Below are 288358 nucleotides of genomic sequence, written 5' to 3'. Positions count from 1 at the left end.
CGTACAAAAATTCAGTTTTAACTTACATGCCCACACAGCAGTCGGACATGCTGATCCTTGAATGTGACATTCTTCAGACTAAATTGTCTCCTACTGTAATGTAGATTCATGCCTGTTTTGTGCCCTCAGAGGATCAGAGATTTGCTCTGTGGAAAGGCAAGATATTTCTTCTGTTCTCAGAGCTTCAATCAGTAGATGATTACTTTAAAATACGACTTATGACCCAAAGGAGACATGCTAACAGAGTTGCAAGATGGTGATGGCTAGGATGGGCCATATTGCTCCCTAGGGAACATGACCAGCCAGGCGTTTTCATACTGTTGTGCTCAGATTCCTGCAAGATCTTGCAACAACAGTAACTTATAAATTGGATTTTACCATTGGAACGAAGTGAAGGGACCAACTTACTACCTCAGTGCAAGCCAGATCTTTGAAGTTCTGTTGTACTTCAAGATATGCCTTTCTCCCTCCAAGTTAGTGCGAGGCCACAAACCTAGCTTGGCCTTGAAGTGGAGTGAAAATAATTTTCTTAAGCTGTTCTTTCATATCTACTTTAAGGTCATTTAATTCACCGTCTTTCCTTGGTCTATATTCCTGCTTTTTACAATGGGCCAACTAGCGGAGCTTGTATGACCACATGGTGAGTTGCACGCAAAAATTAATCTAGGCAAAAAACCCAGCCCAACTAAAAATGGTACATGTTCTGCCATACAGAATCAATTATTTAATTCATTTCACCGCCCACTCGTATTAGCTCAACTGCTGCCACAACCAACCAATGGGAAGAGAGTAAGACCACACATTTTTCCAGGAGCTTTCACTTAGATCTATTTTACATAGATCATTGTAAAATCACAGCCTGATTCTGAAAGCTTCTCAGTGTCCTTGTGGGATCATGAATGAGAAGGTCCCTCGGCGCTGACAGAGCATCTGCTAGGTGGCAGGGTCAGTAGACAACATTAGAAAGGCAAGCCAGACAATCTAGCATAGGAAGCAATTCCAGAAAAGGAGAAAAGCTTGCTAACATAATTGGAAAGAAGGACAGCAAATGGAAAGCTATGAAGAGTCACTCTATGAAAAGTCAATGTATGTTATGCAAACTAGGTAGTAATCAGAATCATTGGGTTTAACAAGTTGTCATCAGTGAGGGCCTGCTAGCCCTGTGTGGCTATCCTGTATGATCAGCTGATAGGAATAGCAGCCCTTTCTAAGGCATCATCTAGATGTACTTCCCTGTTATAATTAAAGTTTGTAGCTGTTAGAACAGTTTTTAGTGGTGTGAGTGCTGATTTCTGTTACAGCTAGTAGAGCATTTCTAGTGTCTTGTTCCAAGCCTGGATCATAACTTTTGATCAGGATGATCTAGGTTTCGGGTGCTTTCACTAATTTATCAAACATTTCTATTTTTAGGAAGTTGTAGCGTCAGTGAAGGTTTTGGTCTGATAACCCCATTAAGGTTATCAGACCATGGTAATTCTCTTGCTATTTTTCTCTTGTTGTACCTCTGCCATAGTGGCCAGGGATGGAATGTTCCACTTTCTAAAGCACTGTGACCTATAACACTATTAGTTTTTGTGACTTTATCACAAGTATTTTCCTTCAGTGGTGCATGTCTAGGGTGACATTTTGAACAACTACAGCTTTCATTTATAAGTGGGAGGCAATAAAACTCATACTCATGATTGCAGAATGGGACCTGAAAGCGTAAGTCTGTAGGATTGAGAGTGTGGATAGTAAGATAAGAAGAATGTGAATCCTCTTCTTAAACATGATCTTTAAGTCAGGTTGAAGAAGACTGGACTAATCTTATTTGAGTGCTTTGGGTTGTCAATAAAGTACCTCTGAGATTTCAGCTTTTCTGCAAGAATAGAAAGAATTGAGAGCACCCAGTAGCCACTGCCTCCTTGCATTTAAGGACCATAGGTTTGTGCACATGATATGCAAGGCATCTTACAAAGTTAGTAGCTATGCTACTAAGTGATCTACCTACCAAATCTACCTCTATACTGACATTTCTTCTGTAAAGGCTGCCTCTGTTAAACCTTTTAACGTCCCGCAGTCAGCCTTGAGATGAACAAGGTGGAAAAGAAGACTAGAATTCATGAAAGAGGGAAAGGAAAAGCTTAGAAAAATTGTCAGAACCTAGAGTAGAGCATGGAGTATGGGGATCTCACTGGTTTTGGATTTTGCCAGAGCATTTCTTAGGTTATTTGCCAGCCATGGGTTCCCCACCACTCTCAGTGAACACTCAGGCTGATCATTACAGCTACTGTGAGTCATTTTGTCAGTTCAAATGCCGAAGGTCTGTGGGATGGATTGAATGAATCCAGTCCTAGTAATGATCCATGTAGGTGTAAATATGCTGCCACTTGATGGAACGTCTGTGGGTTTTAGTCTTGGGAATTATAGGCAAGGCATAGTTTGTAGGTAAAGGCAGTATCTTTTATCAGACCAATTGGCATAGTTAGAAAAAGACAAGGTTTTGAGTAGACTTGAAGAGGGTTTCTGCAGAGAATCACAGAATCACAAAATGGCTGAGTTTGGAAGGGACCTGAGGTCCAGCCTCCTGCTCAAAGCACGGCCAGCTGTGGGACTAGACCTAGTTGCTCAGGGCTTTATCCAGTTGGATCTTGAAAGCCTCCAAGTCTGAAGACTGCACAGCTTCTCTGAGCAACCTGTTGCAATGTTTGACTGCTCTCATGGTTAAAAAAAAAAAAAAGATTTTTCCTTATATGCAATCAATACCTTCTCTTGTTTCAGTTTATTTGTTGTCTCTCATACTCCTGCCATGCACTGCTGCTAATAACCTGGCTCCTCAGTAACCACCTCAGAAGTACAGTCAGTCTGCTATTACATCGGCCCGAGGCCATCTCTTCTCCAGACTGAAAACGCCCAGTTCCCTTAGCATCTCCTCAGAGGGCAAGCGCTCCAGCCTCCAACAATCTCGGTGGCCCTCTGGTGAACTCACTCCAGTTTGTCCAGGTTCTTCTTGTACTGGGGAGCCCAGAACTGGACTCAGTCTAGAGTGCTGAGTAGAGGTGCTGCAATCACTTCCCTCGATCTGCTGGCTCTGCTCCTGTGAATACAGCCCAGGGTGCTGTTGGCCACCTCTGCTGTCAGAGCACACTGCTGGCTTGTGTGCTGCTTGCTGTCTGGCAAGACCTCCACCTCCTTTTCAGCACTGTGCTCCCCAGCCGGTCGGTCCCCAGCTTACATTGGTGCAAGGGTCTCTTCCTTCCCAGGTGCAGGACTATGCATTTGTCCTTGCTGAATTTCATAGGACTTCCTGTCAGTCCGTTCCTCCAGCCTGTCTAGGTCTCTCTGGATGGCAGCCACGCCCTCAAGTGTACTGAACTGTTGTCCCAATTCGATGCTGCTGGCAAACTTGAGGACAGTGTACTGTGTCGCCTCCCCCAGACTGTTGATAACAGCGTTAAAATGGACAGGTCCCAGGAGAGGCCCCTGTGCTACTCACTGCAAGTCTCCAGTTAAAGTACAACCCATACCCTCTGAGCCTAACCATTCAAACAGCTTTTTACTAGATGAGTATCTAGTTGTCCACCCATCCAGACCTCAGTGTCCCAAACTGAATGCAAGAATATTGTAGGAAATTATGTTGAAAGATTTACTAAACTTGAAAAATAGTAACGTCTGGAAATCTGTCTACTTTTTCCTGTATTATACTAGTTGATCTAATAAAAGGCATTATCTCTACCTATAGATCTTGTCTTGACTGTGTCTTTAAGCCATTGCAGTTATGACAGTGTTATCATGTAGAGATGCCCCATGAAGAATTGTGTACTCTGAAATTAGGAGATTCATGTCTCGTTGTGTACATGGATGTCAATATTGCCTTTAACTGTAAAACAAGATACAATTTCTTTCATAGCACCTCTGCTTCCATTCAGATCATAGTATGGGTATGTAGTAGGGGCAAATAAGGAGGCATACTGATGGGAGTTGTCATTTTCAGCTGCTTTGGTTACAGAAGGTAGATGGCTTGTAGTCACTAGGGAAAGAGGATTGTAGAAGTAAAATTGTGGTCTGATGGCTGAGATAATTGAAAACTGCTTCTGCATCTTCTATGGACTCTCCTAGAGTCCCTTGCCCTTCAAGTAATGATGCTGAAAAGAGCTTTCTACATACCTATTGACTGTATTCCTCAGGTTTTGGATGCTGACCGGGCATTCTTTTACTTGCAGAAATTGCAGAAATCTGAGCATTCACTAGTGAAAATTAAATAAAAACAGGTACTTTGATCATGCAAAGTACTAAGTAATGCTAATTAATTTTGTTTGGAAAAAAGGTCCTCATTGTCTCATTTCGAGTACCACAACTTCTGTGGCCTTTCCTTTGTGCCTCTGCTCCCCCTTTTAAAATGGGAAAAAGAATCTTGCTGTCCTTCACAAAGATGATTGATGAAGTCTTTTCTTGACTTACAGCCAAGTTGGTAAGAATTTATCCAGTTCCTTAGTAATACTCTGAAAATAATTGCATTTATGCTTGTGAAAGTGCTCATATATTCCAGGGATGCACAGTATACATGGGTGCATCATTTTCAACCCAAATTAGAGGTTTCACATTCAGTCCAGGAAATTTGACACTGATGGATATATGCATCCAGCAGTGCATACAGTGCACTAGTACCTGAGTTTCATCAGTACCCTGACTGGGATTCTAAGCAGAGAGGAATCCCCCCCAAAATGGCCAAATTCCTCTTTCTTCTTTTCAGACAAATCATACAAGATGAAGTGAGCCAGTCCAGGAAAATGTAGATACTTCATAATTTTTAATAACTTAATTTCTCCTTCTGTTTTCACCCTGGACTCCCTAAAGGACTTAAAAGTCATCAAAGAGTCTAAAATTTACTTTAAGAACTGTGCCTAAGTTTATCATTAGTTGTTTGTACAGATAATTTGCAAGCTGCTGATTGGCAACAGTCTTGCACTGTTGGCTATGTGTAACTGAAACTGTTAGATTTTTTTTTGATTGTTTTTAATCTGGAAGACTTTAAATAACAGTGGACTAAAATTAATTGTTCCAGTAAGAAAAGCAATGAACATATATCCTGATAATATATAAATACGTCAAGTCTGGTAAGTCAGAAAATGTTATTAGCTGGTGGCATTCTTCTGAGTAGAAGCACACTTTGATTTGTGTAAAGATTTTGATGTTTTCCTATTTAGGAGAGCACTGAAATACAGTAAGCACGGATCATCTGCCTGCCTTGCATTAATGTTCAGCTGTCTCAGAAGTAGCAGTGGGGCTATTATGATACTGCAATATGCAGTGAAAGGTAACAGTATTGCTAACTGAAAGCTGTGTTCTGTATCACTAAAACGAAAATCACATTTAATTATGGCATCAGGGAAAGATAAAAGCTTTTATTTACTATAACCGAGTCCAAGAGCATTGTCTTCATAACTCTTTCCCTCCAGTAGTCCATAGCAAAATAGTTTTCTTTCCTTTATGGTCTTTCAGAATTAACATACTTGATTAGTTTTGATTCAGGTCATCGAGACGCTTATGTGTACATACAATTTACCAATTGATTTTGATAAGAATTGCACAAAAGTGGACCTCCTTTGCTTCGTCCTCCCAGCCTCCCAGTCACCCCAAAACCCCAGCCATGCTGCAACACCTTCTTCCTTAAAATGCATGTGTGTAAAGTGTGGATAGGTAAGGTGAAAATCAGCTGGTACCCTTGAAATAACTACTGTCCAGAAACAGACTCAAGATACTGAAAGGAAAAGCGATACAACTAAGAATGCTTCTTTTTGGTTCACCATCTGATTTAAAAGAACAAAACAGCTACTTAAACAGGATGTAGATAACATCATCCCAAACGTCCCTTTGTAAACATTTTCCAAGGAGACAGTGATTAGCTACTTCCTTTACAGGATATCTCTTGGTCAGCAGCAAGAGTCAAGACACGACTCACTAGAAATGTATTAAGTGTATTGTTTTAACCTTTTAAAAGTGGCTTCACAGATAAATTGTTGTGGTTATAACAGTCCATTTGAAAGTATTACAGGATGAAAGTTGGGCTCACAGAAGCAGGGGGCGGGGGTGTTTAATGTAATATTTACTTAAATTTTTTCTGTTTAGCAAATAGCAGCTAAAATTACAGTGCTCCTCCGAGTTGGAAAGAAATGTAGACATGATTTCCATGTGGTTTGTTTCTGACAGAGCCGCTTCAAAATTTCCAAATTGAGTAGGCAAAATTTAATTTTGCTGCTGCGGTGTTCAAGGCTAGTATTAATGATTTTGCCCTTCGTATTTGCAGTGACAAAGTCAGTGGTAGGGATTGTGTGACGAAGCAGGAGTGACAGTTGAGGTGAGGAGAAATGAGGAGTAATCACAGGGGTTTCACAGGATGTGGGTGTGTGGGAAGTAGTGTTTCTCTGCCCTTTCTGATCTCATCTGCAGGGCAGGAACCTTTTCCAAGGGGATTTCACCCTGAAGTGCAAGGTTGTGCTGATTTGAACTGAACAGTGGATCAAGTGCTGAAAATGTAAGTGGGCCTGATACGCCACATAGACAAGGCCCATACTCCTCCTCTGCTGAGGGACTCTCTCCTTTGGCATCGCTTTAAGGGAAATGCTCTTTTCCCTTCTCACCAGGTTTTGCTTGTCCCTCTCTCTGTTCCTCTCAATATACTCAGTATGTGAGTCAGCTGGGAAAGAAAGGAAGTGAGAGGAGAGGGGAGGAAGAGCATCTTCCCTCAAACCCATTCCAGCAACTCACTGGAACCCTTGGTGCTGGGGGATCAGAAGGAAGCAGAACAGGGCTAAGAACAAAGGCAGTGTGGCTGCCCATAATAGCAGTGGCTGCCAAGGGCTTTCTGTCTTCTGTTGTTATTGATACAAGAACTAACAGTAAGTTGACTGTTATTTAAAAGGAAAAAAATAGTCTTAGTTGTGGGCTGAAAATGGTAAGTTTACCAGCCATATGTATGCATGAAGGGAAAGACTAATCTTTGTAGGACTCCATTTGTCTCTCATGTGCTCTCTTGTTCTCAGTTAGTCTGTATACTTATGGCTTGACCTGGAGACTATTTGCTCCACATGTACTGCAGAAGGAAAGGTGGTTGACTGAGGAATTTATTTGACACCTTTTCAGCTGAACAGAACTGATATTTCATAACATATTTGGAGCTAGTTAGAAAAATCCTATATTTTTTCCAAGCTGTTTACAAAAATTGTTACACACAGCAGTACTTTGTTGAATTTCTACTTACAGGTTAGGTCAATGCGCTGGTCAGTCTCTATAGTTCTTAGGGTTATTAACAATGAATGGAGAAAATACCTTGCAGAGGTGGGTGACTAAAATACCAGCAAAACTGTGCTCAGACTCTTTATAGGTGAATACTTAACACTCCTATGTTGATACCATCAGACTTCTACTTTCATGAAGGGAATGTAAAACCTGTTGCTCAGTTTGCTGGATTTAATAGGCACTTTGCAATAAATTAAGGTGGGAACAGGATCAAGCAGATGAATGCAATAAAGAAAATTTTGAATAAGCAGAGAGATAATGGCCCACGTTCATTTGTGGTCCATTTGGCTAGCTGTAAAATGAATACAGGGAAATGTCAATTACTTTGACCCAAAATGATGCAAGTTTTCCTGAACTCCTAAGGTCCTTTCCTTCTCCCAGTTTTATACCTCTTTACCTTCCCAGCTTTAAAGCAATGTGTATTGTTTCCTGTTTTAAAGGAACACTCAGAATAGCAATATTGTCAAGGATTAGTGTCAGTTTTATGGATTAGAAGCATTATTGCTGGCTTCAGTTTTAATCAGGGAGAGTAGCTATAGCAGTACTGAGCAGAATGTAATTGCGAATATATACCAAAACCAATGTTCAGTACCATATTAATAATCACAGCATTTGAAGGTATTTAGGCACGAATTCAGCAAACACTTTTAAACCCACTCTTATTTCATAAATATAAAATAATTTCATAAAATTCATATGCTGAAAATTAATCTGGTTTAAAAGAAATCCTTATTTGTTGGGAGCTCCTTTTGAGGGGCAATATTAAGGGGCTCTTGTAAAGTCCTAGACCCAGTACATTGTTAGGTTCAGGAACTTAGCCTCTAATTATAGGTGTCTCTATGGACATCTAAAGCAGATGCAGAATTGTCAAGATATGCTGAGCACCTTTAGTGCTCAGACTTCTGGTAGTCAGGCTACAAGAGGGTTAGGTAAAGTATGCAAAACTTTTTGTAGCCTCAACTAGAAATTTTTTTCAAAATCATTAGCTTGCAGCTTTTTATTTTGCCCCTTCAATCATCTGTAAAAAAGATTAAACAGTACCTTTCTTTAACACTTTTGAAAACTTCTAAAATCCTGTGGTATAAACATGAACAGTGAAGTCTTATGACAACCTGAAAATAATATGGTAGTGAAAGTTAGACAGTCCGTTTCCGTCTGAAAAGTGGTTGTTTGGGTGTGTTTTCTCTCTTCCTATCTACCTGTCCTATTTTATCACTTCTTTGGAATTTTGAAAGGAAGGGTTGAAAAAAAATTGTTGTGTGCTATTTCTTTGTCTAATACAAGCACATGTTAAAATTTGATTTTAAACTTAGTGGTATCTATCTTTAAAAGGTCAGAAAACGAAGAGGAGGAGGGGAAAAATGTCAATAAATTATGTGACTAATGAGTCAGAGTAACTGAACTAGTATTCTTAATGCAGATTGGTTTACATTGCTTTTAAGAACATGCCAAATGCTATTATTCTCAGCATCAGTTCCAGAATATTATTTAAGAATGTGAACAAAAAAGTTTAATGCATGTTTCCGTAGTAAAGAGAAATGACAATAAAGAAGGAAAAATGTGCTTAAGTGGATAAGTCAGATTCTACCAATATTCAAATCACTATTTTATAAGGTGCAAACTATTTGTATTCAGACAGGAAGGTTGTTTAAGTGCTTTTGTCTCAGTCTGTGGTTGTGGCAATGCAAAAGTAGTTCAAACTCTTAAACAAAATAGTCTGTAGATCTCTCAGCTTTTTTGCAGGATAGGGGGCAAAAAAATAGATAGCAGCACTCTGTAGGAGTAATTGCTGATCGAGATTCAGAACCTTATACCTCTTTTACCTAGCTTTTGTGATTTCTCTGACACACAGTGTATTTATGCACTCGTTATTGAGGATTCAGTTTGACCCACCAGTGGGAAGCATTCATGTGCCATGCTGACTTCACAACATTGTTCATCACCATTAGAAGTTGGGCAAGTATGTAGATGTGCTAGACCATTTCATTTCCATACAAATTTCCAAGAATGTGCTATGCTAATAGTTGTGTTGATGATGCTCAGATGAACAGATACATTTTTAATGTTTGACATGCTTCCATATGAAGTTGTTCCCTTGGAGCTGTGTAGATTGTAGAGCATGCTTAAGTGTACCACACAGGACTGAAAGAGTTATTTCATTGATTTTTTTCTATTGTTTTCATGTTTTATTTTAACTGCCTGTATTTACTTATATACAGTTCATACTTACAACAGTTCACACTTATAACAGTTCACAAGTTAATATGCAGCCACCTTTTCAAGCATTGTTTGTATCCCTCAACACTGCTTTCATCATTTACCTCATCCTCCTGTTCCTTGAACACTAATCTCAGTGGTTTTTGGAAACATCAGTGTCATGGTTTAGCCCCAGCCAGCAACTAAGCACCATGCAGCCGCTTGCTCACTCCCTCTACCCCGATGGGATGGGGGAGAGAATTGGAGGAGTAAGAGTGAGAAACACTCCTGGGTTGAGATAAGAACAGTTTAATAATTGAAATAAAGTAAAATAGTAATTATAATAATAACAAAATAATAATAATAATAATAATTTAGAAAGCAAGTGATGAACAATGCAATTGCTAACCACCTGCCGACCGATACCCAGACAGTTCCCAAGCAGCGATTGCTGTTCCCCAGCCAACCCCCCCCAGTTTATATACTGAGCATGACATCATATGGTATGGAATAGCCCTTTGGTCAGTTTGGATCAACTGTTCTGGCTGTGCCCCCTCCCAGTTTCTTGTGTACCTGGCAGACCATGGGAAGGTGAAAAGTCCTTGACTAGCATAAGCAGTACTTAGCAACAACTAAAAACATCAGTGTGTTATCAACATTCTTCTCCTCCTAAATCCAAAACGCACCACTATGCCAGCTACTAGGAAGAAAATTAACTCCATCCCAGCCATCATGAGTGCTAGAGCACTCTCTATGAGTGAGAGCATCTCTATGAGAGCTCCTAGCATCTGAGCTGTTGATTTTAAATATATTACAAAAACAGAGTGTTGATTTCCTTGCCCTTTGAAGGGAATCTATCTTGGGGAGAGGTTCCAGAACCTCAAGTAAAAGAAGTGCCTCCTTTCAGCAAAGACCACTTATGCACCTCAGATGATGTAATTTAAGATACAATCTCTCAGAAGGAATTACTATTAACTATGTTCAGCTGCTCCCAGCTCAGAATGCAGCCTGTTGACAATCTGAGTAACTTAAAGTTCTGGGTTCTGCTCCATGGCCAAGCACCAAAAATGGCTTGTTACTGCTCTTAACCTTTAGTCAACACTGTGTTTCACTGGATCTGAAGTGCATGACATGGTCAAGGTCACTAAAGAAAGCTGTGGAAGAGCAAAATACTGAATTTAGATGTCAAAAATCTGATGCTAACATTAACCAAGAGCCAGCCTTCCTCTCTCAAATATTTTATCATAATCCAATAAACACATCCTAAGCATGCTGTTGACTTATGTTTCCATCTTTCCTTGATTACATCACTTTCTTGAATTGCAGTTGAATTGCTTCTGTTTGAAAGTACCACCTTCTTTAAATGTGTAATTGCAGTGGTTGCACAATCAGCTTTATCTGTATTCATTACTATAGCAACCAGAATAAAAATATTCTCTAGCCCATCCTATGGGAAAAGGTCTTAGAGTTTCAGCTTCTCACCTTCCATTTCATGCTTATGCTGAGTGAATGTGTGTGACACAATGGAAATTGTGTGCTTTGGTTTCGTTGAAGGCTGCTCACATTGGTGAGGGTGGAAAACTGAATTATACTGGAACCCTTGTTTTAAAAAGGGAAATAAAATTTCTGAGCTGCTCAGGTGTACTCAAATGAAACATATGTACCCTCTCTCCAGCTTCATTCACACACTCTTGGCACGATATCTCACCAGCTAGGAAGAGGAGCAGTGCTTGTAAAGGAGCAAATAAGTTCCAACACGAGACAGATGCTCAAACTGCATATTCCGTTATTAGAAGTGGAACTATTGCCTTCCCTGAGCCTCAGTGAGGCCTTGTCCAAACTGGTATTTTTGAGTAGACCTTGCCTAATTATAATGTCTGAGATCACTAACATACATATTCTCAATCATGAACATACCTTCACGCCAGTTTTCATCTGTTTCCTCCTTCTTCCTTTAAATACAGCAGTGGGGCTTTCTGCTACCACCAGTTTTACCCTCTGAAGCACAGAGGAAATTTGAATGGTCTTGTGGCTATTCTAAAGACATATACCCACAGGCTGAAAGGAGAGATCCACATGCCATCCATGCATGAGTAGTTATTCTAGTTCATTATTTTATTATGAATAATACTGTATTTGGGTTTCTTCCTTTAAGCTCCAGTCCCTAATGTTGCATTGTTTCATGAGATTCTGTTTTGTTGTTGGGTTTTTAATTAATAAATTTCTTAATACAGAGGAAAACTCTAAAACCTTACTGAAGAGGTCAGTGAGTGGTTCTGTTAACATCAAAACTAAAGCAGTATGATTTCTATCACATGAATTTTCTTGCTCTCAAGCTACAGTCTGGCATCTACAGTTGTCCCCCTATTTTCACAACATTTGTATTACATATACCTTTGAGACCAATACCTTTGAATTACATTATCTTTGAGACCAATACTTTGTGTCCAATTTTGCTACAGTTTGACAACAGGTTCAAAAGTTACTACTTGAACACATGTGCAGGCTCCCATACACACCCACCGTGATTGCAGAAGTTTCATTTCCTTAGGAAACCAGACTGAAAACAAGAGGCAAACCCAGAGAACTCAAAATTGTGTCTCCTAATCCAATATGCTATCCACATTCTAGTAAGCGAAAAAATGGAGTATTTAGTTTCCCCTGGAAGTTCCACAGGTAAAAAGCAGCCTGATCCACTGATTATTGGGCTCAAATGCAGGAAATCTTGATTCCTTTGTTTGCTATTAGTCAGTTGTGTAATTTTGGTCAAATTCTCATCTTCCATTTCCTCTTTTGCCTCTTTAGAACACAGTTCCATCAGGCAGGAGCAAGCACTTTGTCCATGTCTTTACAGTGCTTAGCATGCTGATGCCCATGAAAGACTCTAAAAATCAATTCGAATACATCATGCAGCATTCCTCTACTTGATTACTGTATAATTAACCAGAACAGAAACAACATCTGAGGACTTCAGTCACCAATACACCAGAAAACAGAGCTGTTCACAGCTAACTCTCTGAAATCTTTCTGCAGGTTAGAGGGGATTTGTTTATCAACTCTGGACAATATTAAACTGGTCCATCTTTTTCTGGATCATTTAAAAGCAGAAAAAAACCCGCCAAATAAATTACTCCTTATGAAGAATTAATCCAAGTAACTAGTTTCTTCTACTCTTAAGCACTCTTCTTAAGGATTCTTCTCTTAAGCACTCATTTCTTTGGCCATTTAGAAAACGCAAGGATGCTAAGAGTGAATTACGGTCTTACTAGTTCTCCTTTTTTTTAAATTGAGAATGAAAACTACATTGAGAAAGTCTGTCTAGTTTTGATATTGCTGGTGGTGCAAGTGCTGATAACTGTAGTATAATTTTTTAAGTGAGTTCAAAAGAGCTACAAAAGCCTGGCTTGCTCAGTACCTTACTGTAAACAGACCAAGGGTTGGGTTCGACGATAAGACAGTAAGCATGTACCACACCCTAGATTCAGTTACATCAGAAAAAGTGGCAGGTTTTCATTCACACTGCCTCTCTGAGATGCTGTTTACCTCTGCTTTTCTTTCAGCACAGGCTAAAATAATGGACTTGTGCCTCAAGTTTAACATCTATAAATAAAGGTTCGGAAAAAAAGCCATCCTTGGCTTAACCATAACTGACACAGTCTCATTTTGCATGAAAAATGTGTGCTGTGCTTTGGAGTAATGTAACAGTGATCCCACAAAGCCTGTGCAAATTATGAGGAACAGTCAGTGAAACTTGAGCTTAGTTTGGATTAGGTGTCCATCATTCTCAGTTTATGTTAAATCAGTAACAACTTTTATATTGACAAAGCCACCTCCTTCCTCCAGTTACTTTTAGGTCTCCTTCTTCTTATGTACAGTGTGCTTACAAGGGCCTATTTATCTTTCATGCACTAATCTAGGAGTTTCCAGCGTTCAGAAACTTCTGATTAAGTTTCCTACCTGATTGATAACTAATCAGAATTTTTTCCTGATTCATAAAAGGAATTTTAAGAAAAAAAACCTTTGACAACAAGATATGACTAGTATACACAACATCAATTAATGAAGTGGCTGAGTACTAAAGAAAACCTTTAAGCTGGCACTAACTGATGGTCCTTGCAAATTAGCAAGAAACACAGTAGCAATGAGTACAGTTAAGCTGATGAATAGAGGTTGGAATAGTGAGGAGAAGCAAATATGTTGTCTGTGCTAGGAATGTGAGAACTCATTCTAGAATGCATCAATGCTCTTTCCTTTCCACCTCAAATCTTGCATTTATACAATACATTGAGTACTTCAAGCAACACTTTAAAAAAAAAAGTGTGTTTTTACTTCTTACTTAAGCAAACATTTCCATCATGCATTGTTGTAGATTTTATAAGAGGCTATTTTGTACTTAGACTGCTGCTTAGGAATCAGCAGGAATCCCAAGTAGCTGGGGTTCAACCTTGTAATGAATGCAGCAGTACTGTCATGAAACAGGGCCTGTTCAGATCCTCTAGGTGGAAAGAAATTTTACTTTGGGACTTAATTCTATTTCCACTTTCTTTTTTTCAAATGCCTTGTGATGATCTTTGGAGCAGCACATTGTGCAAATTGTGTGCGGTAACTATGGAATGCTCTGTTTTGAAAAAAATGGGTAATGCCTCTGTATATCTAAGATCAGAGCTGAAGCACCAGGAAGCTGGTGTCAGCGAGGGCATGTAAAATACACCACATGGATGTTTTCTGTAACTTAGATATGTGACATTTGTACCCACACCACCGTACGTGGAGTAGAAAAAACTTTTTCAGGTTTTGGGCAGGATAAGAGAGACATGATGTGTGTTTTTAGAACAAATCCTTACAACTGAAGAAAGTGAAGTTGCTGCGTAAAAAGCTTCAGATGATAAATAAGGGAAATGACAACATAGAAAATATTACTTAACATTGTTTTGAAAAAAAAATAGCACAGATATTTATCCTTTCTTATCAGCACATTTATAAACAAGATTAATTTACTGAGCTTTGAACATTTATAAAATCTAGCTTGTAGCTTACTGATTCTGCCATTCCTTAAACATTCATTATTAGACTTCCTACATTTTTTAAAATGACTTGTGCACTTGTATGTATAATTTCAATAACATCCTGGTTGCTAGGGTACATGTGATCACTCTGACATGTAAAGTATCTGTTAGAAATAGATTTTTTTAAAGTATATAATGAACAAATCTGTAGGGTTTTTTATTCAATAAATGTTTCTGCCAGTAGTTAATTATGCAAAACAGTATGACATTTTATGCCTTCACATAAATACTGAGTTGTATTGTACACAATCCCTAACTGATATGTATGACAATTTTTTTCTCCATTTCAGTAAATAACTTTTTTTTTTCTGCCATATGCATGTGGTACAATAGTTTCCTGGGTGATTTTCCTTGACTTATTTTTTTCCCCACTGGCCCATTCTGTCAGCATTGTCGCTATATCAGGTTTTATCTTTGTTTCAAGCCTCTCCTAGCTTTTTCTGAGGACAAGTACAAAAACATTACCTCAGATGTGCATATGGCTATTGATATATGCTTCTATGTCTTCATCTTAGAACTACAGGCTTGTTTGTGTGCATGGCACTGTGTGTGTCCCTGCATGAAATGCTTTCTTGCAGAGACTGGGGAGATTTACAGGTGCTATCACTCCTCCATTAGTCCAACCTTCTCCAGAATTTATACTTGTGGATAGTGTGATACCATCTGAGCTTTAAGACCAGGACTGTCTCTGCCACGCTGCTATTTTATTTTAAATTGTGTCCTGAAAAACCTGTGTTAAAAGAACACTAATCCTGCAAAGTGATGGGGTCAGCATAAGAGGAGCACAGAATTCATGTTGCCTATAAAACTAGAGGTGCGTTAAATAATTTTTTTTTTTTTTTTGGTTCTGTTGCAAAATCAAAGCAATCAGAAAGTACATTCATTTTACATCAATCCAAAAGACTTTTCTTTTTCCCCTCAAAATATGTTTTTCTTAGTTTGGATTCACAAAAAATACTTCATTGTGAGTCATTAAGAATGTTATTCATTTATTCCATGTAACATTTGGGTATATTCAATTGTTTTTAATTTAGCTCAGTAATGAAACAAGGCATGATTTTTCAAAATGAAACATCAAAAATATTTCATCATTTATGAAACGAAAACTTTTGCCTCAATAATAGCAAAAACCTAGAGTTTAGTACTCCATACCTCTTAATATTACGTATCAGATTTAACTAGTGTTTGCAAATAGTGTTAGTACAGTAGAAAAATACATTTTTTATTATTAAAAGAATTCTCTAGATTTATATAAATCCTTACTTCAGTCTCTAGGTAAACATGCATCATTAGACAGTCTTTACCTAAATAAGAACATATTATTTCTGCAGGACTCCTGCTTAATGACTGTGCATTCAGTGTACATGATAATTAACGCTCACTAATTATTGAAAGCACTATATTGCAAGGGAGGAAGCTAGCTAAAAGGAAGATAACAAGTGGCATCGAAAGGGAAAGTCCTGTTATGAGAGTATGACTACTGTAGCTCTTCAAGGGTCAGTCTTTAACAGTTCTTGTTTAATAATTTCATTAATAAGCTTAGTATGGAGATACAGGATTGTGATAATTGAGTTTGCCAATAGCAAAAAATACCTCTATCATTAACACAGAAGAAGGCTGCAATATACAGGAAGACCTCTGTCCTGATTTTGGCTGGGATAGAGTTAATTTTCTTCCTAGTAGCAGGCATAGTGCTGTGGTGGATTTAGCAGGAGAAGAATGTTGATAACACACTGATGGTTTAGTTGTTGCTGAGTACTGCTTATGCTAGTCAAGGACTTTTCAGCTTCCCATGCTCTGCCAGGTGCACAAGAAGCTGGGAGGGGGCACAGCCAGAATAGTTGATCCAAACTGGCCAAAGGGCTATTCCATACCATGTGATGTCATGCTCAGTATATAAACTGGGGGCAGTTGGCTGGGGGCAGCAATCGCTGCTCGGGGATTGCCTGGGCATTGGTCAGCAGGTGGTGAGCAATTGCATTGTGCAGCACTTGCTTTGTATATTCTTTTATCATTATTATTATTATTACTACTACTTCTTTCTGTTCCTCTGCTGTCCTATTAAACTGCCTTTATCTCAGCCCACGGGTTTTACATTTTTTCTTCTAATTCTCTTCCCCCATCCCCCTGCGGGGGGAGGGTGAGCGAGCGGCTGTGTGGTGCTGAGTTGCCACCTGGGGTTAAACCACGACAACCTGGATGACTGCAAGGACTGGAATAATATACAAGGGATGAAATTTAATAGTATGAAGTACAAGTATTCTTCGGGACTAATACTGAGAGTTTCTGTTAGTTTGTGAACTCACTGACTGGCAACAGCTGTGGTGGGGACAACTGTAGTGAGTGGTTGATCACAGAATGATTTATGAGTCACCGGTGTGGTATGGCTGTGGAAGAGGCAAGTATACGAGATGACATTGGTTACAGTAGTGTTGGAAAGTAGTTGTGTTATCTGATGTGCACGAGCCATCTCATCTACAATAGTTCTTGGCATCCAAGCTCACATAAGATGAATTCAGAGTGAAACAAATGTGGTGGAAGGAGGTGCTCCCTTTCTCTGCTATATTCCAATCTGTCATAAAATCTTTGTTCATTTAGCTGAATATATGAAATTTTATTCTAAAGGAAAACATTAGCACAAGAACAGCTAGAAACTTCCCATGAATAAATTCAGATTGAGTGTTAGAAGTTTCTGGCAAAACGGTCAGTAAAATCCAGAGATGGCTGGGTTATGGCTTCTCCTATTATGGGCAAGCAATTCAATAATCCTCAAGACCAATTTGGAACATTTAGGAAAAAGATTCGATTATGTGGTTGGCTGCAAGTGCAGGAGATTAGATTTAGTGACCCATAGCATAATTTAGGTCTGATAGTTGTATGGTCTTATGAACAGTTTTTTATTTTCTGCAGTATACTGCTTCATGAATTACTTACAATTTATTGCAGTCTGCACTGAATACAGAATAATTAGCTTCAATTTTACAATTTCTGTTGTTATTACTTAATTAATTTTAGTAAAGATTGAAAGAAAAACTGTTTATGTTGTATATATGGGATACCAAAGTACTGAGAGTAAAACCCAAACAGTTAAATGTTGGGTGTCCCATCTAAGATATCTATAATCTGGTTTTCCAAGTTTTTAGAAATTTATATTCAAATCATACTTATCACTAATTTCTGCTGAGGAAACTCGGCTCTGCTGCAAGTCAGACCACAGGTGCTTTTTTTTTTTTTTCCTGTGTCTTGAGTGATACTTAGATTGAGGAACTTCATGGAAGAGGCAATTTAATATAAAATCCTCCATTATGTTCTATAACACTAGTTTAAGATGTAGCAAAAGACCATATATTCTTTTCACCTGATTTGTCTCTAACAAGTAGAGATATTTATCCAACCAATGTTTTATCTCAAGGTGACTGGTAAGGTTTGAAACTGAAATGGCGCCAATATAGACCTTATGCAAAGGACTTAACTAGACAAGATGTTTGAATTTGTATCATTTGTTAGCTGCTCTACCAGTCACTGTTATTATCCCCCTGAGTTTCCATTTAGAGGATAGCCCCCACAGGCTCTAATTCCACTGTACCCCTTCAGTGGTAATGCCAGTCTAAGGCATTATTGTCTCTCCCATGCCTGGACTTTCATTACTCCAGTGCTGCAGTTCACGTCCTCTGCCTCGTACCTGTATGGCTGACTGTGGGACTGTGTTGTGAACTAAGTCAGTGTCCTGGTTTCGGCTGGGATAGAGTTAATTTTCTTCCTAGTAGCTGGCATAGTGCTGTGTTTTGGATTTAGTAGGAGAAGAATGTTGATAACACACTGATGTTTTTAGTTGCTGCTAAGTACTGCTTATGCTAGTCAAGGACTTTTCAGCTTTCCATGCTCTGCCAGGTGCACAAGAAACTGGGAGGGGGCACAGCCAGAACAGTTGATCCAAGCTGACCAAAGGGCTATTCCATACCATATGACGTCATGCTCAGTATATAAACTGGGGGGGTTGGCCGGGGAGCAGCAATCGCTGCTCGGGAACTGTCTGGGTATTGGTCGGTGGGTGGTGAGCAATTGCATTGTTCATCACTTGCTTTGTATATTATTATTGTTATTATCATTATTATATTGTTATTATTACCATTACTATTTTACTTTATTTCAATTATTAAACTGTTCTTATCTCAACCCAGGAGTGTTTCTCACTCTTACTCCTCCGATTCTCTCCCCCATCCCACCGGGGTAGGGGGAGTGAGCGAGCAGCTGCGTGGTGCTTAGTTGCTGGCTGGGGCTAAACCACGACAGTCAGCCAACTGATCTGCCTTATTTGTGCATGTTTTCTTTCTTTCTAACATAAATCAGTTAAGTCCTCCTGTTCACAGAATGACTCACAAACTGGTGCTCTGGCTTTACCTAGAAGGGGACATGCACTACTGCATGAGTCCAGGAGCAATCAACCTGAATAACTCCTCAAGCCACAGTATCATAGAACAATGACTTCTGGCTATGTCTGTGTTGGACGCTAGATGTGTGACCATTGCTTGGGTAGACAAAAGAGTTCAACTCCCAATTGCTGTTTGGTAAAAGTGGCTGTAGTCATTACAAAATTATCAGATGAAACAAGTTTTAATCAGGGCAGGCAAATCCATGCCATCATTACCATCCCTGCAGGTATTTAAAAGATATGAAGACGTGGCACTTAGGAATATGGTTTAGTGGTGGACTTGGTAGTGTTAACGGTTGGACTTGATGATCTTAAAGGTCTTTTCCAACCTAAACGATTCTATGATCTTGGTGAATTTAACAAAGCGTGAAAAGATTGATTATATCCACTGGTACTGTGCATAGGTTGATCCTATTATTTAATCTTCTCAGTCTGCAGAAGTCTAGAATGTAATTTAACACAGACAGTACAATATATTTTCTCTTGATTTTACTCTCAGAGATGGTTTCATTGTGGCAGCTGAAATTTACAGAAATACCGAGCTAGTGGCAAACACGATATGAAGAATTTTGGCCCAAATAGTTGCAGTTTGCTAGTTAGAAACAAGAAGAAGTAAGTTCTTATTATGGAAAATTATAAGCATTATAACACAAAATGCTAACCCCGTAAGCTGTGCCTAAGTGGCTACTTAAGCCACCTACCGCCCTACTTAAAAAAAAAAAGAAAAAAGGCGGGAATGTGAATGTTGTTTTTAACCTGTGGGTTTACTCTGTCCTTACATGCTCTGCTTTGATTTTGACACAGCCTGTATAAGCGCTTCTAAAAACTGTGATACGATAGGTGTTTTTAAAGTGTGCTTCTGGGAAATCTTTGTGTCTGTCAGGTAGTGATTTTGTAAAATCTGACAAAAAAGAGAGCATTAATCTCCTCACCAGATACCAGTTTCTTCTTTAACTTTCTTTCTCAGTCATGTGCAAGTAGTTTCTATTTAGTCAGAATTCCTGAACAGTCAGACCTGAACTTTTCTCACACCATAAGGTGCTGCAGGTTGCAGAGGTACACTTGAGAAGTGTTTTCTCTCAGGTGTTTATTGAAGTCTTGGATTTAAGCCAGAATTTATATGTTCATGAACTTCATGTTACAGTATTCTATCAAGCTCACCTGCCATATGCTCTAACCAAAGGGGTCATTCTGCTTTTGATACCATTCCTTTCAAAGAGAAGGTAAAAACTGGAAATTTTAGCAGATGAGTTAATTATAATAAAACAATCCTCTTCCTTTTTGCATATGCTTCTCATAGGTATCATGTAAGGCAAGTGCCCATGTTTTCATTTTACCTAGTGTTAAGCAGTGAGTGGTAAGTTGAAGGATAGCCCTTCAAGTTACTTTAACTATGGAAACTGGGAATGACTGCTTAAAGATGAATCCATGTTGCAATGTTTCTGTATTTTGTCTGTTCAAATTTTGCTCACCCACCCTAAGTCAACTGTTGTCTTATACTGAGTCTGAAAAAGGCACATGTGACAGATGGATTTCAAATGAGTTAATTAACTAAACTAACCTAACTTGAATGTAAATGCTATATACATTTACATTGTGATACAATGTCACAACATTGTGACACCCAGAAGTCTTTAGCTCGCTTATAGCCTAGGCTTGTGCTTTAGAAAGCACTTGTTTCTGATTTGAAAATGGGGAAAACTTATAAATAAATAAAATAAAAGCAAATAGATATTGAGAGATGAATTCTAAATGAGTAACAGCTGAAGTCCCATTCTCAACCCAGGCTTTTGTGTAAAGGAACACCACCTATATTTCAAATAGTAAATCCATGAAATGAAAACTTAACTTCTTTTCCTCTCATTCTAGCTAAAAGTGCAGACAAGGCTCCCTGTGAAGTAAACACTTATCCAGTAAGAAAAGTGTCATGGAAAATTTACATTTCCTTAACACATAGACTCTACCTTTCTGTTTGTATGGCATGTAACACCTGACAAATAAGACTAGATGTTTTTTAAAGAAATTCTACAATTGAGAATTACATTTAACTCATTGAACAAATTAGTTGACGGAAAGAAGGGAGTAAAGTATAGTGCTGCATGCAGGACATTAATAACTCAAATGTTAGTAGATACATTATCAATTAACTGCTAGAAAAAAATGTTTTTTTTAAATTGAGGCTGGGTTTTGAAATTATTCCTAGATATTGCCACATTTCAATTTTGTATCTTTTTTCCGTTATCAATATTTCAGAATAATTGAATAGATAAAAATCAATACACAATGTCAAAGAGTGTAGAAATACAAATGTAAAGAAATAAGTTCCTAATTTATTTCTCTTGGTTCCGCTTTTTCTATTTAATTGCTGTTTTACGGCTGTTCAGTGTATTTGCCAGGGGACCAGCAGCTCATATTTTACTGAAAAAAAAAGTTATTTACAATAGTAACTTGAATGCATCTGATACTGGAAGGCACCTCATTGGATGGATTAGAATTGACATTTTTCACAGTACCTGGCCTGCACAAAGAAAAGAATCTCATTCTTTTTTTTTTTAATTTTCATGCTTTTGGTCCAGGTGACGTGACTGGTGAGGTGCAAGACTGCTTCATTCTCCGCAAGACTCATCCAAGTCATTGCATAGAGTGAACACCATGTCCTTTTGGAAGATCATGTCTTCATCTCATCTTCACCTTGATAAAAATCAAGGAAAAAAGTTGGATAAGCAGTATGGGAACCAGAAGCCGGAACTGCATTGGCCATGCCACATTGAGCAAAACTGGTAAAATCCTGTTTGACTTTGAAGAAAAAGCTAGGAATCAGAGAGAAAGGTATATCAATACCAGTGTCCACAAGATCAAAAGGTTATCAGTTAGGAACGAGTTAAACATCACCCAGGAGCCAGAGAGACTTGGTGCTTTTTGTTGGTGGTTTGTTTTTGGTTTTTTTTTTCTCTGAAAACAGGTGAGCTTGTTTCAGCTGGGATAGATTCAATTTTCTTCCTAGTAGCTGGTGTAGTTTTTCTGGGAAACCACCTGTCTAAATCATGACAATTTTTCATTACTATTTCAAGAGAAATTTTGCCTTATGCTAAGTTTATGGTACATCTCCCTGGAGCAATATATCTTATGCTAATGCATGTTTTCAGAACTTGGGTGATTCATAAGTGAAATAACTTGCTTTAGCCTTTTTGTTTAAAACAAAAACAGCTACAGTGTTTATTGTCATAGCCTGTATTAATTACCTCAATGTGTGTAACATAAGAGAGTATGAAGACCTTGCTAGTCACCCTAGGATCTAATATATGTATATACTTCTTTACTGAGAGCTTGTTCTGCACCATATCCATGCGCACTCTGTCACACAATAATGTGGTATCATCAGGGTGATTCTGGTGCCTGTTTTATGAGACATTACTCAAGAGAAATGTGGAGAATGTGCTGAGGTTATCTTCCCTTTTTAACTCCAGTTTTGAAAGTGAGGACACTGACATTCTTAGGTTCCCTGCTGAAATATCCAGAAAGATAATGTGCTGCTACATCCAAGACCAGTCCTATGGATTTCTCGGGAAGTGTATGTGCAGCTTGCGTCCCTTAAGAACATGCCAAGTAAAGGATTTGTAGAGCATTTCCAATGATGTAGGAGTCTGTCAGGCAGTCAAGGCAATCAAAATGCCCATCATTCACTGCATGGTTCTCTCAGACACAAAGTAATAGATGAAACCAGACAGCCTAAACATATAAGGAATACTTTTTGGGAAATGACAAGGAAAATCAATTGGGAAAAAAATCGGGAAAAGATATCTTTACTAGCCTAGCTAACTAAAGAGTTCATGTATAGTTACATGAGTTAGGAAAGTACAACAATGCCAAAACTGAAGCTCCGTAGAAGCAACCCACCCTTTATCCTTGGTGCAATGCATGAGGGGTGAAGAAATGCTTAAAATTTTCCAAGCTCTTGCATGTGAGGAGTGACACAACCACAGCAGAATGATTGGCTAGAACTGGGGTTGCACTGTGTTGACACAGAACAATTAACTTTCAACTCAAAAAGCAGGTTACCTTTCTTCTTGCTTAGGAGTTCGCAGAACAAAAACTCTCATACTGTAAATTTCTCAGATGTGACCTGAAATGAACACATTTCTGAGAGTAGGCTCTTACACTCTGACAACACTGGGTGGCATTGTGCAATATGTAACATTATAAAGTAATAGAACGTGTGTACAGATTTTTAAAAGTTTATCATCTTCTGCCCTTCCAGCCCTCAGATTGTAAAAATACTGGGAGGAGCTCACAGCTAGCTTGGATGCACATACTTGTGCAGTAGCTTTAGCTCCTGAGCACACAGACGGATATGATGGCTTTATTGCTACCTCTGAAAGGAAGTGTTCATGCCTTTGTGTATAATTAGCTCCACTGTGAAGAAGTCCGGAGAAGAAAAAGGCTTGGTTATCTTGTGAGACTTGTGGTTCAGCAGGATGGGGGGGCGGGGGGGGGTAGTGAGGTGGAAGAGAGGGTTTTGCACTTAGTCATACGTGGCGCTGGCAGCAACTAAAATCATTAGTATAGACTGGCTGTGTGTGGGATTCCGTTACCAGCAGAGAAGGAGAGATTCACAGCCCGAGAGTGGTTTCAGAGAAATGCTGCAGGGTGGAAATTCCATTCCCTCCTGAGCTCTGGACCCTGGGCCTCGTTTCCCATTAGGGAACAAGAAAGAAGAAGAAAAATAAATTTCTGTGCAGTGAAACCACACCCATGTGTCACACAACACAACTAGACACAGATGTGAATGACATTCCTGATGATGAGTGAAATTTGTTTTCCTTTCAGTATTTGGTATGTTATAGTATCTAGCAAGTAAACTTTGGCATGAAATGCTACTGAAGAGACACATAAGCAAGTTCAGCAGAAACACCTATATTTAAGGAAATCAATTGAGTTAGCATCTAGATAATTTGAAAAACAAATTAGAAATAAAATTAGATGTCTTACCTGTCTTTTACTGTTATCTCTGTGTAATTTTAATGTTTGTTTCTCCTCTGTTGTTGTATAAAATACAACATAATTAGTAGGACCCACTTGACTAAAGTAGGACTTGGTATATCTGATTTTTCAGCAAGTAATACATAGCAAAACAAAGAAAACGTTTTTTGTCTTACTCTTTCAGTGGTAGTTAGCTAAAAATAAAGACAAGCAGCTATTCAAGTTGCAAGCTGTTTTTAATAGGATGCTATTTTTAGGAAACAGGGCTTAAAAATCTTTTTTAATTAAAGGAGGAGGAAAGAATACTAATAAACTAGAGCTCTGGTCCTGTAGCAGTAACATGCATTAGTTGCTTTATTTGCATTATTTGACTACATACAAAATTGGTAATTGTAAGAGTATATAAAACTACATCTCCATAAAACTACACCTTCAGTCCATCATAAGTATGCATGTAATGATGTTGATACAAAGATACTTGCACAAAAATATATTGTTTATAATAATACTGCACAGGTTTAATTGATTTGATAAAGAGTAATTGGAGCCATACTGGAAATGGCTAACTTCCCATAAAGTAGCAAAATGTTTGAAATACTCTGCCTTCTCATCATAAGGTCCTCAGGGCAGGGGCTTTCCTTATTCATGTCTGTACAGATTTTATTTAGGAAAATAAAGCAGAATTATTTCCACTTTCAATTTTAGGCCTCCAATTTGGAAGACTAAATTAGTGCTCTACAGTCAATGGCAGAAGGAAGGCACTTCTATGGGGCTATTCTGACCATCTGTGTCAGAAGTCAAATTTCTGCCCCATTTTAGGTGGTCTGAATCGCCTTACAGAAGATTCCCATCTTTCCCCATCAATACATATAATTTAGGAAGACTGCTCACCTGTATAGAAACTTAATGTAGCTGCATATAAATTGGACAGTACTATTAAAATTTCTTTCTACCAGACCAATAGAGTATAAGTACACACTTCACAGGCACGAAATAATAAAAGCCACTGCATCATTTTTACTGTATTTATTTGCAGTTGAACCTAGTCTTGTACATTCTCTTACTGTTCTCCTCCATATATATGTTTAGATGGCTGAGAATATAAACACATTACCTTATTTCTCCTTTTAAAATCTGACATGACATTAATGATTCACTTTTCTACATAAACCCTTCTCTGCCCCAACCCCCACCCAAACAAAGAAGTGGAATTTGGAAACATAGGATTAGAAATTACTTTCTGAGTCACTCAGTCTAGTTTCCTTTTATAGGCAACCATGAAATCTCTTTTGTAAAGTAATAAGGTGCCATCCTAAAGCCAGTCAGGTTATTTACCCCATTATTCCTATTGTAAGGCTATTTTGGAACCTTATTTTCCTGATGGCTGGAAATTTTGTTCTAATTTACAATCTAAATGGTCCATACCACATATACCAACTTGTGTCTTGACTATCATTAGCCTTAATCTAAACAATATATTTCTTTCTGAAGGGTTTCTCTAACTAATGCCTTTCTAGACAATTGAATTTGTTCTTTTTTTCCACCCAAGACAATTCTTTTAGTCTCCCCTTGCAACACATGCTCTTTATTCTTTTCATCATCCTAGGAGCTCTTTGGATTGTCCTGTCAGCAAAGTATAAATAACTGCCAATTGCAAGATTCAAAGGATAAGAAGGTAAGCCAGGCTTTTTCAATCTCTAAAAAAACCCAACAAAATATTTACACCAGTCTTGTTGCCAACCCTTAGTTTTGTAGAAGGATGGATTTTCACGAGTGGCACGTCATTTGTGTGATATTTTGAACGTCTAGAAGGAAAGCTGCTATACAAAAAGTATATAAGGAATTTACTTGTTATAGCGAAACCTCCATGGTGAGAAAACATTTGCAACAGAACTGAATGAAGATCCTAATTTATCTGTGCTTATTGTACAATGTGCAGATTTCACATCACCTGGCAGAGAACTTCACCTAAGAGTTATATTTTTCTAGGTCAATAAGGACTGTACTGAAGTTCTGCTCCTACCTGGTTAATACAAACAAACTTACTTGACTTTCGTGATAGCAGGTGTCTAATGTTGATGCATATGAACAACCATATTAGTTCCATAGCAAAAGTTATATAGGTATCAAAAGTTGTGTTATAACTTCTGTAAAATCATGGTTGTATAATATTAAAGTCTACAGTTATTTCATCAAGATTTTATGAGATCTGTTTAGCTTAAATTGAAATGCTTATATATGTGTATGTATAAAAATATATATTTATATAAACTTAAAGACAGACATTTAGATGGTATTTTATTTTGTCTTAGACCACTTAGAACACTACAAAGCCAGAAGGATTTCAATGGTGTTGCTGTTGATTTACAAGTTAATTAGGCTCATAATCAATAACAACCAGGAAAAATGAGAGTGCTGATAATAATGGAAGAGAAATGTTTTCATATCCACACCCACAAGTTTTGAAAATCTTGAAATGGATGAAATCAGAGCATTTAAAACCTTAAATCTACATAGAATCATAGAATGCTTTGGGTTGGAAGGGACCTTGAGAGATCATCAAGCCCAACCCCCCTGCAGTAAGCAGGGATTGAACCTGTGAACTTGGCGTTATTAGCACCATGTTCTAACCAACTGAGCTACATCTGAACTTTGCTTTCAAAAGTGCCAGTCACTCTGGTTATTTCAGTCTTCTCTGCGCTTGACTGGCAAATCCAGTTCTCTGGGAGTGTCCACTAGTGACTACACCAGTTATTCTTAGTGCTGACTATTGCTGTGCATCAGGTTCTAGGTATTTTGAGATAATCAGTCAAAATGGCATTTAAATTCAAAGAGCTCCTAAAACCCTACAGCCCTTCTTTTAATTAGTAAGTACTATTTCAGCCAACTTTATGAAATCCATTTAACTTAGGGGCCCAGGTCCTAGTGGTAGAAGCTAAACTGTAACACTCCGACTGTGCTAACCGTCGGTGAGATCATTTTCAGCACCTGAAGCTCTGTAACCCCTTTTCTTGACTCCTGTGTGCACCTTGTCTTTGCACCCTGTCCCTCGGCTGGCCATGTAATACTGATAGAGCCACCCCTGCCCTGTGAAGCAGTCATGACCCTCCATCATGGGACCATATTTCAGAGGTGCAGCAAGTGAAGTGCGGATGGATGGGAAGCCAGGACCAGCAAACGGTGGAGTTCCTTCTACTTGGCATCCTGTGCTCAAGCCCTTCACACGCAGACAGGTTTCAAACACATAGTGGGAAGGAGACAGGGGCAGCTTGGCAGAGCCACACAACTGACTTCAGGCCCTGGCATGAAGCAAAATTCCTGGAGATTAGATTAAGAGACCTTTAATGCAGACGGTTAGAAGGTCTGGGTTTAAGGGCATCCTATCGTATTTCAGAAATTGTCATCAGCATCACACAGGCCTAGCATCACTGAAGACGGTATTGCCTAAATACTTTTAGAAGCTGAATATCTAAGATAATGAAGCTGTTTTCTGAAAATGTATTTTTAAGATGTTGAAGTCTAAGCTATTTTTGTTAATTAATTGTAATCATTTTAATTATGGAAAAACTTGAGTTTAAATCGGACATTAAATACACTGAACATTTGGCTTTGAAAAGAGAGTAGAAAACTAGGAGTCATCATCACCAGACAATAGATAAATAATAAATATCAATTAATAGATTTTAATTTTTTAAAAAAACACAAAACCAATCTGCTCAATACCACAAGTTACCTGTTGCTCTCTTCATGTTGTTCTTTTCATTGTCAGTCATGTAACAGACATTGTTCTGGCACCATGGGTTTGAATCTTGGTAGCTGACTTGAAGAGAGTGGGAAGGTTTTTAATTTTTCAAAAAAGCAGCAGGTGGAAAGTGACTTGGTAAAGATGACAGTTGACTGAAAAAAAAAGCAGCTGCCTACTCTTTACCCAAATACATGCTCTTTGGAGCAGCTGAAACTGAAAATTTTGACACTAAAGCATGCAGCTTGCTTTGCTTCATGCTATATCATCATATCCAGCAGTACTAACAACATACATCAACCAGAATGTCTTCTTCACAGAACATGCAAAACATTTACAAGCTGCTCTGCATCAGATATGCTTTAACGCAGTAACTGCTGAATGTGTAAGACCTCTCAAAATGTACCTTTTGTTCTGCAATTAGCTTATGGTTTCTCAAGCAGGAAATCAGCTTCAGGGGTGGTGGTTTTTCTGCAGCTAACATAACTAACGTAGGAATTCTTTGATCTTTGCAGGTTTTTAAACGGATAGTTTTGTGCAGAGTCAGTGGAGATAGTTAAGTATCTCTGTAGCTACCTGAAAATATCTCATAAAGCAACAAATAAATGGATGCAGAAATTACTGAAATGAGAATTTCTTCACATTCCAATAATTTTTTTTATTCTACATTTAGCTGTCTTGAGAGCTTGTATATTTATGAAAGACTGAAACCAAATGGAAGAAATAATATGGTTACGCAATAATATGCTAATAACTTTGTTTCCTCTAAAACATGAACAAGGGAAGTTTTGCTTGTTTGAGGATTACATGATGTAGGTTATTTAAAGAAGTATCTGACTGGCAAACTATCTAATTTGAAAAGGGGAAGAGCAGTGCTACAGCTGTGACGCTAGAACTGGTGGATGCCAGTCTTCCATTCCTGGCAAAATTTCCTCCGAGAGCATGTGCAATTCATAGTCTGTTTCTATTGGAAATGTCTCATTTTCACTTTTCCTTTCTGCCAAAACCAGTTACAAATACCACAATCTGAAAAGTGCAGTATTTCTTTATTTTGCTGTATTCCTTTATTTTTTTTATTTTTGAAAGAAACATGGATTATAAACATTTACTTGATAGACTACAGTACTCACAAGGTATTGTGGGAATTTAAGAGTAAATTAAAATTGTATGTAGCGTGGGAAGCTAGGATGACATGTAGTGTTTTCACCTTGACAGCCTTTCACTGGAGGTGGCACAGCAAAAGATCTTGACACATCTTGACACCAGTGTGAATGCCTTCAAGTGGAAGGCAGGTAATTTTTTTCAGATGCAGTAAGAATTGAAACTTTGGTAGTCATGAGACAAAAAAACACAGAAGAACTTCTGCATTTCCTAGATGAGTGTTGATCTTATGTCTGTTTTTAGGAGCAAAAGTAAGTAACTAAAAATAAAAAAAAAATTAAAATAATATATAAATAACATATATGTAAAAATAGCTATATGTACATAGTTAGAACTAGTTTGCCTAGTAAAGTAAAGCTGTGGAAAAAGTCCAATATGACAATTTGGAAAATTGAGATATTTGCAGATGTCATGTTAAAAAAAGTGAAAAATTCCAGAGATCACAAAGAACGGAAGAAATTTAAGTATACAGCAGTAGGTCGTTGTTTGCCTCTTTCATTAGCTGTCTCAAGAAACTTTTCTGTTGTTTTTTCTTCTCAGTTTCTGCCTTCTCTTAAGTTCTCATTCTTGATGTATTTAGTCTCTTTCAGTCATCACTTTCTTCTAAAATGATTGAAAATAATAGATGAGCAGATACTTAATTCTAATCCTGTAAAATAAACAGTTTTACTACATGAAATGTCAAGTTTATTTTAATAGGGTTGCTGACTAAGTTAACATTAAATACGGTCAGTTTTCATTTACCTAAGGTGATGAGGAATGAGATAACACAGTTAAAACATACGTAATACAATGCTTAGGTAATAAAGCTAGAAGAATATATGATGAGATGTAATAAAGAAATATTAACCATTGAACAACGCTTAGCTGTGAAGTGCAGACAGTTTCAACAACCTGCGAGCTCACACAACGAGGCATGCCACATACATGTGTATCCGCGAGGGAAGCTGCAGAGCCATGGTCGTGTGGTGCCACTCCCAAGTGACAAACCCCGTCCCCCCAGTCTGGGTCGCATATGACTGCACCAGACAAATCTACACTGCAGAGATCCAGTTCCCATCATCATACACAGAAAGCTGACCTGAGCTTCTCTGCACTCAACATGCTGAGTCTGTGAAATGGATTAAGATCCACCCACAAATAATAGAAAGGTATCTGTATGTGTAAGAGGTTTCAGGACTGTGGCTTTGTCGGTAACAAGACTGTTTCTAACTATGTTCATATATAACCCTTGTGACAGTGAGATGTCAGTGCTATTTGTCAAAGTCACTGTAATGAAAACAGGAGTAATAAATGTGACCTTACTACTGCCACCTACAAGAATGCTGCACATTTGTGTCTGGTTTTCTCTAAAAGTTTGCCAGTAGACTACTGAGATCCGAAAATGGGTGATAAAGAAGTTATACTGTGGTCCCTTAAAACAGTCGCCGTTGTCTAAATTGAGGTCTGTGTTTTTTTCTCCATCATATTTACTAACCGGTCCCACCTTGTGAAAATGTACTTGGTGCATTGGTTGAGCTGTTTGCGTAAGCCTATTTGAAGGTATGCTCCCTTTACCAATTTGCTCTTCAATACGAGCTGGAGTCAATAGCCATTAGAAGTCTTTGTATTTATTACAAAGGTAACAGGATCGGGCCATATAGGAGAAATGTATGTCTCAGTCACACAGTACCACTGTTTCTACCCAGTTAGAATTACTGATGTTTTATGAAAAAAGAGGTTGTGTAGGTCACTGGGTGGTTGGTGGGACTGAATTTCAAGAGACCTGGATTCTATATTTAGCTTAGCCATTGACCTTCCTAGACAAGCCATATCACCAACCTCTGCCTCTTCTACCTAATAATACATGCTGCCTTGTTTATTTGGATTCCAAGCTTTTCCTAATAGATCCTGTCTCTTACTGGACTTACATAGGGAGGCTAAAATGCTAGCTAAGTGCAGCAGGTGCATCTATAATATAAATGTGTAAAAAGAAAGGGAAGGGGAAAAAAAAGAAGTAACAAAAATAACAGTGAATATTCTTGTTCATATACAATTATCTTTTCTCCTGGAGGAGAAAAAGAAGTTAATTTGTATAAAGAAATTAGATTAAAGCAACTCCACAGATGAAAAGAATGGAAAAAGAATTGGGGGAATATATTAAATAAACCCACCAAATAATTATCTACTATCCTTTAAACATTCAGTAGACAGAGAGCCTTTTATAGATGGAGGTTTAAGAGGAGCCCAGGACCACACAGCAGGAGAAAGACAGAGTTAGAAACAGGGGCCAGATTTCCCATCCCAAGCACTGGGGTATCATAACAACCCCACAACAAACAGCTATATAACTGATGAGTGTAGGATGACTAGGGGGGAAACTGAGGAAGGAAAGCCTATGTGGGCTCTTCAAAATAAGTTTGCTTAAAACCACATGTCAGGTTGTTGTTCCTAGGCCAAAGAGTGCACTTTGATTTCAGATATGCACAGCAGAGCCCTCCAGTGACATGTACATCACCATGCAGTCTATGAAACTAAAGAACAATGCCGTCATGAGTATTATCTACAGATCTTATTTCTTCAAACACTGTCACTGTTGGTATGTTAAACCAGCTTATTTCTGCCTCACTGCCCACAGGAAAACACCATTCCATAAGAGAAACAGAGAATGGGGTTAAAAAAAGGGAATCTGTGGCTTCTGTTCTCTGCTGTATTCCAGTAAAGATCTCCTTTGAATTGGCAGATAAAATGTAGTTACTGCTTGTTTTTGTCCAACCCCAACTCTAGCCCTAGATACAACAGCACGACACTCAAGCCTGCACTGAGTTCCTAAAACTACACACATTCCGTTGCAAAATGATCTAGTGATCATTGTATCTAGCGATACATTAACATTCGTAAATTGTTTAAATTATAAGGCTATCGTGAAGGTAGTTTGAGACAACTGATCTGTAGTGATGAAAAATACTTCTATAACATTCAAATCCTTTAGCACCCTTCAAACATTCCAAAAACCAAAGGACACTAATTGGGTAGGCGTATCTTTAAGCTAAAAAACCTTTTTGTGCAAGAAATTAAGTCTTCATCAAGAAAATAACTGCTGAAATCTTAATATCTTTCGATGACAGCCGCATTTGAAGAGCAATTTTATAGCATAATGATCCTTGTTGCATAATTTGGACAGGCTTTTGTTCTCATTTTAATTTCCCATACACAGCTTGCTTTACCATCTCTCCTTCCCACACCGACTGAAAGGGAGAGATCAAAAGTCAGGAGGTAAAACATCAAGATGTGGGTCTGAAGTTAAACTTCTAAAGATTTCAGAACAGCTCCTACTTCAAACATACTATGGCATACCTAACTAAAGCCTTGGGTGCCTCATATAAGACTTGGGCAGCTGCATTCCACCTGAGGTCCCACTGTAGGCACAAATCCAAACCAGCAACTTTAAAACCCCCACTCAGCTTCCACCCAGGACTGGAAGTATCTAAACTTCCTGCTCTTGATTTTTATAATCTCAAGGCATCTAGAACATGAACCTGCCCAGAAGATGTGCCAGAAGAGAAGGCATTTTTTTTCCTTCTACTTTACCTCGTATCAAAGGTTGTCTGAAATCTAGAAATTAGTTCCTTATTCTAAACCTTCCTCCAGTAATGATCTGACTGGCTTCTTCAAAATAGGCCTATAGGACTGAGCAGACTATAAAATCGAGTTTCAGATTCTTGCTTTATTATCCACGTAGCTGGAGGAAAGGTTTATACCCATCTTTTATACAATTTCATACCAGTTACAGCATTTGCCAAGGTATGCAATTTTCCTGTTTTTGTACCCAAGAGAGTCAAACACACATCATTCTCCTATTAGAAAAACTGTCTAACCATCACTTGTTACCCCTAGTATGTAAATTGCTGGATTGTCATATAAAAGAGGCCAGACTAGACAATCTAAGAGCCATTTCTGTCTTTAAACTCTATGATAATCTATGAAAATTCATGTGTTGTCATAAACAAAGGAAGAAATAAGTAATAAATAAATAAGGCATTTTGCCTCTGAGTCACTACTTTCACAGTGTGATAACAATTTGCTAAGGCAACAATGAAAAACTAAAATCTTGTCCTTCTGGAATATTTGTGGCAAGTTCTGTGACATAAGATGTGATGCTTAGTGTTCCATCTAACTTTTGCCTTGGGGTCTGCCCAAGTCAATGCCTTTGTACTTTCAACTGACTGAAGCAGGTGAACTGAGTCCTATATATAGTTTGCGAAGCACTTCTGATCTCAAGTATTCTATAAATGTGGAGTAATATAAGAGGAATCTTAATTTCCTTTCCACATACAAAATCATACCAGTCTGAAGCTTTTATTTCCTCCCAAGGAAGTTTTATTAACCCTTAAACTCTAGAAACATAGGTCTTCAGAATGAACGCGTTGTCTCAGTAATGCATTCTCAGCATGATTACTGCAGTGGATCAAAACCATATCTCTTCAGAGAAGAAACCTATATTGGATTTGCATGGCAAAGTTTTGGTAGTGGGGGGGCTACCAGGGTGGCTTCTGTGAGAAGCTGCTAGAAGCTTCCCCTGTGTCCAATAGAGCCAGCACCAGCCAGCTCCAAGACGGACCCACTGCTGGCCAAGGGTGAGCCCATCAGTGACGGTGGCAGCGCCTCTGGGATAACATATTTAAGAAGGGGAAACAAAATGCTGTGGAACAGCAGCCAGAGAGAGGATTGAGAATATGTGAGGGGAACAACTCTGCAGACACCAAGGTCGATGAAGGAGGAGGGAGAGAAGGTGCTCCAGGCACCAGAGCAGAGATTCCCCTGCAGCCTGTGGTGAAGACCATGGTGAGGCAGGCTGTGCCTCTGCAGCCCGTGAAGATCCACGGTGGAGCAGATATCCACCTGCAGCCCGGGGAGGACCCCACGCCAGAGCAGGTGGATGTGCCTGAAGGAGGCTGTGACCCCATGGGAAGCCCACGCTGGAGCAGGCTCCTGGCAGGACCTGTGGACCCTTGGAGAGAGAGGAGCCCACGCTGGGGCAGGTTTGCTGGCAGGGCTTGTGACCCCGTGGGGGACCCATGCAGAAGCAGTCTGCTCCTGAAGGACTGCACCCCATGGAAGGGACCCATGCTGGAGCAGTTTGTGAAGAACTGCAGGCCGTGGGAAGGACCCACGTTGGAGAAGTTCGTGGAGGACTGTCTCCCATGGGTGGGACCCCACACTGGAGCAGCAGAAGAGTGTGAGGAGTCCTCCCCTGAGGAGGAAGGAGCGGCAGATACAACGTGTGATGAACTGACTGCAACCCCCATTCCCTGTCTCCCTGTGCTGCTCATGGGGAGGAGGCAGAGAAAATGGGGAGTGAAGTTGAACCTGGGAAGAAGGGAGGGGTGAGGGGAAGGTATTTGTAAAATTTGGTTTTATTTCTCATTACCCTACTCTGATTTGACTGGTAATAAATTAAATTAATTTTCCCCAAGTTGAGTCTGTTTTGCCCATGACGGTAATTGCTGAGTGATCTCCCTGTCCTTATCTCGACTCACTAGTCTTTCTTTATATTTTCTCTCCCCTGTCCAGCTGTCCTGGTTTCGGCTGGGATAGAGTTAATTTTCTTCCTAGTAGCAGACATAGTGCTGTGTTTTGGATTTAGTAGGAGAAGAATGTTGATAACACGCTGATGTTTTTAGTTGTTGCTGAGTACTGCTTATGCTAGTCAAGGACTTTTCAGCTTCCCATGCTCTGCCAGGTGCACAAGAAACTGGGAGGGGGCACAGCCAGAATAGTTCATCCAAGCTGCCCAAAGGGCTATTCCATACCATGTGATGTCATGCTCAGTATATAAACTGGGGGGGGGTGGCCAGGGGGCAGTGATCACTGCTGTCTGGGTATCGGTCGGCGGGTGGTGAGCAATTGCATTGTGCATCACTTGCTTTCTATATTATTATTACTATTATTATCATATTGTTATTATTACCGTTACTATTTTACTTTATTTCAATTATTAAACTGTTCTTATCTCAACCCAGGAGTGTTTCTCACTCTTACTCCTCCAAGCCTCTCCCCCATCCCACCGGGGCAGGGGGAATGAGTGAGCAGCTGCGTGGTGCTTAGTTGCTGGCTGGGGTTAAACCATGACACCAGCTGAGGAGGGGGAGTGTTAAGGAGCTTTGGTGGGCACCTGGCATCCAGGCAGGGTCAACCCACCACAAATCCATATTGTCTTTGGTTCATTTTTCAAGCTAACTAGGCAATGCATCTATATCTTTCCAACTGAAGTGGGAACTGGGAAGATACATCTCTTGAACTATGGTAGACATATAATGGACATAAGACACTTGAAAGTCTTACGCAAAAGCAGAAAAATAGACAACCCATCACTCTTTCCTGAGAGTGGATGGGAAACCATTCCTCCATATAGCAAATATTGACAAAATTGCTCAGTGACTTGACTCCATTCATAACCTCATAGAGCCTAGCATCTGCTTCCCTTACAGCTCAAGTCAGTGTCACACAATTGTATTCTAAAACAGAGGTTACCCAGATAAACTGAATTCTTGACACAGAGAGTTTTTAAAAACGCAAATTTTGCCTTGGATATAGATTTTCCAACGCTTCAATGAATTAACTATTTATTATTTCAAAATTAAAGTATCCTACCAGAAACATTCCATAATCCTCTAAATGCAGCCTCTACTTCCACAGAGTTGAGAAAAGGAAATTAAAATTCCAGTTACCTGAGTATAAAGGTAAATTCACAGGTAAATTGCCATTTCAGACCATTCAGCCACTCAAGCACAAGAACTGGAAGTGAGAGAAAACCAGAAAAGAGAGAACAGTCTTCCTGCTAGTGTTGTTAAAGATAAAATGAAATGTATTATAAGTGCAAAATGTCATGCACAGTGTCAAGTATAATCTCTTAGCTTCAGCCATGCTTGAAAACATCAAGTACTTAAAACAGAAAGTGTCTACATTGAGTTGAGTTGACCAGTGTGGTATCATCAGTAGCTAAGCTGCTTTGAATCAGAACAACTCTTTAAATTTCACATGCTGGTTTCCAGTACAGTATGTGGTTTCAAAAAAATTGTCCCTCTCCTTAGTGTGGTAAAAGGAGTTTTTCAAATTTCTCAGCCTAATCAACAAATCTTGTTAGTCTCAGTCATTTTCTGATTCTTTATTTTCTAGCAGAGTTCCAGATGATGCGGTGAACTTGAAACCTGCTCACAGTCGATTGATCTATTCTAATTACCACTTGAAGGTATCAGAAGTACTGTCTCCAGCCCCAAAGAAATTTAGGTAAAATGCTTCCTCAGTGCAATGTAAGTATGGAAGTTTAGTTGCTGACTCAAGATCTTATCATTATATATTTTAGAATCTACCTATGAAATCTTCAGGCTTTTCCAAAGTTTCACCTATGTCAATTAGAGATGCAGGTACCTTTACATGGTGATTGCTCCCTTCCTTCAAACGTGTGGTCTTGCAGAGTAAATGGAGGAAAGGTATGTTGTATACTGCTGTTCTCGGAGAGCTGTCCCAAAATTTCATTAGAAAAACTTATTTGACTACAGCACTAGTGAATGTAAAAAACCAAATTCAACTACTACTTTTCCGAAAATCCAGTTTTAGAATATTTCAGACAAAATACTGATGATTCTTACTGTGGAATATTGAAACTTGAAGGAGTTAGCTTTGATAATCTGTCCCCAAGAAGTCTGTATATGGAGCAAGCTCAGATATAGAGTTAAAAATTTATACAATTGACACTAAGGTTTTAAGACTGCCTGATCTAATTTTCTTCAATAGTCACTTCAAAAACCTGAAGTGACAAGATGGTAAGTTGAGACCAAATTCATAGCCCAAATGAAACATGGGTTAAATAGAATTATTCTATCCTCAAACCCTGGTTCAGAGGAAATTCATGTCGAATGTCCGTTTGGAAGACACTCTTTCTAACCTTACTTTCTCACTTCAAATACACTTTAAATCCTCTTCCTTACTATTTTCTTGATCTGGAATTTGTTTTCATCAGGCTAGTCACAGAGATAGGGGATATAGTTAACCTTAAATGTTGAAGGTATTCAGAGTATCCAGATTGTTTTGCTTCTGACATAATTCTGAATGGTTGCAAGTAGGGGCACGGTTGCATGAGACTGATCCCCCCCAACACTTTCAGTCCTGGGCAAAATTGTTCACTGAAGACAAGACAAAGCAGTGGAGGGAGTGGGAGATGGAATACAGGCTGAACAGCACAGAGATGGCAACTGGGAATTGGAGTAAATAATTCCTCATTAAGACAGAAAGCCAGGAAGAGACAAGAATGAGTACGGATGTTCAGAATAAACTGTAGTATAGTAGTAGTCAGACTCTGAGGACATCAATGCGTAAACGTCCATCATGCAGCTATTTCCAGTTTCTCCTGGATGGTATTGTCTGGCTTTCTGCCCTTGTGATCTTTCTTTTTCATGATCTGCCCTTATGACCTTTCTGCCCTCAGCTGGTCCAGTTGAAGAAGTAAAGCAAAACCAGCCCTTGTATTGCCAGAATGAGGGATGCTTACGCTATTTCCCACCAAGTTCTGAGTTTGTTCAGCGAGGGGTACTTTCCGTACTCCTCATGATGTTACTCTGCTTGTGGAAGAAGCCTGTTTCTGCTTCCTCTGGCTGAGTTTCTGGTTGGTTTCACCACTGACTGTGCTGGGTGGTTACTGAAATGAGACTGTTAGTAAACATTTGACTTCCAAAATTCACAAAATGCCATGCTAAATGTAGGTGCTCATGGGGGTTTTTTCTCCCCAAATGTAAAGATATACCTATATGTGGATAGTGCAAAAGAACGTGTGCGTGTGTGTGTACACAAATACATTTGCATATTACATACTGGGTGCGAAAAGGAGTGTAAGCCTGGCCCTCCTGATGGCAAAAGAGAGTTATGCCATTTACTTCATTCAGGACAGGATTTCACCCATAGCCTCTGAAAATTAGAGTTATTTAAAATGCCAGAAGCTGGCGTCTCAATTCTTAGACAATTCTGGGGTGGGGAAAGGTATCCAAATAGCTGTTTACTTTACTTTTTCTAACTCAGTTTTGAAAGAGTGGAATAGATTTGAGTTGGGATAGTACAACTGGTTCCAAAATTAGATGCCTAGTTCCTATTTGCAAAGTAATTTTTCTGCTCCAGTCTCTACTTGTAAATAAAGCAGGAATATATTTTAAAAGTTACCTAAAGGATATTAAAATAGTTGACAAATGTTTTTAACCAAATTACTAGATAATACTGTGGCTTTAAATATCTCCTGCAAAATGGATTACCTCCATCACTTTTTTGGGAAAAAAATACAGCACATACTATCATCATGTGCTTTTTCTTATGTGAATACTGAACAGAAAATACTTGACATGAAAAGTTTCGATATATTTATCAGATCACAGCTCCCTCTTGCGTAATTCGTCATTACTACAGAAAACTAAGTTGGACAGAGATCGCTTAAACTAAATTCTATGATACCTATTTATGTTATTCCTTTACTTTTGCTTTTCTCATCAGTAATATTTTAGGTTTTGGAATTTTGTATTTTCATATAACTTCAATGCCAGGACAGATAATAATACTTACAGTAAAGCTGCACTAAAATGACATTTAGAGGAATATTACTTTTGTTCAATTACGATTTTGACATCCATAATCAAAACCCTGGGGTTTTACTTAAGAAAATTCATGTCTAATCTGCTACTTATTATTGCTGCTAGGTCCTTCTTCCACATAACTTTACAGGGTTTTTTTTCTGTTTATATTTTGGTGACTTTGGGGAAAACTCTTAACTATTCTCCTTTTGTTTTATTCTCTAGTTTTTGTGTCCATAGCTGTTCAGAGCACCGTAACGTGGTTATTAGCATTCTGTGTCTAAGCTTTGTGGTATTCTCTTTCTCTCATTGAAGAGTCACTTTAGAACTAGTACCAGAATATGTATAAAGGAAAAGCTGGAAAGCTTATTTTTGCTACAGCACTTATTTCTGACTCTACACAGAAAGACTGCATTTCATTAATTTGACTTTTATTGACACTTGAAGAGTTACCTTTGGAATAGAAACTTTAAAAAAAAAAAAAAAAAAGGCAGTTGTTTGCTATGTAACAACATAGTGCAAAACCCCAAAGGAGCCTCTTGGAGAAGGTGTATGAGAACATAGTGTGGAATAGGTAAACAACCCCAAATTTAGGAAGTACAAACAAACCTGGTGCTAATGGTTTAACTGCCACTTGAACTGTGAATTGTGGTTTTGTCCACAGAAAGCGATGAATCATCCCAGATGGATCTGCACAGACCAAAGCTGATGCCGGAGAAAGTATCATCACTCACTTGAAGTAGACGTGAAGATCCTCAATCTTTTTTCTACTCCAATATACACATATTACAATCAAGTAAGGCTGACATCGTGTATTCATTCCTCCCTGAAGAATTCAGTTTGTTCACAAAACTACGGTGGCTTACTATTTTAAATTGAAATTTATTTCCAAAGAAACAAGCAAACATTTGTTTTCAAGTAAACAACCCACCCACCCAACCCCAAACTTGGTAACGTTGGCCTGAAACTCGCTGGGGGAAGGAAATGGGGTGGGTTTAGTGTTCGAGGACCCTCCCGCTTGCTGCGCCCGCCGTTCTCCCCCGCCCGCTGGCTCCCACCACCTCCTACCGCCCAGAGAGCGGCCACCCCCCGCGGCGCTAGGCCGCCCCCCGACGTCCCCGGCAAGCGGCCCCGGGTGCTGCCGGGAGCCGCTGTCCCCGCCCCGGCCCGCCCCCCGCAGCACCACCGCCGCGGCGGCCCGCAGGGAGGGCCTTTGGGTAGCCAGCGCGATCGCCCGAAGGCGGCGGTGCGGGGCCCTGGCAGCGGAGGGCGGCCGAGAGGCGGCGCAGGAATCAGGCGCCGCCGGGGCAGCCCCTGCCGGCCGTTGGGCGGCCGGGGCCTGATTTCGAACGGCAGGCGGCCCAATCAGAGCCGCGGGCGGGGTAGGGCGCTGGGTTTGAGCCAGGCGGTAACCGGCGGCGCGGGAGCGGGGTCGGGAGGTGGCGATGGCGCTGAGCAGCGCCTGAGAGGCGGCGGGGGGCTGGGGAGCGAGAGGCCGGGGGAGCGGCGGGCGCTGGGATGGCGGAGCAGAGGCGAAGGCTGGTGCGGCTGGCGGTGCTGGAGGAGCTCCGGGCCTCTTACGGGATTAAGGTGAAGAGCGGGAGCTGCCTGGCGGCGGGCAAGCAGCCGGGAACGGAGGCCGCGGAGGTAAGGAGGGCCGTAACGCCGCGGCGCTCACGGAGGGCACCGGGCCGGGCAGCGGGGGAGCACGGCGGCTGCCGCTGTGGGAGCGAAGCTTGCACCGGTCTGAGAGGTGGTCTAGCGTCCCCGCTCCCCATTCTGGCATCAGCGGCGTTACCGTGACGCTGTTGCTCCTGCTAGCCCCTGACGGGGCAGAACCGCCCCTCGTGGGGAAACGTCGTGACCCCTGCAATGGGGAAAGTCGGTTTTTCTCCCTTTTCTTCAGCGAGCAAGTGCTCTAGGCGGGCGTCAGGGTAGCCATGTTGTGATTTAGTAAAACAATGGTTTAGTGATGCCGAATTCCCCCCGCCCGTTTAGGGCCTGAGTGTTGCCAGGCACAGCAGATGGTGAACGAGATGCGTTCCTCTTTTCGTGAACGGAGCTGATATTCCCTCAAACGCGTGTGTGGCTCTGCTCCATGCAAGAGCTTCTTGCACATTACAGTGCTTACTGTTACGCACTGTGGAATTTAAAGCTTAGCAATTGTATTATTTCTTGGAATACATAGCTACTGTGTAATTTCTAAAAGCTTTGTGTCTTTTATTTTACCTGATTCCTAAGATTTTTGGTTTGAAGGGCTTTATTTGCATAGTTTCTTAGTATAAGGTGTGACTATGGGTATTTTGGTACAGACAGATCTGGCCTTGATTTGCGTGTGCTCTGAGGTATGAAATCTGTCCTGTTATCTTAAATACCTACTTTGAATTCGTTGAAGGAAAAAAGTGTGTGTGTTCTCTCAGCACTCTTATTTAAAACTAAAGTATCATCATGGATGCCAGTTTGTACAACGTTAAAGTCCACTTCAGAACACCGATCTTCTGGTAGACTCTTAATTTATAAAGCACGGACCACTATCATGTCCTAAAAAAGATCCTGTGCAACTGATATGGCACAGAACTGAGCGTTCTCAGAATGAGCTTTCTGTAAGGCTGAGAAGATATTACAAAATGCTGCAGTAGCCCTTGGTCAATATAAGCCAAAGAAGTTGCAAAAGCACATGACTGAGTTGAGTTGTTTGGAAAGGGATAGAGGAAGTGTAAAGTTAGAATTTCTTCCCCCTTGTCAATATCAAGTATATGGTTCTACACTTTTTTCTTCCATTTGAAGAGAAGGTAATAAGAACTGTGAATAATATATGTATGTCATAATAAAAGATGTCTGTATAGCTGTCTGTAGTACTTAAATTTTATACAAGGAAGAAAATGTATATTTAAATAGAAACTGAGCAAGGTAGGAAAAGGTATAGAATAACATTTTTTTTTTTGCAAGTGGACATTCTACTTCTGTTGTGAGGGAAGAGACATAACTTTATTTTAAAAACTTAAATCACAACTTCTCATATCTCAAACAAAACCTAGTAAAGTGAGGATATCAGTTATGAATTTTAAATGTTGAATTACAAGCCACTGGAATTATCTATTACATAATCCTGTAAATACAGCAAAACATTATATTTTGGAGTTAATTATTTTCTTTTTGTACTTTTGGTAGCAGCCTGGAATACAGTGGCAAATGTGTTGCTTCTCTTTCCTTATCATGTTATGTTTGTTTTCTGTAGGACAGATAAGCCCAAGGTGGCCTAATGGGTTAGTTATTGATTAACTGTATTCCCAATGTGGTCAGCACTTTGAATTTCAGGTATAAATGACCAAGAGTTTGCATTTATCTCTGATAATGAGTTGGGCATGATCCCAGTCCTCTTCTGGTTGGGGGAGGGGCTGGCTTGCATGTTCTGTAAATATAAATAGAAAAGAGGTGGGGCAAAGAAATAAAAGGACAAATGGTTACACTGAAATTTGGGCTTTTCTAAATGAAACAACTGTGCAGTATCCTCGTATAAACATTTTTAAAAATCAGTGAGCATCAGTACTAATGACTGAAGAAATGCTTGTTTTCTAATATGTAACAGATACTCTGATGTCTTGCTATAAGGCAGTAGAGTTATAACTGCTTCTTAAATACAAATGCTAAATATGAGAGTTCAGAACAGTTTTCTAGACTATTCTGTTTTGTTTAATCCTCTCTGAAATGGCAATCTTGAGTGCCTCAGATGAAGAAAAAAATTTCTTTAACAAAAAAGTTATTTCAAACGTGTTGTGTTGATTTTTAAGAAAAACAGGATTTAGTCAATTTTAAAAGGTAAGGTGAGATTTCAGAACAGTCTGTTTAATACCCTTACTGATTTGGGGGCCTTACAGGAAAACTGACTCCTTGTTTAAAAAAAAAAAAAGTGCAAAACATACTGCAGAAAACCTTTCTATTCTTTCACAGTAATCTAGGGTGTTACCTGTAACTAGAATTGGCATAGGCTCAGATATCTAGAGATGATAGTGCTTTCCTGACAATACCTCTTATCTGTCTTATCTGAAAGACTTTGTTTTTTGTCTTGACTACCTCCTGTTTGTACTTTGGAATACATGCTTTTCTGTAATATGTAGTTGGTAATCCTATCAACTTTTGAATAACATGAATTGAATTTTGTATTTTAGGGTAAAATCTTTGGAATATCTTTTCATGCGTTACCACAATCACTTGTGCCAGAATATGGTTATATTCCGAGGTAAATTAACACTGTATATTTAGATTTACACTTACTTTGCTTTCTTCATAGTATTGAACTGATGTCAGAAGAGGGAACATAATATTTATTCCAGGCATGCTAAAGCTTATGGGGGATGTAAGAATAGTTTCAGTTGGGGAAGGAGGGATGCAGAAGTTAGGTGGGGAATTCAGAGCCACAGCTATCATTCAGTTGTATTTCTTTATACTTCTTGTCATTGGGGAAAACTATCCTGTATATTAAGTTTTATCTATTCCTAATGAATTTTTTTCTGGAAAAAACAAGCTTTATTCTGAGTGTCAGAAGTATGGTACTGTTCTTTCCTCAGCTTTCTTGTTGATACTTGTGAATATTTGGAAGACCATGTTCATACCGAGGGACTCTTCAGAAAGTCTGGATCTCTTGTTCGTTTAAAAACTTTAAAGGTATTCTCTAAAGCCTTTTTTTTTTCCCCCCTCCAAACAAGCTACATTTTACTTGATCATCTGCATGTTTTAGTTTTTGGACTCTTTTCAGTCATATTTGAGTTTTAATATTGGAAGTAGACTGATAACATTACCAGGTTTAGAAATGAGAGGACATCTAGTCCAGAAACTGGTGAACTTCACCTCCCTCCCCGCCCCCTCCCCCGGGGAAATTTTTCAGCTTTCTACTTGTGACTAAACAAACTTGTTAGCAATTATGCACACTGGATACTGTGAGGATATTTGTTTAGCAATGTTCTCCCAGAACGATGCATACATGGGAAACCTGTAAATTAACACATGTAGCCTGGCAGCATTGTCTGTGTCTCTTTGTAGAGACTGTAGTTATAACATGACAGGGCTGAAACTAAAAATGTGGAAGATGTGACTGTCTTTTCTGATACGGGCTAGAAGATTAATGCCTAAACTTAGAAATCTGGTGGTATGTTGAAGACTTCAAATCATGTTTCTTGTGAACAATTTCAGAGTAAACTGGATCAAGGTGAAAACTGTCTCTCAGCTGCACTGCCATGTGATGTTGCAGGGCTTCTTAAACAGTTCTTTAGAGAGCTGCCAGAACCCATCCTTCCACCTCACCTGCACGAAGGCCTTTTCAAAGCTCAGCAGCTAGGAAGTGAGAAGAAAACTGCAACTGTGTTGCTGTCTTGTTTGATGTCCGACAGAACAATTAAGGCTTTGAGATACTTTTTCAGCTTTCTGAGAACTGTGTCCCTAAGGTCAGTGTAAAGAGAGTGCTTGTAAAAAGCTCCCAAATCCTTTAATGACTTCTCTTTACAGGCAACTGCTGTAACTTTCTGTGAGTGGTTTGTGACTTTAAATTTTCTTATCTGCAGTCATTCGCTAGAATTCAGTCATGGTCTTTCATAAATCCAAAGTGTTTTCTTTGTGAAACCTTATTTTGCTGGAGACTTGACTTTGTTCCATTCTTTCATAGCTGTATTCCTAATTCTTCTTTGGAAAGCAAAAGGAGTGACTGATAAAATTAACATAATCTAACTGATACCTTGCATTTCCCAAAACTGACCAGGGTCTGTAACTTCTTGATTTCAGTAACATAGTTATGTGGTTACCTAGCTTGGGGTACATAAGTCTACACACTAATCTCAGTATGTGAGCACTCAAGTGAGTGACTTTGTGGTTTGGGGTTGGTTTTTTTTTTTTCCCCCCAGCTGTATTTGTTTTATTTGGTCATTTCTTGCTACACTGCTTATGTCCTGATAATTTGTGTAAAAAAACAAAAAACAACCTTTTCTTGTTAAGATCCAATGAAAACAGAATGGATAGCAGTAACTTGGCAGTGATCTTTGCTCCCAACCTCCTGCACTCGAATGAAAATGAAAAGATGTCAGCCAGTACAGAAAAAAAAATTCGCTTGCAAGCCGCTGTTGTGCAAACACTTATTGACCATGCAGCAGAAATCGGTAAGATGATAAATGTTTATGAAAATGTCTTGTTGCACATACTTGTATACAGCTTTTCTTTTCAACTTCATAAATAACTTAAAAAAAAATATATATTTCTCAACTAATTCAGGACAAGTACCAGAATTTATCTTGGAAAAGATTCCTGCAATGTTAGGTGTTGATGCCTTTCAGTCTACTCCCTCACTGTGGGGCCACGAAGACAGTGAAAATGAATCTCCCAGTGAATGTAAGAAGAGGAGGCACCGAAGTGTTGGGGGTAGGTATGTTGTATGAAAGTTTCAGCAACTAAAATAGAATTATTTTGAGACTTCAGGTATGCTGATCCTAAGCAGTTGCTTCTTTCACAAGCAGAATAGATGCCTATGAAAATTGATTTGCAAAATCTATATAAGACTTCAGTAATCACATCACTTTATTGTATATTTACTCCAAGTTTATTCTAGCATTGTTGTCTATCAAAGAAGCTATTTTGCTTGTGTCCAGATTTGTGAAGCCAGATTAATGTTCCAGCTTTTTGTTGAGTCAAGTTCAGATCCTGTTGCAGAACACTGATAACGTAAAGATTTTTGGTGGGTTTTTTTAATTATACTTGGACACTGAAAGATATTGCATACTTTGATAAGTCAGGTCATGAGAAGGCAAGGATAAAAATGGCATGTGTGTTTTGAATTAGAGTAACTAATTTGTGTTTGAAGTGTAACTTTCAATTGGATATTATTGGATACCTTGTGATCTGATATCATGGATCTGTTGGGGGGGTTTTTTTTGGCAGTTTAGCTATTCAATAGGGTGGGGTTTTTTGCCAAATATGGACAATCAAATGGTATATTCTCTGTCTTTCTGCATTCTCTTTGAGGAAATACTATGGAATATGCATGCTTGAGTTGATTCGAATCCACTATAACACTGATCTTTTATGTATTGCTATAAAAATGAGTATGTATTTAGCTCATGTACCTGGAATGTTAAACCTGACAGCAATTGAAATTAAGTCTTTATTATTGTATATGTTTAGCGAAGGCATGTTTTTTGTGCGTAATATACTTTTCCACTCTGAAGAAGGGAGATCATCCTGGAGTTGCAAAGTGATAAATGTTTGTGAATGTTAAAATTTTGAGAAGCAGTTAGAATTTGCTAATTCTGTGGAATAGACTCTGGTAGTAGGCAGCTTCTATTCTTTCTCCAGATGTAGTAAAACATAGTATTACTACACTTTATCTTTTTTCAAAGATGAGTTTTTAAACTACTTGATATTTGCCAGACACCATAAAAGAAGTATCACAGGCTTGTAGTTTGCTAAGCTTTGCTATGAACACATGGAAATACAACTGTAGGTTGCAATAGCACTTAATAAAAATACTTCATTTTACACTTAAGAGCAGGAAAACCAGTAAAACCTCATGCTATACTCTGGTTTTAATTTTGCCTTTAAAAAAACCCAACACCCCAAAACACAAATGCATAGTTCATGGGAAACTTGTACATTACTTCTTTGCAAGACCAAAATTTCATACTTCTATTTGGGCCTGACTTCAAAGGTCTAGAAGCTTTTCAGCTTCAAGGCAACTGTCCAGTGAAGTGAGAAAGTCTGTGAGACTTTCTGTGAGTAAGACTTCAGTGGATACCTGCTAGGTTTGCCTACAAGAAATCAGAAGGTGTATAATTTTATAGTGACCAGTAGAATTTTCTACAAGAAACTTCTGCTCTCTGTGTGTGAATCTTTTTTTTTTTTTTTTTTCTTAAGGAGAATAGAATTTGTCAGCTATTATGAAAGCAGCAAAAACTATGTTGGTCTGGACTATGGTTTTCTTTACATAAAACAACCATTTAAACTGATTTGCTTTATTTCTGTCTGAAAGAATACAAGTTAAACTTGAGTTGAAAATAGAGCAAGACAAACTTCATATTTAAATTTGATTGCTCGGTGTGTCTTGCATTTCAGATATTGTTAGTGGAGCATTGAATAAATTTAAATCTAACAGAACACCCTCCACTACACCTCAACAAGACAGAAGCGGTAGGTATTGGTGTATTTGTATTAAATGAAGCCCATGCAGTATCTTCTGGATTTGTCAACTATATTCCACAATTTTTTTTTAACTGAAGAACTAAACTTAGTTGAAGATAAGTGAATATGTTTAAATTGTTTAAAGCTTTGAATATAGGTACATATTTACTGAGGATACTGCATTTACTGTAGTTCTTGGAGCAGCTACAATCACTGCAGCAGTGGGCTGTGCGGTTCTAGGATTACACAACTGAACTTGTGCTTTTTATCTAATGCACACTAAGGCTTCAGTGCACTAGTGCAGCATTTTGTCATCTTGAGAATGAATTTGCCAGGACTGAAATTCTTTCACTTTTATTCTGTCTCTTAAACTTACAGAAGATGACTATACTTTTTTTTTCTTCCTCCTAATACCTATATTATTTTATTAATGTGTGGTTTTGGATTTTCCTTTCTGGTACTCCAACTTGCAAAAAAACCCAACCAAATAAAAAAAACCTCTAAGCTATACTGATCGCTTTGCTTGTTCAAAATGCATGCACTTTGGCTGAGCTTTTACAACAATTTTCTTTCAGAGTTTAAAAAAGCCAAAACAACTGTTTATATGTTAGTAAACTCTCAACAATTTGAGCTGTTATTGCAAATTTGGTTTTCTTAATTTCAGTCCTTTCATCTGTGACTCCGGTGGTTCTTACTCCAAGTACCAAGCGTAAACTTCCAACTGATTGCTCTCAGGGCTTGTCCAGCAAGAAGAGACGATCTTTTAAGCATAGCTTTGCTTTTGAGTTGTTACCGAGTAGCATTTTTAACAGCAGCTCAACACCAGCATCAGGTACAGTGCCTTCATTTTTCCCTTGCTGCTTGAAGAGGTTGTTTATGGCTTTTAATTTAAATGTAGAGTCTTTTGTTCCTGTTAGGCAGTCATTGATAATCTTCACTTAACAGTGTTGCTTGCACTACTTTCCTGTCTTAGTAAATAGTCTATGTTTATGTTCATCAGTGATTGTCATGTCACATGGATTGAGCAAAAGCAAAATTCTGTTTTCTGTTATATTAATCTCTCAAGTCTGCAATCCTGTTATCCTTTCAACTTTTTCAGTCTCTCTGTATCACCTAGATTAGTCGCGTTTCTGTCTTAGCACACAAACCCATGAAGACTGCCTATGCTTCCAACCTCTTGAAAGTTATGGCTTTCTTCTGTCTCCTAAATACTTAAATAGCTGGTCTTAGCTCTAAGTGAAATGTAATTGTTGCTATTATAAAGGTTTTTTCTTGAATCCAGTCACCTCTTGTTTTCACTAGATGCTAAATAATCTCAAAATTCTATAGGAAAAACTTTTACTTTTGTTTGACAATGCTTTAATACCACTTCATTCTACTAGAGTGCTTCCAACTGTCAGGCTCTTCTGCAAATCCTATTTTATTTTTGTTTAGTTCCTTAATGTGCTGCCAACTGAAATTAGAGTAAAAAGAAATGTCTAGATTGGCTATGTTTGTTTTGTCTGAAGACCTTTGGGTTTTTTCCCTCAGTTGAGTGGTATAAAACTTCTTGCATTTGTTTATTAAATCATTTCTTTCTCACCATGAAATTCTTGTCTCTATGGATGAGCAAACCAAAGCAATGACATTTTCTGAAGATAGTAGTAATGCATCTGTTTCATAAAAAAGTTTAGTAGTAGAATAACAACTTTCATTTATTGTTGCTTTAACTGTTCTGGCTAGGTATGAAAAAAAAGCACACTGCAAATAATATTAGGACTGAATCTAATTTTTCTTAAGCTCTTAAATTTGAGGAACTGATTTGCTGATAGCAGTGTGGAAACTTAATTGAGGCAGTGATATCAGTAGCATGCAATTAATTGCAAGCTAGCTGCTTCTATGGATGCTACAAGAAGCAGTTTCATTTAATGTTAAATAAAAGTGGAAGTCAAAGTAATTTCAAGCCAGCACTCCACAAAATAAGCAAACAAATCTGTGCTGTTTAAAAAACTATTCTTTATTGTATTAACTGTTAAGTCTTTATCTGAAAAAATGTGACTATTTTAAGATCATGTAAATATGATTTTGTTTGTGTAGTTCAGTTTGAAGCAAGCCCTTGTGTGTCTCTTGAGTCATCACAAACCTCACTGTCTCCTTCAACTGTTGGTGAAAATCATCTGTCTAGTACAGGAAACAGAAGAAATAAAAGACATGCAAGCAAAAAATTATACAGGTAATTTGCCTTAGCTCTCAGAAACTAAAGATAAATTGGAAAGGTAAGTCTACACCCCTTGACTAGTGATGTGTAAAATCTCAATCTGTCTTTAAAACGATCCTTTTTGGTGTTCAAAAAATGCCAATTTTTATAGTAATCTTAAAGTCACCAGATCTTCCAATGTGGCAAGATGGAGCTCAAAACAAAATAAGATCTGGTATAGTAGCCTCCTGTGCCTATTAAAAAAGCTTGGCAAGAAGGCAATAGAAGAAGTAAAACTAGAGGAAATAACCATAAATAAATGTCAGGATGTTTTCATTGCCCTCCTAAAGAGTTTTTTACATGTCACTTCTTCCCCTCTGTCGTCTCAGGGCTGAATCAGGAAAGACAGGTTGTTTTTCTCCAAAGATTAGCCGCAAAGAAATGGTTCGTAGGTCGTTACGCTTGAAGTTTGGTTTGGGGAAAAGCAACAGAGAAATAGTAAGTATTCTGCTTCTAACCCAGTCTTCTTGTTACTGTGCAAATTCTAAGTTTTGGGCACTGCTTTTCAGTAGCAGGAAGGACTTACCTGGTAATGGAGGGATCACAGTGTAACTGGACCTGCTATCAAGTACAAGAAGCCCTAGGTTTATTTTCACAGCAATAACTGATTAGCTTGTATTGCATTTGGCTGGGATGGGGCAAGAGGCTGGGGGAGGGGACAGCTGGGACAGCTCACCTGAATTGACCAAGGAACTATTTCATGCCATAAAATGTCATGCTCACCAATAAAACAGGGATGGGGGGAGTTCTTGCAAAGTAGCCACTGCTTAGGGGCTGGCTGGGCATCAGTCTACTTGTTGTGAGTGGTTGCTTTTGTATCACTTGTGGGGTTGGGGGTGTCATCCTCCCCTGCCCCTTTTGCCTTTCCACTTCTCTCCCTTGTCCTGCTGGGGAGTAGGGGAAGGGAGCAAGTGGCTGGATGGGAGCTGACCTGCCAGCTAGGGTCAACCCACCACACTTGTGATCAGCAGGTTCCTGACTGTTCCTGAAATGCTGATATTACAGTGCCTGCGCACAGAATCACTATGTTCAGAGTGCGGTTAAGCTTACCTTACAGTGGGTGGGTTGTTCCCTACCTAGGTCTACAGAGAATCGAAGGAAGATGAAGTACGGCCAAGAAAAGGCTGCTATGGCTGATTTGCATAGCCTTTTCCTGGAGGTTCCTCTGTAAATGCGATTCCAAATTACAAGTTTATGTGAAAGTAATTAACACCTTTTGTTTGTTCAAGAATATTGTATCAGGATGTGTGGTTGGTAATAGATCTGAAAATATTGGAAGGCGTCTTGCAAGTCAACAAGGTTTGGAAAGCAGAACTGAATGTGCAAAAAGAGATATACTCTTCAGCCCATGTGTCAGTGAAAAATTCCCTAAGAAAGGTAAGTATCTAATAGAGTATATTAGATGGGGAAAACTTTTGCTTTTGTAAAGCAAAAATAACTTTGTGGTTAAAGGTGTAGAAGCAACTGGATTAAAAAGTGCTTCTAGCTAGTAGGACAAAACTTACTTGAATGTTAGTGGCTCCTGGGGCAAAAGAATCGGTTTAGGACAGGCTTATTGTTTCTAGTGTATTTTAGGAGTTCTCTTCTGTTAGTTAAGCTAGATAAGGTACGTGATTTCAGTCACCAAATGTCATGGAATAATCTTACTGTTACAGATTCTCAGGCAATCAGCAGGAATGAGGGAATTCTGCCAGGACACCCTGAAACAGGAATCAGTTCTTCAGAATCTGTTTTGGTATTTGGAAAGCCACCAGTTGTTCCAGATGAATTCAAATCCACAACTATAAGCAAAGAGGACAATAGCTTAGATCTTTTGCTTTGTGAAGAGGAAAGTAATTCAACTGCAGAAACATTACTGAAAGTTAAGCAAGCCTTCTCTGCATCTGGAAGTAACCTTCACAATTTCATAGATGATACAAAATCTTCCTTCTCAGATGCAGCAGGTGAAACATTAAATGAAACTCTGTGTCTCACAGGGCTCACTCTGGAGAAAGAATTGTTAGCTGAAGAAGTTTCTGAAAAACGGGCAAATACAAAATCCAGAGCGTTGGTGCACCAATTTAATCAATCCTATGCTAGTGATAAACAGCAATCAAAAAAAGATGAAATTAAAGTTTTGGAGAAAAGAAACTTCAAAGCTTCTATTGAGATTGAACTTCAGGTCCCAAAACCAGATATAAAAAACATAACAGAACTTCCTGTGCCTCAAGTACTGGCCAGGGAAGACAAGCTGACCTCTCAGAACAGTTCATCAAAAGATGACTTAAACAAATCAGATTCCTTCAGAAGAAAAGAGGAAATAGAATTAACACACTTGCAAACAGCTGAAAACTGTATGGTAAAATGCTGTAATTTGGAAGAAGATACTGCTAAACTTCCTGTGGCGGGACAGCTTCCTACTTCACAGTTGCCTAAATCACAAAATGAAGTAGGCAACCAATACCTGCAAGCTGAAAACTCTGATAAAACTTTAACTAAACCATCAACTGTTTCTGACCATATACAATGGTTCAACAAGCTTTCATTAAATGATGAAAGTTCTGCAAGCAAAACTAAACCACCTCTTAAGTTTCAACGTACTCCTGTTAGGCAGTCGGTAAGAAGAATGAATTCCTTATTGGAGGCTAACAGAAGATCTGTAAGCTCTCAGCTGCTTAAAGCAAGTGATGTTGGTTCACCGCTTGTTAAATCTTTGAGCTATGATTCTGCACTGTTCTCCTGCACAGAAAAGCCCTCAAAGAATTCCATGGCTTTGCCACTCAGGAATGAAAGTACATATGACCAAGTTTCTATATCTCATAAGCAGCTAGACATAACATCTAAATCATGTTGCAGACCATTAAATCCATCGGACAAGCCTGATGTTTCTGTCAGAACTGCTGGAATCCATGAACAGAAAGCAACTGTTCATCCATCAAAGTCTGTTCTAGAAGATCTAACCAATCACGAAACAATGAAATCCAGTTTAAAAGTTAATGCAAACATGAATATTCCAGGTGCTGCCCCAGAAAAATCTATGATCACAAGAAGTGCTCCAGGAAAAGAAAGAGTTCGTTATAGAGGCTCTCCAAAGAATCCAATATCTAAAGTGAAACTGCTACCGACTGCAAAACCAGTAGACTTATAAGATCAAATATGATGGCTAAATGGGCTTATTGTAACTTGGTTAACCTTTGGAAAAATCTAAATTTGTATTATTATTTTTTTGGCTGTAATTATTTGTATTTTTGATTTAATTTTTAACTGTATGAGTCATGGACTTTGTACAAATAACAGTTTGGCTTATGTTGAAGTCTTCTTCATTTACTGAAACTTCTGTAAATGTTAGTCAGCTCATCCAAATGAATTTGACTTCTAAAACAAAAATAACCTGTTTTTACAAATGTCTGTGTTGGATCTCATATTTTATTATCTCAGCTTCTAAAAACATGCTGCCTCTCCCAAAACAATTTTTGCAGTATTTAGACTAAGTACCAAGTTTTTTAAAAAATTCTCAGACATTTAAAACAAAACTAACAGACACCTCAAAGAAAATGTCTTGATGCTGAGTATTGGTAGTCAAATTTATTTACTGCTTAGTTTTAAGTGTATTGGTATTTAAGCTGGACCTTACACCAGCTCTACTTCTTTTGAGACAATGGCTTTTATTTCTATTGGAGTAAACTGGGAGCATATTTTCCTTGCAGAGTGAATGAGTTATATTTTGACATGTGTGTACACACACTGGAGAATTATTAGAACGAGTGGAAAATAAATGTGCAGTTTATTCAAGAAGCGAAGTCTTAAAACTTCATCTAGCAATGTGTTCTGCAATTGGTACCAAGTATTTTCAGTTGTGAGCGTAAAATGTTTTATCTTAATATGAAAGGATGGTTTTAACTTATTTTTAGAGCAATAGAATACTGTTAACTAGATGGTGCAGGAGCAGGTTTTAGATGCTGATAATGTTGCAAGAGATGAATGTAAGAAGCCATAGTGTGTTAAAAGTTGATTTGCACAAGCAAATGTTTACATCTTTTGGACTTAAAATTGTTTATGTCTGTCATTAGTTGTAAAATTATTTAAGAGTAAACACTTGAAACTGTTCATTAGCTTTCTGTATGTGCGAATTGCTTATTGGCAAAATGTAAGAGCTGAAAGCACTGGATACTTCTGGTTTTAATAAAACCATTGGTTTTGTCCCTTTCCCGAGCAGGTTCTTCTATAACGACTTAGAAAGTTAGATTATGTTGTCATATACAGACTGTGGACATCAAAAATGAGTAAGTCTGAAAATACTGAGGTCAGAAGTGATTCTGTTCTGGCTCTCCTTTTTGTTCATCTTAGATACATGTTGGTGATTCTCACAACTAGCAAAAGGCATGGTGCAACATAATTTTGCAGGAGTAGGCTTCTAAACTTCTTAAGTGATATGTTAATGAAAGGAATATTTCTGCTTACTTTCTGTTTCCTGCTTCCTTCCCCACATATCCACCAACTCACGAGTTGAATTGGTCCTGTTCAGTGTTCTGGTGAAAATCTCCTGCCCCCATCAGCGCTGCTGAGCTGCCTCACTCTGTTGCTGTGTTATTGGGAAGATCTAACACTAGGGAAACAGCCATGAGAGGATCTTAACGGGATTGCTTGGAGACGTGGTTACGTACTGGAAGCTTCAGTTTCATGAAATAAGGGAGCCAATGTAACAGTTTGCCACCATCCAAAGAGGAAACTGCTTCTCCCTGCTCTGCTATGTGTTCCTACCCTCTGTCTTTAGCTGGTGGGCTGTCACATCAATTTGTGTTTGAAAGACCAAGACTTGAGATTTTTTTTTTGTTAATATGTACCAAATATTTTGAATGCTAATGTTTAACTTTGACAATGTGTCATGGATGGAGTAGTAAACTATTTTTCATCATCAGTGCAAGCTGGTCTTGAACCAGTAGACTTAAATGTCAGAAAGGGGGATTTTGGTTGGGGCCTGACAAACAAACCCATAAACACAAGGAAAGATTGTCAAAGAAAGTTGTAGGCTTGGTTTTTAGAGGTTTTACAGAACAGTTTAGACATGCATCTGTTTACATGAAATTGGTGGTGTTTTGAAGAAAGATTAGAAACACTAGATGCCCAATGGAGGTCCCTACTGCTTAATCCTGCAAATCACAGGCCTGTATAATGTACTAGAGACCAGCAAAAAAGGAGAGTAATCTACATTAGAAAGTATAGCTCATGGATCTGGTGTGGTTTATGGGGTATAATCTCGGACCTTTTCTGTAGAAGGTTATCCTAAAATGGAACATGGCACACTCATGGCAGTAGCAGTGAAGATGTGTTACATAAAATAGCCTTCAGAAATTACTGTTCGGCCAAGTGCTATTAAATGATAGATGGCCCTGCAGAGGGACCTGGACAGGCTGGACCAATGGGCTGAGGCCAACTGTATGAGGTTTAACAAGGCCAAGTGCCGGGTCCTGCACTTGGGTCACAACAACCCCATGCAGCGCTACAGGCTTGGGGAAGAGTGGCTGGAAAGCTGCCTGGCAGAAAAGGACCTGGGGGTGTTGGTAGACAGCCGGCTGAACATGAGCCAGCAGCATGCCCAGGTGGCCAAGAAGGCCAACAGCATCCTGGCTTGTATCAGGAATGGTGTGGCCAGCAGGAGCAGGGAGGTGATTGTCCCCCTGTACTCGGCACTGGTGAGGCCGCACCTGGAATCCTGTGTCCAGTTTTGGGCCCCTCGATACAAGAAAGACATTGAGGTGCTGGAGCGTGTTCAGAGAAGGGCAACGAAGCTGGTGAAGGGTCTGGAGCACAGGCCTTATGAGGAGCGGCTGAGGGAACTGGGGTTGTTTGGCCTGGAGAAGAGGAGGCTGAGGGGAGACCTTATCGCTCTCTACAACTACCTGAAAGGAGGTTGTAGTGAGGTGGGTGTTGGTTTCTTCTCCCACGTAGTTAGCGATAGGACGAGAGGAAATGGGCTCAAGCTGTGCCAGGGGAGGTTTAGGTTGGAAATTAGGAAAAATTTCTTTACGGAAAGGGTGGTCAAGCATTGGAACAGGCTGCCCAGAGAGGTGGTGGAGTCACCATCCCTGGAAGTGTTCAAAAAACGGCTAGACGTGGCACTCTGGGACATGGTTTAGTCTAGTCTACCCTTGATTGGTTTAGAGTAGACTTGGTAGTGTAGGTTAATGGTTGGACTGGATGATCTTAAAGGTCTTTTCCAACCTAAACGATTCTATGATTCTATTCTATGACTTCATTTAGCAAGATCCTTTTAGAGTTGCCTTTTTGTTAACTTCTGCTAGGGATGATGTATATAGATTTGCGTAACCAGGAGACCTGCACCTGTAACTGCTTAGAGATGGTTGCCGTGTTCTTACCTTGTGAGCCTATGGTTAGGCAATATTATCACTGTAAGTAAACCGTTGATCATAGGATGCCAGGGGAGAGAAATTGCAGCGGGAGGACAGACACAATCCTAGGAATATGTAATATCTTATTTCTGTAACCATTAATCCGTCAGCAACCTTCAGTTTATTTTTAGACTATTGTGTTTAGCTGAAAAGGGAGACCTTGAATCCCACCCCACCCCAAGATTTGTGTCCCCTTCTTCATGGGACAAATCCGCGGGAAGCCGGCGGGGCCGGCTCTGCGGGGGGAAGGGGGCCGCGGCTGCGCACGGAGGATGCGCGGCCGCGGAGCCGCCGCCCCCGCGGAGCCGCGCCGGGAGCGGGAGGTGAGTGCGGCGCTGCCGGGGGGCTCCCGGGGGGCTCCCGGGGGGGCTCCCGGCGCCTGCTGAGCTGCCCGCGGAGCCGGGGAGGGGAGCGGGGTTACGGGCCGGCTCGCCGTGGGCGCAGCACGGAGGTGCGGGGTGGGGCAGGCAGCCGAGCGGCAGCCCCGCTCGTCTGCGTATTAACGGGGAATATTTTGCAGAAAGCGGGCTTTTTTTCGCCCCCTCTAAGTAGAAAAAAGGTGGCTCGCCTGGCGTGCAGCTCCCTGCTGCACCGGCTGACGAAGCGGAGGTGGCGGGGCGCGCCGGGGCGGTGGAGCCGCGCACAGGCGTAGTGGGGAATGTTTCCAGCATCCTCCTTTTTTTCAGCCATTTTTGCCTCAAAGGCGTTTTCAGGTGCCTTGCGTGGAGCGGTTGGAGCAGCGGAACATCTTTAAGCGTCTGGCGTGGAGAAATCGGGCAGCTGGGTGTGTTTTAAGGAAGACAAGGGGGACTTGAGGTTTTTTGTTTATCCAAGGGATTGGAAGCGATGCATCTTAATTATTCTCTGATGTGAGGGGGAAAGGAGCTTTAGGAAACAAGCGTTCCGATTAAAATTCAGCCTCTCAAAGAGGACAGTAAGTGGTGCTTGTTTTTTGGTTTGTTTGGCTTGGGTTTTGGTTTTGTTTCCCCCCCCCCCCCCCCCCCCTAATTAAACTACACTGTGCAGCTATTTAGTGAAAGGGTTTCAAGGAAAAATATGAAACCTGTTTGCTTCAGGTGGGGAAGATGATGCATATGAATTAGGAAGCCTCTTGTGTTAAGGTACAAATAAAATACAGTCGAGGTCGTTCAGCAGTTTCTAGTGATTCATTTTTCAGGCAATGCAAGAATAGAGCTTGGAAAACACAGTTCCTGGCTGAAGCGTTCTTTGCATTTAGCCCAGACCTTTATAAAAAAGCATAATAAACGGGGGGGGGGGGGGGGGGGGAAACATTCTCATTAAATGAAACAGTGGATCCATTTTGTTTGCAGTGACTGTTAATGAATGTTATGGGCAAATGCAAATCAGGAAATTGATTTTTGCAGTTTGCTACTTAATATTTTTTTCAGAAGAGAAGAACCTATCCACCCTATTCCCCTGCTCACATCCCACCCACCCCGCCCCCATTTTCCAGCTGGATAGATTTTCAGCTGCCCCTAGAAGCTGTGGTAGTAAACTGTGCAGTAGTAAGATTAGAAGTGATTTATTTCCAGCATGCGTACTGGACTTTTCTTCCACTATCATTTATAATCAAATTCCTTTCTTTTTCACAGGATAAAAGTGGCTACCAGAATGACAGCTACCTTGCTTTGTAACATGATATTTCTGCTGGCATTTGGATTGGCTTCAGCTTTTAGCCACAGCCCTAGGACCCCTGACAGAGTTTCTGAAGCAGATATTCAGAGGCTCCTCCATGGGGTTATGGAACAACTGGGTATTGCCAGACCCCGGGTAGAATATCCAGCGCACCAGGCTATGAATCTAGTTGGTCCACAGAGCATTGAAGGTAGCTAATTTCTACTTTGAGTTATGATTAATTTATTAGTATCCTTTAGTAATAATTATTGTTTTGCATATGGATGCAGAATATCCTGAGCTTCAAATCATGGGCTTCTTCACCATCTTGTTGCCTGATCTTTGTTTTAAAATCACCATCCACCTTTTACCTTCATTTATGTAGTGATGTTGGCAGAAGAAGTAGCGGAGATTTTTAATGTACAGGCTTTGTAGGAAAAGTCATGTTGTCTTAAAAGTGTCTGGTCTCTAGTACCTCAAAACAGTGGGTTTACTAAATTCTTCCCCACTAGCGTGTATAAATATATCACATATCTGTTTCCCATGAAACAAGTGTGAGCCACAGAGCCCAAATCTCATGGATTTTTAGAAACACTTGCAGACCAGAAGAGATCAAATGTTTGCGGTGTCATGCGAGATAAAGGGAGAAACCTTATACGGGGCGTTCTTCCTACGTGCTGCAGAACCCTGTGCAGCCCTCCGTGGGACAGGATCGGTGCTGGAGCGCGCAGGGCTGCGGGCAGGGGGAAGCGGGGGTGGAAAGGACACAGGTCCTCCTCTCCCTGAGTCCGCAAGTAGCACCTCAACACTGTGGTGCTGTGATGAATGCTCTGGGCTCAGGTTCATTTTTTTGGCCAGTGCTTCTGGTCCCGCTCTGTGTGAGTAAATTTTCCTTGGAATCGGTCTTTCATAACTATGCAAACTATCTGAAATATCTGGCTCAAATGTTAGGGTATTAGGATAATGTTGCAATGTTTTGCTATTTGAATTGTAATAAACTAGCATTTATTTTGGGATTACAGCAAAAGCTTGAAGGTATGCAGTGCCAAATATTATAGTTTATGTGCGAACGTCAAAACAGGGCAGAAAGTCTCAACCCGTCTCTCAGAATTAAACCAGTTTGACACAACATAGCACGTCTGCACAGTTCGTAAGTCTGTGCCCTTTATTTTGTCCCAGTCCGGGTGTCCAGACTGTTCTAGCCAAAGAGATACAATTGCCTTAATGGAGGCTAAGGAGAGGGTTAAAGCTGAATAGGCATTTCTACCAGATAATTGGAGACCTAAGTTCATACATTTTCTAAAGAAACTGTGATGAACATATGCTTTTCTGCAAGCTTAAATGACAGAGATCAGGCTTAAGGAGTAACATTTGGTCTGTGCCCTTTCCTCCTCCTTTATGAGTGTTTGTATGTAGAGAAATTGGGACAGACTGGTAGAAGTGAGTAATTTTACTCTCCAACTCCCTCTTTTCCCCAGATTTTTTTTTTTTTAAAAAAAAAGCTTAGAAAAGATAAGCAAATCTGGATCTGTGAGAAATATTTCATCTCAGCTGTTTGCCATTACTTTCTAATTACAATGTTAGCAAAACCAGATTAATAATCTCTTCTTTTAAGCATTGAAACTTTTCTGGTGCTTCTGAGACTTGCATCATACTAGTTCTCCAGTCATCCATACAGGCTTCCACGAAAAGCAGCTTAGACAAACTTTTTTCCTTTCTTTTCTCTTCCTTTTTTAAATAAAAATACCTTCTGTGTATATAACAGAATAAAACTGAAAGGTCATAAATCCAGTTTATTTATCGTATTTAACATTCCCCTATTGATCAGATGAGGATGAGTCTCATTTTTTCAAGTCTACCATGGATATTTAAGACCCTATTTGGGAAATTTCTGCAAAAGCAAAAGAGCCTTCTGAGGTGAACGCTATCAATCAGTGTAGAAATAGGCATGCAAATCAGACCTTCATGTCAAACATTGCTTTTCATAGAGTGATTTGTGGTAAGTTTTTCAGATAGTAATCACTTGCTCTTTCTTTGGTTTCTTGTCGTGATATGTGTCAGTCTATAGATAGACATCTCTTCAAGTATCTGATTACAAACTTCAGCTTAAGAAAGTGTTGATTCCAGTTACAAGATTAACACGGTCTTACGTAATTCTACACAATGTTTTTTCATACTGCCTTTTTGAAAAGTAAGTGTAATTCAGTAAATTTTCACCATGAGTTTATCTTTAAATATAGACCATGAATTACAGGATAGCTAATCCAACAAAACTTGCGTTTCATTCTGAACCAGTGATTTTAACTGTTACATTGTGAAAGACTTCAGAATTTAAGATCCCAATTACTAATCAGTTAATAATGCTCCGTTTCATCCTGTTTGCATATTTGTTTTTATGTAATTTGGGGAAAAACTTGCATAATGGGTTTGACTTTCTCTTAGGTGTCTACTTAGGAAACAGAACTGCTAAAATGGCGGGTAAGACACTTACTCAAAACAGTCTAGTTCTGTAGGAGATTCCCATACATAATGCTTCCACATATGGTATCTGCCTGAAAAACTGCAGTTTTTACCATTTTCCCCACAGTCTGCCCACTACTGGGTTATTGCCAGGGGACTGACATTCCTGACCTCCCAGTGGCTCTGGTCAGCTAATGTTTTCTGAATAAAACAAAATAGGAACTAGATTCGGGCAAGGCGAGGAATGAGGACAGGAGGCATTTGAATGAGGACACCCATGAGGCATTGACCTGTTATGGGCAGATTAAATGTAATGCTCAGTATAGTAAAAATATTGTGACCTTTCTGAACTGGGGCTTTTTTTGGTTGGGCGGGGCGGGGTGGGGTGCGGCACTGGATCTTACACACATATTTTGTGAAATTCCATCACATGATGTAGAAACAGGATTTCCTTAGAGGAGGAAGCTCCAATCTCTGCTCTGCTAAACAGACCTGCAGGACTTTCTGGAAGAATGTGTCTGATGATGGTGAGCTCTTACAGCTTGCTTGTGTCTCAGATACTTCTTGGCTAATGTGCAAGGAGGTGAACTGAGCAGCGCAAGAAACAGTGTCATGGATCAGTGTCATGGATTGTAATGTTTAAGCAAAAAAACCTGTGCCTGTAGCACAGGTGTTGGCTGGCAGGAGTATTGAGGAGGATTGAGAGAGAGGACTTGTGATTGATGTTCTTGGTGGTATCCGTATGATCAATAAGTAATTTATGGTTAAATTATGAGCTATAGAAAAAAAAACTTGTGTGTTTTTAGAGTACCTCAGTACAAGGTTTCAGATTCTGAAGGATTCACCTATAGGCTTTCCACAACATAATTACACTGCTGTCACTGGCTAATAATTCTGTGTGCTTAAAAAAATCTACAAGAGAATAGAAGGGAGAACTGAGGGGGAAGAGAAGAAAGAGGTTTAACAGTAATTGGAATACATCACAGCAAAATAGGGTTCTCATCCTAAATACCACCATGGCAAAGTGGTAATTCACTGACTACTATCCTGAGGCTCTGTCTTCATTGGGGATTTTTGCCTGAAAGTAGTGGAGGGTAGAATTGGGTATGAAACCCTTATTATTTATGAAATTCTGAACTGCCCAGGAGTGTTGACTTTCAGCCATTTTTCAGACTGTAGGTTGCAGTGACCTACTGTAGGTTGCAGTAATCCAGGAAACAACGTAAACAGTTTAAAACCTGGTTCATCCCATGCCAGCATCTTCCTCATCAACCCACTGACTGTTCTAGACTGCGTCTGTTTCTCATTTTGACCAGATATTGCATCTCAGCATAAAAAAAACTTTATCAGTCAGAGCTTAATAAATTTAGTATGTTCCTACAGAAAAATGTTTTACTTAACAAAATGTTTTTGTCAGAAATTGCCCCAGCAGCGTAGACCTGCAGCAGTGTTGATGGCTGTGGATGCCATCAGCTTCAGCTGAGGCAGGATTCCAGAAGCACCACTGATTTTCACAAGGCCAAGATTTCACCCGTTAACATGAGTGCACTTGCAAATGAGGTGCTGTCAGGAAAAATTAATTTCTGTGGCTTTGGAATTTGGAAACAAATGTAGGCCACCATAATATAGACAAGTTTATACTAGCAGCCTGGTTATAATGAAATGTTTGCAAATTTGAGTGATTATTATAATAACCTTTTCCAGCTGAATAAGATCTTAATAATTTTATAAGTTACAAAAATACTATTGCTGTTAGTTCATTTCCTAATTACGCCCATTTTCCATCTTGGCTATCTACATTTTTTCTGGTGTTAATCATCGTATTTTGACATTAAAATGCTAAAAAACAGAGGGTGGATGTGTTGCAAGGAACTATACGTGGTCTTCCCCCCACCCACCCGCCCCCCCTCCAAAAAAAAGCTTGTGACTGCCTTGGCTGTAGTAAGTGAAGTCACAAACTTGCTCTGTACCAAAGACAACTAAAAGGTGGACACTTTTCAGAAAATACATTTAGCAGCAAATGTTCTCTTTCCCAAGTGACCAGATAGTTTTCTTGTTGATGGATAGAAAAAAAGTACAGCTTGTTAATTGAAAGAAGTTACTGCCTTTTCTTATGTTGAAATCTATAAATACATGGGGGTTTTTTTTCTTCTCCTTCCCTTTGCATTTGTCATCACCTGTTACCTCAGGTCAAGCTGCTAAAGTAGTAGTAGACTCTAGAAGATGCCTGAAAACGAGTTTGATCTCCCAAGAAATTACTGTGAAGTTCAAGCTGTGAGTAATCCGAGGTGAGCTCAGAGGTCCAGAGGACTGTGAGCGTGGTGGCTTTTCTCTCTTGGTGCCAGTGTGAGTGGCCTGGGGAGGGTGGCTTCTCCGCCCCAAGCCCGCAGGGAGGTGCGGAGGCGGCGTGACTTGCCTGGCTCCTTTGCTAGGGCTCTGTTAGCTGAGTGGAAGCAGTTCACAGGGTAAATATGGCACAAAAATGGGAATTTGCTGGCTGATTCCCTGTACTTGTGTGCCGCAGCCGGCAGATGGTGCGTGGCATGTCAGCGTGGCAGAAGCCAAACAGGTCCTGCATGATGAGTGTCAAGTGAAGACGTTTTTTAACACCCAAGGTGATGTCTTGGGAGCAGCTGACCACAGAGCAGATTTTCTTTCTGCACACCCCCGCATTCCTAAAAGTAATAAACCCATATTAACCACTTTAATTTCTGTAATAATATTTGCTCACCTTGTTAATTTATCTTTTCAGAAAGCTGTATTGGAGTCACTTAGCAGCATCTATAAAAAGAGGGGAAAACATAGAAAAGCAAACCAGGAATTTTTCATAAGTAGCTGTGTTTCTGTAGTTACTATTTAGGTTTATCACTAAAACACTGTACAGGCACCACTGGGCTATGTTCACATTTTCTATAGACAAGAAGGGGGCCGTATCTATGTTAGTAGAGGACAAAAGAATAAAATACAGAAATGCCTTCAACATTTCAAAACCATGGAAGTTATTTTTTCTGCCTGGCAGGGAGTTTATGAAGTAAGAGGGCACATGGGGTTTTTTTTCTTTCCTTGCATGTTTATATAAGTTTGTGCCAATATTTAAAGTTTTTTTTTTTTTTTTTTTAGGGGGAGGGGAAGGGAATGTGTGTATAATGCAAATTTCAGGACTATTATACCATGCATAGGAGAACAGCAAAATCTCACTTAAACACACGGGGGCACCAGTAGCTCAGCTCGGGCAGTTTATAGCACTTAACTTCATAATGGGAAATGTGATATCCCTATTTTCATTTTGCAAATATCATCGCCTTACATTTTCATTGTCTCCTGTACAGTTAAATACAACAGAAAGCTTCTTGGGTGGTTGGTTGGTTTGGGTTTGATCTGGTTGTTTCATTGTTATTTCTTAAAAACACTTCAAGTGAGATGATGGTTGATAAAGGTGCCAGAAATGACAGCCCAGAGAGTCTGAATTTTTCAATCTGCAAAAGAGGCATAATGCTGTCAACCTCAGTGACAACACTAAATGATGTCTCTTAAATCCTGATCATTTGTAGGAATAAGAAAATATGATGCCTCTTCAGGAGGCTTTTGTCTCTCCTGCAGAGACTGCTTATAGCTGCTGAGAAAAGGCTGGGGTTTATTTGATTATTTTGAAAGGAAATAAATATCGGTTTATTGTTTTAGAAAAAGGTAGTTACTGTTTGCCTGATTGAGATGATAAAACTCTTTAAGAGAGTCTGGAACATTATGCTAGTGTTTCTACTAATAACTGGTAGTTAATGACTTGTCAGCACAGAATCTGTACAAATAGCACTTTGCATGAAATTTACTGTCTGCAAAATTATGCAGATTACTCATGCATGTTAATAATGTCTGTTTTGTTTACATTTTCCTAATCATAAAACTCAGTGCTGGATTACCTTGCTGTCTGGCCTGTAACATACCTGCAAGACCGCTGCTTGTTTCCTACAAGGACAGTAAAATCTTATTAGGAAGTTGCCAAAACTTTTGCTTATGAATGCACTCAGTGAAACCAGTGCAGAAATTACATTTGCACTTGTTTGCTTTTGGGCTAGTGTGTGCTATGCTTATACCAGAATGCATTTGGACTTCCTTGGGCGACTAGAAGTAATAACCATTGATACATGGGAGTATGATATCTGGGGGTCAGCAAACATGGCAGTGTGATGGCTGTGTCCTCTTTGCTCTAGTTTACATCCTCTGTGCCAGCATCCGGGGGTAACAGTGTAGGTAGTCCCGGGGCTGGCAGCGTCCCACTGGGCTGGGGCAGACCTCCCCTAGCCAATGCTGCTGCTTTGGGGCCACTTTGTAGTGTCAATTTAGTGCCAAGAGACCACACGATCATTTGGGATTTGGATTATGGTATCTGTTCTATAGAGAAAGTCCTGCTGCAGTTAAGACATAAAGTTACATTCACATTGGGACTGCTTTTGCTGAAGCACACATGACTTTAATCAAATGCTGTGTGGTGGGCCTGACATTTAACAAACAAAATCAAACCCCAACATCACTCTACTTGTCTCTGCTTTCAGGGGTGGTTTTTTTGCAAATTGCTGAAATAGTCCAGGAAATATGATTTCAAAATTTAATATGGACATCTCAAATTTGTAACATAAAATGAAAAAGGTAAAGCTGCCCTTTTTTAGACATTAATATGGTAGACATCTGAATTTGTATAGATCTGACTAAAAAAAACCCTATCATTTTCTTTGTGTTTTATTCCCCAAATTGTATTGTCAAACGTAACCAGAATTTGAGTATCAGGCAGTGATACATGTCACGAGAGGTGATTTAGAATGCTAATTCCTGAATTTAAAAGCTAATGACAGTGCCAGATGACCCTGCCAAATGACAGTGGTGGTTTACAGTGGATTTTCTTTATCTGAGTACGTAATCTGGCACAGCTCTGTGAAGAAATTGCATGTAAAACGATTATACCTGTAACTCCACAAACAGGAAAATAATGAGGTGGTATGACTTTATTTGTCCTTCATTAAAGACAAGTGTTTGAAAATTGGGCCCACAATATCCTTGCTTCCATATGAGTTTATAAGCCATGACAAGCAGTGAATAATAAAGCAGCAAAGCTGGTGTTTGTGTTGCTATGTGGAGGTGATATGTGTTGCCTCAATGTCCCTCTTGAGGAGCAAGGGCAGGATCCACCAAAGGCTGTGGGTGTTACTACCGTGGGCTCTGCCACTTCTGAATTTCGGGAACTGCCCTTCCTCGATGCCCTCCTGCTGCAGGAGGTGCGCAGGCACTACTCTTGTCTCCTCGGCGTGTTGGGGAGAGGCAGGGAAAATTCTCAAAACTAGCGTGCTCGTCAGAGAAGTCAGTCAGTGGGGAGCGTAAGAAGAAAAGTGTATTAAACCCTGTTTCTCTCTAGATCTTTTTTATTTGCATGTGGGTCTGACTGCGGGACCTATTTAGATTTGAGACTTTGAACCTTTTCTTGAAACAACGTGCATACAGCAGTCCTCTTCTTGTGGCTGCAGGAGGGAGTGCAGGTGTCACATCGCTCTTCTGAGGAACCTAGAAGATAAAGTGACTCCAGCTCTTAAAACCTCTCATTAACCACTGTTACGTGGTATAGACTACTGCTGCTATTCGTAAAGTCATCTTTAAAAGATGCCACCAGAGGAGAAAGCACTTTGAGATGGGACTCTTTCAGGCAAGAAAGGTGGCAGGTCTGTAGGGATTAAGAATTAAGTAGATTCTCATGTACCTAAAGATAATTAATCAATTAGAATGGGATTTGTAGCCACGATTATTTTTTTGGTACATGTTACTAGAGGGAAATAATCCAATAAGAGAGGTAAGAAACCTGAGGAGGAGAGGGAATATTATAGCTTCTGTATTGCCTGATGCTTTATAGTCATTCTGTTTTCTAGTGTTGGCAGTTGGTATATAGAAGTTTAATATGAAACTGTAAAATTTTATCTAGCAATGGAATATGGTCTATAAGTATTTAAAAATCTGCCAGGGAAGATCGGCCAAATTATGATGAGCTCTTGTTTTCAAAGATTTTTTTCCTTCCTTGTCTTTCACACGCATAAAATAAATCCTTGGGCGCATCAGTTAGAATTTATACCTTTTGTAATTGTTCTCAAAATCATGTGCGTTTCCCCTGCTCCCATCTGAATTTTAAATTAACTTGCAGTAGGAAAAGCTTTTTAAATTTATTTGGTTCTATGAAAAGGTATTTTAGAAGTCTAGACAAAGAAGAGATTCTTGCTTTTTTTTGATTGTGGTGGTGTGTGCAGGAGATAGGATCTCTGGCACGCGCCAGAGCTTTCCAGAGCCATTCTCTCTGTGCTTCCCGTCGTGCGTGCTTTCAGCAGTGCCCTCGCAGCTGCTGCGGGGATGAATGAGAAGAGGAATGTTCTCAGCCGCTGAACAGGAGGGAGGAAGAAGCTGTTTTCTCCCTTTAGGATGTTTGAGATCAGGTTAGCTGGCCCGAGTCCCTCTTGCAGCGCCAAAGAGCAGCGTTGGGCTTGGTCTTACCTGGCAGGGCTCTTCATCTCACAGCTCTCTTGCATCTTCATCACGTGCCAATGCTTTTATTTGAGTGCCAAGGAAACTTCATCTTGACTCGGGCCATGTTGGCAGAAGTTTTGAATAGGAAGGCCTCTGCTTTTGGAGTTGTGAGGTTATACCGGCTCACCAAAGCAGACTTGGGAGCCTTGTAGCCCCACACTGGTATTGTTCACTGTGAGGTCATTTGGGGGAGTTAGAAAATCTGCCCTGATGGCAGCTGTCAGACAGGCATGCGAAGCTTTTAAACACTTCTGTTGAAGAACCAGCTGGGACTTGAGCTGTCTGCATGGAAAATGGAATTGAATGAATAGGAATGGGGAAAATGAACAGGAAAATTTTGTGAAGTTCAGTGGAGCAGTAGACAGAAAACACGGTCCTGTTGCGGACAGTTCTGGTGCCTCCATGCTTCACATTACAGGAACGAAAAGTAAAGTATTTTTCTATGAGTGTGTTGACATTGATGGAGCATCTGGGCTTCTCATGCAGCTGGTGTCAATGCCAGTGAAGAAAGCGCTCCAGTCTTTCATTGGCACGTTTACATTTATGGGATTGAAATAGCGTCCCATCCCTTGTGGGATAAAGTAGGTCACTGGCTTCCTTTTGTTGCCCTGTTTCACAGCGCCATGCGCTGCACATGTGGTCATTAGCAAGGCAAGGTTACGGCAGCTACAGGTGTGTGTTGTTTGCTGGACGTGCTTTCCCTTGACTCTGCTGACGCATGGTAGCTGGAAGTCGGTGTGGCAGAGGGGGCAATGGCCCGTTGCTGCATACTGCAGGTTGCACCGTGTTTGTAAAAAGGGTAAGCTTATCCACACGGTGAAGTGCGAAAGCTTTCTGCTCAGGCTGAAGAGCAAATTAGTATAGTCCATTAGAAGACTGTGGCAACCAAAGGAGGCATAAGAGATTGCTTTTGTGCTCTGTCAGCAAGTGAGCTGCTGGATTTTTTTTATTGTGTGTGCACTTTGAGTAATGAATAATAATGGCATATAAGCTACTGTTATAAATTTGTTGTGAGGCATGGGCGTTACTTTAGTCCTAACCATTTCACAATAAAAGCATTTCATATCTTAAATATTTGTACTGTTTGTAATTAAAATATGGGATAAAATGGAATTATTCACTAAAAGCAAGGTCAGTAATTGTGTGATGTGTGTGCTTAAGGCTTTAGAAAACACATTGGAAGGAATTTGTCCCTCTGCAGAGAAAAAGAAAATTAATCTTTATAGTTTTAAGAAACTTTGTGTCATTAAGGAGAAGACAAGCTGACTCTGGAATCTGGGATGCTTGAGTATGTATAGCTGTAGTGTTCTTGGGTTTCCGGAGGCATGCTCTTGAATGGTTAAGGAAGCTGGCTAGGTTTGCATTTTTCCGTTCTTGGTTCTCCTATGCTCTTTCTCCTTCCCTATTCTCTTATTTAGCAGCTTCTGTGAAATACAGAAAATGTGGTCATTTATAATTTTTCCAGTGCCTCTGATTTCCTGATCTTAATCAATCTCAGCAACGGGGATAGGACTCTCTAGGATCAAGCTAGCCGAAGACGCATGGGGGAAATGGCACTGGGACTGTAAAGCTTTTAGCGATGTTAGAAAGGGTAAGGAAAATGAAAATACATTTTTTGCATTCAGGATTTTTTTGACAGTTTGAATTAATGAGATTACATGGTGGGGAGTCTTGCAGATAATAATGGAAAGGAAAAAGGAAGTTAGTGGATGGTGTCCCACTTTAAGATACAAGAGCACCAGAAAGCACTCTGCCAAACTTGCCTGTGATTAGGGATGAGACATCACTTTTGAATGTGACAGCGACACAAAGGCAGATACTGCAAGGTGACTGGGGAAGGAAGTGCAGGGTAGTATGGAAAGCTGTCACAGTGAAAGGAAAAAGAGCTATGTTCTCTATTCAAGAGGACACACTGGAAATAATTTTGAAGATTTCCCGGTGATAAGAGCTAATAGTCTAGATTAACAAAAGATCTTGCAAAGTAGCAAAGATGGTGTTGCATCTCTGATTAATATCTATTTACTCCCTCAAGAATCTTGCACAAATGGGATAAGGTGTACCAGGCTTCCTTTGCAGCTCATATTTGCTTGGAGTTTGTACAGCTCAAGATCGTAAGAGGTGCAATTCTTACTCGAGGCAGGGTATTTCTCTGTGCATCTGGGAAGGGCTTGGAGACTTTAAGAACCTGCTTCATGATGTTTGAGAGCAAAAACATGAAAATTAGGGCACCTAGCATGACTTTCTAAGTAAAGGGCTTTAATCTGGGATCTGGGATTTATTTACTCACAACAGATACTCGTGAGCCATTCTATTTTTTGTATCTCCTTGCTAAGATTGGCCAAACCACCTCTTTTCTGAATTTGGAAGTGGGGTAACCCTATCTACACTGTGACGTGGGAAACTGTTCCAATGAGACTGAAAGGCAAATTTGTCCCATTGTTTGACTTTAAATGTTCTGCAATCATTTTAACGCTTTTGAAAATCCATTCTCACTGACTTACTGTGGTGGGTTGACCCTGGCTGGATGCCAAGTGCCCACCAAAGCCTCTCTATCACTCCCCTTCTCAACTGGATAGGGGTGAGAAGATATAATGAAAAAGATTGTGGGTCTGTATAAGGACAGGGAGATCACTCAGCAATTACCGTCACGGGCAAAACAGACTCAACTTGGGGAAAATCAGTTTAATTTATTACCAGTCAAATCAGAGTGGGAGAGAGGACTGAGAACATGTGTAGGGTAATGAGAAATAAGACCAAATCTTAAAACACCTTCCCCCCACCCCTGCCTTCTTCCCAGGCTCAACTTTACTCCCCATTTTCTCTGCCTCCTCCCCCCAAGCAGCGCAGGGGGACAGGGAATGGGGGTTGCGGTCCATTCATCACAGGTTGTCTCTGCCGCTCCTTCCTCCTCAGGGGAGGGCTCCTCACACTCTTCCCCTGCCCCAGCGTGGGGTCCCACCCACGGGAGACAGTCCTCCACGAACTTCTCCAACGTGGGTCCTTCCCACGGCTTGCAGTTCTTCACAAACTGCTCCAGCGTGGGTCCCTTCCACGGGGTGCAGTCCTTCAGGAGCAGACTGCTCCTGCATGGGTCCCCCACAGGGTCACAAGTCCTGCCCGCAAACCTGCTCCATTGGATGTGTTTGATTAGGGAAGTATTGAATACTGGCAGGAAACTAGTTGCTCTTTGTGTTTTCTTTTCCTTTCTTTTTCTTCTTTTTTTTTTTTTTTTCTCCAAGAATGGAGTGCTTGTGTTGTCCTCCTACCCATAGAGACAGTATTGCTCCTACAAAGAAATGAGCTAAAATGTGTGCTCTTTAAATTTTTAGTCATTCCAAGTATCTCTAATTGAGATGATACCAGCAGTTGGCGAGATGATTAAAGACTTTTCCAGGAAAGGGGAGAGGCATTGTTCCATTTTTGTTTTCCACCCTGGAACAGTTTAAGACCAGTACCAGAAGATGGTTACATATATGCATATATTTTAAATGAAATCCAAAGCTTGCTTATGACAATACTGACTTCAGTCCAAAAGACCTAAACTTCTACTTTATCCTGTAGGGATGTGAAATAACTACACGCTCACACAGAAACCCTGCACATGAAAGGGAGCTCATTGTTTTGGAGTAGGGTTTTTTTGCTAGTATGTGGTACACAAAAGCCAGTTCATACAAGAAGTAAGGAGAGATGGGAAAAATGTAGATTTATCTAGCCCCTCCTTTCTCAGTACAAGGGTGTTCTCTGTGCTGTTCTTCTGGATTTTTCCTGGTCCAGTTTCACGTAATTTAACAGTGGGTCCCACATGCTTCCCCTGGACAGGAAATTACAAAAAGTTCCTCGATATTTAGTAGCCTTGTCTTTTTCTTTCAGTCTCTGCCTCAAGGTTCAAGAGACCCATCTTGTGCTATTTTTGTAGCTGACTGTATGTGTTTGCATCACAGTATTTTGACTTGGTAGCTGCAATGTATTTAATCCTAATATGTTTCTTCAAATCAGTAACATTACAATACCAAAACTAATGCAGCTTTTGAATTACTGTACATAATACCGCTATTTGGTATATTCATAGCATTTTATTTTTATTATTGCAGTCTTTACTGAATGCACTATTTATCACAGTTTATAAGGAATAAGCTTTGCTAATGTTATTAAATCACTCAAGTGTGCTAAATTATGGCACCAGAGCAGGTGCTATTGTCTCCAGCTCTTTTGGAAAGAAAGGAAAAACCCTTAAACGATCCTGGACATTTATACCTAAAGGAAACAATCCTTTATATTAATATAAAAAGATTGTTTTGTACTCCGTCAAGGGAATTCTTGGCAGTTGGTTTAAACTTACGTGTATATATAGCACACTGGAGCCTGCTAAGTACCTCTGTTTTCTTTATGGATGGAGCTTTGGTGCCAAGAGGTCTGCACCACATACAAGCATAGATATGCTTCTATCTGATGGATTGTCCCATAGTGAACCACATTGTATACAGGATGTTCAAACATGTATTGATTATGTGGTTCCGTAGTTTACAGCAGAATCATAACCTGATGCTTTTAAGTACATATATGCAATCAATCTTCATGTGAAGGAGCTCAGTACAAAAGGAATATTTTATGCTATACGTTAGACATTAGATTAAATGACATTAAATTAAATGTATGTTACGCATTTTTTAACCTCATCACCATAGCATTATTCTGAATCTATACAGTTCTTACAGGCATCATCTTTGTGTTGACTGTAAATGTGCAATAGTTCATAGTGTATATGCTATTCTGGTTTTAGGACCAGGTCTCATGGTCAGCTAGAAGGGGAAACCTCATATAACACAGATGCAAATTTTTTATAAGGCTACTTTTATGTTTGTTACATATCTGTAAAACTTTCCTTCAACATTGCATTACAGAATAAGAAATTTGTAGTTGAGGGGGAAAATTAGCATGTTGATTAAATTTTAGTGAATCATGCAAATAGAATTGAAATATATATGCTTATAGACTAACTTGCTTCTGGTACTATAATGCCAGCTTCCAGCTGATTATTGCAAAATATAGACAATTTGACTAACTACTATTTCTAAATGTAGAAATGAATACAAAATTTGTCAAGACTGCCTTATGTTAGCAATTTTTGAAAGTGATTATGTTAGCTTACAATGCCTAGCTATATAAAAGATGATTTTGGCTGGTAGAATTTATTTGTAGAGACAGCAGCACTTGAATGATTCTTCTGGAGCAGCTTTCATGTTCAGAAGGTTTATTCCAATCTTCTTGGATCTATGAAAATTATAGAAATGGAAAATAAGACTATTTGGTGATAATTTGGTGATCATGCTATTTACCCAAACAGTTGTGTCTGTGTTCACTGTTTAACTCACATTTTCCAATCATTCAAATTCTTTTCCTCTCATTCATTGTTAGTGGAGTTTATATGTTGACTGTACGTTGTTATCGCTTACTATACAGATTTTTTAAAAAACGTTGCTCTGCTGTCACACAACCATCTCGGTACTCAATAACTACATTAGCTGTTGCTGCAGTTTGTGTGGTGGCTGTCTCATGGCAGGGTAAAAGAACGTGCTTGAAACCAAGTTTTTATTTGTCTGAAATTCAAAAGAATACGGTACAGTAGTATTCAGAAAACTCTGTGAGCAGCTGGGTTTTAGCCTGTAGATGCATTCAGCCAGTAATGCGTGCAGAAAGGATCTGGAGCAGATAAATATTTGTAGAGAGGCATATAGAGAGAATGGCCTGAGCTTGGTTCCCAAACTTTTAGTGGAAGACCATAGTTGTCAAAGGCAAGGTGCCCAAGCTGAGATGCATGGAAGAAGGCTGTAGCACACCAGTTCTGTGTGTGCTTGCTTAAGAACAGGAAGCCCATCATCATGTCCTCCCCCACTGAGTTATAAAACCTGCTGCACACCGCTGTTGTAACCCTGCGGTGATGGTGCTCCGAGTCCCGCAGGGCAAATATAAAAGTCTGCACCTAGAACTGGTCTATTTAGTAAAGGTGTAAAAGTCACTGAATGTGATGTTTCATACCATAATGACTACTGTGTAGGTGTACATGCACAGGAATTCCCATCAACAATGTGGACTCTTAATCACTTTTCACCATTACTGCAGGAAACTCAAATTTGCATTTAAGAAATGGTTTGATTTAAAAATAATTTTCCTAGCTGTACACAAGCAAATTTGCTATAATACCTTGGTTCCCTCACATGACTTAATTTATTAATGTATTTCTAGGCTGTGCAAATATTATTATTTCTTTCTGCAGTGTCATTAACTTTGCTTGCCGTGATGCTGTCTTGCCATATCTTCTTCAATTATTAACAGTATCAGTGACTGAAGATGATTGTGGAGTAAATGTATTAACTTCCATTACTGTCTCATGTTCCTTTTTCTTTGCGTTTTCTTACCTATAGCTTACATAGTTAAGGAGAAAAACAACCCTAAGATTAATAATAAGTGGCTGATTTTGTTTCCTAGTTTCATTTTTCATTACCTAAGTTATCTGATTTAGGTCACAGGGTTATGTTTCTAAAAGAGACTTTTGAAATCTAAACTTGGATCTGTCTCTATAACAATTATATGTATTTTTTAAACCTAAGTCTGGATTACGTGAAGCAACTAAAGCACTTACACTTTTAATCTTGTAAAAAGACAGCATGTGTAAATCATCTTTGCTAGGTGGTGCGCATGAGGGTCTCCAGCACTTGGGTCCTTATGGCAATATCCCAAACATCGTGGCTGAGCTGACAGGAGATAACGTACCAAAGGATTTTAGCGAAGATCAAGGATATCCTGACCCTCCAAATCCCTGCCCTATTGGAAAAACAGGTAATTCTGCTATAGCCTTCACACCTGTCTTCACTGTACATCTTTCAGTGCTGTACTAGGCAGTATGACACTTGATCAGCAATGGGCATTTTCTTTCATTCTCTACCCCAGGAGCAGAACTGTTGAGCAATCGGGTGGTTTAGATGAGATTATTTTTTTTTTTTTCCCCACCCCCTAATATGTGCACCTTCTGTAGTACTATATGACTGCTAGAGAAGGTCAGGTGGAAGAAATCATCTTGACCTCGGAGTAGAAGATGGCGAGATCTATGATAACATCTTGTTCCTGAGGGAGTTCATTTTTAGGCTGGCCCCTGAAAAAGGTTTTCATTCTGTACAGATGAGATTTACCCTTATTTTAGAGACTTTCATTGTGCCAAGAGGAATGAAACTGTCTGCCCTGATCTCCAACCCAGACCATGAGTCAATATTTAAGATACCTTGGCTCCAGTCCATGTGGCTTTATAGCTCACTGAGGGTGCATCCGTGCCAAGAAATGGAGAACTACATGGACGTACCCCAGCACGTTGCACGCCGGCTCGCTCTGGCAGAGGAGCCGTGCAGCCTTGGAGTGCCAGAGTGATATGGTACCTGAGACACCCGGTACATCCCTCAGTTTGCAGCTGCACATATACCAAGCCATGCGGGTGGCTAGTCCTAAAGGATCTCTAAAGCAGCACTCCATGTGCATGATATAGACATACCCTAAGGGAATTGATCTTTTTCCTGTTATCTGAGCCAAGGAATGACTTCCAGTACTGAAAGTAGTAGTAAAACACCCATTGGCTGCCTTGGGAGCTGGAACTGGGAATGAGCACTCTATTTTTCTCTCATTTTTTATTTGTGAGCTAAGAGATCCTTTCAAAATCTTTTCTGTTTAGTCTTCTTTTATGTTATTTGGATAATGCAAAACAGTTGTCTGTATTCTTATTTAAAAATGTTCTAACTAGCTTAGAATTGATCACAAAATAAATATTTGTCAAGAAAAGTTTTGCAAACAGTGTTTTTACATTTCATTCAAAAATATGACAGAATTTCGAATAGTTCTCCCTTGCTGTTTTTGATTATAGCCCGTTTGGTGATGATGCCTGCATCTCTTCTGACATAATATCTAATCTTCCACTTTGTTCAATATATCTGTTGTCTGACAGGTTGCAAACGATGGGTTTAGGTTTTCTCACAGGCACAAGCACACACACAGACTTTCTCCCTTCTGTGCTTGCCCATTAGACTTCTGTTAGTGATTAGATAAATAAACTAAAAACCTGGCATCCAGAGAAATACCTTTGAAAATCCCTTCAATTTTTCTTTCTTAGGTGAAATAAAAGTTGTTAGCTAAGCTGATACGGTCAGAGCTGAACACAGGGGGAATTCTTAGGGAAGTGCTGCCTGCTTGGATAAATGGCTCTGTCGTAGGTACACTGTGAGTGAAGATAGTATCTACTAGGATTAGAGTAAAATGTTTTTCAGAGCCTTAAATGGAAATTCAAGTGGTGACTGTATTATGCATACAAATTACCAGAGGCCTTCCTCAATCAGGTCTGTGGATTTGCTTAATGGAAAACAATTTTTCCAGTCACTGTCTACATATGTGCATTCCACAGCAGGAATACATAAGCCTGGAGCACTTGAGCTTGAAGACTTTTGGATTAGCAGTTGCAGAGGGCACACATGTGTCCAGCTGCCCGTTGTGTTTTCTACGAGAAGCCACAGACGCTCTGAGAAGGGCTACCACATTTGTGTTGTCACCTGCTTCTCTCTTGAGATGACCCTGTTCCTGCTGAGACTGAAATAATTTTTAAGTGCTTGTAGTTAACCTTAATGGTTTCTAAGTTACTTCACCAGTATGTTTAGTTTTCCCCTGTTTCCTATTGGCAACTTTATTTTTTTTCCCCATTCTAAGGAGAAAAGAGAGAAAATTGGGCTTAGAATAACCTCCTCAGATCATTGAATGAACTCATTTTTAAGTCAAGTCTTTACTGTTTCCCACACCTAAGGGAAAAAGATAATCCATCTGCAAATCTTTTTATGTGATGATTACACAAAGACAGAAGGGGAAGTCCACAGGTGTGTCCTCTGGAGTGCCTGTATTCTGGCAGACATAGCTGCTTGGATGCCCAGCGTCATGCCCTGGGTGGTAGGATCTCCTTGAGTATGTCTGAGAGGAACTTGGACTCCAGGAGAACACTCTATCCAAAGAGCTACTCTCACCTCAAGTTGCTGAATCTTTGTTCAATCTAAAGATTACTTATTTTGGTAAAAAGTCTATAAGCTGATTTTTAAAAGGGTACTATCCTTGATGTGACACCGCCTGCAAAACCATCCATTGTGATTAAAGGAGGCTTCCGGACCCATCAGGTACCAGTCTGGACCCAGTACCAATCTGCAGAAATGTCTTCAGCATAAAACTTCTGCCACACTGCATTTTTATGAGATCTTATGATGCATGAATGATGTTCAGCCATTTTGAACAAAATAGCAAACCAGAAATGTAGTTCCATGAAGAGCTACTCAGTGAAGGAAATTCTGTCTCTGCTCACAGTGTCGTTTTATCTGAGCTTCAAAAGTGTTGCCTAAACAATTTCTCCAACTTCCTGTGGGCATTTAAAAATGAAGAGAGGATCCCTTCTGAATCAGAATAACATGCAGTTCCATGTAAAATCAAGCTCGATCACTAATTTAAAAGAAAAACAAAAAGGAGGGGGAGAGCTTGGAAAATAAATTTGTTTAGTTTTGAAATTTCATTAAGTTGTGGGGTTTTTTTTTAAAAAAAAAATGTCCTGACAAACTCCTTTCAGAAGAAAAAAATACCTGATATTTTCCAGTCATGTGGTTCTTTAAATGTTTTGGGTTTTTTTAAACTGCACAATTGCATTAAGAAGCTTGGTGATTAACGTGGCACATATTGTGTGTTTCAAAGCTACTAAGCACTTGGTGCCTTCTGACATGCTTTTGCAGTTGATGATGGGTGTCTAGAAAACACCCCAGACACAGCAGAGTTCAGCAGGGAATACCAGCTGCACCAACACCTTTTTGATCCAGAGCATGACTATCCCAACATGGGCAAGTGGGTGAGTACATGCTTCTTGCTTATTTTTGTTGCATGTGAAACTGGGTATTGTCTGCTGTGTGGGATACTATGAAACCACAAGGAGAGAATATTGTGCTTATTGCTGGAAAAGTTAACACCTTAAGGCAAACTTCTCAAAAAGGTGAACTTGCCCTTAAAAATATAGAAATAATGCCTGTGATTGATGAAAAGCCCATAAAAATAGAAAGTAGAAATCCTTGTCTTATTACCTGTCCCAAAGCATGACAGCTGTGCATGTGCTTGATAAACGCAACAAACCACATTTCAAACTACAGTGAACAGTAACCAAAATTAGCACAGATTTTAGCACAAGATTTCAAAACAGCACAGGACCCTAATTTGAAAGATTATCCAGGCTCAGTGACTATTCACTGTTCAGCTACTTAGATGCTAAAAAAACCAAATAAATAAATGGAGTGCAGCAGTGCCTAAACACATTAAAAAAATCTAGGTCCAGATAACTTGCTCTAAGGAATCCTCTCTGGCTTAAGGATTTTGGAGGACTTGATGCTGCTTCTTCCTCTATTCAGGTTGTACACTATATTACATTGAAAACCTATTTTACACATTGCGTGTAATAAATACAGCGAGCTACACTAAGGGCAAAAATCTTGCTTTGAGCGTACAAGGACTTTAATAACTCCAGCCAGACTATTTCTGCAGGCTAGAGGCTCCAAAGAGAGCTCTGCTGCTTAATCTTAGATTGCATCAGTTAAATGTCCAATCCCAAATCCATCTTCAGGCGCCAGGAAAACAATAACAATGATCATAATTTATGCTTCTAGGGCAAATAATGAAATCTCATTTTACATTGTTATAACACTTAAGATTGCCCTAAACCAGTGCTCAGTAAGCATATATCGATAAATGGACATGTTTGGCAGCCTCTTCTCCTGCTGTAATTGTGAGACAATGATTCATCATTCATAATCAAACCAATGTAAGATTTATAGTCTTAATTACTTATGTGAGTGCTAAATTTCTAGAGAGAATCATGCCAAAAATCCAAATTTTGGAAACTCTTGTTGCATTCTAAGTAATTACCATCAAAGGTTTTCCTTTTAAAAACACCAGATGGTGAACTTTCTTATTTATGCCAGATAATGCTGTTAGTTTTCTTATTATTCATAAGTAATTTACTTTCATAATACCATTCTGAAGACTATAAAAGCACTTCTGTAAATCTTTGGCCTATAGCAATATTTCAGAATCAAGCGTACATACTGTGTTGTCATCAGCAACATATATACTTAACAAATGGTAGGTAATCATTAGTGAATACTGGCCTTTTTTCATTTCTCCATCCATCACTACTAATTCAGGGCAAAAAAACTGCTCACGCATGGATTAAACCAGACTGTTAGGTACTAAACAGTAATCATATCTAGCTGCAGCGTAGCCAACTCCAGATCTTTTTAATTAGAGATGAAACAGCTGGTAATGTGCATGAGCGAATGTTCTGCTGAAATCCAGGAGAATTGCCCCGATTGCCGCCTCATTGTGTATTACTACACATTAAAAAGATAAATACAACGGTATTTGGTTTTATGGCTGCTCTTGTTATTTTTATCTCTCTGGAAAAACAAGAGCAGAAAAGCGCTCTAAAAATTAGCTGTTTGGGACTTTACAAAGGAGAGATAAAGTAGATCAGATCTTTCAGGTCACTTACTGTCATCTGGATTAGATCTTAAATAACCGATGCAGCCAACTGGGCTGCCCAGCGGGTAACTGCGTGCATCCTCATCCTCCCGCTGCCCCAGCCGCCAAAATCCCCTCTGCCCACCAGCAGCCCCTTCCTGCTTCTGCCGTGGAAGAGCCCAGGACCAAATGCCCCAGGGGCTGTAATGGCTGCGTGTTTCCCGGCTGCGTTTCCACGAACTCCTGCGTGCTGTGAAGGCGCTAGGCTGTCACCACCGTCTGAAGCCCTCGGAGTCAGTGTGTCTCCTGGACCCGTGCGAGCTGGCGCGTGCTCGCGGCTCTCGGGGGGAGCTTCTCCCTGCCTTTTCCTGCCACAGAGCAGTTGAGGCAGTGTTACAGTTCCCACTGACTTGTCCTCTCAAGGAGCCAGCATGCATTCCTTAGCGTAACCACAGTAAAACCCAAATTACATTAGCAGGTCAGAAAAAAAAAAAAAAAAAAGACCTGCTTGTTCATGAATAATGGGAAAGAAACAGGTTGGTTGGTTTGTTTTGGTGACAGACTCTCATGCTTGCAAAGCTGTGGGACCTCTGCAGTACCCTGCGAATAGCACGCACATTTTATAAAGGTAAAACAAGCCTAGGAGCTGCCTCATACAGCAAAGTGTATGACTCTGTGTAGAGGCTAAAAGTTGTGTGTAAATACTGCCAATACATGTGAAGATATGAATACATAAATCATGATAAATGTGTACTGGGTTAGGAGAGGGAAGAAAGAGGAAGAATTTTCCTGTCTTTGGGAGAACTCTCCACGTATCAATATGCTGGCATGTGGGAAGTCTGGGGAAGAGTCTCTGTTTATAGGGCAAGATACAGAGCTTATACTCTCCTCCCCAGCCCCGAAGACACTTTTTCTTCTCCTTACATGTGGAAAATGTAGAGGGGACAGTGGGAATAGTAAGATGAGGGACTTTTGGAGGTTTCTACCCTAGTGTGCCCTAGTGTGTACCCTAGTTTCTATGATTTCTGGCCATAGAGGTTTTGGAGGTTTTTTTCCCCTCAGTTCAGACTTTCCCTTGCAGGAGACAAGGACTTTCCATTTGAGTCTGCCTTTTCTGCATCTTGCAACTTGACTCGTTAGATGGTCTGAAGAAGTGCTGTTGGCATCCAGAAAGACTTGCATGAAGATAGTTTACAACACCCAATTTACAATACAAATCTAAAACCCACTTACATATAAGTTGTATATTTATTGAAACCCAAAGTGTTAACCACTACCATGTGTAGGGGTTAAAAAGAAGAGGGAAGTTCAGCTGTGTTTTCTGACACCAGTATCAGTACAAGTGGAAAATTAAAAGCAACTATGTTTTTCAGCATCACTTCTTTTTACTGAAGCAGTGGATAATATTTCACTCTCAGGGTAGAAATAAGGCCAGTTTTGCTTATCAGCTACAGTGGAAGGATCCAAGACAGTACAAAGAAAGCAAATGGGAAGCAGGGATAAAAATATTCAACTCCTTGTTAAAGAAATTGCCGTCTCTGGCTTCCTAATTCTAATGAAATCCTGAAACTAGTCACTCATAAATTTCATTGTATTCTAACTTCAGTCATAGTGAGCAATGTTAAGTGCATCATTCTTTGCCAACTGACATTTTTAAATACCTGGATGGCAATGGTGTTTATTAGGATGTGTTATGATAAGTCTGGTACCCCTCTTCAATTTCAGGCAGTAAATACAGATTGTTTAATTCAGTGTAGTATGTTTGGTGTAATAGAAATTGTCATGCTTGATATTCCTGGTAACACTGTAAATTGACTGAAAAATAAAGCCCTCCCAAAAGGGTGCAACCTTGCTAATACAATTTTCCTTTTCAGTTTTGCTTAATGATTGTGCAGGTCCAGATTACAGAGCTGCTGACTTTTACTGACTTAAACAAATTTCAGTGAAGTCTGAAAGACCTAAGGGTAAATCTCTCTGGCATGAGCTAGCTCGTTGTAAGCAATTTAACTTCTGAGTTTTTTCCACCCAAATCCCAACTGTAGTACTCTAACGCAACTAGCTGGGAGGGTGCAAAGGAAGCTCCAGGAGTTAGGGGAAAGTAGCAATTCACGTGCAGCACATCTCCAGAAGAGGTGTATCTTTAACTGGAGAAACTCTGTGTCTTCATTCCTAATGAGTCCTAGGTGAGGGATGAGAATGGTGAGCACTTCACAGACAAATTTTGGTGGCTGATGAGCTCAGGCCCTTACGCAGTGGAACATATTTTCAGGATTGCTATTACCCTACAAGCACGCTATTAGCTTATGCTCCATAACCTCATTTGCTTTGCGCTCCACATAATGCTTAAGTAGTAGTTATGGTCTTAAAACATTCCCAAACAGACCAAGCAAAATACGATCTTCCTGAGCAGGAACAGTTCAATTGTAAGGAATTTTCCTGAGTGACAGAAATGTTAGCTCCCGTAGTCATGAAATTCTTTTTATTTCAGAAACACTATTTTTCCTGTCATGAAAAGTATACGGTCAAATAGTTTACAAAGAGAGTCTTCGGCAGTGCTTTGTTTCCTAAAGAGAATAATTTACACATCCGTGGGTTTCTTTAAAATGTTAAATTTAAGTTTTCCCAAAGTGAGTTTGCATAAATGACTAGCCAAGATTGTCTCCCTTGGCCAACTTCATCTCTGTTCCCTTTTGGCACAGCTCAGACAAAATAACTGAGGTTGGGCAAGAGATAGGCCTTGTGAATTTGGGGTTTAATGAACATGAGAAGTACAAAACAGACGATTTTGGCAGATTTCATTGTAACACTTGAAAATGTTTGTTTTTTCTCATATCAAGGCTGCAGAGAGGGTAGAAGTGTTTGGTGAATTTGTCTTGCGCTAGAATTACACTTTCTATTTATGTAATCAACATTAGGTCAGTTGTTTATAGCAGAATTAATGGCCTTGTTTATACAGTGTTCTGCTTTTATACATGTAATTCTTCTCTCCTTCCATTTTCAGGTTAGGGTTTGGTTTTGTTTTTCTTCATAATACACAATTGAAACAAAATGTGTTGAGCATGTGTGTGTTATTCCAGACTTTATTAGAATTCACTACTTGTATGAAATACAACAATATGTGGATACACTTATGTAAACTATGGTCAGAGGGGTTTTTTTGTGTTGGTTTTTTTTTTTTTTTCTTTTCTCATCATCATAACTTTCTCTTCTGCCAAGACGTTTTTGGCAGTTTTTAAAAGGTTCGCCATTAAAAATGTTACAGGCCAAATGGTTTTTAGAAACTTTATTGAGGGCACTACTTAAACAAAGGAAGAGTTGGCACTGAACTCCTTTCAGCAGAACTTTGCACTGGGAAGTGTTGATATCTGGAAGGGAATAAGCAAAGACAACAAAACAGTAGGAATGACACCGATTGCTGTTTTTAAAAGGAATTAGAAAATCCCTTGTATAGGAAATATTTTTTGCTCCTGTTCTTGTGTTACCTCAAATGTATAGAAAGATGTACCAGAGGCAGGATTCCTGCTTCCTCTCCCTCCCACTCTTACTTTTTTTTTTTTACTTTTTATTTTTTTTAATATCTATGTATTTATACCATGTATCACATGATGGGGAACATCCAGTCTGTATCATTACAGCAGCACGTACTTGAAGCGCTTATTGCCTGAACACAGATGATAATATAGTGCAACATAGTGGAAAATTACTGGTTTTTTAATTGTTGATAAGCCTGTGACTGCTCCTGAAGAATTGCAAAATGTTAACAGGAATATCCAAATATTTATTTGTGGTTTATCTTTCCCATAAAAGTATGCACCCCTCTAAACTTGCTCATATTTAACAACAAAAGTAGTATTTTAAAAGGAGAGTGTAATAAATTTGATGGCTGCATTTTTTTCCCTCTTCCAGACCAAGAATTTACTCTTTGAGAAGATTAATGGTGGTCCAAAAAGAAGAAAGAGGGTAACTATCAGAATACTTTATAGCCCCTGTATCATCTAGAGAGCTAATAAGAATTAAAATGATACAGTTGAAATGAAGAGTTAGTCCAATGCATCTGCATTATACCTTAGACAATGTGTAAAGTCAGGGAATCTCTGTGATAAACTACTACAGCAGGCTTCAGGACTGTCCACTGAGTACAAGATGTATTTCTTTAAATAGCCTGTTGTCTTCAGAAGATGCACTTCAATGCAGAGCATCAATTTAAAAACTTTTATATTATCTGTGTTTTTAAATTGATCTTATTTGCATAAAACCATTTAAAATTATTTAGATGTCTTTAAAACAGAATTTAAAAGTTTCCTACTAAAAATATTGGTAAAATTAATTACCACTACCCAAGCATCTGAATATGTTTTTGGGTGTAAATGACAGTAGAACTGGTCCTTTAGCTGATGTAATCTGGTTCACTTACATGCTTAGATTTACCTCAGATTAAACTCCTGTCTCTGTCCCACTTGCTTCACAGACAAAGATGAATGAGTTCTCATCTTTCTGCCCCTGAAATAAGGCAGGCAATCCACATATCACAGAGAACCTCTGCACAGTCCACCTCACTATCTTCTCTCTTATTTTAGTAGTGTCAGCCTTTCTTTTATCAAAAAATCACTTTAAGGCAGTCGAAGCCTTCAGCTTTGCTGCTGGTACATTTTTTTTTTACAAGAAGAGGTCTACTTCTCTGCCAGAAAGTAGCTTTTCAAAATATGACAGCACAGTTTATATTGTAAATGAAGTAGATTTGGTTTAAAATAACTGAAATGTAAGTGAAGACGATTTATTTATTTATTTATTTAACTCTCAAACCTAAAGTCTTTGCTAAAAAGGGAGAAGATGAGTTGATTCCTTACCGATTCACACATCACTGGTAATAAAAACAGTTCAACCATAAGATAATGATCTATCTTGAGCTTGGTATCTGCCTCCTGCTTACATTTGCTTTTCGAGTTTGTTAGCGGAAAAGGAAAAAGGGTAGGCACCTGATTTTAACTCTAAAGTAAGAAGAATTTCCTCTGGAAATAGTTCTGTGGAATATTTATTAATAGCTAGACCAGCATGTTAAAGTAGGGTTAGTGCAATATATACACGAGAAAAAAAGAAAAAAAGAAATATATTTTCTGTCTGTGGCCTGACGGATGTAATAGGACACAAGAAGAATAATGGCTGGAGAGATACAACAGCCACATGGCCAGGGGAAGCCCAGAATTTTGGAGGTGAAGCTTCAGTTTCTTGCTTTGCAGCAGATTTATTTTCTTAGCACAGGCATGTTGCTTAATGGTAAATTCATTATCATTTAAAGTATTTTATTGTTTTGAGAGTAATACTGTAATGATTACTAATGCTTTAATGAACAATTTGGAATTTTCACTTTATCAGGAGAAGGGTAACCTGGAGCTGTCAGCAGCAGAGTGTATTTTTTCAGAAACCAAAAAGCCTGCTGCCTTCTGCAGTCCCTGCCACTCCTCCATGCCCTTGTGCACAGACAGAGAGTTTAGGGAGGGCAGCTTCTGGCAATAGATACGGCCTTTTGGGTGAGAATGTCCTAATTTTGGCTTAAAGCAAGTCCTGTTTGGAGAATTGGGTTGTCTGTGGAGAGTAACTGTGTTGTCTCTATACGAAGCTATAGTGTAACACAGGCACTACTGGAGTCTACAAAACTACATATTCTAAGTATGTGTGTATATTCATATATTAATACGTATGCATATAAACACAGATACAAGCATACATATGCATAATCAGTATATGTAGCAAAGGTATGTATTTTGCAGCCTTTGCAGGGCAAGACAAGGAAGCCTCCAGTGACCTCTAATTTAATTAGCAATTCTCCCCTTTTTTTTAATTTCTATGCATGAGCGTAGCCCAGTCCAGAATCTAATATCCCCAACATGACAGGAGTGCTTCTGTAGTAACTGACTCACGTTGCCGTGGGCTGAGCTGTGCACAAAGGTACTTGGGATCCACATGACTTTGAATTCAGCACAGCTGTACAGGATTAAACATTTTTTAGTCAAATCAGCCAAAACTTTTGCATTATATTTTGTGTTTTCTTTTGTCGGTTGAGAAGGATTCAAATTTTTATGTATTCTCATTCTCTTCTACTTTATTTCAAAAAGTAGCAAGCAAGTACCATTCCAAAAAAAAAGACCAATTAATCTTCCTAAGAATCTTCAAATAATTCCTAGAAGTTTATGCAACAGCCGAATTTCACTAAATTAACATTAAACAGAACTTCTTTAAACAAACACAAACAAATCATTTACATGTGTCTTATTTTTAACAATTTAAAGCATTAAATTAGTGTTAGTTTTATTTTCAAAGATTTCTCCACGTTCATTTCTGGTTCTTAATTTTTTTATGTTTTCACTTGCAGCAGGCAAAGCTCTCAAAAAACAATGGAAGAAAGCAAAAGTGTTGTTCTGTGCTCTGATTAAGTATTAACGATAGCATCTACAAATCTGGAGAAACCCAAGGGCTTAAACTCGAACATAGATAAACCCCAAATCTTTTCCAGAGATTTGACAAATACTTGGGAAATTTGAAAAGAAATATTTCATGCCTTTTTTTTTTTTTTGGTGTAGTTTTGTACGCCTACATTTTTGTGAAAGAAGCACAGAAATATCTCAGGAAAAGTAATTTTTGTGATACTGATTTCTATCAGCCTGATAAGAATCAGGAGATACTGGAAAATTTGCATTCCTCCAAGGTTTGTCCTTAGGCAAACAATTTTTGTTGGCATAAAAAACTGGCACACTAGAATTTCTGTCTGTATCTGTGAAGGAGAAAGTATACACTTGAATTTTGTTTACAATGACACTGTAACAGGCCAGAAAGTGGGTGTAAATAATATTTAAGTTAATTCTGAAGCTCCACTAAACTGCTTGATACTTGCAAAATACCATAAATACATTATATTCCATGGGTATAGATAAAACTCAGGCATAGGCTTTCTACATTACTGTGATCTCCAAACGGTTTTGAGACAGGATCTGTTCATCTTCAGTCTCACATTGTGCTGCTTACATGGTGCAAAGTGAAGTTAAACCCTCTCCAGGGATCTTCTTTCCAGCTCTCCCTTGTTCTGGCCATTTCCTATGCCAAAACCTTGCTTGGCTCTGCTTCTGTGCCAGCAGTTTTTCATCTCAACATCAAGAGAGGAAGCAAGGAGGGGTTTCCTGGAGAGGAGATGGGCTGAAGAAGAGACTTGGGTCAAAAATGGTATCGTGGTATCTAACTTGTCTCCCAGCATAAGGTCCATCCGAGGCTAGTGATTTAAGCTAAAGCTTACCTGTACTTCTCTAACAAGTTCTGTCCTGCCTCAAGAATTAGGGAGTTAGATCTGCTGCTGCTTCTCTGCTGAGCTGAGGAGTGGAGCAAAAAGGCACTGTTTAATTCAGACTGTCCTATATTCTTGATAGTCCTCCTTCACTTGCATTCTTTCTAGTGGATTGGATTAAACTCTTGCACCTAAAAAATTAGAAAACAAAACATTGATTGACTTTTAGATTTACTCCCTAGGAGCAATTTTTTTTTTTTTTTGTCTCAAGTATTTGACAGGTAAGAAATACATAAGAATATCCACTAATCCCAGTTACCTTTTCTATGTTTCCCTGTTCTAATAAGTATAAATAATTTTAAACTTTTTCAGAGTGTGAACCCATATCTGCAAGGACAACGACTGGATAATGTTGTAGCAAAGAAGTCTGTTCCACATTTTTCAGATGAGGACAAGGGTCCTGAATAAGTACAATAAAAATGAATGATGAAAACTCATGCCATCCTCTGCTAGATCACAATATTGCTTATATATAATCATCTATTAAAATCCTTGTGAATGGCAGCATGTTTATTATTTATATAATTGTAGATGAAAAACAGCTGTATTTGTAACAGTATGTTCTCCTAGATAACAAAAATATGGTTCTGCTTTTTGTTAAGTTATGGTAAAAGGACATTTCTGTTGTTTTTATTTTAGTCATGGAGCAAACTTTGAAAATGTTAGTCATTTTAATAGCTAACGTGAGGTAAATGGTCTTAATGAGCAGCTTGTAAATAGGAAGATGTAAAAAAATGCCTGGTCTGACTCCAGCATTTAATCTTAAATGTTACTATGTTTGACACATGAAAATTATAGTTTTATGTTTTGTTCACAAATATTGTTACTTAGCAAAGACAAAGTATTTATTTTACCCAGAGAATTTTGGCTTTTGGTCCATTTTAATAAACATTTAAGCAATCTACAAGGTTTGCAAAGTGACATTTTCCAAAATATGTCAGAGGCTCATTTGTCTCTGTTATTGCTGTGCAAATTTAAAAATTAAAGAACTGCTTTTTGACTCTTATCCACTGGAATATTTTTCAGTTAGTTTTAATCGTTCTATGTCCACAACTTTCCTGAACACTTGCATGTCTTTCTTCCTTATCAGTGGTACTGTTGTGTGGAAATTAAGCTCCCCCGCTGTTCTTTGTCTTAGTTACAGTGGCATTTGCACGTTATAACGGTCTTAAATTATGCGTTCCTGGGATATTATAAGTGAAGATGGAGATATTTGTGTTAATAAGGTTGTGCCAACATCCTCTGAATCTAAATCCACGATATGAAGGTCATTACAGTTGATGATCATCTGAAAAACTATGATACTCTAGTAACATTGGCAGCTATCACTACTCTTGAAGTTACTCCGGGAAGCTTAAATTGCCTTTTTACCCCTAGGAGACTGACGAACTTTATATTCCAGAAAACTGAGTTCTCCCTTTCTGAAAGATGAGAATATAAAATTACCTAAAATTTTGTTATTTTCAGGGTGCCTCTGAAATATTTCAAGCCATGTGCGTGGGGCATTGGAATTATGGAAAACAGCATTACTTCACAGCTTTGAACTTCAAATCTATGCAAAAAAATTGTAGATTCCTTCCCCATTCTTCAGAAAGACACAGTAAAATAATGATGACCCCTTAGAAAAAACAGATAAGAAACTAACAGAAAGTAAAGGTCCTAGCTACATAAGATGAAAGTTAACAGGGTGGCACAAACATGATTGTGTATGGCATTTACTTTTTCTATCCCAGCATTTAGTAATTTGTAATAAATTATGTATGCAAACAGTCGGTCCTCTCACGTCATTTATGAGCAGATTGCAAAACTCTGTAACATTCTGGGCTGAACCATCATGTCTTTCATCATATTTCCTCTTTAACAAAATTCTGGAAGAGAAAACTAAACAGTATGTAATGCAGTGGAGTTTATACTCACATGTGACACGAAATTGAGGACTTTGTGTGAATTGCAGAGCTCCTTCCATTTCTGGTGCCGGGAATGGGATGGGAGTAATCCAGCTGTTCACACAAGCGAACCACCTGTATTCTCTGCTTCTTAAGCTTACTCTTTTTATAGAATCATGGAATCGTTTAGGTTGGAAAAGACCTTTAAGATCATCCAGTCCAACCATTAACCTACACTACCAAGTCCACTCTAAACCAATCAATTATCTGCACTCCTGCTTAGTCTTCACACAGGTATTGAGAGTTGCAGAGTTGCAAAGGTTGTCTCCAAAACCAGAAGAAGCTATATATCACGGCATGAATCAGAACCCACTGATGCCCAGTGGCCCAGAGTACGTGAAATGGTCATTCCTCCCACCTAGCCCCACAACCAACTGCTGGCGCTGCCGCAAGGCTTCCAGTTGGTCAGAGGCTAGATTTCCATTCCTAAGGCACTGGTGTTTCTTCACGTACTCAACTGTCTTATCAATACTTTTAAAGTAATCTGAACTACATTCTGTCCTTATTAGCTCCAGTAAAATCCATTTTAATCACAGAAATGAAGCAACTGTGAAGGTGATTTATTTCATTTTTAAGCTCTTAGTAAGGAACAGCACATAATAAAACGTGGTGTGTACAGTAAATGGGGGGCTTAAAAAGGGAGCAGCAAAGAAGTATTGTTTGCTTAATAGTATCAGAAACCTCACATCTGATTGCTTGAAGCACGTCAGCTCACTACACCCGCTGCTTGGGGATGTGATAACCTGGCACTGCAAACTGACCAGAACAGGGATCCCCGGTGGGATCACCAGTCCCTGGTGGGGCCTGAGGAGCTGCCTTTCTGCCTATGAGAGATCCGCACAGAGCAGGCGAAGGAAAAATTACACAATTCAGAGATGTTTTTGTCTTTAAATGCAAGGAAAAAAAAACCTTTACACTGCACAACGCAGTGATGCATCTTACAGGAACTGTCTGCTGGAAGAAATCAAATGTGTGGTGGTGAGCAGCCATCTGCTGAGTCCATCAGGCAGCTTGAGTGTTTCACCAGGAAGACTCAACAGCACTATTGTGAAATTTTAATCCATTATAGCTATTACACCATGATGATGAGATTAATTACTCTAATTTCAGTTTCATAGTAGAGCTGCCTTTCTGTACTGGGATTGGTAGTCCCACATTAATTAAAAAACAACAAAAAAACCAAACAAAAAAAGTTGTTCCTCCTACTGCTCCAACAACAGTCCAAACATGTATATGTAAAAGAATCATCACAGTGCTGGTCTTTCAGAACCAATGAACAAAGATACTAACTATCCCCCTCACTAAGAGCTCACTCCACCAAACCAGTATTTACAAGAATGTAAATAGCTGCTCAGCTCTTACAGGTCTCATCACCCTTTTACATTTATGATGCATGCGAATTAAGGAGCGCGTATATTGCTATTGTTTAGACTTTTCATTAAATGAAAACCTTTTTAGATTATTTTAAAAACTGCAAGTGTGTTAATTACCTCTAAAATATTTCAGACACAATGTGCTTGGAAAGAAGCTATACAAAATAAAGTGTATTGTCACGCAATGTTGCTTTTGTCTGGTAAAGAAATATTTATGACCCTAGTTTAAAAAAAGCACTGTGTAACTGAGCAGATTATAGTATTTGATTTGTGATGCAAACCTTACTCTGGGGGTGCATGTGTGTGTGTATACACACAGACACACACGCACATGCTAACATACACTACTTAAAATATAATATAGTCTTATAATAAACTCAGTAGTAAAGAATATAAAGATGTTAACCCACAGAAGAAAGTAATATAAAAATGCTTAGTGAATTATTTAGAAGGGGAACTAGCTATATGCTCCTTTTTATTGGCACGTTTGCATTCATCTAACAAAACCATGCTGCTAATCTATTCAGCAACTCATGAGCAAACCAAAGAAACTTGGAAGTAGTTCCTGGGAATGTGATGTCGGAGTCCCAAGAGTCACTTAACAGGACTGTAAGTAAAGCTGATCTGAAGCTTATTTTATCAAAATATGATGAAGTGTATCTTCATCTGTTAAACTGAGGAAGGACACAGGCAGAAAGATGACTACCGAGTCAGTTAGGTTTTGGGCTTTGTTGTGGACAAAGTAAAATTCAAGCCCCTTTGTTTCCAAATGTCAGGAGTTGGGGATGAAGAAAAGTATTTTTTGATGATGAAGAGGAGACTTTAGTCCAAGCCCTCAAATCAGGCCTCTAACCAGTAGCTGTGTGAAAGTGTTGAAAAGGCTTTGTTTTCATTTTCATGCTGTACAAAAACTAATTTTTGAAACATTTAAATTTGTTGGGAAAAAGCCCATAACAACACCAACCCAAAACAAACTTGGAATCTTCTGGCCTTTTTGCTGGTAAGCTCACTAAACCAACTCTTACCTCACTTGTAATGTTGTAACACTTGTGAATTAATTTTTATGCGAGTACTTCTTTTTTACATGCAAGTCTGGAATGTCTGGATCATTAAGTCAAGGAGTTCAAAGATAACTTTTCAAAGTCACAGACTCAGATTTATGGAAGGAGAAAGGGAAGGTAGGCAGATTCAGAAGATGCTACCGTGACAACACAAAAATTTACAATGTACAAGGAAAGTACAGTTTCACGTGACCCACAGGGGAGATGAGTGTGTTGACTGTTTTAATAGCTAAGTGCGCTAAAGGTAAGATTTAAGGTACCTCTCCATCCAAGTCAGAAGCCATCAAGGCTATCAGGGAATCAGAGGACAATACCTACAATTTTGAGACATCTGAATCCAAGGTTTCAGGCTAGTGGAGGTCACAATTAGATTGAATTGTATTTCCACTGTGCTTTATACAAAAAGGATGGCAATCTGATATACCTTAAAGAAAAGACAACAGCAACAAAAACCAAACAACATATCGAATCCATTGCCACATGTATACATATGCATACACTTAAAAATTCAGTTTTGTTTGAAGTCATGCCATTAGCTTCAGTACTCTTAAATAAGCATCATGTTCAGGAATTATCTCAAATAATAAGTCTTCTTTTAAAATACAGAATTACTGTGTCCTTAAGGGACACCTGTTTGCGGTGCCTACAGCCAAAGGCAGACTCCAGCCACGAGCAAAGACGACAAGCTCCCTTGAAGTGCTCAGCCACTGACAATGACCTACTTAGATATAACCTAAATAAAAACTAAAAGGAAATGTAGAAGAAGAGGGTGCAATTGCCATCATGAAGGGCCCCATGAACCACAAATATGGCTGATAGGCGCAAGACTGGGTCCTAAGTCAACATTTCCAAATAGGAGACAATGAAAGGGTTAAATCAATTATTTCCCGGGTACATACATGGTTCGGGTCTACCACACTCAAGCCTTTTGCCGTTAGGTTAAGACTGACATTGAATTCCGGTTCATCATCCTAATTCATGATGAGAAGGGAGTATGTAGTATCAGTTCATGTTTGGTTTATTTATGATGCTAACTGCTTTGCTGTGATTGCATGAATCCTGATGGTTGGAAGAGCTGCTAGCCATGTGTTCAACACATGGGAGCATAACAAACTTTAAATGATGTGAGTGTCATGGCAGCAGCATTACCAATTAGAACTAAAAGAGCTTAAAAAAAATTCCTGTTTTAGTAACAAGGTCTATTTTTGTGTGTGGGGCAGAGGTGGGGAAAGAATCAGAGGTGGTAGGAATTGAAAATGGATTCAGACTTGTCCTGGTTTCGGCTGGGATAGAGTTAATTTTCTTCCTAGTAGCAGGCATAGTGCTGTGTTTTGGATTTAGTAGGAGAAGAATGTTGATAACACGCTGATGTTTTTAGTTGTTGCTGAGTACTGCTTATGCTAGTCAAGGACTTTTCAGCTTCCCATGCTCTGCCAGGTGCACAAGAAACTGGGAGGGGGCACAGCCAGAATAGTTGATCCAAGCTGCCCAAAGGGCTATTCCATACCATGTGATGTCATGCTCAGTATATAAACTGGGGGGGGGTTGGCCGGGGAGCAGCAATCGCTGCTCGGGAACTGTCTGGGTATCGGTCGGCGGGTGGTGAGCAATTGCATTGTGCATCACTTGCTTTGTATATTATTATTACTATTATTATTATATTGTTATTATATTACTTTATTTTATTTCAATGATTAAACTGTTCTTATCTCAACCCAAGAGTGTTTCTCACTCTTACTCCTCCAATTCTCTCCCCCATCCCATCGGGGTAGGGGGAGTGAGCGAGCGGCTGCATGGTGCATAGTTGCTGGCTGGGGCTAAACCACGACAAGACTTTAAAGATTAGGTAGACCTAATTAGGGTGACCAAAGAGTCACCTCTTTTTATTTTTTCCTATAGTTCCTTTTACCAAAACACATGGAATCCAGTTCCTATTGCAACGCATGGGTGTCTTTTCATTTAATCGCTGTGTTTCTTCATCCTGCTCTGCTCTCCAAGAAAAACAGTGGTGGGAGTCAGTGGCTAAATTTCATTGTAAACTTGAGTGAGGCAAAGGAGAAAGCACAAAGAAAAATAATGTGTTATTTGCTACTAGCCTCAAACTCTCCCGCATTCCCTAACCAGTGTCATTCATTTACAGACCATTAAGCTCTGATTTTAAATGTATAAACACTGACTACTTTTATTCCAGATCTTTGTTCTGAACCTAACCACCATATGACAACGCAGCTTTCTTGGGAGTCACCAAAGATCGCCATTACAAATGATAGGGTTTTTAGGTCTGGGCATCTGAGTATTTGTCAGATCACAGAAGGGGCATACGACTTGGGTGCTGAATTCAGTCTTAGCCTCTTTTAATTCATTTTTTATTCTGAGAAGCAAACAAAAGAAACACCTAGCAGTTTTTCAGTGCGTTATCTACATTCTAATGCCCAAAAGTCCTCTAAAAGTGGCTGAAATTCAAGTGGGATAGCCCCTATGGGGAAATGTGGTCCTGATTCCTCATCGTAACATAGAACACCTTTCTACATTGGGAAATAAAATACCACGTTGTGGCATTTTATATTTCCAAATAAACAAAACAGACTCATGAAAGAACAAGTCAGGTCATCCAGAGAAGCACTCATAATTCATCATTGGTTAATTCTTCCCTTTTTTTAACAAAGCTGCAACCAGTGACTAATTCAATTGCAAAACTTTAAGTGACTCCAACGGGTAGTGCAATGGCTATAAGATTTATGGGCTTTAAAGCTGTGTTACTGCAACTGAAGTAAGAAACTTATTATTGATGCTGCATAAACTATTTATCAAATTAAAAAAATAGTCATAGCTGATTTAAGTAAGTTCTTTAAAAGTCTTTGTCAAAAGTCATTGTTATAACAGATAAGCATTGTTATCATAGTTCATGCATAGACCCTGGCTATTGGTTAAATTCACAAACAACCCTATGACTCAGCTGCCATAGGGGTTTGTGCATGTGCAGGTAGTGTGTGCGCGCACAGTTAAAAAAATGGAAAAGTTTGCCCTGCTTCTGTTTCCTTATAGCTTCCTCCTGCTATTCCCACAGTATCTCCAGCTTTGCTGCAGACTTTCTGATGGTTATGGGTCTGAAATTAGGGGGTCTTGGAAGACTTGTTTTCAGGAGCTCTCATGAGTGCAAGTTATCCAGCATGCAAGCAATATGCGTCAGAATAATATACACTTCTTTCAGTTTAAAATATGTTAATTATTTTCTGCTTTAGTAGTTGAGACTATATTCTAATTTCTAACTATATTGGCTATTTCCTGCTGTGTTTTTATATTCTCAGCAGGAACATATGAGCCCTTAAAAGGACAAGAATTATCCACAAACTTGAAGATAAGACCTTTAGAGACAGCCTCTAAAATATCGGTTGCTTGTTAAAAACACTTTGTGTCTATTTTGTTGTGTATCTGGAGGTCCTTGATCTGGAGGTTTACAAAACGGGAAATTATTTTCAATTAACAGATGGGTGAACAGTTGCAAAGAGGTTGAGGGCCAGCTCCACTAAAGGCTTAAGTGCCCACAGTTGGACTTGTGTGCAATGCAAATACCAAAGTCCAAGGACACGATCCTCAAGCCCTGCCTCCCTTGCCTGATTCCTTAGGCAGCTGAAGTCTATACACAGCTATGTTTTCATGTCAGTGAAGTACCTCAGGCACCTAAAAGTCTACTTCTGTGCATGCCTAGGACTGTTTGAAACTTGGTGAACCTGCATAGCTCTACACCTATCTCAGTGCTAAACCCAACCTGAATCCACAAACTTGGCAATTCCTCCCCTATATTCCCGGGGGAATCAGCCTGTTAAGGACCCACCTCACACATGTCTATAGGACCAGGCATTGCACAAAATACCACAGCAGAAGTAGACAGTTTAATTAAAAAAAAAAAAAAAAAGTGTCTAGAAGAGGCATGGCAAAAGAATCAAAGTTCTAACAGCACCAGAGAAGGGGGTAAAGAATGAACACAAATTTGTCATCTAGTGGTTAGTAGGGCAGGGTGAACATGAAGAACAGGGTAACACCTGGGCTCTAGCTAATCCTCAAGGAGTGTTTGAGTAGCCAGCCAGACACTGGATAGAAATACAGAAGTAGTCTTAAAACATGGTGAAAATGATCCAACCACTCTCCCCCGTCTTCCCCACTAGGTGCCTTATTTGGCTCCCTGACTTTATTTAATTGTTTCCTGGATTGTTGAACATATTCAGCAGGGGAGGTGCAGAGTCCTCCCGTACAAACAGGCTTCTGCCTCACGGCTTAGAAGCTACACCTCTGGAGGTGTAGGAGATACAGGTTTGAACCCCTCCAGTGATAGAGACCACAATCTTTTCTTTTCTGTTTCCTGAAACAATACCAGCCTTTTTAAACTCATTTTTAATGTACTATTTTTGTAGGAAAATGAGATGTATTTAGCTCCTACCCAAATAATTGGAAGAATGTTACGTTTAGCAAAACAAATTAGCAAGAGCTCATTTACTTTAATGTGTATTCTCTGTTCTAGTAACTTAAAAAATATCTTTAGATCATTTTGCATCTGTTGAAAAGAAAGCATTTAAAAACTCACTTTCTTGCTCACTGTTAGCATTCCAGTGACAAATTGATCTTGCAATCATTGTCATCCATCAGGTTTGTTGACCAAGGGCTCCAGCGACCCTAAGGGATCTTGTTGGTGTTGCTTACAGGACATCTCCTTATAGCAAGGCATATCTTGTTATAAGCATTTTCAGCATTGAAGCTAAGTCACAATCTTTTCCTCCACACCAGCAGGAATAATTCCTTTCAAGGTGATTTCAGGTGGAATTCTCCTTATTAAAACACTGAAGGGGTTTTCAAAGCTTTTCCAGAAGTTGGTGGTAGTATACTCAAAGCAAAAGGGATCTGGACCCCAGATAAAACAAACAATTTGATTTGAGATACTAAAACATAAAAGTACTTGGTCTTACAAAGTACTTCTCTAAATTAGAAACAAAGAAGTCCCATTTGGTTATGGTGTTTTTCCTCTGTCTAGGAAGGCAGCTTTGTTACACTTGATTGTAGTAGTCACCTCCTCCCTAATGCACAGAGGCTTTATAAACAAATCATCCCATCTCCACTGGATAAAAAAGTGCTTTCTGCCTCCAGATAGCCTGTGCCCTCACCTGGATTTCTCTCAACTAAATACACCAAGATAAAAAACCACTGTACTTTGTCTCAGGTACATTTTTACATCACGATAGCTGTCTCAACGTAAAAACTTCAGCCTACAGGAAAGGCATAGCCAAAAGAAGTCATAAACTCTGAATCCAAGAATTTACTATATTAAAAAAGAGTATTTCTTCTTTGCCTCACAATGCAGGAAAATATCCTGTTCATTTCTGTTTTCTCTTTGGTCAGATCAAAAGAACAAGAAATAGCTGCAGGGATTTTTTTCTTTTCTTTTTTTTTTTTTTTTTTTTTTAATGTGTGTCATGGCTTATCCCCAGCTGGCAACTAAGCATCACACAGCCACTTGCCCACTCCCCGCAGTGGGATGGGGGAGAGAATCAGAAGAGTAAAAGTGAGAAAACTTGTGGGTTGAGACAAAGACAGTTTAATAGGTAAAGCAGAAGCCCCTCAGGCAAGCAAGGAAAAACAAGGAATTCATTCAGTACTTCCCATGGGCAGGCAGGTGTTCAGCCATCTCCAGGAAAGCAGGGCTCCATCATGCGTAATGGTTACTTGGGAAGACAAACACCATCACTCCGAACATCCCCCCTTCCTTCTTCTTCCCCCAGGCTTTATATGCTGAGCATGACATCATATGGCATGGAATATCCCTTTGGTGAGTTGGGGGTCAGCTGTCCTGGTTGTGTCCCCTCCCAACTTCTTGTGCACCCCCAGCCTGCTCGCTGGTGGGGTGGCGTGAGGAGCAGAAAAGGCCTTGACTCTGCGCAAGCACCGCTCAGCAGTAACAAAAACATCCCTGTGTTATCAACACTGTTTTCAGCACAAATCCAGAACATAGCCCCATACTAGCTACTGTGAAGAAAATTAACTCTATCCCAGCCAAAGCCAGGACAATGTGTCTGATAGTTTTTGGAGACACCAGCTCCCAAGGATTCTTTCTTCTAAATGTTCTACTATATTTTTCAAAAGGAAAAATACGTAATTTTTACTGTGAATTCATATGATCGTTCATTTTGAAACCCTGACAAGAAATAATAATACCTCCTTCACAAGGAGTCCAGTTCCATCTGGTTGAGAACCAAAAAGCCCTGCCACAGTCTGATCTGAAGTGTAATTGATTTGGTCACTTGCGATTTAACTTCTTCGCTTACGTCTTTAGTGCATTAAGACTTCCTGGGGAGGGGAAAGAAAACTGTTTACATTTTTAGACTTTTTTAAAAGTGCATCCAAAACCTCCAAGTGGTTGGTGCCTGATTAATTACAAACACCTAGAGGATTGCTCCTGAGGCTATTTACAGAATCTCTCCTAACATCAAGTGATTTTACACTTTTCCAGGCACTTTGAATCACATGTTATTTGTGGGGGTAAAAAAAATACCATTTAATCAAACTGCCAATGAAAGCAGCTAATGGAGAATTGCTGGGCGCTGTGGTTAAACCCAGAACGTAAGATGACAGCTCTTCCGTGGCTCTGAACAGCTCCACAGAAAGGGAAGAGCGATGTCTGTTGCAGCTATATTTGGAGAATAAAGTAAAAGGACTTGAAAAACGCTAATTAGAATTCAAGATACTGTAAGAAAGGGAAAGATCAATGAATAAATATCCAACTGCCCTTAGCCAAACAGGCTAAACAGGATACTTTTGACAAGGAAACAGAAGAAGCAAAACAGAGCAGTTGGAAATATCAAGAGAAGAGATTTGGCCCTAGGCTCGCCTGTGTAGCTTCCCAGAAGTGATTTTTTTTTGGCAATTTTTGAAAGAGTAAATTTTTGGTAACCATGCAGATAAAAAATAGACTATTTTTGTATTTTATGATTATCGTATTGTACTATTGATTCTTAAGTGCGTGAAGTTTAGCATTCTAGTATGCACATCAACTAGAATGCCCTTTAACGGGGGAAAGATGTATATATAAATTATTTTTGGGTCTTTTAGAAAGGCTCGCCTGACTCAAGCCTCTTGGATTGTTGTGTGCACTTCATTTTATATGCTCCGAATAGCCCCACTGAAAATGAAGTCAAGCATCTGGCAAGTCCCTGCAGGATTAGGGTCAGAATCTAAGTTTAGCAAACAACTGAAGTACGCGCACAAGTCCACCTTTCTTACCAAAGCACATAACTATCTGTTTGCATTTATGTATATACTTAAAAAGCTATTCAAATCAACAAAGACTGCTAAATTGGAGCCTTATCTTTAGCAGTTCTTTTAGACAACCACAAATGGTTAAACATTTCGTTGTCTGCCTTTAGATTTTTTTGTCCACAACAGTGAAAACTTGGCTTATTCACTGGAAATATCTTTTTTTTTATTGTGGAGAATTACAGAAGTTAAAAGGCCTTCTTCCCCATTAAAAGCTTTTAGAAATTTCAAAATGGATGCATTCAAGCACGTAAACACAAAATAGGTGAAAGTTAAAAAAATATGATTTATCTTCCCAGATTAAGTCGAACTCAACTCCTCTTATTAACTGCTTATTTTGTGGGAGGTTTGGTGGATTTAGGCCAAAATGATTCTGGCTCCTTTGAAAACTCTGTTCCCTGTTGCAGTTTTATAGTGGGGAAATGGAGTCAAGAGAAAATCAGTGTGAGTGAAAAATGGGAAAGGATGAAGGTGGGGGGTGGGGTGGACTTGTGCCTCTCACACCTCTTCTTCTTGACACAGAGACCATCTAAGTAAAAAATAGTGGTGAGGAAGAGTTCTGGTCTTTCCCACCTGCATTAGTATTCACTCAGAGATGTGGACTAACTGATGCTGGAGCAGTACAACTGCTTAACAGAGTTCTTTCCTTCCCGTAACACAGCAGCCATTTTTGTGACACTGGATTTCAAATATAAAATGCAGAAGTCCTACACAGTTTAAATAAGTTGTTGTCTCAGCCAAAAAAGGGCTTCAGCTCTTTCATTCCTGTAAAGCTACTTTTTTATCTGGTATTCTGTTTTTACCCAGATGTTGCCAGGAAAAACAAAAGGAACAGATAAGATTTGAATTTTGAAAAGAGGGCAATGGGATAAAAGAAAAACCCAAACCAAAACAAAAGCCTTGCAAATCTTCTTACATAATAAAATACTTCTCCTGCCTCTCTTACTCCTTTTTCTTTTGCTACAGGCAGAGTCAGGAAAAAAGCCTAGACTTCTTACCTTCCATCTATCTACCTTACCTGCTAGGCTGACATCGTATGCTCTATAGGCGTTGCACAGAAGCCCCCACACTGCAAGGAGGAGAAAGCACTCCTCTTCCAGGTAACATCCTGAGTTACAGGTGGTTACACAACAACGAACTGCCTTTCATCATAGCACGAAAGGAGTAAAAAGGACTGTTTTGCCAGTTCTGTGTATGAGGTATCTATATATGTCTTCAAAGTGTATCTAATCTGTCTAAGATGTTGGGACACAGTAAGGTGTGTCTTTTAGGTTTGCAGCATAGCTGGAAACTGTATTTCATAGCTGTCATATCCCTGGAATGAAATATATAAGCAAATAACACATCAAGCGCCTCAGGTGCCTCCTTTCATATTACCCAGTTACAACTTCAGACTGTAAGGGCTTCTCAGACTCACACAAACTCAGTTTGCTTAGTTGAGTCACTTCTTGTATCACATTGCTCCAGAGCTGCCCTGAAAGCAAAGCATGTCAGCAAACACCTCCTACAGATTCATGAGACAGAAGAAAAAGAAAAGCAAATGCATGAGGGCAGAGGAATTTTTCATGGGTATTTTATGGCTTTCATTTTCTTGGCAAATTCTTCTGTAGCCATCAAACACATAAGATGCATCAAAAAAATTGTGAAAAGAGTTATAAAAAGGTTAGCTAGACAAATGATATTTCCTCATTTGGCATGAAAGTTTATATTTGTCCAGCAGTCAAACTTCACCCTAATAAAATAAGCTTTTCTAAATCACTTTTGAAAAATAGTCACATATGGATTGTATTATATATGTAGGTGTTTTGAGGCCAGAAAACATATTTTTTGTTCTATGTCTGCAGCACATAGCAGAGTGGAAAGCTGGTGGGTGACCATGGCTCTAGGTGCAGAGACCATTACAAGCCCACAACCTGACTCTACATGTAGTATATGCTAAACAAGAAAGCTTTTCAGACATACCAGGCCACCATACTTTTCAGAGCGGGATTCCAGGCTGTGAAAGCATTTAAGTGCTAAAAGCTAGGGATTTTATCTTGAACTCATTCATTCTTTTGATTTCCAATGTTCTGTTTCTGAACATTCAGAAATGAAATGGGGGTATATTCCTAGATTAAGTAGTATTTGGAAATAAATAATAAAAAAAAATCATTTAAAAAAAAAATGGCCTTGTTTCATTTTCTCTCATCCAGCTGATGGAAATCTATACATTAAAATGTTGATGTTCTGTTAACCTAAATCTCTCTTTTTCAGTTAAGTACAGTATTATCCAAATCTTTCTTCTCAGGATGTGGGGTGAAGACTCAGCCACATGGACATTAATTCTAAAACCCAAATAAGATAAAGATTTAAAATTTTTTAATTAAAAAGAACTTTGCTAGTCAAGTAATTTTTGCACAGTCTCAAGCTTGATTCTTCTAGTAAATTTTATGAGAAATTTAACTCAATTCAGACTAACCTCAGCCTTTTCTGGTATTATTTTATACAGCTTGATATGAAGTACAATGGTCAGATAAGGTGCAGTTACGCTATTTAAATGAGGGGGGTTTTCATGCAATGATCTGTAATAGAATAAACAGTGGAGTACCTGAACGAGAACCATAGGACTGGTCTGTTAATAGAGTATCTTGAAACCAAAGCCCACAACACCTCCTTCCTGCATCTTATGCCTTTTATTACTGTCTAGCTACTTCGGTTTGAAATAAAAAGTGAAAACTCTTTTTCTTTGTTGGTTTATCATAAGGCTTTTTGTCCATTACTTTTGCATATATCTAGATCCCACAGGGAAGTGGATTCTTCAAGTATCACTTCTTTTCTATGACAAAACATGGGGGGTCTTTTTTCCCATGTAAAGCAAAGAAGCTCCCACACTTGGGCAATAATGTAACGATTGAGCATTTCTATGCACAGCCCATCCAACACACACTACATATAATCTTGCTTATGCTCCAAGTCATGAATGACGCGGCTCATCTTGCCCATCAAGATAGGAAGATCAGCTGTGTACACCACCAGAAGGTCGACAATCCCCATAGCGTAACGATATCCCTCATCTCTGAGAGCACGTCCCGCAAAATTCATTTCTGAAACCAGGCATCTCTGCAATGCACGCATCTTTTGTCACATCAGATAACAACTGTGCCAAACTTTGTCGCCTCAAGCCACCCCTGGACAGCTTCGAATCCCTCTTAGGATGGCAGGTGGCGAGCAGCAGACTGCCATGGAAGTCAGCGCTTGCTTCTAGCCTTGTTACAAGCTCAGTAAGAAAAGTTACGGTTCTGTTGGTGAGCCAAATTCTTCTCTAACACTTCTCTCCCTTATTTTCAAAAGTTTTTCACAAGCACGCTGGAAAGTGCAAAAAAAAGCTCAGCAAAGGGTCACTGCCTCTGTATTAACAAGAAGTTGAGGCACGCCGGTAGGTAGGTATGTAGATGCGTACATTCGTATTTTCTGCTTTAAAATACATGAATAGAGTGGCTTGGCATTACTCTTCTTGAGCATTACCAACAGAAAGGGAACATCTCCAGTCGCTGCCATACAAAAAGCACTGAAAACATTAGAGATTTTGTCATCAATGGCTGAGTTTTATGTACCCTTTTAGTTTTTCCTCTGTAAATTAGTGCCAGATTCATAGCCCTGTAAACCAAGCTCCTTTCTCTCCTTAGCGGAACAGCTCAAAATACCAAGTAAAGGAGTTCAGATGTGCCCTGTCTCTCCCGGACAGCTTGCCTTTCTTCTGACCTGGAGGAACATGTCTAGGAGTGAGAGATGTTGGATTTCTAGGTATATTAGGGCCAGATTCTCAGCTGGCATAAATCAGTTACATCTCCCTGAAGTTATTATAAGCTATTCCAATTTACTCAAGAAGAGGATCTGGCCCCTGTCAGTCTTTGGCTTTTCTGCAAAGGCTTTTAATAAGGCGCCAACTGTCCTGGCAGTGAGGATATATTGAGTAGCGCTCAAAGTTAGCAGTAGCAGACAGGAGCTCAGCCCAATAACATTTTTCTCTGCAAGAATTAAGTACAGCACTTCTTTTAAGCTTAAAACAATTCCTACTGTTCCACTAAAACAAAGAACAACTCACACAGCGAATACCAGCAAGAAATGGGAGAGAAAATTTAAAAAAAAACAAAAATAAAAAAGCCCAACAAAACAATAGCGAGTGAGTAGTTGAATCCAGCCAGGTTCATAGTACGTGGCCGTTACCACTCCATGACATTGAAGCTCTTAATCTCAAACCTATGCCACAAAAATATGCATATTCCCATAGGCTACTTTTATACTAAATTGTTATATAAAATTTCCTCATCAGTATTCCAGCTCCAATTAGCAGCACTGGTGAGTATCAACAGAATTTCAAGTGTGGATAAGGGGGGAGGAAGGGGAAATATTTTCTTTTAAGCAGTGGGGGCTCTTTAAACTAGAAGATCCCAGCATCTTCAGTTGGGATCTGACCAGCACAGCTGAACCTTTGGAGTAAACTCGGGGAATGTTTTGTTAAAGAATCCAGCAGTAAAAGGAACACAAACTTCCAAGCTGGAAGTGATCTGGATACCTGATGTTAAAAGAACAATGAGGAAAAAGATGTCTTTCCCCCACCTCCCTCAACCACAAAGAAATAAAAATAGACATAAATGTTTCCCTTTTTTTTGCCAAGTCTTTTTTTATTTTATTTTATTTCTACCCTCATTCAGTCCAAGGAAAGAGATACAGCTACAATTATTTACCTTGTTGGTACCCAACTGGTTTATTTTTCTGAATGAGCAGGTAAACTCTTGCAGGAATAATTCTACTTTCCAACCATCAGAGAAATCTGAAAAATTGTCTTGCTGGACCCAAGATGCTAGTGCCTATTTGAAACACTTTGTGGATTAAACTGAGTGAAAGAAAACAGATGGGACAATATGGTGCAGAACATTCAACTGCAAGAAATGGAGAGATGTCTTGAAGAGGCAACACACCTTCCACACCTGGAGATGCTTCCTAAAGAGTTTCTTAGTTTGCTTTAAGTCAGAGTGAAGTCTACAGATCAGCCACTCTGGCTAGATGCGTGACTGCAGTGAGGCGTTAAACAGAGGTGACTGCTCTGCAATAGATGCCCAGAAGTATCATTATCCAGGAAGGTCAATGCCAGAAAGGCATGTAAACTACATCCCAGAAAAATACAGCAGAAAGGCAGCTTGCCTGCAGGCCAGCACCAATGCCTGGAAGTGCATGCAGTGCCAGTGCCATCATCAGGCACCAAAAGGAGCTCAGAGCAATGACAGAAAACACTTCCTCCAGCACCAAATGCCTGGACCGTGGCCCTGGGGAAGGGGCAGCCCCCCCCCAGCCCACCAGCCTGGCTCTGGGGCCGGTAATGAGAGTGAGACAGAGAGCAGAAGAGACATGAATAGACCCCTTCCCTACACATCAGTACGACTACTTAACAGAAGAAAAAGAAAAGGAGCATAAAGTCTGTCAACAGACTGAGAGGTGGGAATTGCAACTTTTTCTCTGGCTTCACAAAGGAAGGACCCCAGTTAATTAAAAACATCTATTAATTTTAATAGTGTTTCAGCGTTTTTTTGGGTAAAATAACAAAAAGTCCTAAAAATTCCCTAGGCCCCTCCTTCCGTCCATCTAGATGTCATTTGCTGTGATTCGTTGCCAATAATCTTTCCCCCCTTCATTGTATTTGAATTTCAGCAGCCCCTGCACACCAACACATTTTCTCTCTCATGCTGCCACCTACCACTGCACTACGGTTGCATGCCCTGTTGCTTCTGCAGCATTTCTACATGCTGCTGGTCCAGCAATTGAAGTGATTGTTTTTCAACAAGGTATTGCCACATGTGTGGGTGATTTACAGCAATGGGCCTAATTTACCACCTTGCTGAGCGCTCACCTATGAATGATCTTAAAGGTCTTTTCCAACCTAAACGATTCTATGATTCTATGTAACTGGCACTAAGCGGAGCCATGCTTTGGCCTTAGCAAAGAGCAAGCTGCTGCTAAGTACTGTGAAAAGTCAGCAACATGGCATCTTGCCTAGCCCTGGCATCCTTAATGTAGCAGACCGTTTCATTTTAATTCGTCTTTCCCATCTGCAGAACCAAGGACAATAAAAGTCACTATTTGCTAGGTGAGATCCGGACCTCTCCAAGGCCCAAGGTGGGTGCAGACTACCAGGGCTGGGTCACTGAGGTGCAGGGCTGGTTTTGTTCGCAGGCGGTAGTTCGTGCTGGACAGTGAGGAGGAAACAAAACGGTGCTTGCAGCACCACCTGCACGGCCCGCGTCCGTCGCAGGGCGCTTCTCTTCGCCTTGCTTCGTGCTGGGTGATGCCCACCGCAGGAAGCGGCAGCTGCCAAACGTCTCAGTTTAATTAGCAAGCCCAAAGGTCAACGCGTATTTCAGAGGCTGCTCCTGCTCGTAGTGACTCCGTCCCTCGGCAGCGTTGCAAGCCTCCGTGCTAAAAAGCCCGTGGGAGAGGAGCGCCGGTGCCGGAGCGCCTCGGGGCCGGGGCGGCCGGGTGGCACCGAGCGAGGTGCGGGCTGCCACCGCGGGGCTGCGAGGTCCCCTCGCCCCCCGGGGCTCTGCCCCTCGATGCCCCCAACCCCACGCCGGCTGCAGACTCGGAGAGAGCTTCGGGCAGCCGCAGCGCGGAGAGCCGCCCCGCCGTTACGGCTGCCAAGGGCTCGGTCCGCAACGCCGCTCGGCCCCCGCCGGTTTTTGCCTAATTCCGAGCGACCCCCGGGCGGCGGCGGCGGGCTGGCCGGGGCTTCGCGGCCGCCTTGCCTAGGGGCTGCGGAGCAGGGGGCTGCGGCGCGGAGCGGAGCGGAGCGGTGACTCCCCCCGCGGCCGCCCCGACGGGCGGGCGGCTCCGGCCGCCTCCGCGCTCAGCCCGGGCGGGACGCGCCGCGCCTTCGCCGTCCCTGCCCGCCGCGGGACGCCTGAGGAGCCCGCAGCCCTCCGAGAGACGCCGTGACGGGAGGGGAAAAAGCCCCCCGAGCTGTCCCGCCAGAGGCGGGACAAAACCCAAACCAAGAACCAACAAGCGACCAAAATCTCACTGATGAAGAGCTGCTGAGCGCGGCTGCGGACCGGGAGCCACGCTTTAACACCGCCACCACCCCCGCCCCGGTACACACAGGGGTTTTTTTTGCCAAAGCCGCGTAATTCCCGGCATATTTGCAGCAAGCGAACCTCAGCGGTGCCGATTGGTAACAGGGCGGGTCGGAAAGGTGGCTGCCCCCCTCCTGGCCGAGGCAGGCCGGCAAGGGGCTCCCCGCGGCCGCTCGGCTGCGGGACCGCTCGCCCCGCCGGCTCCGGGGCAGGGAAGCGCCCGCACCCATCCCGCGGCCCCGGGCAGCGTGCGTGGAAGGGCGGCGGGGGCGGATTTAACTCTTCTTAAATGTCATACTTTAATGGGGATGGAAAATGGGAATTTTCTGTGCATTCCAGGAACAATTCCTTGGGGTGGTGACCTTTAGCACCGATCCTCTTAAGAGAGGAAAGTAGTCGAGTGTTTATCTGGATGACTGAAAGCTTTCCCTGGTGGAAGTTTATGGAAGTGTTAAAGGGGGCGGATAACACGGGCTGTGGAGGCGCTTGTCCAATGATCTGGAGGGGCTTGGAGAGCAGATCTCAGCTGGCAGACATTTAAATGGGAGACAGCTCGGCGCTGCTGCAATTTGTAGGCAGGATCCGACACTCTCTCTCTATGGACTCCCGGGCAGCTCCGGGCTCCCACGCCACCCGCTCCGCCGAGTGACCCGCCGGGCAGAGCCCCGCCGAGCCCCCGGCCCCGCCGAGGAGGAGCCGCCGCCGCCGAGCCGGGCCCCGCCGAGCCGCCGCCGCCGCCGCCGCCGCGCAGGTGAGCCGAGCCGGGCCCCGCCGAGCCGGGCCGGGCCCCGCCGAGCCGGGCCGAGCCGGGCCGGGCCGCGCTGCGCGCACTCACGGCGGGGACGCAAACGGGCCCGTCAGCTGCAGAGTTCGGCCGGTCTCTGTGGGAGGCAAAATTTTATCCTACCTTCGGGGAGGGGGAAGGGGAGGAGTCGTTCCTCGGTGTCTACCAAAACTCCCGGGCGCCTCGGCTTTGCAGAGGGTGACACCCGTGCCTCCCGTCCGCGGGAGCGCGGCGGACACGGACATTTCGGCTGCAGTGCCGGGGGTTAGGGCGCCGTTGCATCTCTCTCCCCTGACAAGCACAGTTAGCTCTGCCTCTCATCTCCGCCTACAGCATCACTCCCGACAAATTGGATTCGGCGCCCACCCGACACACGGCAAAATCCCGGCCCGGCCTCTGCGCGGAGCGGGGCGGGGGCAGGTCCCCAGGTGCCGGCCCCGTCCCCTCCCGTCCCGTCCCGCCGCGCTGCCCCCGGCTCTGCCCCGGCCCGCCTTCGCAAACCTCTGGCCCTCCGCAGCGTGCGCCGGGGCCTCCGGCAGCTCCCCGGGCCGGGGGCCGTAGCGCCGGGGGCAGTCGGTGTGTGCCGCCGGGGTCGGGCGCCGCGGAGCCGAGGGTCTGCGCGGGCTGCGCGCCGTCGGGCGGGACGGACCGCGGCTGCACCGCTGCGCTCGGCGCCCCTCCGCCGTCCCCTCGGCAGCCTCCTCGCCCTGCCCTCCCACCTGACTCGGAGCCAGGGGCGTTTGGCCGCCCCGACGGCTCGGTGCATCCGTCGGCCACCGCTGCCCTTCCCCGCCCTGACAGGCCAGGCTGGGCTCGGCCCGGCCCGGCCGGAGCCCTCCCCGCAGGCGCCGGCCCGGTGCGGCCCCGCGGGCGCGGACCGGGCGCGCTCCTCTCTGCCCCGGGCCCGCGGCGCGACCTGGCGCTGGGCTTTTCCCTCCGGGAGGACGCTTGTTTCCTCGCCCCGTCCGTTTTAGTGCGATCCCCCGGGGGCTCGGGAGTCCCTTCCAGGGAGACCGTCCTCCGCCGGGTAAGCCCAGACGGCGGCCGCCCCCCGGGGAGGAGAGGCGGGCGGTGCCGCCAGCCGCCGCGAAGAGCGGCCGCACCCGCGGGGAGCCGGGGCAGCCGCTCCCGGCCGAGCCGAGCCACGCCGGCGGCCTCTGCGCCCCGACGGCCGCCCCGGATCCCTGCAGCGCAGCCAGGCTGCGCTCAGCGGCAGCCCCGTCTTACCTCGGCGGGTTGGTGCGGGGCGGCGGGGCCGTCCCGTCCCGGCGGGGCCGTCCCGTCTGGTGCGGGGCCGCGGCGGCGGCGGGCTGGGAAGGTGCGCGGCCCCCCCCGCACCGCATCCCGGCGGGCTGGGAAGGTGCGCGGCCCCCCCGCACCGCATCCCGGCGGGCTGGGAAGGTGCGCGCCCCCCCCGCACCGCATCCCGGCGGGCTGGGAAGGTGCGCGGCCCCCCGCACCGCATCCCGCCACGCTGCGCTGCCCCGGTCCGCTTTTCGGAGCCGTACCGCCCCTTCCCGGCCGTCAGCTGCGGCCTCGCTGCGGGTGTCCCGCCCGTGGCTCCTCTCGGTGAAAGGAACCCGAGCGAACCCCGTTTCGCTCGCCGGGGCTGAGATGCGGTGCTGGGGAAACCTCTCTTTGCACAGGCGAGGGCTGTGAAACACCGGCGCGCGCCTGGCTGGCCCCGTCGCCGGGAGGGCGCGGGGTTTGGTTCCCCGTTGCGCGAGGTGCGCGGAGACCTTTGGCTGCCGCGCCGGTAGCCCCCGGGCCACAGCAGCCGCGGGGCTGCGCCCGGGGGTTCGTGAGCTGCAGAACCGCTGCTCTCCTGCCCCCGCGCCGAAAAACCCTGGGAGTCACCAGCTACCATGGGTGGGAGCTGCATGGGAGTGAGAAAGGGCGCCAGTGCCCCCATCTTTCTGTTCCTCCTTAGCGTCCAGTCCCGAGCTGTGCTAAAGCATTTATTTTTCCGTCGGCGATGTCGCCCAGAAATGCGTGGCTTCTCCTGAAGACTTTCTCCTTTCCAGGACGCCTGGCTGTGCGCAGGAGCAAAACTGTTCTGGGGTTTTTAGGGCTCCCTGGGCAAATCTGCCTCACGGGCGTTTCGCTCTGGGGAGCGGAGCTGCGAGGCTGCATGGGCGTCTTCAGGGCAAGTCCGATGCGGGTTTGGTGCCAGCCATGCCCACCACCATGTTCAACTTCCCGGTAGTCCTGTAGGATGGCCTACAGAGCAATGCTTTCTTAAAGGGGGAATTCTCAAAGTTTCAAAGTTGGGTTGGGTGGGGTTTGTTGGTTTTTTGGGGTTTTTTTTTTCCCCCTTTCTTGTATTGCTGCCTACGCTCATTAACGTGTCGCGAAAAAGCCACCTCCGTGACTCGCAAGAAGGAATTATCTGAAATGCAAATGTATCCAAATTCTGCCAGAGATGGTAGTTTTGCTGTCTTGATCTCAGAGAAAAATTACCGTTCTGTGGGAACCGCCATTGCCATGCCTTTCTGTGTATTTTAAAATACAGATCTATGAACTATGAAAACATTACATAAGACTATTTCTGTAATTCATATATAATAAGCCAGGCATAAAATTATTCTGATCCTTTGGGACATAAACCACTTCAATTTTCTCAGTAGTCAAAGGGTTATGTTTTGCCTCTTTCTTTGGCTGGTATTTGAAGCCCATCAAATACATTTATTTTTTTAGGTCTTCGTCAGATTATTTTTCATGTTTTCTGCGAAGCACATGAGTCCATGTCTCATCATAATATTTTCCTAGTAAATATGGTTCACAGATGAAATTATGGGCCTGCTGAGGTCTGTAAGAATTTTGTGCTATATTTCAACAGAACCAGGATTCCATCCAGTTCTTTTAAATAAGTTGCTTTGTGCTAAAAAAATTCAGTAATAACTTTCTGACTCTGCCTGGGAACTCATAGGGAAGTGCTGTTTATGAACTGACATGTGGCAATCCTTAATTTATAGCAGAAAATGTATAAATGAAAAAATTACAGCTTAATTGTATGAAATAATAAACCTGAAAGCATTTACACTTCTCTATGAACAGTTGCAAGCATTAATCCACAAAATTCCTAATCTGTTTTAGATGATGAGATCCCAGGCTCTAGATAAACCACATATGAGGTGATATGAATGTTAGGGCCCAATTCTGCTCCTGTTTGAAGTCAGCAATGAAATTGTTCTTGGCTTTAGGACTAAGAGTTTACAGATGATGAAAAGTAGAACTCAGCTTAGCAGGGAAATATGGAAAGAATAGATTTTTTTGAAGTATTTTGTTACTTTTAAAAATAAATATTAATTACATCAGATCTCTCTGGATCTGAACAAAGTAAGTGAGAATTGACCTAGGCATTTTGGCTGTAGTCGTCTGTTTGTTCAAAGAATTCTCAAACAGATTCTCAAACGGATTTCTGGTTACGTCAATGCTTCTGTAACAGCCAGTATCAAGTACTGAAAATGTTGCAGAAATTTGGAATATAAGATTTTACAGCCTGATTCCTCATGGCTCCTACCCAAGCTACTACTTCTGCAGAGTTATGGCTGTGACAAGGAAAAAACCCGTTTACTTCAGGAGAAATTTCTTTTTGGTAAAACTTTGGGTACGGTAACAGTGATTTAGCTACTTGTACTCTTCGGTGTTCTGTTTCTTTGCAGTAATAGTAAAAAAACTGTTAAGGAAACATGCTCAAATGCTAATTCATAGATGGATGAACCAGTCTAGTTTCTAATGTAAGCAAACGGAGGTGTCCTCTCACAGGCAAATGCATTGCCTTGGGACCAGAGGTGGTGCAGAATGCCTGTACTGCATGTTGGCTGCTTTCCTTACTGAGGCATAGCACCTCATTTGCCTTTGTATTTTGCATTTTTAAAAAATAATCTTAATTTTTTAATAAATGTTTAGTAACTTACTATTAAAAGTAGGTCCTGCTTGAGCTGCTGGGGTGGTCATGAAGTTCACACAGCCTCTTCTGTGGGTCTATGTTTAAACTGTATTTAGCCCTAAATGATTGGATTACTTTTACTTTCAGATGTGTGTTTTGGAAGTGAACATAACAAATGTTTTTGCTGAGTTGCTGATTTTCATTTGAATCACGATTTCTTTTATGAGTATGTAATATAGCTTCTGCCTTTAAGGTTGGAAACCAACTCAGTGAAAAACTACATTTCCTCTCCCAGTTTAGGATTATATTGAAACACGTACTTGCGTTTCCTTAGGGCTAAACAAATGCTTAAATAAAGACGCGTGAATCTGGGGTACAGATCTTACAATAGCAAACATTACCATCAGATTCCCCCCAAATTCCCATCCCAAAGTACACCTCATTTTCACGTGACTAGACCTTACTGCATCATCAATTGCACATTTATGGAAAAAAAAAAAGTGAAGCAATGTGGAGGTCATCAGTTTCAGAAATAAAAGTAGTCCAGAAGTATGCATGTTGGTGGAACTTCAACTCAGTTATGGGACACCAAACAAACACCTCAAGTTTCCTGGCACTGCTTATAAACTAGCAATTTATTTTCAAATGCATGCAATGACATTTTTTTTGTTTGTTTTCTTTTTTTCTTTTAAGGCTTTGGCACCTTGTTGAGTAAATAAAGTGCATATTAAAGTACTGTCTAAATACAGCATGGGTATACTTCCACTGGAGAAACAGGAATAGTTTAGTAAGGAGTCATTCTGGTCTCTTGAGGAAATAAGCAGTGGTTTATAACTCTTCTGAAAAAAATATTTTAAAGACAAAATTAAATTTAAAAAGAAACATGTTTAAATAACATTCAGGTTGTAATAGAAATGGGGAAAATCCAGCAAACGTGAAGTCCAAGCTGACACTTGAAATGATGCTGCATTAGTCTTCGATTAGAATTCCCAACTTTTTTTTTTTTGTTCTATGTCAAAGCCTTGAGGTTATTAAAATTGCATGTTCTGTACCATATTTCATTTAGATATTAAAAGCAGCCCCTCCAAGTTGTCTGTTGGAGTCGGCAACAGTGTCATGCTTACATCCCTCGCTTGAAACCTGAAGCTTCTGCCAAACATAGGACATACTGGTACATAAACATAAATGAATAAAATGAATGCATATATTTATCATATGTATTATGAACTCTAGGTGCTCTAACAGTCTGTAGACAAACACTTAAAATATTAGATCCATAAGCAAATCCCTGAATACAATGGAACCCCCCGTGATACTTTTCCACTCCAGTGATTCCTTTCCCAGTCCATTCGGTGAGAAACGCTTTTTGAACAGCATAATATAACATTTATTTTCTCCGTGTGACTGGAAAGACCTAGTAACTGAGAAATTAACAGTTATCTTTTATAGCAAATGATACTTACCCTGAGCCTCTACTGAGTCTCTAGGTGGCCCTTACTGCGTTGGCATTTGGCTGCTTTCCTGCCTAGTTGTGTGGTCTCGGGCAGAGCGGATAAAGCGACCAGGATGCTGCCCTTGGTTTCACATATGTTTCTTGGGTAGTAACACAACTCAGACGCTACTTTGTCCCTTACTGATAAAACGAGTCAAATAAGGTATACAACTGCAGCTGTCCAAGCAGGTAGAAGACACCGATGTTCTCAGGTTTTTTTTCACAGTTCTTCCCCTTTTTAATGCACGTGCCTCTTTGCAGTTTTGCTGGGGGTTTTGCAAGCAGTTGCTCATTTCTGGTGGTTTCTTCCAGGCTCCCCACAGGCAGGGTCCCCTGAGAGCCCCATTCCCCGATCTGTCTCTCTTGCTGCCACATCCCTTGCTTTCCAGAACAACGTGGAGACCACGGTACTTCTGGAAGGGGGAAAGTGTGACAGCTGACGAGTTTCTCTCCAGCTGGTTGGTGTCTTGAGCTGACTGAGCAGCCAAAAGACCTCAGAGCTTTGGGAAGCAGCAGAAATGGTGGAATAAAGGAGGCAAGAAAGGCTGCTCCTACGCTAGTAATTAGGTTCGGAGCAGGGGTGCCATTTTGAAGAACCTGATAGTCTCTACTTACTGCACTTCTTGCAGTGACCGCACCTGTGTAACTTCTGTCAAGGATTCAGTAATGTGTGAGAAGGTGTAATTTGATATTACAGATGCATCTCTTCTAACCTCTACCTAAATACTCTTTTATGTTGGTTGCCTATCTTGTTGCACATCTCTTACCTTAGGCTTCATTACGCTCAGCTGCATTGCACCAATTCAGAGGGACAATGTGACAGAGCCTGGGATGCTGTAATTCATACAACAGGTGGATATAGCACGCGCATTATAATCTGGATGCATATTCTGCAAGAAGCTGTACAAAGCTTCTGAGTCTGACTAGCGAGCACATAGCTGCACTGGATCTCCTGAGTCAAAGCGTTTAGTCCTCTGGTATTGCAGATAGCTATGTCATATAGATCCTTGTGTGGCATGAAATCTGTTCTTCCACCAGTGTAGGTCAGGAGCAACATTCCTAATGTCAGTGAGCTATAAGACGGGAACGAGAACTCTTAACTAGGGTAATATACATGGAGAAAAGAGCTGGAAAAAGATGCGTGCTCCACAAAATGAAATTCTGTTTGGACTTACTTTAGCCTCTGACTTTCAATCACTGTACATTAAAGCTTTTATCACTTGGCAATTTGGAAACAGCTTTCCAGCTGCTAAAAGCTAAATGCTTATCTTTTATAAGTGCGTGCGTGCACACACACGTATTTCTTTTATGAAAGTGAAAATTTACTGCATACCTGACTTCTGTTGATATCTGAAATCCACAACTGTGCTTTATTCCCTCAACTTCCTCCATACAGGATGGTCCGCACACTGTATGCCATCGGCGCTGTGTTTCTTCTGATGGGATTTCTGCTACCGGCAGCAGAAGGGAGAAAGAGGAATCGTGGATCTCAAGGTGCTATCCCTCCTCCTGACAAAGATCAGCCCAATGATTCAGAGCAAATGCAGACACAGCAGCAGTCAGGCTCTAGGCATCGAGAACGAGGAAAAGGCACCTCGATGCCTGCTGAAGAGGTCCTGGAGTCTAGTCAGGAGGCACTGCACATCACGGAGCGCAAATACCTAAAGCGGGATTGGTGTAAAACTCAACCCCTCAAACAAACTATCCACGAAGAAGGCTGCAACAGTCGTACCATTATCAACAGGTTCTGCTACGGCCAGTGCAATTCCTTCTACATCCCCAGGCATGTCCGTAAAGAGGAAGGCTCCTTCCAATCTTGTTCATTCTGCAAGCCCAAGAAATTCACCACCATGACTGTTACACTCAATTGCCCTGAGCTTCAGCCCCCAAGAAAGAAGAAAAGAATCACCCGAGTTAAGGAATGCCGGTGTATATCTATTGACTTGGACTAAACTGAGAAAAATATGGTACCGATTGCACTCTGACTGTACGCAATCATGGCCAGCGTGAGGGAGAGCGGCATGAACTAGCCTACCTTTGGGGCGGGATAAAATTGTGAATTACCTAAAACAAGAAAAAAAAAACCACAAAAAAACCAAAGAAAAAATTATGTAAGGGAAGGGCACACATGTGTATATTTGTGTGTAAGAGAGAAAATGGATGTGTACAAGAAAATATGTGAATGTTCACTATGACAAAAAAATTTAACAGGGGTGTGAAATACTAAAAAAAAAAAAAAAATCCATTTACCCACAGTCATGAATTAGGTTTCCTAGTGGATATTCACATTTTTGCCGCTTGCTGGGAAGGTTGTGGCTTTTGCTAGGGTTCACCTGCCGTGCTATTTGCTTTTACTGTATTAAGAGAAACATCAAAGTGAGAGGACAAGCATGAATCTATTCTTAAATATGAAGTAGGCAAAAAGCAGTTTAAAGCATAGCAAAACCGTCACTGAAAATAGCAGCTGTATCAAGAGTTTGTAACATGCTTCTTCAAAAAAAATAACTGTAATCCAAAAGCCATGTCTGAAGGACAATGAGGGGACGTGGGAGTGTTGAAAAGTCAATATAGGTGGATGGAAAACAGAGCTACAGCAAGTTAGAAAGCAAAAGGCCGAAGTAAGTAGACAGGGAGAGTACAAAAGGGAGCAGAAAAAGGAAAGATACACAAATAGGAAGACACAGAGGAAGAGAGATTGTCTTCTGTTTACGTTTTGCTTTAATTTATATACCTAGTCATATATTACATAAATTAAAGAGAAACTATATACAAGGCTATAAATACACTTCGGAATTCTAATGGGTCTCTAAATCAATCAAAACCCGTTCTTGTGCCACTACATCCATTTGATATCTTGTATTTCTGATATCAGTTATTCTTCATATCTACACATATATGTATATGCAGTATCTTTTAGTCATTGGTATCTGTATGCATACTCCATTGTGTGTACCCGAACTCTCTCCTCTTTTTCACACACATACATAAAACCATACATAACCACAGCACAAAAATCTTGCTAACCATGATCAAGTACAGAATGGCAGTAATTTAGTACATAAAGAGCAAAGCAAAAATTAAAACAAGCATCATGTGACGGCAAATGCAATAACCACACAAGAGACAAAAGACACGACATTCATGACTAGTAAACATTGCATTGTTATTGTTATTTTAGCTTTGCCACAGGCATGCAGTTTGTTGAAAAAGAGATGCAGAACTTTGCCAGCAATAATCCTCTTTTTATATCTTTTACCACAGACTTGCCTTTAAACTGGATTTGGACTAAGTAAAGAGAATTTCCTGAAAATTAAGGGCTAACTGCCCCTCTCATTTGGGGGGAGAAAACATAACAGGGGACACACTACTTCCAACAGCTCGATGAATCTCACCTGTGAGGATATCCTGCCTTTTCTTTCCTTCAGGATTAGGAGCTGAAACTTGATCAGGGCTGTGGGTTTTGGCAAGAGCACAGAAGGTCCTGCAAAAGAAGTTCGTTTAGCTAGGTGGACCCTGGGCCATTGGACCTGAGGGACAGCCTTCCATGCGTGTTGCCCTTGCTTTCCTGGGGGTCCGATGGGAAGCTTGGCTGCATCTCGTACCACATGCTGTGCAAATGACTCATGCTGTCCTGGGTGCTGGCTTTGCAAGGGCGCTTTCCAACTGGGCGGTAAAGAGATGACGGACGGGGTGCCGCACCCCTTCCTGCCCGCGCCTGCGCCTGCAGGGCCCCGACAGCCGGTCCTGCCCAGTGAGGTGCCAAAGGAAAGGCGTGTTCCTACACCAGAGTCAATACTGGGCCTGAAAGCGACCTGGACATCACTGATTTGAGTGAAATGGGAGTTAGGTCCGTGTTGGTTGTATGATGGGCCTCGGGTAGTCCAGGACTCAGTTTCCCATTCAGCAGCAATACTCTCTAGTGTCCATTATCAGTCCAATTGCTCTTTCTCACACCAGATGCCTCGCAGCCACAGGGTGATTCTCTTGACAGCATTTCCGTCCATTGAACGCTGAGGAAGACAATTCTGCTCTTACTGATATGTCCAAAGGGAAAAAAATATACAGCGGCATGTCACAGGGGCGTCCAGCGTGCCGTCATTATATTAGATGTCCCAGCTGTTACACAGTGCATCACACAGTTACTGGTGATATCCTGCATCTCCGCAATTAATATAGTTTTACTGTAAAATCCACTGCTGTGAGGTCTGCATTTGTAAGACTAAGAGATTGCAACTCGTTGATTGATGCTATTAAAAGCATTGCATCTGGTGTACTCTCACTCAGCAGGTTTGACACATTTCTTCATGGATTTTAAAATCCAATTTTAAAATCTGGAATTACAGGAGGTAGATTTCCACTGTGTGGAATGTGAATAGTTAAACAGAAAGAGATGGATATTTAATGTTATTATTAATAGAAATCCTCTTTCATTGATAATAGGCAGGGGTTGTTTTTCTTTAAATTACTTTTTTGAGTCGGCTTGCAGGGGAAAGGGCCAGTCTCAGTCGTTGCTGAAAGTTTTGTACTAGCTAGGGCTTCTGTTCAAGAAATGGGCACACCTTAAGAATGAATTTTTTTCTTCATGTGAAGTTGACAGCAAAACTCCCATTGTCTTTTACAGTGACTGCTATGTCCCTAAACCCTTAGCCATTAAGCAAAGCTTCAGACATTACTGACTCCTTTATTTAAGATTAGGTTAGTATTCTGAAGGAAAATTGATAAAAGTTTTACAAATCTTTATGTTCCAAAACAGCCTGTACATAGATCATGACGGAACTCCCCTTGAGGCAGATCCCCCCCCCAATATGTAAATTTTATACAAAGAACTTCTATGAATTGCTAGTTATTGCCTGAGAGTAAGAAAGTTCTGCTAACTTACAATTATATGAGATATTTAATATCAACCACAATATGTATTTAAATGTCTGCTTTATTCTAAAAACAATGGACTATATAACCTAAGGCTGCAGTATTTTCTTGCTCGGTCTCACAAAGCAAAACTTGGTTTAAAATGAAGTTTTAATTATTTTGTAACTGAATAGAATTGGAGTTTTTTCTTCCCAGCATTTTGTACGTCATTTTAACTACTAGTAACAAATAAATAAAATATCTTCTCCAGCCCATGTCTATTGTTGGTTTTTTTTTTTTTATTTCTTCCTTAAGTTTCCAGCTCTTTCTGGATCTGTTGTACTTTACTCTGACTTCTGTGGTTTCTTCTAACTATAAAAGGGCTTACATTATGACAATGAGACACAGAGACAAGCAATGGCACCATCATTCAACACGGCTACTTCAATAAGGTTTTTAAATGAGATCTGTCACTTCCCCCTCACCCTTCCACAATTTATAGAAGGAAAAATCTCAATCTTTACTTGCACTTTTCCCCTTGTAAACCATATAGTGACAGTTCAAAATATAAATCAGCCTTGAATTGTTGTAGAGTTAAAGTCGGAGTTGGCGTGCCTGCCTTACACCTTATCTCAGTTTTACATCTAGCTAGCAGTTTACTCCCACTTTTAGAAAAAAAGAGTAAGGAACACCTTTACAATACAGCACGTTACAAGCTGTAAATAGGGACCGAGGGGATGAAAAATACTTATAAAAGAGGACAGGAAGATTTGTCATTTCCTTTTACCCTCTATGTCCCTGCGGGCAGCACCTGAGCAAGGCCAGTGTTGAGGAAGGACTGCAACCACAGAGAACAGGTTCCTTCAAACTTCCCGCCCTGCCGGGAGGAGCTGGGCAGCAGCAGCATAAATTGTACCTTTCCAACCTGCCCCCCCCGTCAGATGTGCGAGGGGCTCCGTCAATCGTTGCAGACCCCCGTGCAATCCTGCTGTCTGCAGTAGTGGTGGCATCGTCTGCCCTTGTGGGGAAAGCGGCTCTGACTGGGATCACCATCTCCCTGGACCGGACTGGGAATGGTCCCTGATTTCACATAAGCCTCTGAGCAGCAATATAGGCCTATTTCAGATGTACACCTTTTAGTTCAAATGACTGACAATGGCATAGGCAGATATACAATCTTAAAAGTGAACAACGTAGTATTTTCTTGTAGCACACACAGATAACCAGAGAAAAGGGTCAGATGTCCCATTTCCAGCTCTGAAAAGCTGGGTTCTGGTAAGATCAGGTGTGGTTTTCCTTCATGCAAAGTCCTCATGAAATAATGGAGCTGAGCAGTCTAGTAGTACTGGTTGTCTGGGGTTTTTAAAGGCTTTTTGGTTTAGTCTTCCTTCTCCTCTAGTTTTGTTGGGTTTGGGTTTGGGTTTTTTTTTGTGCTTCTAAAACTTACTGAAAGGCTAATAGCATTAAAATCATTATTCCTAAAAGGCAATTGAGTTTTTCTGGTGTGAGATATAGGCACAGTTGGGCAGAATAAGTTTCTTTGAAAAGATGTGCATACATATCTTTATTTTGAATTTTTGAAACAGAGGGAAAAACCTCCTGGACTTACCTTTCTAGTACTCTGTAGTACCATGGTCTTACTATTTATACGCTAACAAGCTCAGACATACGTTATAATTTACGTTTGGCCTACATACCAGCTTTGAATTGAGGATATGTCCACTGTGGAGTCCCATGTGCTTTACAGATAGTTACACTGATCAAAAGAAGACAGTAGAGAGAGAATTCACACACCTTAATCAGCTTTCAGGGACACAGATAGAAATAAGACTATTTTTTTCTCTCTCCCCAGTGAGGTAGGCAAGATTTCTGCTTGGGATTTCTGTGTGTGCTTTGTCATCCATGTGCTGCACAGTTGATTTGCACACACATTATAGGACTGAGGCATCAAGAGCATGTCGGATTTGCTGAGCATGTGCAAGACATCTGAGCAACACATGCGCACAGTAGGTACGGTGCGTCCTGGATGGGTCAGTGGAACAGCCAGCATCGTGGCTCCGCTCCAGCTGCATGTCAGCAGCAGTGCCTGGCTGGGAAGAGGGACATTACATTTGCAAAAATGATGCAGTAATTTTACCTTGTGATTTATCTTCTCCTGAGTGAAAAAAAAAAGAGCACTGGAGAACCGTACCCTTGGGGACTAATCAGGGCTGAACCAAGAGTTGTTGGTTCCAAAAGGTTTCCTAAAGGAGAAGCACCAAGTCACTGGTGGAAGACTGAGACAAGAACACTGGTTTTCTTAACCCACTGTTCCCCTTATACAACCTTCCTTTGCTTTTCAAAAACATACATCTTATTCCCTCCAAATAACTCAAACCTGCCTTAGAAACCACTTCGTTAATGACTGAAGTACAGCAGTCAATATCAGCAGAAGAAAGTGCAAAATTTTTTCTGAGTCATTCTGCTTACCTGGATGATTTTACTAACCAAAGACTTCTGAAGGGCAAAGCTGCATCATCTAAAATTTAAGGGAGTAAAAAAAATAATGTATATTTGGGTTTAGTCAAAACACTAGAGATATCACTGCTACAGATTTTTAGTAACCATCAGATCTTGGCCTTAAGGTATCAAAAAGATTAACCATAATAAGATTCAGATACCTTGCTTTATTTTTTTTTTTTTAATCAGCTGAGGCTGAAAACAGAAATAGACAGCAACACACAGGTATTGTAACAAATCCCAGTAGTGCAGATTTTTGATGCTACCTTGTAATGCAGCTTCATAAAAACATCTGAAGCCTGTCTGCACTGCCTGCCTGGGAATGGAGCTGATGACTTTAAGGTGCTCTTTGACAATGTGTGGCTTCTGGCTGCCTGAATTCCTCCCCTAGCTTTTATGGGTCTGGGGGGAGGAGTACAGAAATTTTAACTGTCACTTGCTCCCTTTCCTATTATTTTCCAAAAATATTGAAAATAAAATTCTACCTCTTTTAAATGATCAAGGAGCAAGATATGAAGAACAAATTATATACTGACATAAAAGAAGAATGTTTGGTATCACATTAAAAAAATAAACTTCTAAGTTGCAATAAGCAATAACTCCTTGCTGTGATACAGATGTAAGTCACATAGCTTAGGGATGAATCAAATGGAGAAGTTACATTGACTCTCAATAAAACTTCTGCAAATAAAATTTGAAATTGCCATGTTTGCATTTCTTTTTTAAAGAATGCCTTATGGAAACAGCCATATTCCAATTCATATTACAAGAGATCAAAAGAACAAAGGTTAAAATAATATCTCCATCCCTCTCTAGAATAATTGAGAGCTATATCCTTCTGTCTAGTAATATCAATATGGATTCCAGCAAGAAGGCAATTGGAAAGAATTAATGTGTCAGTTACAGCTCATCTGGGACACCAACACTCAAATTCATTAATCATAATTTTATAGTTATTGCATGGCATCAATACAGAGCACTGTTAAGTTTGTTTGATTTATTTAATGATGAATTTGAAGACCTTAATATTGTGTTTCCTTGAAGTTAAACTTTACTGAATTTCTATGTTTTGTAATTAGTTTGTTGAGGTATAAAGGCACAGTCTTCTTTCTATTTAAGAAAAGAGATGTATTCTCAATCTTAGCTTTGTATTTGTGTATTCTTCTATTTAGAGAATTAAAAAATTGGGCTATATGGATATAACATACATGTATTTATCTCTCTAAACAAAGGTATCAAAAGCCTAGGGATGCATGAGATGCATTTAAAAGTCTGAAAAATGTACATTTGATAAGTTTATACATAAAAGTATGGGCCAGTGTGCCATGCTTCTTAACAACATACTTTATGAGTGATTAGTATAGAATAAAGTCAACAATGACAATAATTACACCAGTAGACATGAAGAATTTCTTTTTCAAGGAGGGGGATAGGGTTGTGTGTACTCAGTAAAGTTTATTTCTAGACAATTACATTTAATGGCAAAGATGAAGGCTAGCTGAACCTCTCTCCTTAGGATCTGAAGGACCTTGAATGTTCCTTAGGAAACAGATGTTCACAAGGAACATATATTTCCATTTTTGTTGTAAATTTGTTTCGACTACAAATGAATGAAGAGGCTAGATTTTGGGTATTGTTAGATCTAGCAAATAAAAAGGAGAAAGAAAACTATGTGTACAATGGAAAGAACTTACTGAATGGATCTAAATCCTATGGTAGGTAATTTGATCTAATTTTTGCAGAAAGGCAAATGCCAGATGTTTGCTCCACTTTGATCTTAATAACACTTTAGGCTGCAGACAATAAGATTGGTTTAAAATTTATTGTCTCTTTGATTTCTCCATTCTAATGCTTTTTAAATTCTTTACACAAGACAGATCTATATATAGGCAACTGGGGTGGCATCAGAAGCGTTGTATACTTAAGACATTCTTGAAAACCTCAGTGTGGAACAGTGTTTGCTGTTTTATGCATCAAAACAAAGCCAGATTTTATACAAGCAACATTCAATTTTCTTTTTATTATAATGTCTCTTTTTATTTTGCATATGAAGCTCTGACTGTCGCATCTGTGGCACAGCTCCTTATATGCTTTTATCTTTCAATAACCTTATTAAAAGTCAAGACAATATATTAAATCAACATTAAGCAGCAGGAGTTGAAAGAAAAGTTAATCCATTCCCTTACATTGGGAGTGTAATCTATGTAGAACTTTAATTTCACCGTGAAGTTGCTTTTAGGATTCTTTTTGTACAGAACATGCTTTAAAAGGAGAGCTGCCACTGAATGGACACCGGTGAAAGCCTCTGAGAAACCATAACATCCAAGAGGCATCCGACTAGCCTTCAGTTTGGATCTTCACGTTCGAGGAGGCCACTGCTCCGTAAATGTGAGTTGGACTCAGCTTATGGCTGCTTATTAAGTGGCCTCAGGTTTCTAGCAGAGTATCTCATATATTCACTATTACTGAGAAACAACGAGAAGCAGGTGAGACTGAGAACAAATGGTAGAGCAAGAACAATGATTAAAAAGAAACAAACAGAAAAAATCCTGGTATGCAGCCCGAATGTCTTATCATAATTCTGTGGCATAGTTTAGAGCCATCTGTCCCTTAGATCCATGCATGTTGTCTCTAAACAACTGTTTTCACTCTGCTCAGCCCAGTAGTCTGAAAGTTCAAAAAGTCAGAGTCAGTTTCTCTCTGAAGGAAATTCTGAACTTTGCCTGCTGATGAAACTGCCATCGCTCAGCCAGCTGAGACAACAGCTACCCTGGCAGGCTTTTGCAAACTGGCAGTGCTGGTGGGCTGTCAGAAGTGGGCAGCCTCCCTACTTCTCTACCACTAACCTTAGCGCTTGCAACCGTGTCCTTCATAAACCAAAAGAAAAGTTCCTTCCTTCAGAACCAGATTTGAGTTCATTACCAAGAACAAAACATTATACACAGATAAATAGTAAGAAATATTTTTCTCTTCCTAGGACGTTACTGTGACAAGTGAGAAGACTTCCTGTTACCTCACCCCAAGACAGAGGCTGGGTAAAGCAAAAATCTCACCCAGTGAGAATTGCCTTAGGTTCAAATGCACCTTCACATCTTTTCTTCCTTAGCTTTGCTACATCTCCAGGGCTAAAACATCTTTAATGAAGTCTACTATCTTCATTTATCACAATTACATTGAAATACTGTTTGCATAATTCCAAGGCATGTTTTGTCAGTCTTCTCTTAGACATATTGTACCACCTGTACGTTTAGAGAAGGGGCTATTTGGAAAGACCGGACAACTAAGTCACAAAACATAGGGAGGTTGAAATGGCATTTGATTTCAATTAAGAGGAGTGCAGAAGCACTGGTTTCCTAAAAAGGCATGAGGTTATGAGACTCTGAAAATCTTTTGCAACACTAGCCTTTGTGCATCATAGTTGAAAGGTGTGCAAGTGCTACCCAATGAAATTTAATGGAAGCCACACAAGGCAAGATTTTAGCCTCGACATTTATCTTTCCCAACACATGGAACCACCTTGATCTGTTTTACTGTTGGTAAAAAAAGAAGGTAGTGTCTATTTCACAGCAGACGATAGGAAGTAAGAGTCAGCGTGATGGATGGTGGAAAGAAACAGAGAGCAAGAGGGAAGAAATATGAGCGTCAGGTACTGATCTCAAAGATGAGGTCTAGTCTGCTGTCAGAATGTGTACAAGTAGCTTATTAATAATAGGAGAGATCTATTGGCATTGGTGTGAGAGGAGGAGCGTATTCAGTTTGCATTGTGTTGTCAGAAATAAGCCACCTGGGCAGAGTACAGTTGATATTTGTTAGATATGAATAGACTATGCAAGTACAAATCATCAAGTACAGATCAATTCCTGTGAAAATATTCGCTCAACTCAAGGCATTTATCCAGCAGATGACACTGCAGTAACCTCTGCCGTCTCTGTCACATCTGTCACATTCACTTACAGGGGGCATAGCTGCACTTCAGTGTAGCACAGAGATCCCAGACAAGTTTTAACCTCACAAACGTGGTTGCCAGCAACAATTTAATTGCAAAAGCTTGACATTTGTTCTTTAATTAGCATCATTCAATGGGTGAGACAAACCCTGCTTTCTGTCCCTGCATATGGAAAACCAGGAGTTATCAGGGAAATTTTCCTGCAGTCTTCTATAATGATTACATCACATCATTGCTGAGTGCACCAACGTTTAGGAATGACGTCTATTCTCTCCCCGGTTCTCTTCCCACTTAACCTGCCTGTCCCAACAGCAGCTTGGCTTCTGCTGGGGCTGACACATTGGGAAAAGGAAGACCAAAATCACTTGGTAAGGTGACACTGAGGAGGGGGGTTATGCTGAGGGGCACACCTGCAGAGTGGGGTTTGGTGCTACTTCCATCTTGTCCTTGCTGGCAAGGGAATTAATTCAGGGAGGAGTGCAATATCAGAAATATCTCTGCAGGGCATCCTTGACACAAGTTCAACAGCTTGCTGCTGAAATCTCTCACGGTCAGTGCCAGTACAACCAACATCTCCTGGGAAGCAATCTGGTTTATTGCTCCATGCCCAGATTTTTTGTGATATTTAGGAAATGTTTCATTCAACGTTGCAGGTCTTGCTTGATTTAGGCACCTAAGTCTCATCTCCAGTGACCTGCAATAAAGTAAATTGTTCTTTGATCTATTATTTCTTTTCCAAATAAAATTAGTATTGGGCAATGTGTTTTGGTTCTGGGTTTTTCAGATTTCTGAGGTTTGTATTAATTCAATTTGCTGCTGAACAAGATACTGCCTGATAGCTATGGAAATAGATTCTCTGATCTGTGCATTGCGCCTTTAAGAATAAACTAAGCGTAGAGTCTGTTCAAGTGAAATGTTACAAAGGAGCTAGGGACTGTAGCCTTTCTTCAGGGCTCATTGTTGGTACAACAATGTGAAGTATATACAGTTTTCATTCAGGTCAAACCAGCCTGGAAGCTGGGGTGGCAGCTCTAATTTTTCCAGTTTCAGCCTTGGTCTGTTTGGCTTTGCCTAAAACCCTAACCTTACAGCACAAGCTTGGACAGGGCTTGTTTTATGCAGGCGGCACAAGCTCCCAAAGCTTGTATGTAGGGCTGTGACTTCCATAATGTAAGGCCTGGAGTGCTTATTACCCTCTGAGTTGAAATCGGATGTTACTCCCTGAGGCACAGGTCAGCACGTCCGTCATGCATAGACGAGACCGTCTGCTCCTCTCGGTTGGAGAGGGATGTTATTTTCTTAAGGAGCAGGATGTTATTCCTAGAGGTCTGCCCCTTGGTAGGGTCAAGAGTAATATTTTATGGTTAATGTTTATGATTAATTTTGGCTGTGGCCTTTCCTTTCAGAATTTGTATGGTGTCAGTTCAAGTCGGTAAGGGGGAAGCTTGACAAGGTTAAGGCGTGAACCGTATGCTCACTTTTCCTTCCAAAGTAAATACTACAACAACAATGCACATGGGAACCAACCAGCACATTCCTAAATCAAACCAGAAGATTCACACAGGGAACTAAAACAGTAGGGTCCAAGAGGGTGGTTTTTGCCCTTTTTTTTTTTTTTTTTAGTCCAAAGGATAAATTTTCAGAAGGATGCCTTGGGAATTAGCTCAACACAATCCCAGGAGCAAAAAGGGCAGTTTGGCATCAGATTTCTTGCTCACATTACTTAAAAATTAATATTGCCTTTGCCCCTTTTCTCTCAAAAAATGTCTGCTAAAGTAAGGTGAATGATTCTCAGCTGTTTGATGCTGCTTAAAGGAAAGGACACGCTAGCATCACAGTGTGAAGCAAGTTTATATTGAATCTTGCTTTTGGAAAATATCCAGATTTTCTGCCTGGCTTGGAATAGGATCTTTAGATTCATATGCAAGTTGTTCTCTTTTTAAGAATCTTAACTCTTTTCTCAGCTTCTGGTAACTCTGATTTCCCTTCACATTTTTTGTTAATGTAATAGTTTTGCAATAGGCTTGCAGATGGATTTGGTTTGATATTTTAGAAGACACGTTAGACCAGAAGAGATAGGAGACTTCTTTTAAAATCTCAAAGTATTCTTTTTGTTGTCAGGACATGGTGTATGGTCCCATAATTTGCTTTCTGTGGCAATATCACCAAACAGAGAGCAATGAGTAGAAAGAAGATGTATTCTTGTGACGTTGTAAAAACTTCCAAAAATATGCTATTGTGTGTAAGCAATAAAGATGACAACTTCAGAAGTGTGTGCATGAAGCGGTCTCAGAAACCCATCTTGGATCTGCATCATCATTTTGGAGTTTTGGAATGTGTCATCCAAGGGAGGGTGGTGGTAAGACCATTATATGAGAGTTTCTGATGATGACTTTAAATCAGGAAAAAAGAGAGGGCAAAATTCACACGGTGAAACACCTTCTCTCTCTCTCTCTCTCTCAACTCGTCTCTTATTCATCCTCTAGGAACTAATTTCTGTAGTCAGAGAATAGATCTCACATTGTGCTTTCCTTTAAAATTCTGAGATCTTTAAAAATCTTTCAAATATTTAAAATCACTAAACTTCAGACCCTAAGGGGAGCAATGTTTTGGGAATGCATACACCTCAAACATCTGAAAGCATTTTGTGATCTATAATTAAAACCCTATTATCCCACATGATGAATGCACAGCCTCCTCGGAACATTTGCATCATACCATTGCCTCTCTCAAAAATAGGATCATTATGACTGCTCTGAATCACATATAAAACTAGCACTGCCAGTCTTCATCAATACTTCAATGGAACTCAAAGATCTTCAAAGTAAACAGAAACGGGCACAGCACACTTCTGTCTGATTCATAATCAATCAACAGTGCAAAATACTGCTATAGATGCTGCAAGTGAGATTGGCAAAGACCACTTTCAAAAATCATCCTGTTGCCATTTTTGAGATTAATAAGCGAAGCAAAAGATAAAAAATAGAGACATCAAAATTCAAAATTTTTTCCCTTAACTCACACACATGGTCCTTTGGAGCTCACTTTATATGGGCATTTGTGCGTCAATCTTTTCATAACAAGTTAATTTCAAATTTTACTGCTCAGCTATTTACGTAATTGTGGAATTCTCAATGCTTGAATAGCACTATTTTGATTAGTTGCAAATTGTGTGGTAGGTTTTTGTGTCTGACTCTGTGACTAATAGAGTCTGAAATAAAAATTTGTAAGTATTAGTACAAATACTTACAAGTATGACCAATAATCTGGCTGAGAAATTTGGAGATCAATTAATGGAACCATTTCAAATGGTTTAATCATTGCAGTCCTGGAATTTACAGTTTGAATAAATTTCATTATTAGCAATGAACAAATGTTGGAGCTGGATAAATGCACATGAAACTAGTAATGGTTTCTTAAACAGGGAGGGAGAAAGAGGAAGACAGAAAAATTTACAAAGAGGAAACAATGCAAAAGAAAAAAAAAAAGAAAGAAGTCTTATAACACACTGCGATTGAAAAAATTATTCCTCATTCACCCCTCACATTCTTTTTAAGAAGCTGAAGAGGGTTTTCATGAAGGCCCAGCATGCCTAAACAAGTTTCACTCAGAAAGAATAAGTTGTAAAAGTTAAATCACCACTCATTTCTTTTGAGCCTGTCTTCAGCTGTGATCTGTGGAGTTTTAGTTTCTCTTGTCAGGGATAGATAAAACAGTACTGTAAGACCAAACTTGAAAAATCCCAACTTTTCTTAAGTGGGTGGGATTTACCTATGTAAGAACAGTATTTCTTCCAGCAGTAGCCCATACAGTAGATAGCCTATATGGAAACCAGAAAATTCTGAAGCCCATACACCTGTTCATCCACTGGCTTACAAAAAAGATTTGGCACATTTATGAATGTGTCAAAGATTGTTTGTAAGATGCAAAAAACCTAGAGCAAATAGACACAATGAAATGCAACAATTATGTAGAAAGCAAAACCAAGACTTGCAAACCGTTTTGAACATTTCCATCCTTCCCGAAAACACAGCACAGAGGGAAAGGCAGATATCCTATTTGGCTGGCTTTGTGGCTTGTACTTTTTTTTTTTTGCATCTGGAATCCCTTGGTTTGTTGACTCATGGTAGTGGCACTCTCAAGACCAAGGACCGCTTTGTTTGACCTAGTGTATTCATCAATATTTGCATTGCTAATTTCATTACTTGGCAAAGCACCTTGGGATGTGTCTCATGAAAGAGGTTACACATAGAAATCCTCAGTCTGCTTTGATTAAAGTTTTCTGACAAGCACATCTCAAACGTTACTGTCATCAGCTCATTTGCTTTAAAATTATTTCAGTAACTACAGTAGTCCAGCTTTTAATAGTGATTTTGTGCTAACTATCTTTCCTGAACTAATGGATGCACGAAAATTTCATTATATATTACTGAAATACAGATATTAGATCTATGACTGGATCAATTTCTTTTGCCATATAAATAGTATAGCTTGTATTAGAGAGGTGTGTGTGTATACTAAAAAAATACATATATGCATAGATACGTATCTGCATATTTATAAATAAAATAACTTAGGAATTGCCAGCTTTTATGTCCAGCTTTAACCCATGGAGAAATTGCTGTAATATTTACAGATATGAAACAATGCATCTCTGAAATTATTTAATTGTATGAATTGAATCTCCTATTAATTAAAGCAGACAATTTGTATTATAGTACTTAACAGCAGTCTATCATAATTTCATTTTGTATTTATGAAATAACACTTTTCAATATCCCTAGAACTGAAATACACTAACAATTAAATAATGAAGAATTTTACAGCATAGAAAACAAGGTTTATGTCTGATGAGAGCTTTATACGTTCAGAAGAATAGCATTTATTTTAGAGCTTCAGGATTGGTCTCACTATCTTGGATTTCTATTCAACTTTGGTGTTACTATGTAGGTTTATTCTTGGAAATAAATTCACTTTATCTGATGTATTTTCTTCCCCACATGTGGTATTTCGTATTTCTCCCTCAGAATAACTGGCACAGCACTATGGCAAATACTGCTCTTTGGCAAGATCTTGTGAGTTGCTGAAAAAATGCTGGATTCCAAGAAGTATAAAGAGAGTTCAAGAACTCAGGAGTCCAATGCTTCTTTTGGACCCAAGGGTCAAGTTTAGGTTCCTTAAAGAGCACTAAGTCAGTTGTCATGTGGATAAAGAATAATCATCTGCCATCTGACATCTTGGCATATCAGTAGGATTCCAAGCAAAAAAGTTTATATTTCAGCAGCACACCATTTTATTGTCTTAAAGGATCAAGAAACTAGACAATAAATAGTAAGAGAAGGAAAAGAGAGCAACTGTCTCTAAGCTAGATTGCTTTGTCTTAGCTAATTTTAATTAGGATGATCTAACTCATTACATATTTGCTTAACTGTTCAGTGCCTATCTAGACATTTCTAACATGCTCACCATTGTGTTATTTAAGCATGTTTTCCCAATACCTATGTGTCCCCTTCTCTTCTACAGAAAATTGATTGCAAAGACTTCTTCATATTTGGTTAAGGTCTACATCTTGGTGATTATTTCTGTCTGGCATCTCCAATTCATTTATGCAGCTGAAATCTTTGCTCAGGTTCTTCTGTTCTCCAGTCTCAATGCAGTAGTCTGTTCTGTGATGAGAAATGCAACTTTTCAGACCAAAAAACATTGGTTTGATCATGCTGCTGTAGATTTGTTGAGTACCTCCACTGACTCCCTCTTTTAACCAGAGTGGTTTGTTAAGATTTTTTGAAGTCCTTCATAGCATATCTTTGCTCTTACTCTCTGTTGACATGATCACTACAACCTCTGATTGGCTAAGGATAATGACGTTCAAACAAACACACTAATGCTGTTCTCAGGAACATCTAAAACCAAATCACATTCTTTCTATTTTAAATTTATGTGACGTGTGATGCCAAAAAAGCCCCTCAAAACTGGCTAACATAACTAGTCTTTGAAGAGTTGCTGAGCATCCTGGCGAAGATGCTCCCAGGTTCTGTACTCCCACAATGGTCAGTTGCTGGATGAAATTATTGCATAATTTTATACTTAAATTGTAATTGTTTTCTATTCTGACTGTAAAGAAACTGGAAAAAATCTCTCTAATGATCTATAGTAAGTTTTCCTAGGCTATCAGTCCAGAGTAATACAAGTAACAGTAAAATATAGATAAAATTATAATGTAATTTATAGGTTTTTTTCCTTTATATAACAGAGCCCAAATATTAGCATCTGGATACAAGAATGATGCGTACCTTTGAGATACTATTTTAATATCATTTTGTGGGCAGTATGTTCAGAGTTACTGAAAAGCATCGAAAAGCTCTTCAATGCATTATGTATTTGGAAATGTGACAAGTTGCCAAAGGTGGCATGAGAACTAAAGAAAATCCACATCCCCAGACGTGTGTGCAAATTGCTCAGATGCACCTCCCCAACATTTATTAAAATACCTTCAAGGAGTTTACATCAGTAAGCTACGTTTGATTTCTTTGCAGATCCCCAAAATATTGTGTATCTTTTTTAACAAGCACAGTGAACCTGGAATATTAACTGGATCAGTAAAGCAGTGTAAATAAAAAAAATGTTATTTAGGCAGAATTATTCAGAGAAACCTACAGTAGCTCAACAATATATTTTGCATACAAAAATACAACTGATAAAATGAACAAAAATACTGAGGAGGAAAATATAGTCTTTTATTTACAGTCAATGGTTCCTTAAGAATTTAGTTTAAAAATAAATACTCCATTCCACTACAAGAACTTTTACAAAGTTAATTATTAGCACATCTTGGCTTTTGAAAAAATTAAACTTTGATACATAGTAGAAACACACACACATACACACCCACATGTATACAATTACAATGTGAAGGGGGGGAAAAAAGCACCTGAATCTATTTAGCTTATTCTTTTAAGACATTTATAACATATTTAGTCAAGAACTACCCAAAGGAGTTTCATTCCTGAAAAAAAACAAAACAAAACAAAACCCTAAACCAAACTAATATTCCATTATTTTTGCTGTACATTTTGTGGGATGAAAAATGCAAAGTTGAGCTCAATTCAAATGACAGCAAATATATAACTGCTGAGTGTATGTGTTAACATTCAAGCAAAACTATGATTTTATTAAAGCAAATCCCATATGGACATGAGAGACGTAAATCCTGTTATGTCTGTGAAACTTGCTAGGTACATAGAGAATATTAATAGCTTTGCAAGAGAATTTGCCATTTTGCTACATCTTCAAAGAGAAGTTAACCAGCCAAAGAGGCCTGTATTTTGATGGTTTTGAGTCATATGAAGAGAAGAGAGGGAAGAGTACCAACAACAATAACGTTCAACAGTGCAACTATTCAACTCAAAGTGATTGGAAAGGAAAAAAAAAATCAAAATAACGAAATGAAAGTTGAAAATCATACTATAATCCTACTAAAAACACTTTCCAGAGGCCAGCTCTGATTCCTCCCAAAATAATATTTCTCCATTTTTGCTTCCTATAACTTCTGAATATGGCGAAGCTTTTAGCTTTGCACTTCAGAGAGTAATAGCTGAGTAGAATGACAGGGGCAGCTTTTCCTCTTGAGGCTGATATACCCGAAAACCAAAGTGTCATTATAATAAATATTTTTTTTCAAAAAACTATAAAAATAATTCTGTTTCTCCTGGGCAACATTTTGCCAGTCATCAGTGGGACATTCACAGCTTTGCTGAGAGCTCCTACAAGAAACAGCACTTTTACCAGCTCTCTGTAAAAAGCCCTTATCCCATCCGACGTGGAGTATGAGCCTTCTCTTCCTTTGCAACAGGTATCACTGATGTTTCAAAACCAGTGCAATATGACAAGAATGCATTTCATTTGACATAGCTTTTCTGAGCTTGACACCTGAAAATCCATTAAATTTCCCTCTCACGTCTCTCCCTTTTCAGAGCTATATGCAGATGAAATGGTGGTGGTCAGGCTACAGTAGCTGCAAGTGGACCTGTTGAGCATGCACACAGATTATTTTACTTGACTAGCGCTCAAGCCCCCGTAGAAGCTTGTCCAAGAAAAGCTGGCTTGATTATCTGATATAATATCATCGTTTAATTCAAACAAACAAACAAAGCCAAACACTTTAATAGGAAGTTATGTGAGGATGGACTTCTTCAAATGAAAATCTACTAGAAAGAAATAGTGAGCTTTATATTGTTTCAATGGCATTTTTTACCAACATTTTCATTTTAGGTACGTTACTGAGTCTCTTTACTTGGCCCCTGGATAAGTGATGGAAAATATGTATAAAAGGTAATGCCAAAACACTCAGATACATCTCTCATATCACACATACTTCTGGTCTGGAATCAAGCAGAAGTTGATTATGTAACTAAATGCACGATTTCTGCCTCCTACTCAGAGAGACAAACTTCCTTAGTGTAAAATGATAAGTAACAGAAATGCAGGAAAACACTGTATTGATTGTCTAACTCTTTGAAACTGAGTCGCGTTCAACTTAGGTGAATTACTAAGGTTCAACTCGTGCTCAGTAAAGCTGCGTGAGTCTTTATTGTGGTTTGGAAGTTAATTGACCTCTCCTCACCCAACAGCCGAGTTTTTCTTGGAACTTTAGCAACCAGTTTGGTAACTATGTGACTGTACTTTTAATAAAAGAAGGAGAGTGGGGAATTCTATGAACCACTGAGGAAAAACGGTGACAGGGGAGGAGTTCCCCATGCCAGTTTGCTGAATTTGAACATTACAGAGAATCTTTAAGGAATGAGATTCATAGCTGGACCTTCTAATTTCTTTACAGCCCTTCTACGTTGGACTGTAACACAAAATGAGTAACAGAATGAAAAGTAATCAGAAAAATGTATTGTTTTTATGTGGAATGAAATCAGTTTTATTCATTCACCTTCCTGTAAGATATGAAAGAAGCATAGAATAGAACTGTGACCTTTTTCCATTTTGATTCATTACAAAATGATATCTTTCCCCCTAAAATCTAGAAGACACCCACACCACAAAAACTCATTCTAATAAAGGAGACAAAAAAAAAAAACAAACAGGTATAAGAAGAACAACATGGCTTTTATCCAGTTTATAGTGATTAGCTGCTAAGGGCAATACATTCCTTAAACTACTTTCCAACTAAGAAATAAGCATCAGGTACTATACTAATATATATGTTCAGTTGCTGACTATTGATGCTCCAAGCAGTAGGAAATAGTGCTATATTCTTTGATCTCTACACAGTTTCTGCAGTTTCTATAACATATCTGTGGATAGTTGCTCAGGATGACCATTTGTCCAACTACAATGGAATGTATTTACAGCATGCCAAATGAAAAAGTAAAAATACAGAACTACAGGCTTGGTCCCTCTGGAAGAAGTCAGAGAGAAAAATGTACCATTTAAATTTTTCTAATGCATAATTCACAGATTGACAAAAATCACCTTGTTGCAGATTCAAATAAAAGATTAAAGAAACACTATCGACCAGGGAACAGATATTACAGCTCCTCTTTCTAAAGTCACTTGAGTTTAACCTATGAGGATGCTGCGTGCCAGAGTCAATATAGTACATGAATCTCAGACTGTGTCAGTACTCTTTAGGACTTTGAGCTTATAAAATACATTGCGGTTTAATGGGTATCACAAAAACATCCCACCTACCATCTTTAGGATTATTTTGTGCCCCAGTTAACTTCTAATGGCAGTGAAGACAATAGTTATCAGTGATGATAGAATGTAGCCCCGTCATTTGGCCCTAAGCTACAAGTACTAGTTTATGATTAGGAAAGGCTGAGAACTCAGACGGCAGCTAAACTCTTCTTACCTCTAGGAAAGCATGAAGGTTCCTGGCAGGACAACACCGGGAAACCTGAAATACAACTGCCTGTCGGGACTCTGTTAATGGATCTCTCTTTCAACAGTGTTTGTAGTCAACATTTTAGTGGTTGCAGCACAATAAAAGAGTAAGAATACATAAGTGATTCTGTTCATATTAAATAATCATATGAGCAATAAATACAAGAACACAGGTGCAGAATGAAGTTCATATATGAATGCAGAATTTCTGAAATCTATAGAACCTACTTAAAGGATTCATACAACTATACAAAATTTCTGCTATTTCGGAAGAGCCTGCTAGCTTTTACTTTACTCTGGAAATATAACTATGATCTCTTTCGCTTTTGAAAACGTATGGCCATTGACAGTATTTTCCAGTCTCCCTTCCAGGAGTCCCTGGGGCAACCTTGGCTCAGGGCATTCAACTGCAGTGTAACTCCAGAGAAGCCGTGCTTTTAGGACTTGATGGCTAAAGCAAAGACGCCATGCCAGCAGCCTCATCCGACATCCTCCAAAAGCTCCCAGAGCAACAAAACCTTTTGAGGCAGATCCTGCCACAGAAAAGAAATCCATGTCCCATACTGGGATAGTTCAGGATAATTTTCATAACAGGATTCTACAAGAGATTTTACTCAGTCCCATGACCCCACAATGTCCTCTATTGATATTTTTTTACTGTGTGGGCCACAGGAATACTTACATAAATAAAACTATTTGCATGTCTAAGCACTTACACTATCAGCCTCTATATTAAGGCTTTGTGTTACATCAATATCAGATTGTTAAAGATGAAATTGAGGTGACAAAGTATGAAATGAAATGAAATTAACCAGACATATCTAATGAAAAAAAAAAAAATTGCTGCCTTCAATCTACTCTAAGATGACATCTGGCAGAAACAAACCACAGGAAACGCAATGCTGTCCTATTTTATGGGAAAGTTTATGCTACTTGATCATGTCCTCCCAGGAAGGTGGTGCATTCTGGGTCCAAGTTATCAGTTCAGCATTTCTACTTCATTGCTTCTTAAAACAAATGTTCTCTTATAACCAGTGCTTACATTTAATAAAGAGGCCCTAATTTAAAAGCTTGAATTCTATAAGGTATAAAATCAAAATCATTTAAAGCCAGTTGAAGCTTGCCAAATTTACTGAAAATATTACTGAGTTTAGGTGTACCACATTTTCAACAAGTGGAAAAAACGTAACATCCATTTTAGTAATGTTTCTAAGAAGATTTTTTTAATTGAAAAAAATGTAAAAAAAAAACAAGAAAAAAAAAATTCTTGCAGACATTTTGAAAAAAACTTGCAAAACCAAGTATTTTGGAAGAGTTCTACCAGTTCTGCTTGCACAAATTTTGAACTTCAGATTTGTAAAAAAATTGCATAAAGTTGTTAGGTTCAAACCCTATTGAGCAGTAGAAATGTTTGGTAATGATATTAACAGGACATATCTAATAATTCACTAAAAGGAGAGACTGTTATTTAAATTTTGCATCACGTTAGCTGGACCCAAATTAAACTCCCTTGCATACGCTCAAACATTTGACAAATACTAAGGAACCAGGGTTTCTGTGATTCTGGGATTTCACACTGTGCAATCCAAAATGCTAGTTTTCTCAGACCTAGATTGGGAATCTCATCAGACAGATATTAATTAATTAATCATTTGAAATACAGATGTTTATAATTTGACAATGGTCTCCTGCATTATGTTGTTCTACATGACACTGTTTGTGGTATTTTAAATTTAAAATCACAACAAAGAGCTCTTCTAGCTTGGATAAGAATATTTCATTACAGCTGAGAAAAAATATTTTATTAGATCTTTAGACATACTTATTCTTACATTTTTCTGTCTAGAGGAACTATTTGAACTGGTGAGTCAATGGATATGGGATGTTACTTAGGTACATCTGAACTGAGCCCCATAAGCTGTATTAGACTACACAAACCTTTCAGAAAGATGTTCCATCCTGATTTGAAAGCATCAGAAAATGAAGAAACCACAACTATCCTTGCTAACTTCTTCCAGTGGCTAACTAGCCTCATTACTAATAGTTGGGGATTTATTTCTAATTTTAATTTATCTGGGTTTAATTTTTGTACTCTTTTTGTTATATTTTTCCTTGCTGGCTCAGGCAACCATTTAGTTCATAGTATTTTCTCTCTTTGAAGCAACTTATTGACTATAATCAAGTAACCTCTTAACTTTTTTCTTTACATTTACATGCAAATACATAGGCTTATCTTCAAAAGAAGAATGACAAAGAGAACTCTCCAGACTGCAAATCCTGAAATTCACTAACTGGCATTAATAAGTTCTAAAGGAAAAAAAAAAAAAAAAAAGAAAAAGTGAGATCCATAACAATATTGAACAAGATTGAGACAAGGCCAAGAATGAGCAAAAACTAGGTGGATATGATTTTCTGAAATTATAAGCTTAGACTGGTGCCTAAACACAGATTAAGGAGGTGGATTTTCAAAAACACATCAATGTTGTAATGAGATAAATATTTCTAACATGTTCAGGTGTTTCTGAAATTCCATACCCACACAAGATTAAGGCATCCATTTTCAAGAAACAGTATTATTAAGTAAGTAAATACCTAGTCTTCTACTGCCCCATATTCATCAGCTAGGAAAGATGTTTAGATCTAAGAAAGAAATTGCTAACTATTTACTGGAAAATCAGGGCAATAAGAACCCTGTACATCATATGGAAAACAAAATACTTGAATATTCATGTTTCATGTAGAAAAATATTAGACCGGTCAGAGGTATCCTGGCTGTTTATATCTGGTTGGAGGAGATATCCTCAGCAATTCAGAAAGGTTGAAATCCTATGTAAACTTTATCCTTCCTAGAACTGCTTAAGATGTTCTATTATTTTTTCTCTGCTTCCTGAACATTCCATCCATTCTACTTTAATTTTCTGTATGTAAAGAAACTGAAGATCATACAGTTTCTCTTTTGCTGAAAAAAAATTCTAAGTTAAATACAAAAGTATAATATTATTCAATCTATACATTTACAACCCTATAATAAAACACATGACAAAACATTTACATGGGTTAGTCATGGCAAAACACCTGGGTAGTTTTCATATGTTAATAAAAACATAATAAAAATATAATATATATTGTCAAAATATCTCAAAGACGCTAAAAGGTCTTTCATTTGAAAATCAGTAAGTGGTAATGTACATAAAGTAAAGAGCACTTCACAGATTATTGATATTTACTCATCTAAACTGAATTCTTCCTAATAATTTGATTTATAAATCAGTAATGTATATAATTTTCCTGGGTAATAAGCACCTACTGAGTAATATGGATTTTAGTAGTGCTTTGCTTTACAGACTTTGAGAAGCTTGGTAATAATAGAAGAGTTGAAAACAAAACAAAAAACAGAAGAAAAAACCCCTCTTAAGCCACATCTACTTTGTGGTTACAGAAGTGACTTCTGTGTAGTACACAGGCATTTTAAATTACATAGCCTGGAAAATTGTAACTGCCTAGCTATTGCTGCTTGGCTTAATTTAGTTGACTCTTTACTTTTACTTCCTTGACAGCAATGTAGACACGTACCAGAGATTTCTGTTCTGTTCCACCTTTTTATTTTCTTTCTTTTCTCCTTCTCTCCTTTTATTCCCCCTAAACTAGAAAGCTCAGGGTAAAGTCAGGCACCAAACTCAACACAAGCTTAAAACATAACTTTTGGTGACACTTGGTGACCCCAAGATGAATGCTGGTTGATGCCCACTTGTTATGTTTGTAGTGTCTAAATACTTCAGAATTAAACAGTTTACATAAATATATAGTATCTGTTAATATCTCTTCTCTAATATGGCATTTTAGTTAAGGTCAGCAGGTGTACCATTGTCATTTCAATCACTGTCTGAAGACACTTCTGGGTATCACTAGGGGTGTAAGTGTGATATTTAGCTGATGAATTCCATCCAAGAGTCTTAAAGTCTTGATTAAGAGAATGAATCAAATAGTCTGGGTGAATTCTTTTTTTCACTTAAAAATAGTTTAACTAGTAGTAGAGATTTGTCATGGGTGAAGCTGGAATCAGAATCTCTGTCTTGAGAAGAAAATCAGTACAAGTGAAGATGAGGAAGAAACAATGTCTCTGTGCTATATAAGTTTTTGAATCTTCTGAAAAAACAGCCTAAATTCTCAAAACTTTGGCAAATTGGTAATATGAAAAAAGAATCATAAATCTGATCAAGGACTGCTTTACATCAATAATTTTAATTTTCATCCCTTTTTATATACATTTTTCAACATTTCAAAATGAAAAGTCAATTTGAACTGAAAAATGAAACTTCACATTTAGAAATTTTGAAACAAGATATTTCAATAATTTAAAAACTCTTTTCCATAATACGTTTCTAATGAGAATTTTCAAGACCAATCCTTTTTCACAAACAGTGTTACTCTTGTTGATTAATATTTCAAGTCAAACATTTCATTGAAAAATTCCTGATCAAGTCAAATAGCAATATGCACTATTTTCATGATAGATAGAAAACCATAGCAAAACTCAACACTTGTTTGCTTAAACACTCATCAGAATTGCCTTGCTGGCTGTTGTTCTTTGGCTTTTATAAGCATTATTGCTCCTGTTGTTTATCACTACTTATATTGGAAACAAATGTACTTTACCTATTTGGTGGAAGACAGAAAACTTAAATCTTTGGAATTTATTTCTCTGCAACGGGAATAGTCAACCTACAAATCAGATTAATTTTGCTGGTATATTATTGACTGTTTTCATGAGAATTATGCTTACACATCTTGAGTATATCTACAGCAGCTAGAAACTCCAAAACATACAAAGGAATCTTGATTCCCTTATTTTTATTTATATGCAGGAATGAGAGAGAGACTGATTTAAGAAACTTGCAATATATAAAATCTTCAAGTTAATTAATGAATGGGGGTCTCCACAACTGCTCTTTTCCTTAAAAAGCGTACACTTCTAGGGATGACTTTGCCTTAGGTTCCATCACAGTTTCTCTATCTAATTTGCTGTATGGATAACCCATGTCTGTCTCATGCATATTCTTTCCAGCTTCTAAGCAAAGGACTAATACCTTCCCCTGTTACCTTTTTGTACTTTTTTGCTTCATCTAATTTCTCTTCATAACCAACTTCAGACACCATTATCATAAAGAAGGGGATTTCTCTCTTATGGACAGCAAGCAGAAGCATGTTTTCTCCAGTTTGTTGTTCCTATTTATAGGCCGTCACCTACTTGTATTTAAAAATAACTTTTCTGTTTTACCTTAACTTCTGCTTCAAGATCTCTCCTTCTAAGAGTCCAAATCCTTAAAATGCCGTAAGAATCTTCAAGTAATAGTGGATATTCTGTAGGGTTTTCTTCAGGCTCTGCTACTTTATGGGCAATAGTTATAATGCTGCAGGAGCACAGCGAGACTCTTTTATTTCTTCCTCAAGTTTTACTTATTAAATTAAATTTTTTATATATATATATTTGTATGCTGGAAAAATTCTTCATACAAATATAGAGGGACAAGAGCAGGCTGCATAGTATATTTTAGAGTGAGCTATTCACTATTTAAAAGAAAGCTTTCAATAGAATTGAAAGCCAAAGATTTAATGGCAAATGTGTCACTTCATGGAAACATATTGTTGAATTTTAGTTCAATGAATAATGACTAATAAACCCATCATTTTATGGAATTGATATTTTCAATATATACTGAAATAAAAATATACACTTTTATAATTTTTCTTTTGAAGCTCAAAATTTAGGAAATGCTAGGTTAAAACCATAAAAATAATGAATCAGTTATACCATCAATCATAAAACTAAAGAATTTGAAGCTATTCCTTTTCATCTGCAAAATATTGTTTCCATTTCAATGTATGGCATAAGCTGAAGCTTCTATAAAAATATTTATAGTAAAATACAGCATAAATCTGTAATTACATTTAATCAGTTTTAGAAAGATGCATCCATTACTTAGACACTGTAAAATTATTTAGAATCAGTCAATTTTAGCTCAGTTACTGATGAAGTAACAAAAAGTATGATGTAACAGTCTTTCCTGAGCTGAATAGTATATTTGCTCTCATCTACACAAAGCCCTGTAAAGAATCTACAGGTTGTTAGTCATTACTTAACTCAGCATCCAAAATGCTTATTTTAGCTCTTCCATATTAATGCATTATGCACAGAGTACTTTAAATAATCATTAACAACCAGATGCATTTTAAGCAATGTAAGGAAGAGTTACGGAAAATAATTTTGACTTCCCATGTAAAAGCCTTCTTAGAATTCCCTCCACTGAATGTACAAACCCCTCTGAAGGAACTGAAAAGTCTTTAGTGGATTGTCTTGGAAACAGATCACGGAAACTGAAAGCGGAATTCAGCATCTAATATAACGTGCTCCCTGGGCCATGGGTGTAGTAAAGCATCATGCAAGGTATGACATCAGACTATCATTTTCATCTTTCTTCTTTCAGTTGGCAGTCACATTGGCTTCCTTTTGACGTAGTCTTTCTTTCTGTTAAAGAAAAGAGTTTTATTACCATTCTTGTCTGTAATTTTCCATCTCCTCTCAAGTTGCCATGAGCATTTGGTCTAGAAGTCTGAGAAGTACTAAATGAGTCACTGGAGTTTAGAGTTTTCTTTAATTAGAAAAAATTAATGCCTGGAGTACTCAAGGAAGGCTCAGAAGTAGTTCATTACTTACTGTAGAGAAACTGAGCTTGCTTTAGCTACACACTCGCCAAGTACTACGTACCTTTAAAAATACGCAGCTCTCTGAAGACCAGTGCAGCTAGAGAAAGCCAGATACGTTTCAAATTCATGTGAATCTAATACCTTCTCTGGTCTGGAATGGTTTCTGCTGACATAAAGGCTCTAATTTAGCGTTAGCTAGATTATGTTGTTTAATGACCTCTTCCCAAGTAAGTGCAGTCATTCATATCTCTGCAGCCCGTCCTGCAACTGATATGCTTTGCTGGGAATGTAAATAATATACTGATTCCTTCGTGTACAATTCCTTCCCTTAGTCTCTTGCTTCCTACGGTTTGAGAAATGCTGATCTAACCTCTGTGCCTTGCACACAGACAAAAAAGGTTTTATCTACAGTGTAGATAGTGGGGGGGCTACAGGGGTGGCTTCTGTGAGAAGCTGCTAGAAGCTTCTCCTATGTCCGATAGAGCCAGCACCAGCCGGCTCCAAGACGGACCCACCGCTGGCCAAGGCTGAGCCCATCAGTGACGGTGGCAGCGCCTCTGGGATAACATATTTAAGAAGGGGAAACAAAATGCTGTGGAACAGCAGCCAGAGAGAGGAGTGAGAATATGTGAGAGGAACAACTCTGCAAACAAGGTCAGTGAAGAAGGAGGGGGAGGAGGTGCTCCAGGCACCAGAGCAGAGATTCCCCTGCAGCCTGTGGTGAAGACCATGGTGAGGCAGGCTGTGCCCCTGCAGCCCATGGAGATGTATGTGGAGCAGATATCCACCTGCAGCCCGGGGAGGACCCCACGCCAGAGCAGGTGGATGTGCCTGAAGGAGGCTGTGACCCTGTGGGAAGCCCACGCTGGAGCAGGCTCCTGGCAGGACCTGTGGACCCGTGGAAAGAGAGGAGCCCACGCTGGAGCAGTCTGCTCCTGAAGGACTGCACCCCGTGGAAAGGACCCACGCTGGAGCAGTTCATGAAGAACTGCAGGCCGTGGGAAGGACCCACATTGGAGCAGTTTGTGGAGGACTGTCTCCCATGGGTGGGACCCCACACTGGAGCAGCAGAAGAGTGTGAGGAGTCCTCCCCTGAGGAGGAAGAAGCAGCCAAGTCAACATGTGATGAACTGACCGCAACCCCCATTTCCCGTCCCCCTGCACTGCTTTGGGGGAGGAGGTACAGAAAATGGGGAGTGAAGTTGAGCCTGGGAAGAAGGGAGGGGTGGGGGGAAGGTGTTTTAAGATTTGTTTTTTATTTTCACATTACCCTACACATGTTCTCACTCCTATCTCCTACTCAGTTTTGACTGGTAATAAATGAAACTGGTTTTCCCCAAGTTGAGTCTGTTTTGCCCATGACGGTAATTGCTGAGTGATCTCCCTGTCCTTATCTCTACCCACAAGCTTTTTCATTATGTTTTCTCTCCCCTGTCCAGTTGAGAAGGGGAGTGAGAGAGCGGCTTTGGTGGCCCTTGGCATCCAGCCAGGATTAAACCACCACAATCAACAGCAGAAACCCCCCATCATTCTGAATGACAAGAACAGTGTCACAAAAACACTTCTGAATGTCATACTGAGAAAGTATCATACCAGGCTAGCTGTAGGATTGATTTTCTTTGTTTCAACTTTCTTCTCTGCAGTTAACTTGCTTACTGATTGCTGAGCCACTTTAATTCTGAAACAAAATACATAGATAACACATTGTTAGATTCAAACAAATTGAAGCTGTTCTGGCTCTGCTTGATATATACTCTATCTGTAAGAACCAACACCCTAACTTTTTTTAGGCACAGTAGCCCAACAAACCGCTATTACTATTCAAAGGCACTTAATGAAGCACCAAAAGTAGATCAGAGTACATTTTTAAATAGAGAAAATCAAAAGCAAAAGGACAGTCTGCCTGTATTGCTCACTGAAAATGTCACCAGGCAAACAGTCTCTCTGTTCTTGCAGGATCTAGATTTTATGGAATATCTGGGTTTTATGGAGTATCCTTCCCACCAAAAATGCTGCAGTGTCAAGACAAGATACTCCTCTGAAAAAAACCCAAAAGCTAGCTGGCTTAATCTGTTGTATATGTAGAATGTACTATTTTAGCAGGCCATTTGCCAGGCTACACATTATATTTCCTCCAAAAGCCTTGAAAGGAAGGCATCTGCCAGTTTTTCCTTAATGTTTTCCCCATTGCTTTACATGGAATTGACTGAGCAGCCTCGCTGATGTGGTAATAGGAGGAGAGGCAAATTAGAAGGGATTCTTGCCTAAGGGTAGCTAAACCTGTCTTGTGTGCAGCTACAGCCCAGTCTACTGAAAGGACTATTGAGATAAGGGGAAAGAGCACAGATCTGATTCCTCAATTTCTTGCCTTTTGCTCTTAGGGTCTTGCATACAGAACCCTTGTTTCTGTGGGGATTTAACAAAACCACCCAATCAGAAGTTTAATCAGGAGGAAAAGGAGAAACAGAGAATTTAACAAAAAGGGACTTGACTTTCCTCTTACAGACAGCGGAAAGGGCAGGGGAAATTTGTGCTAAACAGTGATAAAAATGAAAGAAAACTGTGGCACTCCTAAGACAGGAACTGCCCAGCTGTCCGTGCCTTTAAAATGCTGATGTTATAAACACCTACTTTACAATTCTATATGCAAAATGCAGAGGGAAAGAAGTTGCGAGTCAATTTTTACAAGCAAGGAGAACTCAGCAAATCAATTTTCACTAATGCACACCAAATCAGTCTTCTATTATAAACAACACATTTCTTGGCACTCTTGAACAGAAAAATTCTACTTTCTTCTCCTATTTAATTTTTTCCACTGGCAGAAATAATTGCTATGGCCAGTCAAAAAGTATTTAAAATACCATGTCCAGTTCAAACCACTTTCGACACACTCAATTTTTGAGGAATTTTGGAAGAAAAGCAAAAAGGAAAGTGGATTATAGCTGCAATTACTGATGTGTACTTCCTTGCTGTAACACTAGCAGCAAACTAGATTCTGAACAACTTCTGTTAAAAATATAGAACACATCTGTAAGTTCGTTACTGTCTTTATCAATGCTCAGTGTTGGAAACTAAAATTCCTTCTCTGAGCTATGTATTTTAGAAGCTTCGTGTTGTCTCACTGTCCAGTGCTTAAGAACAGGAGGAAACAGTTATGCTACTTTTAAGTAAACTTATTTTCAACACTATTTAGCTACAACATTGATTCAAGCTGTAAGTACACCCTTGAATACACAAATATGAAATTATTAATCTGTACATTTTTAAATATAACTACTGGCTTTCTGAAACTGAATCAGTGTTCCCTGTTTCTACAGGTAAACAACTAAGAGGCAACACACCATTCCATCTTTTTACAATTTCTTGTTAATCAGCACAGTGTACTTCTTAATGATGGATGCTAGCACCCACTGGACAGCATGCTATTCCTCATAGCTACAAAGTTTATGCAAAGATGATGATGTATTTCAAGTGACAGTATTCAGGTTCAGCAGAATCACACCAACGGATCAACTTCTAAACTCTTCCCTATTTTGAGCACATTTTCTTTTTGATCACATTCTCTTTGGTCCTAGGATTGTTTTCCAAATAATTTTTAAATGTTCAGAGTCTGTATTTTCATTTGAAGGGAGAATTCTAGGGATCATAAAATTTTAGACTTAAAAAGAAAATTATGCCTGTCACTGATTTAGACCTAGCTCTGTGTATTTTATTCCATATTTGCACAATTTCCAGGAAACCTGGATTTTTTAAAATAGAATGCATAGTTTGGAATAGAAAATAAAAATAACCCAGCTCACTAACATGATTTGAATCATGTGATATTTGGCTCATAAAAATGACAGACTAATTATATATTACACTTTGGTCTCCTAGGGAAAAAAGCCATCACTTTGCTAACATATGACTGATAAGATTAGCAAGCATTATCAGAACCATAAGTGCATAATTTAAAAGGAACGTAATTCTTTGGGATTTTTTTAAAATCACATGGCTCAATTTTAAGAAAGTAGTTAGGTCAGTGATTATATCAGTGAAGCACCCATGCTGTAAAGGTGCCTTATAAATAAAAATAATTTGTTAAACATGGACAGGATACTAGAACTGTCTGTTGTGTTTGGAAGCACTATCCTTGAAATGAGAAAAATGAAATAGTATGAAAACTGTCAAATTCAAAATCATAAAATTAGCTAACAGCAGAAGTCTAAGCTTCATCTTTTTTCCATTATTTTACTTTCATTAAAAAAAGCCCTAGATATGAATACACAATTTTAATTGTCCATTAAAAGCTATCAGCCTTCCATCAAAACTTACAAACACACACAATATTCTTTACCGGTGTCTAAAGATGAATGTATGCACAACATTTGATTGAGTGTTACTGAAACAGATAAGCAAAAACAAATCACACACTTAAAGAATGATTAGCTAGTGACTAGACAAACTCTTTTAATTCAACTTAGGTATGCCTCTTCTCTCTTCACTCTGGCTTGTTTTTTTTTTTTTTTTCCCCACCACCTTTCCTTCGCACAAATAGAAATAATTTCCCATTTGTATAGATCATATAATATCATGATTTTATTTGAAAAGATTTTCATTAAAATACTAAAAATTAGAAGTATATTACAATTAGAAGTAAAATTAGAGATAAGGTACAGAAAGAACAAAACTACAAATAAAGTATATTCAAAAGGATAGAACTAAACTACTAATTATTTTCTGATCTTTTCTTAGACCCATGTATTATGTTACTAACCAGTCTGCAAGTATACCACACAACATACTATTATTTTTAGTTAACTTGAAATAAACCAGTAAATGTATTATAAAGCTAAAGTGTTAGCTGTAGTTTATGAGAATCTATATAGATGTAAATTGTTTAACTTCTTATAAAAGTATAAACTTCCTTTTAATTGTTGAGCAATTACTTGTTCAAAGTCTGTTTGAAGTAAAACAAAAGCTAAGTGATAGAATGTCAAAATGTCAGCTAAATAAATATTCTGTTAAATTTCCCTTCTTCCTTGTGAGTAACTGCAGTTATATGATAATGAAGGCGGCCAATTTTAACATTTATACTTTACAGAAATCAGGCGGAAAAGAAAAGAATTTGAGGGAATATGGGAAATCCACTGAAGTCTTGTGTTCAGTATAAGGGCCGACAAAACATCTAAAGAGCACTTTGAAAAACATTACTACAACATTTACTGTGGATTTACTAGACTAAACGCGTCTTAGTGACACTGCTTAGCGGGTGAGATTTACCAAGTATGGGCTTGAAATGTTTACTCACTTCATCTTGTTACTTAAGCTTGTTCATTACTGAAGCATTACATGAGACACCAAATAGAAGCTGGGACAGGATGCAGAATCTTACAGAATAAAAGGGCTCCCTAGAGAGGCAGGGAAACCATTAACTAGTACAATAACCAGCTGGAAAGATAATAGGGACTGGTAAGTTCTTCAACTTAGGGCAGTTCAACTCATATGTATTCTGACAAGGATCTCTTGAAGAGCCTTATCCTGGAGAAACAGTAGCAGAATCAAGCCCTGAGCCAGAGCCCCACAATTTACAACTTACAGGTGTAGGCCGAACAACATGAAATAAGCATCCCACCAACCACGCTATACCCCTTTCTTCTTAGTTTTTGTCATGTGAATTAATGTACAGGGGAACAGCTCACATGAACTGGACATTTACAGAGGCATGACCATGAGGAATGGACTCAGTGAAAAGATTTTTTTTTTTCTTCCTGTATCAGTATAAAATAGCATGGATGGACACAGTAGTCTAGCCATGTTTTAGAGATTTCATGGAAGAGAAACTGGGAATGAATCCAACAGATGTGAAATCAAGGAGGAAGAAAGGGGAACAGAAAAGTCAATAGAAGTATATTTAAAACATAAAAGCAAGAAGGGCTAGAAGTATGCAGTAAAACATGCTAGAAAAACAGTGACAAGGACACTTTTGAACAGAGAGCACTGCAGAGGACAAAGAGATCAGAAAGGATGGTAGAACAGTCGAATCGCAACACAGAGAGAAAAGGTGTGCAGGTGCTAATTTAGCAAGCAATAACATGAGGCCAAAAAATTAAGGAATGCAGGTTGGTTAAGCCTTGAAATCTGACCAGCTGCAACATGGATGTGTTCAAAAGAAAAGTTACTCTCCTTCAACAGTGAGCAAAAGAGGTCAATATACCTTAATGAATAAAAACGTAATACTGAGCAGTATTGCACATTACCACACAATATGGAAAACAAAATTAAAGGAAATTATCAAAACAATATATTTTTAAATAGGAGAACCATGACTCCAATACTGCACATGGATCTTTACTATAAGCAATGGGAATATAATTGTTTTTTTCCTGCCTCTATGTGGCAGGTGTTGTCTTCCCCTGTAAACTGGATACAAGTCAGACCTCAAATTAGAAGATATTAGTGAAAAATAAAGACATTATTTTTATTCAAAATTATTATTTTTATTTTATAACTAGGGACACAGAAACTAAATCTAAACTTAAGCCTGCATTTATTAAAAGTATCATTCATAACCTCATGAAAATACTTTTCCTCCTTACAGGAAAAGGTATTATCAAGCCAGGGACTAACCAGATAAACCCATTATCACTTTCACCCCTGCTTCCCATTCAAGTCAGACAGAAGAAGGTGCGAGCTGGCACACTCCATGTTCTAAAGCCCAGTCAGGAAAACTAGAATCCCTTCTAAACAAGCCAGTTCCTCTCATGCATGTTCAGGACTCTGATGGTGTGCAAACACAGAGACCAAATTATCTGTTTCTCTCTCAGCCTCTTGATATTCTGGAATAATCCATTCTCTCTTTGCTTCTACAGCTCCTTCCATGTAACCAGTGGGTTATTTGGATAGCTGTGGGTTATGAAATAGCTTGGAATGACAATTCTGTGCCACCTGAGCTTTCCATGACTTCAAGTTCAAACTTCTCCCGTAAGACTGTGTTGGCATAGAAATTGTTGTGCAATCCAAATCTTCAGATACGGGAGATGAACAAGAAGGGGTACAACAGTCAACATCAACTGCTCAACGTAGAGCAAAGTTCAGATCCTTAACACAGCTGAACAGTGACTCCCCTTGAGAGACTAAGAAATATCCCCACAACTCCAATTCCTTTCATGTGTTACATGCCTTACTGCTCTCAGTCATGTGATAATTTCTGTATGCAGCCCATAAGCTAATCTTTAAGTAACAGCACCGTTTCCTGAAAACACTGTTAGTCCATGCAATATAACAGGCTACATTTCAGCCTCAAAATTTTAGAAGACAGATGCCTGTGTATTACCTGGCTTGGCAGATGATTTTATACAGTTCTTGGTTAGCTTCATAATTCAGAGCCTTATAACAGACTATGAAGTTTGAACATTGTCCACTTTATTACCGTGTTGTACAATACAATTGCCTGATCAAGCCTTCAGGCTTAAATCTTCTGGAAAGGATGCGGTCATTATTGATCAAATCTTTAAACTGCATTTAGAATAAATGTTCATTACCTAAATCAGTACAAATACAGTAAAATGTATGTTGTCAGTGGAATTTGTCTCCGAACCTCAAATTGCTAATATGCTTGATATGTTTCTATCTTTTCTGGATCTACAGACAGTGTTTTGATTACCTGTGTAAAGTGGGTGAGAAATTTTAGCTCTGTAGGCACAAGAAAAAAAAAAGATCTATTTTTATGCCTTTAGGAAAGCTGGTGCATAAGAAAAAACAATAGGAAGAAAAGGCTACACCAATTCAGATCAAAAATATGCTTCAGTCCATCCGAGCTGGCCACTGGCAGATACCTAGGAGCATATAAGGACTGCCAAAGCATACAGTGATAATCCCCAGAATACTTTCGTAGCTGGAAACTCTCTTCATATGTAACAGTCCTGCACGCATTTTTCTAATATGCATTTGTACTGTCACCATTCGGAAGCAATGCAAGCTTTTGGCATCTGCGACGTCTTGTGGCACAGTGTTCAACAGTTTAAGTATGCCTACTGTAAAGAGGCATCACTGCATCTGGCTTGTACCAGCCACTTGCTAATTTCATTTGATGCTCATCAACTGTTGTATTAGATGAGGTATCTAATGACTATTTCCCATTTGACCTTCATGCTTGTACAGATCCCTATCATATCCTTTTCAGCAGGGTCCTTTCCAAGCCAAAGAATTCCCCTTTATTTAAATGATTCCTTATGCAGAACCTGATCGTTCTTATTCTTACCTCTCCTAGCTCTACCACATCCTTCTGGAGAAGCACTACATATGGATAACTGTAGATTCATGTAATCATTCAGTGATGGTTTCTGTTTTGTGGTATAGTGCTTTCCTAATAACACCTAAAAAGAAACACTATTTTTCTTTCCAAGGGCAAGAGCCCTGACGCAGCACTTTGCCAGATCTGTTGTATGCTCTATGGGAAATAGCTATTTCCATTTTGCAGCACAGACCTGTAATTTGTAATTATCTTCTCAGTTTGCCCCATAGCTACACCTTAACGTCAGAAACGTGAAAATCCTCCCTTTCTTCTCTGCCTGCATTGCTAAACAATCTGGTACAACTCTTCATTAATTTATGTATCAGCTACTTCAACCTTACCTTTCTGGTATAGACAAAGGCTACATTGGCCACCTAAAATATACTCAAAATGCATGTGGAATGTAGACATGTAGAATGTCACCTTCTTCTCTTCTCTTTCTGCACCCAATCACAATTAACTTAAACTCACTCCAAAAGCTTTTATATGACAATGCACCATTAGCCTCCAGCCTGGTAATGCTGTAGGGCTCATTGATCAAATTTTCCCCACAGATATGTTGCCTTTTCCTGATGCTGCAACTAGGTGTACAAGGAACTCCCAGCATAAATCCATGAAGTCACCTAGTGATCCTAATGATCATATTTCAAATATGTCCTTAAAACTCATTTATGTTGTGATATCAGTTTGCTTTAGTAGACCATTAGTTTCATATCAAATGAAATAAACAACATCTGTTACACTCATCTTTTGGCTTTTATTACACATGCAGATTGTATGATAACTGGATGATGCCCTATTTTGGAGTGTTTGACTAATGCTCAGGACAGAGTGTTCTACCATAGTACAGATCGATCAAAATGGCTGCAAATGTAGACTCTCACTGACTCTCATTGTCTTAGGGAACATATACATGACATACAATAGATGAAAGAGAAATTGACTTTTAAAATCAAACTATAAAATAAATCTGGTCTTCTAAAATAGATATAATGTCTTGAACCAAAGATTATTTCTCCTCCTTGCTCCCTGTGATATTGAAAATGAAAATATAACCCACTAGTTCCTCTGTGGCAAGTGTTTCTGTCAAATTGCAGTCATTAGGCACAAGATAGTTAGCTTAATCAACGGTTAAAAATATTAAATATTGTATTGGCCAGCACCGTTAAGAGATTTTGCAATTTACATGTCTTATGACCATGTGGTCTTACAAACAAGGACTCCCCAGACTTACTCTTTTCCTGTGCAGAAACAGAGGGCAATGAATACACTTCATTCAGTATTTAACAAATGGAAGAGTTAGGTAGAAAGCTATAGCCAGCTCCAATTTACTATAATAAACAAAAATTAGTTGGGCACTGCTCAGTGCTTTTTCTTTTCTTAGGACATTTTCATCTTTACCATTAGCTACCTACACTGCTACAGTCAGAGCTTCTGCTTTTCAAACCTGTTATTGCCTTTGCGGTAAAAAAAAAAACAAACCAAAACCACTATGTCTTTTTTCACAAGATTAAGCTGAAACCATCGACATGTTTTGTGCTAGAGATGAAATTCAAAAACAAAGAAAGCATTTTAAAAAAAGGACCTTTTATAAAAGTAACCATTAAAAAATAGGACTTTTTTCCTATTTTTAAGATGAAGTATGTAATTCTGTTTATTAAATAATGATTATGTCTTCTTCCACTATTGAGACACACTTCGGTTCTCTTTTCCTTTTCTGAATTCTGACCTATAAAATTTGTATGTATGTTCAATCTGAAAGAGGTGGCTTAATCCAGTGCAGTAACTATTGTAGCAATCTTACCTTTGCAGTGTCAGTAGTGGGTCAAATTAACAGCAATAATTCCTTTTATATCTAATTATTTCATATTTAAAAGGTAACATGCATAAACACATAATGATAATCCTTGTCACATTTCTTTGCAAAACATACAGTCACAGTTTGTGATGAAACTACTCACTGCAAACTATTAGTATTTTTTCTGTATTTATACTTTTTCCCTATATTCAGACTTGGATAGGATATCCTCTTAAAATATACTTTAATGGATCTTGAATGCTTTAATAGACTTACAGATAGGCATTCATATATACAATTAAAAAATATTTAAGTTGTTATAAATACATATTTGTTTTGATTCTGAATTCATAGACATGCCCACTGCAAATAAAATTAGTAGTCTAAGAAAAGGAACTGAGAATGGAATTATATGCAATCTACCATGGTGTAAGTGCCTTGTTGTCAAACAAAATATACCTTTGTTCTAGTCTTCAATTCAGTTATCATCTCAATATTTTATAAACAGAAGAAAGCATAAAAGCAGCTGATGTACCTGGATGCATAGACATACTAAATTATAAAGCTGTCAACAACAAAACTGGGTTTTGATGCAAAACAAAACAAAGCGTCCAATGTTTGGTGAGTATTATGGTGCATTTACATTAAGCTGTTTGTCAGAGATGAAGAGGTGATCATCAAACTAAATTTTATTGTATTGTAGTTGCATTCTGGTATTGAAGGGAATACTACGTCTGAAAGAAAACTGTCATCATGGTTTTGAAAATTTTCTTCATTTTATCTCTATAGTCATTTATTTAATCATATCACATCAAATCATATCATATAGTATCATACCATATCTGTCTAGGTTTGTTATCTTTCTGTAACTCTGTCTTGCGTTCCTAAATGGTGTGCAAATTTTGTCCAGGAAAGAGACAATGATTCAACTATATTTTGCAGGCAGCTAATTTATTTTCACGGTAGGTTAAATGCAGGGCAGCTCAGTTAAAATGTTTCCTTTACTTTAAGAAAAAGTCTTACAGAAATCTAATTAGATTTCTACAGTTGTATTACATTTGGGAGCCAAGTAGTTTTTAGACAAAACAGGCTCTTGCAGCTGAGGCTGTCATTTAGTTCAGGGCGGCTTTTTTTCCTGAAATTCAGAGATTTTAAAGTTGTTTGTTACACAATGCAAAGTAGTTAGAGTATAAAATTTCAATTTTGGAATCTTAGCTCTTTTGACCTATTTTTACTACTACTCATTTTAACCTAATATATTTTTAATTATACCTTTGCATAATGATAAATCTGCATATTATAGTTAAATTTTGAATTTTCTGAGCCGTATTTCTTGAGAGACAAATTATAGTCCCATATTAACACTCACATGCAAACAATGAAATCCATTTTTAGGTATCTATGTGACTAGCTAACTCAGACAGATTTTATGCTGTTTCTGCAGCACCTCCTGAAATTTAAAGGGTAATCCAATTGTAAACGTGTTCACATAAGGATAGCAATGCCTCAGTTTCAGAACCCAAGTTTGAAAATACTGACTTACACTGCCAATTCTTCCTCTTTAAAATTTCCTTCAAACAAAAGAATCGGTTCATGATAAACAGATTTTTTTTTTTAATTAAATTACAATCTTTAAAAATGCAAAACAAATAGTGCATCCAATTAATTAGCCAGTTAAGGAAGACAGCTGTCCATTCCTGTCATACTAAGGTTTTTAGTTACTAATGTGCACAATGACTCTTAGCTTGCTTTCAAACTTTTTTGGACAGCAGCTCATCAACTGTTAGTCTCATACTTCGTCAAACACAACCCTTAAATGGTCATGACTTTACAGGACATTTTCAGGTGATGAAAATAGCTTTTCCATCATTCTAATCTACTGATTTCATGACGTTCTTCTTTTCAGTAGCACATTACAAAACAATTTAGGATGATGAAAACAGCTCTGCCATTCTAATTTACTTATTACACAAGGCTCCTCATTTCAGCAGCTCATTGTCTTGATGAATCACCCAAATTTTGAATGTAAAGGACAATGAATTGTCCTTTTGAGATTAATGAAACTTTGTAAAAATAATTTGAAGTGAACAAGTATATATAATCCACAATGTGTCAGCACTTTGAAGTATTATAGTAACTGGTGCTCTGCATTCTATTGTATTGCTTTACATTTATGAATATGAATAAAGGTATGAATCAAAGGAGCTGATGAAGTATTAGTCCTGTATTTTTATTTGTACATTTTATTTATATAATTATTAAACCATGAGAAATTCTCATCTCACCCCAGTAGGAAAGCACAGAACATAGCAGTTTACTTACAAACAAAGATTTCTTGCATATTGTATTAAGAAAGTTTAAGAAGTTATGTAGTGTTAAAACATTTACAAGGCATTTTAAATCAATTTCTTTGAAGGGATCATTGTATGCCATCAGCAAGGTGCTAATTACATAAAAAGGAATGGACGTATGGTCTGGATTTTTTTTTTCCTTGGGTACTTAATTTCTATTCCTCCTAACTGCTTTTGGAACAAAAACAAGTCATGATTCAGCAGAAAATATACCCTTGAGATGATCCTTATCATGATTATAGCAATCTGCTAGTGACTGTTTATTTTACGCAGTTTTTAATGTGTAAAAGAAATCTGCATATTGATCTAGATACAAGGAACTAAAAGATTCTTTGTAAATGTTTGCGGTTGTCAGCTTCTAAAATTAATCTAATCATAACATAGACAATACAAAAAGCCACAATTTTCAAGTGTTTAAAACCTGTAATATCTGTAAAACAATGTTGATAAGGTTGATAATTGGGAATTTATAATTTCTACATCTTGTCCTTAAAAAAATCTGTTTCTACATGAACCTAAAAGCCCCACTGATTTGGAGCAAATAAGTGTAAATGAGTTCACTACTGTTGCCGATACTTTTAAAGACCTTTTTCTCTAAATCTGTGTCAGTTTGGAATAAGCACCGGGATTTATATTTCATGCTGAAAATGATTAATCCATTATTTTCCAAAGCATGACCACATTAGCACTCTTTAGGTCTTTTCAAATGAACTGAGATATGGTACGTATGGTGCGCTTGTACTGGAATTGGGTTTTTTATGGTAAAAGATTTTAAGCTTCTTTAAGAAAATCAAGCAAATAATTGAAGGTTTTCACTTTTTTTTTTTTTTTAAACTCTAACTAATAAAATCAGGAGTCTGTGGTGAGATCTAGCGGCAAGCAGTTTGATGTCCTCAGCAGGACACCAAAAGTCAGAAGTAGTGCTGTAAATTCAGTGTGGGGCTTCGACACTGTGCTAAGTGTGGCCTGAATCTCTGGGGCTTCCCTTTGATGCAAGTGCAGTATATTAACTGGAAAAGCATTCACTTTTATTTGTCTGTACTGTCTGCGACAGCAATATCGCCTCATTTAGGCTAGTTCAACATGAAAATGCACAGAGAAGCAATCTGTTACAAATTAGCACAGCTCCCCTTTCATTTTACTAGCTAGTAATTGGAAGGGGTTACAAAAGTGTAATTTATCAGATTATATGTGTTTATCTTTTTGTGGGGACAGCATGCCTTTGGTGAATTTTCCTACGCACCCTGAGGGAATAATCTTTCCTTGATGTCCATTAGATCTGAAAGAAAACAATGACGCCTGTGAAATATAGGAGTATAATTTGTTGGGTTTGAGAAGGAACAGTTTCCCAGACATCTAAAATGGTATTAATGACTTTATTAGAACCTTACCGTTCCTTAGAAATGCTTTTGCTCTCTCGTTTCCAAATGGTCTTGAAGTCACTGCAGAATTCATACCACACCGTGAAAACGTAGTTTGGTGTGATCTCCTTCTCGCCAGGCTTTGGCTTTATCCCAAAGTATCCCACTGTTTCTTCAAAGCTACGAGGGAGGGGGAAAAAAAACTGTCAACACATAAGCCCACTGGGGAAACAGTTTCTCTGAGGGCTGGTTCCTGATTCAGTAGTCAAGGCTGGTAATTACCATGACTTCCCCTTAGCCTTGGAAATCATCGCAGCAATTCATGCTCAGTATAACTAACCTTCCAACACCTACCTCATTCCCAGGAGGATAACTTACAGATGCATGAGCCATCATAGAGATATGTCACACAGGCAAATCATGGGCATTCAATTTTAATGAGAAAAACTTAGCTTCTTGCATTTCAGGAAATGCTATATTACATCTATGTCTTTAATTTTATTCTGCAACACTCCATGAAGATCTTATTCTCCCATTTATCTTTACTGAAGGACTATGGAAGAGTCACATGCCAAGTCAGCAAAAAATCTCCAGGCTTGGTTAAAAATAACCTTCAAGCACTTAGGGAGAATTGGGCGTAGCAACAAAAAAGCCACAGACAGTGCCAATAATCACTTTGCAATGTTTATACCAAAAATAAATCATCTCCTTCCAGATGTGTCAATAGGCAGATAATTAATTTTATGAAAATAAACTAATCATACACTGTGTATTCATGCTTTTTTATTTTATAATGTGGCTACTGAATTGCTATACAGCTGGATATTTTCAAAGTAGTCTTTTATTACAGACAGTATTTCCGTTAGCATTTTCACTGATTCTGCATTTTTAACCTTTATGATATTGCTTGGTATAGATAAAATGGAATGATTCACATGACTAGGTACATGGAGACTTATCTAAACAAAACAAAAGTATGTTCACTTTTGTAAAGCTTGAACCACTTTTCTCTGCAAAGTAGATGTAATGATCCTGAAAGATTTGGTGATACTTATGAAAAATAATGCTATAATTTAAAAATAAAGGTAACAACATATTTCAAAATAACTCATTTTTCCTGAAATATTGATTTCATTTAAGCAAAAGAAAGTTATATTCTTCTTTATAGTTGCCAACAGGTCCTAAATCTAGAACACAGGAAGTGTAAATCTTGAGAATAAAATAAGTAAGCGGTATTTTAAAGACTTGTAAGGATTCCCCAACTATTCAACAGACGTTACTTGAGCAACAGATGCAGCTTCAGCAAATATTTTTTTCTTAACTTATACTTGCATTTATATAGTCCACATTGCATGTTTTCATACAGAATTGCCAACATTAGGGTCAAGGTTTTTGCCTTAGGTTGAGATTCATGCTTGTAGTTAGGCTTGAAGAATATAAAGTAACCATCAAAAAATACAGAAGTTACCCCCCAAAAATAAGGGAATATATACTCCAGCTGCTTCACAAAGTAAAGCAGCTTGGACGTTAGCCACACAAGCCAATACGCTCTGGTTTTTTTGATAGTTTAAGGATTGATACAGCTTCCAGGACATGCTGAAGAATATCACATATTGCTCAAGGTGAGCTATTAATATAAGAGTTTTTTAAATCCTCATATATGATAACCTTAACCTTTTAAATTTCTTACACAGGTTTTGTATGAAACATGTAACTATATTTCAAGTTAATTGGTGATCCATGGTAAAGGAATCACAACGAAATAAGTATGAGTAAGCCCATAGCATTCAGAGTTGAAGGGTCCTGTAGTGACACTACAAGGAGAAAATAAATAAATAAAGAAAAAACTAATACAGCTTTAAATATCTGTGTAAAACATTCTGGGATTTCAAACCCTAAAAATACTAAGATACCTTAGTCATAATCATGTGGTTAAAACAGTTTATGTCTACTGGGCAATGGCATTTCCATTACATTCAGTTGGGCCAAATATTCTTCAGCTGTTCATACCCCTTGACTAGGACAGCTGAGCCAGGAACAGCAAGACCAGAAACTCTCTTCTCAGGTTTGCTTCACGTAACAGCAGCCCTGGTAAAACATCGTGCTCTCTTCTTCCTAATGGAACCCTTCTCCATCCCAGCTGTAACTGATACCGTTGTCTCTGCATGCTCCGGGATTCTGAATTTCTGCACACTCTCTCTCACTCTGCCTTCACCCTGACACTTGCTCCTCATCCCCTCCTCATGTTCCATCTTCAGCCCTTCCCCTAGTAGCACTGTGTTGCTTTCACCCAGCTTAATCTAGCTTCCTGGGCTGCTTTCTGACTTTCAAAAGTAACAGATCTTTTTAGCAGTAATTTAAGATACTGAATGTTTACTTAGCCATTGAAAAATCCAAACTCTCTATCAGACAACTAGTTCCTTAAGACAACTGCAAATTAAGTGTACTTCCAGACCCTGGAGAGTCTACTCTGCTCCAGAAAGGCTACAAAGCAGGTAGAATACAAAAGAGCCTGTGCCAGAAAAGGTAGGTTTGTAGTTAGGTAGAAAGGAAACAAGCCAGCCAGCCAGCCACCCTTGACAAACGAAATTAAGAGGTAAAGCCCCAGTTGATGTCAGCCAATAGTTCAGCCAATTTAGGCACCTTCTGCAAGCAAACGCAGGAACAGTTTACCTAAGACTTGAACTGCATTTGGGAGGTGCCTGTCTCTCTTTTCGTAACTGTCCAGGAAGACTAACCTAGGTGTCTCAGCTAGGTGGAGTGACTCTGGGCTCAGAAAAGTAACATAAAAATTCAAATTACCACAGATTTGCCTTTAATGACCACGAAAAAAAATATTGATAAGTAGTTAAAAATTAATTGACCCCAGTTGATTTATAGTAGTTCCATAGCTAACACAAACAAGGTTAAAGGCAGATCCTTCACTCTCACAAAACTATAATTTGGTAAACAAAAATTATTAGAAATACTAACTTATTAAATATTTTACTATCTATCTATAAATCAATTTGTCTTACTTCTCCCTCTATTCTGCTTCCTTTGGCCTAAGTAAGGCACAGATATTCAGGCAATAAAAACATTAGGATTTCACTGATTTCTTAGTATACTGCATTCAATAGCCTAAGTGCTGAAAATGTTCAGTGACGATGAAATACATTTTTACTACATTAAGTAGTTAATCAGTTATTACAATATTCTGTAAAACTCTGATTCAATTCAATGTTGACAGTAATTAAAACCTCAAACACAGTACACTGTTTGGCTAAAAACTCAACTAAACATTTTCCTGGAAGACTACGTAAGAATTTTTCAGAAAGCATCTTACTTCTTTGAAGTACAGATCCTTTTTCCTATTTAATGTAATTCCTAAGAACAGTAACATCTTTGACCAAAATAAATTGTTAGAAAACACTAGCAAAAACCTTACCATTTTTGTGCATTTTCCAAACTGCTCTCTTCTTTTTTACGTTCTTCTTTAGCTGCCAATGAAAAACATTTCAAAGATATAAATTACTGCCTTGCTGTTTCAGAGATCCCACAGATTAAACATCCCTTACATTTAAGATTGGATAGGTTGTATACTGAATATAATAAAAGTGATAGACATTTTTTAATTTTCAATTTTTATTTATTCTACCTAAATGAATGCTTCTAATGTACCAATAAAGTGTATTGGATTTGGAAAGTAATTTAAAATCTATACTATAATATATAGTGGTAGAACATTACTCTGAATAAAAAGCAAATAATTAAACTTGACTTTCAGATTTAAAAAAAGAACATTAAGTTGTGTATGTTTCTTTATTGTTGCAGACCAGAACTTACAAATTTAAACCTGTTTTTGCAGTGCAAATAATTGGAAGTTCAATTGGAATTGAACAGGTACCAAACAGAGTTAACACCAACTGTTCCATATAGCTATCACATTTTGTTCAGGAAGCTGGAAAGTGAAAACACATGTACTAAGTTTTAAATGTATGGTATGTACATGATTTTTTTGAAAAAGGAGCCAAGAGTTTGAAATATGGTTAGTGAATCTGAGCCCCTCTGTTACAGAATGCTCACACGAACTACTTAAAAGGATTTCATTTTCAAAGGATGGGCATTCTCTACTTTTGAAAATGTTTCCTGAGCTGGATGTTGAAGCAAAAGCACTATTTTTTTCCCAAAATGTTGATCAATTCTTCTTAGTACAGTGGAGCAACTTTAGCTGCGCAGAATACCACATATGGAAAACAATACTAATGTGGAAAAGTTATTCCTATTCCACATTAGAATAATCCTGCAAGTGCAAATGTTAATACAAACAGAATTCAGACACTTCTTTATACAAAGATAAAGAACTGTATCTTTTTGCTGCTCGGTCTATAGGCATGCATTGGCTGGGTGAAATACAAACATGAGTTCACAGACAAGGCCACTGAGAAATTGATCCTGAATGATTCCATTTCATTATAAGGCTACCGCCACAGAGGTTTGTACTAAGACAGTTTAAAAAAATGTAAAAACTGGATTACTTCAGAACATTTGCTGTTAACAAAACAAATTAATTTCAACTCATATGTTTACCTATATTGGGCAAGTGTGTTGGAGATATTTATTCAGAATATTTCAGTATGGCAAAAGCCAGAAACAATGTTGTGTGCTCTTTGCAAGGAAAACAATTAATTCTGTACCACTAAATTCTCCACCTCAAATCCTGGTGGCAAGACAGCTGCAATTGAAATACGGCAGCTCTGATTTACTGCATTCATCTCAGGCTCCTGAGAAATTCAGCTAAAGTTAACCCACTATACTTAATTTATTATTTCCACAGCTTTTTCATTTTATATCATTAAAGGTAGAAAATATAGGCTGGAATTCTGATGGTTCCTCATGATACAAAATTAACTACATATAGAAAACCAAAGATGGTTAAAAGCTGAACTGTGTATAAAGTTGCATGCTTTATGATTACATTAATAATTTCTTCCTGGTTGTGAAGGAGATGAAAAATTGTTAAGTAAGGCAAATTTCCCAACATAGCTACATTCACAGGTACAACAGAAATTGAATATCCTCAGGTCCCCGTACATGAAAAAGAATGCAATAACTAACAAGGACAACATGCTTGTACGTTTATAGTTAGGTGGTAAGACCCGACTTACTGTTTTTTAATCTTGTAAGAACAGAATAAGGGAAGATAGGGGAAAGAAATTTTAATTTGTTATAGAAAGTAGAAAAAAGGCATGACTTCTAGGAAGGAACACACAAGGTTTGCATTAATATAACAGTGTGTGTTTGTGTACCAATATAAGGGAAAAGAGGAAAGAAGACAATAACTGTATTATATGCAAACAGTATTTTACATATTTTTAACTATAAGCATGTCTTCCAAGGAACTATTTAAAAGCATTTATGTGAAATTTAGATGTTGAGACTTGTTAAGAAAACAAAAAACTCTATGCAACAAATTCTAAGTAAATGGGAGTTACAAATACTACATAATGTGTAATCTTCCATACAATTTCTAAGAAATCTTCCACTCAGAATTTGTAATATCCTGCTCTTTTCCTCCCCCTCCACAACCTGCAATAACTATCAATGCTGTCAGTAAAGGTTTCCATGCAACATTGTATTTTCCTCAACAGGGTCCTCAAGGATATCAATCCTCATCTCAATTCATGGAATTACTGAAGGCAATTAAAATGAATTACATAAACAAAAGAACTTCTTTCTTTTTATTTCTCTGGTGACACCACATTTGCTTGCATAGATTTCCTTTTTGCTGAAGTGGGATCATGTAGTTCTTTCATCCGTAGACCACATGCTTGATTTCAGTTTCCTCAGTTTCCTTAAGTTCAGAATGTAATAACAGCCATATCAGATTGGCACAGGGATTCATCTAGCCTAACATCCTGTCTCTGGCAGACACTGAAGCAGGTGCTCAGTTAGAGTTAAGGACCAGGACAAACACATGATCCTTCCCAAGTGTTCTCTCTGCCTCCAAGGTTCTGTAGTTCACACAAAGTGCTTCCTGCACTGGATGTTATTTCAATGTAATTCTCAATGGATTTTCTCCCAAGAACTTGCTCATTCTCTGCTTAAGCTTGTATAAGCTTTTTTTGCTTCCACAAACTGCTATGGCAAGCGTTCTATAGCCTAACTACATGTAACATATTTTGTTTGCTTTGAACTGGACTCCTGATATTCTCTATTTCTTGTATTGGAGAAAATCATAAATGCAGTGAACATTGAAATACAGTGACTATTGGCATTAGCTTTTTGATTAGGATGCTTCTGAAGTGAACTTCCTCACTTTCCTTATTTATTGAGCATTGATTTGGTTTGCAGCTAAGTTTTGGTGCTTGCAAACTGATTTTCATTAGGAGGAAACTAAACAGGAAGCTCCACAGCAATAAAATACCTATACCTAATAGGGACAAAAGGCCAAAAATAATACTTGAGCCTTCAGATAGCTTTGAAACACATGAGGTGGAGATGTTCACCTCAGTTTAAATCTAACTCAAAGCTTAAACCTCTACTGTAAACACACTGGTCTCAGCCTCTGCTGCTTCAATCTGCTGATCCAGTCCTACTGCACCAAATTATTCCATAATGTAGCTGTAGATATATGTATACATAGGGGTCCTTCAAAATTACTTCCCATAAGCTGCATTTGTATGGAGACAGTCTTCTGTCTGGCCTTGGAGTCATTAGGATTGACCAGCTTTGAAAATGACAGGGAACTGTCAAATATAAATCTGCTGTCTGGTCTCACATCTAAACGCAAGTTTTTAATATGCTCTACTGTTTGGATTTGGGTAAGTCCATATCCTGAATAACGTATCAGATCCTGTCCTATGACAAGCAGACAATCTTAATCAATATATCTTCTTTGAATATAGATATGAAAGCCAGGAATTTCTGTGTCTTTCTACAGACAAGAGCTTTGAAAGGAAAACAGGTACTTATAAAATATGCAGTTCTAATTTGCTGGAAGAATAGTCTTTTCTAATACAGACAGCTATAGACTCTGAAGACCAGCTGCTAGTCTCATTCATCCTGCTATCTGTATCTAGCTCAAAGAATAAGAGAATAAATGGACTATGATCTTATGAATTTGCCTTATGAACCTGAGATATTTCTGGTGACTGCCTTTTACTGAAATGCAGAAGTAAGCATTTGAAGAGTCATGATCCTGTAACAGTTCTAAGAGTGAAACAGTACTAGAGTGAAATGGTAGAAAACCCCAACTTATTTCTTCTACATATTCTACTTGCTGATGATGGAACAGCATGCCAAACACTATTTTGAGAATGAGAAATTACCAGAAAATATTTATTTTTAATGGGTCTAATATACGCACAGCAGCTTCCAGTTACAACAGAACCAAGGCCTCTTCATGCATCAGGCTACTATGAAATAGTTCCCCAAAGAACAAAGGGAAGAAAATTTTGGATACTGGCACAGACTTAAAGTTGGAGAAGGTCAATAACTAACAGAGGCAAGCACAGAATGATGAAACTACTTGCTCTAAGAGGGGAGGACAAAGAAAGAAAAATGGGTAGACAAAACTGCACAGAAATCTCAGAGTTACTTCTGCCTCTCTAGTGAAAACTTTTAACACTTACTGAGTCTGACTGGATAAATTTTGTGGTATTTCTTTCTGACCTTAAATATACAAATGCATGTAAGAAGGGTAATTCATACAAGTCTACTGATGCATAACTTTTTATAACTTTTCTAAGCATTCTGGAGCAATGGCAATCTTCAAAATTATGAGAACACTCAGATAACTAGCAGTTAGGGTGGAGACATCAGAACTCTTCATTTTATATTCCAAGGCTGAGTTCACATGGCTCAAAAATGCATGCTTCATGAACTTTTAGAGACTGGTAAATTATAAGTTTTTCTGCAGGGGTAAAAAAAACCACCCTGAAACAAGGTATTTGATTTTTTTGCCCCAAGGAAGGAAATAGGTCTTTTCTGAATCATGTCTTCCAACCAACCAGAGTTAAGATTAAGACAGAATCTAGGATAAGACATAGACAAAAAAACCCGCAAAACCCAACACTAAAACCAACACTAAAACCAGCTACCAGCCTACCTCTCCCAAAATCCTTTCCCCTCCTTTTTTACTGCTGAGAATGGCATTACATGCATGGAATATCCCTTTGGTCAGTTTGAATCAGCTTTCCAGGTTGCGTCCCCTTCCAAATCTTGCCCACCCCTGGCCTATTTTCTGGGGGGCAGTGAGGAAAAGAGAAAGCCTTGATAATGTGCAAGTGCTGCTCAGCTTTAGCCAAAACACTCCTGTGTTATCACCACTGTTTTAGCCACAAATCCAAAACACATCCCTGTACCGACTGCTATGAAGAATATTAACTCCATCCCAGCCAGACCCAGTACCACACCGCACCACATAGCCATATAGAAAAATCATTGTAGATGAATCCTCAGGTTTAGATTAAATGGATTATTTGGGCAGTTTTTATGCATAAAAATCAAGTCTATAGTTATTTTTTTACTATAGCAAAGGTGTCCAGCTACTTGATTTATCATTTTAAACAATCTATAATTTTCAATGCAGTATGAGGTTTTATTGTTTAGCTGATGATAGCAAAGGCAACTGCATGTGGCTAACAATTGATAAAAAGTGTTCGTAAGTATCATCAATATCCGTTTAATCTGTTTATTATTAGTGTTATCTTACTGTCTAGAAAAAGATAGGGCCCTGCATAAGAAAGCCATGAATAGAATACATTGCAAATGTTACAAATGAACAATTTGGATACTGTAACACATGAAAATATATTTCATTACCTGACACTGCCAGAATCTGCTTTCTTGAAACGTGAATTTTAAAGGAATGGAAACCAAATTAATAGAATTTAAACAAATTAACAAATGTCAACTGCAAATAAACAAGTATTCATGAAAATACACATATAAATGCAAGAGGATGTAAAATCAGAAAATGGAAGGAAAGCCATCATCTCTGTTTTCTTTTTTTTTTTTTTAACTATCATCAAACTGGAATATACTGTATTTTGAAAATATGGCTTGACTAACAAGAATAAGTATGGTACTGAGTATGGAAATTGGGGTTTTGGAATTGTTAAAGATATGGAAATTCAATTTCTAATTTAGTATCATAGCCTGCTGGGATGAAGTTTTACATTTCATACAGACTGAATCCAATTTTAGAACTGTTTTGCTTTTTGAAAACACATCCGATAATATAGCATACAGCAACAAAGGGTATAAAAGTTCTCAGAAATTAGGTACTCACAGTAAAAATGAATTTTGTAATTTCAGACATTTATACTTTTCATTCTAATTATTGAATAGGCTTTCTCAATAACCTTAAAAGTTTTTAGCAAATGATGGAAGTTTTAGAAATCCTAGAGGTGTGTATCCTGTTCTAGGAAGAGATATACTCAAGAAAAATCTGTCTATCTAGAGCTATACATAAAACCTGAATTTTCTGCTATTTCTACATTATTTTATTGAGTTACTTTTAATATAACTCTATCTTTTGTGAAATAATATTACTTTTAAGTTGGTTCTATATAAAAGAATTGTTATTACTTAAGAATTGACTTCATATATAAACATAGCAAACAGGAGAGAATACATAGTGTAAAACATTTTCCATTTTATTTTTTTTTTTATTGTATTTAACTTCAAATTTGAAAAATACATGCTTAATATGACTGCAAATTATTTCACATGGCTACAGTCCATCATTCTCATGCAGGAACTTTTTTGTCTTATAAAAATTTTGTATTTCAGAAATCATAAAATATCTTAAATGTTCTATGTACAGATTCCTAGCAAGCACTTTTTCTAATACATATTGTTTGATTAACTTTCTTTAGCTAGTTACTAACTTCTAATTGGTAGGCTTTACGAACTCATGGAGTTCAACAGACAGCCTGGAAATTACACGTAAATACTTCAGTGTATGTCTAATATCGTTTTCTATTTCAGTATATTAGAACACAAAAAATCCCCAAAACAAACGAACCCATGCCCATTAAGAATTCTTTCTTTTATGGTATCAGTTAAGCAAGAAGGTCTGGGAGCAATGGAATCAATGAAACTTGGCTTACTGTGGATCTGCATTTTAGAGTTAGTTCCCAGATGGATTCATTAATGTTTAATTAAGGGTTGAGTTCATGATACAGCCTTTGTCTCCCTGGAAGGCTAATAGGGTCACTCTTGTCTGTTTAGCCACATATTTTTATTGAGATTTTAGGAGCTTAATATCTTAGGATCTCTAATTCTGCCACATTTGGTCAAAATTGGCCAATGCATTAAAAATTATTGGCAGGGGAACAATCAACAGGCAGTGTGATCACATAAGCCTTGTTTCCTTTACCTCTTCTCTAAATTAGAAAATGTCACATTTTTAACATGGGATTTGGCTATGCAATTTTTTTTTTAGATTGTTTAAATACTGGTATAGACATCTTAAATCCTTTCAAAACAATCTTCAGAACACTTGCTGCCATGAGGTCTTAATCATGCTTCCCTGAAACAGTCCTTACAAGTTTATTTTCCTTTGCAGTGGTACAAAAATTGTTTTTTAACTAAGAAACCCACATCCTTTGATGAAAATGTACAAATGTTTCTATCGTATAAAGAGTCTCTGTGCAGTCTTGGAAAGCTGCTTAACAAAAGTTTCCTCACAAGTAATCAGGAACATTAGTTACCAACCTGTATCTTAAGTACTGGGCAAGGACTAATTAATTAACATTTCCCATACAGAAACTGTTAAACATTATAAAAAATTCAGTATTTTTAATGTTACCAAACCATAACAAATTGTAGGCATTTGTACACACACAGAGGCACACAACACCAGCAGAACACATTCAAGCAACACATTCAAGAAAGTGTTTATTATCATAGGTAATAAAAAACCTAGGAAATTATGTTTTCTTTTAAAAGTGATAATGCTGTTTATAAGTGTGCCAGAAAAAGTGCTGAAGGTCATTTTACCAGAACATTAGAACTAACTATGAAGAAAAAAAAAAATATTTATTTTCATAAAGTCCTGTATTTCTTAAAATGTATGTTTCTTAGTACGATGCTTCTATTGTATTCTATGAGAGTAGATTTTTAAATTAGAGCTATATTTTCAGTCAGCTTCTACACAAAAAAAAAAAAAATTGTTTCATTAAAATTAGGTCTAACATTAGTCTTACTTTCCTGTGTTCTGGAGTTATTAATTACAAAGCAAGAATTAGCATTACATTTTTCAATTTATTCCAATTAAATTATTTGAAACTGCATTCTGTTAAAATGCAATCAAGCCATTAATCCCTCAGTCTCCCACACTTCTGGTTCCAGAGAATAAATATTTTTTAAAGCCTATTAGTATTTAAACACTACAGAAATATATTCTAATTCTAATTTCTTTTTAATAAACTTAATAAAATAATGGTGTGGTCTAATTTCAAGACTAATCTTTGAGACGACTAAATATATCTAAACAGTTTATGGAACTGAAAATTTAGTTCTAATTCTTTCAAACTGAACAAAGTTAAATCCAAACTGTTCTGTGTTTGGGAAAACTAACTACCCAGCTTATCTGTAACTACAATCTCCTGTCATACGCAGAAGTAAAAACTTCAAGGATCAGCATATTTTCATATCAAGGACAATACTTCTAAATAGTTGAACGATTATTAAAACCAGTAAGAAGCAGGAGGTCTTCTCAAAAATATAAGAACAATATTAAAAAAAGTTAATTTGACGGTGAACCAACAGCTAATCTGGTGGGTAAAGAATGAATAATTACACAAATACAATTAAAGTAATTTCAGACAACCTTGTGAAATTCGTGGCCTGAAAACATTTAGGAGAGAAAAGCCGTAGCATTGCCTCCTCCTGTGGAATGATAACAATGATTTATGAAGCTGAAGTCATTTCTGCTGATTGAGCTCAGTCAAGATTGGTTTCACATGATCAGCTCAAGTACAGCAATGCGTGATGTGTAGTGGCCCCACATGTTTGAACACACTAGGACATGCTCTTCTAGGTGATCCAAAGGATGGGGGCGGGGGGTTAAAAGCTGCTGCTTTGTTTTCCGTACATTTGCCCCTCATTAGGATATACTCCTCCTGCAAAGTAAGCCACTTCTGGTGGTCGGGAGCAAAGTCTCATTGTAAATGCACAGCAGGATAGTGGCAAAGCTTGAGATTAAATCTCCATAGATTTATATAGACCTTTCTCACTGTTGATTGCTTGTACTGTTTCAAAGGTGCGTATGTTGCCTTTTTTTATTGCTGGTTACTGACTTTATTCCAGCATATGGTGGTTGGCGCCATGACACAAAGCGAACATTTTATACTAGAATTAAAGTGGATATTTGACAGTTTCTGTCAGAAAGTTCAGAGCAAAGAATTTGTGAGACAAGATTTATTGCATATTTTATATGGGACACATCTGTTTCTTTGCTACGTTTTTGTTTAAATAAAAAAAGCAATGAAGGTTCTTTAAGAAACAAAGACTGTCAATAAAAAGCATGAACAGAAAAACTACATTATTGAGAACGAATCTAATCATTCTGACCTTCTAAAAATGTGCCGCTTGGAAGTATGACAGTCACCTTTCCCTTTTTGTTCAGCCATATAGACAGGATGGGGGAGGAGAATTTCAAGCCCAAACTCATTCTCAAATCCACAGCTACCCATATTTAAGGGTAAATCAAATCAAAATGAAAATCAAGTTAAATCCAAGCATTGATATTGGATATTCACATTTAAAAGTAAGGTGAAATATTAAGGTATATTTTACCTATTGTTTTTTTAAGCATCCATAACTGCATTTTAGTGATGTGAAATGTGCCAAATGAACACTCCTTGTTTTGAAAATTTCTTACAAAACTACAGATCAGGTATAACAAGGTATACAGCAAACTTCTCCACATTTATCTGTTAACAACACTGAACCTGATACAGTTTGGCCTCTAAAGTTCAATGTTTTAGTCTTCATCATACCTGAATCAAAAGTGAATTTGGAGAACACCTAGCAGTATCTTGTTTAAGAAAAAAAATCGTATGCCTTATACAAGAGAGAAAAATTCTTTCAATAAAACTCTGAATTTTTAACTAACAACCTTCCTGTTTATAAAGATTCATATTTAGTATGAGACCCCAACATTCTGCTCGAGAAATATGAAATTTAAATAGGTAGAATTAAACAAGAAACAAGAACAAAATAAAGAAATTATATTGCACAAAATATCACATGTGTCTTTATGAAAAAGCATGTGTGTCTTATTTAACTTCTACTTAAAGAACACATCAATAGAAAAATCACCTCTGTTGGACTACATGCGTTCTACACAAATAGTTATGACAGATTGTTAAAAATATATATATCATAATGTAGGCCTAATAATTTCCCAAACAAAAATGTAGTAATTTCCTCTACAAAATCAGAAATATTTGTCAAATGATTTCATACTACCAATGTATTTAATTCTTGTTTTTAACTCAAAGTTGTTCTACAACTTAGATTTGTGCAGGAAAATTTATCCAGCTACTAGTTTGAAAGGCCTGTAATTTGAAACAAAAAGTAAAAAACAGCCAAACTTGGACCTGCAATATTTCTCCTTCTTGCCACAAATAAAATACAGGATACTAACTTTTAAAAGTATTTTGTTAGGATTTTTTTAATCAACATCTTTACAAGAAACACCAAACTGCATTCAAGTACAAGACATACTTTTTTTCTGAGCTTGTTTTTCTTTGTGATAAACACATAGAAGAATATATTTTTAAAAATGATCTCTCAATTTCTAAGTAAAAACCCTACTATTCTCCTTATGGGGAAAGGATGATGGGAAAAGTAAAGCATGTGTGACACATTAGTCAGGCCGTTTAATTCATTCCTAGAAAGCACTCAGATACTATCCTGATGAGAGAAATGACAGTGTATACAAAAGAAAAAAATCTCATGTTAGCTTAATTTAAGACTGGGAAAATAACAAGAATTATTGCATCTAACGGATCTATTTTGGCTTTTTACAGCTTGCTTACTTTCTGTTGAACTCTATGCTGGGAGCATCTGGATTTTTTTTCCTCCACAGTGGATGTAAACATTTTTACCTGTTCACATTTACCCTTATGTAAAAGGAAAGAAGAGAATCTGAGTATTACATAACAGGACCAGGGAATGGGAGTGCAGCAGCTAAGCCCATGACTTTCTGCTCACTCTACCTCTGGGCCTTTATTATTACCTCATTGTTTATGATGTACCTCCTATCTCTTGGAAATGGCTTTTACGCAGTAATAGTAGTAGGTCCATGCAAAAGGCAGACGGGAGAATAGAAATACGTAATAATGATCATTTAACTGAAAGCCTTAAAAATGGAGGCAATTCCAACTGACCTACCAGTAGAAGAGTTAAATGTAATTGTAGTCATAGTTGAAATTTTATTTGACTACTATTTTGATTTGATCTTATCTATTAAAAACCACCAAAACTATTTCTGAGAATGATAAGTCCCAAACCATACCAATATCATTTGTATCTAAATCCATTCTGCTGTAATAACCCAGTCATAATGCGCTTAATTCCTCTTCATTTTTTTCTCCATTAGAGGAAGAAAGTCCGAATGGACTTGAAAAATCATATGCAGAGTAAAAGTAATAATATACTTTGGAATTTGATGCATCTGCATCTATAATGGCAGAATATTCTCTACATCAAATATTTAATAGGACAACTTATTTTACAACATTTTTTGAAATGTTATAAAATGTTTGGAAATATTTTTTAAATTTTAAAATCAATTTTAAATCTTGAGACAATTTACTTCATTCACATCAAAACCAAACCAATATCAAATTACATTAAAATGAAAAATGACTGGCAATTAAAAGGCAGGGAAGTCGAAGTTCCCCTACCATTTTTCAAACAGAAATGTAGAGTCAGCTCTCCTAATTAAGCTTGGGGATTCTCCATCCTAGGAACTGCCCAATTACATGTAAGGAAAGAATCCCTGATGTGGAAAGCTTAAATAATCTTTAACATAAACATGCCTTATCCAGCTCCCATTCAACTCGAAGTCAATGCTTGGTCAGGCCCTTTGTGCAAAACTCAAGGTAAGGAAACACATTATAAACATTTACTGATAAACTATACTGATAACTCTATAGATAATCAAACCAAATACATTCTATAGAGCAGTTTTCCTTTTTAGCAGTATATTCTTTAACGCTTAAAGTTTTCTGCTTGGCCGCAGAAGCTACACTGTTGTGTCTAGTCGGGTATCCCTGCCTGTCCTAGGACACTAGGACCCCCTCTGATACCATGTTCAGTTCCAGAGATGGCAACACTTTGTGCAGGGAATTTTCCGATTGTGAGGCATTCTCAAGATGAAAGACTTTATACACATGCTTTGTACAAATAGTTATATCCTAAAATATGCTACACAGTAGCCGAAAAGACATCCTTTAAGAAATGTTTTCTAGATGCTTTCAAAATAGCTGACTTGGAACAAAGTTGAGACAGCTGAAAAATCCTGATACTAAAAACTTTGAATTGATTTACCTGCTATATAAGAAGTACTGTTCCAATCAATTCCATACGTACATCTCTTAAGAGAGATAAAACTACCGATTTTTCCACCTCTGTCAAGGTGTTCACAAAGCAGCAGTGTAAGGGCTCTTCACAGGACAAAGCTACATTTTAAACATCTTTCCCTGGCATCTGAAGTATTTAGGCAAAAAAAAAATCACAGAATTTGTTGCAGGAGAGGTTGAATGATGACCTGAAATCAGAGTTTTCTTACATTTTGGAGAAGTCTGTCTTTTATCACAGCTGTAATCTTACAACACTGTATCATCCGTATGTTTTTACTCTGTCATTCTCCAATTTTGAGAGCTTAGTAGCAACCTGGTGCTTTGTCTTTTAACTAGCTTCAAATTTCTGGGAACTGCCCTATGAACATTTTGATTGTTATTTTTGTTCTCAAAACAAATGGTCCTGCTACATCCTGTTCAACAAGTTTGGGTGTTGAATTTATTTGTCTTTTTTTCTTAGAAAGAAGCTTCCTTCTGATGGCTATTTCCTGTCTGGCCTACAGATTTTACCTGTTATCATTGCTTAAAAAAGGAAAACACAGTTTACACCATAACAGAAGCTAATCCAGAGAGCTCCAATTTCCTGCTGAAATTTTCAGCATCTAGTATTTTTATCAATCATGCTCAAAAACATTAAAACATGGTATTCACGTGTTTGCACAGGTACAAAACATAATTGAGAAAAATTATCAACACACCAAAATTACAAAAGACTACAGAGAAATTCTACATAAATGCATATCAGATTAACCATGTTATTGTCCAGTTTGTATTACGGTGGCAGTGAAGGGTATTTCCAAGCTTAATCCAAAGACTATGGTGTGAAATTACAGAGTCCAGGGGACAAACATAAGGTGAGAGTCACCAGTGTGACGGTAGGTACTAAAGTCTTTTGAGAACAAGTGTTTTGTGCCTTTCATGAAGTGCATTGATCTCTTCTACCCAATCCTTTCCAATTCTTGACTCTGCTCTTTCCTTGCAGTAATAGCTTCCATATATGTAAGCACTTGCTCATAGGATATATAATCTAAAGTAATTAATCAGTGAACATCCTGATTTCCTGCCAAGGAAAGCTTTGACAGGGATTTAAAATCTATTAGTTTACTGACTTTGAATACCAACACAAAGAGAGTAAGACAAGGATGTAAATAGCAGAGCAAATCCAGATAAACTGCATGCTAGTGGCATTGACTGCAGTACAGAGAATAACAACACAAGAAGATAAGTAGATAAATAGGAAATCATGCAGGAAATTCATAAGAATAAAGAAGAAGAAAGCAGCTGGACTAAAAGAATAGCCTAATAGGATCCCTGTGAAAAAACAACATATATAACCTATGGTTCTGTTTACCTATAAGCCTATGACATATGCACTGGAAGAAATCTAGTGGAATAGAACAGAAAATAGGAGTTTCAATGAGAATGTAAAGAGAATGTTAAACTCCAGACAGCTGACTGGTTATGTTAAAGGTATCAGTAATTCTAGGTATAGATTTTATAACTATCATATAGATCATAATTTTTTGTATAAATCAAGGGTATCCAACCAACATTCATTATGTCACTCAGTTGCTATTAATAGGAAATCCTCTATCATGAAATGCCAGTGACTTTGCAGCAGCCACGGTAATTCAGTATAACACAATCAAACTGAAAAGAAGCTAGAAGGAACTGTTCTCTCCAAGAAATTCTCCCTTGTCTCCTAAGAGAGGATGACATTGCATTTTTAATTACAAATCCTTCTCAATTACATTCATATGTAATTGAATTACAAGCTGGAGAGGTGGGCCTGTGTGAACCTCATGAGGTTCAACAAGGCCAAGTGCAAGGTCCTGCACCTGGGACGGGGCAACCCCCGATATCAATACAGGCTGGGGGATGAAGGGATTGAGAACAGCCCTGCGGAGAAGGACTTGGGGGTACTGGTGGATGAAAAGCTGGACATGAGCCAGCAATGTGCACCTGCAGCCCAGAAAACCAACCGTATCCTGGGCTGCATCAAAAGAAGCGTGGCCAGCAGGTCGAGGGAGGTGATTCTGCCCCTCTGCTCTGCTCTGGTGAGACCTCACCTGCAGTACTGCGTCCAGCTCTGGAGCCCTCAGCACAAGAAGGACATGGACCTGTTGGAGTGGGTCCAGGGAAAGGCCACAAAAATGATCCAAGGGCTGGAGCACCTCTCCTATGAGGCCAGGCTGAGAGAGTTGGGATTGTTCAGCCTAGAGAAGAGAAGGCTGCGAGGAGACCTTATTGCGACCTTCCAATACTTAAAGGGGGCCTACAGGAAAGATGGGGAGAATCTTTTTAACAAGGCCTGTTGTGACAGGACAAGGAATAATGGATTTAAACTAAAGAAGAATAGATTTAGACTAGACATTAGAAAGAAGTTTTTTACACTGAGGGTGGTGAGGCACTGGAACAGGTTGCCCGGAGAGGTGGTGGAGGCCCCATCCCTGGCAACATTCAAGGTCAGGTTGGATGGGGCTCGGAGCAACCTGGTCTGGTTAAAGCTGTCCCTGCTCACTGCAGGGGGGTTGGGCTAGATAGCCTCTAAAGGTCCCTTCCAACCCAAAGCATTCTATGATTCTATGATATTACACATTCTAAGGGAGTGTAACCCTCCAATTTTTATAGTAAGTCATGATATAGTGTAACTGTTTACAGCTTTTTGATGTATCTCTGTCTCAAAAATAACCAACTGGAAGTTTCTGAAAAGTCATAGTTTTAATTAACATCAATTTTCAGGACTGTGATGCTGGTAATTCTTCTGGTAGTGTAGGAGAAAACATTCATTTCAGAGCAAATTCTTGTTCTTTGAATCAGCTCACTGCCAATACTGCATTAGTTAGAGGCATATGGATGCAATCACATTCCAGGACACCTTATTTGGTGTCTTATGGACTGAGGCTATTGTCTAGCTATACAATCTCAGAGTACCACAGTGATAAGGTTCCGTGCTTGGCAGACTCATGCCAATTTATGTAAATCACTCTTTCATCTGTTTAAATACAACGATCTTTGAGTGATGAAAACAGTTATGACTGTCACAAACAGTTTGAAAGATTAAAGTAATTCTGCTGCTGGCATATAAAACAGCTTTCCACATCTAAACACAAACTTTGCCTGGTCTGTAATGTCATTGCTGGGAAGGATAAAAAGTTTTAAGCAAACATTATCACTGCAAGGAAGTATGACATATTTTTCATGTTTGACACTGGACATAAATATCCTCCCACACTGTTTAATGTGAGAACTGCATATGTGTGGCAGAGATAATAAAACATCGCAGTGAAAACAAATGAAGGGAAAAAAAGAGTTATGATAAGTAGAACAGAAAATAAAGCTTTGAAGTTAAAGTCTTCATATTTGTACCGTTTATTCACAAAAGGAAGAATCAGTGTTTGATACGCAGGCCGGACAGTCACAGGATCTGCAAAAGAGTCTGATGTCCTGTAGAACTGGTCATCTCTACAGATCTATGTTTTTTGGTTGACAGAAGCAGCTTCATAATTGCAGGTAACAGAAAATCAGGGCAACTGTAAAATCCTTGTAAGTGCTATTGCTCTTCTGCTGTTGTTTACACACTGTATTTTAAAAGGCAGCTGTTACTGAAATTCAGTGCTCTTAAAAATTATCCTTGATTTTCTTGCTTCACTTATTTAGCATTAAAACATTCAGGAGCTTGACAAATAAAATGGAACATAAGTACCATAATCTGATATGTAGATTAAGGTAGAGGAGTACGACACTAGTGGGAAGACAAGTATGTGACTTAGTTTCATTTGCAGTTTTAGAATATTTTTCTTTCCTTCTGTTAATATTCTTCTTGGGGAGAAAAGCTAGATTTTTATTGCAGAGAAGCAAGAATTTTAAATATTTCTCAGGGGTTTCTGATATTTTGGGAAGTCATTACAGGCAAGCCCTACCAAACTGCTATGAAGAAGGACTTAAAACATAATCTCTGTATCTGTTTTAAAAACAACAATATAATGTTGTCAGACTATTAACTGCCAATGTAAATTTCTTCCTAATATTTGACTGTATTAAAATTTATAAAGGTACGTCCTGTTGACAGTAGGAGAGAAATAAGAAATATTGTGAAAGTATTGTGAAGTATTGTGAAAATGGTACAGGTAATAGTGTGTTGGAGTATTCTTGACTTCTGATTCACTACTATGAAACGATGTTAGCATCCTGCTTTATATTTCATAGACTGCTTTGATTGAAAAGCATTAGAGTTTTGAGTGGAAATACTTTTTTTGCTGTAATATAAGAAATTATACTATCATCCTCCTACACTCAAAATATGTATGGGGCTATAAACTAAGAAAAGAATGTTGCATTCCCTGGGTTAATACAACAGGTGCTACTAGATGAAGAGAATAAATCACCATGTATGAGCACCTATAGCACAGAACAATGTTGAAGATGGAATATTTATATACCCAGGAACAAGTAGGAAATAACAGGAAACTGAAAGTCTGACAGCTGCAATATACTACAGTATAGTTAAAGAAAAGTTAATGGTGTAAATTTCTTATATGAAAGCTATTATAAGATGGTACTTTATGTATTGTTGAGGAAGAAAATGGAAACAAGTTGGGTGAAAATAAATTTAAGGTGGTAACAAGTAATGTGATAATAAAATTATTTGAGTAGGGACATTAGGAATGAAAACCAACAGTAATAAAAATATCTTCCTGGATGCTAGCTTGAAATCAAGATCTAAATGATTTAGGCTTTCAATTATTTGGTTAAAAGAAGTCAAATACACTTCAACAAGGTTTCACTTAGAACTCTGATCTAAAAACCAGCGATTCCAAACAAAGAATCGGTATTTCATCTGCTTGCTGCTGAATAAATTCGTAAGAAAATACAGAATCACGGTATCTAATGAGAACTTGTTACTTAAACAGAAGAAATTACTTTTCTGGAAATAAAGTTATGAAGGTGGAACTGATAAAGAGGCATGAAGGCATGGAGACATGCATGAAAAAGGAAGTAACAATTCTTTATGTAGTTGCAGTAACCTAGGTCAAACAATTCATGTGACATTGATTCACACATTTGAAAAGGCCGGGAGGTAGTTCTCTGCCTTTTTAGGCAGACTGCGCATGTTACGGAATCACACAAGTCCCCCTGTTTATCCTCCCTATTCTTATGTCAGAGAGTGTAGCAGTTTTGATCAGAGTTTGTTGAATACACTTGGATGTTGTTTTTTCGTAACATTTCTTAATTTCTTGGTATAATCTCCCCAAGAATAATATAAAACAGAAAGTAATTAACATACAAGTGAAGGGGGCTAGCCTTAATGGAATTTATTTCTTATTTTCTTTCCCACAGGACTACCTCAACAATTCTCTATGGTGCATTCCAACAGGAAAATGAAGAAATGTGGATCAAAGCTCCTGTTCTGCACCAGAAATACATTAAAAAGCGCAACAGACTGGATGCATGCCCAGGTAGCTACTGCAGCCTGGCTAAAATTATTAAGAAGAAATCACTCAGCAGTAAAAATCAGACTTACTGACATTTTCCATGTGGTTGCTAATCTTCTCTGAAAAATGCACTACCTCCTGACATAATGCTGCAGTGAGTAGCTTAGTCTACAACTCTATTTTTCTGTTGTACAGTCCCATGACTGCACAGCGTTGATCTTTTATGTAGTATAAGACATACAGCAGTTGCAGCAAAGCAATGAACTTAACCAATGTTTCCCAAGTGGTAGGCTAGAATTCTAAGGACAGGACAATTTCTTTTACTGTGGGATTAATCTCAACAGATCTACTCAATTTGACAAATCCCTCCCTCTCCATCTTGCTCGTTACCTTGTACACTTCAGTGTATCATGTGCCTTTCCTGAACAGCTTTACTTTCCACTGTTAACAATTTTCAAAAACTGTTCTGTCTTGACATCAGACTACTTGCTTCCCAGACTCTGCTGTAAACTAAATGAATTCCTTCGATAGCAAAGTCTTTATCATCAAGATGATAAAGATGATTTCTTAGAGAAATGAAGAGAGGCAGCTATACTCTTCCTATGCTAACTGCTTTGAAGCATAAAGACTTTTTGATTTGCACATTCCAGTATATGAGGGAGTAAATCAAGCCCAGATTAAAGTTTTTACATACTTTCTGACCTGGAACCAAGGAAGGGGAATTTGGACAAGATTTTGCAAGATCCTGCATGAATCTGTGTTGTACAGTTCCACATTTTATTAAAATGGACAAACAATATGAAATAGTCAAGTGGCAAAATAAGAAATAAATTTTATTAGGGCTAGTCGCCTACTCCTGTATGCCATTTACTTTCTGGTTTGTACTAGTCTTGAGAGAATGCACAAGGAGAATTAAAAATGTCATGAAAAACTAACACCAATGGCTACCGGCCAGCATCCCTTCTAGTGAGCTTCATAGCTGCAGTAACCAAACTCTTTCTTTTCTTCTTTTCAAAATATTTTACATCTTTCTCATATTCATCTAACTTTTCTGATTTTTTTTTGTGTGAGATAGCTTCGTATCAAAAGAGGAGTTTTCTGCTAAGCAATTCTGAGCAAGAACTTAATAAATTAAGGAGCATTCCAAACCAACCATTAATTCCATAATTTCAAAGGTCTTTTTGCATATCATGGCAATTTAAATTGAAAACATTATGAACATATTTCTGAAGAAAAACATACAGTCATTCCACTGGAAATACAGTAAGTGTATATTAGTTTATAGTAATTCTTAGGTCTCCATTTTATAGTAAAACTAATATAATTTGTTGCATATAATGTAATTAAATCTACTCAAGATTATTTCCACTTTGAGAATAATCTAAGCCCTTTTCAGAAAGCATGGCATATCAAATACAGCTAATGAAGTATTAACATAGTTTACATACGATGTCTTTCATGTGGGAATCACAAAGTACTTGACAAAGATTATCCTTCACTACAAGAAGATAGCAAGAATCATTATTTAACATTCTGTGTACCAGAAAAGTGAAATGCTCTCTGAAAAAGAGGTTAACCAACTATTCTAGCATCACATGTCAAGCAGCTAAACTGGGAATAGAACCTAAAGGTTCTGGCACCTAATTCCCTGTTGAAGGCACTAGGCTACATTACATCCAGTTATACAAAACAGCACTGACATCAGCAGAAGTACAGTTTATCCCCTCTAGCATTTTAGAATGTCAGTCTCCATAACACTCTCAGTGTTTTTTGTTACAACACAGCAAGTATTAGATTTAATTGCTATTAATTGTAATTAGGAAATGTAAACAGTTCAGTTTAAGCAAATCAGTATGGTTTTTTTCTTACAGTATTTCCAACTTAGCATTGACTAGAAATGATGGGAAATTGTGCGTGTGAGAAAAACCTGAATATCTATGAGTTCCAGCCCTATTTTCAAGCCAGAAGTTTCAGAAAAGCATCTGAGCTTTGGATACTTGCTGTGAGCTGGCAGAAAGATAACAGACAATTTTTTCTTACATTTGCTTAAACCAGCCACAACTCTTTTTTAAACAAACAAAACTGAAAGCAGATGCTTAACGGATGCTCAGTATTATCACTTAACTCCTAATTTCAGAGAAACAGCCGAGTTTCCAGACACTTATCTAAACTAAACTGAACCTCTGAGCTTGACATTTGTCCAATGCCTATTCTAGCACCATAAATCAAGATGGGTTTCTGTGTTATTTTTACCTGTTTTCAGTGTAGAATTTTATAGGATTTCCATTCTAATGCCACAGAACGTACCACCCACCAATTACAAAGATTCAAATCAATCAGGTGACTGAAGGAGAAATAGGGTCAATAATTATAGGATCTGACAACCTACTGACAGCTCATCTCAGAAAAAGGTAGATGAAACAGAAATGTCAAAAGATGAGAAGCTAAATTAGACAAAATTAAACGTGTATGATTAGATACCATAAAACATAATATTATAAAGCAAAGGGAGAACAAGAGAATATAAGAAAAAAGTGGACAAGTAAGTAATCCCTGTGCTTCTATTCTTTCTAGAATACAGAAAACCTGAAACACTAAGAAGTGTCCAATTAATTTAATAATTTATATAAAGAACTCATTGTCCCAGGACACCATGCAGGAACGTATCCTCTCTTTTTTTTAAACATATACATTATTCACAAACATAAGGATAAAATTTTCTGTTACACTGACAAAGATAAATATATCTCAATTTCCACATCGATAGGCATAAACAGGGCAAAGGTTTGGAGGAATATGTTTTTCTATTTGAAATGATAATGCACAATTAAATTGCAATTTTCCCTAAAGCAGAACTAGTTGGGTATTTTTATCGTATTCCACTCATCAGAAAGTAGGGTAGCTCAGCTTTGCAGGAGAAACCAGGTTCTGTGTTGCCTCTATTTTTTGGGACTGTGGTGATATGCATTTGCTATTCCTTCTGCTGGTTTTAGCTGGAGTGGAGTTAACTTTCTTCATAGCAGCTTGTATGGTGCCGTGTATTGGATTTGTGACCAAAACAGTGTTGATCACACACTCCTGTTTTACCTATTGTTGAACAGTGCTTGCACAGCAACAAGGCATTCTCTGTTTCTAACGCTGACCCCCAGAAAGTGGGCTGGGGGTGCACAAGAGGTTGGGAGGGGACACAGCTGGGACAGCTGGCCGAATCAGCCACAGGGATAACCCGTACCATATGACATCATGCTCAGCAAGAAATCTGGGGAAAGAAGGAGGAAGGGGGGGAAGTTCAGAGTTATGGCGTTTGTCTTCCTAAGTAGTGGTTATGCGTGATGAAGTCCTGCGTTCCTGGAAATGGCTGAACACCTGCCTACTGATGGGAAGTAGTCAATGAATTCCTTATTTTGCTTTGCTTGTGCACACAGCTTTTGCTTTCCCTATTAAATTGCCTTTATCTCAAGCCATGAGTTTTCTTTTACCATTCCGACCCTCCCTCCCACCCCACCGAGGGGGAGTGAGCGAGCAGCTGTGTGGTGCTTAGCTGCCTACTGGACTCACCACAACAGTCCTCAGGAGATCCAGGGTGTAATAAGAATTACAGAATCTGTGATATGGTCACGGAAGACACCATTTGGTTAGGGTCTTGGCAAGACCTGGGCAAAACTGCATTATGTCCAGATCTATACCTGAGTCTATAATTTTGACTGCTCTGCTCTGATGCACTTCTGGCCAGTAGTGAGGAAAGAATACAGGCTGTTCATGTCTGAGCTGCTCTAACAGGGTAATTCATACAGTACAATGAATCATTTAATCTATACAAGATACAATTACACTGATCTGCTACAATACTTTGCCAAGCAAGATCAAGAAGCATGCTGGAGATTGTAACGGTTCTCTAGAAATATATATAGTACTATCTCATTCTTGATATTATTGTTAAACTGTAAGTGAAAACTTCCAATTATACAAGTTGGAAAGACAATACAACTGCCTTGCAGTGACATAAAAATTTCCATTATAATTTTTTTCTTTTACAAGTTCTGTGGCAAAAAATCTGCAGCTTTAATACTGTCCAAATACACTTGCAACTAAAAGAAAAAATATTATCAAATAAATATATCCATTGAGCTCCATGGCTTGGGAGAAGGGTGAAGAAGAATATTAGTTCATTTAACAGTACAATTTATCAGGGACTGCTACTTTTAAAACATCCCATCTTCACTTATCTAAGTATTTAATAAGACAGCCTCATGAAATAAAGTTATTAAAAATACATTAGGTCCATCTTTATAGAAAAGATTAAGCGAATTCATAAATTATTACAACAGTCTGAATATCACTAATAGGACGTAAACATTCTGCCTGGATTAGTCGATTCAGATAGTCCACCTGACTTCTCAAACAGCAAATTGTTAAACTGTTCATGATTTCTGTGAGAAATACTAGCCCTTTGGTAATACTTAATTCTTAACAATTCTTAATATAGTTGTCAGAAACGCAGCACTTACTCTGTTTACCCAAATAGTCTACTCCTACAACCTGGGAGGAAAAAAAGTCTATTCCCTTATCTATTTTGCACAGCTCCAGACACAATGGTGCTGGCAGAAGCAGGTGACTGGGAACACATAGTCTGGGAAACAGGAGAGAGCGGGACTGTTCTTTTCAACAACAGCAACCTGTGTTTACATTGTCTTGAACTGATGATCAAATTGCACCTTGGATCTCACCCCTGTTGTCTCCAGACTCTACCCTGGTAAATCACTTCCTTACGCCTACTTCTGTCTCACACAAGACAAAATCTTTAGATCTAAATTAGTCAGTTCATAAGCCCACAATATTGATAAAAGATGCCATTACTTCATGTATATATGTGGACTTTCTCTACAAGGGTATTTTTCATTCTAGTCTTTTATAAACTTGAAGCTTTATATTCCCTCTGATTAACTTGGTCTATGATGAATATCTTTTTCATTTTGCCTACAAATAATGATAAAGAACAAAGCAGAAAATAATCAATAGGAAATGGGTGAGATCAAGCAAACAATTATCTTCGACAAGTGATGTCCAAGATCTGTGTAACCATTATTCTTAATATATATTAAGCACATTAGGAACATAATCCGTAATGGACAGTAGGAATTTTCAGAGGCTACAGGTATTCAACACAGCATACATTACGTATAACTTTGTAAACCACTACACTATTTGCCAATAATTTTTTTTTTTTTCCAAATGTGGTTACCTTTCTGGAAGAATTCCTCTAATTTCTCCTTGAAGGGCTGGAGATGCTCTTCAGAAGACTCTTTGCAAACTAACTTCATCTGCTTTTCAGAGGCTACAAAAAGAAGTTGAGAGACATTTGTGGCAGAATTCGCCTTCCAGAAGTAGGTGTCAACACTGTAGAAGCCTACATAAAAATTAGTCATCTAGACTTACTTTAAAGGAAATGGAAATAAATAAGCACTAAGGAATCCAGCAATTACATTAAAATAGAAAATACCAATACTAGTATAGCATACAAAATAGAAAATTCTATATGTGTTTAAAGAGTGGAATTTGTCTTTAGTAATGACTTTGTCCTAGAACTCCAGCTGTCTGCTGAGACTTGCCACTAACACAGCCTGCCTCAAACACAAATTCTAGATGGTGTTTAAAGCTCTAAACTTTGTTTCTGTGGTGAGTGGAGGACGTCTTGTATCTGGGCTGATTTTAATCAATCAATGCCAGGCATCCTGTACTCAACCATTTTTCCTAACACAGATGCAGGAATTCAGCTTACTTAAGTATTCAAATTCCAGGCCATGTTATGAAATAGTAGAAGTCTGTAAGAAAGTTAACTTACATCTAACAGCAATTTGTTTACTATTTAATCTGTTATTTTAAGACCCGAAGCCATGTCAATTTCTAAAAACTCCAGGTTATTCGCCAATGAATTTTAACATTCTTAGAAATTCTAGTAAATTTTGTAGATTCTGGAGTTCCACATTAAAGGTGAAATGAGACTGTTAGAAATCAAAATGCAATTACCTTCCATTTAGCAACTGAATTTATGAACTACTATAAGATTTTTTTTTTCCACAGCTCGTCATTCCCAAGAAGCTAAATTTAGATGGAAATTTATTTTGGACTTAAATCCAAGAGTTACAGTTTGGCTGCATGAAACATATTCACACCGTATTGCTACCACCATTATATAATTCAACTTATTGCAGTAAAAATTAATACCAAACTGTGGAAACAGTTGGAAACTGAGGAAAATTTGTAATTAAATGTCATGTTAATGTAAGTTTGCAGTGCAGTGAAAAAAATCAATAGAAGGGTGAAAACAGATGCATACATTTTCTTGTACAACTAGCAGTGTGCCTATGATACTCTTGGACCACCAGGACTTACCAAAAAAGACAGCTTTTCAATTAATTGAGATCAGAAATACATTTGGACAGTTGTTGTTACAGAAAAATGCTGAAAAGATACCTGTTCCCACCTAAGTGCGTATTTTAATTTAGCATCCCTCCGCAACTCAGGTAGGTTGTGGACTATGACATCATTGGGGAGCTCCAGAGATTATGTAAAATGGCCTGGGCTATAGTCTAAGTTTATCTTTAATCCCTAGTTTTGCAACCTGTAGCATAAAACAGACCTTTGAAACTGCTCAGAGTAAAGTTAATGGATATTTGTGTGCCAGATAGTAGGCAGAATGGACTGTTAATTTAAACATAACTGATTGGGAAAGAAAGTCTCTTATTAGATGCTCAGTTATGTGTCTTTAATAAATTAAATTAAGCAAAACAAATCAGAAGTCAGGGACGTTTATATGACTTTTAAAGATTATTTTCTTATGATACATGCCTCTTACTATTAAAAATTTGAACTTTCCATGACTGTCATCATGTACTGAGTGAAATTTATGTATATTTAACACTTATGTTTGTAGAATTAGAAGGAGATTTCTACAGCTACCCAGGCAAATTGTAACACTTTACTTTGGAAGAAGACAGACACATTAGAATTGTATAGGCAAAAAAACCTAGCAAAATAGCTGAGACAGTATTGTTAAGTTTCTGACTGGAAGTTTGAACAAAGTAGCAGCTACAGGTTTGTGGTTTTTCTTTGTGGTTAAAAAAATCTACAGAAAGTTATATAAGGCAATATTTAGAAATTAGATAAATATAAAATGACAAAATTGTAAAAGTATTAGTACACATATTACGTTCAGACATTTGGTACACAGTGACTACAGAATGCACATGATTATTGCAGTCACACAAAATTGCAATGATTGCAAGCCAATAATTATTTTATAATAATCTTATATAAATAAATTTGTATAAATCTATACAGAAGTAGATTTCTATGAATAAGTATTATAATAATAAGCTTGCAGCTACAGTAGTATCTAAACATACTCTAACATACTCTAGAAAGGTGTTTTCCCAAACATATGGTGTTGCTAATGCATTATCTGGAGTATTGAAAGCTTCCTAGATGCTTCCTACAAGCTTTAGTAACACAAGACTTAGAAAGGTTACTCAGATATATCCCATGTAAATATTTAAATGACCAGGACTAGGAAGAATTGTTTTTAAATTTAAAAGAAAGCACATATTGAACCCCTTCAGTAATTTTTTTTTTTTTAGTAAAGATGACTAACATTAACCTTAATCAGATGACAAAAGCTACAGGAAAATATGGACAAGAAGAAGTACCAGCATACAGAGAAAAAGCTGATTTGGGTAGTGAATTCTTAAGAAGAATCCTAACATCTTTAACAAGAAGATCAACATTTGGCATGAGGGGAGAGGAAGAGTAAGAAGAAAAGCACAGAAGAGAAGGGCAAATGAGACAGATAACATAGAATAAGTGAATCAGGGGTGCTGATTAAAACTCCAAAAGTTTGAGATGAGGTGAAATGCGATGAGATACCGGTTTGCATTGCTTATGTCATCTTGAAACAATGAAACCGAAAGAGACGGAAGAAGTCAAGTAAATGCTGGCAGAATCTAAGAATTTACATTATTGGAAAGCCTTAAAAAGAGACCTTTGGACAATTCTCTCTGCTGATTATATTTATCTAGATGATATCTATCTAAAACTAAAATATCTCAGTTTATTTCCTGAAGTTCTTTCATATAACTGCCAAAATAGACTGAAGGGCTCTGAGAAAGTTTTAGCTTTGAGCTAAAGGAATCAAGGACAAGGGTGATGAAGTGAAAATCTGTTAATCACAAAAGCAGTGTATTTGCCCTATACTATTTAATCCTCCTTAACTGACTCTCAGTTTAGGTTATACTTCACTCAATAACCTACACTTTTAGTCTACAAACAAACAAAAAAGTGTCTGGGCAACTGAAGGTTAACTAGTTCTGTTTACAAAGTCAACTGCACTGAAATATTTGAATAAAACTTGAATTTATTTACTTGCTAATGTTAAAAATAAGACATATCACATAGGTATGAAGTCACTGGCTGAAGGCAGTCATGAACTTCAGTGGGAACCACAGTCTCAAAAATTTTGTATTCCTGCTGAAATCTCTCCAGTCTCAGTCTTCCCTTCAATAATGAAATGTCCTATGCAGAGTAATGATTTCTTGTCCAATACCTATAAGAAAATGATGGCTAGGACCACCAACCAGATGTATCTTTTAAGCTGAAGAACTTTGGATCATCATCAAATTTGCCTGGGGATAGGTATGGCAAAGAATGGTGGAAGTGTGTTCAAAGGAATCACAAATCAGATACAAATAGAGACACACTTGGAAGAGGAAAGAGATTTTCATGACAGGGCTAAATCAAAGGTTTTGATTAAAACAGCAGTTTTAATTCTACATATTAAAGTCAGCTGGTCTTTGTCATCCTAGATTTGTAACATTGGTGAAAGGCTACCATACAACTCTATGACCTGCTTCAGTTCTACACAACATAATATAAAGGTTTCTGATAACTTACATTTATTGAATTTCCTCTTACATTTTGTTCTCATAGTCACTACAACAGAAACCCTTTCCTTTTTAAAAGAAAATTATTTTAGCAAGGTTTTTATTAGAATGATTCTGAGGTAAAGGATCCTACTATGCATTCCTTCTTTGAAATAAATTCTGAAAAGCTTCTTTCTGAAAAAATTTCTTTCTGAAATTCTGAGGAATCTGATAGCTAGCACACCACATGTACACTTCTCCTCTCACCATCTCACTCCAAAATAATCATTTGAGAAAATAAACAACCTGTTTCAGCATTACTGAGTTCAAACAGATGCAAATTCTCCATTACTGTAATAAACTTTTGGTTCATTTTCTTGGTATGCATTTTATGTTAGTGAAATTAAATGTAATATGCTACTTCTAAAATTGTTTATTTCTAAATGAGCTATTGCAAAAAAAGAAAATGGGAGTTTGCAATAGTATTTGAAAACCCTTACAAATTGTTGGATGTACATCATGCTTCACCCACTGCAAATCTTGGCCACAGAAATGGAAACCATTAGCAAAACATTAAAACAAAGCTGGAAACTGCTGATTATCAGTTTGCCACTGTCTTCAGATTTAATGCAGTACTTGGCTCAAAAAGTTCTTTAAAAATCCCCAATATAAGTGAAAATATTTACAAAACAGAATGTCTCTCACTTAATGCCTATTGGGCAATAGTCTTTTAAAACTCCATAGACACTTGTAAATCTGTCAAAAGAATCACTGCCCATAAACAAACTTTCATGTAAAGAGCATTTCAGTGTCAATCAGACAGGATTTGGAATTTTTTAAGCACCATTTTTAAAGTAAACGCAAAACCAGAAATAGTTTAATGTTGATAACAGTAAATTACTAACTATTTACTCACCAGAACCCACCAGTAGCATTTACAGGAATCATCCTGACAGTGAAACCAAGTATCAACACCATGAATTTCTATAAACCTGTCACTGACACTATCCCCCATGAGTTATGCCACTGTGAAAGCTGCTAAATCCCCTGCCTCCTCTTGTCTGTTCAGAGCCTGGCAGGTTATGCTGCTAAGTTTGCTATTTTATTTTCTTGTTATAATGCAGGCTTACCTTTCACAGGAGGGTTACTCTTTGATAATTCCATTTTAGAACCATTACCCTTCCTGTTTCAAAGGAGACTTGAAACCATACTGCAAATGAATTCAAGGTAGCACTAGATAACCCCCAATTTCTGTATGAGAGGATCCATGATTTTTTGCAGTGCAGAAGCGTGTTACACTACTTGGGCCTATATACCCAAATGAAAATCTAATAAACTTCAGATAAAATGCATAAATTTAAATTATTCAGCAAGTGCTATATAACTTCCTCATGATTTTATTTGTTTGGTTTTGCTTTATTACATTTTCTTACTTGAAAACAACTTTCCAAGTTAAACAAAAAGTTACAGGAGATACATGTTTACCTGTTGGACACTGTTGCAGGATTTGGTTATATTCTTTTGTTATTATGTGGAACTTAGACATGTATTTACTGCAGGTATGCACATAAGAATGTTAGCTTTAATACAATACAGTATATCTGTGCCAACTACAGCTTTTGTGCTTATTTATAACCTTACAAGTAAATGTTTCTTTTCAGATAGAATTTTAAATGAATGTAGAGAAGAAGGGAAGAGATTTATCTTGATTTCTTCTGAGTACAGAATTTTGACAACTTCTAACTGCAAGTGGTTATGCCACTGCTGACCCAGAGAAGTGTCAGGGACAGTATTCTATTTGCATTTTTGGATACACAGTGAGAATCAGTACACATCTCAATGATGGCAACACAGAAAGGCTCAAGCACTAACACCTTAGGCCAGAGCTGGGTCGACTAATACAGAAGCCTTTGAAGCAAATAGAGAGGGAAATGCCACGAAGTGGGATATGAGGTTTTCTGAGACAAAAGTATCTGAGAAAAATGTAGAAGAGGATCAAATTGCGGTGGTACTCTATTCTCAAGCCTCATTTTTATTGTCTTAAATAAAGGTCAACATTTAATGCAAAAAAGCGTTAGCACACGTAAAACTAAATACACCGTTCTGACCTATCAACCGCTTGCATAGTTACTGTTCTGTGAATTTCTTTTCAGCTAATTTAAAAGAAGCTATGTGCTCCTATGCACAATTATTTTCTTCACACATTAATAATTCAGTTTTCCTAAAAAGCCATTTCAGAGGATAGAAGCTAATAAGTAAAACTTTAAACAGTCCGATCTTTGTCTGTTTCAAATACATTTTCCCTGTGACACACAGGAACAAGTATCTGTTTAGGTGCTCAAGCTCTCACTTATCAATGAGACAGAAAAACATTTCAGTGGTTAAGTCCTAAGCTGTGGAAAGTGAAATAATTGAATTCGTGGCATACAAAACACCCGGTAAAGTTCACCTGTTCTAATGGAGTTTTAATGGAATCCAAGTCAGACGTCTTGACCATTCTCACAAGTTTGATCTTGGCTTTGTCTTTCAGATTTAGTATTTGTGAGGGTTTTTTGTTTGTGTCTTTTAAGTTTTTAACTTTTACAGTATGTGATGGCATGCAGAGGAACTGTCAGGCTTATATTAGTTTCAATTAACCTAAAAGAAAAAATTTTTTTTTTGCTTCTCATTTTGTTAAACGGTATCAACATCTTATATAAATCACTTAAAAATCTTTCTGTTAAGATTGTTTCCTAAGAATACATTTAACAAAATGAACAAGGATTGCTAGTAAAACTAAATATTTTTCACACCATAGCAACATATCTGAGACTCTGGTTAATGTATTCTCTCTAAAATGGTAGTTTACATTCAGCACGCCTTTCAGCAGAGAAGCATACTGCAAGGGACTGAACAGCATATATAAATTAATATAATGACTAAACCCTCATAATTTTCCAGTCAAGTCTTTGTAAGATTCCTTAAGTGATTCCAGCACACATTATTAGTAGAAAGTTTTGGTTTAGTGTCAAGATCCAAACATACAGATCTAATCATTAAGATGAGGCATTAAGACACATCATTAAGATCTGTCAGGAGTGTAGAAATGTGCGCTAGCAGAACCCGCTGAGAAATCGGAACATTTTCCTTCTGTCTGAACAGTACAAAAAATGAGTATTTTGAAATTGAAGAGTCTTGTCTACCTAATTTAGAGGAAGACAAAATTTTCAAGAAGCAATAATAATATTTTTAATAAGATGAGCTAAGATTCTTACAGTGCGAGGGAAAAAAAGCCTTCCAAACACACAAATGCATTATTACTTAGTGTACTGAACAAGGGATCAGACAGAATAGAATTGCTGGGCAATGGCTGAAACAGTATGTTTATGAGCTGAAACTGTAGAGGCCAGAGAAGTGATCTCCTGTTTCCCTCTGTACTGCTGGATCTCTGATTTTCTGTGCAAGACAGATCATAAAGTTCCACCTAATTAATTCTTCTACGAAGTTTATGGCTTCGGTTCAGCTAGAGCATCCTGCTTAGATTTAAAATCATGTAAATTCATAAACTACCTACAATATTAGCAGGAACACTTCTCAAAGTGCTAATTAGCCTCACTACTACTAATTTGTATCCCACTGTCGGAATTAATGTACTTTCAATCTTTGATCATTGGCAGTAAATACGTGACTGCCTTAATTCTAGCAGAAATCTGCCTTTTCTTTTACTGCATACTCCCTCAAAGAGGAAAAGCTGATGAGATCCACAAATACGAAGTCACTGTTCCTCCCAATGCTAGTATTACACACTCTCCAAGCTACATCATTCATTATCCATCATACACATTGATAGGGACAATATTCCTCCTGTTCCCACATGTACACTACGGGCTCCCAGATGTACACTACATAGTTACGTAACTAATGCTCAACACACACACACACACACACATTTACTTATTTATATAAAAGGGCACACAGAAAAGTGAGCAGATAATCCTAACTGTGGTATTTCCAGTATTTGTCCTAGAATCTTAAAATTTGCAGAATGATTTTTAACAAGAAATTTCTGAGGATTCTTTAACCAAGGAAAAAATTTCAAAAGAAAAAATTAATAGCATGTCATTATTTAACCAACAGAAAGCTTTCTCCCTTGCCTTTGTGCACACATGCAGACATATGCTTCCAGGGAATAAACGCTTCTAAAACATCATTGCTTTGCTCCTCTATTATATTTCTGAATCTTATTAAAACCATTCCATACTATTCTCTATTATCACAAACTAAAAAATCTAATGGAATTTTAAGAAATGATCCACTTAGGAAAATTTCCACTTAATGTATTCACATATGAACATTACCAATGGAACACTGTCAAAATGTTAGTTTTATTGTAAAATAGAATCCAATGCACATATACAAAAATCTGTTTTTTAATGCCTGTGCTGTATCTTTGCCAGATCAAAACAAACTGAAATATATCTCATCCTGCTGAGGCAAGAGACTACTCAAAAAGAGGTCAGAACACTCTGAGAAGGAAGAGAGTGTCATTTTGTCAACTCTTGGAAACAAAATAACTGTTCCTGTATGAAGCTGTCCTTTGCTCTTTTCCTTACCCCATTCTGCATTGCCTCAAAATATATCATGTAAATGTTGGACAGTGCAAAAATATAGCGATACTCACCAGGTGCAAAACAATATGCCCCATTTATGCTAATGTCTAAAGAAATAACATATGCACCTATTTGGATCCTCATATTTCACCACCCAGTTCAAATTTCTACTTGCCCACACTTCCAAAATTGTAAGGTGAATTTTAAAATTGAAAAGTGTAATTAACATGAAGAAAATTAAAGTGACTAGTTCCTGGAAAGTATCATACAACTTCTCTGCTCCTGCTGGGAAATTTTTTCTAGAACATGTACGTGACTCAGATGTCTAAATCCCACTTTTAAATTGATCTAAAATATTTCATTTAAATTAGACTAAGGCTTCAATTGGTTGAAAATATTTTAGAAAAAGGCCTTTGATACTTTTTTGCATACTATCCTCCTGTAATGAATAAACCATCACCTTTTACTGAGAAATATCTATTGATCCAACAAATTATTTAGAAAGTTAACACTCAAACTGATATAATATTTAGAATTTTCATGATGTGATCCAGTAATCTTGCTGTCTATAAAGCAAATCAAATGCTAGACAAAACCTCTTAATGTTGTAATAGTTGCCCTATTGATAATTATTATATCATGATTATACTAAAACTCTATTCCGTAAAACAGACTTTATCTAAGGCCATAATATGTATGAACTAAATATATAATTCCATCTGAATACATAATAAGTCATTCAATTAATCTCTCCATCTGTGCTTACATAGAAATCCAAAAGCTGAAAATGTCCCAATTCATTAATTGAAAACTTCAATTCATCTCTAGAACAAAAATGGTTTATAGTTAATTAGTGGACATTTTGTCGCAAAACCCCTTTAACTCACTTTGAAGACTCTGATGGGAACACACACATTTAAGAATTTTAAATTAACTTCTTGTGAATAATACTGATTAAACTTTTCTGCTTTTGTATATTTTTCCTATTGGTAAATATATTACCTTATAATCTCTGATAAAAACAGATGTTGTTCAGGATTTTAAATCAGGAAAATCAGACAGTTTTAGTCTTAAATGAGCATGAACTGATCATTTTTTCTTTTTGCAGCTTCCTCCTTGTCTCTATTTATAGTGACAGTGGCTGCAAGAATCAAGAATGAGTGACCCTTTCCAATTTCCACCCATTTCTCATTTCTAAATTCTCTTCCATTCTTGTCTTAATTTTGTAACACACATCCACTTTGCAATATAATGTGATACAGAGCCCCCTGAAAAGGCACTGAATGAGAGCAATGTAAATGCAACAGTTTAGTCTGGTCTAGTCAGCCATGCTGAGAGACAGGGTTAACTAGCTGTGATGCTGGTATCAGTATGGCAACACCATGCTAGTCACATCCAGTGCACTGGATCCGGTCCTGTGAAAACGAGTGTGTGTGTGTGTTTTTATATATATATATATATATATATATATATGAATATATATACACACACACATGTTCATATCTGAAAAAGAATACATATATTGTCATGCCGTCACTTGAGAATGAAAATAAAATGAAGCACTTGCAGAAGAGGCAGAGGAAGCCGGGTAGGTAAAGAGAAAGCTAACCGGGGATCTCGTTTTTTGCTAAAGAAAAAGGAGCAATAGTCGTAAGTTGCAGCACAGGAAATTCTCACCAGGGATAAGGAAAAATATTCAAGACAGTGATTCAGCACTGGAACAGGTGCCCAGAGAGGTGTTGGAATTTCCATCCTTAGATTCAAAACTGAGCTGGCTAAGGCCCTGTACAACCTGATCTAAATATGAAGTTAGTCCTGCTCAAAGGCTCTGGACCACAGGACCTCCAGAGGTACCTTCCAACCAACCAACCTGCATTACTCTATGGTTTTAAGATACTTGTAATGCTTCTGTATGAAAAACAATGTGAAAACAGCCAATGTAACACTGTCATTTCTCAACTTTTCATGCATAGTTCTACTTGCTTCCCTTTTAATCTTTTTATAAGGGTTATACAATTTTATAAGATGGGGTTGCCACAAGCTGAATTTTTTATGAAGTTCCACTACTTAAATGTGGAAAAGTTGGGGGGCAACATACATATGCAAGATACAGATCTGTCAAGAATTAGGTTAAGAGGCCCCCAGTTTGAAACCATGTCTCCTGGAGTACTGAAATCCAACTGGTTATGGTAGCTGATCCATGAAGTCTTGTTTCTATTTCAGATTAAATTATTTCCTTTCAGTCATGTATGTGTGTGTGTTAACATCTACATATATACTCATCTAGGCTCAGTTAAGTTAGTAAAAATTTAAAACATATACACAGTACTGAAAAAATATTAGTATGAAAATGGCAACTAGTATCTCTACTGGTGGTCATGAAAAGAAGGTGAAAGCAAAAGGTATGTGGATTTTCAGCGGGATCAGAATGTTACAATCTCATAGGAAATTTAATTAATTATGAGAAATAAAGGTGTGAATCTTGAAAGTACTCAGTGTGGACCTACCTTGGTTTCCATTTTTAACCATTCAATAAATATCTTTGCTCTTCCAGTTGTTAAGGTCAAGAATACTAAGAAGTTACAAACATTACAGTAACTGACAAGGAATCGAGTATTGCTTTCTTTTGTCTAATGGGGCAGCATTTTAAAAATCTTACAAACTGTATTGCAAAGAAGATCAATGAGTATGACAGATGGAAACAATCTACAATGCAACTAATTTTGAATAATTAAGATTGTTCAACTTTGGAAAGAGATGAATAGAAGGTTCATGGTAAAACTTATACAAGTCTGTCATACTTTGGTAAAGTGGCTTTCTTTCTAAAGATCTTCTTACGATTACACATTTCAAACATTCTGTGCTTATTCCAGAAGAATACCAATCAAGTGGCATTGTCCAGACTAGAAGGGAAATCATGCTTGGTCATAGGGAAAGGAAAAAGTGGAAATCATTGCCCTAGACAAGGAATAAGATATTTTACAATCTTAAAATATCGATGCAAAGCAAAAACTTTTATTCTACAAATATAAAGATTAACTGGAAAGCTAATATCTGTTAAATGAATAAATCTATCTGCTCATGCTACTATGTAATATTTGAAAACCTTGGAAATACACTAACTATACAGACCTGGAGTGAAAACCTGAGCTTACAGAAAACATTTCTGTTTCCTGTGACTTTAAAGTGGAACCAGATTTCACTCTAAAATTTTCATCTTGCTATTTAACATTGCATTCTTTTGCACTTCTTTCCCCTTAAAAGCCTATATTAAATGCATATTTTTGTTTATCCTTCATTTTAACCTAAAAATGCTCATGATTACAAAGTTTGTTCTGGAATATGTGTTAAAAACCTGTTGGATTAAGGTTCTCCAAAAATTTATTTGAATTTTTGAGCCAAACTTCAGTCTAATCCCTTCAGACTAAAGTTAGTCTGTCCCTTTAAAGTCTAATCTGAAAGACTTCAAAATAGCAAATTGTATGGAACTCAATCTGTTTATCTGACAAGGATGAAAGGGTTTGTGCTCCATCTAGATTTGAACTTTTGGTTCCACAGTGTCTAGGTATTTCAAACCAGAGGTTTACACCATTAAGACATGCCACTCATGATAACTCAATCTTTCCTATGTTAATATCCATGATAGAAAGGTAAATGAATGCCTTGATAACCTAGTAAAAAGTATTTTTAAATACTAAATGACAACTATTATGAAAAGTATCTATCAAAATTGACATTTCAGGCACAAGAGGTGATATTTGTCTTTTTTTTTTTTTTAACCATTCTGTACATATCTCAGAAAAAAAAGTAAGTCACTAACAGAAACATTAGTTCGTTCCCTAATGCAACACAAGAAACCCCCTCTTTCCTTTATTACCTTTGTCTCATCCCACTTCCAAGGTAATCTGCTTAAGACTACCTTAGCCAACCAAACTGTGAAATAAATCCAATGTACCCTATAACACAGGCAGCCCCAGTTAATATTGTTCAAATTATTTACAGCTGAAGGGCTGCGCCTGTCTGGATAGCTGGGCCCGACGCTTCTCTGGACTTGGTTTCTGCTACTCACATCTGTTTCAGCTTTAGACTTTCACTGGTATTCTGCCAGCAGCCACAACTTTTTAATGGCTACAATAAACTACAGAGACTCATCAAATCTTTGTTGTACGTGTTAAAATTATAACCTCTTCAATTAAAATTTTGATTTAAAAATAAACTACAGCATTATCTGAAGAAAAAAATTTGAAAGGGAACGTTTGAAAGAGATACAACATTTTTATATGAGTGATTGTTTCTTTGTTTAAATACAAGAAACTAATCACAGGAATGCTTGTTAGAATTCTGCTGCATATTTCTGAGTGATAAAATACCAACATCTGAAAACATTTCTACATCCTTTTTTGTTTCAAATCTTTGCTGTCATTAACTTCCTATGTTAATTGGTTTGGCCAGGTTTCAAATACATCTTTACAAATAAAAATTATGAAAACAACTTCAACGTAACATTTTTTCTAGATTTTCTATAAATACCTAAGAAAATTTGTTTTAGAAAATAGAAATCAGGGAGTACAAGAAAGCTGCAGTTTTTATTTTATGAGTTAGTTGAAGTGTTTAGCTTTTCCTACTTGCTGTCTGTGCCTCTGCAATGTAGAACAAATCTGATGTGAATGTCACAGCCTCAATGCAGATCCTGCAAGACTAAGATGCATGACAGCAGGACTACATGCTGAAAAAGTACAAGATCAAACACAGATCATGTTTCTGCACAAACTAGCCCAAAAGAGGGCAGGCCAAGGGGTTTACAGGGCCAAGTGATGAGAGGAGATAGAGCACTCACTTATGCCCGGGTCGAACAAACAACAACTGATACTTTCCTACCACTGTTAACCTTTGCAACTATCCTAAAGATGGCAGTGACCCAACCCAGCAATTTCTAACTGTAAGGAGAAATTATTTTGTAATGGTTTTCATTGCCTTACATTGAAAAAAAAATTAAAAAACATCATCTTGTTCAACTCTGATTCTAAAAGGACTCTTCCATTTTGATGCAGAGATGTAAATGTAAATGGAGACGTTTTTACAGACTTTTATGCAGATTCTCTCCCTAAACTCTGTTTTCTACGCAAAACTGCTTCAGTAAAAGTAGCAACTTTTCCTTAACAAAAAAGAGAGGCTTAAAATATTCAGTCATTATTTGCTGGATTTATTTTAGAAAGTCATATGAAGCACAAAACAAAAATGAAACTACTTGGAACACTTAGAGAGCAACCCTTCCTACTTTATTTCCACTCACTACTTTGATTGATAGATGAGTTGGGTTTCTGAGCCCCTCTTTACAATAAACATTTTTAAATGTTTATTTTATGTCCCAGGGTGAAAATATTTTGAACTGGAGCTTTCCATTTCCCTTTGCTGTGCCTTGGCAAGCTGTGTTTTATTTCTACATTAATAGTATTCAACTCTTTCTTGTAGCTGTTAAATTGTTGTTATACAAGTACTGAAGAAAGTATTTATGTTATGGAACTAACAGATATCTACAGTTAAACACACAGTTCTGGAGAAGCCAGAGGAAAATTCACACATAACTAAAGAAAATTTCAGAAAGATTTCTTTAGGGGCCTTTCGATTGTAAAAGGGAAAATTACTTTTCAGTATCTTTACTTTCATTTTTATTAAGTCATGAGTTTGAATTTTTTTTTCTTTCTAATTTATGTGAGTAATTTGTGCCACAGTGTAAAAACTCTAAGTGAATCAACACTATAAACCTAATTAGCAATAAGAAAACCTCATAAAGGTCACATTTTAAATGGCACTTTGTTGTTAGCAGAACAAATGTGAAAGTTCCCAGTTACCTTCTAGATCTCTCTTCAGTTTCCTTAAGTCTTTTATTAGGTCTTCAAACTTAACTTGGGAGGCCTGGAAAAAATCCTGTGGTTCTGGTAAAGGAAAAATACTCTTGTCTGTTCCTGCTTCCTAAACAAACAAACAAACAAACAGGCCACTATGAAAATTGAATGCACTTGCAGTGAAATAAATTACTTTTTTTTAAAATGTCATCTATGAAACACTATTATAAAACTGTAAAAATAATGTATTTTAAATCATTCTTGCTAAAACAACATACATATCATTCAAGATGAAATCCTGAGCATTCTGAGTGTTGAAATGTCCTTTTAGATGTTGTAAAGCAAACTGTGCTCAATTTAATCTATGAAACAACATTGAGCTCACAACATTTCAGTTCATTTTGTATCAGTAAAGGTTTAGATAAGGTATTAGAAGTTTCTTAAAAACAGATAACACGAATGCCTTTTTTAATGCAACAAGTCATCTTATGCCAAAAGTTTGTGGTTTCATTCTCTCCCAATTCATTAAATATACACACACTTTATAAGCATAGATTGAAAACAATATTTATACATTCCCTCAAGTATTTTATGCAGATAAAAAAAATACAGTTGAAAGTTCCTGTGGCTAAATAAATCACATGGGTTAATGTCTGTATGGAACTCCTAAGTATATACCTTATTTTTAGCACAGTAAGAAAAAAAATCAGAAGTAAAACAAAACAAAAACCCTTACAAAGTTCAAAGCAGTATCTCCAGCAGAAATTTAACAAGTAAAATATATAAATGCTATTAACATGACATTGCTGTGTATAAGCATATACTAGTGAGTTTAAAATTCTACCTGTGCAAAGATTTCTGTCTGTAATAAAGGAGAACTCATAGGTTGGAGAACTAATTGTTTTGTGAACAGGGAAAATATAATTTTATTATAATAAAGATATGAACATTCAGGGAGAAAGAAGTACAATGGATGACATTTACACTGTGTCCACTGCCTCCCAAAGAAGAGAAACTGTTTTGGTTTACAAAATTTGCTCAAGTAAAATTACAGTATAGTATAAAGTTTGCAGAAATATTAAATATTTAAATAAATGGGTTAGAAAGCATTAGCTTCATCATTATTAAAAAAGAAGAAAAGAATACACATGTCAGTATCCTGCGAACTGAGAAACATTACAGGCTAGAAGAAGTTGCTTTTGCTATGAGGCTTTTTACAAGATGGGTACTTAGGTTAAAGTAATGACACTTCATTTCCCTGCTTCCCCCTGCCCTGCAAAAAGCAAAAAAGAAAAAAAGAGAAAAGAAAAAAAAGAAAGAAAACAAGTACAGATCTACGTATCTGCATTTTATCTCCTCTACATCTCAGTCCCAGGAGCTGTTCCACAGGCTCCTGACCTACAGACCCTCCAGCGTTAGACATCATAGAATTGTCCAGTGGTTTGAGTCGGAAGGGGACCTTTAAAGATCACCTATTCCAACCCCCCTGCCATGAGCAGGGAAATGTCTTCACTTACTTTAGTCTTACTCCTGGAAAAAATACTCATGACTATTAACTCATCAATTCAACATCCTTACATAAGAATTAAAAAAAAAAAAAAAGAAGGAAAAAAAAAAGAAAAAAGGAAAAAAAAATTATTTGTATTCAACCAGACATAGGGCCATGAAAAATTACACTAGTCTTAGATTCAAAGATTAGGTAAGGGCTTCTTCTTAATCTCAAAAATAAGCAATTACATACTTAAAATCAATTAATATTGACATTTTCATTTAAAAGACAATAGTTGAAAATTTTCCGCTCAAAATCTTTGGGCACTGCTGATATCTATCAAAAAGCCTCATAAATGTAACTTCCTTAAAGCAGCAGCCACACCTCTTCCCACATTTTCAACCTCTAACTTCATCCCCAGCAGCTGACTCGCCTATCTTAAAATACCAACCTGTCCTTTCATCCTGTCATGAGAGAGAAATCATGCTTCTGCCTTGCATTACTACCACATCAGAACAAGATTTACAATGTTACTGTAACCAGGATATAAGAAGACAGGACTGGAGTGACAACCTGTCCAGTATGCAACAGTCACAGGCAATTGCCTGCAGTGGTTAGTTCAACAGTTGATGTAAAATTTTCCACAGCCTTATCAGAAAACCTATAGCAAATTTCAGACCTGTTGAGGTCCACAACTATTATAAGAAAGCAAAAGAAATGGATTTTATTTTTCTGTCAGAGCTACTGTGTTCAGATTTTTAAAAAGCTAATACAAACCGTTTTACAATCTCTTAAAGAAACTTACTTTTGGGGAGGCTGATAGAGCAAATTAATCTTTTACCTTATCACAATGGCGTAGGTAATATATGACAACATAATCCACAAGATTAATACCATTATCCTAGGAAAAAAGAAATATATTATTAAAAATGTGTGATTAACACTGTTTCAACTGAGTGAAAAATGACTCTATTTCAAGATAAATATATTATTATTTCATATTGCTGTGAGAAATACAACTCACAATATCTTCAGCCCTAGCATTACTGACCAAAAAATCAATCTTTTATAACATAGGCTTGATTGTACCACCACAGGACCTAAAGCTTCTTTTGGTTCTGAATACCAGGTAAGAAAACATGCACTGGGAGAAGCTGTCCCCATATCTTTTTTTAATAATACAAGGCATCACTGAATAATAATATTAACTTGAATAATAATAATTAATAATGTTATTCTTGAATATAATATTAACTAAATATTACAGTGACCTCAGATATATTGTGAACTGAATTTTTTGATTCCTCTAGTCTCAATTCATTTATAAGGAAGATCTGAAAGAGGCATAGATATTTTTCATATTTTACTCCAAATATAAAACCGGACAGCATGTACCTAAACAAGTATATTTCATGCCCTGTTGCTTTACAAATACGAATTTTAACACTCACTTTGTGGAATTACCATTTCCATGGTCCTGCACACAACAACTGTACACAACTTCGTTTTATTTTGTCATATGTCATTGGCTCAGCATAGGCCAGATGAACTAAAGGAAAAGTGTAAAACTGCGACTTATACATTACAGCGTACCATTCAACAACAGAAAAGAATCATAACACAGGTAATTATATCTGGAATGTCTTTAAGGTTTTTTGGATGTGTATTCAGATTGTACATTGACAGGTATCGGGACAAACATTTGTATGTGAACAATGTCTGACTTCCTATACAGAGCTGCTGCGCCTATATTAGAGCCTGCAGCACATTATATTTTATTAATATAATACACCAGCAAAATTCTTAACTAAGTCAGTCATTGCTGTCATGCAGACAAAGCCATTCTGCTTGTATAACAGTTTTAGAAGACATAGCTGGCAGGTCATATGACAAAAAGGAACTGAGGTGACTCACAAACATTTGATTGCCCTTCTAGAGTAAAATACACCTGTTATTCTATTTTCTATATATTAAACTGTCAAACCTATTGCTTTGGTTTAAAGAGTATTTGCAGAAGACAGAACACAGAGATTTTGAAGTGGTGAGCTATATTTTTTAAAAAATCTCTACATCAAGTAACTTTCTAGGCTCATGTGACAGCAAATGACTTTTACATGAAATAAGAGATATTTAACATTGACTCTTTACCTTAGGTCCTGGAATTCAACTTACCTGGATGTAATATTGCTTGCTGGCAATTCCCAAAAAGGGAATAATGGGACACAGAAAGGATACCTTAGTGTTCAAATATACAAGACCCTGCATTCTTCTTCCTTGCAAATACAGTCTACCAATTGTCTCTGAGGTTTCATGTCTGCCTGTAGCAGCTGGCCCCTTTGCGTTTTTATGCATTTTGAAGACTAGTCTAAACTAATAATATATTTATTTTGGCTACCAGGAAACTGTAAATACTGTAATTTTTTTAGCTTTTTTGCTAAGGAACAAGTCTTATGCAATTATACTGTACATCTGTCACTCCTTTTCAGAACTCATGATTTTGGAACATGCTGGCTAAATTCAGCCAAATTAGAAAGTCCCAGAGATAATTAAATTCTTACAAGTTTATGATTAGCTAGAAGAGTGAGACTAAAATTAGTACTTCTACTGAGAAGGGTCAGGCAAAGCTCAGCTGTTTTACATTTTTCTTTGTGGGAGCTGGCCAACCAGTGAACACCTGAGTACTGGGAAACTTGGCCTGTTCTAAGTTTAGCTGCAGCTTGTTCCTGTGTCCTGTCCATGGAGCAGGACTGGAAGCAAAGTGGTCATAAGGAACAGCTGAACCATTGCAGAGAAGAGGAAAGTAAGAATTAGACTCATAGAATCATTTGGGTTGGAAAATACCTTTAAAATCATTGAGTCCAGCCATAAACCTAACACTGCCAAGTCCACCACTAAACCACGGCCCTGAGTGCCACATCTACACGTCTTTAAGTACCTCCAGGGATGGTGACTCAACCACTTCCCTGGGCAGCCTGTTCCAATGCTTGACTACCCTTTCTGTAAAGAAATTTTTCCTAATATCCAATCTAAACCTCCCCTGATGCAGCTTGAGCCCATTTCCTCTCGTCCTATCGCTAACTACATGGGAGAAGAGCCCAACACCCACCTCACTACAACCTCCTTTCAGGCAGTTGTAGAGAGCGATAAGGTCTCCCCTCAGCCTCCTTTTCTCCAGGCTAAACAACCCCAGTTCCCTCAGCAGCTCCTCATAAGACTTGTGCTGTAGACCCTGCACCAGCTTTGTTGCTCTTCTTTGGACACACTCTAGCACTTCAATGTCTTTAGGAGACAAAGGACTCAAATCCATTGGAAAAAACTTTCATTAATACAGTTGCTCACTGAACAATTCATTAAGCGTGTGTTTACACTTTGTTAATGATGATATTCACAAATAAAATAAAAAGCTCCCTAGATATACTGCTTTCCTGACATCACCTGTCTCACAAATGCATTCCTACGTACATGAAGCGTAACTGGCAACAAAAGCTTAAAATCTACCTTTCTTATAGTTCAAGACAGTACTTCACACAGGAAAAGAGGAAGAACATGAAAGAACAGTTTTTTTTCTCACCCTCCAAATCTGCACCGGCATCAGCAGAAAATACCTCCTATTCTTTGGCGCTTCATATATCCATGTGGTCCCTAGGTATGCTTTGGCAAAGAAAAACTTTGAGCAGTATTTCCATTGCCTATATTACCTAGCACCTCCTCCTCTGCCCTACTGAAATAAGGAACAAAGTAACTTCATCTCAAAAGGTGTCCAGAGTTTGTTTGATCCTTTGATCCTAGCATGACTAATCAAAAATGTGCTAGTTGTTCTTAATTTTTGACAAAATAATTTACTGCCATCTATGCATCTCATGCATGCCATTCAGAATTCATGCCCTACAGCCATTTGACTGCCTATTCAAAAAAAAGACTGGAAGTATCTTGTTAGTTCTGACACACCTCTTTGAAGAGGATTAAAATCCTGCATATTATATATTTATATCCTTTACATATCATTCCTTAGTGTATATGCTACACTGAACCTTTACTGATACTTTGTTTCTAAATCTGATTTTTAAACCAATTTTTACTGACATAGAGCTAGCTTAAGTTAAGAACAAGAAAAAAAGAATGGGGACATTTACTGGAGAAGACTTCAGCAGTCTGTGCTCTCTCACTTCCCTCTAACCTACTGTAATTAAGTCCCTACTAGCAAAAGAGACACATGAAGTTCTCACATAACATAATTATCCTAGTAGTACTGAATAGGAGAAATTGGAGATTATAGAAATATGCACATGTGCACAAGAAGGTGGTGAAAAGTTGGGAGAAAAAAGCAAGAAAATAGTACAAAGCGCCCTGCTCTTTTAAGCAAGAATAGCAAGAAAGAAGAAAATGTTAACTTTTGACAAATGATGGAACAAAAAAGATCACTTAAGAAAAATTATCTTTAATTAAAAATGAATACTTACTCTGCTTTTGACATCCTTTAGTTTCGGGAGTATTTCTAAACCAAATCCATCAGCTTGGCCTCGGGTCCTATTTCCACCATTCATATAATTTCCAAAAGCCAGAATCAAACCTAAAATTTCCTTTACACTTGTCATGTTCAGCAAAGCCTGAAAAATGGATACTAGTCTGTAAATTCTGTTGGCACAAAATTTCTAACCGCTAATATAGAAAAGCTTTTTTTATTTTATTTTTGCTAGAGGTTTTGTTTCTTGTGCGTTTTTACCCCTGTAGGGAAAGGAAGCTAAAACTGGTACAAGAATCAAACATTTAAGAGAAGCATTTGTTAGACTATATCTGCCTAAGGTACTATGTTTAACTTAATCCATATGAAGCAAATTATATGGCGTCATACCCTATGTAGATGACAAGAAGATTAATGGAAGAAGATTACTAAACATTCTTAGTAGCCTTTAAAAAATACCTTATAGACAAGGTGGTAAACCTTACAGATGAGGTGGTTTATCATGAGTTTGCATGATGCACAGTCAAATGGAGATGTGCTAGTTTTGCTGCCACTAGGCTGGACTCAGACTGTCATATTCAGTCTGCTTCTCACTGGTCCTGGTGCTCTGGAAATTCGCACTTCTGGGTCCATACTTAATGCAGATATACCAGGGCTAAGGACTAAATTACTATGCCTCAAAACAGAAAATAATTCTAGAAACACAGTGGAGAACTAATAAATTATCTTCATTTACATATAAAGACATCTATTTTGTCAATCGAGAATCGGAGGCCATGGGCCTAATTCTTAACTATGTAGCCTTATACTACACGTTGGATAAATCAATCGTAGTGTGAGCTCCTCATAAGTAAAACTGAGGGCAATACCACTTTTGTTATCTCATACAAAACTGATTCCTTATTTATGTCTCCTTTGGAAAGGAAACACTAAGTAACTATTTTGATTGTTAGAATATGCAAAGAAATCCAAAGGGGCAGAGCATGGGTACTTTGTGGCAGCAAAGCTAATCAAAAGCTAATCTTCAAATTGGGGGGGAAAAAAAAAAAAGACTAAATACTGCCCTGACCAGGATGTTATACCTTTAGATCACTATTTAATTTCTCTTTTAATTCTTATCTCATTCTACTTTTCATGTTTTATTTAATTTCAAAATCTTGTCTTTGGTCATTCATAGCATAGAAATCTTAGGTAAAGCTTTGTCAGGTACTAAAAAAATCTGCTGTATCAGGGTAAACAGAAATGTATAGATACCAGGGGAAAGTAATAAGCTAATGAACGTGATAGGCATCTCTTGCTGATGGCATCAACAGTGATATGTGAAAAAAGTAAGTTTGCAAGGTCCTGTACTAAGCTAGTCTGATATTTAATTTCAATTTTATGGAGATTATCTATTACTCTAATTAATGTGCAAAGTAATAAAAATCTGCCATTCAAATAAAAATAAATTTTCCTATGTAGAGCATATGGCATCAGACATAACTCACCTTCCCTCTTTCCTCCTTTTGTTCTTATAAGCAGCTAAAAAAATTTAATATATTTTTATTTTCCTGAAAAGCCAATAACCAGGCTGAAGGTAAAAAAAGAAGCATGAATACTCTAAAATATATTTATGTTTTTATTTAGCTTTCATTAGGACTTACCTTGGAAACACGAGTTATGATATCAACTTTCCGGTGCACTGATGTTATCCCTTCAGAGAAAACTGACTGGAAGATAATACACTGAGCTCGTTCTGTGAAGTTGGGGATCTGAGATAACTCATATAAAAATCTGTGGAAAAAAAGACTGTTAATGAATCTTTATATTTCTTATCTGTGGGGTACGTAATGGATCAAAGCTGTAGTATCATGAAATATACATGCAATCTTTCCTACTTTGAATCAAATCTGACAGAATTTATAATTGTTACATTCTTTATGCTCAATGTGTTAAGAAATCCTATTAATATCAAGAAAAAGGCAAGACATTAATCGTTATCACATTAATCCATTAAGCCACTACCACAGCTGCATAGTAATAAAAAGAAGAACCATAAACCTAGATCATAGGTTAAAAAAAAAAAAAAAAAAAAAAAAAAAAAAAAAAAAAAAAAAAAAAAAGGAAAGGAAAGAGCTAGAGAAACACTATCTATTTACTGTTTTCACTCATGTGTTTTTGCTTCCCTTAAAAATGTGCCCAGCAATACGGAACTCAATATATTCCTACAAGGTTATTTCATAATATAAAACGTCTGCCAAGAGATTTCTTCTGAAGCTCAGCCTCAGTTTTCTTTTACTAATTTGCACCACACTTCCAGTTATATAGCAGCATGTTTTATGGTAATGCACCTAGCTATGTATTTAGCTATTCTGCTCTAAAATACTTGCAGATTATATGTCTCTTCAGTCACTGTTCAGCAATGTTACTAACTCTTTATCTGCTCTTTATCTGTCCTCATATATACACTTTCCTCATGAGTCTATTGCAGCTTTCTTCCTTTAACTCTTTGGTAAATAAAACTAAATAGAAGCATATTCCACAACTCCAGATATCACAAAATGAAAGCAACCCAAAGCCATGAGTAATTCCTCCCTTTTGTCTTCTTCAATCTAAAATGCAAGAGCTTGGCTAAATAATACAAGAAGCTTTACCATTTCTTATAATAATAGAGTTTGCATACTTTGCTTTCTGGGTTTTGAGTCTAGGATTTCAGTGATACACATGCTTTCTTGAAGTCCAGAAATAAGATGTCTTTTGCTCCAATATCACTTTAGAAACATTCTTCTAATCTCCTGTCTACAGATACCCTTATGTCCCCCTTAATGCAACGCCATAAAGATTTTTTTACCTCACTGAATTATGGGAAATTCTGTGAACCATTATCAGCTTGACTTCTTTATCTTAATTATTTAAGCCAATACATCTGATTTCTCCAAATTATTTCTTTTTCATAGTAAATAATATCAGTATCTTCAAATCCACTTTATAAATTTCTCATGCATGCAATGCTTTGCTGAACACATAGTGACCATCTGAAAAAAACCCAGCAAAATCCACCTGTGGCTGGTGTGAAATACTATGTTTTAATTGGAATATCATTTTTTTCCTTCTTTTTCTTTCTTGCCTGATGAAAAAACCTATTGTGAGAGAAGGACTGGGGAGGCCCGCCTTGGCTCTTACACTTAAGCAGTGGGAAAAAAAGAAATGCCAAGCTGGTATTAATAAAAATGCTTCCTATTGGGAATGAATGGTATTGCCAGGAAAAAAAAAGAGGATACTTTGCACTTTGTGTGAGAGAAACAAAAGAAAGAAAAACCCAACTGCTTCATTAAAGTTCTAACATACATACATTTTGAAAGTTTAAATTTAAAAAGTCAAATGACACATATTCTTGCCTTCCCTTGAAAAGGGAACTATCTCCTATACTGCTGGTCATCAGAATACAACATAATTGTGCCGAAAGTTAAAAGAGCATCAGCATAAAAAGCAAATGTCTCCAGATTTTGGAATTCGAAGTATTCAATGTAAATATCCCAACAAAACACTTAACACTGAAATCTGTCACAAAAAGGAATCTTAGTGACTACAAACTAAACACAAAGTCATGGCATGAATCTGTGGTTATAAAAGATAAACCACCAGTTCAGGTGGATAAAACTTTTAGAGATAAAAGAATATTCTTAGTTCAGTCATTTTTGCAATTTTAGTCTGAGAAAAGTATGATTTTGACTTAAAGTAACCATGACATGACTGTGACATAGCTTTTTAATGGGTTTCTCGGTGCTACAATTCTTATGGTCCAAAGTAAACACAGGAAATTTGCTGTTCATCTTTGTGAGGTCCATTTTACTCCTCTCCTGCAGAAACTGTAAATAAAAAATGCATTTACCTGAGAACTCTTTTATCCTATCAGAATCTTGTAGTAAAGGACTTGAGAGTACTTTCAAGCCAGGCATACTACTATGTTGTTAGTGTAACAGAACACTCTTCCAGAAGATAGACAAAGAAGGCTGATTTTATGGAGGTAAACTATTTATCAGTTCACATTTATCCGTATTTGAAGAATATAAAATTTAGAAATAATTTCTGGTGAAAAAGGTGTATCTAATCCTGCAATCTTCTAAGTAAGACAGCATGATTTAAGCTGAAGTCAAAGGAAAGTGCCCTTCAAAGAGAAGCAAATGGCATTACTTGGACAGCAATTCTCAATAGCTCACTACTTCCTGAATTCAAACTACATACAAAACAGGAAAGCTCAGTACCGTATTTTGCTACTATTTCCTTCATTAGTATTTCTTTCACAGTAGAGACGACCTCGCCAAGATTACATTACAACTAGAAGGGTCTTCCTGGAAACTAGCTAAAGCATCTGTATCCTGCCAGCGAAGCCCCAAACTGTGGCCAGTTGTGCATATAAATCTTTATCCTGTTAATGAGTATTAGCATTTTAACAACTATTATCATGAAGCATAATTTAGGGGGGTATTGTCATGTTGCTGTGATACTTACAGTTTGTGCCAACAACAGCAAATTTAACATGCCAGCAAAACAAATCAAAATCATATGTGCAGGAGAGCATCAGCGATATCACTAAAGCTTTCTACCTGTCCGGTAATCCCAGCACTTAAAAATTGCAAAGGTTTCCTTCAGACTACAGTGAATTCATGTCAATGCTTTCATTATAGGAATACCTATTGCTAGTATTTGCAACCATTTGATAAATTATTTAGTTGGCACTTTTGTTCTGATCCTCATTAAAGAAAATACATGAGGCTTATGCCCTGTAGCAAATATTTTCAATCACACATACAAATTTAGCACTTTTCTGTCTTTAACCTTTTATGGAGTTAATATGCATGGTACAATTCCAACAAATCTGCAGTTCTCATTTAGGCTGACTTAGAGGCTGACTTAGACAACAAAAGCAGTAGCACCTGATCTACTGAATTTTCAGAAAAGATGTTATTTTGAAGGTCCAATGAAATTTATGTAAGTGCAGCATCAGCAAATTGTTTCCCCCTTGAGGCAACATTTTAAAAAGCTAGTTTTCTTAACCTATGTAGTTGAATAATAGGGTAAAAATGGGATAATTAAGACTTGCAGAGAGAACGTGAAGAGTAATAATTGATAAAAAGTAGCTTTTGTCTTTGACACTACTATTTCACTCTGAATGATCAGGTGTAACTGCTTTATTTACAGTTCTTTACTTTTAATTATGGAACAATGATTGCATAAATCCAGCTTTGTGTTTAATTAAGATCAACCTCTCTCCACTGTAATTTACAAAAACAGACAACCCTTTACAACTTTAGAGCTCTACAAGATTCATACGCTCCAGAACACAAAATGCATTAATATTTATTTCACTCAGACATACAGCAAACAGATTGCCAAAGATTCAAGCTCTGGAAAACATCAACTAGTCACACAATGTATTCTTATGCCCCAAGCCAATGCAATGAAAGCCATGGATATGGGATGCAAGAACAAGCTAGTTTATACACTATACAGATATTTGTTGTCTTAAGTCTTACTCAAGAATGATAGCCACCCTTAATCAAGAGTGAGCGTGATAGCCTCATCTCCCAGCATTAACCTACTCCCTAGTGCACAGTCACAGATGAGTATTTAGCTGCTTTGTGTTAGGAGAAAGAGAAAAAAAATTCTGCTCTTCACTACTAACATTTTAATGGGGGAAAAAAGGTATGAAAATGTAATACTTCTGACATCAACCAATCATATATACTATCTCTGCTGTTTCAGTTCTTCCTCCCCCTACCCTGTCTTATGCCAAAGACAGCAGAAAAGACAAAAACAGACAAGAGGGAAAAGGAAGCAATATGGAAGAGAGGCCTCAGGGCAGGAAATTGCAGTGTGATTAGAAGGAGAGGATGGAAGTACAAAGGGAAAAGTAGCAAAGTAGCAGAAGACAAACACCACTGGTAGGCCAAAATCTGAAATCAAATGTATAGACTAAAATAAAACTCAGGATTACCATTCTGCTCACAGATTCTTGTGATTTTCACATTGCTCTAAGGTTTATTACAACAGAAGGAGCAATACTTAAGAAATTTTTCATCCTAACAGTTGTCACTGGCCACAACAGTCACAGGAGATGAACTGCGGAATCAGCCTTCTAGGTCTTCAATCAGCATGACCAGGGTGCACGTTGTGTCTTTGTCACAGGACTCACCAAAACCCCCTGCGTAGTTCTTTCAAAGAATCAACAACCAATCGGTCTGGCCCTGCTTTATGACACATTCATTTATCTCTGAAAGCTCTAAGGGAAGGATAAGCCTTTTACAAATGTGAGAATAGGAACAATTTTTTATTGATTCAAGGCTACATATTTTATCAGTTCTGGTGCTCCAAGTTGATGTAGTAAAATCTGTCATGTGTGAAAAAAGTTATGTGATAAAGGCAAAGTTTACATCACGCCTTGAAATACACAAAAAAGTTAAATTAGCTACCAAAATTATGTATCAAGACCCCTTTTAACACATCAGCAAAGGACTATACTATATAACTATAGAATATTAAAAAAAAAAAAAAAAAAAAATCTTACTGTTCTGGTTTATCCAGAAGCTTCAGTTCCTCCTCTTTTGAAGTCTGATAATATTGTTTGATTTTCTCCAGTTCATCCTTTTGTGCTCTCTGAGTGAATTAATATAAAGTAATTAATAACTAATTAATAACAAATTAATAAATTATTAATTTACCTGTTTGTCTGCAAGTAACAATTACATTTTTTACTGGGAAACACTTAGACTATGCAAAAGAGTGAGGCATAAAGATCCATGATAAATTCCTTCAGTACCTTGCAGTGCCATTTACTACCAACGGCCACAAAGCAGAGCATCCTTGAACAGCACAGTACTGCAAATATTGCTGTAGGATGCTTCACAGACTTTAGGTTGGAGAGGTAGCTCTGATAGCTCTACAGCCAAGTGTAAATGTATTCTTTCATGCAACTTCAGAGTCACACAGTTCATGAACGCTATATACTTAGTCTACAGAGCAACCTGGGTAAGGACAGTAATGCACTAGCTCAAGTTAACTGTTTTAGCCACTTATATCTTGAATGGGAAAAATTCAGCATGTGAGCACAAAATAGGCCTTAAGCAAGGCCAGTATTTTTCAGGCAGTCCAGGAAAGAACACTGCTAGATGCTATGCCCTTTCTTACATTTTAACCTGATTCCAAAGGCACTCCACCATTTTAAAGTTCTGACATTTAAGAACTAAGCCAGTAAGAGAAATAAGCATGTCAATAGATATTTTTTTATGTTACCTATTTTATTACTGTTAAATTCCCCAAGGACTTTTTCTATATAATGTCTGTAGTCTAAAATGACAACATAAAATAAAACTTTACTTATTCTGTGTCTGAAATACTATGGTGATTAACCACAGCTTTAACCTAGCTTACTTACATTTTCATATAGTGCTTCCAGAGTTTCCAGATCTACTACGGCGTCATCAACACACAGTATAGCTGTATAGAATACAATCACAAATTAGATGCTAGAAAACATGCTTAAGAGTTCAATTCTGTTTCCTGAGAAATGCACTAAAGAGATCTGACCTAGCTAAAGGACATAGAATCATAGAATCGTTTAGGTTGGAAAAGACCTTAAAGATCATCCAGTCCAACCATTAACCTACACTACCAAGTCCACACTAAACCAATCAAGGGTAGACTAGACTAAACCATGTCCCGAAGTGCGACATATTCGTACCCAGTTAGCATTTTATTATTTTCAGCATTTTATGTTCTGACTTCAAGTCACAGCACTCACACAAGAACTTACTATAAACTCTGTCTCAGGAGAATGGAGTTCTACTTTTCCTCTCCAGTATACCAGTCAAAGGTATGACCTGCCAGGTACTCAGCTGATTGCATAGCAGGCCAGGCAGGAGAACATGAGAACAACTGATACCAGACAATGAACAGCACAGATTTCATGGTAGCTTAGAAGGCTGGACAGGAAGGAATTGAGAGTTAGGGTATTTAGGTCTCTCTATGTGCAGGGGAGATCAGGGAGATATGAGAACAGGGAGATACGCTTATCTTGGGGCTAGCAATCTTGGGAAGTAGACAGGTAGACAAACTTGGAAGATTTGCAAGTTGCAAATTTGCAAGCACAAAAGATTGTGCTACAGAATTTTAAGGTATCTTCACAGAGCAGCTCACGTTTGAAGTACCTTTACCCACTAGAAAACTACCCACATGATGATTTCTAGATAAATACTTTTAAACATCACACAGAGACACCTAAAATATACTCTTCAATGATTAATTATGCCTAATTACCAACAATGAAAAGTCTCAAAATGTTTCCTATCTTAGTTCCAAATATTACTACATTTTGAATACATGGCATTAGGTATTTCCAATGTTGGCAAATCCCATTACAATTTAGGCAGTGTATTGGGACTCTTCTGAAAACTAAACAGGATTGGTTCACTGTGCTTTCTAATGCTCTCTAATGTTAGATTCCAGTAAGCCAAGAGGTGCACAATGGAACAGAAATAACTTTGGATATTTAATTTTTCTGAAGCCAGCATTTCATCAAGATTCATAATGGGACAGGGCATGATTTCTGAACTCCTGACTTATGTTTAAATGTTACTGGGAACATTAATCCCAAAAGAATCAAGCTTAAGGCCACTACCAGTTTTCCACATAACCAGTGACTCACCATTAGCTAGTACCTGATAACTTTTAATTTCGACTGTATTGTATTTCTTCAAAGGAAACGTGACTGCTTGTGAATTTAAAAGATTTTAAAAGCTCTTGCTGCATTTGCAATCCATGTTTGAAAGGGGCAAGGCACACACCTTTAAATAATTATTTAAAAGTAATAAGCTTTCGCCTGCTCTTCCACCTACCCCATGATTTTACATTGTGAAATTAACCAGCAGGGTAGTAAATTTTCTCTGTGGCAGGCTAATTAATTTTATTAAAAGGTCCAATGACATTTAGAATGCTTTAAAATTTTGCCTGTCAATTATGATTCCATCTGTTGACATTACACCTTGGTTAGAAGTAAAGAATTATACGGAAGAAGACAGTATCAGTGAAAAAAAGCAGTATCTCCAACTATTTTTGTCCTAATGGAAAGATTCAAAAAAAGCTCAAGAGTGTAACCAAATATAAAGCCCAAACAACCAAGCTTGACAAAATTATTTGTTTAAAGAAAAATCGTTAGGGATAGAATCTATGAGATCATCTGTTGGCTCTTGCAAGATGGTTCCATGAGTTGCATTATCTTCTATATTACCCAATGAAATTTCAAAAGAACCTAAGAGACTGCAAAATATATTGGAAAATTGGTTTCACAGTCCAATATATTTAATTGTTAAGATTTTAAAATATGCATATTGAGTTCAAAAACTTCCCCTTGTGGTTTCACTTTCATCCTATTTTGGAATATTCCAAAATCTGCTTACAAGGAGAAATGTATTTGTCCAGAGTTATCTAGAAAAGCAACTTATTACCTTAGGAGGTAATCTGAACTCATACGAGAAATTTTAAACATGTAACTAATAGTAGATTTTTTTAGGCACAGAACTACTACAATGAGAGGAAGTAGTTTGGAAAAAAGAACACTTTAATAAGAATATAGAGATTTGTACATCTAACTGGAATTTTCAGTCAGAGATTTGTCAGAAAAAAAGGCCCCAAAATCGCAAAGTAGTTTTTAATGCCATATTTTCTTAGCCATGTTTCTGTACTGAACATCAGTTCTAACAACTGTATCGAATACAAGTTGTTTTGAAGTGACATGATAAAGCAAAAAATGTTTGAGATTAAACTAATAAAATACAATCTGATAAATGAACGCATTTTTAACAGAATCAATAATAATCAGTGTTAAGAGACATTATTATGAATTGTTTTCTCTTTTGGACAAGTATGTGATTGTATAAAAGTACCAGGAAAATATTTTCTCATTTACTTGCTATACAGCCTGTCCTGGTATTAATGGCAATGACCATGCAGACAGGCTGCAGTTAAAAATCTAGCCATATTACTCAATTCAATGATTGTTGGACATCTTAGGATGTTAATGTATGTAGAGACACACTCCTAAAAAGTCACAAGTACTGCCAAAACCCACACAGACTCCTTTATGTCATCTTTATGTATTTTAATCTTTATCTTTGTCTTTATATCTTTCTTTCATTCAAACTGATCGAACTTAATGCCATAAACATTTGGAGCAGAAGACAAAACCAAAAACATGTAAAATTATGAAGATTGGCCCATTTTTTAAAAAAAGAAGCATTGATTTTGAAAAGCTGGAAGAAATCCCCAAATTCATAGGTGTCTTAGTGTTCATATTCTTAAAATACGGCATGTGCAATACGTTCACATTATGTTGTGTAAATTAACTTGAATTGGGGCAGCTGAAAAACCCCTATTACACTAGATCAAAGAAACTAATTATTTTAGTTTTTACTTAGAGTTACAAGGAACAGCTTCTTAATTTTTCTGTGAAAAACAAAACCCAATTTTAATCATATGTATATTAACATTATTAAAATGAATAAAAACCTTGATAAGTTTTTCAAAATGCTCTTCCTGATACAGTGAATTTAACTGATACTTTACTGCATTAAATCTCATTATATCAAGACTCACATAAGTGTAAGTAATATAGGTGAAGTATCATAAATCTACAAAAGAGGCTCCAAAACAATTAATAGCTATTACAATATCAATCATCAATGGTGGTTTTTACTTTTATCTTGCTTTCTAGTTAGCTGTCTTCCTTACACTGTCAGTTCAGTTAGAATATTTCACCTACACCTCACAATATGTCGAAAGGAAGTAGACTCATGCTGTGAAAAGCTGGTAATTTTATTGGGTTCCTCTACCTTTAAAAAATCTGTTACTTGGCCAAGTCTGGTTTCTGAGATCCTTTTTTGCAGGGAAATTGAGGCAAACATTTTTATGTGGCCTATGGTGTCTGCTCACAACAAGAAGAATTTATATACACAAGGATCATTAGTGCAGGGTTGCACCCATTAGGATATAATAACCGTCAGCTAGGACAAAAAACAGATCAGCATCATGCATTCAAACTAACAGGCACACATAAAAATACTTGCCAACTACATTTCACATAGTAAGAGTATTGCTTCGAATATAAACTTGTACCAAAGGTTTTTAACAGACTCACTTCTTAAAAATGAATCTAACTGTAAAAAACAGATTCCCCACTGCACAGATTTTTCACATACTCTCTTTTATCCCTTCAAAAATGTAAACCAAAGAAAAGCTGAGAATTTAATGCATACTGTGTGCAGTCTACATACAACTGTAGAACTTAGGTTAAATAAGAAAAAGATACTTCTCTTAACCAGCTTAAACACCAACAGTCTTAATGCTGACTCTGATATACAGCCTCACTCCTACTAAACACATTTTGGTTAAATCGGGATTTAAGTCCTGCTGACAGAGCTTCCATATACTCAGCAGTATCAAACCACTTAATGTGACAATTAAACTATGAAATATGAAGAAATCACCTTAACTGCTCCCTAACGATAAGACCGAAAAATGTTATTTAAATAAAAAGAGCTTGCCAAAGGTACATTTATTTGACCGGGAAGTACTTCATTGCTTTATGTAGTACATTCTGCTGAGTAAAGCTTGATTTCATGGGGACATGAAGCCCATCACTGGGAAATGTAAATTAAATTGTGACTGATCTAGTCAATTAGAAAATGACGATGGTTGTTAAATGCAAGTCCCTGCTTGGCCAAACTGCCTAAAATATCCAAATCACTCTGGTTTATGTTCTAGAACATAAATGTTATGTTCTAAACTTATTTAAAGGTTTTCTCCAGTGTTTAACTATCATGCAACACAAAAACCATGAAAATATACATTACAAAGAATTGTAATGGGCACAAGATAGGTTTACAAGACTAAGAAAGCTCAACTCCTGCAAGAAGTCATGAAGCAATGAGTCTGGCACTAATGTTAACCTACACACATCAGGCTGGATGCCAAAGGCAGATTCACAAAAACATATGTTGTAAATTTTCCACAACAAAGAAAATAGATTTTAAAGAAAATTGTTTCCCAAATTCTGAGATGAGTATGTAGCTATCTCTTCATGCATAGTATACAGTATAGATAGAATGCATACATGTAACATTCTGTGTAGGTGGAAAAGTCACACAACTTTGGAACAACAGTTTTTAAACCTTTATAATCTAATACTTCCATCCTGCAAAATATTTTAATTGAAACCCCAATAAAACTCTTTTCACATAAAGCAAGATATCTTTATCTAGAAGTATTTCCAAAATATAACAGAGAAAGGAACTGTGAAACTATTTGTGCTGCATGATATGGTTAAAACATAAATTGGGATCCAGAAATTCTGAGCACACTAAGGTCTGCAGATTAGAGTTGCTTTGGAATAGTTTGCTTTATACATATAAAACATAGTCTTTCAGATGCTAAGTGCCTGGTTACACTGTTCTCTAAAGTTTAAACGTGCCATAAAGTATAAATTGCACTATGACAATGCAACCTATTTATATAACTTCTATGGTCTCTCATTAGAGGAAGACCACACAGAAATCCCAGGATGATTAGAAACTTAATATAGAATTAGAATGATTATTGGAGTGATCATCAGTCTGGGTGAGTTAATCTGCTGTTCACATTCTTCCAATTATTTACTCCAATATCTTGACAACGGAGGGTAAATCACAAAGTTGGAGAAGACCAATCCAACACTTTTCAACTGGTTGACTGACATTGTACAATAGTATCATAACTGTGTTCTTTCTAGAAAGTTGGTCCCCTCCTCCAATGCCACGCAAAAAATTTTGACACAGAGCAGCATGATAGTTATTTGCATTGCTCACCATCAGAATATCATTACTGTGACACTATAATAAAAATATATATTCCACATTTGAGGAGCAACCAAAAAAAAAAAACCCAATAATAAACGCGAAACTACAAAAGCAGATGGCGTGACCTAATCCATTCCAATCCATTCCATCTAAGTGTGATCAAATACATTTCTCTAATATTTTCAAAGCTTAATGTGCCTCTGCATGGATAATTTACATTGCTGGTGAACACAAGAATGTTCCAAATGCACAATAAACATAGTAGGTCCCCATACATGCTATTACATGTTGGCCAGTGCTACTCTGATTTAATAAATGGAGTCTCAGACATTATATTTAATTGCTTAAAATCCAGAAAAGAAAAAAAAATACTAAATTAGCATTACAAATAGTCTCAATGCCAAGGATCAGCATTAAATTCTCCCCTTTGCTATATAGGCTAAGTTTTGTCAGCGTTGCAGTGCTACAGTGTTAAACTCTTGCCTTGGTAAATGTACTAGCAAAGCCATGCAGCTGTTCTGCATGGAGTATGTGGCACTTTACTGCCACTGAGAGTGCAATAAGCTATAAAGCGTGCATCTGGTGTGATCTGCTGCATCTCATAGATTTGGTCCCAGGGAAAATATACCGGCATGTGAGACCATCTAGTTAATGCATCCTGATGGGAATCATGGGTATTAGACAATGAACTATTTCCAGCAGTGTACAGAAGCAGAACTTCTGGTGCCCCAGAATTTTAGTGGTAAAATGCAGGTACTGTGGAGGTAGGGAGGGATTTGGAAGAATCACTCTTTTGGACATAGGCATCTACATTTTATCTACATGCCATTTTCTGTAACTAAAACTTTTTTTATCTGGGCTGCCCCACAATTTTGCCAGTCTACTCTTGAACAAAAATCTCAGTAGCTTATAGGAAGCCAGCACAGATTATGTACACTGCAGGAAAGAGTATTATTATGTGTTTTCCAGTACACTGCTATTGCTAGCTACTATATTGGGAACTGCCTGAGTGACTGGAATGTTGCCCTGAAAAAAGTTGGGACCAGTGCCCACAGAGGGTCTTTGCACACAGTTATAATCAGCATTTCCCATTAGAAACAGAACTGAAACACCTCACTGTGGAGTGAGTTGTAGTATTTCAATAGCAAAGCCACACAAGTAGTCTTGAGCCACAAGTTGTCTCTCAAGCTGTAATATTTCAGCTGAACAATGACAGGAAAAGTAAGACAGAAGTGCATTGATATGAAATGGACATTACTTCTCTAAGTGTGTAGTGTTAAAGCACGCTCCTTACCGAAGAGCTGATCTCCACTATTCCTCATCTCTTCTTTATAAAGTTTTTTAAAAAGGCAGAGAAGAGGCCTTGAAAATAATCTCAAACCTCTGCACAATTTTATTATTGCTATTTGATTTTTAAATATAAATACAGATCCTATATAGCATACCGAGACAGATTTTCTGTCTGCTCAGGAAATTAGTATTATTAATAGTGGTCTAATCAGAAACTGTATTACCCTCTTCAGTACCGGATTCACCAATAAAATTTGCTAGTGTTCTCAGAACATTACAGCACCTAGGATTTCTCCACCTCTCCCACCTACCAAAAAGCTATTAGGACAGGTGCAGCATGACAATGTTAACTTGCCCTCTGCGTCATATAATACCAACACTAGCCAAAATAATTATTCAGTTTTACATTGTCTTCTCCCTAGACTGTACTCAAATACAGAAAGAATTTAAACTTATCTGCAAAGGATGAACTTCACTCTCTCAAACAAACGTGTGGGAGATTCCCTTCCTGAAGTGTGGCAGCTGGCTCATTATCAAATGCAAACTGAAACATCTGGGTGCCAGATATGGTCACTTGCTTGTTTTGCACTGCTGAGCTATCTACAGAATATGCTGTGAAGCTATTTACTTTAATTTGAGAGGGTAATCCTATAGATGCAGAATTCTCACACTATTTTAAAGGAGCATATAATTTTTCTTGTGATTCCTCTTGTTTTGTCTTTCCACAATTTTGCATGCATCTGTATGCGTAGGGCCATGCATTTGAGGACAGTTTTTCTCTATCTGTATTTCTGTAACTGCTACTTAAGGTAGAGTAACTGGTACACTAGAGACATAGACAGTAAATTCATTTCTACATGGCTTTTCAACAAACATGGTGAGAAAAACTTGAAATAAAATTAGATATCCTTTTTTTTTTTCATTTCAACTTTCTTTTGCTTCAAGTTTCTTCATTCTCTGTTGCAAGCTGCCAAAGACCATTAACTTTTCTCTTCCCTGTCTTTCACATACTGAATTATGCAATGGAAACTGGCTTGAAAAAAGGGATGAATGCTTAATTTTTACGTTTCTTAGAGGTAGCTCTTTGTAACTTCACTTTTTAGAAAAAAAAAAAAAAAAGAACTTTGACATTCATTACCCAATGATCATATGCTTTTTTGGTTAGGTGTTGTCATGAGCTAGTTAGCTTATTACAACCTTTTTTCATCCAGTACATTGACTGTAGCAGTCTTCAAAGAATTTGTCTGCTGATAGGCAGGACTGCACACAGTTTTAAATTGAACAAAATACTAGGGGATAAACACACACTGAAAGAGAAACAAGCATAATTCTACTGTTCTCTTCATTGTAATATGCATTTCTAAAGATCCTCTCTACAGAACAGATGTTTTCTGTGACTGTGGTGAACTGTTTTTTCCCCCTAGATAGTCTCTGCACACAGATCTTGATTACAGTCACTCATAGTGCTTTGTAATATATTTAAAAAAAAACTTCCACTAACAGTCCTAGCTGTTTCCATAAGCAAGAGGCAGCATATCCTATTGCTGCCTTGAGCAACACATGTGGTGACAGGCCAGTCATTTGCTACCTCAGAACAGAGAGGGTGATGAGTTATAAACTTTCTTTCAGTGACAGCACTTGTTTTGGTATCTCTCTTCTACAAACACTCTAATTTTCATTAAACTTGTAGGACTACATTAGCTATGTCTACAACTGCAAGTAGCGTAGTCTTTAGAAATGGATTTGTAAACAGCAACAGCTGGTACTGAGGATACAGTGTTCACACCATACACATTTCAGGGAGTTTTAATTATATCTCATCTGATCCTGTGGAATTTAAAGCCTGCTATAGGTGGAGACTGCTGGCATGCTCCTAGAGCACATCATCTCATTTAATTTAATTCTGTAGGACTTTTGTGCACTCTGAGACTGCTCTGCATTGTTCTGCAATGCAAACACAGCAAAGGGGACAACTGGTAGGTTTGATTCAAAAGTGCACTGCTGATTCTAGCTAAAATGCTAGTGTATACATACCCAAACATTTGACTTATTCTTTTCTCTTAAATTTGTTATAAATTGGCCAGAGGGTTTCAAAAGCTATAGAAGTACAGCAAATGACTGAGAGAGAGAGAGAAAGAGATGTTCTATTTTAGTAGAACATCATGGCATGGAAAATAAAGTCATGAAAACATCTCTGAAGATACTTAAGAATACTACCCAGTTTTTATAATACAGCTGCTATCCTATCCTATACTGCTGTAATTCCTGCCAGCAAATTATTCAGACCTTTAGTAACAGCAGTTTTTTTCCATCTCATTCTGATACCTTTCACACAATACTGGCAGGCATAAAGTTATTCCTTCTTTTCGTTGTTTCCCTCCGTCCCAAGAGACATCTGTAAGCCCTTGTGCTTTTAAAGTGCTAGATGCTCAAAGGCTCTTCTGAAATTAATAATAATCAATGCCAGCAGCATCTCAACACCCTACCCAGTATTTGCATGTGATGGAGGAAAAACAATAGCAAAAAGGAGGCATCAACTTGAATTCTTCCAGCAGTTGTTTTAAATGGTGAATATTTTCCTTTTTTTAATGTGAAAAAGAAATAAACAATATCCTTAAACAATATCTTTTTAAATCCAGAGCATAAGCAGAATCTGAATTACCCCAGTGTTCTGAAAAATCTGTATTTCTCTACAGTTTTATTGGCAAACTCAGATAATTTCTACCAGTAATGGAATTTATACACTGAGTAGCCCTATGCTTTGAAAACTGCCATCCAGTAATCATCTTTCTGATTGCTACGTGGTAGCTGCATCAGTTTGGGATGTGCTTTTTGTACTGCTAATGAAGCAAAATTTAAACATTGAACAAATACCGACTGCATGTTTGAAGCCTAAAAGATTTATATGTAAGCCCTCCATTTAATTTTTGTCAGTGGAGGACTTGCTTAAATAAAAGGAGGGAACTGTAGGGGAGGAATGTGAAACAGTTTTGAGAAAACACTGTACTGAAAGTGACATGTGAACTGAAATAGTACAGAAAGAGTTGTACCTAAATTCAATTCTGATTATTTAGGTGAAACTTTTACATATACTGGAACATACCAGAAGAATGATTTTTCTGATACCTTAAAGAAGACTATATTCAAAGCACATTCTGTAATGTAAGAAATTCTCTGAAGGGGGCTATGAGAAAATATCCATGCAAATATGATACATTAAGTGTAAAAAACACTTACCTTGTTGAATATCCTTCATCTCCAGGTGCAAACTGGATATTAAAATTCCTACAGTTTGAGACCGTTTTCCATCCAACAATTTGATAATCTAGAAAGATGATGCAAAATGATATGAGATCAAAAGAACACTCTACAAAGGATTCATTGATGTTAATGACAGAAGGTAATTTGTGAATTGAATTCAGTGTGCCTCCAAACATCAAACGTTTTTATTAACTAAATGTGGTAGTAAGACCTTCAACTTATCTCTGTGCTCTGCACCTTAACAACTGGCTGATACATGTAAGCTTGAATTCTCACCACGTCTAGTAAAGAGCATCACCTCTTACTTGCAGGATGCTATTAAGAAAGAAAAAGGCACATCAAATATTTATTCTGGAATATACTTTTTCCTTAAGGTGATCAGGTCAGAACTATTTACGACACTCTGAGTACATCGCAAGTTCCTTCGTTTGTCTAGTTTATATTTCAGTGTGAACACATTTAAGTCTATCTTTTTGACAAAGGATCAATTCCCGACCAAGGTGAATTTGAGAATTGTCTTCTTATGACCTCTCAACACTATTTCTGGAACATGAGGGGCTACTGAAAGGATTTCTTTCACTCTTGTCTGAATGTACTTCTTCCACACCCTTGACACTTCAAAAGGATTTGAGGATTTTGTTCACATTTTGGGTAACAGACACTTACTAGTATAATATACTGACATTCAGACTGTAATCTTTTCAGATGTCCAGTGAGGGGAGAAGGAAAAAAAAGGGTGAGGGAAACCTTGAGGAAGTTATTTTGGCTGGTTGAAATTAGCGATACTGATGTGGATCAGTCCATAAATAAAGTCACGAAAAGTAAACCATCAGAATTTTAGAAGTGTAGTTCAGATGTTAGAAATGTCGAAACCAAACTTCCCACAATGTTTGGACTGTTGGTATTTGTGATTTTGATTTACGTCATAAGGAAGATACAATAGCAGCACATCACAAAATGCAATGCAGACAAGTTCTTCAAAAAAAGAAATGTTCAGATCCAAGTAGTTGGCTTACTTCATAGTGTTGACGAACAAATACTATTAAAAATTCTAATTCATATGTAAAATTAAAACTAATAGCTAAGTTTTCCCTAAATTTCTATTCCTAGTATCTGAACAATATTTAATCTATATGTATCAAAATTTAATTTTAATAGTTGGGTGACACTAATATTTATATATTTAATCACATTAAAAGCTTAAGTAATTGTTATCCCTTATCCTTGCAATATTCTTATAGATGCTCACATTACAGACAGTTAACTGACAAAATTTATACTAACTCATACAAATGTTTCTCACCTATGTTTTATGGGATTTAGGAATATTTAACTGTGCAACTGCTTAGTCATTCACCTATATGAAAGTAGATTTGCAGCTGAAAAATGCAGGACAAGGAGAAACGATAGTGACATTTTCACCTGAAAATGCAAAGTTAATTCTTATTTATAGGGTACTGAAACTGGATAATAGATGAACAAGTTGGAATACATGCTGCCTTCAACAAAGATCTGACAGATATTTTACGTCCCTGTTGTAGGGACTCAACATTTAAGGAACTCATGTTAAAGTAGATGTTGCATATTTTCTGCCAAAACTGGAAATAAAATCTATCCTGGGAGGTTTTTTCAGCCTATATATACAGCACATATGCTGGATATTAAGAAAGTAATACTATTCAAAGTGTTTTCTTCAAATGAGAAAGAATTCAGGCCCTTTATCTCCCAAGTACACAAGCAGACAAGATTATTTGGCTACAAGTTACCATAAATGAATACTCTGTAAGCATCACATCCTGTTGACTCTGATTTTTCAGCGCAAATGTAACTGCTCAGTTTATCATGGTCTTTTCTGAAGCTTTACATGAATTTGCTGAACTCCGCAGCACATTAACTTCTTACAGGGATAATTACAGGCTTGAGTAGTATGCAATTTGTATAGCATTCACTGACCTCTAAGTTGACCTTATTCAGGGGCAAATTCATAGGTTGTCATAAACCCCATTAGACATGCCTAGTTTGAGGCAAAACCTTTCCAGACTATAGCCGTTGCAGACGATATGACATTTGAAATCATTCTATTAAAGTATTTTTCAGTGCTAATATATTCTCCAGGTATGATCAAACTAGCTCACATTGCTAAGCAAGACTTCCTCCTTAAAAGATTAGTGAAAAAAATTTTAAAGACGACCCTGTATAGTTTTAAAAGCTAAACCAGAGATTCATGTTTTAAAATGGCCAACTAACTGTATGTTCACATGCATTTTAGACAAATGTACACATGGTCACAATTACCAGGCATCAAACTAGACTCAGACTACCTGAAATAGCTTCAACCAACTGAAATCTGTAACTGAAGGCTAATATTTTATTCATTAGAGAGCAAAAATGGAGCAAAAGACAACAGAATAGTTTAAATAGGGCATAAAACTACTCTAAAAACACAGTTGTAATGTTAAGTATTACATAGGACTTTTGTCATAGATTTTTAGAACTTGGAAGATTTTGCAACAAAAATATATAATCAGTAGTAAACCAGAGAACATGTTTTGAGAGATACTAATTTTGTCCTAAATTATGGTTATTCTGGGGAAGTCACTGACAGGGAATTGAATGCGTGTGTGAATTCCTAATGGAAAGGAGACACAAAAAAATCAGCACTTTTCCAGGTCATAAAAACCATAAGGCAAATAAAATGAAAGTTTGTAAAGACTGCGTTGAACTATTTAGTCTGTGCTTTTAAAAGACAAATCACTGATCACCTCTCAGCATATTGGGACTTGCTCGTAGCTGGCAGTGACAGGTAAGCAGCTAAAATCCAGCTGACGCCAGTTGATGCTGCTGTGCCAGCTGGTAGGGTTTGCTAGCTGCTGCCACTCCTCCAGACTATGAATGTATCATTGCAATGGATGCAGCACCTTCTGACTCAGTGACAAAATTGTGACTGCTGGTGCTAACTCACTCCATTCACTGATCCATAACATTATTGGCTCTATGTGGTGTTCCCTGACTATTTTTTAATGTTACTAAGTCAGTTGATTTGCTGTACACAAGTGCCCCTTCTACGTCTTTCAAATATTTATCATCTAGTTTAGAAGTGGAGACATACTGAAGCTTGAATATATTCATAAATTATTCTGTCATTCCCATTAAAAGGTGTTTCTTTAACACAGCCAGAAATGTATTTCATTAAATATTATAGGACAGACTTCACTGTTGTGTCTAACTGTAATGTCTACATTCTGTCCAGGACACTTACTGGTGCTGAAATCTGAACAGATTCAGTTTACTTTAGTGATTAAAAGCTAAATCCTTCCTCCTGCTGGTGCATGGGCTCTTTCCATAATATTTAAATTTATTGAGAGAAACCATAAGCTAAAAAGCTGTCCTGCATATCACAGTGTTTCCCTCCATTCCCACTCATTAACTTTTATGGTGAAGTCAACAGCCTGGACCCATAAGCAGTCTGCTGAAACCCTGTTCAAGCAGAGGAAGAATATCCTGCACAAGAAGCAAGTAAGTATGCCCCTCAAGCCATTCTACATAAACACCCCAGGAGTTACCAATGAAATTTCAGAAGCTTAAGACTAGACATTATCTCTTCTATTCCTACTCAAAGGAGAGCCAAGTTTAACTATTTTTTATTTAACATGGATGGCTTTATATTTTTCAAATATTTTAAAATATTTTAGGAGACATGTAATTCTATTTGCAATTCTATTGGATGAAAAAACCCCACTATTTTTAGCCGTTTGCTAAAGGACAAGAAAATGGTCATTTCTCAGGATAAAATAGGAGGCAAGAAATGAGCTAGTAAGAAACTTACTTCAGTCTCTTTATTCCTATCGTAACTGTAAAAACAAGACAAAGCCACAAAATAGATATTTACCCTTTACGGATACTTTCCATATCCTACATGACTGCAGAGCTTTGTGGTAAACAAGGAAATGCCATATTCATTCTTCTCAGTACAGCACAAAAAATAAGAAGAAAGTGAGAGTGCCTCGGAAGAGCACGCACTAGCATTTTACTACTTCCACTCAAGTTTGAACACTGTTTATTATCTTATGCAGACAGCTGAAGACAGTCATTGTGTTTCAACCCTGCAAAGCTTCCAACATTTTCTGTAATATCTGCCCTTCTTGCGGAAACACAGAATTCATTAATTGTAATTGCTTATTTAGTTAGATGGACAAAAAACTTGCTGACAGACATATCCCTTTCAGTTAAAAAAATGCAATTCACTCAAAATATTGACACTCTTCTTAAATGAGAACACATGTTAATAATTATGTGAAGTCTGTTAGAGATAATAGACAACAGAAAAGCCATTATCTTTAATGTCCTCCCGCGTCTTTGAAATGATAATCATTGCACTAAAGGGCCAAAAATGATTGATGGACTTTCATTTGGAGCATACACCTGACACAAATTACTTGACATTTACTCATTTTTTTTGTAAGATGAAGACAGAGTGGCATCACAAACATCCAACTATCCTGTTTCTTGAAAAAGTATAGAAAATACTTGAGGTTTTGAGGATAAGTTACTAACAAGTGCTCAAATACACTGGAAAAACTAATATACCTTCAAAATATGTGTAAGTCCAGCAACGGAGCTACAGCATGCACATGGACTAAATCACAGCAAAGGAACATTCTTTTCTAAATTACCTCTTTTTCAGGCTTACAGGGTACTATAGCTCAATACATAATGAATCATATTTTTTATTTCATTCCAAAATATATGTCCTAATTCTGCCTTTCTTCTATTTGGTACTACAAGCGTAGATTTTGGTTCTGCAAATTTAACAGGAAAGAGAGAACCTATGGCTTGAAAACAATTACACGTGCCTATCAGCTTAAAAATGTGCATGGATATGTACAGCCAAGAAATGTTAAGAGTATAGAATGAATGAAAGCAAAATTGTTTTCAGGTAAAACTTCAGTCCATCTGACATGAAAACATCTATAGAAGACTTTCAGAGCCTGCGAAAGATGTTAGATCCTTCAAATTATATTCAAATCTATCAAAGGTTGAGTTCTTTCAAAAAAAATGATGTGGGTTTTTGTTTGGGGTTTGTTTGGGTTTTTTTTTTTTTTTCTTCCAGAAAAATAGGTCAGAGTTTTAATATGCTAATTGTTTTCAATTTTCATTGCTTTCATAAACAGCTATGGACCTTAATGGTACTGTACTGAATCTACTTACAGTTGAACATTTTTGGTACATAAAACTTTATAGTTGAAGTCCATTTACAATTTCACAAATATAACCTACAATATGTTTTTTTTAAATAAACCATACATTCCTAGACAAATGCTTTAACATGAGTGTTAGTGGGTAATACAAAAGGTGCAGAAATCATGTGTCCAGAATGCTACAACTGAAACCTAAGCATAAGAAAATATAGAAATGATGATGAAAACAGTCTAGATTAACAGATGCACTTTCACAAGCATGTCAGTGATATTTTAAAAACAGGAGTCAAAAATAGGAGTCTCATTCAAAAGACATTTAAAGTCTAAATGTCCAATAGAATCAATACCTAAATTGAAATTACGTACTAAAATAACCTGGTGGTTCAAGCCCTTTTTCTTCTTGATTTCCAAGAAGCCGTAACTTCTAAGTAATTTTGAAAGTGGGACCAACTACTTGCATTTGAAAAAGCCTAACTAAAGACCACAACACCTCACATGGCATAAATACATTCAGATCCAATGTACATTGCCAAGCTGCATCATACCAGTAACTTACGTATTTAGATTAACCTAACTGAATTAGCCAAAACCAGAGAGAAATTTATTTGAGTCATACTCAGGTGTTAATGATCTTCTTTATTTTTGTCCAGTAACTTCAACTTTGCCTGCTGCAAATACAGTCAACTGGGAACTATCCTAAGACATAAATCCCACTCCTTCTATACATTATTTATCCATCTAGAGTCTCTGGGAAAGTCAGGATGCAAGCAAGTCTCTTTTCCATGTCATAGATATCACATCCAAAAAATCACTGCATTGTATTACCTCGTATAAGATTATAATGCATTTTGTCTTACAATTCAAAAGCATTCTTACGAGAGAAGAATTACCTTTATTAATTTTTAAATATATTGCATACTATTTTGCTCTAATATTGGGACATAACTAATATATTCATCTAGACAGTAAATTCTCCCCATCCAGAAAAGACAAATTCTACTCTAAAGACATAATACCTAAAGACATACCTCTAAAGACATAATAATGTCAGGATGATAGCCTCTAGAAACTAGAATAACTCAAATAATAAGCCATTTTGTGGCAGGCACGAAAGCAATGAATTTGGGAATCATAGAAGTGCTTCCACTCTGGCAAAAAGGATAGCCAGCTGTTTCTATCCATATGACAATGGACAGAAAGTAGGCTATGCCTTTTAATTAATAGGATCATGATGTTGGAAAAGCACTCAAAATGTCATCCAAAGCATTTCTGCACTTCAAGACAGTATCAACTATATGTGTATCATTCTAAGCAAATTTTCTTAAAGATCTCCCAATGCAGAAACACAATTTCCCTAGCCAAAACTGTTCTGCATTCCTTTGGTATCCTTACTTTTAGAAGGTTTTTCATAATTTTTCTTTGCAGCAGCTGCATGCACTTGATGACACTGTGTGTCCCAATCAACCTTCTCTTGTCTAGACTAAACAATCATAACAACTCAATTCTTTTCTCAGAGACTACTGTTACCCTTTTCATCATTCTCACTCTTCTTGACTCTTTACAGTTAGTAAACATTTTTAATGAAGGGCTGTAGTGCCTAAATCTAGATGCAGTTCTTAACTGAGACATGGCTGAGTAGATTGTCTTGCAAGCAATACTTCTATTGATCTATCAGAGTTTTGTTTTCCCTTTTTAGTAGTACCACGATTTGACATTTCATGTTCCTCTTGTGAGCCATTATAATCCCAAGATCCTATCTGCTGAACTATTACCTAGTCAGTTAGCCAACTGTACCCCATCTTAGAATCATAGAATCGTTCAGGTTGGAAAGGACCTTTAAGATCATCCAGTCCAACCATTAACCTAACACTACCAAGTCCACCACTAAACCAATTAAGGGTAGAGTAGCAATTTCATGTTTCCTGGCTTGGTGGCTGGATTATTTATAATGAAAGTAAAAACTAGGAATCATTAAGATTGGAAAGGACCTCTAAGATCATCATTCCAACCACCAACCCAGCACCACCATGCCCACTAAACCATGTCCCAGAGCGCCACATCTACCCGTTTTTTGAACACTTCCAGGGATGGTGACTCCACCACCTCTCTGGGCAGCCTGTTCCAATGCTTCACTACCCTTTCCGTAAAGAAATTTTTCCTAATTTCCAACCTAAACCTCCCCTGGCGCAGCTTGAGCCCATTTCCTCTCGTCCTTTTGCTAGATACTTGGGAGAAGAGACCAACACCCACCTTGCTACAACCTCCTTTCAGGTAGTTGTAGAGAGCGATAAGGTCTCCCCTCAGCCTCCTCTTCTCCAGGCTAAACAACCCCACTTCCCTCAGCCGCTCCTCATAAGGCCTGTGCTCCAGACCCTTCACCAGCTTCGTTGTTCTTCTCTGAACACGCTCCAGCACCTCAATGTCTTTCTTGTATTGAGGGGCCCAAAACTGGACACAGGATTCCAGGTGCGGCCTCACCAGCGCCGAGTACAGGGGGACAGTCACCTCCCTGCTCCTGCTGGCCACACTATTCCTGATACAAGCCAGGACGCTGTTGGCCTTCTTGGCCACCTGGGCACACTGCTGGCTCATGTTCAGCCGGCTGTCTACCAACACCCCCAGGTCCTTTTCTGCCGGGCAGCTTTCCAGCCACTCTTCCCCAAGCCTATAGCGTTGCATGGGGTTGTTGTGACCGAAGTTATTTTATTTTTATCTTATTTTTAGGTAGCTGAATATCCTTAACTGTATTAACTTTGTGGTTAACTGTATTAGCTTTGTGCTTAACCCTATCTTTCAGACCATATCACTCGTACAATGAAAGCTTTCTAAACGGTCTGCTCTAGTACATTTAAAGCCTCTCACAACTAGGTGGTGGCTGCAGAGTTAATATTCCATTATCCAGGTTGTAAGTGAAAATACCGAGGTAACCATAGCACAGATGCCGACAGAATCCTCAATGTATTCTACTATTTTGACACTGAGTATATGTATGAGTATAAATATATTCTATAAATTATATATTATATTGTAAGTACATTATATAAGTATAAATATAAATATGTACTTATAAGTTTCCCTTCTGAGCATAACTTGCCAAATGGTACTGGAAAACAGACCATCCATTCCATGTATGTAGGACAAGATTTAGGTATTTCTGGCTCAAAATGGCAGATGTCTATCAGCTGTAAGCAACAACAGCACAGCATACAGTGAATATGTTAATCTGTGTTGCCCTAAGGTGTCTACTACGTGGACAAATGGGTAATAATAGAACAAAGCGAAATTTCTACAGGCTTTATGTGATGCTTTCCACAGAAGCATTCGTTTCACAGACTAAGTATACAGACTGTTCTGACTGGTTTCACAAAAATAATAATTCTGAGAATAAATTGAATAATATTATTTTATTTGGAACTGCAAGAGAAATGTAAATAGATGGTAAAGAAGTCATAATTCAACAGGCCATTAATTGTTAAAGTCTCCTTAGTTTTATAAAGAAGGCCCAGTTAAATGAGAAACAATTCCCCCTAATTTGAAAGACAGAATCTTACTTCCAGTTGCATAAGGAACTTGATTGTGAGGCACTGATCTAATTCTATTCAAGGAGAAAAGTATTAAGTAATAATGTTTTACTAAGCAATCCTGCACCACCTATTGGTCTGTCATTTCTCTAAATACCAAGCAGGCCAAACTTAGTTTGTATAAGATGGTATGAAATAGGACAAAGTTTGTACAGAGAAGAAGAGATCTAATGCAGTGAATAGGTCAGCACTAACATATATTATTAAATGAAATAGCTTACCTATTGCAACCTATTGCAACAAACTACTACTCCAGATTCTATCGCTGTACCTATATCTTGCTCTGGAAGGCTTTTTTTATAAAACATGAGAAAGGAAGTTACAAAGAAATACAAAATGACACAGCAGCACCTAAAAATTATAATATATGATGAACCTCATAAGATTCATATGTCTGTCTTAATGTCTGCAGAAAGCATCTTTAACCAGACTATATAATTCCATACACCGTGACACTGATAGCATTCTTAAGACTAGACAAGCAAAAATTTCTGTACTGAAGCAAAGAAAAAGATTGTTGTTAAAACACGAGTAGATAGATATAATTGCTAGAAAAAAGGCAAGAAAAGTTGAGAGCTGAGAAAAAGCGTGAGAAAGCACAAATAAAGGCAGCAGAACTGATAGTTTTACATTAACCTACAGGAGCTTTCTGTTACTATCTAATAATAAACACCCCTGTAACTAAATAAAATGTTTCTCTACTACTGTATCACTTGCAGCCCACCAGGACTGATCCATTGGAGCCAGCCTACAGACATCTGGGCTTTCAGAGAGACAAAGGAAAACACAGGACCATCTAAGAGGACCAACTGTCTGTAAAAATATTCAGCTGCTACTATGAGTCATTTAGCAGAGAAAGGTGGAAAGACAGGACATACAACAAGAAAATGCTTCTATACTCAATTAAATTCAAATTTCATTTGAATTCTAAAAGTTGATTTATTTTTAATTTTTAAATTTACAAAATGACAGAAAGTTTAATATTGTTGACCATGAGTTTTTGAAATTTTCACAGAAAGCCCTACAATTCCCATGGTTTGTAACACCGTGATCATAATCCCATGAGTTTTACCAAACTAAAGACGTAATAATAGACATAACTCTTAATTTACCTCTCAGGGGATTTATTTTCGTATTTTCACACAGTACTTTAAAGGAACTTTTTAAATGTCATTAATTTCAGTAAATATATCCCTAGTCTTAAAATAGTAAGTTTACACCTAATAACAACACAGAACAATTCAAACAGTGACATAAAGAAAGAAGATATCTTTGCAAGAAAACACACTGATTTCTCATAAGGAACAGTACTTATTATTATACCATCATTACCTATAATGTACAGAGTAACTATTATCCAATTTGGTTTTGGATAAAGTTAAGAGTGATCATCAAAAAATTGTGCTGCTGTAGCAAATAAGTTAGTTTACAAAGCAGCAAGGAAAAAGAATAATGCAATTTCATCTTTCAGCATACAGGCCTAATTCTCTACCTGGTTTGCTATCATACATCTGGAGAAATAGGTATATTCACTTAATTGCTGAGATTTTGACATACAAAGGTAACTATTTTTGCATATTATTCCTCCATTAAAGTTGCATACATTCTTCTTCAACGTTCTTTAGAAACCTGTATTTCCTATTAAATAATTCTTTCTGAAAGAGGTAAATTAATGAAGTGTAAAAATAAATTTTAGAAAGAGGGCATCAGAAATGTGAAATACCGGGATTTACAGATACAGCTGAGTACTATATGCCACATGCACTTGAAGCATTTGTCAAGTAAAATATGCCAAAATATTCTTCACAGAGATGTTCACGTCCAATTTCAATCTAACATTTGAAGGACTGTAACAATTAATAATTTCTTTAGGATGTATTTACAAATGCCAGCATGACCCCATCCTGGCCCCATTTTTCATTTTTCACTTTTTGCGTCACATGAGTTTGAATTTTATAAATTCTATAGCCTTATTTACACTTCTCATCAACTATTGCACTAAGACACAATACAGGAAGCTTATGATCAAAGATGTTTTGAAAGACCCGATTGCACTGATATGTATCTATGTATGTGTATTTCATGTTATAAGTATTATAAAATTGAAAAAGATAGACAGCATAGCTTACATACAAAGTGCCCTCTTGTGGTTCCAAGCAGGTAAACTCAAACAGATTTATGCCATAGTATATATATAAATGGGTTTCTAATATATAACCACATTGTTTTAGGAAAACAGTATCGATTATTATTCGGCCTAGAATTTTTCCTGCAGCAAATACTACTAATGCCATTTCTTTGTCCTATCTGCACATAGTAATTAACAAGTAAAAGCTCTCTCTGTAACAGATCATATCTGAGGCAGACAGTATCTGCGCTACGGTAATAACATAGCTACTGCATAAACTTTTGGCCATTAAAGACGATTGCCCTGTCCCTTCCTGACACAGCTCTTTAGCTATACCGGAAAAAAAGTTTTTGGCATTCCTTACTCAAAAAGTCTAACAGTCCTATCTTGCTTTATACTTTATTTTTCCAATAAAATTAATCTCAATGGAAGAGAGGTTTGCTAGAGTAACTTGATGACAGCCTTATAAATCAGTTCAAGGCCAGACACGGCCTGAAATATTGGCACTTTTAGATACACATTAGAACTTTCAATCAGTTCGCCTATACAATACTTTTTCTGCCTCACTGGGACGTGAAACTTTCATTTGCAAAGGCAAAAAAATCTTCCAATGTAAATAATAACTCTGCATTCTCAAGCAAGAGTTGAATCAGCAATCCACCTAATTTTGCTTTAAAATGAGATTTTAAAGCCCATCTATTATCTGTTCATTCAACAATAAATAAAAAGGGAGTTTTCTTAAAATGCAAAACTAAACAGTGACACAAAAAAAGGCAAATACGAAGAAACAATAATTACCTTTTTGGCCTTGGTTTTTTTTTCGTAAGTCTCTGATAATGGTTTTCTTTTTTCCTGAGTGGTGTCTTTGGAGAATAAATATTCAAACTCAGTAGTATCAAGTATATCAGGTTCTTCTAGTGATTCCCATAATGTTGGCATAGCAGTTTTCCTATAAAGGGAAAGGTAGTAATAAAATTTCTGATAAACAGTTATGAAAAACCGTAATAGATCTAACCATAATAGATGAGAATCCATAATGGATTTAAAACTCAAAGCAACATGCACTGCTACTATACAAACAGCATTCCTTCTCTATACCTTGCTCCTGTAAGGAGTCAAAATTTTTGCAGAAGGCTGTACCAAAGTTTAGCTATTTAGTATTCATGCCTGCTAGACTATCAAAATGAATTATTTGTATTGTACAGTTTTTTGTACAACTGCCCAATATTACAACTGCAGCTTGTGCAAATACACCTCGAGAGATTTCTGCCACCTCCACTACGATTAGGTGTATTTCAACAGCGGCTTTTTTGAGAAATTCCCAGTAATCTATTTAGACCTATAACCATAAACAAGATCATCAAGTAGTGAACAAACTTTATTCAAGTGTATTTTAAGAGCATTTGGGATGATTTGTACAGGACTTGATTCACTTTGTGTCAGCTGCAGATGTTGTATGCTCATATTTACCCTTATTGCACTTCCATGAAACTAGAGTAATTATATGGCCTATATTTTGGGAGACTAACCAGTATTTTGCTCCATTCAACCAACTTTAAATTTTAAATGTGGATTATCTTTCCTTCTTTTTTTTCCCTTCCAAGACCAGATTTAGTTTTGGAACACTTTGGAACTTGTATACACAATCCTCTAGTTTTATCTGGATTTGGGGAAAATACTATGTAGTGCTGCAAACATGGCACTTCAATTCTGAATGAGCTTTGTCTCAAAATTTCAATGCTTCAGGCAAATATGCGAGACAAAAGTTCTGAGCGCTCTTCTGTCTATCTACCAGTAGAAGGTGGGCCTACTTCTTCCAGCAGAGGTCACTAAAAGGCAGTGAAATTATTTGCAATTTAAAAAAGAAGTGACGAAAATCCCTATAAAATACAAATGGCTGATGTCACTAAACATACTTTTATTAGATGTAATATGCAACAAAATGCAATACCTGCTAATTTAAGGGGAACCAAAATTAATTATTTTTTTTTCCAAATTTTGGATTTTTTCTACTTAATAGTTAAACTGTAGATTTATTGTCATGAATGTTTAAGGCACTCTAATTTTTCCATTAGCATCCACTGATGCAGCATATTCTGTGTCACAGGACACGCTTACAGCTCCACAGCTTCACTCTCCCTGATACGAGCTGTAGTGTCAAACACACTGAAGAATAAAGGATTCTTTCTGGCTCTGTAGCAAGAACTTTGAAGTCCTGGATAGCTGCTGATCTGAGCAGCAGCCCCTTGAAGAAGTTTCCAGTTCTAGTGCAGACCATGAAAATGCTGGACCATGTATCTGGTGACCAGCAGTCCACCAGAAAGCTATGACTTAGACCTTGCCTTCAGCAAAAGCATGATGAACCGGCAGTTATCTCAGAACAATTTTGTTGCAGTGAATCAACAGGAACAAGTACAATAAGGTTTATTTATGGACCAACTATTTATTCACTATGAAACAATTTTTCCCTAGTAATTTTGGGAAAGAGAAACCAAAATGCTCAAACTTCCTGCTTCAAAATATTTCAGTGCCTTTAATTCTCATTGAAAGAATACAAGTGAAATTTCATTAACTGTTTCTTCCTGTCAAACATTTTATATAAAATACTAAGATCTTACAATGTTTTATTATACCAGCATGACTCTTTCTCATCAAAACAGATTCAGTCAAAAAGCTGTAAACTAAAGTAAAACTCATATTTAAATACATTTAAATGCAAATATTTACTTTGACAGTGTTTAAATATAATCCTAAAAATAACTTAAAAGATTAAGAATAATTGTAAACAATTTGTAATAAATAAATAATGTATAGTGACTTATTATAAGTAAACCATAATAAACTGTAATATAATAATAATATATAATATGGTCACAGTATATAATACAGTATGTAGTATACTGTGCATATATCTAGTATAGCACATATTATATAAGTTATTTATAATAATATATTAAAATGTTTTAAAACAACCTTATCATCTTTGTAACTGCACTTACGCTAAAATAATTTTGAACACAGATAATGATTTGAATTTTAAGACCTGAATACTCATGTCATTTCATTATTTACATAACGCAGAACATGAATTTTATTTCATGATTCTAGCAACTCCATGTTAAACTAGAAATAGTCTGTATTGCTTAAGCATCCCGCAAAAATACTTTTTGAGCCAAACCACTTAATGGAGCTGTACATTACATTAATAAACATTGAAGCAAAGTTAGAATCTGCTAAAATCCAAAAGAGCACCTGAGCAGCACTGAAAGCACATACCACTGTGGCAGTAAGGTACGCATGCTGGCCCAGAAAGTGTACACGGCAGCACTTCTTTTCTCCTGCCAGCTGAATAAATGGCTAGCATAAAAAATAAGCTGTGGGATTATTTCAAAAAGACTGTCCAAAACATGTTTATTTACGCCTGCTCATTAAATGATCCCTGTCTTGGGTTTGTGTGGCAAGGTTTTGGTAGTGGGGGGGGGGCTACATGGGTGGCTTCTGTGAGACGCTGCTAGAAGCTTCCCCTATGTCTGACAGAGCTAATGCCAGCCGGCTCCAAGACAGACCCGCCACTGGCCAAGGCTGAGCCCATCAGTGATGGTGGTAGCGCCTCTGGGATAACATATTTAAGAAGGGGAAACCAAAAAAACCAACGGGACACTAACTGCAGCTGGAGTGAGAATATGTGAGAGGAACAACTCTGCAAACAAGGTCAGGGAAGAAGGAGGGGGAGAAGGTGCTCCAGGCACCAAAGCAGAGATTCCCCTGCAGCCTGTGGTGAAGACCATGGTGAGGCAGGCTGTGCCCCTGCAGCCCGTGGAGATCCACGGTGGAGCAGATATCCACCTGCAGCCTGTGGAGGACCCCACGCCAGAGCAGGTGGATGTGCCTGAAGGAGGCTGTGATCCCATGGGAAGCCCACACTGGAGCAGGCTCCTGGCAGGACCTGTGGACCCGTGGAGAGAGAGGAGCCCACGCTGGAGCAGGTTTGCTGGCAGGACTTGTGACCCCGTGGGGGACCCACACTGGAGCAGTCTGCTCCTGAAGGACTGCACCCCATGGAAGGTACCCACGCTGGAGCAGTTCTTGAAGAACTGCAGGCTGCGGGAAGGACCCACGTTGGAGCAGTCCATGGAGGACTGTCTCCCGTGGGTGGGACCCCACACTGGAGCAGCAGAAGAGTGTGAGGAGTCCTCCCCTGAGGAGGAAGGAGCGGCAGGGACGACATGTGATGAACTGACCACAACCCCCATTCCCCGTCCCCCTGCACTGCTTGGGGGGAGGAGGTACAGAAAATTGGGAGTAAAGTTCTTCCTGGAAAGAAGGGAGGGGTGAGGGGAAGGTGTTCTAAGATTTGGTTTTATTTCTCATTACCCTACACATGTTCTCACTCCTTTCTCCTACTCAGTTTTGATTGGTAATAAATGAAACTGATTTTCCCCAAGTTGAGTCTGTTTTGCCCGTGACGGTAATTGCTGAGTGATCTCCCTGTCCTTACCTCGACCCACAAGTTTTTTTGTTATATTTTCTTTCCCCTATCCAGTTGAGAAAGGGAGTGAGAGAATGACAGGGGACATCTTTGACTACATGAGGTTGCTCAAAATCCCATCCAACCTGACCTTGAAGACTTCCAATGATGAGGCATGCACAGCTTCTCTGGGCAACCTGTTCCAGTGTCTCACCAACCTTGTTGTAAAAAATTTCTTCCTTATATGCAATCTAAGTCTACCTCCTTTCAGTTTAAAACCATTGCCCCTTGTCACTACAGGCCCTGGTAAACAGTCTTTCTCCATCTTTCTCATAAGTCCACTTTATATATTGAAAGGCCGCAATAAGGTCTCCCCAGAGCCTTCTCTTCTCCAGGCTTAACACCTCCAACTCTCTCAGCCTTTCTTCATAAAGAGGTGTTCCAGCCCTCTGATCATTTTCATGCTCCCCCTCTGGACCCACTCTAACAGGTCCATGTCTTTCTTGTACTGGGGGGCCCAGAGCTGGACGTGTTACTCCAGGTGGGGTCTCACAAGAGCAGAGTAGAGGGGAAGAATCACCTCCCTCGAGCTGCTGGCCACGCTTCTTTTAGTGCAGCCCAGGATACGGTTGGCTTTCTGGGCTTCAATCTCAATTTGCCAGCTCATGTCCAATTTTTCATCCACCAGTATCCCCAAGTTCTTCTCTGCAGCACTGCTCTCAATCCATTCATCCCCCAGCCTGTATTGGTATTGGGGATTGCCTCAACTCAGGTGCAGTACCTTGCACTTGGCCTTGCTGAACTTCATGAGGTTTGCATAGGCCCACTCCTCAAGCCTGTCAAGGTCTCTCTGGATGGCCCTTCCCTCAAGAGTATCTAGCATTTTATCCCAGTACTAAATCACAATAAGATTGGTTTTTTTTTTTTTTTTTTTTAAACTATAGACACCTCTATCCATACTGAGACTCCTCAATAATGGATGCTTCATGCTGCAGGTTCCTGAGCTGCATATATTCATACATCTGCTTTACTTTTCCTGCTCTGACAGAGCGGTTAGGTTCCAGTTAACTGCTTCTAGAACTGGAATCATAGAGGATGACACAACATAATGCTCTGAAGATGGTATCACCTGAAGTGACTGGAAAGCAAAAACCTCTAAGTTCTCACCTGACGGAATTTTAACATTTCAATTCTAATTCTAATTAAGATTTAAAAAAAAAAAACCAAACAACAACCTTTATAATCTTGGCTACCTTTTTTTTCTTTAGTGCTAAGTCTAGGAACCACCCTGTCACTAGAGTTGTCCACAGAGTATTTCGACTTTTGGGAAAAAAAACTACAAAAAAAAATTTTTTTATAATGCACATAATTTTCATGTATAATGCATATAATTTTAATTTATATTTAATTATTAATATTTAATTAATTAAAATAATTTCTTATGATCTATATTTAGACTTCTGGAACTGATTCCATTTTTTTCTTAAAACATGTAAATTCCATGCCTCTACAATGATGTTGTTATACATTCCTAGACTGTTAACTTTCTGTTATTAAGTCTTAAATAGTATATATATGCCTTGTATCATGGCCTATAAATAGCAACTCAAAGTCCAAATAAACATATTTTACCTGCTGCCTTGTAATTGTATCCGTGTCCAATACAATGGCTTCATGGGACGGCTAGGTTCAATGGCAGGTTTTCGAGGACCTTGGTTTGAAGATAAAGTGCTATTAAAAAAGAACCCAGGCCCCGGCGGTGGAGGGGGTGGAGGTAACCCAGATCCAGGCAGTGGAGGAGGAACAGGAGGTCCCAACCCCGGCAGCGGTGGTGGGGGTGGTGGTGGTGGTGCTTGAAAATTCCTACCGCCTTCAGAAAGTGGAGGTGGCAGTGGTGGACTAGATCCAAACTGAGATGTCAGTGAAGTCGGATCCGTTGGCAAAGGCGGTGGTGGAGGAACTAAACCTGGTAGTGAAGAATCAGGAAGAGGAGGAGGAGGTGGTGGTAGTGGTGGTGGTGGTGGTGGTGGTAGTGGTGGTGGTGGTGGCAGCGGCAGCATTTGTTTTGGTTGACAAGGTAAGACACTTTCTGAAGACTGTACATTGTAATTGTCCTTATTTTCACTTTGGACAGAAATACTATGTGACAAAGAAGAAATATTAAGCTTTTTGGGTACTATTTGGTTATTTTTCACAGCTCTGTTTTCTTCTTCACTAGGCTTTATGAAAGTTTCTCTGTCAGTCTGTATACATACATTTCGGTATGTCTTTGGTGGGTTATCATCTTCAGTAGAAACACCAATATCCTTTGCTTTTTCATTTCTTCTCTTTAATTTATAATCGAGTTCATTCTTCAGATGTGCAATGGTTTCCTCAAGCTGAGCAGTTGATACAGCATGTTCTCCACGAATATGGAATACCCTGAGTTCAAACTGAGACTGCAGAACAACGAAAAAAACCCTTAGTGCAAATATTTTTCTCGTGTTTATTTTGTAGTAATTAAAAATCTTCACATTTAGACTATGTTCTTACTTTAAGCAAACCATAATGACAGAAATACTTCACTTTTCCAGTTCTAACTGGCTTTATTGCAAGCTATTACATAACTGGACAATTACTATTCTTTAAAGAAATGTAAGCAGTGCGTGTTTCAACAAAATATATTTTATGAGCAAATATCCAGAACATCAATTTAGCGAATTCTAACTTGCACCTTGTCTTTAAGCAGATTTACTGCTGGATGCAATAATTAATAGTTCATTATAGAAAAAAGGTGCCTTCTTCAAATGGTATTGTACTTAATGACATGATTTTATTGACTATTTCATTTCATAAATACGCCATATAGTTAACATGTGAGGAAGTAAAAAATAGATTAAACACAACAGAAGTTGAAATTCCTCCCAGATAAAACATTAAATAAACAAATTAAAACACTTCCTCAGTCTATTAAAAGTGTTCTCATCGATTAAGTTCAGTGGTACACATAAATTCTCCTCCAAATTTATAGAACCATAAAATCATTTAGGTTGGAAAAGACCTTTAAGATCATCCAGTCCAACCATTAACCTACACTACCAAGTCCACACTTCATCTTTACTATTGGATTAAAACTTCATTTCTACCAGATATATTTAAATCTACAATTCGGAAAAAGAAATCTTAGAACCAAGAGGATCAAGAGGATTTCACTGAGGTAGAAGGAAATAACAATCTGTCAAGAATATATGTAAGGAAGAAAAAAAAATCCCACTTTTCTTACCATGTATCAGAAAAATACAAAATATTTGACACAGAAATATCTCCTTTAAATAATCCAGCCCAATACTGCTATTCCAGACTATTAAGCCTCTACAAGGCATTTTCTGCGATGCCATGATACTATCAGGCAGCTGACTGGTGTTATCTTGTTTCTTTGCAAGGCAATGACACCTGAAAGAGCATTTTTCATGGTTCTTTCAGGATCTCTGTATGAAGGGAAGCCAACATTTCAACAGAAGCAGCTAATGAGCTGTGATTTTCCCAAATTCCTGCAGGCATAGCAATTTACACTTAAAAAAATTTCTACCTAATGCTGGTCAGAAGCGGCAACATAGCACTCCCTACTTATCTTTCCAACTTGAGTATTAGGTCACAGTTAATAGCTTACAGCATTAATTAATATGCATCCAAGTTGTGCACGTGTAGCTTAGTATGGCAAATACAGTAGCATAATATACTGTAATTTTATATCGTACAAAGAAGCTTGAATAGATATGCCAACAATATATGTTATTTCTTACAGCAGTACGATCAGCTTATGTTCTAATCAATTTGTTATGATAAAGTCCAAAGTAAACAATCTGAAAATACTGGACACAAAATGCTCCTTTTCTTAAATCGCAAGTGTAAAGGTGGGAAGTCAAGTTTAAAGTCTTGCAAAGACAATAAAACAGAGATTTGTATTGGAAACAACTCAATCTCTATTAGTTTTATAGAAGAACTAGGACTAATATGTACAACAAATAGAACATTTTTTGCTTGGCTTTTTTTCTTTTCCTACTGTTACTCTATCAAAGTTTGTGTCGCTCAGCTTGATTATTAGTTCAGTTCAACTACCAAAAGATTTTCTGCCATTTGAACTGCTCCAGAGCAATCACCTTTCTTTTTATACTCGACATACTGATCATAAATGAGGTAATGAAGTAAGTTTGCCTTAGGGAATTTAGCTATTTTGTTTATCATAGTATTTTGCCCCTACTGGACATCAAAAACTCCCCGATAGAACAATTTACTTTGAACGTTAAAGTTTTTCCCAGCAGTAAATCTGAAGTCACCTTAAAATCACACTGTAAAACAAGCACAGTATTTAACAAAACAACTTATTACATTTAACTGGGCATGAAAGCAACTGTGTTAGTACTATATACCTTTTCAACTACAGATCTTCAGTCTTTAATTTACAATATAAAATTGGTGATTTAAACTCCAAATTATATTTGAGGTGATAGTTTTAAGCTTTGTCTTGCTTTTTACTCTTTCACATTTTCAGAATTAATTTCTGTTAATAAAAATAGTAAAATTATTAACATAAACAGGAATTAAAGCTAAAATTACTAAGCACAAAAAAGAAAAGCAGGCTTAATAAAAATAACGTGTTGGGAATCTGTGTTGAACATCTCATCAATGGAAAAGATCAGTCTTAGCCAACTGACTGCAACATAAAAGAGCAGTAAGTCATAAAATAAGTTTTTATTTTAAGTACCTTAAGTCTCAAAACAAATCTTGTTCACCAAAATAAGATTAAGTAATATTGAATTCTTTTCAGTTTACATAACTATGATAGTAATTTCAACAAAATTTTCAAGAATATTTATATTAATATGTACTATTTTATATATATACACATAAATAATACATACATAGTCTTAATAAAGGTCTGCTTCCTGGCAAATATTTCTTCAAAAGAGATGAAATGCTCAAAAGTTTTTTAATGAATCAAATGGAGATCAAACAGCACTCAGTGATTCCATGCAGGCAGAATTTAAACATACTCTTTTTGTCATGTACTATGACAAGTATGTATAAAGTCTATTACATTTTTTTAATTATACCACTAAGGACTAGACACCTTATCAACATGTAGTACTGAATAATAAAGAAAACCAGTGTGTACTAAACTTAGGCACCTTTGACTCCTAAAAGTAAGTCAGTAGCTAAAAATAATTTTTAAAAAAACTACAATTTTTCACTCATCTGTGGCTTAAATCTTTTTACATGGTACTGTCTATTAGAATGAAATCTCAGAATCCAGGCTGCAGAATACTTACTGATAATCACTAGATCTCAATGCACAAATCTCTAAGGAGCCTGTGGGGAACTCAAACTAAAACTAAATTAACTAAAATTAACTAAATTTAATTAAATAAGTTAAGCAAAGTTCAAACTAAAATAAATTTTGACGCAACCTTTTTGTCAACACAACCATTCATTATGGAAGACGATTTCTTGACTTTACAGATGGGTTGTTCTTTAGAACTTGCGGGATTTGTACTAATTTAGAATCCCTTCTGATGCATTATACATCAAATTTATAGTTAGTATCTTTATTATAGAATAAGTCACTAAATTTTGCTATAGCAATCGGTGATACAGTACGTATCCAGGCAAATCTTTTCTTTCTTACAATTCATAAAACAAAGGATAGGAACAATGGAATCTTTTTATACTTTACATTATTATAAACAAATCTAACATACTGAAATGGAATATAATCAAAGTATTTCTATCTCACAATTTCAAGTGGGAAATAAATCAATCAAAATTACTTTTATACTATATACTGTCACCAGAATCCTGAAATATTAAAAATCTAATGTGAACACAGAGACATTTTATTGAAGAGAAATTAGTGTTAGAAGCACTTGTGCACAACCTTTCCAGTTAAAATACTGTTTTCATTTAAATGGGAACCAAAGGTTTTTTACTATGGTATACATATGTCTACCAAAGCTTACAGTTTTATTTCCAGGTGTCAGTCAACACTCCTTTAAAATGTTTATGATGGCTACATAACAATACCTGTGGCTGCTGGGAAAAACCAAGTTTTAGCTAAATTCAAATCTACAGGGATTTGAATAGATACAGTTCCAATTATTCAGTTGGACAGATACAGCTCAAGTTATTCAGCATCTTGTTACTGAGTCATGTCAGCAATTATTACTATCATGTTGGCAACATACCAAGTCTGTTTTCATGGCACATCATGCACCAGACTCCTAGAGTCTTTGGGAACTGCCGTTAAATGAACAATGACCAAAGGCTAACATCAGAATATAACAGTTTGGTCACAGCTATTTTAAGCAGAATGAAATGGAAAAAAAAATTTCAGCAGGAAACAAGATGTCTGAGGGAGCGATGGTGTGGGAAGAAGGCTGGAGGGACAGAAGACATGGGAAGAAGGCTGGAAACTAAAGCTTAGAAAGCCACCCTACGCAGCATGAATGAACATGATTTATTCCTGAAGAAGGGTGGAGGATTTGGAAACCTATCAGAGTAAAATGTCTGTATAAATTTCTGTAGAAAAGGAAAGCAAGACATTACAAAGAACAATTTTGGAGATGTTCATCAGCATGTTTTAGATATACAGGGTAACAATTTCTTTCATTTGAAAAATGCATTTGCCATTCTGCTAACTTGTTTAGAAGCCTGGTTGCCTGCTTCTCAACGACATTCATATAAGAAATTGGGATTGTATATGTAGATTCAACACCCAACAAACTAGTGCAAGGAACACATTTTTCTACTCCCCTGAGCATTTCACTTTCTTGCAGTATTAAGCCTCTCTTTTAGAGAGTATACCAAATTAAGCCCTCAGGCCTTGGCATATAGAGGCTTCTCATTGTGTCAATGACTCTTGCCAGCTAGACATTGACATCTAGTTTTTGTTACATATTCCTCCCTCTCCTGTACACACACACAAAATTGATACTTACAGCTGCTTAAATTTCCATAACAGTAGAGATATATTTTCTCCAGATTGCTGTTACAAATACCAGATTAGAGGCAGGTACGTTTCAATAAAACCTTATTACTATTTCCTCTTAATATTGCCAGCTCGAAAGAAAATATAATTATATAAATAAATGTACTGTAAGAGCCTTGATGTGCTGAAATCAGATTTCAATCACAAACTTGAAAGTAACTCCTGAGTATCTTGTGTCTAATCCACACAGCAATATGCTACTGAAAAAAATTGCCTTACCTTGGTACAATCTTTCTTGCATTCGTTGTCAATATTAAATATGCAAACAATGCTGTGCTACTATGCTGAAGAACACTGTTAGAATTCAGAAGTCGTAAGAATTTTATCAGACAAGGAAGCACTCCGAAAATACATGCTACGATTCAAAAAACTGCAGCATACGTAGCCACTCAGTAGTACAGCAATTCTAGGGGAAAAGGTTTTGCAAAGGACAGCATATCACACACTGATCATGAGTCAACAACTCCGTATTAGAACACATAAATAGAAATGTCATATGGAAAAAAGTAATCCTTGTGCTCTATTCAGCTACTAAAAGCTGTGTGCGCATTCAGTTTAAGAAAAATGCTGTCCCTGTGTTCACGATCACTGCTATTAAAGTCTGGGGCAGCTCATTCGGTATTAACTTTCTAGGTTCAACCTACATTGCCTTTGGTCTCCACCTCACCCTTACTGGATAATGCCCCCTTGTTTCCTTAGTTTCTTTCTGTTTCTATTGCTGAAGAATACTTCCACCGTACCCTTGAATTTGCTTTGCAAGATGTAATTCAGCTTGAGTGTTGTCAGCTGTCCTTTTAATCCTACGCTCTTCTGACCTCTAAAACTAGCCTTCCTGGCTGATGTACCCCTTTTTCCATTCTGCCATAGGGTCTCTGCTAAGTATAGCTATAAAATATTAAGTAAGGAAGTTATTAGGGAAGATGCATTCTAAGCCATTCTAAATATGTAACTGATATCCTCAAATTCCCAACATCCATTTTGAAGAAGTTGAATAAATAGCTATCCCTCTCCCTATCAAGAGTTATTTTGCTTCCAAATCTGCCCTTGCTTGGAATGCAGGTTTCAGAGGTTTTGCACCTCCGATTCTGACTAAAAAAGGTCCACGCTTATTTGGTATTCAAGCCTCACCAGTACCGCTGTACTCACAAATGAGTTTCATTTCTCAAGGTTTGTCTGGTATCTGCCATTGGAATGGGCATGATCCATTTTCCTAGAAGAAAATCACCCCACCAGAGAAATGATCTTAGCTGGCTCTCAGTTCCCTTAAACACAGACATTTATATATAAGCTCAGAAGACCTGTATTACCCTCTTCCTAAAAATATACTACTGTTAATGGGTAAAATAAAAGCCACCCCTAAAAAAAAAATCACCCCTGTTACTAAAATATATGATATTGCCATGACAAAAAGACAATTATGCAAATATCCAAAATATTGATACTCTGTAACCCGGAAAATAAGAAGAGTTTTTGGAATGGCTTTCTGATGTCTCCCTGTCTTTCTCCCTTACACCCAGCCCTCTGCCATATGACTCCAGTGACTTCCTTTTTGCACCCGCTAAGTGACTTGACACAACACAGAGAAAAAAGGCAAGATGTATTTTCTGAAATAATGCCGACAGCTCAGCCTTGGTCCCGTGAGACTCAGGAACATATGAAGCATAGGTTCAAAGGAAGAAAAAGCCCAAAAATTGAATCAGTGTACCAGACTTCCACTAACCGTTACAGTCTCAGATGAAAAAGCATGTAATTAATCACAAAAGAAAAAGACTAAATCTTCTCATTCAGAATGTAAGCTACAGGTTGTCTAAATGTCTTTGAAATGATAACGTGGATTGACACAGACAAAGGTCAATACCAATGTGACAGCTTTTGTCTGTGCTCTGATAGGTGACAGAAAGATTACAGTCTCATTTAATACAGTCAATATAGTAAATTACAGTCTGTATAGTCAATTAAATGCAATCAGCTCAAGTATATTTGTTGTGTTACTGCTTTACATAATGTGATTTTATATGGACAAAAACTTTTTAACCATGACGTAGAACTGCTCTGATATGAAAAGTTTTAGAACAAATTCTACGTATGAATATGAGGAAACCATAAATCCCTACAGCGATCTACATTCAAAAATCAGTTGCTGGCTTGTTATTAGTCAAGACCTATTTGCACCATAAATGTTTAAAAAAATCCTGAGACGTGTAACAATAAGACATTAAAAGAAAAAAAAGAGTTCTCTCAAACACTGTTTAGAGCAACCAACGTGCAGAACTTTTGCTTTGAAACTAGGAAGTTAATGCTTCACTGTTAATGCTTAATATTTTTTCACTAGTGTTTACAGCGCAATTCTACTCTGAAAAGCGACTGTGTAAAAATGGCACGTCTTTAATGAACAAAGCTGTTCTATGTGTATCAGAGACAGACCTCTTCTTTAACTGAGAAACACACACTTTTACTAGTTTTTACTCTAATTAGCCTGGAAAAACAACATAGTAGAGAGAAAGTGAGCTTGATTTTATTCCCTTCTCTGACTTTATACACTGATTGGTACATCTAATTAGTTACTTATGCCAAGCCATGAAAATGAAAAAAAAATGGGAACAAAGAAGACACAAAGTATCTAAGGATATGGTGTCTAGAAGTGGAAATGCTCTGGGGGGTGGGGAGGGAAATTAAAAAAAAAAAAAAAAAAAAATGAGACAGAGGAAAGAAAAGAAAAACGAAAAAAAAAGAATTATTGAGTTGCCGATGAAAAATATTTTTATAGACTTTACAGCTTTTTTTTTCTTAACAGTATTTTGGCCATCAAAGTACTGTGCATAGAAAAGACAGGAAAAACACATTTTTTACAGACAGCCTCTGACTTTTTGTTTTTGTTCATTCTAAGTAATTTCATCTTCAGTTTTTGGAAGAGCTCACACTTTTTATTCTTGTATTGTGTTGACAAAGAAAAAAAAAGTCCTTTTTTGTTAAATCTGTCATTGAAAAAACATACATTTGTTTTAAATTTTAACAACAAACAGAGATTTAGCAAAGGATTTCTCAATGAAAAAAAATTAAGCCTGTGCCAATTTACATAAAAATCAAAATTCCTCTCTAAAAAATACCTCAACAAATATAATCAATTACATATGGTATATCACCATTTTCAAGGGTACACGGTAAGGATTATTCTTACACCTCATAGTAAAAAAGCTAAATGATTGACCATTCTCAAACATTCCCAGAACTCTAAGTATTTGTATAAGCTATTTATACAGAGCCCAATTCACTGTCAAATTTAAAAATATTAAATACATAGCTTTATAGAGGAAATGTAGCAAAAGTAGTTGTAAGGAAATTTGACCGTAGGGGGTATACAGAACAGTGCTGTTCTCTATATTTTTGAATATTTAGTTGTTTAACAATTATTGGCATTTGGGTAGTTGAGAAAGAAATGCAGCTGTATAGCCAGTAATTCTGGAGTACAAAATAATTGGTATAGCACATCATTAAAATATACCCAGTTACACTGCAACATACAGATTTTTTTTAAAAAATATCATGTGCGTGATGACTTTTATATAGGACTACAGATGGCTTAAAATTCACATAACATTTTGAGCACTACTTCAAGTTTGATAGTTTAAATATTTACTGTGAAAATATGTATCATGTTTGATATGTTACAAAATACAAACTTCTGATTTAACAACACCTGCAATTACTTGTAAAGATTGATTTGTGATTCTTTGAACAGTTACAGTTTCTGCAAAGATATATTATGAAGAAGTCCTCAATCTCAGGTTACTACACTTAAGTAAAACCTATAAATAGACACAAAGCATGTAGCTATTTGATTATACATTAAAAAAAAAAAAAGATGTTATTCTTCTAACAGCTAAGTTGCACAGTTATTCAACACTGTAATTAAACTGCATTTTGACATGCCAAATATCATTAAACATCCAAAAACCAAAGCAGATCTTTAATAGCTTAACTATTTAAAACAGAATAGTAAAAATCTCTACTTATGAAAAGGAAACCTAGTTGTATATCCTGTTACATATTTAGAATGGCTTAGAATGCATCTTCCCTAATAACTTCCTTACTTGATATTTTATAGCTATACTTAACAGATGGATTGCTATATTTAAATAATGCATATTCATATAATCAGTGAAGTTGTTAAAAGCTCTGTTTCATTATAAAATACATATTACTGTGAGCTTAAGGAATTTGTTACAGAAAGGGTAACAGAAGACAGAAAGCTTGATATAGTTAACATACCCAGCCTTTATAAGACTCATATTTATACTATCTGAAGGTCTGACAAATGTAAAAAAGGATTGTCAGTATAACTGCACAAGTTGGGAATTATCCACCAGAAAGAACAAAGTAATGCCATCAACCTAGAATTTTGAATTCACTCATTAATTTCTCTTCCCTATGCCACCAGTCCAGATGGATACAAAATAAAATAAAACCTCATATGTCTAGACTGGTATAAAGGGAAGGACATGGTAAAGAAGTTTTACTACTTTTCCCTCTCTCACCTTCTTGCTTGTACTGAAATAATTGTTATGATACACTTTATTTAATCTTTCCCTTTGTCCTGTCTGGAAGAAACACCAAGATCAAAAAAACAAACAGGTAAATGAGCAACTGAATGAATGTATGAGGAAGTAATACACTCAATACAAGCAGGTATTTAAAGGCAACATAAGGAAAAACAATTTTTGAGAAACGCACTAGGTTTTGTACTCCATCTGCTGTTATTTCTGGTATTTTCTTATTTGTTAGAAAAACTTCAAAACTAGCAAACTGCACTTCTCAGAATACAGAAAATCAATGAGAAACTGAAGGTATTAATATAATAATATCTACTTTCTCTACTGCAAAAACATTTAAATCAAGCATGGCATATTTATAGTGAGTATTTAAATTAACATTCTTACACATTCCTGTATGTTTATGTGTTTCTAATATTCTTCCAGTTCATTGTTCCAGTTTCAGTCAAAACTATTCTTGATGTAGCCAGTAACACGTTCTTCATGCCACTTCAGAATTAGTTTGCATTTATAACACATTTTGAATACTTTTTTTCTATAGACTCAGTTCTGCGTACAAAATTATAGAACAATTATTAACATCGTCAGCTACTCTTCACTCTCCTCCCTCTGTACAGTATGTCAGTTGTATTACTCCTTTGCTTTGCTCCCTGAACTCATTTCCTAGCACTTTCCAGTGCTGGTTTTCTCTTCATCTTTCCTATTTCATCTTCTATGCATATTCAGCTGTACACTACATGGGAAATGTGTCATTGAAATGACTATTCATTATAGACTTGTTGTCACCCTTCACTTTTATTATATTACTACAAAATTATTCTTCTCCTAAATTAAATCCCATTCTTTAGCAATTTGATTCTTTAGATATGCTTTCTATCTTCTCTTCCCTGTTTTAACCATTTTCCAGGACCCACGACCAATAATAGCCAGGCTATCACCCTTCCAATTGCAAAGCCTGGGTGCCTGTCTCCAACAAGAAGCGTCTGTCAAAAGATTTGCAAGCTTTTGGTCAGTGCATTTGTACATATTGAGTCTAGTGGCTCTATAAAGATGATAAATACGAAATAGCCGGGTTTTTTTTTTTTTTTTTTAAACATATGTACCATAATTAAAAAAAAAAAAAAATCAAAACTGGTACTTCTTAAGTAAGTCTGCTAACAATGCTAACAATATAGTGGGAGCGGGAATTCAATCAGCTTATTCTTTCACGCTACTGCTAAGCTTTCAGTGACCATGTTAAGTATGAAGGTAACAAACACAGCTCCATTTTTGCCACTACAGGAAGAATATGAATAGCCATGCAAAGCAGATCTATGACACAAGGACTCTGTAGCTGTTTTCTGATCAAGACCATGTATTTCAATGGACTTTCTGTGCAAGATACAAACCACCCCTTGCATTATGGACTGCACACATTCCTATATTCTTCCAAGCTTCAGCATGTCCTTTTCCAGCTGTTTGTGGACCTTCGATTCTCTCTTAATATTCTGTCCTCTTTTCCACGCTCTTCACAGAGTGATTTCCAGGTTGCCTTAAAGTTTGTTTTCCTCATCCTGATTGGCTTGTGTCTGCTCTGTAAACGTTTCTGAAAAATTATATTCATCTAGATTTTGTTTCCTGCACATATACATATCCTTCCCTCAGTCCTTTCCCTGTTAATAACTACCATCCAACCATTTTAGATTACCCAAATTAAGTCAGTTGGAGAACTCTGTTATACAATACATAACTCACAACAGCTCATCTCCAGTCCTTGCTTTTCTACAGCTGCCCTCTTTACATGTAACTTCACTCAGATGAACCCTCTTATTAAGAGTAAATCCCTCCCCCTCTCCACAACTTCTAATCAAATACCCAGATAGAACCCTTAATGTGTACTTCCAATGTTTTGGTAATCTCTCAAAATCCTGCAAACATTATGAATGCCAATACATGGAAAAATATCTCTAATAATGCTCATTGTACTCCGCAGCATACTCCATGTTTAGGGGTCCTATTATGTCAACTTTAGCACCTGGTAAGTGATGTACTCTACTGTGGTATCTCTGTATCCACGGAGAAATCTCACTGGAATCTAAATCCTTCTGGAATCTGATATATATATATATATATATAAATATATATATAAAAAGCAGAAAATTATTAATGACTTATCAATTCACTAACTTCTTGCCACAGTCACATTTGCTAGACAATGTCATCCCTTGAGATAAATGATAGCACCTCTAAAAAACTAGACGAAATATTACTTAATAAAGCCAACTGTTAACAACATGTGCTTAAAGGGGTGAATTTCAGGTTATTAATAATATTAACAGTAGATAATTTAGCATTTTATGTAGATTTTATAGGCTTGGTAGGTACATAAAATTCCCACTAAGGCTTCTCTTCATTTGAATGTTTTTTTAAAAAGAATAAAACTGTGAAAATATTCAACTGACAAAACCCAGTATAAGCCAGCATGTATCTCAAGTAGCAGTGAGAAAGCAATACCACACCCACTAGAATTTTGCAAGCAGTGTACAGCAGCTACAAGAGGCCATGTAACATTCAACACGTGTCATGCCATGCAGAAAGGGAGTGGTCCTTGCAGAAAGTGACCATGTGTTGATTCTTCTTAAATGTAAGCTAGCTTATGCTAGGAAAAATAAATCTTACACAGTTTGTAAAAAGGGGGTAGCCAGCTAAATTGAGACCTACCTGTAAATTTCAATACATGATACTTTCATGGACAATTTCATTGGTAAAATCTCTACATATTGTTAAACCCTGTTAAACATTTAAATTCTGCAGAATGGAATGAGGCAATTCAGCATGCAACACATCAATAAATGTAAATGATATATTGCATACAACTCCTCTGAGGCCAGGCTAATTAGAGAATGAAACCACACCAGATGTTAAAAATTAATTTCAAACTTTTGTTGAACTAGGACCCTGAACAATTAACATGCAGAATCCAAACATGATAACAACAGCCTTTCCTATCACAAACATTGTGGTTACTTCCCTGTTCTATTTCTCACTTGCAGCTGCTACCTTAGTCTTAGGACAGCCTAGGTTACTATGTCTGTATAGATACAAAAATACTAACACCTATGCTTTGTGGTGGTGTTCAAAAGATTATATCCAAAGAGAAAAAAAATCAGTTGTTGCTATTCAAATATTTTAGAATAGAATATATAAAAATATATAATGTTATTTAAAATTCTATTTTAGTTAATCACTTGTTTTGATGACAATTTAAAGAAGTTACAGTATTTCTCATTTGCCAGGGGAATTATAGGAATCATTACTTTTTCTGATACATAGAATGATTTGGCATGTAAAATGTGAAAACAATGCAAAAAATGGCTGAAAACAAGTTGAAGATGAAGTTTCAGTGACAAAAACTACAGAGGCAGTATGGATCCAATAAGAAAACTGATTGTAGTAGAGAGCAAGTTGTCTCTGATCTTGGGAGAATGTTTTTGGACACCTAACAGCTTTTTTATTACTGTGGCTGATTAAAATGAAAAGCCTTACTACTAAAATGTTCTTTTTGATGAGTTTTTTTGCCATGAACTATAGACCTTGCAGTCCAGTGGGATACAAATCCTTTGATCCTGTGCAGTCACATAAATTCAAAGTCGTAAAACAACATTGAATTTGATTTTATTAGTGTGGCTGATGTTGCCAGAATTGTAATGCAACCTTGTTTTCCTTCTCTTTTCTTCCTTTTCTTTTGGGGAGGGGGTGGAGAGGAAAGGAGAGTTTACTGTCAACATTGCTTCACAGTATAAAGAACTAATTTCTTTGGCAACCAGACTCCAAGATTAAGCCATTATAGCAAAGCTTTGTAACTACATAGGAAAGTAATGATATATATCACATTCTGCTAAGTTGCAACCAATGATTTGGTTAAAGAAAAAGTCAAAGCAAAAAGCAGTGTAAGTACAGCACATGGAAAACAGTAAGCAAAGATTAAGCTATATATCTATAGAAGGATAATGGGCAACAACGAATATTACTTTTCAATAGGAAAATATTCAGCCAAATAGTGCTATGAGTTTGCTATGAGAATAAAATAATCCTACACATTTAGAAATCGAAGATTTTCATTCTGTATGAACATAATTTCTGTCTAAAAAATTCTAAGAATACCTACACTGAGGAGATGACTAGCCTCTCCACCAATATATAGAGTTCACACGTGCAATGAAAACTCCTAAAGATTTTGAGGTGTAGCAAGCTGTTCACTTCCTAGCGATGGAGGGAAATTAATTTTCTGTGGCCTTTTTGACACCAGATATCAAAAGAACAACAGAGATTCGATTTTACTTTAAGGAACATAGTCACCTAAAAGAGTAATTCTCTGATGCTTACAATTATCACACTCCTCATGTGGTAGAGAGACCTCAACACATCAAAACAAATGGATTGCTTGGTGAAACAGTGCTTCCTTCAACATAAAATATATTATACTACAAAAAATACCACTTCTTTCTCTACAGCAAAGGAAATGAAGGCAGAGGTTAATTTCACATTCAGCTTCACATTCAGAAAACAACAGTTTTCATTAAGTTACACACTTTCTAAGGAAGGACAAAAAAAAAACCCTATTCCTTTCTTCACAACTTCATTATAGAAAAGATTTTTTTTTCATATTGACAACATAATACTTGCCTCAATTACAGTGACTAAAGAGAAAATTCAAACTGCGGATATCCTTGTCAAGGCAAAGTATATGAGATCCTACACACACAAGGTTATCTTTCATTACTTCTATGTTAGTTTAACTAGGAAGCTTCCACTTCTGCAGATACTATCATAAACTTTAGTGGTAAAAACAGAAGACAGTCTTTAAATATTCACCAATCAGGTAACATTTAGAAGAAAACCCAACTCTGTGTTTATAACTAGTCTTCTTTTTAACATTGTAGAGATGTTTATGCTACACTTAGCAGATAAAGATACCAGTACACTTATCTAAGATACAGCTTATGAACTCCAGAGATTCTACCTGGATAAACAGAAGTATAACATCGATTATGGATATGACTCTGTAATTGTGTAAAAGACATACCTACTTTAAACTAATATGTACTACATGCTAATCATGCATCATCACATTATTCTAGACTTTCCCATTAAGGAATTTGAAGAAAATACTGCACACACACAAATGTGTTAAAAAACCAATCTTGGTCAATCACTCAAAGGGGAAAACTACAAGTATGGTTGCCAAAGCAACCTTAACTTTCTCCTTTTCCATAAATGTTTCCATGTAGCGTGGCTATGTAGAAACTTTCTCTTCAACAGAACCAGTACCTCATTCAGTGAATATGATGGGAGTTATTCCAGAAAATAATTAAAAACTGTATTATGAAAAGGCTGCAAGCTTTTAAGACTTCTGCATTATGTGTGCTTTAGTTGAAAGGTATATAATGAGCAAAGCATGGAACCTCAGGAAGAGACACAACAGTATTATAGTAAAGGCATGATAACGCTGATCTGGAAAAGCAGATTCTATACTTGCTCAAACTGCAAAGTTCCTGCAAAATGAGTCACAAGTCATTTTAGTCAGTGTTTCTCAAGTGGTAACCAATGATACACCTTATTTTCTAAGCAACTATCTTGAGATTCTGGAATCCAATTTATAGTCGCAAGGTAAGTTAAAAATTAACTGTGATATGAACATATCTGCAAACTTAAGTATCCCAATAAATTTGCTATACCTTAGGTCTCTGTGCATAAAATATGAATAATAATAATAATAATAATAGATGGCTATATGAATGCACATTGTAAAATCCAATTTTTACGTATGAAACATCCTGACAAATTAAAACTTGTGACACTGGAAAAATCCATAATGAAACTATCTATATTCAGATCACGTTTTGATTAATAAACAAGGGAGGGTATTACTCCCTGACCAACAAAAATAAAATCAAATACTGAATAGACTGCATTCATTCTAGGATACATATTCTGGGGGAAATTGTCCACTTATAAGTAAAACCTGTATCGTGATGCCCAGATCCAAGTCTCTGCAATCTATCTCCTGCAGTTTTCTGTCTGAACTTCCGGACTACTCTCTCCCCCTCCAGCTTGCCAGTCTCATCCTAGTATCTCTAGTCACCATTTTCCACCTAAAGCTCCATCTCTCACATCTCCATACATCTTTCCAGCTCTTGTTGTCTGCTTCAAATTCCAGCAGCTTTTCTTTCACATTGTCTCATCATCAAAAAGGGGGTCAGGAGCTAGCTTTCAGTTTCAAAGCACCCTTGGAAGGGCGATCCCCACCCAACCAAGAGTAACTTGTGGCACCCATTAATCAGTGGAATTTAGTTTTGTCCCAGTGTTATTTTATAGCAACTTTGGTGGCTTCAGTATCTTCTGCGGCTTTGTGGAAATGGCACATTAAAAATTTGGTCAGCACCAGAAGATGCAGTAGGTACAATGAGCACTAGATTTGCAAAGCTGCTAAAATCTTAAGTCTGTACTGAATATGCGAAAAAATAGTTTTGCTTCAAAAGTTTTAAGTTCCAATTTCAGATAGATTTTCCCCTGTATCAGCAAATTTTCATCCTTGCCAAATTTGTTCCTGTTCTAAACCCAGGAATATTAGAAACAGTATTTTTAAACTACAGAAAATTATGTATTTCATTCAGAGAAATGGCTTACAATTATTAGGTTCAAACAAACATCTGGTGCAGTAAATTTCAAAAACCAGATAATTTTGGCAAGGAGGCATGGGGTACATGTTTTCAAAACCAAAATGGTAAGATAATATTGACACTACTTAATTTTTAGTGGCTTTTATACTCCCATGATCACATTTCACTTCATTTCTCTTGTAGACAATTGTTTCCTATGTTACAGAGGTCTTCCAAATCTGTCAACATAAAATGTCATCATGTTCTCAGTATGTGTTCTACTTTATTCTCCTGGGTGCATAACGTATTTACTCAAGGTGACGGGATAAATTAACTTTCACAAACTATGATAAATGCAGGGTTTTATAATGAATTTTTTAGAAGAGTTTCATTTTAGCCCTAATTAAGCAGAGTGTTTTGTAATGTGTCTAAATTTGAGCAGGAGCTCAGTCTTGCTGAAGTTTTAAAGCTATAAATTATCTTGTTGATCTCTATGCACATTTTAACTATATAATACCAAGCCCATGTCCATGGGCTGAAATAAAGAGATTTTCACTGTATTCAGTATACGGAATATGGTCTGTGGTAACTTCCTAAATAAACAGGAGAATCCTTGGATCAACATGTGGAATTAACAGCATTCTGCAGCTGACATGAAGTCTAAACAACCCAAGTTCTTACAGTGAAATTGTATTGATGAAAATAATAGAGCTGCAATATAAGACATGGCAAGTAGCAGTGAAAAACACCACAGTGAAAGAAAGGTGTCTTCCTGGATATTCAAACTATCTGATAAGAAAACAATCACAATGTAAAAAAAATATGATTAAAGGAAAACAAGGATGAAAGGCACCCATTGTATCAAAAATATGGAAATTAGGAAGTCAATAGAGAAGAAGGGGAAGAATTTTGCTTAACAAGTATCAGAGCACATCAGAGATACTTAAAACTTCATCAAGAATTTGTTTATAGAGTATGACGTGAATACAGGCATCATAATGTGCAAGTTTTTAAAACATAGTTAAGTACTGGAGAATATCTTCATACATCATGAAGAATTGTTCCAAGCTTCCTTTCTGAATGAAGATGCAATTGTCAACAAGTGGTTCCAAAGAGATTAAAGCACTTCTTGCTAGCAATTTCTGTGCTTGTATGCACCCTGTAGGAAGTTACTGTTTATTGCTCTTGTCCTTTGCTGCCATTCCCTAGTCTGCTACTCCACCTTCTCTAGCACTGGCTATGCAAATTTTTCATTACAGAGTGATTCTTCTCCTGCTGGGATTTTTCTATTTCAGGAAATACATACTTTAGAGATAATCTTGCTCCCATTGTCTCAGAGCCTTAGACATACTGGAATTGATATTTTAATACAATTTCATAGGACTTCAGTCTCTTTCTCATATTTTTTATGCTTTTCTCAATCTTTATATTTTCACTGTCTCGCACTGCAGAGTGGCTCCACACTGAACAGGGATAATTCCTTCCTGAGGACAAAGTAGCCAAGCAGAAGATTCATAAAGACACACAGTACACACACAGTGGTGAAACCATACATTTAGCAGCTAAGCACAAAAGACTGAAACATTTCAAGTTAGGCAAGAGTAGTATCAATAATTAACCACAAGCTGGGAGACCTTCATCAGTAACACCACATGGAAATGCTGAAAAGCCTAAACAGCTCATTAGGAAAGAGTGACTAATAAACCCTTGCTGACCTTGGCTGCTCCTTTGAGCTGCAACTCCACCAGACAGAAGCATACAATGTATGGATTTTCTTCTATTGTGCATGTTGGGACAAGAAAATCCAGCAAAGAACACACAAAGCAGCTAGCCACCTTACAGATGCATTTCATCTTGTAAAGGTTAAAAACAACAATCTTAGCATCCTGAAACAAATTCTTATTACCAAAAGTCAGTATATTATCCACTTCTTAAATGTTGTTTTGTTAAGTACTGTGGCATATCAAAGCTTTCAACACTACTTGTCATTAGATCTCAAAACATAGTGACTTCTGACAAATTGTGAAATCCCTATCCTATGCAATGATTCACACATGCACACAGAGAACTGGGGGAGGGCAGAAATTAAAAATTCTTTTTTCCAGAAAGGAATGATAAGAGCATCCTACCTAAGACCATCCAGGTCAGAAATTTTTCAATTGAATCTATTCAAAAAAATTCCACTTTTTTTGTAATAGACTATCTACAAAAGAGAAGTTTTAGACAAATTCAAATATTTTAGAATGTTTTGATTTGGTGTTATAGTATCTAATTTCTGATGTTCTTTCTGAAGCTGAAATGAAATTTCACTTTTACATATAAGTAAAAGACATTTCAAATTGTCAAAATAAAAGTGAAATCACCCACTTCTATAAAAGAGGGGTTTTGATAAGCGTTCTGGCATACAACAGCTTTCAACACTATTCACCATTGCCTCCCACAGTCGAATTACAAATTTCAAAATGTAGCAGGGAAAAGCAGCCCCTTTTGTTATACTCATGTTATAATCAAAGAGCAATAGAAGCATTGACAAATGGAAGCACACTGACTGGGAGGGAAAACAAATGGGAAAGTGAAAAGACAAAGGGCCAGGGAAGGACTTGTGAAGCTTGAGAGATGTAAAAAACAGATTTGTAAAAGAGTGAAAAGGTCGTCACATAGGTAAAGCTTTATTACTTCACTCAGTAACTGAGAAAATGTTTGTGTATGCCTTTGTGGTCTCAGTACAAAATAAAAATGAATCATTTTGAAATCATCAGACAATTTTGACTGGTGCTATGACTTTCCCTTTCACGTTCCTTTTTCTTCCACATTTTTCAACCTTTTTCTGTGGCATTTTGAGGCACTAGTCTTTAATCTCAATTTATGATATGAAATCATTTTCAACATTAAGCAAGTTCTCTGTGAAAAGGAAACAACTTTCTACCCACTTCTACATTACAGCTCTTGAAACCTTCACAAAAATGCAAAAAAGCTAACATTACTAAGGAGACCACACAAAGGTCACTATGAACACCCCATGACACATTCTTCTCTAAATGAGGCCAGCCTGTTCTTTCATAATGTCACAGGCAGTTATACACTAACTGCCTTACCATTCACTATTTCTTAAGTTTCAGTATGTTCATAACTGTGTTAGATGCAACTACAGGTATTTCCTTCTAAAATTTGCAATGAGATACTTCGAGAGATGTAGAAATATTATTTTATAATATAATACTTATTGGATAATTTACAAGCTATCTATAGTTTATATTTTATTGTTATCAGATAGCTATTATTTCTTATAGAGTATATTATATAAAGTGCATCATATAATACATAGTAATATTATAAAAACCTGTGATTAGTGGCTAAAGACACTATTATTCTCAGTTTGGGAACATGTAAAAGATGTAGTGAGTTGGTGGAAGCCTAATAACCTGTATCAGAGAGAAAGATCCATGCATAGGGTACAGAGTTATAGGACAGCTTAGGACTTTGATTCCATCTTCCAAAAGCAGTATTAAACTTCCATGTAACTGAAGATGAAGGGATATTTGGCACCCTTGTGCTAAAGGGAAGAAGGAGAAATTAGGGAAAAGCTTAACTTTTTTATTAATTTTATCAAATGAACAGGAGAAAGAAGTATGTTGCATCCTTGTGCAGCTATGTGTTGGATTAACTATTAAGTACTGCAGTCAGAATATTGACTTCAAGTTAATTCCTTCCTTTCAGAAGTCAGTAGTCCATTTACAATATATTGATTTACTGTTAAGTCATTGTCATCTACTTAGTTGGTTATTAGATACTGTAGTATTTTTCCCTACAGAAGCAAGTCTGTTAAGGTGATGACAGCTACTAGTTGTCTATTGAGCAATTTTGATTCTAGTTCCATAATGTGCAAGCTAATTTCTAACCTAAAACTAAGACTGTGTCAGATCCACAAAGAGTGGGCAGGATGTTACCACCACACATACTCTCACAGTTTAGAAGGAAGTATGAAATGTGCACACATACAGAGAAGCTGTGACATGCTTTGGGAACTCCTTCTGAAAGACTTAGCTGACATCTAGCGGCAGAGGCAGAAAAAGTAAAAATTCAACAGTGGAGAACAGAAATACTTTAATATCTTAAAAATATATAATTCAATTTTTTGTAAATAATAGGTGAAAAAAATCAAATGTTTTGAACATAGCAACTAGCAAATGTAGTTAAAGGTAAATGGGTAAAAACTAAGTATTTATCTCTACTATATTATCCTTTCTAAAGATTATCTTCATGTGGATGATTCCGTTGATTTATGTACACTAATGAACTCATTAAGAGATGTTATGAGTTATTCTGATTGTTATGCAATATGATATGGTATGGATTCATCAATAATTGACTTGGTGTATTAAATGTAATCTTAATTAATATGACTAGAATTGATTTCAAGTCACATCAAAAAAAAGGAACAAAGCTTCAAGTTACTGTGATAACATAAAGATAGCAACATAAAATAAACACAGTAATGTCATTCGCCCTCCCTATCTAGTGATGGTTTTACATCCTTCAAGACTGCTACGTTCACTGCAAATTCAACTGTCTACAGAATCAGCACCAACCCTTTCAAACTGGTGCTATGGGTAAAGCTCTGGTTGTACTCTGGCTGTTCCATATGAATACAGGAATATAGGAAATGAACCTTAAAGAATAAAAATCCATTAGGAATTTCATTCACATAGTCAAGATAAAAAATAACTTCCCAAAGAAACAGTACAGAAGTATCAGACACTTTCTATTGCTAAAGAGTAAACAGGTGTCTCATTCATAAGCAACTACATACAGGTTTCAAGGGACAGATTCTGGATAATTTTGCTTGCTTTCACCTTCAGAGGACAGTTTAGTAACTTTTTGAGAACGTTCTCCTATACCTACCTTCCAGGGCTCCTTAAGATTTTTCCAGGCATTTTAGGAATAACAAAGAATAAGGGTCTCACTCCTAATCTTTTACAGAGAAGGTGTGATTATCAACCTTCTTCATAAATACGAGATATGAGATCTGGATCAGTTTGCAAAAGAGCTGGTTCAGAGAAATTTGTGTCTGCAGGTTCCTTCAGTGCATAGTACAAAATCACATTTAACCCAAGCATTTCCAATAGTTGGGATATCTACTGCCATATTTTCCTGTTATATCTTTAAAGACTAAGATGCAACAAGTTATAACATTAAATCACGACACAATTTTACTTTCCTTTATGTTTCCATATGAAATTTTATAATGTAAAGTCCCATATGTACAGCAGTATGTAGTAAATAATTTTTTTCTTTTTTAAATCTTAAAATGTATCTTTCCCTTCCTTCAAATAATGAAAAGTCACAAGAAAGAGAGTATACAGACAAGGTCTGTGCTTCTCTAATGTATTCCATTTTTACCACTGCAAATGCTGGCAACCTAAAGAATGAACAAAAATCATGTCTCTCTGCTGTTATATTTAAATATTACAGATAAGTGATTTCAGGGAAAAGCAGTAATTTTTAAATTAATCACAAGCCACAGGAAGAAATCTTTTGAAATTAAAGACAAAATAATAAAGGCTAACAACAGAGATGTGGAGAAAAAAAATTTGTTCTTTAAAATGTTTGAGCATCAGGGACACAGGAGAAAGAACCTCTTAAAGCAGACAGGCTATAAAAAAAAGGGGGGGGAAAAAAGTTTGAAATTACTCCATTTCATTTAGACAACTACTAAAGCTTAGAAGAAGAACTGACAGTTTATGATTTACCAAAGCAGCAGGACCATGTAGCAGCATCTGACTCTCAGATTTCACCCACTATAAAAAATAACATGCTGCAGTAAGATTTGACATTCTCTTTACAAAATGCATAACTCAGTGTTGACCTTCTTTGGACACAGGACATATTAAGAATATAGGAATTCAATATTTTCATCCTAAATGTTTTTTAGATTATTAGTCTGGCACTATATAGGAATTTTCACATGTCATTCTACAAGTTTCAGAGAAATAAACAGCTCCAAAACAACTGTACAAACAAAACGGATGCATCTTTGACGGCTCACATTCTAGTACAGGAATTCATTGTCAAGGACATACAGAAAAAGAACAGGAACCCTACTCAGATGGCATAGCATTCAAAAGTCACAGAAGCACGTGATGCTATAATGTATTCATCAGTACTATATACCGTAACCTGTGTGCAGGCTCTTGTTTCAGGAAACCCTTAGAACAGTAATTGCTGGGAATGATATACTAGGACAACATTTCTCAGTAATTTAGTCACTATGCATCTTTTATGAACCTGATGCCTTACACCAGGCTGGGCTGAGGTCCAAAAATCAAGCAGCACACTGTTAAGGAAGGGGCATGGAGGCAGTGGTAGTAGAAGCAATAAGGAAGAGACAATGAAGACACTCAGACTTGCCAACCCCCCCCCCCAAAAAAAACCCAAATCAAAACAAAAAGCACCATACAGGAAGAAGGCATTACCCTTACACTCTGTATTTCTTATATGTGTTTTCTAAGCACCCACTGCTGGTCACTGCTGGAGACAGGATACTTGCTTCAACTGGCCTTTGGTATAGGAAGTTTTTATCTCCTTCAATATTTTAAAATGAAAAATCACATTATATCTCAGGAATCACCAGTCTTACAAACTTAAAAACAGAACTCTGTACAAGGTCTCCAGTAATTTATGAGGAACTCCAAAATGGAAATCCAAAAATCTTGTTTGAATTATGTCTTGTATACAATAAACGTGTTATTTTTCTGAATCAATATTTTCTGATCATCATGATATAGACCTTACACTTTACTGCTGTTACTTAAAAGGCCTACAAGACATTCATACCACCTTTTCTGGTTTGCCTTTGGAACTACATAGTGTAAGATAAAACAGAACCAAACATGAAAGCAATTGCCAAATTGCTTTATATTTATATTCTATAATATATATATGTATTCTATATATATATATTCTTATATTGCCAAATGCAATATAAGAAAACACAATCTGTAGAACATTGTTGCTAAGAGTGCATAAGTCTTTAACTAATCATGGACAGCAAATACTTGCATTTTAGTTCATTTCTAATTATATTTACATACATATATCAAATGGTGAGATTTTATGGTGCTGAAAGTTACATCACAATTCCACTTTTCTGGAAACAGCCCACTCACAATTTCCTTACTACTAAACAAGATAACATATAAACACAATCAACCATTAAGACATGATGATATTTGAGGAAAACTCAAATAATCCAGATAAAAAAATAATAATCTGATTTAAAAGAGAATGTTTATATTATTCAAACTTATGAGCAGCAAATATATCAAGTACATCAATCTACTTCTCCTCCAGTGTCTTTCAGATGTACTTTTATGGAAAACAAAATGTGCAAGAAGAACATTCTTTTAATGAAAGATGAAACTGGAGAGATGTGCAGTTTTTCATGGATGCCTGCCAGTACCTGTCTCCTCCGCCTCCACTCTTTTCAGGGTTGCTGGAGATGCACAAACACATTCTTGTCTCTCACTGAGACTACATATTCTCTGAAATACCCTCTCAAAATGAATAAATCCCCCTTGCATCCATCTACTGTTCTTGTGTGGGAGAGTTACGCTATTCTTTGTAAGAGTTATTATTAATACTATTTCTTGTACATTACTGTTATATTTACTTTAGTGCTACCTTGCATTTCCCTGTGCTGAATTTTAAGAGATGCTCCACACACCAGAGACTCTGCCTGTCCTGTCCACTCCACAAGCTGCTACCAACATTCCACCCCTGTCTACTCAAAGACATCACTGAGCTTTCTCAACTTCATAGGTTTTACATCCATTATGGCCCGGCCTTTGTGCAGACACAACGACATAATTACTCTGTGTAATACAAATACTGTATTTGTACCAGTCTGATGATTGCTGTATGTGATCTTCCATGGTCAATGTGTCAATATACTGGATTATCAGACTCCCCGTGTTGGTAAATTTGTTTTTTTCCATTCTATTTGCCTTAATGATGACAAAGAAAATATGGAATGTTTTGTGCGTGATGACTTGTGTACTAAGGATTTAGCATATGAACCTGTATTAGAACACAGTGCAGCTGTGTTATACTGCCATTTAAGTTCCTGCTTTTACGATAAAAACAATTCCTTGTAATATTTCACTTTCTTAGCAGAGTCAATCATGCCAAGGGAAAGTGAGTTCTAATATTAAACTTTGTTATTTCTGATTTTGACAATTAGACAGTCGGTCAAGTTTACACTTACAAAACCAGACATCAATAAAGAGTGTTCAATACAAAATTTCAGTCTCACAAATGTAATTACCATGCTTATTTTTCAGTCTAAAATTACAGAAAACTGTTTCTAAAGAAGTACATTTCACTGAGAAAGAGTGAGTAGTTAAATGCCAGTGCCTTAATATAACAAGCAAATGTAAAAGCACTGCACTGCTGAGTTAGAGGGAAGAATTTAAGAGTACAACAATAAGCAAAACTACAAAGGGAGAACATGTAAAACTGCCTTTTGCCATCATATATGAGTGCATGTATGGATTTTAACTAGATTCGTTTTAACTGAGTTGGCAGTCAACTGAAAACAAGTTTTAGAAGGAAACAATTAAATTCTTAACATTTGATGGAACATACATGTTTGCACTACTTAAATCTGTAAAATGTACTAGAGTCAGGGGAAAAAAAATTTAAAAAGTATACCTTTAATGTTTCAATTTCTTCTTTATGTTCCCTCTTTAAATGCAAAATGGCAGCTTGGTACTCTGTAAAAATAAAAAAAGTACATTCCATTATAGTCAAAAAACAATGTGCCATCTTCAGCACAGTATATTTCATACAATACCACCAGGTCCAGAATGCAGATGTAGGCTCTCAAATAAAAGACCTTTTACCATGGTGATGGAAAAGAAAATGTGAACACAGTAATTAGCATTATTTTCTAAGACCACATGACCAGATTTTCCATGGTGTTTCTGAGAGCAGAGGATAAAGCAAAGAGGTCTTCCATGCTGAGAGAGGAAAATGGGGGGAAGACAGGTCAGACTGAAATAACAAAAGGAAACTTCAGTTTTGCTTAGCTTTGCAGATAAATGTAAAGCTGATAGGATATTATGACATACACATGCATGCACACACACACCACTGGATTCTAAAAAAAACCCATGCATTAAATACAATTATTTAAACTGAACTGTAAACATACAATCACTATACACAGGCAAATTGGATAAAAGAGCAATCACAAATACAAATGAAGACCTGGAAAAGTACCCAATAGCAAGAGATACAAAGAATTCTTTGTCTTAAGTCTATCAGATTAGGATTAATTACAGGGTTTAAGAACCTTCACAGGGTACCAAATAGCTCTTCCATTTAGCGAGAATATAACCAAATCCAAAGGCACAACAAAATTGAAAGCATGAAACCTAAAGCCAGAGAAATTTAAATCAGCAATGAAAAAATGAGGAGGCTGGGCACTGATTACACAGGTTCAAGGATGGCTGAAATGTTAAGGTGTAGATTTACCAAATGGACCTCTAGAACCTAGGTCTCATACTATGGTTTCCCTCAATCCATACCATGGCTACATTTGGCCAAACAAAGAAAGAGAAGACCTTTCATTACAGCTGTATAATGATTTAAGAGAAGCCTGTCTTCTGTAAGACATTGGCCTGGAAGATACATCTTAGAACATCAAAGCCCCACTTCTATCTGCTTCCAAATCAAAATTCATCCAAAAGTGTATTTCCAGGTCCCTGGCTTCTGCTTCCTCGACTAAAAGAAAGAATCAAATCCTAATTTAAACAAGCATTGAAAATAGGCCAAAGACTTTAAATTTTACTGTCAATGTCCTTTAACCCTAAGGGGTTTGTATGGTCCCTGGAACAGTAGAACCAATAAAACAGCACTAGAACATCAAAGCATGGACCATAGCACCAGATCAGTAAAATATTCCAGTGTTTAGGTGCTTTTTTCTTTTTTTTCCTCCCCCTTCTTTTTTTCTTTTTTCTCTTGAGAGCACATGGAAGAAAGAGAAAAGGAAAGATAACCTGGTCATCACCCTGAAATCTGTATGACATGGAAGCTTTTAATGGAAAGGTATTTTTCCCAAATGCAGGTGAAGCTATACAGAAGCAGCTGAATTGATATACAAAGTCAAAAGGAAAAGGGATTGATATTTTACAAGACACAAAACAAAAAACTTGGGTGATTCCAACTAGTAATAGTAATCCTCCTTCCTCTCTAACGGGCCTCTGCTTAGAGCTTTCCAGCGTAGGAAAATAGCCTGACTGCTCTGCTGGAATCACAACCGGTTAGGTCTATGGACTTTTAGATTTTCTGCTGTTAATTCCTTTGACTGGTTGACAGTCCCCCTGGACACAGGCTCTGCTTATCCATTCACCTAAACAGGATTTAACAGAACAGCTGCTTCAGGTCCCCAGAAAAAGCTGTGACCCTTCTGGCACTTCAGCTGGTTAAGTGCTCACCCAGTTTGCAAGGCATGAAGGTTAGGAACATCCTGACTTGAAGTTTAGCTCTTTAAGGTCACACGGTGACTGAAGCAAACAACAGGCTTTGAAAATGCTGCTAACAATCAGTTCTTAGTTTGGCTAACAGAAGGATACAGATCTACCTTAACAAAAGATCTACTTTCTATTGTGGGATTGCCCAATGCTTAACATTCTTTGGGATTTGGGTAAGAGAGTCATAGTTCACATATGCTGACATAGACCTGCACTGGCACCGCAAGCAGATTTTTCACCATGCCTATCCATTCCCAACCCTCTGTTCCTTATTTTCTTATCTTGGCACAAATGTTTGTGCAGTCAGAGAATGATGGAAGAACCCCCATGGATGAAACTTAATGCAGCATAAAAAGTTAAAGAATTTTTTAAAAATTATGTCATTTTTGTGACAGACGTTTTGCAAGATACCATCATTTTAAGTTATTGGAGTGGGCACATGTTTTTCATTACTTCTCCTAGCTGAAAGGTCCGAAATAAATTCTAGAGATTGCTTTGTTTAATCTCTGTTCTAAAGCAGAGGTAAGATAGAGAGTAGCAATTCTTTTACAGTTTACTTATTCCTTAAAAATATGCTTAGAAAGTACTAGGTTATAAGGATTAATAAACCTAATTCATTACTTAAAACACAGCTACTGCATAAAAGCAAGTGTATCATAAATTGATATTCTGTAACATATTTAATAGATTGTCTACTATGCAATAAACTGACACTCTACAGCATAAGCTTCTTTTGTTTATTTCTACCATTATATTTCTTTTTTAACTTGAAGAAACTATCTATTGGATAGAAGCTGACAACCGGCAAAGCACCTTTTTAATTCTTCTCAAGCAAACATTTATTTTTGTGTGTAAGGTATTATAATGAAAAAGAAATCACATCACAATTATAGTTTTGTATAATACAAAGTAACTCATGTCCATTCTTTTCATATTTTTTGTGAAGTCACCTTAATTTGGTATAATTCTACATGTATAGTTAACATCCCAAGAAAATATCCTGCACACAGAGATGGCAATCTCAACCCCTGAAGCATTGAAGAACTTGACTAGAAAGAATAATCGCATCCATGTAATCAGTTTCTGAACATACTGGCAACAGAATAATGAAGTTTAATCACACAATGGTGGTGGGATGCTGCTTAGGATGGTAAAATCACAACAGCAAAGTAAACAGTGATGATATGTTAATGGAAGGAACTGTACTGCGAACAAAATATGGGTCAGGCTTTATAAACTACTGAGTTCCTAAATTCCATTTAACTCACAAAACAGATTCATCTAGACTACAGAAACAATCCAGAAATATTGTAAACTCTGAATTATCAGCGAGTGATTTGTCTAGGTTATGAATTAACTATGCCAGAGTTTAAGAAATCTGATACAGCTCTGCGTGTAGCCAGCCTGATTCTCGCGTAACAACTGTAACTCATCCAGCCTTATCAGTTAAGGCACATGAACATATGTGGACAGTTCTCAGAGCCAGCTGATATAAGGTTGCAACTGAACTGTATGACCTCCCCCTTCCTGGTGCTGCAATACCTTAAGGACCTTCAAGACCGACATGGAAATAAAGCTTCTAATCACAGAACGGCTGAGGTTGGAAGGGATGTCTGGAGGTCACCTGGTCCAACCCCCCCCCCCCCCCCAGAGCTGGTTGCCCAGGACCATGTCCAGACAGCTTTTGAATGCTTCTACGAATCTCCATCTTCCTCATCCCCTCTGGGCAACCTGTGGCAGTGCTCAGTCACCCTCACAGTGAGAAGGTGTTTCCCGATGTTTAGCTGGATCCTTCTGTATTTCAATGTGTGCTCACACTGGTCCTGTCACTGGGCACCGCTGAAAAGAGCCTGGCTCCCTCTTCTTTACACCCTGCTACAAGGTGACTCTTTACTGTATTCCATGCCAACACAACCCCTACTTTGTGTAATATCAGGGTGGGTTGTATTTTCAGAGGTTTTAAAGTCTTTCATTATGCTGGATAACAGAAGGCTGATTGTACAAACAACCTGTTGTACTCGCCCGCTCTCCAAACAGCCTGCCGGGAGGACAGTGGCTGTAGGGCATAAATAAGTTAGCTATCCTTAATGCAGATACTACTCTGAAGGGCTTTTGAAGCAAACAAATCAGATACAAATCAGATGGCAAGTGCTCCTATCCTGAAAAATGACCACAAGCAAATTAGGATTTCATTACTGAGAAAACAAGTAAAAATGTTAGTCCTTCACGTAAGGCGAACAAGCAAAAAAGTAAACAATCTCACTGCATAGATTCAGCTCCAACCAGCTCTAACTCATAGTTTTCATTTACTGCTTCTAATTTAGTACTTTTTCCTTTGTTTTGAGAGGACTCCATCCCAAGAAAAATTTAATAAATGACAGTTTGTTGCCCATTCGGGCATGCTCTTTAGTTATGTAACTTGATGCTTCCTTCAGTCAATAATTATAACCCACCGCAACTACAGCAAACTTTCATAAAACTGGATGTTTTTTCTAAACAGAGAGAGGTAAAGCAGATATACATTATAAAGTTTTAAATAAATACAAATATTTGTTTACTCTGTTGGTAGTTAGAAATGTATTTTAAAATACCAAGTTAGTGAAAAATGTTTCACTAAAATACTTTTTTTAAGTAACATGAGAGTTGGCAAAGTACACGGGAGGCTGGGTAGAGGCCTTAGTGACATGACAGTACAAGGTTTCCCTTTTCTGTGTTGTTGTTGGAAAAATAAATCAGTTAGTAATTGTAAAAAAAAAATCTCCTTACTGTGAAACTTAAATTTCCATTTACTCCCATGTTTTGCGGTAGTCGGTAGATAAGACAGGTATCTAACGCAGTCTTGTTATCGTACAGACTTATCAGATAGACCAAAACTCTACTTGAACCTCATTATCATGAGAATGATGATGATGACAAAATGACCCTTCCCTCCACCACCACTACCACTTTTCTGCACTTTTATCCTTTACATTCATACTTTCTGCCTCCAGGACTTGCCGTATGTATTTTGCATCCTATGTGCAACTTACACCAACATTAAACCACGAAGATCCTCTCTTCACATAGAAGCAGGACAAAGAGGTGTCTATGGTCTAGATCAAATTGCTTTTCCAAGTTCTGAGTTCTACCCAGATCACTTTCAGGGGAACAGTTATTATCCAATGAAGGTACCTGGGTGTTATCCAGTCAACCAGTTTTTACAGAAAAGCTGCACTAAGGCATAATGGGAAAAACCAGCTACATAAGTAGAAGAAAATATCTAGTTTGGGAAGATAAGCTCATTGTAGACCATTAAAGCCGCAGAATGCTGGAAAAAGGAGACGAAGTTCTTACCAGAAACTGATTCAGTTTCCAGAAGACACTCCAACATGCAGTGAATTAAGCAAAAATGTCTTTCTTTGGGATCACCCATGTCACATATTCCTAATTCACAGAGGTTTGGGGGCACAATGCAAAGTCTATTTTTGTTCCTATTTCTACAGGCTCCTGAAGAGGTAAAGTGAGAACTGCCACAGCGCAGAGCGGTGTGACTGTGAAATAAAAATCATTCAGTTTCACACTGAACAAAATTATCTCTATATCTCTTCCTACCACTTCAGCTGCTTTTTGATCACTACCGAGCACTGAGCTGACATTTCCCAAGATCTATTTTAACATCAAGGTCTTGTTTTGAAAGAGTAATGATCAGATCAGAGTTCATTATTCTCTATATGTATTTAGGATTTTTTTCCTCAAGTGCACATCTTAATAATTCTATATTGTGGATTTCTTTTGCCATTTTATTGCATAGCCCCTCTTAGATTTTTTTTTTTACCTTTTTTTTTTTTAATTCTCATGAAAAAAAATTTGCATTCTGATGAGAGAATGCTAAACTTGCATTCAGGTCTTACCTTCACTATTCTTACCAACTTCATATCAGCTGCAAGCTTCCCCTTCTCAAGTCTCACTTTTCCAGTTCATTTATGAACATGTGCAGAGTGTAGAGTTGCAGAGTGTATGCATCCTGAATAAGTTTGCTGACAATACAAAACTAGGAGGAGCGGCTCATAAGCTGGAGGATCTTGCTGCCATCCAGAGGGACCTCAACAGGCTGGAGAAATGGGCTGACAGGAACCTGATGAAGTTCAACAAGGAGAAGTGCGAAGTCCTGCACCCGGGGAGGAACAACCCCAGGCACCAGGACATGCTGGGGGCTAATTGGCTGGAAAGCAGCTTTGCAGAAAAGGACCTGGGGGACACCAAGTTGAACACAAGCCAGCAAGGTGCCCTTGCAGCAAAGGCGGCTAACAGTGTCCTGGGCTGCGTTAGGAGTCTTGCCAGCAGGTGGAGGGAGGTGATCCTTCTCGTCTACTCAGCGCTGGTGAGGCCACACCTGGAGTGCTGTGTCCAGCTCTGGGCTCCCCAGTACAAGAGAGATACAGAGCTTTTTTAAATCTAGCTCCATATATGCATAGCAATATTCCCTGTATGTTAAATGTTATCTCTTGTAAAATCATAATTGTCTTTTTTTGTATTGTTTGTTTGAAACATTACTCTCTACTATAGATAACTATCGTTATGATTAAAACAAGAAAATTGGCAATAATTTCCATAATGAGTAAATACATTATACATTCCAGTGACAAGAAAATAGATCTCTCAGTTCTTGAAAATCTGAAGGAGACTGAGAAAATGTAAAATTAGCCACTTCCATGGGGTGGCAGTGTTGTGGTTTAAGCCGGCAGGCAGCTCAGCACCACACAGCCCTTGGCTCACTCTGCCCCTCCCCAGTGGGATGGGGGGGGGGGGGGGAAAAGTGAAATTCGTGGGTTGAGATAAGGACAGTTTAATAGGACAGAAAAGGAAGGGAAAATAATAATAATGATGATAATAATAATAATAATATAGCAAATAAGTCATGCACAATGCAGTTGCTCACCACCCACTGACCAATGCCCAGCCAGACCCCGAGCAGCGATCGCTGCCCCCCAGCCAACTCCACCCAGCTTATATACTGAGCATGACGTCATATGGTATGGAATAGCCCTTTGGTCAGTTTGGGTCAGCTGTCCTGGCTGTGCCCCCTCCCAGTTTCTTGTGCACCTGGCAGAGCATGGGAAGCTGAAAAGTCCTTGACAAGTGTAAACGCTACCTAGCAACAACTAAACCATCAGCGTGTTACCAGCATTATTCTCATACTAAATCCAAACCCCAGCACTATACCAGCTGCTAGGAAGAAAATTAACTCTACTCCAGCTGAAATCAGGACAGGCAGTTTTGTACTCCATTAATAACCTTTTTCTTCTTTTTTTTTTTCTGAAGCCAAACTATAACTCACCAGTTTATGGATATAGATATACTGTTCTTTTATTCTGGATGTGAACTTTTTATCTCATTACTTTTTCATGTAGATTTTTATTTTAATATAGTTTTTTGTCTTACCTTTTTCCTAATGATTAGCTTGTTCAATTTTATTTGATAGTAACGTATATATTTGAAATCTCCTTGTTCAACCGTATGTTTTTAGAAGATGCTTGGGGAAAAAAAAAAACCCACAATTTCTGGAGTGATCAACTAGACTAATGCCATGATCCTGTTCTGCCACCCATAGATAGTCAATATTAGGAAGTATTATAACTTTACTTCCAGTCATACTATATTTGGTTCTGCCTACACACAACTGCGGGAAAAACTAATTATAATTAGTGTTTTATCTGATTTTAAACAAATATTTTAGCATTGAACATTGCAAAGATAGAACCAGTGCAAATCTGATAACATTATTCCTTAGCTAACTTCCAGATTTGGTATCAGTCTGCTTCATGCTTTTAAAGCATGCTGACAATATCGATCATATAAAGGTAACATTGACTAAAAAGATATCAGGAAAAGAAATCTGGATCTAAAAGCAAGGATTTTTAAATAATATTTTCTTTATCATAAGGTACTACAACATTTGAAATGCTCCAGTTAAAGCATGGAATTAACATCTACGACAAAGTAACGGGTTGCAAGAAGGAAATGAGATTGTGTTTTAACTAAATACCCACTGCAAGGAGGAAGCAACTCTCTGCCCTGTAATTCCATCAAACATAGTATGTAAACAGATAAGAGGATTACTGTGGAAGCACAATGGAAATGCTGAAGAAGAAAAACCAAACAATTAAAAATGGGTGAATAATTAGGATGGACAAGAAGTGAACAAAGGGCTTAAAATGCTCTAGGAAGGCAGAAAGGGAATTTGTTATAGAATCACAGACATCAACTGTGTGAAAACAACAGAGTATCACATATTGTGAAACAGTGGACAAATGCCTACAACCACTTACACATCACATCTGCTGGAGCAAAGAGTGTACAAACATACTAAAAGAACAGTAGGGGTGTTCAGGTACAACAGCAGAAGGTTTTATTCACGTTCTCTTGAACAGCAATTTAAAACCAAAAGTACTTGGAACCCAAAAAGCTGACAGATACCAAAACTTGCACATGGGGAAAAAGGTAAGGCAATAGAGAAAGGTTGCTTATCCTGATGTAAGTTATACAAAAAGCACATACTTTTTAACAGTTATTGTGTTTTATGAGTTTTAAAGTTTAGCACAGAATAATTTGAAACAAAGGAAGACATATTCAATATATTGGACTAATTTTTACAGCACTGTTTTTTCTAAGATTTTGGCCCTCAAAGCTAACCTTGCAAATAAAATGTGTAACACAAGACTGCTCAAATCTACCTTTAATAATCATAAAACCCAAGTACCTAAAATAGCAGCATATTCTAGTATTATTAGGCCCTGGATACCTGAATATGAATGAGTCAATCAGTACTTACTGCCCCAACTGTTCAGCTTCAGCATTTATCCTGACCTTCTAGGATAAACATGGTCTCCAGGCAACACACCCGTAACTTCTGTGGGCCTCTTTGGGTCTACGGTTTCTACAGAGAAAGTTCAGCTAGGATATCAAGGTGTTAAGGATATTGAGTGGAGGGTTTAGTTTGAGCTGGCTTCTTTAAAACACACAGAATCCTCAAATAATTACACCTCTATTCTTTTTAGTTACAAATTCAGACGACCTCCAAAATCTGAACCATATATCTGTACGATCAGCAAATACTGTTTACTGCGTTCAAGAAGTTGTGAGGGCCAGAACTGCTTCACCTCAGAATCCCAGCTTTTTAGGGTAGAGATGAGTGGTAGGATTTTCTTCTTCTGTTCCACAAACAATTCTAAGATGCTGTTTACCTATTTGTTCCACTGGAAAGGAGGGAAAAAAATATGAGATTTTTATGGGATGGGCAAATGTAATAGCTTGCTCATTTGCCCAGTCTCCAAGGAGGCAGGAAATCACAAGTGGCCTGTAATACCTAAGAGTTTCTAGGACCTCCACACACCACCACCAGAGTCCTGTACGGTAGGGCCTACTTTGAGTGAGGAAAATGCGAAATGCTAGCAATTGAATCGTCAGGGAGAGATGAGTCTGTCAGACCACACTCTTCAGAAGTCCACTTAATAACAACATAACTTTCCGATCCTAAGATCATTGATTGTATGTGCAGGGAAATTCGAACAAATTCCAATATAAGTTGCTTTAATTAATGCAAAAATGTCTGAACACTGTCTTATTTCCTAAGAAGTATTCATGCAGCTGTAACAACCATGAGTGGACTCTTATGAAACTTCAAAGGGAACAGGACAGGGCTTCAAAATCCTATGGATTTTTTTCTTCTAATACGGTGTCCACTTGCATCACCATCTAAATGGTGTTTCATGGTAGAATTAAGGACTGACTTGTTCTTCAGTGATACAATTCATCAAGAGCTTTTCCTGGTAAGAAGGTTTGTTTATAAGTCTTGTAAAATAGTCACATTGAATATTTACCTACACCATCTAGTATTCCTAACTCAACTACAAAAAAGGATTAAAAAATAAAAAGAAAACAAGTCTTAATCCTTAGAAAGTTTTAACTCAGCAGATTGCTATACTGTAATTGAAAAGCGTGAGAACAGGGAACTGCTTAATGAATAACAAATACTGATCATCTAATGACAGTTTCTTAACTTACAGAAATAAAGAAGACAGGCTAGAGATACTGAGGCAATACAATACACTAAAGGGAGGACTCAGAAAGAACTTCCTGTTCTTCAGAAAGGGTGTTTTCATCACTAGGGAGCTGCTATTTCAACATTTAAGAATGTCTTTAGGAAGCTTTTATTCAAATATTTATTTTAGCAAAAAAGGCAGACTGAAGTTTCAGAGTACTTTATGTATGTTATGAATTATATAAACTCAGTGTCAAAAACAGCAACACATTTTTTAAAAGTACACAGGTTCACCCCCTTCATGACACCAGAATGAAACTTGCCAGTCTTCACGTAAAATAACCACAACCCCCCCCGCTATCTCAGCTGTCAGAGAAGGACCCTCCAGAAGATGTTGCTTTCTCTCATTTCCACATACATGGAAAAACAGAAATGCTCTGAAACATGACTTATTCAATTATGTCAGTTACTTCAGCAAGCAATTGCAGAAGTGACAAGTCATTGTAGAAGAAAGAGGAATACTATCAGAAAATCCTCTTTTAAAATAAACTGAGCTCCAACTCAGCTTCAGTTAGTTATCACACATTCGATAATAATGCAATAATTCAAAAGAGCTGCTTAAAAGGAGTTTCCAAGACACGAAAGTCTATACAAAACAAATTCCTTAAGCTTCATTTGAAATCCAACAATGGCCAGGGCTCTGTGTGTCCTGCTCTTGGTGGGATACAAAACTGAGCAAGAAAACACAGAAAGACACAGCAGGGGCTATATCTGAAATAAACTTCCGTAAATCAAGCTAATATCATTCATCCCCTTTCTTAAAGCACAATTAAATTTCCTTTTCCTTCAAAAGACATCGCTACTGATTCATTGCTAATGGCATTATCAGTTCGCATCTAATTAGCCCTCACAGAGTTTTCAATGGGATTTTATTGTATTTCTCTGACAGTGTTAAATGTGCTCATTTTGAATAAGAACCAGTGTGTGTCCAAACAAATCAAGGTTATGGAAAAGTAAAAAGCTATCATCCCTTTAATCCTTCCAAACTGACTAGTACTAAACTAGTAAACAGGGCAAATTTAGTTCCTGTACAAAAAGCTTCCGGTCCCATTTTTTATATGCAATATTTATTCAAATCAGTAAAAGTATGCTGCTCCAATATTTCTCATAGTTTTTTAATCCACTTCACATTGTATTTTTGCTTAAATTCAGCTGTTACCTCAGTCTTACATAAGACACACCTCACAATGGAGGAACACAGCCCACCAACTCAGAAAGAACTTTTCCAGCTCAATTTTCACTACACCTACAGTCCTTGCCTCAAAGATTTTTAGAATAAGCACTGCCGGATTATAACAAGCCCAATTATTAGGCATATTAGATTATCTCTAAAATGGCTTACATTTACTTGGAGTTTGCTCACAGCCAAGAGAAATGAGGAAACAAAAAAAAAAAAAAAAAAAAGAAGAAGAGGAGAAAGTAATACACCAGTTCTCAATCGTGATTTTCTTCTGATTACACTTCAAATCTTAACTTGGCAAAATTTCACACTCAGCATTGTGGGATGGATCTGAAAGTCAAAGAAATCAACCTAAGTTCCACTTACTTCAGTGGGATGGCAGCCACTGAAACTGAAGTAACATAAGCTAGAATTCTGAAAACAGTTCCTCATCTATATTACAAAACTTCTGTAGTCTATTAAACATTTAGTCCTAAACAGTCATAGGTACTGCAGACTCTGACTTCACCATTTTTATTGCATCAAGGAAAGGTAAATACTGCGTTTAGAGTAACAAGAGAGACCAAAGACTAGACACAGACAGACAACATTACACTGTTCCACCCACCTGACGGTCCCTTCTTGTAAAGCTTTAGGTGAGCTAGAGACAAAAGCATAAGACTCTATTTAAGCTTCACACAGGGAATTTATATTTTTACACTCATTAAATACGTATCCTAGCAGGGAGTCTGGCAGACTGCCTGCTTTTTATTCATTACTACAAACATATACCTCATTATTTTCAGCTCCCATTTATATAATTCTGTCTTGCAAAAAATTATCAACTATTTATGAATTGCTTAATTTCTTAAGTGTTCCTAGATATTAGCACTGTCCATCAAATCAAATCAAAATGAAATAGCAAGTATTTAAATAAATTTCTACCACGTAAAAAATCCCATGGACATTCCTTAGTTAACCACAGGCCACATGTACTAACACTTACTATGAAAACAAACTTGCAAATATCTCTATAAAGCTCTCAGCTCAATATATACACAGAATTTCATGTTGCACACTGTAGAATGATTATTTATTTTATTCATTTCAAGATTTTCAGTTGGAAATGACAACGGTGCTCACTCATGGTCTTTCCATGTTGCTTGGTAAGGCAAGGAGAGCAATGCAGATCAGAAAGCTTAGCCTCTTCTGACAGATTCATTCCATACAGTCTGATTAGAAGACACAAGTTTGGGGTGGGAATGCTTCAAGAATTCCTTGTTTTGCTTTTTAAGTTGTTTCTAAAACATGCACTTCTTTTAAAAAAAAAAAGATTGTGCAGTAACAGTGGCTAATGTATGACATATGCCACCAGGTGGTAGAAATAAAGCATATAAGATATTACTAATGATCAGTTAAGTACGAGGCATGCTTCACTGTTTTGCGAAGAAAATACACAGTACAGCATGCATGTTTTTACTTTATACATAGAAAACCAAACAAGAAATAAAATCTGGATGTTTTCGACAGCCTATGTAATTTATGCAAATGCTTAATGTTCAGTTGTATAATCACTCAGAAATTATCTGAATACAGAGCAGCAGTAACATTTACAAGTATACACAACACATGCTCATGTAAATCTTTGTCATGATACCGAGCAAGTTCAGTTCATCACCATTTCTAAAAGAAAAGGTGCAAGCATTCACTCATAAATCTGGTGACCTGAAAATTTAACCTACAAGTTTGGGAATACTGGATACAGCGGGTCACAATGTTTCGAACAGCAATTTTCATCCTCCAAAACTGTTGCAAAAAGCAAGTATATGCACTCAAATATTATTCAGTATTATTCTATTTGTGTTCAAAACTGTGGCGTGCAAAAATTACCTTTTGTTCTTTGCTAATTAAGCAACTTAGCTACTTGAATAATTTTAAATAAAATCTTACGTGAAAACATTTCCCACAGAAATCTCCGTAACTCACATTTCAAATAGAAGAGTTCTCCGCAAACTTTACATAAGCAATTTAGGAACCTTCTTTGCCACTATCTCAAAACTTCAAGTAGAAAGTAGATTTGAAGATAAATGACCTATATAGCCACTTCTGATCAGTACATCCGTTTTTGTAAAAAATCTTACGTATTAAACTCAGCATGTGGAAACATGCAAAATAATGTTAACACAATTTAAAATTAATTAAGAGAACAAAAGCTGGAAAACTTGAGTGTAAACTACCTCTCTTCAGATGTGCCACACCCTGTAGCATAAAGGAAATCATTAACTTTTAACTGAGCTGATTCATTCAATTTCAGAATAGTGAGGATTCCTCAATCTTTTCTCCCTCCTTGGTAACCCTTGGTCCCATCATTTTCAATACTCCCTTTTACTGGAGTCTTTGTTTCCTCCTCCATTACTTCCCCATGTAGTTTTCCTCTTTAACCACCAGGTGTCAGAAGGGAATCTCCTCACCACAGCTGCTCCCTTTTTTATTATTTATAAATTTATTTTTACAGGCACATTCCTGAGACCTTCCAGGCTTTTTCAGGCTACAGTCCTAAAATGCAGCAAATGTTCAGGCTTTTCTTCCAGTAAACATAGTCATGCACAACTTTCAAAACATGTTATTTGCTCAGTCTTGGAATGTTGTTTATAAAGCGTAATTTTCACACAGAGGAAGTTAACACTGGGAGAAATACAGATGTTTATTTGAAGCCCTACATGAATGCAACATTTTAAGTAGACAAACTGTGGCTCACACGTTTTTTACAACATGACTGGTCAGTGAAAGCCCAAAGCTTAGGTTTATAAAAAGTTGGCAGACACTTCCTTAAACTTTCTGAAGACCAATTTGAATGAGCTTTGCATTTAAGCATCTTTTTAGAACTACGAAATTAAAACTGATTTGTGCTTAAAGAAGTTCTTAGAATTGCCTATTTTTTAGGGATAGGGGATTGGCTAAAATAATACCGAATGTAGTTTTGATATATTATGCTAATCTTTCTTCCCTCACCCCATTCCATGTACTCCCATCTGTCCTCCTTTCTTTACTTCTCATTGAACCTGAACTCTTTTACAGCCCCATAACTCAATACACATAAGGATGTCAATCCCCCAGAGTGGGAAAAGAGCAGATATCCTTCAATTCAACTTAATTTTTTAACAAAAAATTAAAGGGAAGGAAGAACCCTCCAAGCCTAAAGTTTCAATGAGTTTTAGCACCTTAAAGATTCTGGCACAGTGAAAATACGGAAGATGTGAGGACGGGAGACAGATGGAGAGGGACATGTGGAGAATAAGCACTCCTAAACAAGCCAATAGTCCAGTATCTAAATACTGTCTGGATACTGAGATAATACAGAAGATATAAGAGTTAACTTAGTACGGAGAATGAAGTAACTTCACAAGACTCATTGAATTCCCTGAGAACAACAGAACGATACCCACAGAAAAGCAGCCTCCTGAAGGAAAAACCAGCAACCCTTGGATACTCTGTTAAAGAAATTAAGAAAATAGTTCTTACTCTTTCTGCCAAGCAGTATAAAGCACTATTCAGAAGCAGTCACCTGAGTAACTTATCTACTTGATGGTTCCTCTCCTGTCACAGGTGAGGTTACAGCTACAGTCCATTTCCCTGCTGGCAGAAATGAGTAGTTTCGCTTGCCATTTTCACCCTCCCAGGCAGGCAGCGTTAGAGGTACTGCAGCTGGGGACATCCAACATGAGTTCTTTCTCAATAACCGTCCTACTTGATACTTACAAAACCAATCTATTACAGGATCACATTCACCAACGCAATGTCGTAAACAAATAACACCTTATCAGCAAACACGAGGAACAGATTTATTACAGAATTTCTTTGGTGAGTTACAGACTCTATCTACTTCATCTAGCACAAATTTAAAATACAAAGCACTTATTCTAGATCTATAACACCTTCGCAATCACTGTATACTATAGCAATATACATTGAGAATGCACGTATACTATACATGCAGTATAAGCGTATATTTATTCAAATGTGAGTGGGTATGTGGGTGAGTGTAGGCACACAACATATGCACACACATAGGCACACCGCTTCTATTCTCAGCAAATCTCAAGTTGAGAACTGTTAACAAATGCAAACATGGATATACACAAAACTAAGAAACGTACAATAAATAGGCTTGGTTTTTTTACAGATAAGAGCATGTGTCTGTGCTGTAGCAGAGGGGGCAAACTCGGCAGGGATGATATCGAATTTAACTAAAAAGAAACCCAAAAAGCAGTTCTAAATCCAGGTGCAAATTTTCAGAAAGTGTCAGGGCATTCAGACTCAGGGTTTCATTTAGCCTCGTATCTAAATTTCTCATGTTCAAATGCTGGGCCAAACAGAACTACAGATTATGTGAACAGTGAGACTGGAGAACAGGAAAGTGAATTCAGTAAAACTCAGAGGCATTTCTGTTATACAAAGGGCCTCATATATTTTGAAATAGAACCATGGAAATAAAATACAAAGTCATTCTTCTTGTGCTGTACACAATTGCTCTTTCACTGTGTTTCAATTATACAACAAGAATCATCTCGTAAAACCCTGTGACTGTTTTGGGCCTTTGCAATGTCACATTGGTAGGACCCATAGTGGTGCTTACATTTCAAAAATAAAAACTACAGTAAAAGAAACAATTCACAGAACTTGCCTTCATTATATTCAGCTAATAAATTAATCTTCTCACCAGGAAAAATGTAGTTTATAAATCAAGTTTCTACTTTGAGTGGACCAAAGCTGTTCCGTATGTGAATTCTTAAGCACCCTGGCTACACAGATGTATGCATCCGGATACGGCTTTGTACACTGTAAAACATGTCCTCGTCAGGCACCTGCTGTAATAGATGCATCCAGACTCAAAAACAATAGGTCTCCTAAAATTGCTACATTTCTATAGATAGTATGCATAATGGAAATAAAGCAGGGATTTTTACTGAAAAGTGGAGCATAACTCTTCTTCCCCCTCACCTTGTAATAATATAATCCTCAGTGTATAGGAAGCCATGAACATTTTATCACATGGCCTTAGGCACACTTAGCATACTGTAAGTGGGGTTTTTTTTTTCAGATTTAAGTTTAGGAAGTCAGTATTCTTTTCTATTCTGTATCTCCATCTAATGCTAATAGCCTATAAACAGAAAAGAAATTGAATTTGGCTTGAAAAATAGGTCAGGATTCTTATCTCAATTTTACGGATGGGTAAACTGAAGCTTGGAAAGGGCTCACAACTTTCCTGAAGTCATTCCAGAAGGTGGCAAAAGGGCTGGAAATGGAACACGAGCATCTTAACAACAAATCTTCAGCATTAACAGGTGCCTATCTTTTTGTTCCTATCTCAAGAGGCACAGTATGAATGACAGCATCAGCTGAGGTGGGGAGACAGAAGCAAAGGAAGTTTGTTTCTTACTTGATTTTGAGGGGTTTTTTTTAATATTTTCAAAGTAAATCTTAGCAGACAGGCCTGCAAGATGTCTGGAAAAGTGGCTGCTGCATTGATCAGCACATGCACAGCCCACTTCTCTGAGACTGTAGAGATTTCCAAGTAGCACTATGCCCAATACCTTCCAAATCCATAAATTTATAGCTTTAGTTGGCGTAAGTAAGGGGAGAAAATGTCATTGTTACTCTAGAGGAATATAATATGGCTACAACAATCTGGCTTGTAATGAAAAACTCAGCTTTTAAACAAGCTAGTGTATTTGTCAGAATATGAAACACTGACATAACACGGCCAAATACGCTTGTCATGCTGCACAATAAATGCAGTAAAATGTAGTAAAATGATTTACAAAACCTTTATGCAGCCCAACTGCACCCAGAGGTCACATCAAATTGATTGTGACCATTCAATCACAAAAACACTATCTTCAACCAATGCATAATATCCTGTGTGCTGTAGTCCTGCTTTATCTAATTAATTACAATAAAATTTATAATAGAACCCCCCAAATACCACACTGAAATCAAATAAACTGAAATTACTAAAAAAAGTTATTTTATTTTAAGATGAAACCAACTGTTAGCAGCCACTGTTACAACTTCCTTCAGGACACTAACAACATCAAGCATTATGTCTTTTTTAGAGACAAACACAAATTGTTCAAGGCCACAAAGGAAGTTTATGTTAAAAAAGATAAGAAATCATGTTCTTATCTCTCATCTCTTTGTTCAGACCATTATGCCTCTCTTTCTCTCACATAAGCTGGTTATTCTCTGCATTTATGTCATGACCATAAAGTGATTTTCTTGCTGGGAACCCAGAACATAGGGGACCAAGGCTTTAATGTATTTGAGACTTGGCAATAATCCTCTGCCATTATTTTGTATTTCATTCACCATTTACTTAGACACTTTTTTGTTTAATAAGAGCTTTCTCAGTCACCTCCTGATTTTCTTGTTTACCCTGAAAATTGTGCTTACAGCATCACAGACTGTTGTTGTAGAAATTGTGGCACCATAGAGACAGCGTTACCTCACTGCAGATTTAAGGATGATGAATAGCCAGACTGTGAGGGAACAGGGTTTTTCCATGTTAAATACAGACATTTGAATTAACATGAAAACATGTAATGAAAAAAACACTAAATGGATTAATGTTTCAACTTGATTTTTTTTTAAAAAACATTTTGTCCGGCAGGAATGTCAAATACTTCTCTCTACATCGCTTTTTAAATTTCTGTTTTGCTTAAGCAAAAGACTAAACTCTCTCTGTTTTATACAAGAGAACTATTTTGATCCTAATGGCTAAAAATGCATTTTTAATAGGAATCACAGGATCTGTATATCTGTACCACCTTAATGTGGAGACTGTTCTTCAAATGTAAGTAGTTATATGAGCAGCAGAACTCATGTCTAAACTCCTCTTCCTGGACATGAGGGGCTGCAAGCGCTTATCTAGTCATACACAGCAGCTGAGACATTCATTATCTGTGGATTCCACGTCATCTAGTATCACAGAGGAATTTGCTCAGTAATAGACATGAATTTGTCTCCTCTGCCTGGCTAGATATTTTCACCATACATAATAGCTGACACATCTACCCTTCTATCAGATTTAATGCTTAAAAAATGGGAGAAATCTCTCTAAGAACTATGGAGGTAAAAGAAAAAGGAAGTTTTAATGAAAACAGAAGAACAGAACTTTACGACCAGAGAAATATGCATAGGAATGTCTTTGATTACACGGGAAAGACTTCCATGGAATAAACCTATTAACTATAAATTAAAATACCCTTTTCCCAGTCTTCCAGGATATAAATGGTGTAATGTACTACAGACTTTCTTCACTTTAACTTTTAGACTGGCACACTTCAAAGAAGTTCCAGTTTCTCTAGAGAACCATGTAAGCAGCTTGTGCTAATTACACAGAGCCAGCTGACAACGCAGTCACTTGCTCTATGGAAACAGAGGAATTAAAGGATAAAGAAAGCCTAAGATATGACCAAATATCGTATTATCATCCTTTTAATTCAAAATTTACAACTCAAGACTCGGGTCTTGGGGTTGACAATACTATGACTACACAAGATGTTATGCAAGCTATGAAAAAAACCTGTTGCAGAGTTACATTTGTTCACTAACTTCTTTCACTTCCAGTATTCCTAACAGGCCTAGTCAGCCCCACACACGTGTTCCTTGTTATGTCCATTTGCTTTTCAGTTGGTTTCCCACACATCAAACCAGACTATGAGCCTCAGGAGGGAGTTAGCTGCTCCTCCAAGCTGCTATGAGTCACTGTGATGTCTGCTGCGTAGGCCAAATTAAGCCTGAATTTCTTGCTTCCACTAGGCAGCAAGAACAATGAGGAAAAGCATGGCAAGGAGGTGAGAAAAGATCAAAAAGCCAGGAATGCTCTCCTTCAATATTCCTACCTTCCTGTCATAGCTGCCATAGTGCATGGTGATGAAGGAGGTAAATCAAAGACTTAGCGCAGAACTGTGAGAAAGATTGCAGTATTCCAACTTCCAAATTTTCAGTGTTACTGTAAATACTAATTTCTCCTGACAAATGAAAAAAATCTATGCTACCTCATAAAATAAGTACATATTCTTGTACCCTGTTAGAAGTACAATGACTTACGTCCACAGATTTATCCTTGGATGTGATCACACTGGTGACAGATGTATTTTGTTTAAACCTAAAATAAAGCTGTGCTAAATGAACACTTGCCTAGTAATTCAGCCTATCATTATTGTTTTTATATAGATTCCTATTGTTTTGGTTGATGAAACTCTTAATCACAGAAATTAAAACAATAACATATATCATTGACTGAAAGTTAAGTCACTTCAGCATTTTTTGTAACAGATAATCATCTATTCAGGAGCATCAGTGGAGGAAGACCGGAATCAAAAACATCCCTGCCACACACAATTTTTTAATTCTATTCTGAAATCAAGAGTTTTTCATTTGATCTTAGCTGTTAGGACAAGACACTGGTGTAAGAAATAGGGTTTCAGTTGGAGGCTGTTTGAGACCAGTCAGTTTAATGGTGATCATTAACTTGCTTTATATCATATTTTTAAGAAGCCCACTTTGTGGACAAAAAGTTCCTAGGGTACTGGTGGCTGGGAGAGAATTTTGGATGGGAAGGGGCATGAGGGGAAATGCCAGTATACACATGCACTTTGAAGGTACTAGCCACTGTCAGAGAGAAGATATCGAGTTTAGAAGTAATGCTGTATTGTCACTTTCATATTCATTAAAAAAAACCCCACAAACCCCACCTCCCAGTAATAAGACCAACATTGAATACAAACGCTGTTTTTTAAATTATATCAGCACTACTCGTGAACAGTACCTTCCTTCACTTGCAGGAGACTGCATAAATTCATTCTTGCACATAGTGCTTTAAAACAGTCACCCTAGTACTCAGAAAAGTAGATGTAACTGTTCCATCATATGCAACTTACAACTGCTTGTAGTGTCCTTGCTGCCACAACTGCTTTCTGGGCATCCATGCACAGCTGAAAGAAACTCAAACCTGCTAATCACTGAGGTACACTTACAACTCTACTGCACTCTTAACATACACTGCAAATACAGTCTTTGCCTATTCCCTTTAAAAGCACCATTTCTGTCTCATCCTAGCTCAATCACCAGCAGTTTGTTTTCATTCAAATCCCCTCTCTGCCAGACATAATGAAGTACAGAATCTGGTCTGTATAAAAATTTGACTTAGCAAACTAACCATCAGCATGTTGATGACACTGAACCCAAAATATCACAGTAACAAAAGAGTAACAATTTACATGGGCTCTAAGCCAGTCTGTCCTTCCTATTCAAATTTCAGGAAAGCATGACCTAATTTCTCTACAAGTAGTAGAATCTGGAGCTTTTCTTAATTCAGTTTCCTTTCCTTTCTTTATTTCAGCATATGTTTTTGCCATGGATGATTACAGTCATTAGGAAAAAAAATATTTATTTGGGTAAAATTAAATACGGCAAGCATATAGCCTACAGTAAGAATCTAAGAGTTACAGAAAGAGCCTGTAGCACTCCTTGGCACCAGCTGAATACCTGTCCTGGTCATCTAGTGATAGACTCGCAGACCTCAGACCAATCAGCTGCACTGTACATTCAATTCTGTCTATATTAGAACCATGTTGTTCCTGTTAAAACCAAGTTTGCTGAGTCTTCCAGCAACTTTTATGCTTCCGGTGTCATGCCCACTTTACAAAAAAGGAAGATTAAGGCAGAGAAAACTGAGGAAAGAGGGAGAAAGAAGTAATCCACTAAACAACACAAAGCAGTAGATCCACTACTCCTATCTATTCTTTCTCATACACAAGGCCAAACACATATCCACTGGAACTGCAAAGAACCATACCGCATTACCCTGCAAAATTTCTCACAGCAAGGTAGTATAAAAGCTTGGGTTTTAATTCCACTTAATCCTTTCTAGGTGGTATTTTCTAAAATCTCCAGGTACATGAAAGACAGATGGTCTATTGCCTTTCATTTCGATATTTCAGACAATTCCACAGTCTATGACTAGTTTCTGAGTAACAAGGACTTCCCGGTTTATGTTTAAGAATACAAATTTGAAACAGAGTTGCAGTGGCTATAATAATCACTTTTTCCCTTCTAAATATGACATGTAAGTATTTATCTAAGTAACAACAAATTAAGAAATATTTTTCTGTGGAAAGCTTATCTGGTAACCAGTCAGCATTGCGCTTCAGACATATTCTCATACATTTGTATAGGACAATATGCATGGCTAGTTAATAAAAGTGATCTGAGCACATGTGAGTATTCCTCTGTTTATACACAGGTTGCAATAATGATATTCATTACTTCTATTCTGGACGCTACCTGAAGAAAATCTGCAGCCAGACTAGAGTCTGGCAGGTCACTGCCCCCCACATTCTAAGGCAATGGAAAAGGCAGTCAGGTTTCCATTCGTTCACCATTCTGCCGCTCATTTGAACAGAATCCCATTAGACACGGATAACCGAATTTATCAAAAAACCCCACTTCTTTCTTCATGAATTGGTACAGGCAAGCATTTAGATTTCAACACAGATTTAGCCATTTACATTTAAAAATCAGATCCTTAACAAGTAGCGGTAAACAACACGTCCAAAACATAAGCTCTGTTCTTCCAGGTAAGAAAATACTGTGACTTATCACCATCTCTGTATTAAACAAGGGTAAAAATGTCAGAAACTAATTTCTGCAAATGCTTCACCTCTTTGTTTTACCTGCTTCTGTGTACTTTAATCCTACTTTTACTTCTTCATGGTTTGCTTTTGGTGGCGGCCAGACAGTCTGGAGTCTCCCTGGAGTCTTGTCATCTTGCTCTGAGGGACTCAGGTCAGGCTGTTAAAATTACGTAAGAAAAAATTAAAGTCTGCAGTATCAATTAGTTCCAAAACAGCAACCGCCATGCTCAGCTCTACATGTGTACTCCAGAATGGTTATTGGCCTCATTCTACTGATTGAAACAGTGCTCGGTCGGTTGGGAGAGGTACAAAGAAATCAGTGTAGAAAAATCATTTTGAGGAGGAAAATAACATAACGCTTGCGATTACAACGATTTGTTAAACTGTTCACATCAGTGTGGAAAGCTGTCTCTCCTCTGGTGAACCACAGAGGTGGTCAAGAACACTAGGGTTTTTCCTGTATCCTTTTTTCAGAGCGAAAAGACCCGTCTGTGCTCCTCTTACAAGTAAACATTAGTAGGATTCACCTAAGACATCATTTGACAATATAATTTTCTGGAAGCAGAGCCAGTTTATGACATTCCTGCCCCACCCCCAGCAGCTTGCTCCGTCCACATACCACATAGTACTGCCACATCAAAGTGCTGCTGCAGCTGTTAATGGGATTGCACTGTCAACTGGAATGCTAAAATAACCCTTTAAATGGGGAAAAATAACCCCACTAAGCAAGCATTCTTTTGGAGGTTTAAGTTTTGGGGTTTTTTTGGTTTTTTAACCTCTCCAGTATTTCTGTAATCTGATTTACAACATTTACAACAAGTAATTGCATAGATACAACTGCAGCAATACCAGAACCCTGTACGAAAGTGGCTCCATAAATGGCCCACATAAGCAAGGAAAATGGAAAGGCAAGACCCCTCTAGTCTGGCTTTGCCCTGAGAAAATGTACATTTGTACTAGACCAGACGCTAGGCAGACATTCGTAAAAGCCACTCCTGCTGACTCCTGCGCTTCCTCCCTCGCTGTGTATGATGACAGCTTCCCAAATGGGTTTGCTGTGAGCCACACAAACGCTTATGCCAGCAGAGCCCAGGGAATGGTGTAAGCAGGAAGAAGCCAGGAGTGGGACGGGCACACACAGACTGCAGTTCCTGCACATGCCCCGGCCAGCGACTACCTCTTTTCTCCTCCCCATAGGTAATTTACTACAAACTGGTACTATCGGTTTACCCCGGTGTCAGACAAGATTTTTTAAAAGTTTTTAATTTTATGGAAGAATAAAAACTTGAAAGAGAGTACAACCAACACAGCAATTTAACTTAAGTAGCTTCAGGCTTAGGGTCCAAGCCTGCAAATTTAATCATTCAGGTAATTCCCCCTTTACCCAACAAGAACAATCTTCTGGACTGATTGTAGCTGCCAAAGATATAGCTTGAAGAATTTTGGATTGGGGCTCCCCAAGGGTTGCTCATTTAATTAAAAAGAGTTCAAATCGCACTCAACTTCATCTATCATTATGGTTCTATGAAAACTTAGCATAGCTGGGTTTTTTTCGTTTCTTAAAAATATACTAACTAAATCTCCATATGCTTAAAAATCTTCACCTTGCTAAAGCTTATATTAATCCATAACTTGAGTCGTCTAATTGGAATCACAAAGTTATACTCAGATAAAGTTAAATGCTTATCAATATTTGCAAAGCCAGATATATATGCACGTAAATAAGAAAAAAATTAGTTGAAATTCTATGTCTTGGACAAACTGAGTTGAAAATCATCCGAAACTTCTTGTATCAGCTCTTATCATAGAATTATTCCTAAAGGTAAAGTGAAATATTACTTTTAAACATAAAAAACTCAAAGAAAACAGAGTGAGACTGAGAAACTATTAAATTAAATAATACTACAGCACATATTTGCAGCACCAAACTGATTTAAAGCCATGCTTAACATACGGGCAGCTGTTTTGTAGTGATCTTTTAAAATCAGAAACCGATTTTTTAAGTTCTCAGTTCTAATTGAAAGGCTGTGACTATCAGCAGTTCTCACTGAATTCTACTACAACTGCAGATGATCACGAATTCTGACAAATTAGCCCCAAGAGTTCTTCAGTTGGGAATCCAAAATTTGAGACTGCCAAAAGAAGAGGACAATTTTGACCTTAAAGTCCCCACCAATAATTTTTAAGCAAGAAATTATTTTTTATCCATCTACTTCCAGATCTTAGGAAGAAAAAGTAATTCAACCTACAGATTTGTCTGATGGTCCATCCCCAGGTTTCGATTTTGACCTTTCAAATACAGCTTTCAAGGACTCTTTTTCATTTCTCATTTTGCGTTTTATGGCTTCCAGCTCTGAAGGATCTGCAGTTGTTTCTTTTTTGGGAGGCCGTGTAAATAAAGCTTTAAAGACGTCCAGTGCAGATTCAGCAGGGCTTGATTTTATTTCCTCAGAGGGAAATCGTGGTTCTGTTTTGCTGGAGGCTTTGTTCTCTTGAGCTTCATCACTGTCCTCGGTCTCCCCAGATCCCTCACCAGACTCCTCAGTTCTATCTTCATTCTTGGAGACATCTATGTTTAACAAGTGCGAGAGTTGTTCCAGGAAAGTAGGACTTGCTTTAGGTTCAGCTGATTTTTTTTTAGTGGTCAAACCTGACGTAATACTGGATTTCTTAACAGGCTGTCGTAATTTAAGCAGAGCTAAATCATTCTCCCTTGGTTTAATTTCTGTAACAGTTTCCCCATCCTCTGTGGTTAGTCCCTTTTTCCTCACACGTAGTCCACTAAAGAAAGCGGGCAGCTGGAAAGTCTTTTCAGCCAGTGCCGGTTTTTGGAGCGATGTGTTATCAGCTGAAGGTCTTTGTTCTTCATCTGGAAGTTCTTGAGGGCATTCCCCTGCAGCAAGCAAGCGACTGAACTGCTCATCCATTAACATTTTGTCTTTTCCATTGGAGTCATGTTCCAGAATACCATCCAGCTCCTTTGGGAAACGCTTAGAAATTGGTGGGTGTAACTCAATGTCATCCACATCCACAGTGGCATCACTGTTGCTGCGCCCGTCTGATTCTGACTCTTCCTTATTTTGATTGTTATCGTCCAAAGCCTCAGCAGACAAGGCAGCATTATTTAGCCCAGATTCGCCTCTATTGTTTTCATCGGTGTCTAGCTCCTTACTCTCCGTGTCCGATTCCGTATCACTTGTTGTATGAACCAAAGTACCTTGTACGAGAATAGCATCCTTGTCATCATTGTCAGATTCAGACAACGAAGTCTGTACAAACCTGAAATGGTGAAGCAGTAACTCGTTTTGTTCAGCTAACTCCCGTTCCAGGTCAATTTGCCTGCCAGACATTGGGTCAGCTTGGCCACTGGTACTACTCACGCCATGCTGATTTTCCGAGTCGTCATTACCGTCATTATCATTCCTCTCATGCCAGGTGTTAGCCTGAGTATTTCTATGCGTGTGCAAAGGTTGAAACGCTTCAAGCACCGTTTCTTCTTTGGAAGCTGTAGATTCAAATTTAGTTGTAAATCCAAGAAGTGTTTCCACAGAAAACGCAGGTTTGCTTTCTGCTGTATTCTCCAGGTCTGAGAGCTCACTACAATCAGGCACCGCGTTTTCTTCTTCCATGCTGCGTGAAGTACAGGGGAGGTTTGCTTCTAGCAGTGCTACTAGCTGCTAAGCAAATAGTTAGTACGTGCATTCAGGCGGCAGCCTGAACTCATTAGAGGCAGCGCAAGAGGCAGCGCTCCCTGCCCCGCGAAGGCAGCCAGGCTCCCCCGGCCACCCGGCCCCTCCTCCCGCTCCCAGCGCTGCAGCCGAAGCGCCCCTCAGCTCTCCAAACTCTACTTCAGGGGCAGCAAAAAGACCCACCGCAAAAAAAGTTCTCAGCGCCGGTAACTTCTTCCTTTACACAAAGGGCTTTTTGTCAGAGCAAATATGCCAGCGCACTAATCTCGGCGGAAGATTCGACCAATGGTGGCCGCTGCGGCTCCCGCAGCCCTACTGGCTGCACACAACTTCCTCCGTGCTGCAAGGCGCGGCGCGGCGCGGCGCAGCGCGCCCAGCCAGAGCCAGCCCCCGCCACGGCGCTGCGCGCCCTTGCAGCCTGCCACTTCCTCGTCCCGCGGCGGGAGCTGTGAGTGGCTTTCAGCAGAAAACTCCTGACGGGTTCTTTTGCACAGCCTTTCCACTTCGAGAAAGAGCTTCTCGGGTAAATCCATAATCGCCGAAAAACGTCAAATGGAAACGCGAAGTAAGGAAAGTGAAGCGGCCAGTGCCACCGCCCGGAGCCTGTGGGGAGTCCCCAGGTCCTGGCTGGCCAGAGCGAACTCAGGTGAGCACCCTTGAAGCCAAAGAAAGCAGGAAAAGAAAAAAAAAAAAAAGAAAAAGAGGCTCTCCTCCGATTTGCTGCAGGTTTCATCTGGAATGCAGATTACAGCCTCCAGGGCCATGAACAAAACCCAGCAGGACTGGTTTCATATTACAGCTGTCCCAGCTCCGCACAGGTATTCCTGGGAACTGCGCGCAGGTGCTTATCTGAGGCTTTGCCACACCCAGTGACGAGGGGCTGTTTGGGTGGGCAGGGTAAACAGCCAGCGCCCGGGAATGCCAAGTTAACTGTTTAGGAAGCAGGCAGGCTGGCTGCGCTGCACCCAAACTCGGATTATTTCAAACCAGAACGATCTCCGCTGACGTATTTTTGGACAACTTTCATCTATATGTATTGCCACAGTAATGCTACGCGTGTGAGATTTGTTTTAGTTAATACGGGCAAGAACACTTGAAGGAAATCTTCAAGACTGTATAACGCAACAGAAGTTGTCAGGGATAATACGTATTTTCATGACCCACATATAAAGAAAGTACAAAATACTCTTAAGCACCTTTGGTATTCTGAAAGTCAGTAACATTTAGGTCAGGTTCCAGTCAAAAGTCTTCACTTTTGTTCCTTTTCTTATTTTTGGAACTACTGAGGCTGCAAATGTGCAGCAATTTATATTCTTATTATTCCCAGCCTTTGTTTAGTCAGATTTCCACACTGGTACCTTACAAATTCAAAGATACTATTCCTTTTTTTGCACGCAAGTTAGAGGGTCATCCTACAGTCAGTCGTTTAGCTGCGATGAGTAATCTTAAACACACAACGTGGGGAAAGCTGTCCTTCACAGGGAAATCAGCTGCAGATCACACCACTGTGTCAGATTACTGAAAAACTTTTACTGAAAAGCTGAATATTACAGACAACAAGCAACAATAAAGTATCCCAACACATTTAACTTTCGGTTTAATGCTTAAAAGTGTAGACTGTACAAAAAGCATGTGTTTACCTTTTCAGTATATTATAAAAGATCATAAAGTCAACAGCAAAAGTCATTGGTATCTACCGCAGGAATGAAGTTTCCTGAAAATCAGATTGTAATATTAAGGGTGTAGCTGAAGCTTACAGACACCTTTTCAATTACAGGGTTGCATGCATACCTATAGACAAAGGGCACTGGCATCATTCCCATCTTTATCTGTGATCTAACATAGAACAATGTCTTCTGCCTTACTGCCTGCCATTTTCTGTAGTAAGCTCCGGACTTGATTCTCCGCTATGCTTAATCATCAGGTGTCAAGGACAGAAACGACTGACAGGTCATGGCTCCCCTGGTTTTCTAGGCTTAATATAGCTTAATATCACAAAAGGAAGCTCTACCTAAGGAAAGAGACACAGAGTCTTTATCACTCCCTATGCCAACCTACTCTTACAATTTCACGGTTAGTAAGAGAAGTGGAAGACAGCTACCTCAGCACTGGTGATTCCTCCTAAGACAAGACTTCTTGAAGGCAAATCTACAGCAATTCTAAATTTCATTTTATGACAAAATAGCTGGGGCAAAGTGACCCTACTGAACCAAAGTTTTCTACATTTAAATTTATATCTATTTTTATGTTCATCCACAAGAACTAATTCTTTATTGTCCTGATAATTTCTATGGTTATGCCTTGCTTATTTATTTATGTACCTATTTATTTGGGTTTGGTTAACTTATGATGGATAAATACTAAATCGTATTTTTCAAGAACAGTTTCACTGGCCACTAACAAAAAATACACCTATATGAATAACTTCATGGTACCTTTTAAATGAAACATTCAGATTATGCCAAAATATTTATTTGTCTGTTCATATTAATGACAATCCACACTTAGAATAAAACTTCTCTGTAATAATCTAGGGTCACCAAGCTGTAATAGTCCTCTGAATATTGTACATGGGCAGGTTACTGAAAATAGCCACTATCTAACTATTTAAGATTTTAATAGTATGTATGAAAGGTTTAGTTTAAAAGTGGACTTAAAAGCAGGAAAACCGTACTTTATGTCTAAACAACATCCCAACAGAATTTATGAGACAAGGATCAAATTTGTAGTGAAAATGATGGTGCTTTGAGTGTCAGGCCAAAGTTATGCAATGTATTGAGATGCTAGAAAACCCAGAGTTGAACACCGAATAATTAAAACTCCAGAAGTAGAAATATACCTTATAAAACCAGAGGTAATCTCACAAGCCTGCAGAAAATGATACTGCTTTATATATACCTCTTCTCTTGCTAATGAACTCTAGGAAATGAGAAGAAACTTTCAAGTTTTTTGAGCATTGGGATGAACAAAGGAACTCACCTCTATATCTACCTCTGGAAAAATAATCAAAAACTGGAAGCCAGCCAAGTCTCTCAGATTCACCACACAGTCCATAAACCCCCAGCCTCAAATAACACTTCTGTAAGGACTTGTTTCTCCCAGTCTGGTGATCATCCCAGTGGACAATCCCCTGTTGAGGGACCGGATAGCTGATAATGAAATACACATGGGTACTTACCCAGTGAAGTGTTTCTGGGTAAAATACATACATTGATACGTGCCCTTAATATTTTTACACAAGGAGGAGATCATCCTATTGTGATGTGCAAATGAGACTGAGCCAGTTTGTTGGCTAGAAGTGTTTTAATGCTGGGTGGATCTATCTCATAAGGAAAGTCTCTCTGAACAAGCTGTAGTACTGCATCTGAAGGAAGAAACAACTTCAAAATCTCTAGAAAAAATCAGTTATGATAATGTTACAAGTCTCTTTACTTAATAAAACGGACAACTCTCTGGTGCCTCAGAAAAGCCCCTAAAACCTGTCATAGCAACTTTCAGAGCAGTCAAGGCACTAATTACACAAAAGGACAATCATTCCTTACAGTTTAAAGCACATTTAATGATCCACGCCCTTTCTGACCTACATTTCATCACAGACAGAAGTCACACCTACAGCTCACTCCAGTTCTGTTCTTGAGGTGTCTAAGAGCTCCCCTGAAGTAGGTTTTAAAACTAGCTCTGAAGAAAACACACAATAAGCCAGAATAAAGTAATCTAATTTCTATCACTGTCATACAGCAGGGCTTAAGGCTTCCGGACCCCGTATCTATTCAGATTGCCTTTTCAGATCGCTGTAATAACAAACTAGAGAAACATGAACAGGGCATGAAGACACACGCTACAAAACAGCGAAGTGGCTAAACTGTAGAGAAAAGAGACTTTCTACTGTTTTTTTCAACATAAAGAGCCTTAAACCAAGAAAATTTTGCATATATTTCTTGAAAACAATCACAAAATCAAATATGTACGAATTGTGTCAGGCTTCAGAAGAGCCCGGTGAAGCAGCAGGCTGTGGTTGTGGCTCAGGAAGTTTGAACTGACCTGACGCTCCGGTGACGGAGCCCTGTCCTCTGCCCTGTCCCAGCCCGAGGCTTACTGTGCCGACTGGTACCGATCTTAACATTCTCCTGCTCTCCTGTCTGTCTCTCCTACTGTTTATCTTGTTTTATACTTAGTATTTTAACTCTTTAAATGCTCTAAAATAGAAAAGGCAGAGAAGATGGAAGAAAACCTCAAAGTCCTGGATTTTCATCATTATTCTCAGCCTTGTGACCTCACTATAGACCTCACTATAGACTATGTGAGCAATTTTCCTGAGGTTTGAGGAGATGGGTATCACCAACATACTCGCTTTAAATGTAAGTAATTAAGTTTAGAGGTAGCAACAGAAACATAGATATGACCATTCTTATTAAAATTCAGCATTACATGATGTTGTGCCTTGGTTAGCTCAGTTGGTTAACAGAATGAGCGGACACCAGACACATTTGGTGTAGGGGGCTGTAGAAACACAATGTGTTTTTTAACATCTTCATCAAAATTCTGCTTGGCACTGAGATATGGACTACTTTAGAGAATTTGAAAAAAGATCGTAGTAGTTACATGGTTATAAAACCAGAAAGTACATTAAGAAAGCCAGTTTACTATTTTGAAGGCGTTCATATTTTATCAATAAATGTATGGAACAGTTAGCCTGTAAAACCCATCATGAGAAAAACCAATGGCAGTTCTGAGGCAGAACTTGTAGAAGAGATGTATTGGCTGATCTCCTGGGTACAAGTAACAAAGACAGGGAAGATCACTGTGAACTGTGTAAGTAAACCGAGTAAGATCTTTGTGCATTAAAGCACAAAGGCCGGCACTCAGTGTAACAAAGAATGGAGATGACTTTTTAATCTTTTCCCTTTGTGCTTTCCTTTTCTAGGCTGCTCTCTTTTCACCTTCTTTCCATTTCAACAGGCCTTTTGCTCCCCATCTACAGTATGATGTAATAGTATAAAGATTAAACAACAAACTTTATAAAATAAAATCCACATAATCACATCAAATAATTCACCAGAATTTCTTAAGTAAGTACTAATTAAGTAATTACTACTTTAGCTGCATTTTCACATCTCACTTATGTGCTTTTCTATTTGAGATGAAATGCTGTATAAAGAACAGGGTGGAGTTGCATTTCTATTTTGTTTCATTATCTTCGGTATCTCTGTATCTTCTCTATGCTGGATTGTAAATGAGAACACAGCATATTCCCAACTAAGATTTAAAATCTAATGCAGGATTTTTTTCCAGGCTTCTGATACAGATTGTGCATTTGAAATTCCTGTCAGAGCAGAATTAATTTGCTCTCTCCCTCATCTACTTTATTTGCCTCCTTCCAACTAACAGAAACAGAAACGTCGAAATATCTTTTCAATAACACAAGCAAACACTAGTATATCTATATATGCACATATACAA

At 37.8% G+C, this 288358-nt stretch overlaps 4 protein-coding genes across 8 annotated transcripts; 3 read left to right on the top strand and 1 right to left on the bottom strand.

Annotated features, from left to right (window-relative positions):
• Positions 1 to 39966: 39966 nt before the first annotated feature.
• On the top strand, positions 39967 to 51968 carry ARHGAP11A (Rho GTPase activating protein 11A). The gene is made up of 11 exons (XM_075712453.1): positions 39967 to 40095; positions 42618 to 42688; positions 43017 to 43113; positions 43639 to 43889; positions 44434 to 44594; positions 44707 to 44853; positions 47270 to 47437; positions 48682 to 48817; positions 49171 to 49279; positions 50071 to 50234; positions 50417 to 51968. The coding sequence occupies exons 1-11, from the start codon at positions 39967 to 39969 to the stop codon at positions 51966 to 51968; spliced, it is 2985 nt and encodes a 994-aa protein (XP_075568568.1).
• A 3534-nt stretch (positions 51969 to 55502) lies between these two features.
• On the top strand, positions 55503 to 85186 carry SCG5 (secretogranin V). Of its 3 annotated transcripts, none has more exons than XM_075712455.1 (6): positions 55503 to 55553; positions 56844 to 57076; positions 72568 to 72717; positions 75675 to 75787; positions 81352 to 81405; positions 85091 to 85186. In XM_075712455.1, exons 2-6 carry the CDS (start codon positions 56863 to 56865, stop codon positions 85184 to 85186), a joined length of 627 nt encoding a protein of 208 aa, XP_075568570.1. In that variant the 5' UTR covers positions 55503 to 55553; positions 56844 to 56862. The 3 variants fall into 3 exon arrangements, with proteins under 3 accessions (XP_075568570.1, XP_075568571.1, XP_075568572.1); XM_075712456.1 differs by lacking the exon at positions 55503 to 55553 and adding an exon at positions 55906 to 55943; XM_075712457.1 differs by lacking the exons at positions 55503 to 55553; positions 81352 to 81405 and having other exon boundaries at positions 56857 to 57076.
• Positions 85187 to 111131: 25945 nt separating this feature from the next.
• On the top strand, positions 111132 to 111686 carry GREM1 (gremlin 1, DAN family BMP antagonist). 3 transcript variants are annotated; one of them, XM_009489148.1, is made up of 2 exons: positions 111132 to 111158; positions 111369 to 111686. In XM_009489148.1, exons 1-2 carry the CDS (start codon positions 111132 to 111134, stop codon positions 111684 to 111686), a joined length of 345 nt encoding a protein of 114 aa, XP_009487423.1. The 3 variants fall into 3 exon arrangements, with proteins under 3 accessions (XP_009487423.1, XP_009487422.1, XP_009487420.1); XM_009489147.1 differs by having other exon boundaries at positions 111132 to 111256; positions 111362 to 111686; XM_009489145.2 differs by having other exon boundaries at positions 111132 to 111686.
• Positions 111687 to 137402: 25716 nt separating this feature from the next.
• Positions 137403 to 282838, bottom strand: LOC104032398 (formin-like). The gene is made up of 17 exons (XM_075712627.1): positions 281459 to 282838; positions 279249 to 279366; positions 257448 to 257509; positions 232156 to 232961; positions 226854 to 227004; positions 215125 to 215212; positions 205146 to 205207; positions 204279 to 204367; positions 199375 to 199504; positions 197730 to 197876; positions 194111 to 194170; positions 191787 to 191907; positions 177673 to 177765; positions 154839 to 154890; positions 151442 to 151591; positions 139220 to 139304; positions 137403 to 137447 (listed from the first exon to the last, which is right to left on the bottom strand). Exons 1-17 carry the CDS (start codon positions 282836 to 282838, stop codon positions 137403 to 137405), a joined length of 3639 nt encoding a protein of 1212 aa, XP_075568742.1.
• Positions 282839 to 288358: the final 5520 nt, after the last annotated feature.

This window comes from Pelecanus crispus, chromosome 6 (genome assembly GCF_030463565.1).
Source record: "Pelecanus crispus isolate bPelCri1 chromosome 6, bPelCri1.pri, whole genome shotgun sequence".
In the NCBI taxonomy this organism is placed as follows: domain Eukaryota; kingdom Metazoa; phylum Chordata; class Aves; order Pelecaniformes; family Pelecanidae; genus Pelecanus; species Pelecanus crispus.
Note: the sequence above shows the minus strand (reverse complement) of the source record. Positions and strands in the feature narration are given on the sequence as shown.

What these genes read in the sequence shown, in the direction of transcription:
- ARHGAP11A (XM_075712453.1), top strand. Translation starts at nt 39,967, where the DNA reads ATGGCGGAGCAGAGGCGAAGGCTGGTGCGGCTGGCGGTGCTGGAGGAG. An exon ending in TTCGTTTAAAAACTTTAAAG is followed by an intron (nt 43,114 to 43,638) that starts GTATTCTCTAAA and finishes GAACAATTTCAG; the next exon opens with AGTAAACTGGATCAAGGTGA. An exon ending in TGACCATGCAGCAGAAATCG is followed by an intron (nt 44,595 to 44,706) that starts GTAAGATGATAA and finishes CAACTAATTCAG; the next exon opens with GACAAGTACCAGAATTTATC.
- SCG5 (XM_075712455.1), top strand. Translation starts at nt 56,863, where the DNA reads ATGACAGCTACCTTGCTTTGTAACATGATATTTCTGCTGGCATTTGGA. An exon ending in TGGTCCACAGAGCATTGAAG is followed by an intron (nt 57,077 to 72,567) that starts GTAGCTAATTTC and finishes CATCTTTGCTAG; the next exon opens with GTGGTGCGCATGAGGGTCTC. An exon ending in CTGCCCTATTGGAAAAACAG is followed by an intron (nt 72,718 to 75,674) that starts GTAATTCTGCTA and finishes ATGCTTTTGCAG; the next exon opens with TTGATGATGGGTGTCTAGAA.
- GREM1 (XM_009489145.2), top strand. Translation starts at nt 111,132, where the DNA reads ATGGTCCGCACACTGTATGCCATCGGCGCTGTGTTTCTTCTGATGGGA.
- LOC104032398 (XM_075712627.1), bottom strand. Translation starts at nt 282,838, where the DNA reads ATGGAAGAAGAAAACGCGGTGCCTGATTGTAGTGAGCTCTCAGACCTG. An exon ending in ATGGACCATCAGACAAATCT is followed by an intron (nt 279,367 to 281,458) that starts GTAGGTTGAATT and finishes TAATTTTAACAG; the next exon opens with CCTGACCTGAGTCCCTCAGA. An exon ending in ACTGAAGAGAGATCTAGAAG is followed by an intron (nt 177,766 to 191,786) that starts GTAACTGGGAAC and finishes TTCTTTTTGTAG; the next exon opens with CCTCTGAAAAGCAGATGAAG.